General features: G+C 41.8%; 10 protein-coding genes across 12 annotated transcripts; 3 read left to right on the forward strand and 7 right to left on the reverse strand.

Moving 5' to 3' along the window:
* Positions 1 to 4,093: 4,093 nt before the first annotated feature.
* LOC306706200 (3',5'-cyclic-AMP phosphodiesterase 4B-like) lies at positions 4,094 to 37,094 on the reverse strand. The gene is made up of 16 exons (XM_079173161.1): positions 36,974 to 37,094; positions 32,956 to 33,194; positions 27,594 to 27,785; positions 27,325 to 27,361; positions 26,475 to 26,545; positions 25,708 to 25,757; positions 17,510 to 17,622; positions 10,319 to 10,412; positions 8,705 to 8,934; positions 8,513 to 8,611; positions 7,938 to 8,102; positions 7,484 to 7,583; positions 7,104 to 7,258; positions 6,855 to 6,977; positions 6,570 to 6,752; positions 4,094 to 6,473 (listed from the first exon to the last, which is right to left on the reverse strand). Exons 1-16 carry the CDS (start codon positions 37,013 to 37,015, stop codon positions 6,114 to 6,116), a joined length of 2,253 nt encoding a protein of 750 aa, XP_079029287.1. The 5' UTR covers positions 37,016 to 37,094; the 3' UTR covers positions 4,094 to 6,113.
* Positions 37,095 to 52,177: 15,083 nt separating this feature from the next.
* LOC306705974 (leptin receptor gene-related protein) lies at positions 52,178 to 55,520 on the reverse strand. The gene is made up of 4 exons (XM_079172886.1): positions 55,381 to 55,520; positions 54,901 to 54,976; positions 53,966 to 54,152; positions 52,178 to 53,768 (listed from the first exon to the last, which is right to left on the reverse strand). Exons 1-4 carry the CDS (start codon positions 55,394 to 55,396, stop codon positions 53,652 to 53,654), a joined length of 396 nt encoding a protein of 131 aa, XP_079029012.1. The 5' UTR covers positions 55,397 to 55,520; the 3' UTR covers positions 52,178 to 53,651.
* A 2,213-nt stretch (positions 55,521 to 57,733) lies between these two features.
* LOC306706449 (phosphoglucomutase-1-like) lies at positions 57,734 to 63,984 on the reverse strand. Of its 2 annotated transcripts, XM_079173536.1 has the most exons (11): positions 63,636 to 63,984; positions 62,549 to 62,711; positions 62,109 to 62,255; positions 61,751 to 61,876; positions 60,827 to 61,017; positions 60,584 to 60,738; positions 60,264 to 60,379; positions 60,000 to 60,135; positions 59,210 to 59,393; positions 58,931 to 59,059; positions 57,734 to 57,961 (listed from the first exon to the last, which is right to left on the reverse strand). In XM_079173536.1, the coding sequence occupies exons 1-11, from the start codon at positions 63,891 to 63,893 to the stop codon at positions 57,872 to 57,874; spliced, it is 1,695 nt and encodes a 564-aa protein (XP_079029662.1). In that variant the 5' UTR covers positions 63,894 to 63,984; the 3' UTR covers positions 57,734 to 57,871. The 2 variants fall into 2 exon arrangements, with proteins under 2 accessions (XP_079029662.1, XP_079029661.1); XM_079173535.1 differs by having other exon boundaries at positions 58,931 to 59,393.
* Positions 63,985 to 65,333: 1,349 nt separating this feature from the next.
* On the reverse strand, positions 65,334 to 70,010 carry LOC306706785 (angiopoietin-related protein 3-like; the record flags this gene model as incomplete). Its single annotated transcript, XM_079174003.1, has 7 exons — positions 65,334 to 66,045; positions 66,164 to 66,436; positions 66,624 to 66,719; positions 67,119 to 67,232; positions 67,542 to 67,662; positions 68,962 to 69,072; positions 69,504 to 70,010. 7 exons carry the CDS (start codon positions 70,008 to 70,010, stop codon positions 65,825 to 65,827), a joined length of 1,443 nt encoding a protein of 480 aa, XP_079030129.1. The 3' UTR covers positions 65,334 to 65,824.
* Positions 70,011 to 77,048: 7,038 nt separating this feature from the next.
* LOC306705662 (KN motif and ankyrin repeat domain-containing protein 2-like) lies at positions 77,049 to 91,708 on the forward strand. The gene is made up of 10 exons (XM_079172477.1): positions 77,049 to 77,261; positions 82,830 to 82,893; positions 82,970 to 84,442; positions 85,694 to 85,769; positions 86,481 to 86,780; positions 86,938 to 87,022; positions 88,008 to 88,227; positions 88,316 to 88,458; positions 89,656 to 89,856; positions 90,902 to 91,708. Exons 2-10 carry the CDS (start codon positions 82,878 to 82,880, stop codon positions 90,992 to 90,994), a joined length of 2,607 nt encoding a protein of 868 aa, XP_079028603.1. The 5' UTR covers positions 77,049 to 77,261; positions 82,830 to 82,877; the 3' UTR covers positions 90,995 to 91,708.
* Positions 91,709 to 96,026: 4,318 nt separating this feature from the next.
* On the reverse strand, positions 96,027 to 161,251 carry LOC306706636 (low-density lipoprotein receptor-related protein 8-like; the record flags this gene model as incomplete). The annotated part of the gene is made up of 18 exons (XM_079173784.1): positions 96,027 to 96,367; positions 98,198 to 98,266; positions 99,144 to 99,434; positions 100,358 to 100,510; positions 101,047 to 101,188; positions 103,991 to 104,130; positions 104,587 to 104,705; positions 106,014 to 106,241; positions 107,102 to 107,273; positions 112,212 to 112,337; positions 112,830 to 112,949; positions 116,683 to 116,805; positions 118,178 to 118,300; positions 119,813 to 120,202; positions 126,722 to 126,850; positions 137,173 to 137,295; positions 160,387 to 160,503; positions 161,185 to 161,251. The coding sequence occupies 18 exons, from the start codon at positions 161,249 to 161,251 to the stop codon at positions 96,027 to 96,029; spliced, it is 2,973 nt and encodes a 990-aa protein (XP_079029910.1).
* A 10,114-nt stretch (positions 161,252 to 171,365) lies between these two features.
* On the forward strand, positions 171,366 to 172,079 carry tmem125b (transmembrane protein 125b; the record flags this gene model as incomplete). The annotated part of the gene is made up of 1 exon (XM_079172966.1): positions 171,366 to 172,079. One exon carries the CDS (start codon positions 171,366 to 171,368, stop codon positions 172,077 to 172,079), a length of 714 nt encoding a protein of 237 aa, XP_079029092.1.
* A 672-nt stretch (positions 172,080 to 172,751) lies between these two features.
* LOC306705802 (leucine-rich repeat-containing protein 19-like) lies at positions 172,752 to 176,254 on the reverse strand. The gene is made up of 3 exons (XM_079172658.1): positions 176,134 to 176,254; positions 174,205 to 174,382; positions 172,752 to 174,029 (listed from the first exon to the last, which is right to left on the reverse strand). The coding sequence occupies exons 2-3, from the start codon at positions 174,371 to 174,373 to the stop codon at positions 173,638 to 173,640; spliced, it is 561 nt and encodes a 186-aa protein (XP_079028784.1). The 5' UTR covers positions 174,374 to 174,382; positions 176,134 to 176,254; the 3' UTR covers positions 172,752 to 173,637.
* A 6,194-nt stretch (positions 176,255 to 182,448) lies between these two features.
* On the reverse strand, positions 182,449 to 183,942 carry LOC306705799 (protein shisa-like-2A; the record flags this gene model as incomplete). Its single annotated transcript, XM_079172650.1, has 3 exons — positions 183,758 to 183,942; positions 182,934 to 183,070; positions 182,449 to 182,633 (listed from the first exon to the last, which is right to left on the reverse strand). Exons 1-3 carry the CDS (start codon positions 183,937 to 183,939, stop codon positions 182,449 to 182,451), a joined length of 504 nt encoding a protein of 167 aa, XP_079028776.1. The 5' UTR covers positions 183,940 to 183,942.
* A 6,776-nt stretch (positions 183,943 to 190,718) lies between these two features.
* On the forward strand, positions 190,719 to 215,830 carry slc1a7a (solute carrier family 1 member 7a; the record flags this gene model as incomplete). Of its 2 annotated transcripts, none has more annotated exons than XM_079172820.1 (11): positions 190,719 to 190,859; positions 196,261 to 196,340; positions 205,944 to 206,159; positions 208,551 to 208,593; positions 209,111 to 209,342; positions 209,608 to 209,707; positions 210,568 to 210,801; positions 211,547 to 211,741; positions 214,028 to 214,162; positions 214,514 to 214,619; positions 215,564 to 215,830. In XM_079172820.1, 11 exons carry the CDS (start codon positions 190,719 to 190,721, stop codon positions 215,828 to 215,830), a joined length of 1,749 nt encoding a protein of 582 aa, XP_079028946.1. The 2 variants fall into 2 exon arrangements, with proteins under 2 accessions (XP_079028946.1, XP_079028947.1); XM_079172821.1 differs by having other exon boundaries at positions 214,514 to 214,613.
* Positions 215,831 to 218,844: the final 3,014 nt, after the last annotated feature.

Genomic DNA, 218,844 nt, shown 5'->3' on the forward strand with positions numbered 1-218,844 from the left:
TCGCACAGAGGAAGCTTTGCCAGTGCTTGCAGGCCGTGACACTTTTAGACCCTTACTGGAATTCACAACAAAACAATGGGAGTCTGACTAATCTCATCTCTCGTACAATGACAAGAGAAATAATAGTTTCAGTATGAAAAAGAACACGGGGGACTTTACTTTGTAATACTGTAGGTGTCGGACGCAGGCTCAGCATCTGTCCGGGCAGACATGTATAGCTTTATTGCTCATATCCTCTCAGAGAAAGTTTGTTATGGAAAGAGTAGTGCTGAGGGCTGGAACATACAGCCACAGGGGTTTACTGTAAAACAACAAGCTTATCTTTAAATCATCAGCTGTGCCACATGTTGTTTTGAACTATGTGTGGGTGTGTTTTAGTGAGAATTAATGAGCGAACATGCAACAATAAAGCTCCCGTGTAGGATTCAGATCCAAGCCTTGGGTGTAGATGACCCTTTGGTGGAATCTCAGGAGTTGACACTGTGCTGCAGCGAGAACGTTTTGTTTATCTCAGCCCTATAGATGTGGTTTATCTGATATTTTCATTTTGTGCAGCCCCCCCCCTGTCTCTCTTTCAGTCATCACACCACATGCAATGCAGTGCATGTTGCACATCTCCTCCCACGCACTCGCTTTGACACACCAGAGAGCTACAGATATGCATGCACACACCCCCCCCCCCCCCCTCTGTCCTTGTGTCACATAAGGACAAAATGAAGAGAAGGACGTGCGGATTCAACATGATTTTGTTTGCAGTAGATCTTTATCTTGATCAGAGCACCGTGGAGCAAAGCTTCACATAGAGAAAGCTTTCGTTCTGTGTGGTTGCAAGAGCAGGAAACTGGTGGAGAAGCCGACATCCACACTGCGTACCGACTTAGTTTGTTTATCCGGTGTTTGGATGGTTTCATGCTGTGTTTCTGCATTCACCATCTTCCTAGTAGTAGTGGGGTCCCTCCATCTTCAAGTGTCACATCTGTTCATCTATTATGTCACACAGCTTTGTCTCTGTGTGTGTGTGTGTGTGTGTGGGGGGGGGGTTCGAGCATGCATGTGCCTCAGTGTGTCATGTTTGAGTATGCATGTATGATCCCAGGGGTGTTTTATTTATTTATCTCTTGAACAAACAAGGATGACAGCGTGCTCTTGTGTGCCGCTGCGTCCCCACAGGGATGTTCCCTTCCATGTCCGAACAATTCCTGGGCCTGCTGCACGCTGGGTATAGCCCCGAGGAATCAGCACAAATGTCAGGCCCGTGCCGTGTCCTTAAACGCATCGTGATAAATGTGAGTTGACGCAGACGAGCGCTCTACACAAGGGGCTGATGTCCTCATTTTTTCAATGTACATCCAACGACAACGTATTTTTTTCAAATGCATTCCTCACACAGAATTAACATAATATTTTTTGTCCTCCTCATATCTTAACTGTGACATATAGTTTGTTTCTCTGATTAAAAGGACTCAAAGTTGGAAGTAAACCCTGCATGCAGGGCCCCCTTTTCCCTTGTCTTACATTTTGGGTGTGTTTTGACATTTTTCATGCCTTTGCTCATTCTGAGGATTATATAACTGCTGCCATACTTATTCTACGTTTTTTCAGATATTTGAGGCAGGTTGCATGCAAAGGCAAATCCACGCAACGAGAAGACACAATGGCGTATCTATGATGACTGCCGCCATGTTTGATAACTGGATGATTTGTGACATTTTTCTGGGAAGGACACATCCTGCTATTGTCCTAATACTGCATCTTAGAGTCCATGAAACACAAAAACACACAAACACACACACATACAAGAGGCCTTAGAGGAAGGAGGATTCACTTCCTTACTTTAAAAAAAAGCACTCAGAACACACTTTTTCAATCTACGTTTAATGTCTAATCATTTCACTTGTCTGTCATTACTGCCTAATTGTCTATTTCTATAATGTCTGTCCCCCTTTGTAAAGTGTTATTTTTTAAACGTGCTTGTGAAATAAAATGTTTTATTAATATTATTATTGAAGGAAGCTGACTGGCTGACGGGGCAGAACTGCCTTTTTCAACACACTTCCTTTCCTATGTGATTCAGTTACTCTGAGCTGATCTCTGCCATCCACACAGACACACACACACACACACACACACACACGCACACACACACACACGCCCACACACGCCCACACTCATCTGGATCAGTATTGAATTATCCTGGAATGCCCCATATTACCCTGTATTCCTCCAACTGACTGCATAGTTGATTCAGTCCTTACTGTCAACTCAACTGAAAACAAACAGCAGCTGGCCAGGAGAAACTCCAGGAAGACATTTGTTTTTATAAAGTGGACATGGAGCGAGCAGGTTTGTTTTGCTGGAAGTGGTTCTCTTCCTCTCTTGCCTTGGCCCCGGGCCCCGGGCCCTCTCAGAGCCTGGCTTGTAGAGTGGAGAAAGGAGGTTGACTGGCTGTCAACTGGAACCACTGGCACTAGGAGCCTCCGGCCCAGCCTGAACCCAGGCGGTTCACAGACACTGCTGCCGGGGCCGGAGCAGTCTGCCTTCACCCTGCTGACGTCAGTCACCAACAGACCACAAGACTTGTGTTAGAGTTTCAAACAAACCCGCTGCCCATTGCCATGGCAGTAAGGACCACCACCATGGAAAACGCTCATCCCTGTCTGCTCCTGTGTTTACCATAAACAGTCGCCTCATTTTTCGTTGAATCCAAAGGAAGCGGAGGATGGTTTAGGTTTCTGGTTATCATCCAGACATCCACAAACTCCAAAGTAATAGGACTCTAACATCCTCTTCAAAATGTGACCTGTGATTTATTCTTTATTGATTATGTGCAGTACATTTTGCATTGTGTCAGGAACAGAGGATATCTTGTGAGTGCTGCCAGTTTTCTCTCCTACCAGGTAGTTTTTCATAGTAATGAGTACCTTTAAACCTTTGTAAGCAGATGAGCACACTAAAAAACCCATCAAACAAGCAGTGCTCTGTATCTCAGGACCTGAGCTCAGAGCTAATGGCAATAAGCAACGTGTCAAGTGTCTTCCCTCCTGTTTTGTTGAGTTTACTCACTAAACAAAATCTTTAAATGCCTCTCTGGCCGCGTGCCAATTTTACCCAGCAGGGCCTCCTGTTGATCACGCATTCCAGATGCTTATCTGCTCGGGCCAAGGTGCTCGCAGCCATGGGAGAGTGAGTGCCCTGAGGGCCCAGAGATAGCATCGCTATCTCTACCCTTCCTGTTTACATTGCTGGCTGGCTGGCCGGCAGTTACTAAACTCAATTTAGAGGGAAGACGTGTCAGTGGTGTCACTGCAGGGAAGTGATTGTCATTTCCACCTGGTTTTTCCCCTCAGAGTTGCAAAACTGGAACCATGACGTCAATAAAACCAGAGCTGTCTTTATTATTGTAATTACTGACAATTAACTTGAATTGTGTGGTGTCCTGAATGGCAAGGAACTTCAACTTAATGAAAACAAAAGCAAGGTAATCACGCTCGACCCACCCAGCTCTGTCACCAGCAGAACAAATGCTGATTTGCATAAAGTGGTTAAAAATCTTGGCATTTCGTCATCGACATTTTCTCATCCGTTTCTATCTCATGAGGACCTGGAAACAGTTATCCAACCTTTTATCATGTCTCAACTTCACTACTGGGATTCTCCCCATTGGAGATGACCCATTACACCCTTCCTGCAGCTGCTAGACTTTAACTGGAACAAAGAAAAGACAAAAATCCACCTTTTTTTTGTTGATTCTAGTTCAGTCTGAAGCGGCCTCATGGCTTTTATCAAGGGCCCTTGTTACGTATTTCTGACGTGGCCTCTTTAATCTGTTGGTTTTTATTCTATTTCTCCTTAAATACTTAAATTAAAAGTAAACTTTTATTGTTACATTTTGTGTTATTGCCTTTCATGTCTTAAATCATGTATAGCTGTTTTACTATAGCCGAGGGATACACCAACATCGTGCTGCTGTTTAGTCTGGCTATACAGACAGAAATTCCACCAGGTTGCTAAAAGGTCACGAATAATATATATATAGAAAATATATATGCTTTGTTTGCTAATGTTATCCAATAATACACAGACGAGAACAATCTGTAATACATGCCCATTTTATTAATCTGATAGAAAACATTTGTTGAGCACAACATACACCATTTTACCATATAACGTGAGGAAAAACACTGAAAAAATATATTTGAAACGATGCAATATCTTCCAGCAAATATTCCTATAGCTGTACAATGACCAGTCACCGTAAACAAAATACTGCAGTACATATCCAGCCTTCATCATCCACCAGGAACGCCAGACTTCTTCTGCACCACACCAGGTGTGGCTGCTTCGGACTGTTCACAATTTTCTGGCAAGAATTTCAAAATAAAACATCTCAAATGATCAAAATTGAGCTGCATAACTTCATGTTACGGTCGTATAGCAAAACGGCTTGCTAAACACAATAAAACAGAACCACCAGACAAATTCACTCAAACTGTGATTTGATACTTGGTAGTGCATATAAATAATAACAAATATACAGGGAGTATTAACAATCAATATTATATACAAGGAGAAAGAAATAAATAGTGTTACAAACAGCTGAAGGGTCGGCACAACACAGCTGGGTGCAACAAGATTGTGCAACTCTGTTTACATACATACGCACGCACACACACACACACACACACACACGCGCACACACACACACAAACACACACAGGAGGTATCGTGTCATGCCACGATATTGGCCCCCCCCCCACCCTTTATTGTGAAGGTTGCACCTTACATTGTGGTACCTTTAAGGTAGTGTTGGACAGATCAGCAACCAGCTGAAAACTGTCAACATATTCAAAGTGCTGGAATAAAAACTACAAGATACAATTATTATATTACTAATCTGTGTCTTTTTTTAAATGTGCACACAGTCTTACAGTCATTCAGAACTCAAGATGAGTCGCGGCGTGAAGCCTATTCATAAGAATGCTGTTAACCACAACAGCTGTGTGTGAGCTGACGAAACAGGGAGATTACAAGGTGGAAACAGATCTCTAATCTTTATGTGAGATATTTATGGTGAAATTCACTAAATAATTGGCTTTCATTTGCCTGAACTCTTCATCCTGCTACATGTCAGGGATCAGTTTCACTTCTGGTCAGAAGTTTTGATTTGTTTCTCTACTGACTCTTCAAGCATGGGGTCACACACTTCAGAGGTGGCAGTGAAATCATCAAAGTGCTTTCTTCACAGGATCTTTGGAGTTTGTTTTTGTTTTTCTTGAGATGTTTTTGGACTCAAAAATACAAAATGTTTTTTTTTTTTTACATTTCAAAGAATTAAATTGCTTATGAAATGAATTATTGGAGAAAAAACAAACATGTTTTACATGTTTACTTTAATGTCTCTTTGTCCTATGCCACAAAGTGCAAATTGTGCTGGGAAGTCGTCTGATTTTAGAAATACATCCACCGAACAAGCTTATACTATTGCCAGAACACGAGGAAGACTGTGTGAGAGAAACGTGTCCTTATTGTAGAAAAGTTGACACATTTTACAGCTACATGAACGTGTTCAATAAATTATAAAAACACTTACAAAAAGAAATGGTTGTTAAAAAAAGAAAAAAAGGCACACAACTTTTTCTTTTCTTTTTTTTAGACAAGTGTTAGAAAAAAAAACTACTTGGGTACAAATAACTTGCTGACGAGTAGTTTTTGGTTGGACATTTTACCAGGTGGCATCCCATCCCGACACAATACAAATAATTAAAATGAACATAAAAAAACGTCCTGAAGTGCAAGTTTGGAATTTTTACTCGTCCCAGTACGCGGACACATATTGTCCGCCTTCTTTGTCAGAGAGATTCAGCTCTGCCTCTGCAGTCTGACGGTAGTCCCTTCTTTAAAGAACACACCTCTTCCGGCTCCCTTCTAGGGGGCTCAAGACAAACTGCCAAAGGGGTTTCCAAGCCTCGTTTGCACGGGTGCCCAACATTCAGTCAGGCCCTCTTTGCCAGGCAGCTCCAAAGAGCGATATTGCAGGATTGCTCTACTGCAATTAAATGATTTCAGCCAAAACAGCAAAACGTGCTGCGCTCTGAGAACACCATCAGTTTGAGCTATGTTTCCGCAGGTGAGACGTCACTCGTCGTCATTTCAACCCCGTCCTGATCGGAGGCATGTTGCTGGGGTATCACACTGACAGTCATCTCCATCATCGAGCCCTCCTCGTCTCCGCCCTGGTCATCCAGCGTCAGCTCAAACTGAAATGTACCCGCCACAGGTCCCTCCTCCACCTCATCAAGCGAGCCGCCCTCCCCGTCACTGGAGTCGAACGGAGGGGAGGGACTCTGGGGGATCATGCGCTGGTACCAGTTCCTGTTGTCCTCCAGTGTGTCCAGGATGTCCTGGGCGTCGGGGTGGACCAGGTCGGCCCACGTCTCCCACAGAGGGTGGACAATATAATCGATGAAACCAACCTAGAAAAGATAAAAAAAAAAAGGGAGGACGTCAGTAACATGAAAACAAATAACAACAAAATTTTATTTTTGGAGCTAAATGTGCGTCTTCTCTACCTGTGTTCTCTCCACCGAAGCTGTGTGTTTGTCGCACATGGCACTGATCTCCATTCCCCTTTCTCTCTCCCTGTCTCCCTGGTGGAAAAACTCATCCATGATCCTGTCTGTCCACTGCCGGTACAGATCCAGCGGCTTGGTCGGGTTGCTCAGGTCCGCACAGTGAACCATGCTACGCAAAACCTGCAAAGACAACAACAAAATTAAATCAATAAATCCACATAGACACTCTTTCTCGTGTGCCAAACTGTCTGCATCATGTGGGTGTACTATCATGCTTCTTACCTGCATCCTGTCTGTGTAGTCGTCCAACAGCAGAACTCCAGAGCTGGTCACTTTCTTGGCTTCCACCATCGTCTTCAGATTAGCTAGCAGGCTCATGTGTTTAGACATGTCAGTTGCCAACACCTGGAGGAGAGAAAGACACAGAGAACAATGTAAGAAATAATTGAAGAGGGAAGCAATAAAGCAGTCAAGACATCACCCTGAAAGCTAAAACTGGCATCAGACAGATGTGCAGACAGTTTTCCTCACCATGTCGATGACCATACTCCGGAGCGTCTGCCTCTGTTTCTTGGCGAGGTTCTGGAAGATGTCGCAGTTGTCCTCCTGCAGCAGTTTGAAACCCACAGCCAGGTGGTGGTTCTCCAGCACCGACTCATCGTTGTACATCAGAGCCAGCTCGGAGTCTAAAAGGCAGAGGAGGGAGGGAAGAAATAAATTAAATTGGCGCTCTAGCGTTTTAAACTGAGGTCAGGTAACCGTGCACTGTCTCTAAAAAAACACATTTTTGCCTTTGGAGCCAGATCCCATTAAACCATGCAAATATTTCTGCCCGTTTTGCAAATGCAGACTAAATAAATCAGCGTTGTGACTTTTGTGACGGACGAGAAGTGACAGTAAAGTGGACTCACTAGTGTTGATGAGGAACTGGTTTGACACTCCTGGGTGGTCCACGTCGTGAATGGCTGCAGCAAAAATGGCTGCCAAGATCTCCAGATCTGTGAAGACCGCCTTTGTTGGAAGAGAAGGAAGAAAAACAAAAAGGCAATTAACTTCACAGTCAGTCAACTGGCCAAACAAGGTAAAGTATCAGACAATAGTTTGAGGCCGATACTTTCATGTGTCATCCTTTGTGGCATGCAGTTTCTGGGGCATGCCAGTATTAGTGACGACACTTCCAGTCACTTCATTCAAGCATAACAATGGTTGCCAAAATTTAATGGTGTCACATGTCAATCATACAAGTAACCAGAAGGTAACTACGTGTCAATTTCGCAGCAACAAACAGCAAAGATATGTAAAATGCAGCAACTTCCAGCTTTACTTTGTTACAAAAATGAATAGTGATATTGCATGGTGACTTACATCCAGTGCAGGAGTTGACAGGAGGATGTGTGTGGACTGGGCTACGTCAGCGGCGTGCAGGCTGTTGTGGTAAGCCACGTCGGAGTGATAGTGGTCCTCCAAGGTCAGCATGAACGTCACAAAGGTGTCTGTTGGAATCTTGAACGTCCTCATCAGGTCTCGCTCCTGCATACGACAAGAGGAAGAAGTGTGTAAAGCATCTCCTAGAGTGGATGTTTTTCCGCCAGCAGACTAGTGATCGGACCTTAAAAATGTCTTCCTAAACCGTATTCAGCAAATTGTTGAATCGCACATTACTAGAAGAGGCTGAATATGAAAACAGTGTGCCCTCCTGCCAGGATGATTCACAGCTAGACATCAATTTCAAGTGCTAATGTCCCTCTAGCAGATGTCCCTGTAGCCATACTGATAGCTGAACGTAACAGAGAACATACTGTACAAGCTGACGCGGGGCTGTGCCTCACGCCTTCTATAGAAGCGCGTGTTTATAAACGCTTTCGTGCTTCTTCTCATGAGCTCTTTCTGACTGGACGATGAGGTGGAAGATGGGCAGGATGAAGAGGCAAGGCACTGACCTGAAAGATGGAGTACATGATGCATGTGAGCGGTCGGTTGTGGGAGTGCTCGGTCACTTTGAAGATATTCAGGCCCCATTTGTTTATGTCCTCCAGGTCCTGTTCCAGGATAGACGAGACAAAGTGTTTCAGCCAATCGCACAACTTTCATGTTATATCTTTGTTTTGCTTAACGACCCGCCAATCGCTTACCTTCGACAGCAGTTCCTCCTGGTCCGTCTTGACCCCAAAGCGATTGCTGGTGGTTCCAGAGATGCTGGGTGTGAGGCTGAGCTTCCTCACCCCACTGATCTGAGTCATCATCCCACCCTGCTGCTGCTGCTGCTGCTGCTGTTGCTGCTGCTGCTGCTTTTGGCCCTGTCTCCTCTTCCTTTCCCTCGACTTAGGAACTGGACACGGAAGTTCCAACTCATTATGCTTGTCTGCAGAAGATAGAAGTCACAAAATAAGAACAAAAAAAAAGGTGCTTTTCAGTTACTCCAAGGACAAAAACTAAATAAGCTAGGGTTTGTTGTATAAGCCTCCTGGCTTGTACTGAGTAAACAAAGTTAACACGGGGAGATAGTTGACCTCTCACACCTACGTGGCAACACATTAAAGCGGCACTGACAGTTGTTTAATTAGCAAGCAATCCTTCAGTTACAGTTAACTTTGTTAAAAATAAATTCCTCTCGACGGTGAAGTGCTACTTAGATGTTATGACATCTGACAATGCTCCAGTGGCCTGTGCATTCTGAGAAAGCCCTGACGTAACAACAACCATACACAGAATCATGGCCGCTGGCTCACATTAGGCCAAAATGTTTATGTCATACTGTAGTTTTTTTTAGTTAGTATGCAGGTGTGTTTGGTTCATGTGATTCACTTTCTGAGATTCTCACGCAGCTGACAGTGTGTGTGTGTGCGACTGCAAGACTCCCTCGGTCTGAATATGTGCACCACATACACCGCAGCGAGAGGAGAATATCTCGGCTGCATCCTCCGCTAAGCGCAGGAAGGGGAAAAAAATGATCTCACTACACCTCGACAGGTGTTAGCTGCAATACAGACGACAACAAAACCACTAAGCTTCAAAGACGAGTGTCTCTCTGCGCTCTTGTGTTCGCCTCTTCTCCCCAAGCAGCCCTATCATGCAGCGATCTCGCTCACTGCACCACTTCTATTGTCAGGAGAGGTACAGTTTCTTCACAATGCATCCAGCCTCTCTTTCCCTTTTAGGTTTCGCCGTTTCCCGAGGCGAGAAGATGGAGGCTTGTTTACAAGCAAGAGGAGAACATTCGTCTGCTCACAGCCCAGATAAGCGGGCTGGTCTGGGCTGTGTGCGGGTGGTGAGTCGGATGGGAAGGTGGAAAACCTGAGGGGCAGACTGGCTGGCCGTGAGTCACGAAACGCTGGCGGGCTTTTGAGAGACGAGGAAACACGGCTGTCCTCCAGATGAATAATGCATGATGGCACCGTGTGCACACAAACAATCTCCCTCTTCCCTGCTCATTGCCCCTGATCCCTCCAGAGGGAAGTCTTCCCCGAGTATAACCACCCCCTCCCTCTCCACATCGCTCTGCAGTCAGAGCGAGGGGACTCTCTGTCTCCCCCCCCCCCCCCCCAGACCAGATCAGACTGGTTTGAGAGCAGTGGAGCAGACTAACTACGATTTTCTCCGCTACTTGGCACATGCTTTGGGTAAACCTCACAACCTCTGACGCATATAAGACTGCATGTGTCATTACTGAAGGATAACGGCACATTTAAGCATGTTGCACTCATGCAAATTAGAATTTGTGTCTGAATAAGTGCTGCAGTGCTCACCTAGGAAGGTGTTGGAGATGTACTCTGAAACTTGGTTGCCTGAGCGACTCATCTCAGACAGGTGGCTTAGCTCCCGGTTCAGCATCCTCTTGAACTGGAGGCATAGAGATAGAGAAATACATAAGGTTAAATGATCTTTACAAGGAAGTACATATTAGTTCATTCATCCTTTTTGCCGTTTCCGAGCAAAGGAATAAAGCACTTCCTGTTATTTTCCACTGTCCCATGAGAACATGGCCTCTGTTTTTCAATGCGCCATATAAGGTTAGTGTTTATGTCTTCTTGGTCCTGGCTTGAATTAGCCACGAAGACAATTGACTGCCGAGCATTTCAACAACAAAAAACACATTATATACAAATAATAACAATATACAGAATACATTGTCATCATTTTTATGTTTATGAGCGTTTCCAGGGAATCAAACACATCCAAGTGTGCAATCAAAACACAACAAAATCAATATGGGAATACTGAGCTATGTCACCAGCTACAGTGCAAACACATGAATATACAGTATGTGCATGCACACACACACACACACACACACACACACACACACACACACACACACACACACACACACACACGTCCCATCTATGCCAACTCTCCTCTGAGACACACCTTGATGTATCCCCAGGACACGGAGAACAGGTAGTTGGCCTCAGGCATGGTGCTGAGCTGTGCTGAGCCCCTGGCGCTCCCCAGCAGAAGCCCTGTATGCTCCTCTCTGAGTGGACCCCCAAGGCTGAGCTCAGCCCTACAACCTGAAGCACAAAGCGCCACCAAAATCCCCGCCTTACAGCGGTCGACTGCGGTAAAAATGCCCCAGCTGAAGTGTCTAGAGAGGGGCTGTGGCGGACCCCCGCATCTCTATCCAAATGCGCCTCCTCATAGCGTCGCCCACTGTTTTCCAGGACTGCAAGCCGTTGGCGAGAGTGATGGAATGCCCCTGGTTGCAATCAATATTTCCTTTGCTCTTCTTCGGTTCTCACCGCCTCTGTCCGTCTCTCTAAACCTCTTTATTCTCCTGCCACCATCCAAATGGCATCCAGTGACATGCAAGGGGGGGAAATCCAGCCTTCCCAAGCCCGGATTTTAGCAAGGCAGGGAGGAAGGGCAGGCTCGTAGACAGAGGGAGAAAGGAAACAAGGGAAAGAGAAAGGGGGAGAGGAGGGGGGGGGGGGGTGAGCGCTAGCTGTAGAGTCCCCTGTGGCAGACTGATGGATTCTCTCTCTCTCTCTCTCTCTCTCTCTCCTTGCCTCCCACCCTCGCTAAACATTGAGCCATGCACAGCACTGCAGATAATCGGAGTTTGGAGAATCCCCCCACATCTTTCCCTCTGTCTCTAGCTTTCTCCCTCACTCCTGAGCTCTCTGCAAACCCCCTCCCACGGTCTCTTTCTGCCCTCCCCAACTCGGATTCCCTCCCTTCCCGATTGGCTCTCCTTGCTCAGTAATGCAGAACAGATCCAACGCATACTGCGCAATGTGAGGCTTCAAAGCGTTTATCACGTGGTCGAGGAGACGCCGCGTATTCATGTGCCAGATTGGGGTTAAGTCTTTATTTTTTGCATATTGCATGAACTGCTGTACACATTCCAGTTCATATTCATTCCAGTACATTTTAAAGACGTGTTCTTGTTCTCAGTTTCAGCTATTGTCTTGAGGTGATGGGAGGCAAACGGATGAGTTTACAGTCTGCCGCCCACTAGAGGACCACCAATCGCACGTCAACCTGAACGCCATGGCAACAGAGTCACGTGGCCCATGCCATCGTTCTCACGGTGGTCTCCCCCCCCCCCGCTCTAAACTCATTGTATCACATCACACACACAACCATGTACAACACACAATCTGTAGCAGAGATGCACCGGATTGACACAACTCGGCTAGACATTGTAAAAACACACAATCAAGGACATCGCTTCTGTTAAAGGAGGCAGATTCTGAGTTCTTGTCCAGAAAGAAGCAGTAATGCAAAAATCACACCCTCATCTTTATAATAATGAATGCAATGGGATAATGGTGCAATCAATCCTTCAAAAAAAAGAAGCTGAGATTATGCCTTGTGCCAGGGCTTTTTTATTTCTTACAATGGGGTCCTTTCTCTTCTGATCTCAACAGCTGTCTACTAGTGAAACTAGAATACCACTTTCAAAGCATGGGCTGCTTTTAAAACCCCCGACTGCCAGAGGCGAATCCATAAAAATCAAAGAGAGCTCATAAGGACCAAAAAATGTGAGCTTGGAACGCGAGGACTTTATTCCATTCAAAGGGAGCTTGTAATTGATTCTTTAACGCAGCGGGGCAGCATGGATTTGTGTGACCTTTTTGTGAAACAAATCAGGCACAGAGACACGTTTCAGTCACCCGGGGTCATGAAGTTCAGCTCAGACGCACAGCATGATGACCAGTCTATGAGTGTGTTCAGGACAGAAGATTGCTCAATGCATGGCGTTAACTCATACATCCTTTTACGTTAGCAAAGAGGGCTCATGTGTAGAACAAACCCCTGGTCTTAGGCAACCTCGAGAAGTTTCATTCACTCAAAAAAAAAACCTTGTGGTTAGTTTTCAGAAGATGATGAGCGGATGCCTCATAAACTTTGAATATTCAAAATAGGCGCACACTGGAGTCATTGTCTCGCAGTGTGGCAACGCTAACTTATTTACATTAACACAAAATGTGTCAAAAGTGTTTGTAAAGCTAAATATGCCACCACACCACTGTTTAGTCTTACTGAATCCAAACAAGCAAGCCAAGAAATTCTCAATGCAATGAGTAAAATAAAGCAAACAAAATTCCACATTTAACCATGTTCTTCAAAGAAATGACCGCTGAGCAAATAAATGAAAGAATACATTTTTTATGAATGAATTCATGTAGAACACACTCTCACAGAACAATGCAAGTAGCTCGAAAACTAACTCACCTTTTTCAAACTTGTAAGCAGGCCAAAGTTTTGCATCTGCTTTTCAGAACATAGTCCCATTGTCACTTAACAAAAACCAAACACAAGCCGAAATAAAGTTTCACGAAAAAAAATAACTGTTCGTCTGAGACTCTGCCTGCTTCCTCCCTCGATTCTCTTTTCTGAAGTGGAGTCAGGCAGGAAACGTATAGTGATAAAGCTGACTTGACTGACTGGCCTACACAGTCTAACAAAAGGTCGATAGCTCCTCCCTCTGACACAGGCCTGAATATGTGTCACCACCTACTTCCCTTAAACTTGAGAGTAATTTACTCCGTTTACTGGTAGACTTCCCGCTTCCTAACAATGGCCTCGGGCACCAAACTACTATCATACCTGAGATCATCACTGAAAAGTCCCAGAAAACTCGTTTAGCACATAATCAGCCCTGCGGCAGAAAGTCAAATGGACAAGTTTCCAAGCTCAGTTCCGGCGGCACACTTTGAACTTGACTGAAGCAGAACAGAGACGGAGAGGATTGCAGCTTGACTGCATATTGCAATACCTCTGCTGTGCAATCTGACAAAGTCCAGAGTGATCCAATGCTGCCTTTGTCCCATGCCTGGATGTTTACAGTGCCAACACGCGGTGGATGATACCTAGCGAGCTTTCACAGTTTGGCAACAATAGAAAGAGACATTTCCTAGAAGGTGTTGATCAAAAACTAAAGAAGAATAGGGTTACAGTGAAAGCAGGGTTCATATTTACCTTCCTAAGGCTTATTTTCCATGATATCAGCAGATTTCAGAGGTAAAACTTGTCAATTACAATTGGGCACCAAAATCACAACAGCAGCTTGTCTGATCTGCTCACCGCCCTTTCAGTCAAACAACAGTTCAGTTCACAACACTGTCATTTAATGTCCATTAACCCTGCTGCAGCTACAGACCCACCGCGACATCTGTTTCAATCATTTTGTCATTTTTCCCCCTCTGAAGACGGCGGTGCTTTAAAAGTTGAAGTGACCACACGTGAGTTAAAGTTTCCTACTCGCTCGCGCGCTGCTCGGGGGGCTCGCTCGCACGCTAACCCGCAAAGTGCTAAGCTCCTCTTAACTGGATTCAGATGGCAGTGTTTGTCCAAGGCCGTCACCAGCATCAGCATGGAAGTGTGGCGAGGCTAATGATAGTGAGGGGCGGGGGAAGGGCCGCTCCCACGCTCTGAGGTCACAGCGACCAGGCTGGCGGTCAGCAGGGTGTGTGGTCCCCGTAGGCCCGGGAACACCTGCGCCCTTGGACACCGAATGTGGAGACACCCTGGGTCTGATCGCGGGCTCGATTACATCCTCTGGTTCCGAAAAGAAACGGGCTCTTTGTCAAACGTCACGTCATTTAAAGCAGCTGGAAAGCAGCAAAAGCCTGCAGATGCTGCGTTAATGGTGCAATGACTCCAATTTTGCAAGTGGACCAACAAAGGATTTCTTTCCCTCCCTGTACAATTGCACAACGATGTAGAACACTGCCGAATCTTAACTGTACATCATAAACTGTTGACCCCCTCTCAAAAGCACCGTTGGTCAACAATGCTTAGTGGCGGTGCTGGGTCATACTGGGAGGACTCTGACTCAGGGTGAACAATGTGCCCGGCCTGCCCGACCGAGTGGATGTGCTAGTGTGCGTCTGCTGGGCCTTGTGCTCATTGTCTCGACAGTCCCAGTGACGCGGTTGTCTGTAAAGACTCAACCTGGCTGCAGGGCCAAAGCGAAGCTATTGTCGTCGGGGAGCAAGGGAGCAGAGGAGAGGGGGCAGGGCACGGGAAATAAAGAGACAGGAAACTGGTGTCACGGTCACAGTCACCCGTTACGGTCCGACAACACCCCTCCCCATCCCAACCCGCCCTCAGACCACAGTGTAGAATACAGACGGAAATGGACAACACCACCCTGGGTGTTTATAATCCGACGCCGCCATACAGTCTCCACTGGCTGCGTGGGGGTTGAGTAATTCTGTGCACTGTATAGCAATTTGGTTGAGCTTTGCACAAAGGAAACACGCACATAAAACGATCACCAGAGCAAAGGGACGTAATTAGTTCCAAATAGCTGCTTTGTGTCGCCTTGAAACACCACAATGTGTTTATTTAGATTCACTCAACCAGAAAGCTGATTTCTTTTTTTAAAGATTCAAAACAACATGTTGTCATGCCAATTGATGAGAATGGATGCGTTATCTTTTTAGCCACGCTAGCAGGGATGGCAACGTGTATTTGTCTCGTGTTTTGCACAGATATTCATGGAGCCCAGAGGATGTTCCAATGACTTTGATCATTCCGCCGTCATCATCATGAGGTTGAAATTTCTGTTCTGTAGTAAAATATCTCAACTATATGGATTACCATGAAATTTGCTACAGACATTCATGTCCGCCTGAGGACAAATGCAATATAGCTTTAGTGATCCCGTAGCTTTCCATGGTAAATAATTCAATATCTGCGAGGCTAATGAAATTACCATCAGACTCCGCTGGACTAATTTCTAACTAGCAAACGTTAGCACGCTAACACACTAAACTAAGTTCGTGAACACCGCTCTACTTATTTTATTTTTTTAGCTTTTTAGGGAAAGTCAAATAAAGTCAATATGAACTTCAAGCCAGATACATTTTATAATATTAATGGGAAGAATATATGGATGGATGGATGTAGTTCAGTGTGTTCAAGTTTACTTGTCAAGAAGAGTTGACATCCAAAGCATAACGCCTGCTAATGTTCTGTTGGTATTTGTAGTTTCCTGACCTGCTTGTTATGTGAAATTATTATGGTACATTAATTGTTTTGACTCACCAAAATGCCAAAGTTCCTGCAGTTCATTTAAATGCATTATATTGTTACATGCAATACTGTATGGCATTAGCACATTTGTAAGCAATGCAGAAATGTTTGCTCGGACACAAGCCTTTGCACAGAACATCAGCCATCATTTCAACACTACTTCCTTGTACAGACACACCATAGATGTGGCCCCTTTCATAGCTAGTGGAAGAATATTCATATAAAAGATGAGCAAATGGAGCGCTCTGCCTCAGCAACAGAAAAAGCAATGAGGATACCTGTCAATAATTCTTTTGACTAAGCTACAAAAGGTACGATTGACAATCAGTGGCGTTTTAAATCTAGTGTCGCGTTTCCTCCACGAGTCCTAATTCTCTCTGTTAATCTCAAACTATAGTCTGGACAAACGGACGTCTGTCAGTTAAGTCTGACCTTTTATGATGACGCCACTTGAAAAAATTGGACCAGTGTCCCACGGAGCCAACGTCCCCACATTTACATGAATGACAAATGCATCTGTGTGCAGTTGAATTCCTACTGCATGTAGATCTGCAGCTCAGCCTGGTAGTGCAACACACCCAACGTCTCACATAGTTTGAAATAGGTAAAGACATTGAAGCAGAACAGCGCTTTCCATGGAATACAGGGGATTATGCTATTTCAAAGGGACGTCAGTTGTCATGTATGCAAAACAAAACCATGTTTTTTACATTTCTTATCATAAAATGATGATGCCAGCTCATACACGACCACAGAAAGGCTGTTACTTTGCAAGTGCGTCAATGTGGCAAACGTTTACATTTTGCATACACCGCAGGAACTGGCAACCACAATGCAACAAAAGGCTAATTGTACAGCTGTGTACAAGTCAGTCAAGTCACCATAACAAGCTCAGTGTCGATAGCGTTTTACACAGTACATACTGTGAGAACAATAATAATTCTGTAAAATTGAACAGTAGTTAGATCTGGGATTGAACCTTTGAAATAATCCGTCTTTCCAAAACACAATATACAGTGTAGATGTGCTGTGTGCCTGTGGCAATGACACAGTTGAACAGATATTAAGAGTTTAAGTTGCACTTAAGGATGTGATCATACATATCAGTCATCAAGAGCATATCAGTGTTTATTGGTCAATCTGGAGATTAAACGCTTCCTATGCCAGTTGATTAAATTGTCTGACCTCTTGGAGTTTTGGAGGAGGCGCTAACGGACGTCGCTCTATACATGATGCATGATTCTGATCATCTAAAATAAGAGACGCATAGCAAGCAGCTCAAATGAAAATCAACCACAATTCCTTGAACAAAAGCGTCATCTATCAGAGAGCATACGTGACTATTTAAAAGTCCCGTCATTGGACATGCGGATGCAAAGACTTCCGAGCAACTTCACGAATGCGCTGTTTGCACATACACATGGAATAATATGGAGGCTAAATTGTCCTACCTTGTTAGAGGCCATGTCGCTGACAGAGCGGTAGGTTTGGATGGTCTCCAACTGGTCCAGACACCAGTCCAGCTCCTCCATGGTCTCCATAGCCAGCTTCTGGTAGGACTCATCTGCCAACAGACACATGGACACGTATTCAGGCCCAAGAGGATCCATGTCCATAGCGGAGCCCCCCGACACCATGCGTGGAGGTCCGAGGGTCCCAGTGTGGCTTGATCTTACGGAGGACTGGCTCGCAGGACATCCGGAAGACGCAGAGGAAGGGGGGGAGGTGTGTACACACAGCTCCTTCATCTTATTACGCTCCTCCACCACCTCAGAGAGTTCGGACAAACTGAGGGCGGGAGTCACTGTTTGCAGACTCTCTCTCTCTCTCTCTCTCTCTGTAGTCTCTTTCTCTCCATAACCCCTCATTCCCTCGCTCTTGTGCGCTCCTCTAACCCCCTCCCACTCTGTCTGGTTCTCCCCGCCCACCCCCTCTCAGACTCTCTCAATTGCTCCCCCCCTCTCAGTATCACTCTGACTCTGCTGAACAAGTGGTGTGCAAACTGCCTGATGCCTCCTGCTGTCGGAGACCCCCCCCCCCCCCCCCCCCCATTTAAACACATACACATTATTTTAAATATGTACCACTGCCTGCAGAGGGGCTTTGGGTGAAGAGACCAATTTGGCTTTTTGATCTTTGCGCTTTATGATGTTTTTGACCCAAACTAATTAATCTCTGTATCTAATATACTAAAGCTATGGGGAGAAGAGGAAGAAGAGGAAGAAGAGAAAGGGGACGGAGGGGAATAAAGGGGAGTAAAAGAGAAAAACCCACATTAACTTATTGAATGCACTTTGTCACTGCTGCTGCAAAAAAATATGCTCCAACTCTCTCCACTCCCGATGACTTCCTTTCTGAAACATGCAGACCACTTCAAGGCTTTTCTCTGCTGAATGCAGCGAGAGCAGCACACACACACCACACCACCATAACCCACCAACTGGTTCTGTCCTCTCTGAACCTCTCTGAGAGAGAAAAAAAATACATATCAAACAGCAAACTCTGTGTTTACACAAGCAACACGAGAGGCAAACTTTGACTCCCTGAATTTGGGGGGCGACCAGGCCGGGGTCTCGCTGTGTGCCAAAGAAACTAAAGCGCTTCCTCTTTGGCCCCGAACTCGCGCAAAAACATGGAGCGGAATTACTGAATGGCGGAGGGGCTGCTGAGGACAATCGTAGCCGTCATCCGAAGAAAGCGCTACGTCGTTAGCAGCGATGCCTCACATGTGGTCGGCCGCACACTTTAGAAGGAAAAGGGGAGTTTATGAAAAATGCACCGAGATGATAAAACACAAGAAAACAAATTAAGAAGGATCATTCCCTGATATACCGGGAAGAATGTTGATTCTACAAATTTCTGCCTGGAGGGAGTAAACCTTGAGCACATCTGGATCTCCCCACCTTCCCTTTTCTATGGAAAAGACTGATCTCTACTTCATAGGGCTTCACACATGGAAGAAATTTACCCCAAATGCTGAGCACAACAGGACAGCCAGCGTGCTGCTCCCCAATTTACGTCATTATAGTGGATCAAAGCACTTCAAAGCACAATGATGGCGTACAGACTCGGAACCAGCGGTGTTTCACAAAGAACTTCAATGAAATCTCAGACACAATATGTGCATTTGAAGAAACCTCCCACGATAGAAAGTCATCAACATGATGACAGCGACTCTTCTGAAAGTCAAAGCAGAGTTGAGTTTCAACCGTTTAAACTCAACTGCGGCTATCAGAAATCATGCCACCGGTTCCTCGGATTACAGGAGCACGACTGCTAGCACGAGCCTCATTCCATCGGGTCAAACCAATTTTCCTTTACTCGAGCTCCAGGTTGGAGAAATCAAAGAACCCCTGGCTATAATATACCGCTGGACGGCAAGCTTCGCGGTTCAAACTATTCACAGGAACCACCGGCATCCAAGCCGCGTAAAAGTCAGTGACACAGAGCAGAAAGCACAGCGTCAAAGCAGCTCATGCACAAGGTGGTGAGCTGTTGAAATGGGGTATACACCAACGTGCGGCCGTCTTGAGCCATTGGGGCAGGAGATGTTGCCAAGAAGGTGCGACCACATCCTGCCCCCGTTTCCTCCACAGAGAGCATATAGAGACATCAGACATTTTAACGAGGAAGCCGTGAATCATCAAAGGCTTGGCTCGTCCACAGCCGCATGTATGACCGGGACTCGGGTCATTTTGAAGCTGGCGGCTGATTCACACGCAAACGCCAGAATCTGATGGCAGTAAAAAAAAAACCCTCAGATGTAGAGTGAAGAACAAAGATGTGCTGCTTTTGCTGTCTGGCTTCATGCCACTCGCTCCCACAGCAAGAACACTGACGCAGAACTTCACATGTTCAACTGTTGTCGTTTCCTAAAAACGACAACAGCTGGATGCTTGAAAACGAAGCTATGCGCACACACGCACGCGGGAGGAGTAGAGGGGACTGCTGAATCTATCATCGCCTCTGGTTGCTCATAAATGCAGTGCTAAATGTGCTGACAGACGTTTCACAATGTCACCAGTCAAAGGTGGCGTGACGCACTTTCAGTCTGAAAAACCTGCTCCCAGACAGAGTGCGAGGTAGTTTTCCAGCCTGTTTTTTTTCAGTGGAAGTCTTTTTTTCTTTTTCTTCGATGAGTCCTAATGCTTCGGCCATATGCTGGAGGCTGCCGAGAGGACAACAGACCTCAGTGTGCAGACAGACCCCGTCTGCCTCCCCTCTCTCCCCCCTTTTCCCTCCAACTCTCTCCCCTAAAGGGCCACAAACTGGCCTCTGTGAGAGCCATCAACTGCACCAACGAGCAGGGCTGTGCTCAACAACCCCCCCCTTCCCCATTCCCGCCTGAAACACCTTCCGCTCACATCCACCTCACACTGCCCCTCTCTGTGCTCTCAACCTAACTCCCCCCCCCCCCCAAAAAAAACCTGCTTCCTTTGCTGTCTGGTGCAGAGCTGAACGGCCTCATCTACGACACCAACGACCGATAAGCTATAGATCCTTTACTGAAGTAAAAGTAGTGATAACTAAATAAAAAAAAAGTTATTTATTACAATTAAAAGTCCTGCATTCAAACATTTAAGTAGAAGTATCAAAATGAAATGCACAAACTGTGCGGAAAGGTGTTAAATCATTAGATTTCTTTAATCATTATTATTTGTATTGATGAACTAATATGCAAGGGACATTATAATGTTGTAGCTGGTCAGGGAGATTGAATATGCTGTTGGGTAGTTCAATCCATAATACTATTATAACAGGGTATATTATTTCATGTTTCGTATGTAAAATCTTAATCTGCAAAGTAACAAGGAACTGTAGCTGTCAAATATATGAAACAACATTATTTTTCCCCCCTGAAATGAAGTAGAAACTAAAAGTTGAACACCCAAGAACTTCAAAACTGTTCGCAAGTATGTACTTGCAACAGCATTTGTGTGTCAGCAGCATTACAGGTCTGACGTAAAGTTGAGATTGCTCATGTAGTATTTGTGTTTTCATGGGGACTTTAACACAGTGACTAATATGACTTCAGTCTTGTTTATTCGTCCATATTTGACGTGTCGGGAAATCATGAGGCTGGTGACAACAGAGGGTCAATGAAAAAGACTCGAGTCATCCCAGTTAAACTGTAAACCGCTTTGAGCCATCTGCGTGTACGCAAACACACATTCCTCATCTTGACCGTACCACATTGTGAAAGAAAAAAAACACCTTGAAACAAGACTCAGTGCAGTTTGTGTTTGACTTCACACCTCGCATGAAGCTGAGACAGAGAGGTGAATCACCTTTGCATCATCCCCGATGTACGTCAGTTTACTCAGAAGTTGAGAGAGAAAAAAAGAAAGAGAGAGAGAAAAGCACCTCCATTATATCAAATAGTTGCCCATTCAGATAGCAACACAAAGGAGTTGTGTAATGTACACACCTGGTGGGAAAAGACCTGAAATTTGATCAGTGATTTTCCTACTTGAATAAAACAAGCTTTGCTCTTGAGTCATGTCATCGTGTATCAAAAAAATAATCACAGAATTAAAGCTTCCTTATTTCAACATGTTTTCCCACATAGTGTTATGTATATGAAATGTATAATGTATTTATTTATCTTTATCATATCAATGAATGGGGGCATTTGTGTGCATATATTCGTAATAATACAAGGAGAGGGGTGTGACGTTTAAAGGAAGCTGTGGCGTGGTGCACGTTTACGGTAGGTCCAGCCCTGAAACCACACCATCACATGCTGGCTTTTCTCACAAACAAGCTCAACCATCTCTCCTGATTATGTCTCCTCATAGTTTACAACTGGGGCATAATCAATCTCCTCACCTGTCAAAACAAAAGGCTTCAGCAGCTAAACTAACAGGCACGCCGCTCATCGGGGCCTGTTTGACAGCTCCTTCACAATGCACCATGGAGCCGCGTTGGCACGGGCCGGCTTGAGGGATGGGCCGCAGCAAGGTTTATGACTGTGCTGACGTCAATGACATAATTCAAATACTTAACCAGGCTGCACGCTTCCAGCCTTCCAGATCCTCTCCTCTGACTGTGAGCCTGGAAAACCCAACACGGATTCCAGCTGCGGAGCAGAGTAACTTCTGCAGAGGCGAGTGGAGCGGACTGGCCAGACGGAAAAAAAAAACGACAGGTCGAATTTGTTCTGGCTGTCAGCTGTTTGTTCATTATTTCATCATCAGTAATGATATTTTAAAACCTGTCACAAACAATAAGGGCCTCCACAAGAAATCATCCAAAACACCATGAGGTTTAACCACTTTCATCAGAACCATACAACAACAACGCTACCAAATAGAAGATACTAAAAGCTTTAATTCTAAACACTTTTCACTGTTTAGCAGGCCATTAAAAACAGACACCACTGCTTTGCATTGACCTTACAATAAATAGGCTTCTCCTGTATATTTCATGCTGCACCTCTCGGCATGCCCACACAGACTTCGACACAAAATCTCCTGCCCTGATATAAAAGTGACTCCTTGTTATTTGGAATCAAAGCGCAGATTACAGGTGACTAACACATGCTGGTCTTCCTCTGTATTTTGTCAAAATAACCGGTTTCAGATCAGTCTTAACAACTTCAGGACGTGTTTACACAAAGAGACAAAAGATGGACGAGTAATGCGTGTTATGTGGGGGCCTCACGCCCTAGGCAGTGTACGCACAATGTCAGTCGTCCATTTAGTTTGAAGGCAGAGAATTTGCATGTTTGAAAACAGTTGAATACTGAATTATTTTTGCACAGGTTTAAACTGCAGTGACTGTCTTTCTGAACAGCTGGCATACATCCCACTAAGACATGTGACAAGACATCAACAAGGGTGACAAAATCTTCCTGGGCCCCGCTGCCCAGATGTGAACACGGGTTCTGACCAGCAGAAGAGATACAAGCAAGCATGACGCAAGCATGACGCAAGCATGAGCGCTTACCTGGACCTCTATAGGAGGATCATCCAAATGTTTTGATGAACAAGCGCCATTTAAATGCTTTAAGAACATGTTTTAATCAATGAACATTTTAATTGTGTACCTCAAAACCAGCCGTTTACTTTCCAGATGAATAATGAATCGCGACGTTAATACAAGTTAATAAATAACGCTACGCTCAGCTGTTTCTCCAGACCACCTGAGTGCTGGAAACACATTGCAATACATTATTATACTGAAGGATACTGTAATAAGATGCAAAAAGATGTGTCCAAGTGACCTTAATTCATTCAATAGGATTGAAAACAACTCAACTCTGTAGGATTACTAAATAAAACATAATTCACCTAAGAATGTGTATCGTATTACTGATAAGAGTCACAGATCGGATCAAAAATCGGATCAGCACAAAAGAAAAAAAGGAGCAAATATAACTTTTAGAGATCCCTGATCTTGTTTTTTGCCACTAATACCAATTGCAGATCATTGATGATCCGTATTGGCAGATCATTGGATGGATGGATGGACGGGTTCAATAAGCTTCAATAAAAAATGCACACATTACAAAAGAAAAATTGTGGAATGTCTACGTGAGAGGGGGGCACAAGTTGTTTTTTCTCATATAGTGGGTCAATCTAAGGTTAACTACAGCTAACTACTACAGCGGCCTACTTGGGCCAACAGGCCCCACTTTAAGCAGCACTGCCTGAAACATTCATTTGTGAAGGCATTGTGTTAACATTGATTTCTGAATGCCATTCAGAGGGAACATCCCCCCCCCCCCACCAAGAACATGGTGAGATTTCACATCCCCGTCTTGGTCTATGAATAACCATGGACCCTGGAGTCCCAGCTAACGCTCGTGATGATACCCGTTACAGATTAATCTCCGGTCCTTGACGGAGAAAGATGTCATGATCAAGCGTTTTCCTCAAAAGTACTATTTAGGCGTAATACAGAGCGAAGCCTATACTCTGAGTCAGGGAAGAGGGAGCCCTTTGTTGGCAGCGGGGCTCACTGGACTGCATGTGATGGGGCCAAATGTGAAGCGTAAACTGCAAACTCACATGATGAGAACTACAAACCCATCACGTTACTGGAGTAAAATGGTTAACAGTGTAAACAGCCTGCAGTGACGCACGCACGCACGCACGCGCACACACACACACACACACACACTTTTCTGCTCCTTGTGCACTTTCACTCAGTGGCTGTGGTCACGTTCCGGCTCTTTTTGTTTATTCCATCCAATCCGACCTTTTTTTTCCTGCTTCAGTTATATCGCATCTGATTAAAAAGGTTTCGAAACGGCGACGTCTCTCTCTGACCTTTGCTGTGTTTTCTTTCTTTCGCATCTCACTCCCTTGCAACAATCTGGCATATCTCTTACTCTCCCTAGAGCGACATCTGTGTCTTACCTCACCATCTTCCTGCAGGATGGCACACAACACTCTCTTACTTTTTATAGGCGATAATGTTTCATAGAGCCTTTAATCAGCCATCTACACTGAGCTCATGCCCAGAAAGACGCAGGTACTATATGTTTTCCACAATTGGAGATATTGCCTCACTAAACACAGACGCAACAACAGGAAAAATCTCTTCTCCTGAGACAGAAAGCAGCACAAGGGAGGATATGAGGGCATCTTTTCTTGTGATATTGTTAATTGTTGTCGCCTCCTCCTGAACAATTACTATTATTTACTGTAGTGGCAGGTGTACTGAATGTTTGTAAGCTCAGGAAACGATGACGCCGGTGATATTCTATAGTGAAACTAGAGTAGGATGCTAACTAAGAAACACCAGTGTACTGTGTGTAAGAGGTTTCAAAGCAATCTGAAGTTGGGTTAATCCTTTACTTGTTTTTCTCATTTACCAATAACAAGATGGTTTCGCACGTCAGAGATTACTCTGCAAAGGTCAAGGTTTGTGAGAAGTGTGGAGGAGGAAGGACAATAAGACTCGCAGTTGTTTTGTATTTTTTCCTGCTGCAGGACACTCCCATCAGCCCATCTGTGCTGATAGGAAGCGGAGAGCACCCGTGTGCAGGCCGCTCTGACGTCAATCATGCTTGAAGAACCAGTGCAGCAGGAACCAATTTCCCCTCCTCCCTTTCTTTCTTTCTCTCCTTCACATCCACCTCATCTGAATCACAAGCATTAAATCTCCTTATAAGGTTCTCACCCTGTCTTTGCTTCAGTGCATGGGAATTTTTGTCATGTCACGGGTTCCTTAATCAATAACTCAAGAGATCGCAGCTTCTGTTTGCATGTGTGAAAACGCTCAAAGATGACACAGTTGGTGCTGGAGGTGTAAACGTCTATTACTGTTGACATGGAAATGTTCATAAGCAATGACAGCTCTCCCCAAATTAAGCATTTGCAGGAGGACTGAATATGAAGTGTGAGTGTGTGCTGCGTTTGAAAAAGCACAGTCTATCGCAATCTATTTGGACTGTAGTCATTTGCTTCATGCTACTGCGATTCATTGACTTTTAAGCTTTTCTTAAAATTTGAAATGTTGTCATCAACTGTGCATTTTTATCTGTGGCTTTAATGCATGAAACTGCACGTGTGAGGATTCACATGAGTGGATTGTCTTTTATTCTATTGTATCTTGACTTTTTATTTCTTAAAATGTATACAACTACCACAATAAAAACAATGCAACGCATTGCTTATGGAAGGCTTGTGATAGGACTCACCTGACAGACAGACTTTGGTGAGAGAAGGCTGATTCGCAGCAGGAGACCTCCTGCAACCAGAGAGAAACAGGCCAGAAACTGTTAAAATCAGCTGCCCTGGTGTTTAACAAGGGGCTGCATTATTTTCTTTTACAGTGTGATTTGGTTAAAGCAGCAGTCATTGTTGCCACAGCACAAACACAAAACAGATGCTCCGTCCAGTTCAGAGAACTGGACGTCGGTCAGGTTTTCTTCCGCGCGACATCGTTGTGTCTAATTGCAGTTTTGGCTCATAGTGACCTCTCTCTGAGGTTACATGGACCTCTGGCAAACCTGATGCAACTGCAGCCACTGACCTGGTTCAGTGATCAGAGGGAGCCTTCATGCACATATGAGATGAAGTAAACCCTTCTTTCAGCAAAAAATTTAATAAAATGTCACTCAATGCTGTGCTGCAACCCAGCGTTTGCACCAAAAAGCACAAATCTGTCTGTATGTGTGAATCTACACTGTTTAACTTCAGCGCTTCCTTCATGAGACAATAGCAAATACAAATGTTTTTGATGCATTGGCGCCCCCAAGTGAGGCATGTTGGTATTTTGAATTATAGCAGCTAAACATATTCGTGAAAGCTGAAAGTCGGCATGAAGAATAATTTCCATCAGCTCACATATTACAAAAAGCCCCCGGTACAAAAACCTTCATTGCATACTTGAAGACATTCTGCAGCATGTAGTCACTCTCCCAAACACAAGCAGGTACTAGAATAACATTAGGATATGACTTACTTATTGGATGAACACTGTACATTTGTTAAGGTGGTGAAATTGTTCCTTACAGTCCGAAGGCTTGCCAGAACCTAAAAATAAAAATCAATGTAAAAAAAGGGAATGAGAAGAAGAAGCCCACAAGTGGCAAAGGCTGAGTGGAAGTATTTGAAATATCAGCATGAAAAGGGTATATAGAAATATTACAGGTTACAATTTCACACTCGCAGGAGGCAGGACTGTGATAATGGGATGGCTACTCCAAAAACGCACGTATTTTTTCTTTTGCATAGAATTGCAGCTGCTTATGCAGACTGACTGACTTAATGTTTTATCTGGGTGATTTAAAGCGTTGATTAGCAGTGACTGCTGTAGTCTCTGCAGACGTCTCTCGATGCTGAATGGTGCTAATCACGTCCAGCCAAATCAATTCTTAACCTTTAGGCATTACTGATGTGCAACAGGTTAAAGTCAGCATGTTCATAAACCTGGATCTTCTCTTAAATATGTTATAACAAGGTGGGAAACAACAACTGCTGCATTCATTAGGCTGCAATCAGAAATAGTGCAGCTGGTCATACGGTTCACAGTGTCTACCAAAGTTCCAATCATCACATTAAATGTTGGTTGTTTGGAGCTAATTGCAACAATCAGAGAGCAGAAAGTTAAAAGGACCAATTCAACTACTGTTCAAGTTGTTCAGTCTAAAGGACGTAGCCATGCCTACTTAAGGCCACCAGGGGGCAGAGAGGTTAATCACACCTTCATGAGGCGCTTCACATCTTAAAAGCCTTTGGGGGGAAAAAGGAGTTTCCCCAAAAATGCTACAAAACATAATTAATGACTGATGTTATCCATCATCAGCTCTTACCTGAGCAAATGGAGTCACAATCACGTCCTCTCCATGCCTGAAATGGGATGTGAAAACTATTAAAGACCGAAAAATACACTGTTGAACATAGTGAATTTAACATAACAAAAGTCTTTCGCAATGATTATTATTTCAAAAATAGGCTTTTCATGTAGACTATTTATTAAACTACCAGAAAACATGCTATATGGTGGTATATTTGGTTATTGAGATGCCGTTCATCGGGACAGAAGGTTTCGGCCACATTGCCCAGCCCTCTACCAACTCACAGTTCTCCAACAATGGAAGAGTTCCGAGACAAGGACTTCGGCGATATTTCGTAGTCGCTGTCGGAGCGGTACAGGAAGGACTCCCGGTGGCCATGGCCCGCCAAGTTGGGATGTAGAACCAGACCTGAAACCGGGGAGGCCTGCAGCTCTGAAGGACTGCAGCAAAACGATGGACCATTTTCCCCTTCGAAGCTGAGAGAAGACAAGAGATTAACAACAGCAATCAGTTAGATAAAGAGAGTAGCTCAAAGTCAATCATCAATCTAATAATCAATCATTGCCTATCAAATCATCATCATCATTATGTACTAAGTACTTCCAATAAGCTGCCACTAAGTACTGGCTTGCGCAACATGTTCACAAATCCTATCCAGGAAAGAGACGGTTGCATAAACCCCACAATGATTACTCACCCATCCAGCCACGGCCTAAAAACCAAACTATTGTGCTCATTAAATAAGCTTTGCTGGTCAGTGAGAGGAAGGGCGGTTTTATTGTAAACTGCTGCTCTGCGTCTCACTAGAATACTGTGCGTCCATGACAGCTCCACTCAGGAGCAACAAGTAAGTAAAGAGCTGGGTTTTTTTATTCAGCCTTGTGTATTTTTTATAGTGACAGATACACTCGACCAAACCCAATGGATCTTCTGGATGCAGTAGTGCTTGCATCTACCTGCTCGGGGAGCGCAGATGGTCAGCAAGTACAGTAGTTTAATCTGGAACAAGCATCTCCTCTCAGTGCTTGAGAGTAATGCTTTCCTACATGGTCCTTGACAAATAAATCAAATCAGAATAAAATTTATAAAAAACATGAGATGTCTGATGCAACATTTAATCAAATAGTTTTAAAACCTAAGCTAATTTCCAATGCGTGTTCCTGGCCTTGAAAAAAACAAAAACAAACACAGATACACAGTTGAATTAAAAAATATGCAATTATAGAATAGACAGACGGAGCAGATACGATAGATAGAAGTCCTCTCAGAGAACTGATCAAGACATGACAAAATCCTCAGAGCACAAGCAAACCAGCAAGCAGTCGGTTCAATACGGAGTGTAAACTTAATGCAAACATCTACAGGCCATCTACCCAGCATGCTCGCTGATGCCACAGAGAAACCACCACAGATGCAGAGGGGATATAATCTGTTTGTCCTCATGGTGTGGGTGCAGGAGGAGACGACACGCTATTGTGCAACCAGATGATCAGGTCGGATGGAGTTTAGAGTGAAAGGTCAAAGTATCAATGCCCCGCGGGAATAACAGATGCCACAAATCATGAATCACCCTCGCTAAGTCCCGAGTTTAGCTTGGATAATATAAGACACGTTAACATTTCATTCTTTATTTCAGTTGCGGTAGAAAAGTGTCCGCATGCTTTCATAAACACACTCAGTACTCAACTTCTCTAAAAATCTATTTCGTAATGGACCAACTGTCCCAAAGATCACTCAGCCATTTGCCCCACATTTCAATGTGATATGTGGGATTAAACAGGCACATATCTATCCCACGGAGACGCTCTCAGTCCCACACCTCTGCCAGTAAAGCTCAGATTAATGTGAAATGTGCAAACACCGATTACGCACAGGCCGAGCGATAAACGTCATCCGTGGTTGCCCTTTGCGTCATCCAAATCCCAACTTCACACAGCGTTAACAACATGCTTTCCCTACAGCGATTAAGTCTCTTCTGACCCAAGCAGGAAATCACAGTATGTCACAGCGACCCATCGTTTATGCAGACCCTGATCCTAGAAACTGTACACTCACAGCAATGATCTGCTACAGTAAATTGTATTAAAACTCACTCAAATTCTACCAATGCTGATCATCAATCATTCTCAAACATCTAGACACAATTGAAGAGGAAAGAAAGACAGAGAGGCTCAAAACATTCAAAGAGACTAGAGTCTAGATGAAGAGTTTAGCTCAATAAAATGGTTTCAAGAAAGAAGAATAAAAAGACAAAAAAAAAGTCACCTGGGAGCCGAGAGGTGTGCTCTACTGACCACTTCCTCGCTGAAGTCAAAGTGCCCAACCCTGCACCTCGGGGACCTCCGCGGCATTCTTATCTCTCTTTCACCTCCTCCGGTCTCATCAGGCAACAAAAAGCACCGCTACTGTGGCTGCTCGCTCATATACACACACACACACACACACACACACAGACAGACAGACAGACACACACACACACACACTGACAGACCCCGTTTCTGTGCAGTAACAGGCCACGTGCTGGAATAACGTAGGCTTGGCAGACGCCAAACAGGCAGATCTGGGCTGGAACACTCGCAGTTGCTCTGTTTATCTGACCGTCTGTCCTTTTCCCCTCTATATTAAGCCACTGCAGATTAGTCAGTGCGTTCATCATCCAAATCGGCCCTCGATTGGCTACCTGTGATGTCCTATGAAAGCGTATGCACTGAAAAGGGAGGTATAAAAGGGGAAAATCCAGATTTGAAGTAATATTGACAATTGGAATAAAATCATCTGTTTGCATAACCTGTGGCTTTCAGGTCACATCTACTTCAGCTCACAATCGTCACAAATTCAAACAACCAATTTTTTTGACCTCTCTCTTTAAGTATTTTGAAAATGGTCGAGCCAAATCACAAAGGTTGATTTTTCTTCTATTAAGAATAAAAACAGCATGATCAGAATCTCATACTGCGATGTTGATCGCAGTATGAGATGTTGAATCTCATACAAAGATGTTGTCGAGAGACAAAACAGTCCAACATGGTCGCCAACACCATGTGAAGAGATGCAAGAATCCTATTTACCTATAAGGCTCGAAAAGCCTGGCTGAGAGCGTCTGAGATTTCAGGACTTCACTTCTTTGTCAGACTGCCATCCTTATAAAAATTACCTAAATAACAGAATGTTGCGGTTCTGGCAGAAGACAGTGTATAATTAATTCAGTGTTAATTTAACACCATGTCAGAGTTTATATATTGTATGTCCACGTCCGTTGAGTTCACTCATCTCTAGAGGCAATAGGCAGATAGTGTGACTGACACGGGGACATTTGGAAGAGAAGAACCAGAGCTTCCCTTCATCATCCAAGTGCAGACAGAAGAAACAGGCTGACTTTCTGAACCAAGACCACTGCTCTATAGTAAATGTTTAAAAAACTCCAGACGTGCAGTCTGGAGTTTTTCTGCAGACACCAGATCCTGTAAATAAAGCGACAGAGGACTGTGGCTCCACACACACACCTCCTGTGTCTCTTAAGGCTGCAGATGGATTGATTGATTGTCATATTATTGGTTGATACCAGCTCATGTAAGCACACTTCATATTTTGTTTTAAAGGAAAAAAGGTGATTGGATTTTGATATAAAACTACGAACAAATAGATAGTTTTTTGGTATATATTGTTAAACGGGTGCACAGAGGGTTAAAAGGGCTTTTTTCATTTCATCTCGACGTTGAGTAAAGCTCATCCCAGAGGAAAACCCTCGGCACTCTGCTCTGATCAGCTTGTACTTTTCATTATTTCAACGATAGAAACATTTTATGATGAAATAATGTCATCATCTTTCACACGTTTCAACACATAAAGAAGAGCAGAAAGCAGCAGAAAGATTCTGCACGATCCAACCTATTTTAAATCTACTGCTGCTGCTCCTGTGTAAACTCTACGTCATCTACTGTACATCTGTTCATCATCTGTTTCCTGAGGTTCTTCAAAGATTTGCTCTTTCCGTTTCTTTGTCTCTAGAGTTTATTATCTGAAGGTTTTAAAGATGGAGCATGTTGTATATATTGTAAATCCCTCTGAGATAAACATGATTTTTGGCTCTATAAATACGCTACACTGGACCTAAGATATGCGGGAAACTGCAGACAATTATCATCGACAAACACTTTGTATGTTATTGGCAACATCTGTTTCCAGTGTTTTACATACCACTTCATCTCTTTGATTAATGCCTCTCCTGAACTCTAACTCACCCTGGAGCAGGGACATTTTTGGCAACTTGAAACAAACTACTGCTAAATAAGGCTCTGTGTGAGTTAATAAGTACATCTCAATAACTTCTTACCAGGTATTCGCCACGGTGAAGCGCCTGTATCGACGGAGACGCTTGTTCACCACCTGCTTGCGAAAGCATCTGGGTGAGCTGTGTGGTGACAGCTTCTGGCCAGAAGTAACAGCGCGAGCACCGCACGAGTCTGCCTGGTCCGACCTGAGCTCCCCGTTCTCTCCACTGACTTCCATTAATGCAGCTGTGTTACAACCGAGTCTGATGCAAGGGGTTTCCTTCCTCTTAAAAAGCTACGGCCTTCCAAAGAAACAGTTGAAATAACACTGTGAAAACTATCAGAGCCTCACCGGTTTTATGTTAAAGAATAACGAGTTATTGTGTTGGAATCAGATGCCAAAAAGACATATTGAAGAAAAGACTTTGCCGGATGTCAAATTCACGATACTGTGCTTATAAATATTCCCTTAAATACTCAGAAGAATATGACTCTGTGTTTATGATTAACTCGATTGGTAGAAATCTCATGGCTGCCCCCTCCCCTGCAATATCAATAATGCAAATGAAAATCCAAAACAACTTCATCAACAAGCTTATTGGCTGATCAATAACAGCTGACGAGCAATAAACAGAGCAAAGGTTTTCCAGCTCCTGACCTTTAATCCAGATAAATGCAACCCGTGCTTCTAAAAAGGCAGTAGAGCAGAGTACGAGAGTTACAGAGATGAAAGCAACGGACAATACATCTCTGAAGGGGGCCCGTAATAATCAGTGGTTTAAGTGCGGTGAGTCATAGAGGTTCAAAGAAAAAGGGGGTATGTGGCAAATTGCCATTCAATAAAGTGAAGTAGTAGCCGTCATAAAGAACATTTTGCTTACATGAATTCTACCAAGGAACAGCAGCCCAGTGTATCCTGCCTCAGTGGTAGACGCAACAACAACAGTGTAGTCGGTTAAATGACTGCCAAATTATGTTGTACCATCTGATGCCTTAGAAATGAGCAACATTTGTGTTCTTCTCTGGGTCACAGGGTTACAGTTATGACTGTAAGAAAAAACTTAAAAGTAAGAAAATAAGGTGTTAAAAGGAAACACTGAGAGGAACCAAAATAAAAAATGTAAATGCCAACTTTGCTGCTCATTTGCAAATGCAATGTTGGAGGTAGATGGGAGAAAACACCAGCCTCCCACTGTTACCAAACATACAACTTCAATATTCTGCTCCGACAAAAATAAAAAATAGTTCTCAAAAAAATAAGAACTAAAAGCTGAGAACTAGAAAAACTAGCAAATGATCTTGAAATTAAATTCATCAAACAACAAATATACAGTGTACATCATAAACAGTGTATCCGTGTGATGATCGTCTTTACCTGTCAGGGTCCGCCTGTGTGATGTCGATGCGGGGCAGAGAGCAGATGGGCAGACTTGTGGGTCTGGTCCGGGTCACCGGATCCTCTTCAGGTGTGAGCGACCTGACCCGGTCCCTCTCCGTTTCCCCCAGTCGCCATGACAAAGGCGGCAGCTGCAGGTTGCCAGAAAACCGCCTCTGGACTACGCACGATTCTGCCCCGAGCGTGCTGCCGGTGGGAAATTGTGCCACAGACGGCTCCTTATCGAAAACAAGACAAAAACGACAATTTCACGAGTAAGATGTCGTTGAAGTTGGTTCATCATATTTAACAGTAACATTGCGTACCGTACCGTATATTAACTACATTTATGTTTTGATACTCTTCACTACAAAGAGAAAAAAACAACCGTTTGATCAAAGCTTATTTCAGGCCAATTGACATATTTATGAAGCAGCGCTGAATATAAATTGTGTGTTTAATGTGTCTGGTCGAGTGTGAGGGTTTCGGTAAGGAGCCCTGGGTGCTTCACTGTAATGACGGGTCGTAAACAAACCGGGGCACTGAAGAAACAGAGGTGGTCTGCCAGAGCTCATTCTGCATACATCACTCTCCACTTTATGTTCACCGCGCGAGTGTAAATGAAACCCGCCGACAGGCTTCAAATGAGCACGGGAGATAGAGGGGAGGCACAACGATGCCCGGGGACAAATGGAGGATCCAGGAATTCCTAGAACACGGCTTTGGTTTACAAGAAAAAAATGTTGTCGTCTAGTTTGTGTACCGGGCGAAGTGTGAGAGAAAGAGGGACGCCACAACTGACAGCTAATCGTAACTTGATAAGCCCGCACACGTTCAAACTACTAATATGGAAAAATCCAAAAATATTGGCAGATTGTTGTTTATTAAAAAAGAAAAAAAAGAAAAAAAACTATCTTGACTCAGATTTCAAAGCAGGACATTATACATTTAAAAAAGCAGTGCTCTATACAGTGGAAACACACGGATATGAGCTGATATTGGCCGATAAATGGGTCCTCGCATATCTATTGGTCTAGCTTAATTAGGTACCAAGGTTATAGATTATTTTAACAAATTAATCTACTTGTCAGTTTCTCAAATTACAAACTATTTCCCGCAGCCCGAGGTAACGTCTTCAAATGGCATGTTTTTCCAACCAATCCAAAACCCAAAAGGTATTAAACTTTCTATCATAGAAGACTGGAAAACTTTTAAAATTGTTACAGGTCTATCAAGTAAATAATAGTTTCAGCTACTAACACTAGTACTAATCAAACAGCAGGACAAGCAGCATCTAACTACGCTTGGTAAAAAGTCAAAAAGGTCCTGTGGATTGGAAGCCCTTTCACATCTGTCTTGTTGAGTTGATGCATCCAAAAAACTGTAACTAAGTTACATCTTTTCAAGGGGCTGCCACTAGTGTCATCTGCTCCCATTAAAATGTCCTCTTTATCTTTAAAAGTACACCATTCATGTCCAAATTGGCCCTTCGGTGAGGACAGAGAGAACCTCTCTGAGAATTGAAAATGACATGACAAATGGAGGTCGGAAGGATAAAAGGCTAAAATTCAGATCATTGAGGGAGTGAATGGAGTGAGACAGAGTGATGCTACATGAGCGCTAGCAGTGATCTAAGAATTAAAGGGAGAGAAGAAAGAAAGAAAGAAAGAAAGAAAGAAAGAGGAAGACATCCCACCTCCTCTTTCCAGTGGAAGTGACAAACAGTGTCCACTGTGACACGCTCTTTAGGAAGCAAAGAAGCAACACGAATGACGGTAAAGTGACTGATGTGGAGCAGAGACATTGTGAATGAGAGAGGGGAAGACAAGAGTGAACAGTAGCGAAAACACATAAAGAGGCTGGAGTCTGCCTTCCTGATTTCTGATTGTCCATAACCACAGCTCTGCTGACTCCTCCGCCCATTCTAGGAAATGCAATTTGTCTGATTCATTGTTGCTGTCTGTTTGGGACAGATTCTTCCTGTCCAGGGAAAAAGGGTGAGAATTAAATCTGGCAAAACACGACTCCAAAGACTGTTGTGGGAGCGCTTCTTCTCACACAATCACTCTCGTCAAACAAACTTTATAATCAGAGACCTAAATAGACTATTGTCAATATGTCACAGTGACATTGCTGTAAATTCCACTATCAAACTATTTATCAAATGCATATATTGATTGCACCTTTGACTTCTGGACATGTAATTCGAGTTCCTCATTGATCCCTCGCCTGTGGACCAAATAGCACTTGGAAGAGGAAATACTGCCGATTCACTTTGAGTGTGTGTGTGTGTGTGTGTGTGTGTGTGTGTGTGTGTGTGTGTGTGTGTGTGTGTGTGTGTGTGTGTGTGTATAAGCCAGGAGTGGGATAAGAATGTTGATAATATTAGAATTCAAAACAACAGTAAATTTAGAAACCTGGATTTATCAGATGTACCGGAACATGGTCATAAAAAGGACAGGAATGGACATGAAAGGTAAAACAATGAGTATGAAACGGAGGTAGAGTGTATCTCCAGTGTCAAACAGAGGCAGAGTGGGTGTTTTTCGCGATGAAGATGAAAGGCCTCTCTTGGCCGCTGTGTCTAAACAACTCCAGTGTTCTCTGGGATACTTCCAAAAAGCCTTTTTGAAGAAGGTGGTATAAATGAGACGGCTCTAGCGGTGACGCTCTAACAGCATGGCTTGATGTGGTGCCTGAATTATTGAGTCTAGGAGCCAAGGAAACGGGAATGAACGGTGGGAGCAGATGTCTTTACACAATCATATTTCACTTTTCCGTGAAATAAAGAAAAGACTCTAAAACCACGATAAAATATAATAATTTAACTACTAATTCATTGATATTTACAAACATTGTCCTTTTCTAGGATTTTTTTTTTCTGTGTCTTTGTTAACTTATATTTTAACTCACGTATATCTTTAGGTTTGGGATGTACTACAGGAAGGTTTGAGCAGCATGTAAGCTGCTGAAAATAGAATTACTATCTATTGAAGTGCACTGAAATAGAGGAAAAATTCAAACATTAAACAAGCCTGCACAATCATTCCTGCCAGTAGATTTTAGGTGCTTAGAATTAAAGGTTTTCATTTTGAAAAAATGTGCCATTGCCGAAATCACAACTGGTATGCAAGTAAAAATCAGCATGAGTCATTCATGACGCTAATGGCAATTATGCTGAATTAAACTCTATTAAAAGGGGGAAAATAATAATTCCATTATATGAGTTTTACTGTATTTTTGCATCATCATAAATATTCCGTAATGAGCCAGTCGTGAATTCTAAGGGGGGGGGGGGGGTCAGTTACAGCAGGGAAACTTTCATCCTCCACAATGCAGCTCTGAGCTCCTGTTGGACAACAGCAACGTAAATGATCTGGCTGTCGGGTCCGGTCATAAACACCGGTGGCGTAGAGGAGAAACAGATGGGCCTCTCCGTCAGATCTCCGTCCTTCCTCCTCTTATCCGTGTTTCTACTCACTCCATGTCCTAAACGTCTCCTGGTGCGAACTGTCTTCTAACACCGTTCCTCCTCTCCCCGGTCAGCCTCCTTCTAAACTCTGCATCACTCCTCAAATCTACGTCTCTATGATCTTCCTCAATCTCTCTCTCTCTCTCTCTCTCTCTTATATGCACACACACACACAACACTGTCCCTCTACCCCGCGTCTCTGTTATAAACACACACACACATCTCGCTCTCTGCAGCGTGTCCTGCTGGATAGCGGTCTGTTGTGTACAGTACAGTCATCTGTTTATGAGTCACCGACATACTGCACCTTGCTGCCTGAGTGTATTCCCACTAGAGCTCACTGTCTCTTTGTTCGGGTGGAAACAGAGGGAAGGCAAACATTTAAACAGAATTTACAGCAACTGTGCAAACTGCAGAATTAGGCTGTAAACTTTCAAGGTGAGAAGCAGGATTTCAGATAAAAAAGAAATCACAAGTGGCTGTGTAATGAATGCATGGAGGGATTCATGGTTGCACAAAAGAATGGTTGGGAAAAGCAGTACTTACATCGCCTGGTACAGCCCCCTGGGCGCTCCTGCTTTTCTTCATCCTGAGGGATGTTCAGCAGGATCCTCTCTCTCTCTCTCTCTCTCTCTCTCTCTCTCTAACTCCTCCCGTCTCTGGTCCGTTCTCCGAAAACGCAGCTCTTTCCTGCTTCCCCTGCTTTGGGCAGCTTCACCAGTTTGCCTGCACATGGGAGGCAGAGAGGCGGGGGAGGTTAATGACAAAGTAACCAGTTCCAAAAGTTATGCTCCCTCACAGTGCCCATCATGTCTGCAATTGTTGTCAGACTTGTTGATGTCAGTCCAGTACTTCGACAAGTCGTCTACGCTGCATTGCATTACATGAGCTGTGGTGAATTACCTATCCCAGCATGGACATGTACAGTGTACACTGTAGAACGCACACAATGAATGCAAACATACTTTGAAGGTAGATGAAACACTGCATTGGACATGTTAGCGTGAGGATGTCAACATGCCGACATTAGCATTAAGCTCAAAGCAGCGCTGTGCAGTTCATTAATGTTTGACTAATGAGCGTGCAAAAATATAAGCTCGGATGTAAATCAGCAATTTACACGGTTCATTGATTTACTTACAGCATTTACAGGTTAGTTCATATTTACAGTAATGCAATTAACTTGTTTAATTCATTGCACTTAAAATGCGTGTGGACAATTTGGCAAGCATAAAATCTGATTTATATTAAATGTGTAATATTTGGAAATAGGTGATTATCGGATAATTGCTTCCTCATAACTGCACACTTTTAATTGCCTTCTGATAATCACATGCGAAGAGGTGGTAATCTTGGGGCAGTCAGGCAAATGGAGAGTGGAGCCACTCGGTTTGAAGCTGAATGATGGTAAAAAACTAAGTCTTCATTCACTGTTAGCCTACAAACACTGTAAGAAGAGTCCAACGGAGCTTTAGCACAGCTCTGTAGACTCTGTGCTGCTTCTTCAAAACCTTTTTCTCTATTTAACAAATGGCATAATAAATCTGCTCAAGGCGTTCCTGAGCTATTGCTTCCACAACATTAGACAACCCGAACTTCTGAGATATTACATGTTGTCAGCTGTGCAACAACTCAGGCTAAATAAATAAGTAGATACATTAATCTTACAAATCGGACCAGACATTTGATGCCAGTTTGCAGTACTCAATACTGCAACAGACACATTTCAGTTGGCTTTGTGGGTGTTGTTAAATTTAGGCAATTTGTAGTTAATGTGCAAAAACTACAATCATGCTCCTTTAACCCTGGTATGCATTACTGCATATAAGAAAAGAGTGATAGAGTGCATGGTGTATGTGCCTGAAGGTCTGTTCGTTCAGTCCCGTCTGTCAGCCTGATCTGAATGCTGCGGCTGTACACTCATCAATAATAGAAAGACCACAGCTGGCGGAAAATCACCAAAAGGCAGAGATGAATGACTAATCTATGTGACAGAACTGAATTGATGTTTTCCATGTCGCTATTGATCGTCCGTCCCCCCCCCCTCCCTGTGGTCCCATCACCCCTTATTTAACAGGCACTGTGCCCTGTGACGAAGCCAGTGCGCAGTAGATCTGTCTACTGGTGACGGAGGCTGTTGTTGGTGCTCTCGAGGTGCTGCCAAGTCAAGTGTCATGAAAAGAGAATTTCTCAGTTGTAAAAAAAACAACCATATCTTGTTTGTAGCTTTCCAAACAACATCTGTACTGTATGTGCGGCTTCCTGTTGCCCTCAGTAATTAAGAAAACAAGAGACATGGGAGGTAAAATGACAGCAGGTCACACCGGGATTACTTCTTTTGGAGCATCTGTAATATTCAGCAGCTGGTTCAAATCTGAGCAGGAGAGCAAAGTTCTAAATAATGTACGAGTTTGAATAAATGTGTTCGTTATAGGTTTCACAAGAACACCATTTAAATGATTCATACTTTATGATACAGAGGTTTCACGTAGATGTTTAGGATGAGGTGGTTATTGTGACCATAACACGGACGTAGATAGAGCAATGTACAATTCATTATTGTCGTAGACTTAATGAAGCGTTTTGTATTTCAATAATATTTATATTTTTTTCCAAAACTTGAACTGACAGTCTTCTAAAACCAAGGCTCCTCTTCTGTCAAATAACTTCTTAAACTATAAGCCTCTCAAATAGCATCATTTCAGAAAGTCATTTATCAGAAAATGTTTTTCTTGCCATCAGAAAATTCTTTCATCGTTCCAGTGGATATAATTAAGCACGAGACTGTATTTACCCAGTCATGTCACTTGTTCCTGTTGCATATTTTTGCTCGACAATTAGTTACACTGCCGGCTTAGATTTGAATTAGGTGTGCGTGTGGTGTGTGTTTGCTATCCTGTAGGGCTGAAACTAATGGTTTTCATTATCCATTCATCTGTTGACTAAATAAATTAATGCTTTTGTCTATAAAATGTCAAAAATTGTGAACAGAAATGGCCATTAGACTTTCTCAGAGCCCAAGGTGACATCTTCACATTGCTTGTTTAGCCCAACAAACCGTCGATATTAAATTAATAATGATGAAAACAGAGAAACTATGGTGTTCGAGGTAGCTGGAACCAGCAAGTTTTTGGGCATTTTTGCTGACAAATGAATTAAACAATTCAATTGACTAATAAATGAAACACCAAATCATTTCAGTGTTACACACGGTTTGGCTAGACATACATGTAGCACTGATCTACTGCACTGGGTTTACCAGTGGCTTGCATTTCATTATGACCTCTCGTCAGTGTTTTGCCTCATTTTGATAATCCCGTGTTTACATAGTACCTTTCAAAACACTACGTTTGGAATACATAGATTTTTTTAGGGAAAACTGACGACACATATTTGAGCACTTTGAAATCAGTGATCACTTCTGAAGCTCATTATCTACAAAACAACCTGTAGCTGCATCCAAGAAAGCAAAAGCCAGTAAGACTATTAAAAGGAATTAAATGAAATGAAATGTTTGTTACAAAACTCACTTTTCCCTTTGCGATCAGCACGTCTGTGAAAAGTTCAGGGCCCTGTGAATACATCCAGGGAAGGAATGAGCCGGAGACTTTAAACCTCAACCTGAGAGAGCTCTCAATCAAAAAGACCATTCTACTGAAGGACCTGGATGTAAAATGCACTTCTCCACGTCTTAGAGAAAACAAGTTTCAAGTAACCTCTCATCTCTGTAAGCCCAGGATTAAGACATCCCCATTGTGGCTGCCTGTACCTCTGCAAATAATTCACCGTTTATGTGAAGCGGGCAATAGAATGCATGGTCATGAGGCAGCACTCGAGATGCAGATTGTAAGGATTTGGCTCTGAGAGCACTCCGGGGATCATTGTGCTGGGCGTGTACCATCGGGCTTAATTTACAAAGCAAAGGTCATGGACGAACTTTACTTTGAAGCCATTATGCATTTAATTAAACATGGCTGCTTGACGTTCAGTGTGTATGAGACTAGAGAGTCGTCTATGGGCACACTTGAGAGGAAACACAGCAGATTAATTGCATCACCTCCAGTTCTTGGGAACATAGTTTGAGAGAAAATGAATTAGTAACAACGGATTTATCGTCCAAGTCATTCATTAATCATAAATGCCAAATGTTTACTGGTCTTTGACATTATATTTGAGTATTTTACATTTTATAGTAAACCGTATATTTTGGGCTTTGAACTGTCAGCCCACCCTGGGCTTTGGAGAACTGTTGTAGGCGTTATTCCACTCTTTTCAATCATTTTATAGACCAAATAATGATTTGACAGATCAAAAGAAATGGCAGATTGATTGATAATTAAAATAGCAAAGGGGTTAGTATGATTAGAGGTTTTCTGTGTCGTGTAGTATACATTAAGTGAACTGAAAACTCCTTTTTTGCCCCGTGAATACTGGAAGATACATCAACCACCAACCACCATCCCCATTGAGCCCGAACAAGAATAAGTAGGTATAGAGAATGAAGATTGAAGGTATCTGCCTTTATTGTCATGGCAGCATTCACAAAGCAACCACGACAACCAATGTTTGCTCTTTTGTCACATATTTCACATCAAAAGGTCAGCAGGGCTGCATTGCTGCAGGGAGAACTTTTGCCCGTATGACCAGTAAATCTATGTCACACAGCTGCCGTGCACAATGGAGAGCTGTGGAAGGCGAGTCAGTCGCTGTTGTACATTTAAAATCGATGGGCAGTCACACAAAGGTAGCTTTTGAGACGGCAAAACAAAGAAGACTCAAGAAACTGTGCGTGGAACTCCGTTAATATTACGTCCTGTTACTCTGTAGTCAAACAATGAGAGCTTTCAAAGCCATTTGTGTGCCACAACCGCGATGAATTAACTTTCCAGCGGTCACTCATTAGCACCCAAAGAAGTCAGAGTTACTGTTGTAGGAAGGAAACGTTCAGAAAAACAAGAACATATAGCACTATAATAAAAATTTATATTGCACCTTTAAAAACAGAGTTTACAAAGTGCTTTGACAGACAAAGCAGCAGAAGCAAGGCAATAATAACAGAAAGCTCAGTTAGACAGTCGATGCACGTATTAAGCAAATTGACTTCACTTACCCCGTTTAGATGTATTCTGTATAACCCTTCAAAATACTCACTTGTCAAATAGTGAGTGCTAAATGGAGAAGTAAGCAGTACTGGTCACAAGACAAGACAGCTGTTGAAAACTGCAGCCGACGCTGTCTGTCTGTTGGGCCTGCCCACATCCACTCAATCCAAACATCGCCACACCCGCTTAATAGAGTGGTGCAGAAATGAGTCCTCAAAACTGTACACAAATCAGCATTTATGCACTTTTCAGTTCCCAAACAACATGTAATAATCCAATTATAATCCAAAAAACACCATTGGATATTTGTTGAGGGAACCGGTACGATGCTAACTTCCAGGTTGACCAACAAACATCATCCCTGCAGCACTCTATTCACACATCGGGAAGTGTAATTTGAATACCGATGTCCACTGTCTGATAGCATCATTTGTCTAAACCAATATGCTCAGCGTCCAGATATCTCCACAAAGTCTTAGGTTTAGACACTGAGCTGAACTTTTGTGACCAAATAAAAAGAGATTATGCAACCTTGTTTTATCACCACAAAAATACATCCAAGAATCAAACAGTTTCTCCTTCTGACCTTGAACACTGCTGGGGTTCTCACTGAAAGGACTGAAACACAGCTCACTGAACTGAGATACAGCTCACATTACACTTTATATTTAGTGCAAAGACCAGACCTGTGTTTCATCATATTGCATCTCACCGGAATCATTTTACTGATATCATGTTGCATTTTGAAAGCATCTTCCTGTTTATATTCGACTCCTAATCTTTCAGAAATGTAGCTGAAGGTTAAGAAAACACAGACACAAACACTTAAAGGAATCATGGTGTTCATGAGTTTCTTATAATGACAGCAGGCAACACTTGCCATCTTCACCACATGGGAGCGTTTAAAAAAATGCAGATATTGCTGTCTGCTTTTCAGGTGGTTGACGTGACATATTTTCCAACGCGCGCTCCGCTGGTGGGAGTGTGCTCACCTCCGTCCGTGTGTGTGTGTGTGTGTGCGCGCGCATCGGGGCGGAACTCCGCTGTGCGCGATACAGAGAGCAGATGAGAATTATAAACGCGCGACCATGTAGAGAGAGATGACATGCCGTTGTGTAAATAAGATAAATAACATACGCCTATTTAGTTTGTTTAATAAAAGAACACGGTGTAGACCTGTTCTACAGGAACGGTAACCTTAGATTACTTCTGTTGTGATCTGGCACTATATAGAAAATAAAATGAACTTGATCTTCAAGGGGGGGGCGGGGGGTGCCCCCCCCCCTAATATAATGGTAGGGGAAACACTGAGGTTGCTAGCACAGACTCCCATGAACAACAAAAACACGCTAACTGTATTCACTGGGTGCTGTTTGCTAGTCAGGTCAAGTCTCTTTGGTCCCATCTGCAGATTGGATCAAAATGTTTACAAATCCATGTTAATGCAATTCATACACCACATAAATATTTAATGTTTTAAGGCAAAAACTCTTTTCTAATCTTATCCCTCCTTCCCACACCGTTTGTGTGGGCATGTCCGACACACAAAGCAGCTGATGCACTTTTTGCAGGTGTCAGACTTGCAATAATAAACAACCAAAAATTAATTTATACATTCTAGCTTATTAAAAGTATTACGTCTACATCTATGACACAGAGAGGGACAGACAAAGTTTACATCACCAGAGCTCCTCCATTGATCGACAAGAGAATAATTAGCTAGATAAAGTCAACATAATTTCTTCTATCACGTAATTTAAGTAGAAACCTATCAAACATCATTCAACAGTTTTCCATTGTTTTTAACACTCACCCCAAAGCCATATTAGCTCTATGAAAATGTCAAACACTTGTCAACTTGAATAACTTGTCGCTAAAAGAATCCCAACAGCCACAATGGAAACTTGCATTCAGTGCAGTGGACCAGACTCCAGTAGAAAGGAACTTTTGAGACGGGTGAACGCTGAGAGGAGTTTGTTGAGGAGGAAGCTAAACAACACACATTTGTGTCAGCTGAGAGATGACGTCAGCGTGGAGGCCCCATGCAGGGAACCCACTGCATGCATGCATGCACACACACACACACACACACACACACACACACACACACACACACACACACACACACACACACACACACACACACACGGCCACGTGTCAGAAGACCATTTGTTTGTCATATTGCTGATGCAAATATAATCCCTAGTCCAGTAATGAGAAAGTTGCTCTTTCAAACTGACAGTACAAAGTGTCTTAATTGGTTTAGGATGTAGCAAACAAGTATAAAAACGGCAACGTTGGCGCATGTACATGCTGCAGCCAGGAGCTCCAATTAATTCCTCTTCCTGAAGCTCTTTGACCACATCATCTCAACAGTATCTGGGCCTCGTCTTTTGTGGTCATCAAAGTTATTATGACCACGAAGTCGCCTCATTCTACTTTGAGTTTAAAAAAAAAAGAAACTGCAACCAGACGCGGCGGTTGCCGGTTTAACGTTAAGGACTGAACCGGATGGGTTGCATGTTTCATCACGTTACGTTTTTTTCCTCCTAAATCCCGATAATGACAAACGTTAACAGTCGACATGCAGTGGACGTTGGCCTTAACCCAGCAGGTCTGAACTGTAACGGAACATGTAACGTAACTTTAACTTTAAGCCAACACAATCCACTAACGTTATGAAGCTGACTAGCTTTCCATGAAGACATGTAGACATCTTAACGCTGATTGGCCAAGACTCCACACATAACAGAAGTCACATTTTCTCCTCGTCTCACTTCAATCTGAGCCCCCCCCGCCCCCCCCCCCCCAAAAAAACAAAACCTCTATGGATCTACACGTAGATGACATATTTTCGAATTTCGCCGAAAAGCGACAAGTTTGCAGGTATGTATAATTTGATGAAAGAGGTGAACAAATGAGCAATTCATTAGGAGTATTTAGTGTAGCATTTCCCTCCGAAACATGGTCGACACTTGACTGATGATTGTACAACTTATTTCTAAATCCCACAAACAACTTAAGAGCTGTGTACAAAGCACAAAGCAACAATTATGTGTTAACATTTTCTTCTTGTTAGCATTACTGTAGCTTAAACACATAGAGCCGTTACTTATGCTAGTTACTTATGCTACTTAAAAACGCACACATTTATTACAGTTATTAGTTATTACAGTTATTAAAACATTAACCAACCGTGTGCGTCTTCAGGGGGGTTCTAGTACCTTAACCGTTTATATAAATTCACAACCGCCAATATTTTACTCTCTCTCTCTCTCTTCGCGCGCACAGTTCTACTTCCGTTTTTACTCTGAGAGCTGCCTTCAGAATAAAAGCGTTTTACTTAAGACGGAAAGACATAACAAACGTAAGAAACAGTCAAAAACATGTAACAAAGCCAACACATTGATTGCTAAACACGAATTGGGTTACTTACATATAGTGCTGTTCAACTGCACTATGTCAGAGACCTATCAAACCATTTAAAAAGATAAAAGAAAGAAATGAGAAATAATTGGTGGGCCAGGACACATGGCAACTGTGACTCTGGATGAGTCACTTGATTGGAGTTGGAACAGCCCAATAATTATGAGGGCGTTAAACACCCACACACACATAAACTAATTACCCCAACGTATTCAAATCACCCAGTTCAACTTCCATTGGAGGGATTGTGATTGAAGTACTGTCTGTGTCAGCACTTCATCAGTTATCCATTCACAAACCTTGCCATTGCCAGCTACAATGATTAAAGCTTTTGGGGTGAATTATAACAAATGACTTGGAGAGTAAGGAGCTAACAGAAGGCTTGGCAGAGTCGGCAGGATTCGGGGCACAGAGGGTGCCTTTGGTGAGTGTCACCAGTTGGCACCCTCCATGTCAACATGACTGTAAATCCCTCAGATGAATACCGAGACAGAAATGAATCAGTGTGCTGCTTTGACCTGTGCTCCTTTGAGACACTCTGAGGTTGAAGTGAATCAATCAGTAAATCTGTATTAATATCTATATCAGGGCTGCAAGGGCATGCTCCCAATCACATTCATACATATATGCAGGGTTAAAGTGGGTCGTAACAAACAAATGTAATAAATCTGATTGGAAAGTCATACATAATGACGTCAAGCAAGTTAATTTTTTCATGTGCTGCAGCCTGGCGTTCCTTCCAGTAAATGCCATCGAAACACTCAATCAACGAATCAGAAAGTAATGTCGTCCCACAGTCATTTTCCCCTGTTGCACCACCACACCTGATCTTTCTGAGAACCCCCCGTTGGAAGCGAGACGAAAGCCGAGACGTGAGATTCGCCCACCGAAGCGAATTAGTGGAATCTGCCTGAAGTGAAACAGACAAGCTCACAGACAGACTGGGAGCCTTGATCAATCCCTGTAGATGCTGTTAATAAGTTCAATAGACGTAAACTGCGGGATATTTAAGAGTGATTTAAACAGCTGTCTATGCAGAGTACTCGACTAAGACACAAATGGATTTGAAGTGCGAAAAAACCTGAGGGGTCTCTGTGAGAGTAATGGTGGTTCTCAGGGTGGGTGGGCAGTGTCCCTATAATATTAATCCTGGAACCCCCCTCACTGAGCAACTTTCACCCAACATTTATACCACGAGAGAGGAAATTGTAATTGTTCATGGTCAGTGTAAATACCAGATAAATAAAACGTATGCTAACATGGAATGAGTATTCTTGTGTTTATTGTTATACATCTATTGATGGTAGAACCATATGTGTGGTATGTGACAGTTATACATTTGGTATCCCGAAATCTAAGTATCTGTTCCGTGGGACACACGAGTGGCGGACGTCAAAAACTATTTCTTTGTGGATTGTGGTACAAATGTTACAAATGCTAGAACGGATCATCTTTAATACTGACTAACATAATGTGCTGCAGACTTACTGTGGTTTTGTGTTTTTATAGCTCCATAGCATATAGAAAACAAACATGTTCTGCTTGAAAACCAATGAATAAATCTTTCACACCACTTAGTTTTTTGCTGGAAGCCTTTTTCACCATATTCCCACCCAGACACTATAATAAAATGTACTCACAGCTGAACCTCTTCTCCTTGAGCCAGTGTTGAGAGGATGGGCGGGAATTCACGTCAGCAGACTGTCGACCTGAAAGACAAACAATGTATGGATTACACATATCACAGCAAAAAACAGCCAATAATATACGCAGGCAGAAATGTGATTGATCAGCAACAAGGACTCCTGACAATATCACAAAAGGGGCAACATATTTCCCTCTGACAAGCATAGAAGGGACACATGGATGTATTTACACATGATTTCACAACAGCAAATAAATGAATATAATAACTATTGACGAGTCAGAGTTGAAGGAAAAGTGTGGAGCTATAACAGTGGAAGCACTGAGACGTGTAAATGCATGACTGTTATTACAATCATAGTTCAGATTACCATTCAGTGCATACACACGCACATGCACACAACGCTTTCTGTATTCACAATCAGCTGTTATTTTGGGGTTGTTTTTTTCATAAAAATCACAGTTCCCATGATGACAAACGCTCGCCCAGTCTGCAAACCTAACTGCTTAGCGCAGACACGCAATGTATTCATCATCTGGAAGCGGAACATCAGTGTTCAGCAACAGAAAATGCTCTATCGTAACACCGGTAAAGCCACCAACAAGCCAGTAAGTGAGTCATCAGTCTGGTAGCCAAAGCCCTTTTGACAAGAAGCTGGATGCACGTACTCTGTTGTTTCAGCGCTGACTGAGAATAAAAGGACAGCGGCCAGCTGAGTTCACGCACCACATGAACGGGGCACTACAGAAATGCTATGAACTGGGCTTTTAAGGAAGTGCACCTCTGAAATCTCTTCCTAAAATGTAACATGATAGCATGTCACACAAGAGAAATGTTAATGCAGCTAAGAGCTTGTATGTGATGCCAAACTGATTCACAGCTCTAAAAACAAAACTCTTTTTATTCTTACGTTTTGAAATTTAAATAGAGCTTATTGTGAAAACAGTGGAGACTTTGTAAGGACCTTTCAGATCTGTGCACATCTTAGCCGATGTTCAGGCCCAGTAGAGTTGGAATATTATTGTGGTAGCTGAGACATTCGTAAGGCGATGTCCATGAGAACAGAGATGAACTGCTGTGGTGTGACCAACATTCATAATCCCTTCTTCTTACTACCCTCAGTGAAGAAGCTTCATGGTTCTGCTGTACTTAATTATGCTGCCCACAAACCCACGCATTACATGAAACATTTTAAGAAGTTAAACTGAATAATAAAATCAGGTTTGAATGTTAAACTTGTGACACTGGAAAAACACATTATTAACACATTATCAGGGAATATGTTATAAACGTTTTCTGCTCCCAGTTGTTTCAACTGCACTGACTGACAATACCTCGCACTTGTTGTGATTGTGAATATTACATTTAGACTTCAAAGACAACTACAGCTACACATGCCAATCCCAGTTATTTCAGCTGGATTGATACTTTTGCATGCGCATATTTTCGTGTTCATTTCACGTTGTAAAAACCATGATGCATGTGCCCCTATGCAGCAAGCAAGGACGACTTTTGTGTCACTGGAACAGAGTTACAACAGTGTAACACTTTGGTTTTATCCTTAAATCTATCTCAGTAAATAAATATACAGTATGACCTTGCTGTAGACGCCAAATGACTTATTGTGGTAGCTACTGTTACAATCACCCACAGTCTCCCCTCTAACACAGACTATAAAAAGGTCACTATTGAGTCTCTATATTGATACAAGTCAGTCACATTAAGTCCCAGCAGCGATATGATGTCGCTGTATACTTGGGTGAAATAAAGGGCCCAACTAGTGCCATTTATTTTCTGGATGTCGATGGTGGACCTCATTTAACTCAGACTTCTTTGCCAAATGGACAGTGATTGATTGTATAATGGAATATAAAACACTTGGTTGTAGACCACTCCAGCAACCCCTCCAATGTCTCCACTTACACAAAATATTCACTTTCCCCCCATCCACACCACCCGAAACCTTAATTGTCCCAAACTCAAATACATTTCAAACTCAAATCAATAACATCCTCTCTCCCTCAATAGTGAGTGAAAACACTAAGTGGGAAAAGCTTTTACTTTGCCTGACCCCATCATCGTCCAAACATTTGTGCAGGCTGTTTCCAGAGTCGCACGCCATCCGTTTAGAAATGTGTTTCAAAGTACACACACCGAGTAAAACTGAACGAGTCAGCTGACAAAAGGAGGAGAGGAGCCCACAATGCAAAGTCCTGAGAGAGATGAAGCCTACGTACAGACGATAAGCCTACGTGATATGACTGAATCAAAAGACCTTTCAGTGCAACTCAACATATTTGAGTGCCTCACGTTTCCTCGAATATAGCTTCTGTGCAGCTCAAATGACGGAAACATGCCACCTGAGCATCGGAAAACATATTTTTTTGCAAACCTTGGGAGCAACAAAATTCCCTTAGTATAATTTACTTTCGATGGATTTATGCTGTTGATTCACCCAATTATTACTCGATGAGGTCAATAAACAGCTATGACAAAATAAACATGTATTCCCCTTTTTCGCTCGGAGGCACAGTGAGCCACGTCTTTCTTCACAGGACGGTTACATGCGGACTTACCGAGGGGATTATCTGTTGTCCCACGCGCTGGTGTGGTTGTGGTAAACCGTGGTCTCCCGTTTCTCTGCTGCGCTTCTGAAGCACGCGCCCCTTTTTATCAGGTTCCATTTGTGCCATTCGCGCTCGTTCCCCTACCCGACCCCGAGAGCGCATCGATTGGCTTTGACACCGACGACGCAGATCCTTCCGTTTACCAATGGCTGCCAGTGCGCACGCCCTCCCTTCCTTCCCACTACTGCCCTGCGTCCATTTGAATCCCTGCCAGGGAGCTTTGTGTGGATGCGTCTGCTTCACCAGTTTAATGGAGCCACCCCCCCCCCACGCACGCACACACGCACACACAGACACTCCACAGCCCTCCGGCTCTCTGTCGTGTATTGACTCCCTGATGTGTTTTAGTTGATTGTCTCCCCAAATAGTTATCCACATCGCTTGTCTGCTTATGACTTTGTGAGACAAAGTTAAACTGCTGTAGGCACTTCATGTATCTCATTAGAGAGCACAGTGTTCCAGAGGGAAGTTGCAATAAAATGTTAACATTAAAACCAAGATAAAAAGAATTATCAGAAGTTTTAAATTAGTACCCTATTGCAAATGGCATCATATATTACAATATCCATAGCATGCATCTATCTAGCTGTCTATATCATCTATCGGTCTGTCTTTTTGCGTAGCGTAATAGACTTATATTACAGTATCACACAACTATATAATGTGATGTGTTGCATTGGGTTGTATGTTGTGTTCAAGACCACTGAGTAGTCTTTTGGAGTGATCTTGATGCCTTTGCTGTTGCCAAGCAACAGCTGTTGTGGAACAGATGAATGGGTGTCCCTGGGCTTCCTTCATCTCCGTCTTCACCTTCATCTTTTGTTCTTCTCAATGTCTCTCTCTCACACATAGAATAAAACACTGTTTGACATTTTCACTCACTCAAAAAGAGAATTAGGGCCCATCAATGTGCCATGTTATGGGTTTTTGGGACAAATGCACAACTTCTTATTCACATGCGTCTCAATATCAGTGGTGTGGAGGCAGTACTTACTTCTTTAAACACTTTTCTTACCGAAGTAACTGGGCCACGGTTGATCAATAACCAGCTTTTCCTTTTGAAATATGTAGACCAGTGGTCGCCAACCCGTCGATCTCGGAGACTTTCCCTGTCGCTCTCCAAAATAAAATTTAAAAAAAGAAGAAAAAAAAATCCTGTGCTTTTATTTTGAAGGGGATTTTGTCTGCAGCCTGTCTGCTCATTATCTCCGCTTGTGTGTTTTTTCTTGTTCATATTGTGTGTGTGCGGTTAACAAATAATTTCCTTTTTATGTTGCACTGAACTTAAGTCATTTAGTGTGTTCTTGGTCACATCAATTTGAAAGCTGGACCAAAGTGTTTGATTTCATTCAATTACAATTAGGCCAAATAAAAAGCCTCAAGTTGTAAGTACGGTCTGGACAGTCTTTTTCTCTCAACGCCTCAATAGGTAGATCTTGCCGGTCACCAAGGCAGAGGTCAGGGATCTTGGGCTTAAAAAGGTTGGTGACCACTGATGTAGATCCACAGCCAACATGAGGTCGCTCTCTTGCTCTGATGGGCCGCAAGAAACTTACCGTGAAATTCACAGTAGTTAACTGGCAGCAATTGACGAGTAACCTACTCTTATTGTATTTTTTTTAATTAAAGTAACAAGCAGTACTTTCCAAATAGTGCATTTCTGCTTAAAGTCGGAGTATTACTGCAAACAACACAAGTAATTTCCATGGGAAACATGTGTCAGGCCTCATGAGGCTCCCAAAGGGCCAAGACTGATCAGAACAATCTACACCAGTCATGGCTCACAATCATAGCTTGTATGGGTGGAGTTTTAGGGTATCACATACTGTATAAGAACCTTCAATACCTGGCATTATGGGGCCGGGATGTGGTCCAGTGTAACCACACGTGGTTCCCAATCACATTTTTTGGGTATTGAGATTTCCTGTCTACTACAGCCTTTACTATTTTCTTTTATATATCTTTTACTGTGATTTTTTACAATTGCAACTTCATTCCTGTGATTTTCACAGTAATAGTACTGCGACACAGTATTCTCTCACCCCTTTCTTTTATCAACCTCCAGAGACCAATTTTTATCTTGTAATCTTCGATGTGTCAATTCATTTCTTAAACTTTACACAACCAAGCATTTACACAACATCTATTGCACATACACACTTCTGCAAATCTTCTTCTTAAGTGCTTTTCACGAAGCAGCACTGATACAGAGCTAACCTCTCTGTGGGATGTTAGTCCGTACGCGCTTTGTCTTCCCTTGTGAAATGCAATCACTGGAAGGCGACAACACCGATGGTTTTCATAGAAATAATCATTCATTTGCAGAGAGCGGTGAGGAAATGAACTCGGCTTAGCATGCAAATTGGTGAGGCAGCTGCATTCCTGACACACGTCAACAACTCAAGTGCACGGTTGTTTCCTATCACATCCTGTTCAACCCTGAATATAGAATGCTGGCTTTTATCAGTCTTTTGCTATGCAGCTTACTCACAACAGCAACGTTGTGAATCACGTATTCAATATTAAGTTTTTTAGTGTTTGGAAAGATCAAAACAGACAGGGAGGCAGACAGATGTTCCTCAGTGAAAATGATGCGCCGTTAGGCAAAGCATGGAGCTGTTATGCACACCGCTTATTGAATATTGCAAAATGTCTAAATGATTTAGGAGATGCTCACACCTGAAGTTCAGGCCTGTCAGGCAGACCTGTATATGCTCGCAAAGTCTGGCCAGACAGAATTGATCCTAACACACACACACACACACACAACACCTCTCCTTTCACACTCTGTGTCTCGTGGGAGGCCATTACAGAGGTTTTGCTACATTCACCATTGCTGCTGTGCTATACGGTCCACATATATCCATCGCGACCACCCAGACGAGCTTCACATAAGTCAGATCTCCATCCACTTCACACACCAGCAATAAACAGCAAGACAGAGTTTGTTTCATTATACAGGCAGTTTTAATCAATGTTAGAAAACAAAATGTAACCAGGAGCTTATAAAATAACCTTTGAGAACTCGTTAGTGTGAGTATGGGAGTCACAATAGAAAGCTTTCTTTACATGTCAGTTCTGAGACACAGTATAATATTTCCCTCGAAAAGCAGTTAAGGAATTGGGAAATCAGACATTACACTGGACACTAAGTGGGATTTTCTGTGATAGTCAAGTGGGCTAATCATACAAACTTCAGAACCTCATTAAAAGTCAGTTACTGGCAATGATGACATAGAACATGATTATGTTATATTGATTTTAAAACTACAAATGTCAATGGCCCCTGATGAGGATGATGATGAAACCCAAAAATCTGACTCAAAACCAAATCACAGTGATTTCTCTATTAACCAAAATATACACTGGACGACAGGCACTTAGGAATGAGCTTGCAGGTAAAGCCCTCTCCTTTTGGAAAAAACACGCGGCCTAAAAACATATTTCTCCCACATTTACTATCCACCATGTAAAAAATATTCACAAATCAATATCATGCTCTTAGTGGCTCTATTGTATGAATTTCTTTGTCATCTGCAGGAATATAAAATGGCTATGGGTGCTTCTTCAGGCCTGTTCACACAATAATTGAATATAGAATCTTGATTTTCACCACACAGCGCTTTCAGATCAAAATCCACAGTTCGAGGGTGAATATGTTCCATTTTTGCACTCAAAATGATCTTTGGTGAGAATGTAAACAATTGCACCAGAACACAAAGTAAGGCTTTACAGTCTTGTCGCAAAATGAAAACAAACAAAAAACACACACACACACACACACACACACACACACACACACACACACACACACACATACACACACAATCTCCATACAAATATATCTTTTACCTGATAAGGAGTCCTACAACTAGTTAGCTTGGATTAAGATAACTTGCCCTGCCTTCACACTTTAAACAGCAGACAGTGCTGATAATAAGCAAACCATAATTCAGTAAAGCCAATCCTGCCTTGAACAATGAGGACAGATAGTGCAGTGCGCATCGCAGTGTACATTACAATAGAGTTACTCTTAAGGATCCCAATATGATATTGATTAACTGAAGCATAATGAAATAGCAGGCAGCTGCAATAAGCAGGGTGATTTGGGGGTTGAAATAAAGACGAGACAAGCTAAAATATATGGGTGAAGGTGGATAGGCATCAGTGTCTCTCTGGTCCTAGACATAAGGCACATTAATGGGATACATATTGTTGTCTCCAACCCTGACACCCTTTAATATAAAAATTGGCCTGAAAACATGCCCAGTAAAGTTGACATTTTTGCAGCATACAATGTACATGAGCGCCATCCCCTAGGACACATACGCCCCTCAGTCTGCCGTGTATCCATTCAACTATCCACCTACCCACCCATCTATCCGTCCACCTGTCCTTCTGTCTGTCCACCGTCTGAAGGCACTCTACCACTGCTCCCAGCTGAATTCGTCCCCACCTCCAAACACGACAAAAAAACCAAAGATGGTGAGGAAGATGACAGCGTTTCCTGTCATCACCAGACCGCAGGCACCCCACTGGATCTGTTGGAGGAAAATATTCACCCAGAATCAGTCCAAAAATAAAAATGTTCACAACGCTCTGCTGGCACAGTGTACATCTCTCAAGAAAAAGTACATTTGAAATAGACTAACAACTGATGTGGTGCACTGCACACAACACTGACATATCTACAAATACAAGCCAAGCCAATGAGGGCGGCTGTAAAGAGAGAACCTACTGTGGTGGTGCGGGCTAGCACAATGGGAAGCCCAAAAGATGATACCACGATGCCAGTTGTTAAGAAGTAGGCCAGCTCTCTGCATGCATTGCTGGAGGAGTCAGTGTCATCGCTGAGGCGTCTGGATATGAAGGTCGGGATGGGGCTTAATATGTAGAAAATCAGGACAAACAGCGGCCAGTATACCCTAAAGAATCAGATGGGGAACAGTTAAAAACATGGTTTACATTTTGTGATACACGATGGCATGAGTTTGCCGTCGCAGCAAATTGAAGAAAAAAAAATATTGTGCCAAAACAAACCACAACACAGCCATACACAACAGAATGAAACATTTTAAAGGGGCATTGCGAAAGCGAAGCCCAGTTTACTTGTTTTGAGAAGTATTGCTCTGCCTGTAAAAACGATTGTATAATGTCTTACGTGACTAAGTCGGACAAATAGCCCTAATGACATCAGAGTTATCTCAGCTTGGCCTCGAGATTTAAAATCCTTTAACAGAAAGCCTGCACGACAAACTGGGAGTATGGGGTTTTCAAAGGCGTGGGCATTTAGAGGGCAGGGGGGCTCTAATGAAATACGCTATTGAGATTCATAATGGAAATTGTAGGATTCAGCATGTCTGGAGCTTGATCCATACAAGGGACTACATTTCTCATTCTCTGCAGCATTGATTTTGACCATTCTTTTTTTAAATGTTCCTCTTAAAAGTCCCTCAACTTAATGTAAGTGCAATATTCAACTGCTGGAGCACCACTTGTAACAGCCAGACAGGGCATTTCGGAGAGTTTTGTTGTTTTTGTTAACTACTGTTTTGCATATCTCTCTGATTAACTGCCTCTTCGCTGTTTTAACAATCTATTTAAGCCTCAATATCGCATGTTATCCGAGGTCTATGTGATACAATAACATACTTAGTATAACAAAGAACCTACCCGTACTGTTCCAGTCCACAGCCCAGAAGAAGAAACGTAAGTCCAATGGCACCACTGAAGGACAAACCAACCAGCGCTGAAACAAGAGAAACATCCCATCAGCGTCACATTACATGACACACGCTTAACTGCTGTGTCCAAAGTTACAATAAGATACAAAACAGAAATCAGCTAACGTCACGTTATGCTTGTAACACTTGCTGTGGAATCCGTTTGTATGCCAAGTTAACTTTTAAGATGCATTTACTGAGAATAAATAGCAATAACTTAAAACAGGTTGGTAACTTGATAACGGAACTAACATTGTAGCTTGTAGCAAACCCTAATGTCCTTCGGCGGTGTTGTATTGATAGCTTTCGAAATGAAAGAGCAACATTGCTGCAAAAAGATACACAAAGTATTTGAAGCATCAACGTCATCGTAACTAAACGAACGTAAATCTCAGCTGTCGACTGACTCATAACGCCTAGAATACAATACCTTTAATTCCGGCCATTGCGATAAATGTGTGAAACTTTCTGTTTGACTTTTGATCTCCTTCTTTGTGTTTTGTTTATGTGCTCAGGCTCTCCGTTTCTTTCTTGGTAGACCAACTTCCTGCTTCCTCCATCGGGTTTTCCTTCTTTGTCAGGTGACTGTCTTAAAGCGACAGTAGCAGTCAGAGCCAAGATTTAAACAGCATTGCCAACCGCGTGCTAAACATGCAGACACACCTGAACACCACCAGGTGCTGCCGACTCCTCGTCTCCCATCATTAGCTATTTGCAGGCACATTCATGAAATGTTCTTGTCAATCAAATATAGTTTTCTCCCCCATGGTTGCTGCAATCCCTTGTGATGAGGAGCAGGGCACCATGCAGCACTGTGCGTGGGGGCTTGATTAACACCCACGTGATATCCGTGGTGTAAATGTTACTTACTGTACTTAATGTACATTTTTGAGGAACTTGTATACACTTCAGTATTTCTGTTGTATTGTTATATCTGTTGATATTGTAATGTTGCTTTGCTGTTGTTCTTTGTAATCAGAACCATCACTTCTGATATGGAAAGATGTGTTTGTGTCAATGTTTGAGCGAGCAGACTTGTCACTCATGCATTTCTGAGGAACTTGTACTTTACTTCAGTATTTCTGTTGTATCCTTTTTTTAAAAATACATCTACATTTCTTATGGGAATACACTCTACTATATATCTGTAAATATCTGACAGCTCTACTTAGACAAATTACATACTGCATTCAAATTAGCATAGGCTGTATAAGATGTAAACGTGTCATGCAGCAAACTGCAAACAACCATCCTGTAAGTGTAGCGATCCTGGCTGCCTGCCAAACGTAAACGTATGAACACAAACTCTCGTGAACCATACATTGCATAAGACGGATCCTTTCGAGCCATAATAAGGTTAATAATCTCAGATATAGATGTTATTTGAACACATTTGATTTGGCTTCTATGATGTAAATATATTTTGATCTGTGTTGGCGACAATGTTTATTTTTATCGAACCAATTTCAAAAGTCAAAAGTCCTAAACCATTGTGTTATGTTTGATTTGTATAAATATCTGAGATTCAATTTCCAATTTTGTTTTTCGTTTGTATTTATGGTGATATAACTATATTTATTCTATCATGTTACATTGCCGTGGTGCATATTCTGACTGCCCAGTTTGTCCTGAATCAAAGAGATGTACATACCATGAATTAGCATTGTGGGTCAAGAGGTTATGCATTATTACAAAAGGAGACCAAGTCGACCAAAAAAACAAATTTTGATGACTGAGAATTGTCAGTGATTTTCACAAAGTGGTGCATTCTCAAAAATGACCTCAGATGAACCAGAGCTAAACTCAGTGTGTCTCCCTCTTGTTGGGCGTCAGGTTCACTGTAATATGGAGATGAAACCAGGAGAAAGGTAGAGTACTTCAAAGGGCATTTGTGATCACAGAGCTGGACCAGATGTTAGCGGACTGATGCTGCTGCTCTCCAGATGGATATCATGTCGACACCAGAGCTGGATACGTCTCTTTTAAAATGTTTCCTAAAACAGCTTAAATGTCTCCTGCAGAAAAGAAGTTTAAGATATATTATTATTAAGATAAAGTTAACTATAAACTATACTGAAAAGGTATGTTGAAAGGTAAACCTGTTTACATGTAATACCTCGATATTGTAATGCTTTGCTGGTGTTCTTTGTAATTATGGAAAGATGTGTTTGTGTCAATGTTTGAGCGAGCATCCTCCAACACCACACACTTGACTTGAGTGCAATTTCAGGTTATTATTTGCTAATAAATTCCTAATTCCTAATTTCCCTGAATGAAAAGGAGTACAAATGATCCAAATAATAATTTCAGGCTTCATGACATGAGCCAGTTCTACAATTTTGAAATGAGCGCTGGGAGCATGTAGAAATGTTATTCATGTGAGAAACTTTACTTTCTTATTTTCTTCTAAATCAACCTCTCAAAAGTCTTCAGTACTTTACTGCTCTACACAAAACCATGAAGCTCATATCCTGAGTGTGCACAGCCAGAAAAAGGTGAGACAATGCAGTGTTATTACAGAGTTTCACAAAGGAAGTGAAACTGCAGTCAGGGACACTGACTGCAGTTTCACTGTGTTTAATTATGTCACGAGAATCGTTTTTGATCACTAAGAATACGGCTGCTTTTGAAATCCTGCTGATTTATTGAATTGAATTACAATTATTTTTAAAATCACAGATAACCCAAGTGAAATTTAAATATATTTGTATCTGTAAGACATAAAGATCACAAATGGCCCAAAAATAAAAAGCAGTTTAATGTAGAACAGAGAAAAACACTGAATATATTTTAGCCTAAAATGCAAACTGCTTCATGTTGTGCAGCTACACTTGGAATTAAAGCGCAGTTTATACAAAAATCAGGAAAGAACAACAAAGAGGGCATTAGTTTAGCAATGATGGAGTAACAAATGGGAGGAATCATGTGATGACTGATGGGCCACTTCGACCCGTCCTGTGATGGAGCTGGGAAATCTTCAGAGCGATGGTTGCCAGGGGTGCCAGCATCACCTGTCCCAAACAAGAATGATGTGGTTAGAGACACATGCACCTGGCTGCCATATGCCACTGATGCATTTCCTCATAAATATTTAACAATAAGCAGGACAGAGTTGCAGATGTTACTTTAAAAGCATAGCTTTGAAAGATACCAATTACTCCACATTGGAAGAAGTTGAACTACAGGAAAGCTACCCAAGGGAGGAATCTAGTTTGGTTAACTAGAGCTACCAGTAACCAAAATGAGCAAATTGAGAAGTTGATACAAAATAATAAGATCATTTAAAACAAAAAGTCACATGCCAGCAAAAAATGCTGGTTTATTTGTGTGCCCACTTGCAACACCTCACACATAAACCCCAAAAATACAATACAGTATTTAACTTGCACCGTTTTAGACTGTTTGACCAACTCAACAAAAAAAATAGGACCGTTGTCTTACTAGTCAGTTTTGTAACATCTGACTTGAACAATCTTAGCAACTAAAAGAGTCTTCAACTTGCTGAAGAGGATGATGCTGTCGCTGTGTAAACAATGAGCAATGCCCGCCCTTTTACAGATGTAGGTAAACACACAAAGGTGAAAGGTCAAGTGTGTGGTGGTGGAACAGAAGTTTGTCTTTAAAGATTTCTGCCAGAAAAGGCTTTATAGCAAAAAGCCCTGAAGACCAACTTCACTCATCTTTCCACTAATTCATTGAACGAAAAAGGAGGGGGGGGGGGGGGGGGGGGGGGGGCAGGGCTGGTCAAAGGGGGTTCAATTGCAGTAAAATTAAATAAAATCAATTCCTTTCCTAAACTGGCAAACCGACTGTTTTGCACATTTGTCTGTTGGCCATTTGGCAGAGGATGGTCTGATATGTGAGTTTATGCCTCTCCTGTTCCTCTCAACCACACTTCACCTCATATGTTTCATGCAATTCATAAGACTTTTTAGTATCGTGGACTATTTAACCAAATTAGTCCTGAAATAATTTTTTACCTGTGTGTCTTTTAAGATTTGCTCCTTCTCATAGCTGTCTATGTAGATTCGGACTGTCGCCACATCACAAGCTGTCCCACTGAGTCTGTAGATGATTCGAGAACCATCAGAGAAGATTATCCGCAGACCCTGCAGTGAAAACAGCCCGGTAAAGACATGTGAAACTTTCAGGATCGGCAGGCACAGCTGAGTCGCTCCAGTGCCAAGTGACCACTGGTTACATCCAGTAACTGTCCACATAAAAAACGTTGTCATCGTAGAACTCAGTGTGTCATGTACCTGGTTCCTGGATATGGTGCTGTCTACCGGGTCTGTGTACTCAAAGTTGTCTGCTTTTTCCACTTGGTAGATTTTGTCTTCCACAGCAAATCTCTGCTTCACAAAGGACTTGTCCACGATCATAATCTCCAAATCCTCCATCATCTCACAGGCTGCATCTATGTCTACGTTCTCATAGTCATATCTGGACAAAAGAACATCATCTACTATTAAAAGAATAAGTGCTCTATTGTGGCACGTTTGTGTTGTATTATTTTGATGAACGGAGTGAAGACAGTCCAACATTTTAGTGTCAATTTAATAATTTCAACAGGACTATTTTGCCGCAATACTGTCGAAATGTATACTTATTTGTGAATGCAGTGTTTTTCCGATACTTTGTAAACACTGTAAGTATAAATGCATTCCTTGTAATTCAGCAGTAAATATTTGTAAGACACCGTAATGCTTGTAATTAACAGTATATTTCCACATAGGCAAATTAAGAATTTAGGAGAGTGCTGACAGCATCATGTTGCATTTTCATTTACTAACTACGAGACAGTTTAGGGCCTTGAAAGGATATGTAATAGTACATATGTTCCACTAGATGTCAGTCATGTTATGTATGTATCTTCTTAACGTGTATCTGTATAATCAGTCCACTCGCCATCTATATCAAATCAACAATGTACATTATGTCCACTTAGACATAACCACTGGTTCGCTGTGTGTTTGGTGGCTTCGATGGTTGATGGAGTACAACTCGGCATGCACACAAAGAAAGATCACAAATGTGTCGACATCCCACCTGGTAAAGTAGTTCCTTCCGTATTTTAGCCAATGGTCCTTCAGGATATCCTCCACACTCTGCTTTCTAGTGGCCAGGATGGACAGCCATGCCAGCACGGCCCAAAGCCCATCCTTCTCACGAATATGGTCTCCACCTGAAAGAGGACATGGGATTAGGTTCACCATGCACAGAAAAGAAAAGCATGATAATTAAACTAGAGTCTTCCCCCCCACACACTAAGTTAATAGTTTGATCTAATAACTTGCTGAAGAGATACAGTACCTGTACCAAAGCTTTCTTCCCCACACAAAGACAGTCGGCCTGCGTCCATTAGGTTCCCAAAGAATTTCCACCCAGTGGGAGTTTCATATAACTCTATTTTTGTCGCCTTGGCGACTCTGCAGGAGACACATTGAAAGAGTACAGTGAACCTTTGAAGCAGCAAAACAATGACCAATGTTATTATTAATGTCACATTTGCATGTTAAATGCAGTGATTTGAGCTTATTCAAATCTATTTGTGCCAAAAGTATTGTAAATTGAAAATCCCTGTGTCATTGGTCGAGGCGGTGATGTGAAACCGAGCCAGGCTGTGTTTTTACCTGTCTAAGGCTGCACTTGTGGGCATGCTGCGGGCGAAGCCTCTCACCCCTGTATGTTGGAAGTAAGGGATGCAGAAGATGTTGTCAGCAATCACAGCCACAGAGTCAGGTGGGGGGACGAAGAAGCCGTGTTTACCAAGGATCATGTTACGGTCCTAGAAAGCCAGACAGACGGGGATGAGAAGGTTCTTTTTATTTTATTTCAGAAAATCTAAAGAAAGAGACAAGTAATAGGACACGAACCCCATCACCATCAAATGCTGCACCAAAATCATACTGTCCGTCCCTCATGCTGTCAACCAGATCTGCTGCGTAGGTGAGGTTAGGATCTGGGTTTTGACCCCCAAAGTCCTCCAACGGAACACAGTTGATTGCAGAATTGACAGGGCAGCCCAGCTCCTCACAGAGTATTCTCCTCACATACGGTCCTACCACTGGTGACGAGAGAAGACTGCTATAAAGATTTAGAAATTAACTACTGAAGTAAAATGTTGTTTTGCAAGAAGTGGCACTATTGGCTTTCTAAAACAACAACGAAAACCACCACCACCAACAATTTTGGGAAACACCCTTATTTGCTCTCTTGACAAGAGTCAAATGAGAAGATTGACGGCAATTGTACGGTAAATATGACGCTACCGCCATCAGCTGGTTAGCTTAGGTCTGCACAAAGATAGGAAACAGGGAAACAGCGAGGCTCTGCTCAAATTCTGACTAGCATCGCAAATAAGTTATAACTTGTTTTGAGACTGAACGAGATGGAGAGAAAGTCAGGGGTCACAAGGATAGAGGTGTGCTATCATGTCAAAATGTTTACCCTATAAATAACTATACTCATGACTTCCTGTGAAGGGGTGACAAGGGGGATGTGGGGGCTGTTCACCCATTAGTTTCAGTTTCAGTGTTTAGGGACACTCCTAAATAGCATTAGTAACTTGATCATTATGAATCACTCCAAAGTCAACAGTTCCTATAACCCCATACCACTAGTCCAGAGGTATTTCAAAGCTTACAACACTTGTTTATTCATGTTTTTAAATGATTTATATATATCTACAAATGTCTTATGTTTATTTAAAAGACTTTTTTCTACTTTGAAGTAAAGGTAATCAACATATTTAAAAATATCTCGATGAGATTACATGCTCTTGGTAAATATCCTCTCACCTCCATGCATGGCATCTATTCTTATCTTGATGTGCTTTTCACCAGATAGAAGATCCTTCAGAGCGGCAAAGTCAAAGATGTTCCTCAACAAGTTAGCGTACGATTCCACAGAGTCCACAATTTCCACTGGACACCACAGATGAGAAACACAGTTTAAATGAATGAATTCACATGCCATCATAAACATGCCGTCATAAACATTACAGTGATCGTTCATGGTAATGGATGGCAAAAATGTGTCACGTGACCAATTCAGTGAGTCCGACTTTACAGTCTCATTCATCCACCATGCATTTTTTCTCACATTGCCTCCATCCTCTCCTAATTTGAAGTCATGGGTTCCAGACTAATGCTTCACCTGTGAATGGTTTAAACTTGTTTTCCAGATCAAACATCTGTTTGCCCAGGGTTGTCAAATCCACATGCAGTCCAGGGCAGATGGCAAACTCCTCAATGGTCCTGCTGATCTGAAAGATCTTGTTTGTGACAGCGTCCTTGGCTGGGCCTGGATGCAGTAGAAAATCTATGTTATTACATTTGATATTTTGTGCTGGTGTACTGTACACATTCAGTATAGTGGTGATAACATTCAGGGTTGTTTTGGGATATCTATTGGTTAAACCATGCAGATCTTTCGATGGACTTTGTCCCAGATTTTACGTCCAGACAATTCTCAAACAATATCTCATTACTGTGTCTGTGCCACAAATCTGAATGAGGCCTTGTTAACTTCACTTGTAACACTATTTTTCACTTGGCTGATGCCCCTGCATGCCTCCTCCTCTCCAGTTACCATACCTCCATTTGCAGTATTGAACTTAATGCCAAAGTCTCCATCAGGTCCACCAGGGTTGTGGCTGGCAGTGAGGATGATGCCACCGATGGCTTTGTATTTCCTGATTACACAGGAGATGGCAGGTGTGGACATTATCCCCTGGTGTCCAATGATCATACGACCCACCTGAGGAAATGTCACACAGGTGTGTGTGTGTGTGTGAGTTGGTTGGCATGAGTGTGTATCTTAATTTATCTGAGTGGGGGAGGGGAGGGAATAGCACTGAATATCGGGTTTGGTGTGTCATCCTTCTTGCTGAAGTAACTGCTACTAGACTTTCCTTTAATGAGCGGCAGTTATAGTACATCAAGACCAAGTTATATGGTGTGTAAGTGTATGTTTTACTCCCTCTAACCATATGGGGAAAGCATCAGAAGCTCAAAGGTTAATTAACTTAAGTCCTGGAACCACAGAGAGCTCATTACTGGTGCTGGCAAGAGAGTAGAAAACAAAACAGGTTATAGGCTTTTTTTATTTGAAGACATCAGCCAGGAGCTGCAGTAACAGCAGCGACGAGCAGGTTTTATGGTTGAAAGGCAGCATTCATCCCTTGATTTCTCAGAGTTACATCGTTCTGCTGTTGTATTGCATTATACTGTCTCCTCTCACTGTGTTGTTGAATGTTTGATTTTAGATTAAAAAAGAAAAGCTTTTTTAACATAAAGTTAAACAGTTACATTAAACATAAGTTACATTTGAACACAAACACAAATACACACACATTTTATTTTAACATTTGGATAACTAGAACTAATAACTATATTGTACCTTAACCTTTTAATTTAGGATCTCTATCACAATATTATTATTATTATTATTATTTTTAAATTAATTCCTATGAACACAGCCATGTCTCCAACCAAGGCTGCAAATGTAATTCTAAGACAACAAGAAGATGGTACAAAAAATGACAACAAAGTAATAATAACAGGTGACACATATGCTTACACCCACCCTCATACAAACACACATTTACCAGCTTGCACACATAAACAAACAAACACACACACACACACACACACACACACACACACACACGGTGACACTGACCCCGTTGGCAGCTGCCATCTGCACAATGACCTCAATAGCTGTTCTGTTGAAGAAGCGACCGTCTCCCCCCACCACCACTGTTGATCCCTGTCGGTCCCGTAGGTCAATGGAGGAGAAGATACTCTGGATGAAGTTGTGTAGATAGTTCCTCCTGGACTGGAATACATGGACCTTTTTCCTCAGGCCGCTGGTGCCGGGTCTCTGGTCGGGGTAGGGTGCTGTAGGGACAGTCAACACCTGCAGAAGACTGTTGTCCATTGTTTCAAAATGAGAATCCAACCTAATGCAACAGCAAAGAGAGAGCTACAACCTGTGTTTAGAGGGAGATCCCCTGTCAGTTGACATGGGGAACCGTACACAGGGGAAGAATGGCAGGGTATAATCTTGACTCCTCCTGTTATTTCACGAGAAGTACAGGGTTACAGTGGCACTTCTGAAGCCCAAAATAACTTTTCAAACCAATGTGTGTGCAGAGGCAGGGGGAGTAACTGAAGACGCTCCTTCACACATGTGCAGGGAGATCACTGTCAAGCTGCAGGCCAAGTCACAAAGAAGTGTGTGAGTGTGTGTTTGGGTGTGTCTGGATGAAAGTACTGAGGTGTTATGGGAGCTATTTGTCCCTCTGTGAACGGCTGCAGCTGTTCTCAGAGTAACAATGAGAGACGACATCTCTCATTGGAGCGGCATTGGAGAGGGGATATTTACCCTCAACGTTGAGTGTGTGAACGAAGAGTGTGAGAGGAGCAATTAGAGAGTCATTAGAAGCACATACTGAATTTAGATGTGGTTTTAAGAAAGTATCTGTTTACAAAACAAACAGAATTTGTCAAATCTAATTATACACGCAGCACGATCAAATCAGAGTGAAGGGATCTGCATGAGACGGAACAACACTGCCCTCTAGAGTTTGTTAAGGGCGACAACACAAAAGCGTTCCCAGACCTCCCAGGGCAAGTTTTAGTACAATAGCACAAACATGCATCAGTCATCCATTTGTAGATTTTGGCATCAAAATAAGAATAAATCAATAAATCTCTGTTGACATAAAAAGACCATTCTGTGCCAGACCAATGTCCAAATCAATCTACAGCCCATAGTAACAAACAGAACATTATAGACGTTTGTCTTGGTCCGTTTCGGGATTGATCAGGAAAAAAGTTCATTATATTTTCAGTTACGGATTATCCAAAATGTGTGAATACTAGCATTACATTAAGTCACCACCTTCCCAAACTTCTTTGCCTTAAAAATGCCTCAGAATGAAGCAATGTCTGATGTGTCACTCAATACAGATGTCAGTGTAAGCAGTTCCACAGATGATTTTCAGATTATTTTATTGAAGCGAAACAATAAATTGATTAATCTGACAGAAAATGTTATCAGTAATTATTTTAATAATCAAATAATTATCATTCAAGTCATTTTCTTCATCAATAATGCCAACAGTTCTTTACCTCTAGCCTGTCAAAGGTGACTGATTGCTGGTTTTCTAACTCTTCTATTCTATCTTCTGATTTGGGGGGTTTTGGACTGTGAGTCTGAAGCATTTTTCACTATTTTCACATTTTTAATCTATTTGTTAAGAAAATAACCATGAGATGCAATCCTTGGTATTTAAATAATTTTAATAGGACAGAGGAGGTCAATCTGAACAGTATTTCACAAGATAACCACTTCAGAGAAGTCCATTGTGTAGCACAACTATGTTTTGTAGGCTTTCATATCCTGTTAATTCTCTCCCGACTCCTTCAAGGGCCTCCGCCATGTTGGAAACCACTGCTGTATATTGAGAGTCAATGTGACCCAATATAAAAACTGCTCATATATGGCTGTATGTTTTAATTTCTCCTCTTTAACCTTTGACCTCTGAGATACAGTGAGTGAAGATATATTGTATGCCAACTGCTAACTGTATTTCAGTATTTTTCACAATGCAAGTGTTCAATTACATTAGAGGCTATCATGGTTCAGATAATGCATTCGTTTGGCTTTCTCACAGCACTTAGAATTGTAATGCTTGTTTTATGTCCTCTGTGACTTAATCTACTGGAACTTGACACTCGGAAGAAACGTCTTCGTCTCTGCCCAAGGCGTCTTAAACCATGGCTGTCCACACGAAGCATCGCCAGGGCTCTCCTGAAGAGGCCACTGTTAAATGCAGTATTTTCACTGAGAATGCCGGTGCTGGATCACAGAAAGACACCTGTTTCAGAGGAGGCTGACGTGAAGGAGGGGGTATTGCGGGAAGCCACGGCGTGTACAGAGATCTGGGTAAACTTAAGGGAGTAAGACGCTTTTTGGACCGGCTTCCACTGAATCCCTCTCCTACGATCTGAGCGCCCCTTAGGTCTCATGTGGAAATATCTCCCATTCAGGTTGGTGTCTCCGCAGGCGTTAAACCACCATCCACCTGGAAGATGACAGAAATGACATGTTGTACAGCTGATACTGGATGACAAGTATTCATTAATCCCCCTGTTTGCATCACACAAGGAGAAACATGTCTCCTACACGTGCAATTGCTGTACCTGTGTAGTTGCGGGCACAGTTGGATTCCTGGTGGTTGTCATTGTCCCTGTCCTTGGTGGAGAACATCATGCCTGTGTGGTTGCTCATGGGGTCCGGCAAATCTCCAGACAGATGCGTGAGGTGAATGGTGTAGTTGCTCTCAGGACCATAAAGGTTAAATCTGTATTCAATGAAGCGCCTGTTCTGTTTCCAGTCTTCCAGCTGGATGTGAAGGACAGAGTTGCCCTGAGTGGCTAGAGAGTGGATGTTTCTGAGACCAAGCCAAAAGTCCCCTGTGAGAGAGACATCAGTGAGCCGTCGGAGCTGACATGATTTATCAAGCACCTTTGAGAAGTGATGCTGTTATTACATTTTATATAATTACAAATGTTATAACAAGGATATACGCTAAGTAATTTAGAATTTGGCAGTTGACAATACATTTTCAAGTAAAGTCTCAAGAAGAGAATAACGTCTCACCTTGAAAATCTCCAAACCCATTTTCATACTTCTCCCAGATTTGATCAAAATTCACTGAACCAACCGCCCTGCGCTGGATGACTGTTGCTCCATGATCTAAATTGAAAAAAAAGAAAAAGGAATAGAAAAAATTAAAGTCTTAAACCTCACAATTTACATCAAATAGCTTCATGTTGATATGTTCAACATTTGTTAAGCAAAGCTGTTTAATGTATTTATATTATGTAATTACTTCTTCTGTATCAGTTTTCATTGTTAGTGGCGAAGTCCGCCCTCCCTGCGCTGTATTCAAATTGCCTTTAAATGTATTTGGAATTCACAGCAAACAATTCATGCATGCGTTACTGTAATTTTGTTCTACTGCTGCTTTACATTAAGGATTGAAACTTTTAGTAAGATATAAGATAGACAGTAATTAATTAAGAATAGTAACAATTTAAATTGGATCTTTAATGACAAAAAAAACTATAAAGTTAAATGTTTGTGTGACAGTACCTTTGCTCATGTCACAAAAAGCCATGAAGGGCTCCGTTCCGGTGGGTCTGATGGCATAGACACCACTGACCCGCTCCCCTCTGTTGAACAGGTCACTGCAGTCTGATGGCAGATCTATTTAAAAATGGACACAGACATGATGTCAAAGTTGAAACTGGATCAGGAGCAGAGACTTGGGAGTGCAGGAAAAATGTGTGCAGGATGCTGAAAATGCTGAAACTGTGAATGTGCAGTCAGGTAAGAAACTGTATGAAAGTGAAGCAGAAAATTGCCGTAAATTGTCGGGACTCATTCGTACTTCGCACTGACACAGTAATATTGAATATAAACCTTTGTGCTTGCTGATATAATGTACACAAATAAAGAAAAAACAAATCCTAATATCACTCTTAACAGTTCCTCATGCTTTATTATCAATCTTACTCGTCATGCTGGTGGTGCCGGTAGAGCTTGATGTCAGATAAGGGGTGAGTGTTGGTGCTTCATTGTTGAAGATGTCAGGCATCCTCTCAATGGTCTCTTGTGTCAATGTGTCGACTGTAAGCTAGGAAAAATAGTTAGGGAAAGACTTCATCTAGCTGACATAATCCTCAGACTGACCACCAGGAAATACTGCGGATTAAATAGCAATTCCACACATAATAAACTTTGGGTTTTTGACATATTTCACTGTAACAATATTCATTTTGTGCTTCAAAGACGAATGAAAATGCAAATGCATTATATCACTGAGGCACTGGCTGAGATTTTAAAAAAGATGGACAGCTCCGTCATTATGTCTGCACCCTCTTCCAAAGATTTGAAGTCTAAATTACATAGAACAGTACCGTGACTCCAGTTTCATTCTACCAGCACATTCAGTGCAATGCCCTTATGATGACAGCTGGCAAAGTAATCTTAGTTATGCGTACTTTTGTACAGCAACAAACTGAAAGGCTCTGTGAGGGGACTGCATAAAAATGACTGTGTGGGAAGAGGGGCTGAAATGTATTTAATTTTTTTTAAAAGCAACGGCCTCCTGAATGTCATAAATATGTTCTTATGACCCTCTCCTTGAATTATAAAAAATGTAACACCCCCCCGTCGTGCGTGGGTCAAACAAACACAGGATTTGTGTCCAGGACACCAGTTTGTGTCCTGTGCGTAACCAAGAGTAAACATTGAAAATGTAGTCACATGAGTCATTCGTAACATCAACCACGCTCTTTTCTTGAACCTCACTAAATGGTTTTGTTAATCAAATATAATTTCCCGTGAAGACGCAAGTATATTTTTGACCCTATGCATGTAACAATTGGAAACATGCCTGATACGTCCAAAAACCGACGCTGGAGGGGTACGTACGGGGTCACAGTTTCAAGCTAAGGGCCACTGACCAAGCGTCAGTATTTGATGAGTTTGGAAAGAGAATTGACTAGGAGCAGCACCATATCTGTGGCCGCTAATGAATTTGAGCACCACAACATCTATCCTGAATTCCACTACTCCATTTCATGAAAATATGAATTAGATCAGATGATGCTATATCCTGATATATGTATGACAGCACGTGCCTCTCTGTACCCACCAATCAGTTACATTACACCTGAGTTGCGTTGCCGGCGTGCTGGAGACATTTCTTTCAGATACCTTCTTAAGGGTGCAGCTTAAAATATGAATGTGATGCAACTATTGGATTGCAACAATAAAACTTGCAAGGAATGAATGAATGGGTGAGAAAATGAGTGAAAACGTCTGAAAAGTCCGCTACACTCTAAGCAAAAAGAAAAGGTACATAATCCACCCCCTTCTTTGACCCCTTCTTTGACCCCCTCTTCCGTCAAAACGTTTTTCTAACATTTACCTTTTCCTCCAGAATCCCGATCTTAACCTTCTGGTGGTTAAGCTGGTCACTCTGCTCCCTCACGGCCTTCAGCAGCTCTGTAATGCTCCGCTCCTGGCTGTGGATCACTTCCTGACCAGGGACCATGAAAGAATCATGGAAACTGTTAAGGAATGCTGTTATTTAATGCTTAATATCACAGACAATACTTGGAGTCTGTATTTTAGAAGACATACAGTAGATTAGGAGAACAATCGCATAACAAAGCATAGTTAAGGAAGAAAATGGCATACTATACGTTATTAAGAGTTGTCATTAAGTATTCAAAAAGCATTTTTAAAAGCTTGTCTAACATCTCGCAGTAGACATGTAGGAGATTTGTGTTGGCTTCAAAAAAGTTACAATTCCTGCTTGTGAAAGAATAGGCTGAACAAAGAAAGTTGCCATCTCATCCAGAAGGAGTTTTTAGTGTTGTATCTAAATGATCTTTCAGAGGCATTTCCACCTCAGCAACAAAAAAATCCTCAAAAGTAAATAATCCTTTTTTACAACAGGTGACTCACCCTGAGGCCACTGATCTCTGCGACTTGTTCGCTTGTCATCAGGCCTTGTGACATGCTGCTCAGCTTCTCCTCCAGCCCTTCCACCTTGTTTTGCAACCGACTCTTCTCCTGCAGGATGCTGTCCACTTTGGAGCTGATCTTCACAGACAGGCCTTTGATCTCTTCGTTGTTGGCCTTCAGTACCACGGTGGTCTTCTTTAGCTCCTCTTCTTCCTCTTTGATTTCACTGGCAAGCACTGAGAGCTGGTAAAACGTGTGGTCAAAGATGTTCAGCTTCTGGAGGATGTCGTTTATCTGTCCCTTTGTCTTCTGCACAAACTCCCGCAGGCTCTGACCCAGCTGGAGGAGGCCGTTTGCCAGGAGACGCACATCATCGAGAGCAGCAAACCGGGAACGGGTTTCAACCGGGGCCTCGGGCTGGAGGACAGGCTGCTCTATTCTGCCACACAGGGCAGGGACACAGGCAGCAGCCACGACCAACAATATGGGAATTAGTGCGATTCTCATGATGACGATTGGGCTGCTTCTCCAGCTGTGTGTCGGTGATGTTATGGGAACAACTGGCAGCCCTCTCCCTCCAGTGTGACTGGTAGGGATCCTGGGCTTTATATACACTGTCTTGAATCAGGTCAATGATTAACCTGTTCATCTGATCAATATCAGCATGTATGATGGAGTTTCCTCTTGCTGAGTGGACTGTTGAAAGTTCAACTCAATTGAAATTTCAGTGATTAGTTTTAAGATCATCATCCGTTGGAATGTTTAGTCAATAATCAAACAAAAAAGTAAATTCAGGTTGAATTCACTTCATTTTTAATCTACCTGCCACTGCATTCATTTGCACTCTTACAGTTAACTAAAGATGTTTTCCCTTTTAGTCAGGACAGAGTGTCATTCAGTAGTGTTTTTAACTGACCTATAGTTACTTGTTAGTGAGGTCACGGCTGGTCTGTTTATTTTTAAACAGGACGATGACCCGGTTACCTATAGATTGGGTTGAGAAATAGGACTTACAAGTTTATGGTTTTGTAATGTTTAGTTTATTTATCTGGTAGTGGGTGCAGTGCAGGTGCTGTGCAAGTATGCACGTAATGGCACTAGCGAACAAACAGCTGTTGCTCATAATGAAATCAAGCACCGTGAATCATTAAATCTAAGACAAAAATGCTTCCGGATTCAACATGTTGCATCTTATTGTGATAATAATAGCTTTACCTCCCTTCAGTGAAACCTGCATAAAGGTTGCAACTGACATTTTCACTCTACACACACAATGCAAGAAAACAAGTGTCGGAATTTTGTACAAGTATGAGGTGAGACATAACCACCAATCTATACAGGGGGGTGACGCATGTTCTCCTCTGTTAATTGTTAACTTCCAATATGAGAGCAGGATTGCATCAGCGCCACAGTGTGTACACAGTAAACACAGTCCACAACCCTGACTTCAGCACGGGGCCCTGCTCTCTTGATGGTAAAATGTGTGGGTGCACAGTGGCCCACATTTATAAAAACTTCTAACACAAAAGCCGCAGACCAGCTTCAAAGAGTAAGGGACACACGGTAAAGGGGCCACTTGGAGTGCAAAGGGGTGTCTGTGATGAACAGGGGGAGTGGGCCAGTGATCTACGTACACAAGGGTCAGAGGTGGGACATTGAGTACTATTGTTGTGTTTAAGTAAGTAAGTAAGATTTATTTATAAAGCGCTTTTTACAAACATAAGTCACAAAGTGCTATATGTGACCATATAAGGGCCAATAATGTACATACACACAGAAAGAACAAAATTAAAACATGGTTTAAAAGCAGGCCTAGGACATGAGTTTTTAGTCAAATGCCAGTCTAAAAAAATGTGTCTTGAGCTGATTCTGGAATGAATTCACAGAATCTGTGAAACGTAGGGGTGCAGGCAGAGCATTCCACAACCTCGGTGCTACCGCCTCAAAAGCTCGGTCAGCACGGGTTTTAAGGTGAGTGCGTGGGACAGACGGATAACCTAACACGTTTGACCTGAGAGCGTGGGCGGGTGAAGTAAATCAGTCACATATGTAGCAGCCTGGCCGTGTAGTGCTCTGTAAGTGAGAGTGAGGATTCTGAAGTGGATCCTAAATGCTACAGGGAGCCAGTGGAGAGATCTGAGTACGGGGGTGATGTGAGAGCGTTGATTTGTCCTAGTGAGTAATCTGGCGGCAGCATTTTGGATTACCTGCAAACGGTTAAGAGCAGATACACTGAGTGATGAGAAAAGTGTGTTACAGTAGTCGATGCGTGAAGAGATAAAGGCATAGTGCTTGTATATTACATATACTGCTTATATTACACAATATACTTCATTATGTTATTTAGGTATATTATTGTTAACACTTATTATGACTATGCATCCATACTTATATTATTATATCATATCTTATTTAGTACATATTGTAGCTGCCAGTATAGCACTATTGGATTTCTGGATTTCTTTTGCACAAATATTAAAAAAACGTTTTTTAGGCCAAGGACCCCCAAACGGATAGAGAGATGGAGCAGGGACCCCCGACTATATATATATAGTATAAAATTGTGTTTTATATTAAACTGGGCCTAGTGCCATGTATAAACATACCTCTTTATTGTGCATTCAATACTAAGCTATTCAAATAATACACAGGTTCATATATTCATGTTTTTATTTCAAACATGTGCAAGGTACAGTGAGTAGGGTGGCCGTGCCACTGCCTTTTATAAACATACCTTGTCAGCTGATGCCAATATCAACATTGTCTGTCAATTGCATGATAATCATGCATACAAGCTATTCAAAGACGTTTTCATTTTAAAAATGAATGATGGCCTATTAGTGCCACTCCTATGCATAAACATACCTGTTATCTTGCATACAATACTGAACAATTAAAATAATGCACAGATTCATGTTTTGCGGACCCCCTGCAGTACCTCGGCGGACCCCTAGGGGTCCCGGACCCCCTGTTGAAGACCTCTGGCCTAAGGCATTGTAATGTATATATTGTATATGTAAATGGTAAATGGACGTGTACTTTCTAGTCTTCCAACTTCTCAAAGTGATTTTACACTACATGTCATTCACCCATTCACACCCATTCCCACACGGATGGATGGGGCTACCATGCAAGGTGCCACCTGCCCATCAGGACTCACTAATCATTCACACTCAATCACACACCGATGGTCAGGGTCTCAAGACAACGTTGTGAAGGAGTCAACCACATTTCTACTCGGTCTTTTCTCGGACAAAGCAGACTCAGGATGGTATTTCAAGACGGGACAAGAACACAATTGTGGGGATATCACGAAATGACTTGTGCATTGAGTGATTTACTGTGTAAGGATGTAAGACTTCCTGCTATAAATACAACCAATAACCTGACTCTTTTCAAAATAGAATTCTTTGTCACTACAAACGGCTGTCGAGCATCTCTGCACCCGTCACACGTACCCCAGAAATGACAGACAGGAGAAGGAGGTCAGACAAATCTTTGGTGGTAAAATTTGGATACCTAAAAACAAACAGCAGTACTGGGACTCGCACTGGTCTGGTCTTGGTCTTTGTTCGGTCTCGGCCTGCGAGGGTTCGGTCTTGTCTCAGTCTCGATACACGTTTGGTGGTCTAGACTACAACACAAATGATACTAGATATCAATATATCAGTCTTCCACACACACACTGTGACACTGTATGCAAGTCCAAACCCCATGGTTGTAAAACTCTGCATGGTGATCTGATGCAGCTACAGAGAATCTTCAAAGCTATCTTCCTCATCCTCAGGGGCTAAATGAAAGCACCTTAGGGGCTGTTTTTCTGCCAACAGCTATCAGCTTGTACAATGCTCACTGACTGCTGGAGGGTGCTCAAGCAAGTCTCCTGCAACATTCAAAAGCAAACTGTGAATTGCTTTGTGCACATTGTACACTTTGGACTGATATGTAAGTCATTTGCTTCTAATATGGGAAAAAAAAATCTCTATGCAATTTTCTTCCTTCTTTCATTATAATGATATAACTACGATAGATGATGATAGAAGACATGGTAATGCTCATGCTGCTTTTCTACGTTTCTCTCTAATCATTGGACTTAACATGATTTAGTTCAATGACATCTTCTGCAGTTTTTTTCTCAACCTAAATAGTCATTTGCGGCAACACGACCAGCTCTGACAGTAACAGATTTTTGTGTTAAGTCCACATTTTCTTGGTATGTAGTCAGTGTGTTGGATAAATTATCCAAAGTTTAGTTCCAAAAGGAGATACATATTATTTTCAATTATGTATGGCAATACTGAATAGCATTACATATTAATGTAATCCTAGGATGAATACTTATAGAATATCAATATGCAACTTGCATTTTGAGCAATGAACTACAAATAATGTACATTTGAACTCACAAAAACATATAACATGTAAGTCAGTGAGTAAGTTAGTTAGTCGATAATGTTTTTTAGAGATTGATAGTGACTTAACACATGACTCACAGACATTGACTTAATTGAAAGATTTGACTGAGAAAATTAACTACTTTTTGTCTTTAATTTGGCTGTTTTACTACTAATTAGCTGAGAATAATCTTTTTTATGATTGTTATTATTAGCTGAAAACTATTTCAATAAATAATTTGTAAGACACACATCAGCTGGTGCTGAACATTTTTGAAACATATTGAACCTCAGCCTTAATGTAAACTATAACTGAGAGACCTACAGCCTGCAGCTGACATCTACATTCAAATGAATTCCAGCTGCTTTGCTTACTGTAAGACTTTTGTATCCTCAGTTGTCAAGGGTCTGTGGCCCTGTGGTCACAAGGACGTTCTTGATTCATAGTTCACTGTTACATGACTACGGTTTCAATTGGCCAATGCAGCTACAGCACAACCAGTACCTCCCCTGACCACAAGCCACAGTTACATAACAATCATCAATAGGGGGGAGATGTCGGCTGATAGAGCTTTAGGTGGCTTGAACTACTTTAAACTTTTTGTTTTGTTGTATCAGCTGTCCTTTAAAGGCCCAACTCCTCAAAGAAATGATTGAGCAGCAATAACAAAAACAGCACATACATGGATGTTGGCTGATTAGAATTACTAACAAGATTAGAAAAGGTTCACGATCATTTCGGCAACATGAAACTTCAGCGAACACATTAAAGCATCCAAAAACGTCTCATGATTTTTACAAAAAAAGAGGACCTGCCTATTGCTAGTATTATCTGAACTCCAGCTATACTTTTCACCAGGAGGCAGCTTTCCAAAGTAATAACAGTCAAATGGGAAGAAAATGAATACCCTGCAGCCGGCAAGCCTCGTGCCGCGTGCATTTCACTTTGTGGGCCCTAAATGTCTATTTGTATAAGTTAATAATTAATGACTCAATGTTCAACTAATATTTTAAGTATTTATTTTTTACCCCATATTTCCCTTCAAATATGATGCAACTCTAAATCTTTCTCTGAAACCGACTTTGAGCAGACCAAGATTTTTGCCTTCAGGCCAGGTTTTCTGCAGTATGTGGTCAGTCCGTCAGCAATCCTTTGGTCCAATAAAGACCGTTTTTCCCTCTCCCTCCCTCGAGTCAAACCACAAGCCCTCTCGGAGTCAGTTGTCTGCTTGGGTAATGGAAAAGGAGTATTTCTTGCTAATTCTAGCTAATTCCTTTTCCATCCATGGCGGGGCACTGGGGCGGTGGTTGCAGCTCCTCGAGCGGCTCTCCTTCCTCATCATGTCCATTACATTGCTCAGTTTATTTTAAAAGTTCAATGCTGCCAGTTTGAGACTGTGTTAAACAGTTGTCACTGTAAGGCCCATACTGTAGGCTATACTTAATGAGAAATACATTTATCTTGGCCTGAAGAGACAAACCAAGCTTATTGCACTGCAACACAAATATAGACACACAAAATAGATTAGATAGAGAAAAGACAGAGGTATTAACTGTATAGAATAAACAGAATCAGAAAGAGTCTACAGCCATACTGTGGGGCTGTTAGCATGATAACATGCTCACAGTGTCAATCCTATCCTGTTAATGCTTAGCAGGTGTAATGATTATTGAATAGTTAAGGGATCTTCAAATAACAAAAAATTAAAATTCATCCTCAAGGAGACATTAATGATTGTACCAAATGTCATGGCAATCCATCCAATAGTTGTTGAGACATGTCACTTAAAACCACAAATATGAACCCCATGGTGGCATATCTGTTCAACATATTGTATCAATCCCGAGTTGTAACCTCCGATTCTAAAAACTGAAGCACCTCAAACTTGCATTTTCTCTAATGGTCCGCAGGGGGCAACTCCTCTGGTTGCAAAAAGAAGTCTGATTGTATAGAAGTCTATTAGAAAATGACTCTACTTCCCTCCTGATTTATTACCTTAGTAAACATTGTAAACATGAGTTTATGGTCTCAATCGCTAGTTTCAAGTCTTCTTCAATGCAGGATGATGTTCATTTAGTCAGTTATGGTCCCATTTAAAGTAAAATAGATACTAAAGCAGGGTATGATTTTGGACAGGCTAACTTGTGATTGACAGGTCACTACCACGGCATTGTCCAGTTTTGGAGTTGTCCATGTTTTCGTCAGATGGAGCTCATCCTTCATGTGTCACTTTTGGTTTTAAAAAAACAACAAGATAGCGACAGACAAAATGGTATGTAGTCCACAAACCAATGTCAATCAATCTGGTAAATGTTGGGATACATCACTGGATAAATAAAAATAATTATCTGCTGGTGGTGCTTGAGTAAAAGGTGAAAGATCACCAGGGTCTGGAGGCTTTATCCTCTGAGGACCATGAATGTTTGTAAAAAAAAATTCACAGCAATTCATCTAACAGTTGTTGAGATATTCAAGTCTGGATCAAAGTGGTGAACAGACCGACACTGTCCGCCCTAAAACTGTGCTGCTAGCATGACAACAAAAGCAATTTCCTCTTTTTCACAACGCCTTTGGTGATAAAAGACAGGCAACCAGACAAGACAGTTGTTTCTCATTCTCCACTGTTTTTAAAAGGAGCAGAGGAAAGGCTTTCCTGGCATGATCGTCGTGCCCCAAAGGAAAATGGTGGGTGCGGGTTGAAAGAGGATCCGTGGAGAATGAGAGGTATGTACTAAAAGAATTAACCCCCATGGATGGCACCAAGCCCTCTGCTCTCCCCCTGTTTACTTGCATATAGAGGACAGAGACCACATAGCACTGGGTAGGGTTACACATTCTGAACGAGGGTGGTCTATGAGCCACTGCGTGGTCACTGGTGTTATCTGAGAGGATTATGGACGGTACACAGTAAGGTGACTCTGGAACTTTCTGTTACTTCGCCAGATGCTCCATATTTTGACATGTTGTCACCAGGGTCCCAGGAGAGCTGCTGTCTTTCGCCTGCCGGCTACTCCTCTGAACTCCTATTGGCTGCTCTCTGAAGGAATGGGTGTGGTTCTGTGTGCCTAGCTTCCCACTCGTCAGTGTTGTTGGACAGGAGGTACCGCTCAAAAGCCCCTCCTTGCCTCCAGTGCTTTCTTTTACACACAAGCAAACCCAGCTTCTGTTATGGCAGGGGCCGCACATTGGTATTTCCCAAACAGCCGCGGCATGCCACTCTTCCTGACAGCACTTCTCTGCCTTTTCAGGAGACAGACAGACAGGCTGAACTGAGCTGAGAGCAGACTGTAGTGGACTGTCTGACAAACACGCCCTCACATCACCAAGACAAACTGGAGAAAACTGCTGAACACATGTCATCAGGTAAGCTCTGGTTTAATGTTGATCTCATATGTCTCAGACAGTGGAGGACTGTTGGGTTGGGTTGTTAGTCAGAGCCGAGATGCTAAATATTGACCTTGAAAGTCTTTAGATCTGGGACAGGCTGATCTAAATTCAAGGCCAGAAAAGCTTTTGACTATAAAGTGATTTAACAAATTGTGTGGCTTAGTGCTCTGGGCCTGTGCTGAATACTAATCAGACTTTCATGAGAATAACTTTGTCTTTTAAAGATTACATGTTTAATAATATTTACATTTTATTTACTTTTACAGTACAGAAATACACTTGAACAAACACAAACACACATGTCCACGTGACCACACACACACACACACACACACACACACACACACACACACACACACACACACACACACACACACACACACACACACACACAAGGCAGCACACTTTCTATTTTAACCTTGCAATGCTAACATACCATAGTTTTCTTCCAATGCGTGAAGTCCGTGGCAGCTGTTTCATCCTATGAGCTTTGGCTCCACATACCACGCAAGGCTTAGATGCCACAATGCAACTCTGGCCCTGTTGCTGTTGGACAACGACCAGGACTCCAGTCGTCCAAAATCCCAAGATTAAAACAGGGACAAGGGATTTCAAGGAAGTTTTTATGGAGACAGTGAGGGAAAAATGTGAGTTTGACATAAAAAAGAAGAGACAGTTAAAACAGGAGAGAAAAGGGATCTTGAGTCCAAACTGTTGGCTTTGGTTCCTAAATCAACTCCAAACAGAAGACAAGGCTTATATGAACTGAAGAAAACCGCAGTCTGTACAGCCAAAAAGTGGAGGAGAGGAATGATTTTTCCGGGAACAGAACATAGACAGGAAAACATGATTTACATACTGTACAGACAGATGGACAAAGACGGGCAAAGAGCATGGGGATATCTCTGAAACATCCCTGTAAGGTTTAAAGTTCAGGATTACATTAACTGTCTCACATTTTAGACACATTATAAGACACATTATAGTGGTGTTAAATAGTGGTTCAAACGCAGAGAACGAATGGGTTCACCCCATGTGAACCCATGGAAACAAAAACATGAAAAAGAACGAATGTATGTTATTCCATACGTTGTAAAAAGACTGTGAGGTTGCACTTTCAGAAGACACGTTGGTGATTTGAGCAAGACGTTAACATCAGGATTACAATGACAATGCAAGATTATGTTCACAGTCTTATTTTAGTGTGTTAGCATGTTTGCAAATTAGCATCAAACAAAGTACAGCTGAGGCTGATGGAAGTGGCATTGGTTTTGCAAGTTTTTAGTCACAAACCATAGTGTTGGACATATTGACTTTTTGAGTTAATCATGCAAAGTCAAGGGATCACCAAAGTTATTACAATCTATCTTGAGGGGGACATGAATATGTGTATCAAATTGAATGGCAAGCATCCCATATGATTTGAGACATTTCACTCAAAACAGCACATGTCAACCTCATGTTGGTACTGAATGAAAAGTCAGGGATTCACCAAAGTCGTAGAGGATTCATCCTCTGGGGACCATGAATGTCTGCTGGCAATTTAATCACAATCCCTTCAACAGTTGTTGAGATATTTCGGTCTGCACCAAAGTGGCGGAACAACCAACTGACATTGCCATAGAGACAAAAATGGCTAAAAATAAGCACTGCAACATGCTGGTACCGTCAGTGACTATACTAGTATTTATCTTCTTCTGACTTAAATTTGAAATCCAACATGATCCCCTCGTCCTTATATGAGGTCCTCTTGCTGTGTCATAAGTTCATATTTAATTTGTGGCTTTGGTAAAGAATGCTGTGTATAGAGATATTATGATTACACGGTTTGTGCTGATGCAGGACGTTTAAAAGGTCTGTGAGAGAAGTGATACATTTACCCAGAGGACGAGAGCTGCTGTTGTGGGAACAGAAAGATGAAAAGAACCCAAACAAAGTAAAGGGGACGCTTAAAAAACTGTGAAATTGAATGAACTGAAAAACAACAAGAGCTTAATCTGGATACAAAGCAATTTGGATAACTCCCTCACTCTGATGCTTGACTTTGGATTGAGTGCAATGTGTGCAGAGGCAGCATTGGATGGAGCCTGTTTGGGTAAAGGCAAAGCTTTTTACGTTTAATTTCTCGGGTTTCCTGTGAGGTGGGCCGACTCGCATACACAATTAAAATCTGTGCCACAGAAATGTGGAGAGTTAGGCAATGACTCTACTATGTTTCCTTTGTGGTGACCTGGTCAGAAGGTCTGTCTATATTAAGAAAGAAACTTGTGGGCTTCAGCAGTTTGAATTTTTACTTTGCTTGTCTGACAGCAGGCAAATACATTTTTTTTTACATTTCTGTTTCTACAACCCAGAGACGGCTAACTTAGCTTAGCATAAAAACTGGAAGCAGCTGGAAGCAGTTGGAAACAGCTAGCCTGGCTCTGTCCCAAGGTACACATGCCTTGCTCACTAATTAGCATTAGCATGTTGAATCTAATTAAAAGAATTGTGGGGATTTTACAGAGGTCCTGGAGCTAGACCTATAGCTAGCTGTTGTCCAGTCTTGATGGTAAGCTAAGCTAACAATCTCCCGGCATAGCTTAGCATACAGATAAGAGAGTAGCATCAATCTTCTCATTTAACTCTCGGCAAGAAAAGAATACTTTTTACAAGATAGACTGTTGATCTTTTACTGCAAAGCACAAATGTAAAATATTCTCCTGCAAGTGTTTTTGTTCTTTTGAACTGCAGCCTGCATTCACCACTTGATGACTGAGCCAGCAGTAAGACTGATTGCGATGTCAGCAGTAACAGGTGCTCGGCTGTACAGTGCAGACTAACAGAGTCGATGGAGAATAGTCTCTGCTTGTAGTCAACATTAGGGTGTTCTTTTCAACTTAATGCCTCACTAGCTCCAAACAACATGATTGATTTTTTTGTCCTCCTAGTTTGTTTGTCTACCTGGAGGACATTGAATGATCCTGTATTACTCTGTAAAATGAAGACCCATGTCTGGGTCATGTCTCTTGACATGCACTTTAGTTAAACACCCACGTGGAAAGGCTAATCTTAGACTTGTCAGATGGAGTGCTGAGAGACCCCACTCAACATCATAAAAGCCCACTGGCAGAACAACAAAGTGTATCAGATTCAAAGTTGAACTCATGTATTAGGTTTCTGTGAGGGCTAAAGAACAGAACTTAGAGTGAGAAGTAATTCTAATATTTCAAGTAAAGAAAATATTTGAAATAGTATTATTACTTTTTACTGACTCACTTATTTTACTTAAACATATTTATTGTTTTGGTACCAACAGGAATTAAAAGTTTTAAAAACTATCAGGTACCAAAATCTGGCAAATGTTTCAAATGTTATTGTAGCTTTCAGTTTACAATTTTAATTTATACTGTATTAGTTGTCATAGTTCTATGTTTGAAAACTTTCGCTCAAAGGGAATATTTGCCACGTTTTTCGTGGGTGTCCAATCAGTGCTAATGGTAAATGTAGTCCACAAGACAAATACATTCCCCAGTGCATATTGACAGAGAAAGCTGATCTCTCCTGCTGTGGAACTTTCCGGCTGTGCCTACATGTAACAGGATTCATTACATGCAAGCGGCGAGTTTGCTTCGTTACACAGGTTAGCTTTTATTCTGATAGATAAACAAAATGAAGGAAACAAAATCTCAATGAAGGAAATATTCTTACATCCAAACAGAAAAATACAACCGGAGAGAGTATGAATTTAAGTTTCTCTTTGACACCGTACTAAGACAGGCTTAAGGCGGCCATAACCTCTCCGCTGCAGGCCTCCCTCTGGCTGAATATGGCTAAATATCCAAGTCAGCCAGAATCCTTGCACCCATATTTCCGGATGCCATTTCGCTCTTTGAAATGCAACAACTTTGCAATACAAGCGAAGAGCGGCATTGTGCCCCGCAGCTACCAAAGCTGAGGCGGTATGTAGTTCTTCCTTGCCTCCAATGATGTCACTGTAATGTTACTGGAAAAGCAGATTTTGCAGCTGCGCCCCAGAGACACAGAGAACAAGAACTATAGGTGTTTTAACACACTGTAGCTCTAACTCAGATAGATTGTGATAGGGTTGAAAATTGGCAAATTTTCCCTTTAAATGAAAAAAAGCATTTTGTGGCTTTTTTTTAAGGTTTAAAAAACTTAAATCTTAAATCAGTACCAAAACTCAGGGATCATAGTGGCAATAGTATCAGAAAATTTCAAATGCATGTTATTCTACCTTAATTCTCACACACTTTCTAGGGATTAACTACATTTTTGGGGGAATATTTGCACATCCTAAATTTTAAACTCTATTGATCTGGGAACTATAAAGGCAACATGTAACAGACATGGTATATGCATATAGTGCATGCAAGAGTTGCATGTATTTGTACATTTGCAAGTGCATGTCTGTATGTCAGTGTTTTCAGCTGGTAAAGATGTGCGCATTCGTAACTGTTTATTGCAGATTTGTTGCTGTTTATCGCTCGTCATCGTAGACTGTGTGATTGACAGAGGTCTCAATTCCCAGCAGGGACATTTGGCGGTGTTTGTCTGTTTACTGCATAGCTGACATTGTTTGGGGCTGTGGTTGGGTGGCTGCAGGGCTTAAAGAGGACAGCTAGCTGCCACAAAGGTTGGTGGTCGGGAGAGGGGAGGAGAGGACGGGAGGAGGGAAGAGGTGAGGCTGGAAGGGAGAGACACTGAGAGAAGGAGGTAAGGGGAGAAATGACTACCTAGACTGTTGTCTATCATCGAGAGAATAAAGGAGAGTCAGCAGAATTAGTATAGAGCCATGTACTGTAAAAAAGGAGAGGAGAAAGAAAGTTACAGTCAGAGACAGTTCCGTAAAAGTAAACCAAGGATCTGACAGAAGACTATAGACCTAGTAGGAGGCACAGAGAGGGCAGGAAGGGAGGAAAGTAGTGAGTCACAACAATGGTTGTCTGTATTTATGTCTGTAGGAGTATATTTTGCTCCGCTGGTCATAGCTGCTGGGCTAAACAGTCCCAAGCTATTTTCAGCTCTCGTCCTGGATGGCAGAGCTGTAATCAAGTGAACATCAGGCGTGCCACTGTTGAATAATAGCAGGCTGATGGGTGGACAAAATGAAGCAGTGAGAGTGTGAGAAAAACAGAAGTCTTGGGTAAAAGAAGAAAATGAGAGTGAAGAAGAAAAAGAAGCACTTTAGCGTAATTGAATGTTTGTGTTTTGTGCTTTGCGCTGCATGTGGGAGAATGAATAAGAGGCAGATTGTGAATGGAGAACCAAAAAAGTGTTATTGCTGTTCAGAGTGATCCTTCATCTGGTCACTAAATTAAGATGGAGTCTCCCATTAAAAATACCACAGTTAAACCTCGAGTAACAGTCAGTGCCAAAACTCGTCTTTTCCCCCCTCAGAAATCATGAAAGTGTTTATTATTTTATTAGATAACCACACAGTAACCACTTCTGCCACTTGTAAAAATATCCTAACATGTGTTTTCCATTTGTTGCTAGATCAATTCACACCCATCTTTGATTTGATTTTGTTTGTTTTGTCAGATACCAAAGGTCCAACCAGAAAACTAGAAAACTGAAGACAAAAAAGGGATGGAAGGACAAAACGGTAAAGAAATTCCCAAACATTACAGAATTGTTCTAAATTTGTGACAGATACTGAATTACCGATTTGATGATTACAGGAAATATCAGGCCTCATAAAACAACAGGCAATGGCATCAAAGGGAAGCCCCCGTACTCAGTGGAAACACCTTATGGCTTTCGACTTGACCTGGACTTCCTAAAATACGTAGATGACATAGAGAAAGGCAACACAATCAAAAGAGTGCCGATCCAGCGCCGAAGCAAAGGCCCCAGAGCCAGCACTCTTCCCAGGCAACTCAATCCTTCTGGGGGTGGCTACCGCCCGAGCCCCTGGGGATCTACTGGAGCTCTTGGCCCCAGGTCCCGACTGTCAGATGCCCATCACTATGGCTACTCTTCCTGGGCAAATGATCACAGGTCGCCACTTTCTCCTACAGGGCTCAAATCCTTGGCAGAGATGGAGGCCAGAATCAAGGAGTTTGATGAGCAACCTCTCGGTGAGCACATCAGGCCTCATCTCCTGCGTGCCACCAGTATGCCACTCACAGTTTTACTGAGACAGGGATCAGAGTCCATTGACGACCCCAGCAGCCTCAGGAGTTCAAGGGATGACCTTGGAGATAGAAACACCTCCTGTGAAGACGTCTTATACTCCCCGGACAGCCCTCGACCACAGGACTGCTCAGGTCTGTTGAGGCGCCTGACGGAGGCCCTGGAACGTGTGGGGGAGCTGGAGATGGAGGTGAGGGTGGTTCCAGAGCTCAGGGCGCATATCTGCATCCTCCAGGAGGAAAGAGAAAGGCTCCGTCTGGGCCTGAATCCACATGTCCCACCGTCCTCAAGGAATGGAACCAGGGACCCTTACACCTTGTCCCACTACGGCACAGAGGACATCAAAAGGCCTCGGCATGAAAGTCACACCATGTTTCCTAGAAATCACAGCCTCAGTCGACACGACTCTAATCCCACACACGAGTGGAGGACTAGTACAGATCTGGATGAGCTGCTGACGGTGACGTCCCTGCAGGCTAAAGTAGCTGTGCTGGAGCAGAAGCTCCATGAGACCGGCCTGGAGCTGCATAGGGCCTCAGGGCTGCTGAGGGAGCAGCAGGGGGAGAGCAGTAGAAAAGATGAGAAGATGGAGCACATTATCAGGAATCCTGCAGTGTGGGTCCGTGCAGAGAGGGTGGTGGTAGACCAGGATGGAGATGAGACGGTGGTGAGATCTATTGAACCATATAATAAAGTGTCAAGAAGTCCAGATGCAAGAACTGTTACCACAAACGGACAAAAGTGTCGACAACAAGAAGCAGTAGTGTCTGTGGACCCTGGAGAGGCTTCAGCTGAAACAGCAGTGGTCGTCCACCACATAAAGAAGGTCAAGATGCTCCTGGATCAGCAGTGGGAGTGTTTGTGTGTAGGCCCTGAGTCAGGAAAGGAGGGCAAACCTCTACAGCACCCAGACCCCAAAGTCAACTCCCTGCAGCAGGAGATGATGGGACTCGTTGAGATCCTTACCTCCTACTACACCCACCAAGGGCACAGTGATGGAGAGAGGATTCAACACGGAGGTAACGTAGTCCACAGATTGCACATTATGTCACTGTACCTGTAATGATTAAAATATTCTAACACTCACCCTCTGTCTGCATCTATCTCACAAATTCTACTAAAAGTAAATTACTGACAACTACAAACATTTTCTTCTCACATCTTCACACATCTTAATTGGGAATCTGGTTGATGAATGGTTGTATTTCATTGGAGTCACATCTGTAGTTAGTTGTCATTAAGACTGGTTTGCAGCGACCTACTGTAGCAGGAACCTCCACAGAGGCAGTTTTAAATACTTTAGGTTTTTATTAAATTCTTTCTTTATATATTTTATTTTTGTAAACGCAACAGCGTCAAGAAACATTACGGGTATGTAGTTCAGATCAAAATGAAGGCAGAGTTTAAAGAGGAGTGTGGGACAAGCAAGCGCTTGAAGTAGGTAGTTAGTAAATGGGGGAAGCAGCCATTGCATCCACCACTCTACGTCCCTGGCCCTGTTGTGCCCTGGTGTGATCCCATCACAAGATGGTCTCTAGTTTGAACTGCTTTTATTTTCAGATTCAGAGCTTTCCCTTTTTGAAAGTGTCAGAAATCCCAGCATGGAAAGCTGAAATATCAGCCGTCAACCTCAGAGAGGTGTATGTATTCACACACACAAAACGGCAAACCTCATATGAAATATTTATTACATCATTTATTATTTCAAACTTTGAAACCCTTTGAAAGCAGGCCCATAGGGTTGAAGAGGGTTATCCAAATTGCAGTGTAGTGAGATGATGAGCCGGTGGAGCTCTGTGGCGTGGAAAGCCTGTGTGACGCAGAGCTGGGATTGTTGTCAATGCTAACAGCAGTAGCAACTTAACAGCTGTAGCAACACAGGAATTAGAGCAAGTTTATGTGCGGACTGTGGCTGTTGTTGAAATACCAAAAGCTCATTTTAATTTTAATAAAGAAACTCACACTCGTATCAAAATTTAAGTTTTTCTTTTACTCCAATTTGAAAGTTAATACTGACAATCTAACTCCATTTATTGTATAAGAGGCTACATCATGATGCTCCCTTGTCAAATTCAGGCCCACAATTCACTCATTTATTTACTCTTAATTTTTAATCAATGTGAACAATTTTGACAACATATTTGTTCTGAGTAGCTTTTTGTGAAGAAATGGCTGTGTATAAGCCATACACCATGATACATATGTACTTTTTAATGTTGTTGTTCAGCTGTGTTGTGTTATTTAATCATATCCTCTGTGTTTGTCTGCAGCTTCTAAATCCATTATGAGTACAGATGGATGCGCCCAGATGTCAAAAAGCCTACATTCTGTGGGTGTTAATGAAGGGTTAGTGAATAACTCCCTCTGACTTCAGCAGTCTTTAGAGTTATGATTATTGCTTAAACCATAGTTTTGGTGGAAAGACGTACTAACTTGAGGTTATTTAAGCTATAGTTCTGACCGAGACAAACATCATAATTTAAGAATGAAAGATGAATGCCACTCCCTAAAAAGTTGTCAGTAAAAGGAGAAAAGTGAACATTTGCCATTTCCCTCCAATGAGAGTTTATTTATTACTTCAAAGTCTGAACAGTCAGAAGAAACGTTAACTGTGACTGTTTCAGTTGCTGTGGCTCAAGGCATTCTTCAAATTAACATTCACTACAATATGTGAGATCTGTTTGGTTGTAATCTATGTGCCAACACAGTGATACTTATACTCTCTAAAATGCATTTTATTTAATTTGTTATTACTTTTCCCTTAGATTTCCTGCTTTGACTGACTTATCCTGGAGAATATTGCATGAATATTGCATCTGAAATCTTATCCAAAAATCTTTGTGTTGTTCCTAAACTCAAACATTGCAGGGGGGGGATGGTTGATTGACTTTAATGTGTATTGCTGATGCTCTAAATGCTGGCTATAAATTAAAAGGAGTAAAAGTTTGAAACAATATGTGAACTTACAGGTCGGATCAGTGTAGATTCAGTTGCCAGCATTTGGGTGGCAGATAGTTCTAAATTTCTGCTCTGCTCTCCTTTCTTTATGTTTTAAAGACGTAAAAGTGGAAATGTGGTTGGGCAGGACTTAGTGAACGAGAGCGGGCAGAAGGAGAGCAGCATCAGCCCTCGGGAGATGGCTGCTGTCCAGGTGGATGGAGTCCCAGGGAAGAGACACATGGAGGGAATGACGCAAACGAGCCCAGACGGACAGATGATATCGGGAGGAGCAGGATCAGGGCGGACAGATGGAAGCGTAGTGTCTGTGGAAGCTGAGAAAACAGCCAAGACGAAACCACAGCCCCAAGGAGAACAGATGGAGGGGAACTGTGGCTCAGAAATCACCACCGGGGGCAGGTGAGAGGACCGGAACAAACGCCTTATCACTTATTGTTTGGAAAATGTAATGGTGCGTTTACTCTTCAGGGAATAACGATATAGCTAATAGGCCGAGACAAAATGTCTTTCTATTCTCTCTTTCCTTATGCCCACATACACATGCTCTTTCTTCCAGAGAGACAGTGGGTGCAGATTTTCTGGCTGCCTGTCATTTGCTCAAAGATCACATGGACAACATGGATAACCCCAATGATGACATGGTAAGCAGTCCTGATTCTCCCACAGACACATTCAGTCAAACCTAAAAAACAGATTTATTTAATATTGGGAAAGGGCTAAAATGTACTGAACTTCATTTGATCTTAAAGCTATATAGATATATAAAATAATGGAAACATTGTCTATATGTAATGTGAAAGGTGTTGCTCATAGTGACAAACCCACGGATAACTATCAATCAACTCTTCGGTTCCCCTCAGCTCTGAGGAGCATGTTTGCGTCTTTCAGCTAATTGTTTTGGTTTCATTCACTCGCACACTTGTTTTCAGTGAAAAAGCTCTGATAAACCCATATGGCCAAGGCCAACCTTCCCAGACAGACAAAGTTAGCGGCGAGCTGGAGAACACAGTGGAGCATTTAGCAGTTAAAGAGCCAGATATTTCCTGGTAGAGACAAAAACAAAGTTTTCAAGGAGCAATGTGTAGGATTTAGTGGCATCTAGTGGTGTGGTCCGCTCGACCCTCACGTTCCAAACGTGTTTGAGAATCTAAGGGTGCCCTCGGGTGCCAGTGTTTGGGTTGTCCTTTCTGGGTTACTGTAGAAATATGGCAGTGCACCATAGACTCCGCTCTGTATGTCGATATAAAAGGCTCATTCTAAGGTAACGAAAGCACAACAAAACGATTCTTAATTCCATTATACACTCATGAAAATATGGTTGTGAATATTTTATTCAACTTCTGTCAATAAATCCCCCTAAATTTCTTCACACTGACTTCCAATAACTGTGTGGAAAGAAAATTTACTCCAAATCCTAACATTACTGCATCTGTTGGATGTATCACCATTGACAATAGGTCATGTTGTTTCGTGATATCTTGTTTTTCCATGCAAACAAACAACAAAACAGCTTTGAAGTAAATTCTAGATGATTATCTCAACATGTAGCATACACTGTTAGCCAAATCCTTCTGAAAATTCCATCCCAAATTTGTATCCTTCCCATATTCCCCTCTCTTTTTCCAGAAAAGGGCCCTGGTTGTGTTGTTTCAGCACTGGTTCAGCGCGGCGGCCGAGGAGACTTCAGCGGCCAGCAGGGTGGCAGTGTACCTGAGAGAAGTGAAGAAGGCCACGCCTTCACTGTTGGCCTTCTTGATCAACCTGGCTGATGACAACGGCAACACAGCGCTGCATTACAGCGTGTCCCACTGCAACTACAGCATCGTCAGCCAGATACTGGACACAGGTAATAGCAGTGTGTTGCCAGAGCTAGCGCACAAAGATATAGCTGCTTTGTACATATTGGGAGAGTTACTTTTTTCTTTGTTTTACAGGTGTGAGTGATGTGAGCCTTCAGAACAATGCCGGCTACACACCAGTGATGCTGGCCTCACTAACAGCGCCAGATGGTCCAGGTGGCATGGAGGTGGTCCGCAAGCTAATGGAGCAGAGCAACATTAACATTCGCTCCAGCCAGGTACAAACCATCCAATGCAAACACAGCTTCAATGGAACATGGGTAATTTTCATTAGGTAAAGAGTGGACTTTAGTGGACTAGTTTTACTCCCAGCATTCTGTGCAGGCTGTTTTAGTCGTAAATGGGAGATTTCATTTAATCACACACAATATTAAAGGGTCATCCCACTGATTTAATACACAAAAATCTGAATATTTGTGATAAAGACTATTCAGCCTGTGAAAATAGTTCTTACGTATTATGTCTAATTTGTTATTTCTCTCTGAAGGGAGCTTTTAAAAGTCTGAGAAAATATTGTAACCCTGATGATGTCATCAATCGGCTTAAGACAATTCAAATTGTCATCAAAGTCCGTTAAAACCATAGACCGTAAATAATAAGTAGACGTAGTCAAAATGACGCCATCAATTGGTTTGTGGGCTGCCGTTTTGTAGGCCAGAGATTGGCATTTTGGCCGTAGCCATCTTGTCTTTTTGCTACCTGTAGTGACACGAGAGGGTGGAGCTAAGTTCAACCAAATGCTGAATGAGACATTTATAAGCACCCAAAAAGCTCACAATTAACTTCCACAAACACACTGTTAAAGGGTTAAAATTCTAAGACAAAAACACAGACAACCACCAGTCCAGACTACATCTTGGTAATGACCTGTCATTCACATGGTAGCCACGCCCTAAAGCATATACGCTGCTTTATCATCTATTTTACTCTCAATGGGACCATCATTTACTAAATGAACATCATGCTGTGTTGAAGAAGACTTGAAGCGATTGAGACCATAAAAGTGAGAAGTACGGTCATTTTCTCAGAAGAATCGCTTACCTGCTGGCTTTCAGAAAGAATGGAAGTTTAAGGCACTTCCTCATTGGCTTCACTTTTCAGAACCGGAGGGACACAACTGAGATGCATTATGGGAAATGTAGGACACATTATTTCTGAAGCTTGACCCAGAGACGAGGATATCTTGGCCTCTGCTGCTTCAATTATTTAAAAAAACGTGTGTTATGACTTTCCAAACTTGATTAAAGTGCTTCAGCAGAACACTGAACCTCAAAGGGCAACATGTGTCAAACTCGGACATGTTAGATGAACAATATCTAACTAATGTGTATAGTAGTACAGATAAATAGCTTTGTTTTTTTAATCTCTGAATTAAAATGTTCTGTCTCTGTCCTGTTGTCTCGCCCTCTCCACAGACGGGACAAACAGCTCTGCACTTGGCGGTGAGACACGGGCGAGTTGTGATGGTTCGCCTGCTACTGAGCTGTGGAGCAGACGCGAACCTCCAGGACAGCCAGGGAACAACGGCCCTGATGTTCGCATCTGAGAGGGGCCACACACACGTCGCAAGGCTGCTGCTGGAGAGGAGCCTTTGTGACCTCACCCTGACTGACAAGGTGATACTGCAAAAAAAGACACGAACAATTTTCCTCCAATATATTCCTCTAACCATATGCCTGCCTAGTGTGAGATGCAGGTTGTCTTATCTGTGGTATTAGTTGTTTATGGTCATAATACAAAAGGGATCACAGTTACACAAAATCCGCAGAAAAATAATTATTTTTAAAAGGCAGCACCGCCATTAAATTAAATTTCAGAGATATAGAGTTCATGTGATGACTCCAACTCCATTTCTTTTATTTGTTAACAAAAAAGCAGATCCACTTTTCTATTCATATAACTGAACACAAAAAGGAGCTTAGACGTAGGGAAGCTTGAATGTTTTGACTCGCGCTGTGTGGACGTGGGTGGACTGACAGTCTGCATCTGAATAGAGCTTTCCCAGGATTAATCAGGGCTACAGTAAAACAAATCTGCCTGGGTTGAGATGAGCTAATCCGCTAACAGTACCTTATCTACCAGTCTGGAGCGAGTGAAGGCAGGGAAGAGAGCGGAGGAGATGATGCAAATGTGTCTCCTACTTTTGACACAGTCTGCATTTTAAGTAGAGTTTACAAGAGAGAAAAGAAAGACCTTCAACCACAGGCGACTATCTCGACTCTAAACCATGTTTCACCTTGACACAAACCCAGAGTAATTAAACTAATTAAAGTCTGATGAAATTACACATCAACACATTTATCTTAAGGACAGGAAATGCAACCTTGCACATAGTTTGTCATTTAATCTGTCTTCTGGGAGCCTAAATTCTGCACCTTGAGGCAACTATTCACATAAAACCATACTAAGAGTCTACAGCCATGCTAGCAGATCTGTGAGCCCCAGTGGTGCTTTGCCATAATGCTAACATCATCATGATAATGACAACGACGAGGTTTAGCAGATATGTCTACCATGAACAACACTTTAAGCACGTTAGCATTTGCATACTGTATAACAAACATGTGTTTTGTAATAAGCCTGTGTACACTGTCTGATTTAATATGGGTTCAGAATGTAATATTTGTATCTTTCCTGTTTTCCTCTGTGTTTGTTTCCCAGCTTGGTCAAACTGCACTCTCTATCGCCATGCAAGGTTCCCACACTGATACCGCCACCCTCCTGCAGGCCCACGCTAAAGCTCGAGCTTTGTAGTACTGGAAAACAATCTGCTCACGTTTGCTCCTTTCTGTCCGATGCACTTTGAAACCCAGTTAAATCCTGACGCTGCTTGGGTTGAACTGTTGCTTGCATATTGTATCTGATTTCTGACATTCTGCATGAGCATTAGCTTGAGCTTTGGATGGGAGGACATCGTTCGAACAAGACTCAACACCATCAGTGAGGGAGGTAAAGCTTAGCTGTGTCATGATTGCTGCTGCAGTGTACAATCCATGTGTTGTTTTTTTGTTGTCTTTTCTGTTGTAATGTCTGATCCGTGCCCAACCAAGTAGAAGCTTAGCTTTGCAAACTGTGCAATTAAAAACATATTTATTATGAAATGTGTATTGTATTGGTCATATGGATATGTTGACAATTATCAAAAGGTCTGTGTTTTATGTTTTTAGAAAATCAGAGATTGCTTTTTCCATTCTTGTTGAACTTTTTCTTTTTTTTAAATGAGTGTAAAATATACAAAGAAAAGCTAAATACCCATGCTGCTTGACAAGCACATACAAGAAAGTGCCGATAAACCAACCTGTTGATTTTACTCACTAGTAATAAATGTGTAAAATGCCTTTTTTAAATAAAATGTTTAAAAAGGCAACTGTGCTTGGCTGAGCTGCTACTTTGAAAGCAACGGAGAAACCGGAGTCAAATTCCTTGTATGTAAACGCCTACATGGCCAATAAAGCTGATTCTGATTGAGCTGCTGATCTTTGTTGCTGCAATGACGAACCTGACCAGCAGGTGGACACAGCCCCTTTATGTCACTTTCTCTTCAGCCAGCCAAATCACACACAGGAAGCAACGGCATACATAAACCTGGAATTCTAAAATGAGCATATCCAGGGGATTAGATCTAATCCCTTTCAAGTGTGAGAGACAATTATAAATATGACATCTACAGAATTGTACAAATTACACTCAGAGGACACAATGAGATTCACCTGCAATCTGACTGGATGGCAGCTGGTATGGCCCATTGAAGCGTGAAAGCAGATGTGTTTGAGTGGCCTTTGTTATTCTAACTGCCTGGGAAACAGTAAGGGACAGAGGTTTAGTTTTGCTGCAAGGACTTCAAGATTATGTTCGTGAGATAAGACAAAAAGGATTGAGTTTGGGGACAGGGAGGAGGCTGGATTTCTGTCTGACAGAGCAAAGCCACCTCATCTCCCCCGAGGACTTTTTCCAGCTTGGCTGACTGACTGTCTGTCCTGGTGCTGTAATGACTCTGAGCAAATATATATCCCCAGAAAGCAAAGATATATATCCTCAGAAAGAGGGAGAGATTTAATCAGCTGCTTGTATGGAAATCAGTATTGGTCTGAACAGAGTATCAGTGTTCATAGATGAACTATGATTAAAGCATTTGGACAATATTCTTTTCATGTTTAGACCACGTGCCTATTCCACAGATGAATACGTGAAAATACGCCACCCACCATCCCAAACAGGCTTTCATGCCACAGTGAACAATGGTGTTCATCTTTGCCTTTGTGGTTATACTGCTGCAGGAACCACTGGGAAATACAAAATAGGTATTACACCACACCCTAATGGGAGTGGTTCAACAAGGAAGAGTTTGCATTTACCCTGCTTCAGTTTAATAATGATAATGGACTGGATTTATCTACAACGGGTTTTCTGCCTGCTGGTAAATCACTTTGTAAGTGGATGAATGTGAAAAGCAGCTCGGGCAGAATGGACTCTGAACATACTGTGGGAGTAGCTTCTTATCGGTTTTAACACGAAAAGCAAAACCTGAAAGCATAAGCAATAAAAACAGACCTTGTGCATTTCAATACATTTAAAGCTTCGCTGCTCCAGTCTTCTGGCCAGTTATCAAACTTAATCAGATACAAAAAATAATCATTGAGATGGCTCTACTTGTAATATATGTTAGCAAGTCACACAACAAGCTGAAAATCACACACATTTGACATATAACAAGTGGTTGATATAGCTTAAGCGGTGGCAAACAATTGCCCGTTTGCAGATCTAGCAGACGCGTAGAAATATTAGGATTCATTTAGGGTGACCAAATGTAACTCCAACATTCACACACACTTAGCTTTGTTTTTGGTCCGGACAAAATCCTGAGGGAATTACCCGGCTCTTTAGCTTCTAATGCTCATCTATGTTCACTATAGTGGCTAGCTTTGTCTGTCTGCCATTTGGTGCTGAGCGGGGTGCTTACATTTTGTTTATCGGAGCTTCTTTGCTGAAAACTGCGAATTAAATCTAAAAATGGGATGTGGTGACACTGAACCAAACATTCAATTTGTGGATCCTGGAAACCAAAACCAGCTTTAAAAACTCCATAGAGCTGAGGGGAACTGCAGAGTAGTTTGTCACTATGAGCAACACCTTTCACATTTGACCCATTGTTAAAATAAATACTATAATTTTTAGAATCAGTTTACATCCATGTCTGTCCAAAATGTCATCACTTCAGCAAATTCCTAATCAGCTTATCCTTGAGTCGAGGTGGTTTGTGCCAGATTCGAAGAAATTCCCTCCAGGTGTTCCTGAGACATCACATTTTCAAGAATAGTGAGGACGGACGGACGGACAACACGAAAACATAATGCCTCCGGACACGGCTGTTGCCGGTGCAGGTCTGTGATATAAGAAAATGAAACGTCACACGTTAAGGAAATTTTCAGTCAGATTTTATATATCAATATATAGAGATATTCCAAAGTAATCCATTACAGAAAATCAAAAAGTGGAACCAGTTTGGTCTTCATACAGTTCATCTTTGCATGTACAGTAGTTGGCTGATCCCTGTCCTTTTCATGAAAAATACTACAGGAGAATGACAAAGTAAACAAAAAGGCACAAATAAACAAAAAAAATCACTCTTCTCATTAACACCAAGGTTGAAAAAGATGTGGGAAGTTTTGGGGAAAGGGGACACCATGTTTCACGTGTGCTGACAAAAGAAAAAGGGTTCGCACACAAAAAAAGTTGCTAAATGGTGCACAGCAAGAAACGACACAAACCACTTTGGTGGATAATTCAGATTTCTTACAATCGGGGAATGCAGTGTTCTGCTTTTATACAAATAAATTAATATACATGTCAACACTTTATCTAAAATCTTATGTACATCTTTTCTTTTACATAATTGTATAATACATTATCAAAAACCTTATGAAAACATATTTACAAATCAATGAATCAAAAAGCACCCTCAAAGCTTCTCCACTGCCACACACACACACACACACACACACACACACACACACACACACACACACACACACACACACACACACACACACACACACACACACACACACACACACACACACACACACACACACACACACACACACACCTTTACACAGTTTTGTTCCATGCAATACACAATGCAGAAGGCATTCTAAGAGGGTTGTGCAACAAAGAGCATACAAAACGGTTCAAATATGGCTGTGGGATGAAATTAGCACTCACATGCATAATAGTGAACACACACACACACACACAAGCGCACACACACACACACACACACACACACACACACACCCACACAGACTGTTTAAGGTTTATGAATGGAGTAACAGTGTCTAAATCAGCATGAAGCATGTTCACTGACAATTTGGTCTCAACCTCACTCCATCAGAGTCAGGTTTTAGTTTTCTGTGGTTACATCACTTGACGGGTCTTTTTCATCACGCAGCCACCAGCTGGGCCCTCCCACATGGCTCTATGCAAAACTGTCTGCTCAGATATCGGCCATCTCAGGAGGAGGAGGGGAGCGGGTGCTGGAATCCAGCTTGCTTTTGTGAATGTGTGCGTGTCTCGCCTGGAACAATGAATGGCTGCATTGTCAGCTGGTGAGCAATTATGCATGCTGTTTGTGTTTTCGTAGGGCAAGTGCACATTGTATCCGTCCTCTGGAGAACAGCAGGAATTTGCTATCACTGCACCCTGTGCGTACTTGTGTGCGCATTTGTCACAGTCAAAAGCGGGCGATCAAATACAATTTTATAACACTCAAGGATTTTTGTAAACCACATAACACTGCAGCCTGACTGAAAGCTGGAGTCTATTGCTTTTCTCAAACCATTTACCATCGAAACAAGTCATGATAGGAAAGAACTCCCGCGTAAAATCCACTTCCCTCGAACCTCACATCCTCTCTTCTCATACAGTAGGTTTAATGTCTCTATGTTCTTCTTTTCAATCCACAAACCTGCTGCACTATCCCAAAACTTTGAGGTGTTGGAGGTCAAACAAAAAGATTTCCCCTCAAATCAACTGCCCTCCTAAACGCAAGAGAGCTCACCCTTATAGGCTTGCCTCTGAATCAGAAAGAAAGCATATCATGTGGTTATTGAGCTCTCTTAAAATCAGTCACAATGACAAAAAAAAAAAATCGTACAAAAGAAAACGAAATTCAGGAAAACTACAAACGACAGCTCCATTAATGACATTTATGACATTTGTGATCGATTCGAACATGAATCTGTACAGATTGTCCCACCAACGCAGTTGCTGTCCCAGTTTCAGAGCTCCTCCTTCCTACACAGTGTTCCCAGAGCTACACGGCCAACCAGGAATAACACAAAGCCCAAATGAATACATCGAGGATGAAACAGAACCTCTCATCATGCCCCGTCACAAAATATAAGACACACAGCACACACCTCACTCGGTTTTCAATGCAAAAGACTCCAAAAGAGGAACCCGTCCGTTTCCATCTTCCAGTTTAGGTCAATGTTGGGAACACATTACAACACTTTAAAAATTCTGTATTTAATTCTCAGCATTTACTGAAGAAAGTAGATCTAGCTCCAGCACAGATACGGTATGAAATCATTTTTTTCAGAATCATGTTACGTCTTAATAAATCAGCTGTTTTTCAAATGGAAATTGGCACAAAATATGGCTGCATGTAACACTTGATGATATGTTTGTTCGTACTTTCTGCAAACTCAGTCCAAGTCACCCCTGACCTCACTGTGTGTGCGCGTGTGCCTAAGCGGCCATCTCCCCCTGAATCCGCTCTCGTGGGTCACTTTGCCGTGGACAGCATGGGCTGCTCCGTGTACCAGTGAGTCCCAGGATCGGGCATGCTGCCCCCGAGCGGCAGGGCGATGAACTGCGGGCAGGTGCCACCTCCAGCCCCTACAAGTCCCATGTTGACGCCCTGCGGGTACGGGTGATGGTGCGCGTGGTGACCCATGCCGTCCGTCCGCCCGATGTGGATCTCGTCCTCCTCGCCCTCGCCAGTGGTCTTGCGGTAGACGGGGTTGTCGAAGTTCATGCTCTTGGTGGAGTTGCTCCGCCAGTTGCGCCACACCAGGTAGACCCCGGTGCACACTAGGCCGAACACCACTGTGGCAACGATAGGAACTGCATGCGTTTAACACACAGCGGCAGGGGGACACGGGAAGGGGGGAGCGTTAACGAGGCATTACAAGTCCATGGCATGAAATGAGAGGCACACAGAGGAGCAGACCAGGCATGCGGGGGACAGAGAGGGCGGGGTGGGAGCGATAGAGAGGTTGTTTGTGTGGGTGGCTCAGCTAAACATCGGGTCAAAGTCGGGTCATACACCAACCAACACATTTTTAACACAGACTCTGAATCAGCTGTGTGAAGCCTCATTAGAGGCCTGGCTGTGGAGTAAATTAGTTTTAAACTGTCCTTGGGGAGTGCACCATTTAACTATCACATTACATCACAATCTCTTGGCAACTCAGCAAATGTGTCCTTGAATAAGCAATGTGATTTAATAATGCTTTATTAAATTCACCAATAAAGCACCATTAAAGGTGTCATTGTGTCTCCTTTTCTCTCCCGTACTGTCTGTTCACCATATTAAGTATATAATGAGAGCAGGCCGTCTGAACTAATTGACTGGTTCATTATGTTTCACTTTGCTGTTGCATTGGCTTTACTATACCAGATGCACAGAAGTCATATTTCACACATATACAGCATCTATATTTTTCTACATACAGCCTTTATATATATTTTTTTGTAATACGTGGTGTCAAAGTAAGACCAGCTTTACCCAAGACAAAACATTTCCAGGGAAAAACATTCTTTTTATCTAATCTACAGGGCAGTTCGTGACACATTTTTTGGGAAAAGAATGTAGCTGTTGAATTTTTCAGTATCCTTTAAGCACCACGAACAAATTGACAGTGATTGTCCAATCCCTGTCTCTTCTATCAGAGTTTACACTGCAGCAACCCCAGCCAGGTTTACCTGAGATAACACTACGTTTGCCAAACACAGTGGGTTCTCCTCCTACAATATTTATCTTGAAACGTTTAAAGTATAAAAAACTTTGCAAATACGAACAAATATGTGAGCTAAAAAGCCAAACACAGTTATGTCAGAACAAATAACAGCCTGATCTTACGTTTGCACGTTAACACTTGGACTAACTAGCTGTAATAATTAAACAAATCTGTTACTACATGTCTTTTACATGCAGCATCAACTGGTAAAGACTTTTCCTGGGACACAAAGCCAGTCTCTTGGCATGATGTCATCTATGTAACCATTAAGTGTTTCATATACAACGGTAGCCACAGACAGCGTTTTTAACCGAGGCATGGATCTACAGCTGATAAAAGGTGTGAGCTACACTCATCGTTTAAAAAATTACTACGAATTTTGAGTGGTAAATCTGCCACTTTTATCACTGTACACTGCTTAAGTGTCCTGTGAAAACAGAAAGCTTGAGCAGGTATCTGAGGGTTGTTTAGCAGGTGGTCAGTTCCATGCAGGTCCACCGAATTGGTTTTCAAAATGTGGAAACATAAAAACAAAACTATCTGGATGGCTAGATACCACTATTGTATAATATTTTTGCAATTGACGTGCACAGACCCTTTGTGTGCTCTCTTGCTGCACTATAGTACGCTAACCACACAAAGGGAAAAAGGCCAACTGACAAGTCTGGCTTTAGCAGAACCCAACACAACAACACAGCGTGAAGTGAATAATGCAGCGTGGCAGCAATGTCAGACGCACAAAAAATGACTCCTGAGAAACCTCAGCGAGGAAGACCTGTGGGCCAAGCTTCTCTCATCCTGCCACGGCAGGGTCAGTGTGAATGGACTACAAACAGAATGGCCACAGGCAGCAAGTAGACAGCAGCCTTTATGCAGCCTTGCGGGCCTTAATGTGGACAGACGCGCACAGACAAGAAGGCTTCCGGTGACTTACCGATGGGGATGACCACTCCCAGAACAGCCACTGTCAGGTTCTCGCCCAGGAGGAAATTCTCCCTTCCAGCTGAAGAGAGAGAGAGAGAGATGGGACGAGACACAGGAGTTAGAGCGAGGGTCAAAAAAGACAGGAGAACGCGAGCGAGGAAGCGTACGGGATTAAAAAGAAAAAAGTGTGAGAGGCAGGACGGGAGAGCAGGTGGAGGCGAAGGGAGATAAAACAGAGCGGCCGATCATGCATGAGTGGCTGTGAGTGTTTTACAAAGAGAGACAAATAGTGAAAAAGAGGCTGGAATAAAAATGGAAGAGGGAAATTATGAGTTTCTTGGCATTTGCTGGAGTGTGACCGTGACACTAACCCTGACCTCCTACACTTCATCCATCCAGGCGCCATCGGGCTCCAATGTCACCTCACACTCATTTAAATATCGCATGCTTACTAACACACTTATTAAGTGCATGCATGTCCTGCAGGCCACAATTTATTGAGTGAAAGGAGACATTTTCGAGACAAGCATCGATCCGTCCTATTAAAGTCAGTGGCGCGTGGTTGTTGGGGCTAGTAGATACCTTACTTTAATGTCATTATTACATTGAGGGTGAGGTTGTTAGCTACATTATGAGTCCGAGTAGGACTGCAGAATGTGGTGCTTAGCAGGAGATGGGGACGCTCAGGTGACAGTGCCCCATCATCAGGGAATTGGGCCCCATCTCTTGTTAACTCCTGAATGGGCAACTCTGCGCTTTCACATGAAAAATAAGAATCACATAGTGCTGGATTTCTCAGAGTGAATGTAAGAATGCGACATCAAGGAGTGAATGCTTACATATCTGCTTATGAGTCTCTAAATTAGACTTATTCACAGTATTAATATAGTTTTTTCAGTATCTTCACACAGACGCAGAATTGATTGAACATTATTTTGAATTCACAGCCCACTTACAGTGTTGAGAGACGCTGCTGTCCCTTGCAGGTGTGGTGGAGATGACCATAGCGGTGGCAGTGGAGTGCGAGCCCGGCACCTTTGACTCTTGTGACGACAAAGGCTTCAGAGTGGAGAGGGGTGTGAGGGGCTCGGGGGCCCCAGAGGGAGCTGTGGTCAAGTGAGGGGTGGCGTCCGCCTGTGATACTCCCCCCGAGGGTGGTGGGAAGTCTTCCGCCGAAGTCGCTCTAGTGCCAGGTGTAAATCCAGCAGCAGGCGAGGATGTCGGTGTCATGTCGTCTCGTGGTGCTGCTGCAGAGAAACGAAGAGCACCATAGAAACCTTTCGCTCCAGAAACTGAATTATTGTTATAAGATCTATACCAAACATAACCTCAACATAAATGAGCTGACCAAAAATCTAAAATCACGACTCCTAAGACTTAGTACTTGTCCATGAAGAGGGTGGACAAATTACATGAACTCAGCGGTGCACTTTAACTCTATGTCACTCTATTTCTTTGTGAATCCAGTGATGCAGGCAAATACAACTGATCTTGCAACGAATGTAGTATTTGTTCCAGAGATGCAGTGTTAGATTGCATTTCATTGCATAGTGGTCCATGTTATTGTATCCACCGCCTGTATGTGTTGCTTAGCAACTATCTTTTTTTATTTACAGGTTCAATAAATATGTTGCTTGAAGGGAGAATATCTAATCTTTTTTGTATTTATTACTACCTCCTACAAAATAAAATATGAATTGATCTTATTTTCTACTGTATTAGCTCTGTGATTAAATGTGTTAAGCAAGTTATTTCCAATAAGCAACACATTTCAGGCAGTACAGGGCTCACTTCAATACAAAAACAGTTAATTTAATTCAGAAAATCACGATTCATTTTCTGTCTTGTGTTATTGTTTTTTTTATTGTTCTGGCTACAAAAAGCATCCTTGGGTCCCTTGAAAGGTGCTTTAAAATGCAAGCTATTATGTATCTATTAATGTATCTATTCTTCAATTATTATTATTTAATTATATTAACTACAAAGAGAACATTTGTCAACATTGATCCAGTAGACAACTGCCTAAAATACCTCTGATGACATTCATCACAAAAAAAAAGCGCTTACTAGCTAGTCAAGCAGAATCTGATTATCTGCACAGTCAGCATGTGGCGCTCTGCCTAATATTGATCACTTAATGCTCTCAAATAACACTCGTAAACACACTCACCTGGCACACAGGCCCTCATTTCAGGCCCCAGGTCCTGCCCGTCGGGGCAGGCGCAGGTGTATTTGGGCGAGTGCTCGGTAATCTGTGGAGCCTTAAGACACAAGTACTCACACCCTCCATTCGCCACACTGCCCAGATTACAGCTGTCTGGGCCTGGAGACAGCGGCAGAGAGAAAGAGAGAGACAATGACACAGTTATGGTTATATAAATACGATTATCACTTATTCAACGTGGGGAGATAGCAGAGAGTCAGAGAGCGACAGATGCACTTTATTGTTTCCCACTGTGAACCCTGTTGAATTCCCTTATTAACAAGACCCTGGGCTCTGTGCCAGGTACCACACCACTGTGTTCATGGCCTGGTGTTAAGATACGAACTAGGAAAAACAGGTATGTATGGAGATCGAATTGGAAAGACACACAAGAAAGGAAATACACAGCCTTCACATGCATGATTAAAAACTCGGGTTCAGTTCCACTCAAATCTGGATTGTCATGTTAAGAGGAAAGCGGGGGCAGGGTTTAGACAGATGTGTGAATGTACTGCTGCTCCCAGAGCTTTGATCACTCCACCGCAGTCACAAGCCTCCCCATCATTTATTCATGTGCCTGGGTCGACATGGATCCACTGAGGAAACGTGGTCGCAGACACACATGCAAGACCCTCACTCATACTGTGTGAACACACCTTGCGGCTGGCGGAGCTGGTGAAAGACCACGATGTCATGGGGGTCGTTGAGGTTTTCAGCCAGCGTGTGGATGTCTTGACCGGTCAGCCTGTTGGCCATGAACACCGCCGATCGGTCTCTGTCTGTCCAGTAGATACGATCCTGAAGCACAGAGAGAAGCATTGTCTCAATATGAGCAATACACAGAACAGGTCAGTCGGGGTTGTGTTGGGTTAAAACACAAGAGCACATATTGGCAAGTTAGCAATTCCAACAGCGTGGGTGTCGACCTCAAAAGTCAAGAGCCGCCATTCAATCATATCTAATCTCTACAATCCAAAATAAAAATGATGGTCACTTTACGGCTTTTGAGAAACGATCAAAGTCAAAATTTGTATGTCACTTTTTCAATAATACCTATTTTAAATACTTGAAATGAAAAGTAGTGAATATTTTCTCATTAAATTAAGAACTTTATTGCAAAATAATCAGATTTTCTAATAAATTAACCTTTTATTTTTTACATTTTTAACACCATAGAACAGTCCCTGACATCCGACCTCTAAAAATAAATTTGAGTTAGTATGTAACTGAATTGTCAACTAGCTCAAAGCACTACTGTGTACCGCCTCACATGAGATGCATGCTGTGGGAGAATACACAGTGCAAACAGCTGTAAATGCTCTCGTCTGATTTATTTGTGGAAAACTAATAAAAAGAAAACTAGGACAGGTGAAATATGCACTGATAAATACCCGCTGGCACATATTTATCTAATTCATTTTCTTTTGCAGAAGAGAGTGTAAATGTGGCCTTTGCAGCAAATAATATGAGGGGATGAATCTATCAAGGAAATGCAAATGCAGAGGTTTAATGGTAACTAAGAGATGTTTTTTTTAATTCAATTGGAGTGCAACAGTAAACAGCAGGCAATAAACAGGGTTACACCTTATTGCAGAAGAAGATTCAACCTATCCACTGGCATTTATAGGTTTCAAGTGTCTGGCACATCCTTTGTGGTTCGTTAGAGCATTAAGTCTTAAATGATTAAAACACATCCTATTTAGATCAAAAGATAGTAGCTCAAAGGCTAATTTTAACTATGCTTGTTGTTTATTTATTGATTTGTTTGCTTTGTTTTCCCAGTTCACTCACTCGTCTGTCATTTTTCTGCCGTTCCCTTAGGAACTACAGGCTAATCTCTAGCGAGACAATAAGCCTCGCCACACGAGTGTGTGTGTGTGTGTGTGTGTGTGTGTGTGTGTGTGTGTGTGTGTGTGTGTGTGTGTGTGTGTGTGTGTGTTGAGTCAGTCACTGAGTCAGAAAGACATGGTAATGTGACGCACGATACAACAAGCTCCAGTCAATAACATGGGGCTGGTGAATGTTCAACATCCTGAACAAGAAGGTCACCTTGCTGTCACAACAGGGCAGAGGAGCCCCGGATCGATGAGGTATTCCACCAGAGGGAACGTATCATCATTTCTGTGAGTTGCACTACAGTGCTGCCTGCAGGGTGGACTAACAGCAGAGTACAGTAAGGAAAACCCTCGAGGTTACGCTTTGGACAGCTTGCCTCTATTGCTATGTTCATTTTAGAAGGTTAAAACAGAGACATGTGAGCAGTTTGTATTCTAAACAGCGATTCTTTGGAACGAGAACACGTTTTTGCAGTGGTGGAAAGTAACTGTAATCCATTTTACTCTATTTAAATTCAAGTACATTTTGTTTACTTCATACTTCTACTTTACTACATTTCAGAGGGAAATATACTTTTCACTCTATTGATTTGATCGTTAGAGTTACTTTGCAGTTTACAAGATTTTACATACGAAATATATAATACTGGATTATTATTGATGCGCTCATGTTCAAGCAGCCTTTCAATCATATTTTGGTATATCTTTTTATTTGATAGAAAATTTAAAATATTAAATTTATATACATTTATTTTATATAATTACATTTTATAATAAACAGTATGACAATACAACACGGAACAGGAGCCTTTTGCTAAATTTGACTTTTGATACTTTTAAATACATTTTGCCAACGATACCTATGTACTTTTACTTCATTTTTAAATGCACAACTTTAGTATTTTTACATGGTGGCATTGTAATAGTAAGGATCTGAATACTCTTTCCATCTCTGCTTTTTAGATCAGGTCTGCAGCGTTGAGGCTTCTTTACTCTGTTGCTACTGTAAAAGGAGGAACATTTGAATCTCGTGTTGGTCTCACAAATGCAATTCAAACCCAAGTTGGCATTTTTCAACAAATCCATGCTTGTAAATCTGGTTTGCTGCTGTATGAAATCTGCTACTCTGTTCCCACTTAGACCAGTTCCCCTCCAGTCCCACAGGGGAATAGGCCACTTGGGTGATGTCATTAGCAGCCATCTGAAACTGGCTGGGACTTTGCTGCAGAAGCAACAACAGGGACATGCCAGACAAGAGTTTATAGGCATGTAAAAGCATGCTTGCATGCATGCGCACGCACACGCAGACAGACACACACACACACACGCGCGCGCACACACACACACACACACACACAGGGAAGCTGGCTTACGACCAAAAGCACAAGTGCGTGGGTTGCTTTAGGCTGCTCTATAGCTGTCTTCTGTTTAGTATTCTCAGCCAGTCAATCCCGCAAGGGAAAACAGACACACAAACACACACACACACACACACACACACACACACACACACACACACACACACACACACACACACACACACACACACACACACACACACACACACACACACACACACACACACACACACACACACACACTGAGCACACAGTAAATTGAATTTAACAGTCATTACATTCAGACTCCCAGTCACACTGCAGGCCCCTGCGAGGCTAATGAGAGAGATGTAGATATGATGAGATGTGGGAGACTGGATGATACCACAGATAACGGCAAAGCCATTACAAATCTGTTGCGCACAAACCTCAAAAACAGCCAGAGCGTAGGGGTGTCCCAGTCTCTCAGCGGATGACACGTGTGTTCTGCGGTGAGCTCCGTTCAGGTCCACGCTGGCTACAAGGTGCAGCTTTGAATCGACCCAGTACAGACGCTTGTTGGCTACATCTGAGAAACACACACACACACACACACACACACACACACACACAGGTAAAAATGACTTTTTCCAAGCTGAATACAAATTGATTGTCTTCACGGTAAGCACTCTTGCACTCTGACTGACAAATCCCTTTAGTTGATATTGATTACGTTTTAAAATGTCAGATTCTCTCGATTATACCACCGCAAGTTTTACTGTGATGATCTATAACTTCTAAAACACTTCAAATGTCATTCGAAGCAACTGTGGTAACTTTAATAATCTATTTCTTGTCATTATCGTTTAGCATTTACCCGTATAATTGGAATTACTTTTGACCTTCACTTTCAATGAGTTGATTGAGTGCATTAGCTCTTTTTAAGGACTCTGCTTCAGAAACACACAACAATAGGTGTGCAATATAGCACTGTGTAATATACAACATAAGGACAGGAGTTGAAAAACAGCTGTTCTCCTCTCACCTAGAGTGATGCCATTGGGCCATTCAATGTTATCAGCCACCAGCACCTGTCGGTCGACTCCATTCATCCCGGCCTTCTCGATCTTGGCTCGCGTGCCCCAGTCGGACCAGTACATAAAGCTGGATTGAACAAAAGGAAGCACACTTACTGTGTTATTACAGAGTCTTCATGTTGTGCTGCTGCTCTCAGTAAGACATGTGGAAGTAAATAATCTCATACTGCACAAGTATTATTCCTTTTTATCTTAAGATAGCTTCCCCTTTTTCACATTTTTTGGAGATTCTCAGCATTCATAATGCAATTATTTGTCTGGTGATGGTGATAGCTGTCCGTTCAGCACCATAACATCACAACACAAGACAAAAGAGCAGCAAAGCAGTAACGGAATCGTCTGTGGTACAAACTCGAATCTGGAACTTTTGGTTTCCAGATGTGTTCGGGACAAATCTTAAACAGCCCATCATGTCATAATTAGAAGCAATGTATTCAATGCAGCTCTGCAGCTGTGCTAATGAACATTATCAGTGTTAGTAAAAACTGCAGCCATAGCATTGATTTGTGGTCGACCTAATGTGTTGTAAAAAGTAAAAGCTGTTATTGTATGAGTTCTGTGTAGTTTGAATGGTTATGGGGCAATATCAGTCAGCAATCACGGCAGAGAAATACAGTGTGATTTACAGATTACGTCCTTTCTATTTATTACTTTATTGTTTATTACTGACATTAAGTGAATTTTCCCGCAAAGACAAAACTTTTATTTGCTGTCAAGGGTAAGAAATCTGTGTGCTGGATTCCTGTTGGGCAGTCATGATCTAATGTGCATAAATTGTCACTGTGTGCCTCAGCTTAGGATATGTGCCTGTTTATTTAAGTTTATTTTTGTGACATTTGTTTGTTTTCATCTGGGTTTGAATCACCAGAAAACAAAATATGCAGAAGCACACGCTGGCACAAATTCATAAAGCTTCCCAGATTAGGAACGCTCATCTGGGACAGAATTTCTACAAAACTATTGAGTCAGGATGCTAAATGGGTCACAGGCTTGTTATTCTGGATTCCCACGTACAGCAACAAGCGTTCTCTTATATTTACCATTAGATATGGTCTCAGAAGAGGATTATGTTTATTAATTTCCTGGGTCCCACGCTGAACTCACCTTAAAAACAAATCTATATCTGGGGTCATTGAAAATGATTTTTGATAAAAAAAATAGATCAGTTTAGTGTCTACCAGCATATTCAAAGAGATATACGGGTGGGTCACCAATATAAATCAGTTTGACAATTTTATGCCGACATACTGTATATTTCTATGTAAATTAATAGCATACAGTTTAGTAATTAGCATACATTATAAATTAATCGTGTAGGTCAAGGCATTTTGTAATGTGCTCCTGGACAATGTACACCACTTCTGCTCCTCCTTACCCTTGATGGGGATCCAGCGCTATGGCCCGGGGTTCACTCAGGTCGGTGTTGATGAGGACGCGTCTCTTGGTGGCGTCCACTGAGGCCACAGAGATGGATTTGTCTCCGGAGTCGGCCCAGTACAGGTTGTGTTGGAGCCAGTCCAGAGCCAGACCCACGGGGGTCTGCAGGAGAGAATCCAGCAGCGGCACCTGCTGGGAGGGGTCACTGGCCTCATGGATGAAGGCACTGCGGGGCGGAGGAGAGAGCGCGATAAAGACAGAGGGGGACGCAGCGAGTGTCTTGAGGGGAGGAGAATATGTGATTCATAGTCTACAGAAAACCAGCCATTATCACAGAATGGATGTGTAGTGGAGGGAAGTTGACTGCCTGACACTATTGTTATTATTACATGGCACCCGATCAAAAAAGATTCATCCTTATAAAAAAATGTCTTTCTCTTCTTGCGATTTCATTACAATCCAAAGCATTTAACAAACATGTCGGAGGAGTGGAGAATGGGACTGGTATGCGAGCTGCAGCCTTGGGCAATGTGCTGAGCAGGTTCATCCGGGGGTTGGCATCCTTCTTAGGTGCACCACTTATCAGAATAGACAAGGCCTAACTCATGGGTTTGCCCGCTAATGATTTGGCCCCGGCAGAGGTGTGAGGTGAGAGCCAGGCAGCTGTGCTCCCGAACAGGAATTTAAATTTTGAGTTTCCCCAGAGAGCTTTTCTCTTAACATCCATTTCATAAAGCGAACACAGTGCTCCAATTAGAATACACTCTGGGGAGAAATCGTAGTCGGGATAACAATGGGTGAAATGCATCTACAGCAGTCGCGGGGCTGAACCATTGTCTCAGTTGATTACAAGTAGATGCTCAGTAAATCAAATACAGGCAAATCAAATATATGACAATATATGATTTGGCACTTCAAGGGTCGATAAGGTCACATTTATATTATTTTGTCTAAAATATGAAGTTGTCAAAATGTCAAAGAGGTTTGCTTTTCAAATCCAAGAGTTTCTGATCTATGAAAATGTATCCGATATGAAATTAGTTTTATAAATTGTAATTAAGGTTTCGTCTTTAATTAAACGTTTACCTGTAGATTTTCCGGTGAAAGCGATCGCACCAGAAGACTCGGTTGTTGGCCACATCCAGGTCCAGAGCTACAGCGTTCTTCTGGGTGGACACCACCTGGCTGTAGTCCCTCTTTACCAGGTCGATGCGTCGGATCTCATGCCGGTTGGTGAACAGCAGGTAAGGGCTCTTTCCTGCACACAAAGTCCAACAATATGTATTGCCCTTGAAAAAGTGTGAACTTTCAGCCTAAGTGTGGAAGAGTTTATCCAGCTGAAATTTACAATCAGTCCCAGTAAAAAGCAATTTAGATGCAGGTTTAATACATTAGTAAGAGGAATACATTATTGGTCGGTGGAGTTGGTATGTACTGCAATATTGGCCGGTCAAATAAGCTTTGACAATTTGTTAAAGGGGCGAAAGAAGGGTCGATGACATTATCTCTTATTAAAAAGGAGCTGCACTGAGCTATATTTGAACCTTATGTGGTTCAAATATAGCAAGCAAGTAAAGTGTAATAAAGTAAATATAACCTTTAGCCAGTGGAATTAACTTTTAAGGCATTCTGAGCAAACATGAGCTGGATTTAGATTGGATTAGAAATGTGAAATAATGTCTGTACCTGCATGTGTGCCAATAATAAAAACCCAAAGCATACAACATTATTCTGCTGCAAAGGCAGGACAAAAAGGATGAAGATGCCGATAAGCCTGACAGATTGGTTTTTTTCAGCACAGCATCAAAACCCTTGGATAAGACGGTTGAACACGATGCTGCGTGTCAGTGGATGATGTAGACATTCCTCTACTGTAATAACACAGAGGCTTCACCACAGTGTCAAAAGGCATTGCAGCTTAATGTGATGCTGCATATTTGGAGCACCCGAGTCGATACTCTTATTGTCATCTTTTAGCACAGATAAATAACACAACAAAGCTTGCGTGATACAGCTCAATATCCTCATCTAACAAGAGTATCGGGACAATAATCCTTCATTAAAAACTGCTGCATAGTTTCAGTATTGATCAGTGTGTCTGGATGCATCATTAAGTTGTACGGACCTTATTACCTTCTCCTTGCAAATATAGATTAGCAGTACCTTGGCGTTCGGCACCTCTTTAAACAGCAAGCTGTCAACTTTCGAACAGGCAGTAGAACTAAATAGACATGAATGAGCGTGCACACGCACACACTAAAAGACTAGCGATGCAGTAATTCCCTCTGAGGGCCGATAAACAACCTTGAACAAAGCTAAATCAGACGGGTTTCTTACACTTTGCTTGGCCACCTAACAAAACAACAAGCATCAGTTACTGAGTTGCCTCATCTCACTCTTCAACTGCAATCAATATAAACAGCCAGAATGATGTCAATACCTGGGTGCCTAAGATTTCTATTGTTGATATTTCATTCTTTATGCTTTTTCATGCTGAATGACTTATTGCCAAAAAACTTAAAAACACATCCCTGGTAAACACAAGATTTTGGAGGAAGTTTTACAAATCTGTCGATTAAATCAACTTATCGATTAGTTGACAAAATCATATGAGTGTAAGTTGACTTAGAATTTCTTTGGTCGAGGACAGGCCTAGTCTTTTTATACCTGCACTCAATTATAGGGGCAACTATGGATTGCAGGTCTCCCCTGGTTGCAGAATCCATCTCATGGGATCACTTGGGATTAGATTTTCTATTTCCCCACTCCTATTCGATTTTATCAGTCGGGAAATTGTGACAACTACTAGATACAAGACGTGTGCAGCCATGCTAGTGGCTTAGTGAGGCTGGACTTAGGCAGAGTGGTGCTTTGAGCTAAATGCTAACATCCACATAGACATTGCTATTCCTAAACCTATGGTGCTAGCATGGCTAAAAATACATATTTGCTGTCAGCCTCAGAGCTATGGAAGAGGACATGCAGTGGATATTTGCATACCAGATAAAGAAGTACACACAAAAAAACACAGAATGAGACCAACAAAGCAGGATATGAAACCATGATACAACGATATGAAATCACAGTCCTCTGAGCAATAGATGTCATTTCAACAATACCTCAACACTTTAGCTCTGACATAGACCAGGGATTATTGGCTATGTATAGCCCGGTTTTAGACCATATTTTGAAAACATTCCATATTCTTAAAAATGCATAAAAGCTGTAAATATTAAACTGAAGCGCTGCACACATCTGCGTTCACAGTAAAACTGTTTATTTTTTGTCTTATACACAGATTCTGTTTACTCATATCCCAAAATCCAATGTTACGTTGAAGCAAAAAAATATCTACTTAAAATTGAAGGACATCATTTGGAAAGACAAATGTAACAATTGCAGAATATGTTCAAATAACGAGATTGATTGAGATTGTTTGCCTTTTTCTGCACCTACAGTGACGGTTAATTCGGCCAGTCGCAATCTATCTAAATGGGTATGTCTATACATTTTATTGTACATACAATAAAATTTAAATCTGATAACTATCAAGTTATCATGTGTCCTTGTTTGTTATAATCAAGTTTAGCTGACTGCAAGTCATCTAAGACAACAAAACATGTCAACTCAATAATTGTAAATGTTGTATGTCTGGCACGGGTGAGAGGTGTCCGCGTTAGAACTCACAGGATGTATAAGCGTGTGAACTTTTTACAAGTAAGCTTTCTTTTTCTTTTTCACATTACAATTGCTGTGAGAACACTTTTTAAGGACATTCAAGACAGACGTGAAAATCAATTTGACTGGCCATTTCAAGTCGTCCCCAGCCAGAACTGGAGAATTCTTCACTATGATAACCATCACATACCTGGCATCCTACATACCTCAGAAGGCCTTTTTTGCAACGTGTCTATTTATTACTTCTGACAACGCACATCTGCCCTGCTGTCTTGATGCCATAAATACCACAGATGTTGTAAAATGACTATCTTGTCCGCCAACAACTTTTCCCACACATCTTAAGAGAAGACAAGCTTATTAAGATTGCCATCCACTCCAGACTAAATTATAACATTACTTGTTCTTGATAGTTGAAGCTTGGGAAAAGGGGGTATGCTCAATTCAGTTTTTTTGTAAAATGTACTTTTTTATAGTCATCCATTGGATTTCTTGTCAGGTGACCTACTGAACTTAAATATTGATAGTTTATGTTTATCTTCTTCTGTTATCCAATGTTTTTTAGTGTATTTTCATTTTCTAATATTTGCACATTATGTTTTGAATAAACATATCACTTCCTTCATTTTTTCATCATTTAAATCATTATTTATATAATTTAATTCATATTACCTGTATACATTTTCAAATTTAAGACATCATGAAGTCTAAATATTAAAACTCAACTAAATAAGTTGAGTTGAGTAGCTTTGTAATGCTACAGTAGAAGCACACATACTGTAGCTAAGCATTGAGCATCTACATCACAGCGTTTTGGGTGCACTCACACCTATTTTTAGAGCTGTCCACTTGTGATAAGGTCACCCAGGATGCATTTTAATTAGCCCCAAATGTGAACAGGGGCCGTAAACGCATTTATATTATCATGCCATCATCATGAATATTTCCTCTAATTCTGGCAGGAAAAAGCCAAGTGGGTAATAGATGCCACAGGGAAGGTTTTATCACTTTTTGCTGGCAACTACAGCCCACCTTGGTCGTGTAACATCTATATTGAGCCTATCTCTTTCTGACACTGCATGGTAATAGGATGGCAGCTGCAGCCAGTTATCTCCAGAGGCAGATATAATATTCTCTCATTAATAGCTGGCCTCAGTTCTCTTTTGACAGCCTGTGTCGTAACCTCGTTGTAGTATCGCACTCTTGCACGTTTCCCTCTTTCTTCCCTTTCCTCCCTCTCCCACCTCAAAGTCTGAATGATGGCAGTGTTGGTCAGGACTAAGTGTTCTCCAAATCTGGCCATTACAATGACAACATTTCCAACCCCTCTAAAAGGGGGAAATAGTCCCCTGCTGGTTTTATGGACTGTCACGGCAGCGGTGGAACGGCTGCATTCACTGCTATTCTGCTTGCGCTGCTTTTGACACGCAGCCAGACACACAGTTCTCTCCTGGCCATGATGGACTGATAGCAAACACATCGGGCAGTCATGCAGAGAGAAATACACAAGTGCAGACAGAGGCAGGGGGGCAGATACAATCCATACAGTGTGTACAAATGCAAACACACACATGTGAGTGCCGGGCTTTGATATCAGCTCAGCCTAATAGAGGGAAATGAAATCGCAGCAATTGACAGCCACAGCGACCAAATCACCACATTTCATTTGACTCACTGTTTCCTGCCAATTAAATAACCAACATTTTAGGGGAAATGGATTGTAAACATATAAACTGGCCTCAAGCCTCATGCTAATAGCTTTTGGCCATGGTTGAAGGGCAAAGAAAATGAAATGGCCTCTAAGCAGTTCACTTTGGTCTCCACTAGTCCAACAACTGTTGTCAACAAGCCTAACGGGACACCGGATTCAATTTGATGTAATTAGCATCCACCGTGACTCAACCAGGTACCCCTGAAGAGTTGTTTTTACCTAATTATAAGTGTTCAGCATGGTTGAACATATCACTCTGTCACTCAGGAAACTGTCTAATGTGACAGGACACTTGAGGACAGATTTGGCCTGGGAGAAACCAAGGGCTTGCCTTGTTGATGTTCGCTTTCTTTATGATTAAGCAATTATGTCAATTGCACAAGCAAGTGCAGAGCAACTGTAAGAACCTTACAGCAGAAAGATGTTTGTGATTATGAGATGAGGAAGGTTTTGACACTGCGGCTCCAAAGTGTTAGTGTGAAGCACTAATGAGGCAGCGCAACATTTGAGAGAACGTGTTGTTATCAACAATACAAGACAGATTTTTGTACTTTCAGTGGAGGAAAATCTGTCTGTACAACAGCAACTATTTAGGTTAAGAACTGCATAATATATATGTAAAAAAGAACAAAATGTTTCATTTACTCTTTAATGCAGGCACATGAAGCATAAGCCCAACACGTTCAACATCTCTGGCATCCTTTTGACTAATCACTGATTCTCATTTTCAACCTGATAGGAAACCCTAACACAAATCCTATTGTCTCAGACATCTTGCATTGTTGATTATTGAGCTTTGCTACTCACCTTCTGCCTTGCAGGTCTTAGTAACAGGGTCCATCTCATAGCCTTCATGGCATTCACATTTAAAATCCCCCTTGTAGTTGATGCAGATCTGGCTACAAGCATCAGGGTTCTCACACTCATCAATGTCTGCAGGGAGAAGAGAGAAGAGAGGCTATCAATCGACGCAGAGACGGACCCAAACAGCCAGCGACTAATTCACCCTCATGAGCTGCACTAGATAAGACCGGAAACTAAATTCCCTGAAAGAAAATAAAGCAATGAACTTCTAAGACTAACAGCTGTAACGGATGAGTAAATATGCACATTAATAACTGCAAGTGCTGGAGAAACACACAGACATGTTGTCATTGAGTTAATGGGAAGAAATAAGTCGACAGTGAGACAGGGCGTGTCTCCTCTGTCGACTTCTCCGCTCTACTTCCTTCAAGCAGATGTCAGGCTTTTTCCTTGGGTGTTATGGGGAAACGTTAGTGTTAAAAGGATGGGGAAAGTGTGAAGGACAGAGTGTATGTGTATATATATAAACACACACACACACAGTGTCTCGTAGTAGCTTGGTCAGCAGCTAAAATTACATTTATTTTATTTTATATGTCTGTCTAAAGTTTCTTTATTTACCACCACAAGTCTTTCTGTCCAGTAGCTGGTAGCCACTGGGGCACTGGCACTCAAAGCCAATTGGTCGGTCCATGCAGACATGGGAGCAGCCGCCGTTGTTGATCATACACTCATTCAGCCCTGGGAGACAAAGAAAAGAAGCCAGCGGTCAAATGCAGTCAATCATCGAAGAGGTGTGGAGATTACGGTAGCCCAACAGGTCATTTAAAAGGTCAAAATCGGATTTAGAAAAAGGCCTCTGGCTCATTGACGGTAAAACATTTTTTTGTAAAAAGGGTAACTGCAGTGGCTTGTGATATTTTATAAAGTTGAATAAATATGTGTGGCACATAGGTGGGGAAAACGGATATCATCTTTAATATCATTATTTCATCTCAGCTCTCATGCTCAGCTATTTTCCATCCTTTTTGAACCCTTATATGAGATGTTCTCAAAAGAAGAAAAAGGGAATCAAAGAGACAAGACATCACACCTGGTGAGATCTAAAAACTGAGAATCAGGTCATAATTCATGTCCTGCGGGGATATGAATTATGAATCTAGAGGGGATTAATGCTGTGAACTGGGATTCTGAGATGCCCAATAACGTTCTTGTTGTCTTTCACAAGAGGGAGAACGAGAGACAGAGCAATAGAGAGAGAGAGAGGACATCTAAATTAAACAGGCCTGCTGTTTAAATTGAGGCAGAGTGATGTAAAAGCATCTGGAGAATGAAAGAAGCAAAAAAAACAAGATGTAATACACAACCACTCTCATTTTAAACTAGGTCATAGCAGCTGGCACAAGGCTGGCACACAATAAAGAAGGCAGAGGCAGTTAAGATTTTATTAAGCTGCACACAGTGGCTTTAAGAATTACTTGATCGCAACAAGGGCTCAAATGTGGCTGCAATACATACAGCTGAGAATCAAGTGTTATCTAGCAAATGCATAAGCAAGTGGTTACATATAGTAGTATCTGTATCAATTCACTGTGGAAATGACTTGACAGCTCTTTAGCACACTTTCCTGTCCATGTTTGCTTTTAAAAGAAAAATACAATCAATTGTTTGAATGAATCATAGAAGGTAAGTTAGCTGAGCAAAAGCTGAGATCACCAGAAACAATCTCTGACGTTTCGGTCAACAGTTTAAGGGAATTCCCTTTTATACAAACAATTATGCATGGTTGCACAATGAACAACTGGAAAGGGGTGATGGATTAAGCTACAGGGGAAACCTCACTCCTCAATACAAGAGAGTGCTTAATTCTGTAACCAGCATCCGGCGCAATCTAGCGTAACACATCTGTCGATAGCCAGGGAGCTTTAAATCATCAGTCATTGAAAGCGGCGCTGCTGTACAGTATGTGTGTGACTTAGTAAACATTTAGCCTCAAGGAAAAGCAAAGCATCCGCTAACTTCCCACCAAGACGTTGGTTCCAAAATTAAGCTTCGTTAGCTGAATATATAAACAACTTTTCCTTGGGAAGGTACACATTTTCTTCCTGCACTTTAACTTCAGTATTTTATAAGTGAGGTTAAAGAAATAGATCATAATTTGTTTTAATCTTACATTTTTGTACTGTTGAAACAAACAAGATGTACGTGTTAATTAGTTTAAGAGATACTGCTAGGTGGGGTTTGTCACCTTCAGAAAGAGCCAGACTAGCTTTTTCCCTGTTTCCAGTCTTTGTGCTAAGCTAAGCTAACCGGCTGCTGGCTCCAGCTTTATATTTACCGTACAGATATCAGAGTTTCTCATGTAACTGTTTGCAAGAAAGCAAATAAGTGTATTTACCCAACTTCTTTTAAGCTACTTTAAACAAGTGTAAAGTAAGTGTTTTTACATTTTGGCGCTAAAGCTCGATTGATATCAATGCATACATTTGATAATTAGAAGAGACGTTTGTCAAGACACGTGCCGAGCAGGGCTGCCACATAGCTTGCAATGCTAAATCGTGGCGTCGAGAAAACGTTGTGCTGTTTATGTTGCTACACTCTCTACACAGCGAACTTATGTTGATGCCCTTTCTTGTGCATTGCAATAAAATGCTGAAAGTCAGTCCTGATGAATGTGGTCCTCCAGCAATACACTGACTACAGGGATCCAAGACGACCTGTTCAGCTTATCTTTCAGCAAAGTTATCTTTTTGCCCAGCTACACCACATTATACTTTATTTATTGTAACAACAATAAAGAAAGATAAAGTTGACTCTCGAAAGATTGACTGGGGGTTACTTTTGTGGGAACATTTTCATCTTGGCTTCGTGTAAGTGCCAGCAGACTTTGAGCGCTGCAACCGCCAGCATTAAATTCCCATCACTAATTCAGCTGGATGGGTGACAGCAACCTGCCACTCAAAGCAGCTCCTGCTAACTCCTTTCATGTCAGTTCAGAATTAACTGCAGACAGAAGAAAGTCGAGGATGTGTTTGTATTTGAGGACTCACTCATGCCTGTTTATTTGAGAGGGGCTGGGTGGGTAGCAAAAATGCCTCAGGGGGAGGCCGTGTGACAACATTAACAGCTTTTTCTAGACCACTTCCAAGGACAGCCATGATTTAGAGGTCACTTTCCCATGGGCAAAGAAACATGACGTCTCCTTCTCTACTCCACCTCCGACTCTCTACCTCTCTCACCATGGAAACCCATTATGTACGAGCTATTTCCAGCCATTCCTCTCAGTGAAAGCTGGAAGTCATGGTGCAGTGTTTAGGAAATGAATGGTGTGCCCAGTAATGAGTCAGTGCTGTGGTAATATGCCATTATTTCTAATGAGATGGGGAAACACAGAAAAACATTTACTTACAAATGCATTGTCTTTATATTACCCTGATGTAAGGCTGATGCGGCAAATGCAATCTCACCGAACAACTATAGATGTGTGTTCAGTGCAGTGGGGAGTAGTACTGTCTCTGTGTGTGTGTGTGTGTGTGTGTGTGTGTGTGTGTGTGTGTGTGTGTGTGTGTGTGTGTGTGTGTGTGTGTGTGTGTGTGTGTGTGTGTGTGTGTGTGTGTGTGTGTGTGTGTGTGTGTGTGTGTGTGTTGTGGTTGGGGAACATCTTGCAAGCAAATGGTTGAGTGAGCAGAGCGATGAGCTAGGTGTGTGCGGACACGCTGTTAATGAGCTGAGAACAAGATCTGAGTTGAAGGAGAGACGGAGGTAAATATGAGGAGAGAGAGGGAGGAAGACGAGGAAGCTGAAAGACAAAGGGAGGAGAATTACTCTCTGGAATACCTTTCGTCTTGTAATTTCCCTGGCAGAGGTCAGTCCACTCTGCCATCTGTCACTTTCCCTTCTCGACTGTATGTTCCTCTGAGATGTCAGTGTCCGTCTGCTCCTTACTCTCTCTCATATCACAAACCTTCTTACTGAGCTCTTCATCACAGAGGCAAAGCCATAAACACACAAGGTGTTGTTTCTTTAACTAAGGCATCACTTTCATTTACTGGTGGTCAGTAAAAAAAAAAAAGTTTAAGAGATAAAGGTGTATGGAGACAGGAAGAGAGATGGAGAGTTGAGACATTATCGCAGAGCAGAAGAAGCCTTTTTCTACCATTTGATGGTAATTAGTACATGCAGGCTCTCTCTGCTAATTTGGAGTGCGGCTCTCTGAAGCCTTTGAAATGCACGGTAATAGGAGGAAGGTAGTCACAGTTTTGTTATGGTAAACATGATTACGCTGCTACACCGCTTGAATCCATTTACATAGTGTATATGTAATGTGCTCACGGCACTGGGCTTAGCTAAGCGCTCCGCTGACACACACACACACAATCTACTTAATGTAATACCACTGCACCAAGGGTCAAAGAGTGTTTGTTAACAGCGGAGGCTACATCCAAGTGCTCGTGTTCAGAAAAAGTCCTCTTACCGCACTCCTTCTTGGGCTCATCCGATCGGTCCTTGCAGTCCTTGATGGAGTCGCACACTTTGGAGCTGTCAATGCACTCTCCGTTCTTACACAGAAACTTCAGGGGCCCCTCACATTTTGTGGCTGCGAGAGAACAGCAGAAGCTAGATCAGCATGCGCACTATAAACTTGACAAGACATATATTTGTATAAGCTATTGCAAAGTGATTCAGAAACGCATGCATCAAAAAGTGTGTGATGTCATATTGAATATCTCCAGTGGTTCACAATATCACTGAAGGCTCAAATGAACCAAGTGACAGCCACAAATACTCCTCACTCAGATATTCAAATCATCCCATATAAAAGCCCAGTGTGATCAAAGCTGGACTTTAATTTGCTGCAGGTTCTCAGTACTATAGGGCTACATTTTCTGTAACGTCATTTTGCAGTATGCTGGTAAATTATGTATTGGGTCTTATGTATAGAAGAAGTTATGAAATCAGCTTACATAAAGCACTGGGTTGGATCCTCACAACAATCAACGGACATTATAGCAATTCATTTGACAATCATTTAACCCCAGAAAAATCCCACATAAATGTGTTTAAAGGAAGTTCTAACTTGTATGGCTTTCATGAAATCACACCCTTTTATTATACTATTTATGGCCAGCATTGTTTCTGCAATAGCCATTGTTCGTATTTGCATTCTGCAATTATCTCCAGGAAACAATGCAGCTGTTAATCCAGCTTTACTTTATCTCATTGATATCAGCCTTTATCATAGCTATATTAAGTTCATGCAAATGCAAATGGAACGCTTCCTCCTGATCCTACCCCACATTAAAACCATTCAACTGGCAAAATATAACATATGTTTCATCATGTTTTTATCACCACGGTTAGCACTAAACACAATCGTTCATCAAACAGTCACTTTCTGCAATTTGTTTGACAGCGGATGAGTTTTAAATATTATGTATTATATTGCCTTATAAATATGATATAATAGTAATGAGCAAGAGAAAGAGCAGCCACAATGAGCTGGTAGATAAAAGGCTGCAGGCTGCGTACATTCAACTCTTCAGCGAGGTGGCCTCTCTCTGTGCTGTGTGCAGCATGAAATCAGCCCATTGTACAATTATATTTTAAACACCAGTTTAGCTGTTTAGCACAACTGTTGAGTTGAGTAAAGATAGAGCAGACAAGCTAATAAAAAGGGGGTTGTAGTAATGTACTGTGAGGTTTTATCTTGAATTTCCTTCACTTTTACAACTAATAAAGCTGGTCAAAGTCATCCCTCTTTATTTTAAAGCATTTCAGAAAAGACAAGACATGTGTGCACAGGACTGAGACACACTGAATCAAATATATATACACTGACAGTCGGAACATCAAACGGGAAGACTGATTCAAACAGACACAGGCAGAAAAGAAGACGACAGGTGAACAGGCAGAGAGGAGGACAGATTCTGGCAGTCAGGCCTTCAGACAGCGATGACAGGTGTACCCACCGTTGACGCAGCCAGATTCGTCGCTGTGGTCAGGACAGTCGTGGACCTTGTTACACTGCTTGGTGCCGTGGATGCAGGAACCGTCACCGCACTGGAACTCATCGGGACGACACGTCAACAGAGCTGGAAGAGGCACACACGCACATAAACACACACTTGAAACTGGACTTGTAAATCCACTTTAATCCCTTCAAGAGGATCACAACATCCTGTGGCCGAAACCAGCCCAAGACCTTTTTTTGAATTTCACTTTATCAGTTTTTCACAAGTCTCTCTACTTTTGCCTTCCTAATAAGGGCAAGGCATGCCCAAAAACATATTTCAAAGGATTCTTTGTAGAAGCATGTATGAAGTCAAAAGGGTTGTGCAATAAAAGGGTTGTGCCCTGTACTTCTATCCATTCACAGCCTGTGTTAGGTGCTGCCTGGGACAAAGAGAGTCAAACTGAGGGCTCGTGATGAATGATTTTCAATACAGTAACGCAAAGATGGAGGCTGCATGAAGCTACACCACATTTCATTAATACCCCAAGCACAGACAAGCTTTTCATCAACTGGGCCCAGCGTGCTCATAGAACTCCTTTCTAAATCACTATATATGACTGAGGAGGATATGATTTAGTGTTATCACAAGATGAGCTGAACGGAGGGAATGTAATGGAGACGGGCCGCTGTAGCCTGGACACACATGTGCACACACGTATGCACATAGAAACACTAATAGCATGCTCTTTATACAGTGTTGTCTGTATCTGGCAGATGTGATAAGCCAGTTACAGAGGATGGCATACAGACACGTGCATACACTGTATATTATATGTCGGAAATGTATTGATGAATCACAATAGCATTACATTTATATGGCAAAATAATCCTCACATAGACATTAGAGCATGTGAATATAGCAAAGGTAGTGGATTAAATGGTAACCTCTGGACAAATATGAGGTTAGGCCTCCAGACCCCTCTCTTAATGCAGGAATCCAGTTGGCTAACTAAACATCAATCTCTTGTAAGTGTCTCTTATATGACACCACGGAGAGTGAGAGGTGGGTGTGATATGTGCGCCACACATCAAGATAATGAATAGTGGGACTATCTGGGCTTCACACTCTGGCTTAGTGAGACAGGAGCTTCAGGGCTCGCCCATCCATGACCGGCTAATAGGAAAACCTGTTTTATCACAAGGCCCCATCTTCACACTGTGTTTATCAACAGAAACACATTCTTTACCAGACACATTTGGGAAAAAAAGAAACCTTACCCCAACTTCCAGCATAGTGGGAATGTGCTAAATGGCAAAGTAACACCTCAGAAGAGGAAGGAAATATGCCGAGTAGATACTGAAAACCTGCCTAGAAATAGCAAGTAGTACGGAAGTGAGACACAGCTATAGCCTCTTTAAGGTTACTATTCTCTATTGTACTGAAACTATACCTGAACCCAGTTACATATTCCATATGCACATAAACCCTTTGAGACAGAGAGGATAGCCTTTCAAATATGAAACGAGGATAGCCTTCATACAATAGAGAATGTATGAGCGCCAGCAAGCTAAAAAAGATGCACATGAGAGTACAGTATAAGGGGAGGAAGGCGAGGAGATGCCAAGAAAAGAGACAGAAAGAGAAACTCACGGCAGTCAGACTCATCAGACTTGTCCTTGCAGTCTGGATCTCCGTCGCACTTCCAGGTCAGCCTCACACACTCCCCGTTGGCGCAGCGAAACTCCCCAGCGGTGCAGTTTGTCCGGCGGTTAGGCAGGTAGGGGACCCCGTCGCTGCCGCAGCGCTCCGGTCCCTCATCTGAACTGTCGGAGCAGTCGGGGTCTCCGTCGCAGCTCCACATGAGCGGCACACACTCCGAGGTGTTACAGCGGAGATGGTTGGGCCCGCAGGTCAGAGGGGACGCACACTTGAGCTCATCGCTGCCGTCTCCACAGTCGTCGTCACCGTCGCACACGTTGACGGCGGCCAAGCACTTGCGGTTGGCACACATGAACTCACCGCTGGGGCAGGCTTTGGCATCTGGAGGACGAGCAGAAAGAAACAAACCTCAGAAAGGAGTTTGAAGGGCAAATGAGGGCCTGCGTGGTTCGAATTGAATGAATATATTTAAAAGGCCTGTGCTTTAAAAATGAACTGAGATGTAACAATCACCTCAGTGTTTCAGGTTTTCTTTGCAGTACATGAAATAAAAAATGAAGCTTCAACAGTATCTGTAGGTTGATGACAGGAAATAAGTAGAGGCTTAAATTAGCTTCACATAGGGACACAGTGACGGGAATAAGAGTTTCTCAGGTCGGCTGAAAGTCATCAGAACTGAGGAGGAGACAGAGAGAGGGGTGGAGAGAAGCAGAGGTGATGATGGAGAGAAACCTCCTCTCCTGTGTGGCAAAAGATAATCGAGCTCTCTCTGCCATCAGCCGGCCCTTCTCCTCCCTCTGTGACTAGCGTGATACTTCCTCCTCTTTCAAAAGATCCGTCTTTCTAGTGCATTTGTTTTATCTTGGCTCATCTTTCTCTTATCTATAACCAACAAGGAGACGCTGGTTAGCCATAAACTGTATGTTAGAACACAAATGTTTCTCTGCAGGAAGGAAAAGTGCTGTACTGTAACGCTGTCTCCCCTTCACAAGGCCAAACTCACAGCTTCTGTAAATAATTTGTTCTCTCTCTCTCTCTCTCTCTCTCTCTCTCCCAGCCTCCCAAAGTTGTCTCTGTCTCTACTCAAGTCTGTCCAAAAGCGCTCAGGCTGTGAAGAGAGTTCAGGTTTCCACTGTGAGGCCATAGCAGCACAGAGGCCAGCACCGGGAGGAGAGGAATTTGATATTTATACAAACCGCAGGGAGTTCAACTTCAACACCGCTGCCTTTGGCTGTTAAGACTGGTTACAGGAAAGGGATTGCTGTTTTAAAACATTCTACACAGAATCAGCCCACTGCAAAGCAAGTGCATGTTGTCAGTCAAGACTTTATGTGCATGAGCAGTGATTTGTAATTCTGATACAAATATTTCGATCAAAACAGGGATCAGGGATTTCAATGGCTCGAGAATAAATCAGTTTGAAACGCTCTGAAGAGAAATGAATCAACATTTAACCATCAGTTAAAAATAATGATAAGCTAAGTGTTGTGTCCTTGGTTGACTGTTTAAAGCTAAAACACTACAACCAAGCAGAATCAAAAAAACAAATTTAATATCTCACTAGAGTGGAAAATCGCATGCATTTCCATGTGCCGAGTTAAACTGGGGGAACAAACATCAGGTGCAGGATGGTGTCCTAATTCCTATCCGATGAAGTTATACCACATGTTAAAGTCCCTATCTGTTTTCTCAGCGTGTAATTCATCTACTGGTACCGACATGATTGCCACAGAAGCACGGAAAAGCAGTTGATACGAGATACAAGATTCAGTTCAGTAAAAGGGTTTATATTCATGAATATTAAACAAGCTCCATCTGATTCTGATGTGTTTTTTAACTACTGTGCCTGTTATGCCTCTACTCCAACTCCATACTAATTTGGCAATAAATAATTAAGGAGACGCAACAGTCCTGTACATTATTACACAGGGGGCAGAGCATTAGTAATGTACATGAGTGGCCTGGTTACACTGGAGAGAGACTTTGTTTTCCAGTGGTGAAGAGGCGCTAAGCAAATTAATCGGAGGTCTTTGGAGCAACTTTGAGCCCACAGACTGCCTTCCTGCATTCTGTTAATATGTTGTATGCTTTTCCGTTTCAGTCACGCAAAGTACCTACAGTACACGCACTAAATCACAGCGCTCTGTATAGAGGGACCCAACATTTCACTCATAATTTGGTATTGTTGCTTGAATAAAAGCGGGAACATTGCTATTGTAAGCATGATAGCATGCTGATGTTAGCATTTAGATAGATTGTTCTTGTGACAGCCAGCAAGCAACTTGTGCTAACTTTGCCGACAGACGAGCAACTTTCTGGTCCTTATATATTCTTAATTAACAAAAAGAGTTCACGTCGATTTTAAATTTCTCCAGAATGCGTGGCTACCTACCTCAGTTCTTTTTGTCATCAAGCAAACACAACCTTCAACAGGAACTACACAATAATGTCACCGAATAATAACATCTCTATAAAAATGCTACATTCCTTGAGAGCTTTACACTGCTGGCACACAGGCATGTATTGCCCCTTCCTCAATAACTTGGGAGGGGAAACCATTTCTATGACTACCACCTTAGTAGTCAGTAGCTGGCAGCGTAGCACACATTTTCTGGCAGCTTTGATGATGGGAGATTTTTGCCAGCAGCAACTGGCTAAGATGAAAGGGCAAGAGATGACTGGTCGTTCTACTCGACTCACATTAACATTACAGCTGATGAGTGAGCGGTGTGTGCGTGTGTGAGTGTGAATAGTTAGGATGCACGAAGGAAAGACAGAAAGGTGAATAAAATATATTTTTTTGTGTAGGAGGGACAGAAGGAGACGTGAAATGAAAAGAAAGACATCCGGGTTGAGGGTAAGCACGTAAAAACCGAGTAATGCATCTTTTATATGCACACGCTTAACACCTCTGAGCATATCAGTCACTGTCTGTGCAGCTTAACGTTTCTCACCGCTTTCACATAGATATCACAGACTTAAACTGAAGGGACAGTTCAGAGCTGCAGGTCCACTCGCCACAGCCACTGCAGCAAGGTCACAGTGCCTCACCGGGGAAATAGCTCAGTAGCTGACCTTTCCTATGATGCTACACAAACATTTACAGAGGAAACACTGCTGGAATAGAGAAGAGACAACTCTCTCATCTACAGTCATAACCAAGAGAAGATAATAGAGGACAAGGTGGGAGTGTTTTAACTTCCTTTCTGACATCCTTACTGACTGAGAAGGTCAGCTAACTGAGGGCCAAATGGGGGAGACATGGAGTGGGTGCCAAGAAGAGACAAAACACCCACCTGTCTGGATTTCGATTAGCTGAATGATTTTTCGGTCGGAGGATACACATTAGTTCTGTAAAGCGGCCCTGTGTGAAAGCTTCATCGGTGGGGATGCACACTATCTGCCAGAGACAGCTGTGACCAGTGCAGCAAGTAATTGTTTGCCTCATACTATCCAAGCAGCATTAAATATGAATCAGGAAACATGCAAAAAATACAACGTCACAGAACTATTATATGCACACAGGCCAGGCAGGCAGCTCAACCTGACACGGAGTACAAATGCAAAACACACACGAAAACATACAAATCCAGACCGGCTCCTGGGCTTCGCAGCAGATCCCAGCAGAGAGGCGCGCTCAAGAGAGAAGCCTGGAGAGTAAGTGCACGTTAATCTCCGCATCGCTGAGGGTTGAGGACAGTTCAACTTTCTCACGGAGTTTCTCTAGAAGTGCTGCTTAATGTAATGTTGATCGAGAAAAGCTTCCTCTGGTGAGGGCTAGATTCTACTTAATACATAATTCAACATGTGGATGACTCAATTAGCAGGATGCCTCTGCAAGATTTACTTTTGTGAATCTGCGCTGGGCTATTCACTCTTTACATTTCTACTAATAGCAGAGCGCACTGGGGCTAACTCAGTACGTTCCAGCTCAGGCATTTTTGGGAATGAGAGCACTCAACTCACATTGTGAGTGTAGATTTGAATGTTTTGCTCACTGTGTGAATGTTTAAGCTTGATCAGGCTCACAAAAACTAATCAAGTAAAACAAAAAGTACTGACACTCAACGTTTCACAGCAGCCATTTGCCCCACATTATATTGAGTTACAAAATACCTCATTGCTGTGCTCGGTTGTTACCTGTTCATCTATCTATCTATGACCTGTCGCAGAGACAACTAATACTTCTTATAACCAACTATTACCGTACTTACTTCTTTGACCACCAGAGAGGACAAGTTAAGTCGCAAGGTGCAGTCAGGTGGAGGACGACCTGATGTGTCCCTTCAGGTCACCTAAACTGTCCGAATGATTTATGTGTCAGTGTCATTTATGTGTCAGTTATGTCTATAACTCTTGGTTTAATAAAAAATAAGTCAGTCTGAAGAGAAAAAAAAAGTTGCGTCTAGTTAGTGCTGCATCTGCCGATGTAACACTGTACATACAAATACAAATGTATGGAGATGAATGTGGAGTCTGAGGCCCCTGAGGTGGTGTAGGAGTTTCCATCACTTCTGCCTATGACAGGAATGTGAGAAAAAGAGATGGTGCGAAGCTTAAAGCTCTGGCCACAGTGGCCAGATGTGCAAAGGTGTAAAAATGGCCAGTAGCTGCAGAAAGAAGGGATTTTTTTTGTTTCATTAAGCACCAAAAATCTGATAATGCAGCTCCTGAAAGGCTCCTTTTACCACTTACCACCTTTCTGCATGATTGAATGAGCATCTAATCACAATTACATGGAAGCCTTCTCCGTTAAACACAACAGGTTTATCTCTAACAATGTCGATTCTGCTGTGGAAGCGACAGACATTTTAGCAGCAATTTTCTGTCTTGTTTACACTTGGGGAGTCCCTTCAACATTTGATGCTCAATAGTGCTGACACTTCCCATGTATGCTTCAATATTTTAAATTAACTGCACCCAAAGATGATTTGTTACTACATTTGCAGCCTCACTCTCTGAGATTTTCAGCCAAGCCTTTGGCCGGCAGGAGCAAAAAGCAATTGGATACATACAGTGTTCATAAAATTGCTAGATTTTGATTTTGTACGACTGCTTCTACATCATTCGAAACATCATCTTCATTAATTGTCTCCCTCTAAACCCAAACCTACAGCTTAGTTAACACTGCTTTGAAGTGAATTCTCTCGCTGCCCGTGTGCCAACAGCTAGACAAGCAACACACAGACGAACTGAAACGTACAATTGGTAATTTCAACCACTCTTCTCTCACCTCACGTCGTGACTGTAAATGTAAAATATTTAAAGCCTTCTGTCTGCAGTACCTAAGAGTAATACAGCAAGCAGCGGTATAATTCTGTGAACAATGGCTTTAAGTTTGCATCAACACAAAACTCCTGGTTATTGTTATTGTTGAATTAGATATATATTACCATTGGCATTGGGCACAAATGCAACGCAGCAATGTGAACAATCATTCCTTAAGTCACTGGGCTGGACCACAAACATAACACTGAAGAATCAATGCTCGGTACCTTCGGATTGATCTGCTGCGAGGTAACAGTTAAACGCTTCTTGCACTTGGTTTAGACGTCATCTTTAAGGCTGGCGGTGGGACTAATCAGTCTTCAAATAAACTGGACTGAGCAGCACTTAATAAGCCTTATTGGTGATGTTATCTAGCACTGTGCTGCACTGGAGTCGACTTCTCCCTCCTGGTCACGCTGAGTGGCATTTACCTCTGGAGGGATTTGGGATTTTGTGCTTTTGCCTGGGTGGGCGGCAGCCTGCTGCCTGCCCTCATGTCACCACTGAGAAGCTTAAGGCTGCTGCATCAATACAGACATTAGAATGAAAAAAGGATTAGCACAGGCTAGACTGGGTCTCAATGGGCAGCGCAGTGAACAGCCATCCAAGCTAAGAAGGCATTAGAACTTAAGTCAATGGGATCACTTGGCGTGAGAGTGTGGGGCCACTTTGAGGAGGGGAGTCACTGACAGGCCACTTGTAGGCCGATCTGGCAAAAAAAACATCATTATTACAGGAGGAGAATCTCTCTGATTTGGGTTTTAATTGTATGCCCAATTTATTTTTGCTTCCTCTCTACATAAAAACTCTTGTGTATCCTTGAAAAAACAAACATGAATTGCTTAAACGCCAAAGAGGCATATCGTCCAACACCCACACACACACAAACAACTGACAGGGAACAAATGCCTGAAAAGACGAACATCATCATTTATATAGGATAATAAGGAGATGGCTTTTCTTTTTTTTTTTTTTCTCCTTGCATTTACCGCCACATGCTCTTCATCTTCAAAGTCTAAACACCCCACAGCAAAGAGGCAAGGGAAAGAGAGAAAAGACGAAGCCGATTCTTCACGGCGCCTCGGAAGTAGGGCAAGGATAGTCCCTGCAGGGGGCGGGGGGGGGGTTGGGGGAAGCGCACGGTTGAGTTGTCTGATTGGCTGGGTAGGAGGTGATGTCATTTTTGATGGTTATGAGGCCCCTGCAGTGGAAAGTCTAAAGACTCAAGGTTCAAGATGTGGCGACAGAAACCTCCAAATATCAACAGAAAGCTGTAAACATCTGACACTCCACACCAAAAGTCATTCCACATCAAAGATGACTTTGTTAAGTGCCGCTCGCTTAAAACTCAAACCTCACTTTAAATCCCTCTAATTATATGAAGTGTTATCTACCGTGCTTTCATGTCGAAAAGCCTCGGGATGATCAGCGAGATCAGAAAGGGTGAAATACTAAAAAGGAGGAATCTAAATCCTCCTTATGACTGTGTGCCTCATCAAGTCATTCACTTCTGCACGTCTGTCATTGACACTTTTTTCCTTGAAATGCAGTTGGTGAACGGCGGTTCATGTGTTTCTTTGAGGTAATTTCCATTATAGTGGAGGGACTAACAGCAGACTTCATCAAACTCACCGGACGCACAGTCCTCCTCATCCGCCCCGTTTTCGCAATCCTTCTCCCCATCGCATCGCCATGACAACGAGACACACTTGTTGGTGGCTCCCCCACAGTCAAATTTCTCTGGAGGGCACGTCTGTTTGCCTGTGGGCAGAAATGGAAAGAGAAGGGGAGATTACTGCAGTGGTTTTATGGTCCCATAAAGGCAGCAAAGAACAACTACAGACACAGCAGGACTCAATTTCTATCGCCCCCACGACGCAGTTAAAACTCATCCAAAACGCCACCACACTGGCCAATTGATTTTACTGTCTGGGCCGCCTCTAAAGAGGCACGCCGAAAGATCATGAAATACAGCAAATGCACAGTTGGCTGTATAGCAAAAGAAGAAAAAAAACAAGCCCCCCCCCCCCCCCCCCCCCCCTTCTCCATTTCCTGCCAATCTGCTCTAGTTGGCACAGGGTAGGTTTGATCCAGATTACAGTGCATGTTGTTAATTATACATCTTTGCTTACAGTGCAGCCTTAAGCCTCCCAGTATGAAATCGAGGCGTTAGCCTACATGAAAAATCATTGAACTTTTTGATTGTTTCCTTTTCATATTATATTTGTATTTAACAATAATTGTGTATTGTCCCATGCAGCCCTGTCAGCTGAACTGAAGAATTCCTTCATTATATTGTATTTCAAAGTGGATGCTATTCAACATATTGTCACAATAATGTTTTCATACAATTGAATGTTGTGGCAATTTGTCAGTATGTTCATTTTAGATGTAACTTGTATCGCTTAACGCAGACAAACAGAGGTAGCCTGTGTCTGACTTGCTGTAATCTCAACCTGATGGTTGTGAGAGCTCATAACCTCCGCCTCCCTCACAAAAGCAGAAACAGCAGCACCTGCCAAGGCCTCGACATCTTAGCTCCATCCGAAAAGGGAGTACGCCTCTGAACCATCCGTGGGGGAAAGAGCTCTGACCATTCAGCTGAATCATTAACTATTCATAATTATTAAGTGTCTGTTCAATACTTCTGAGAGTTTTCTCATCACGTTTATTTCTCACAGGGAAATTAAGTTAATTTAATATTAATTAAGTTAATTACGTTTGTAGCGACTACCATCAGGATTGTCATGGGCTGCACATTCAACCATTTATCCATTTAATTATTATTTATTTATCCATTACTTTTAGCCATATATTTCAACCACATTTTAGCCACCTACTTTGGCCATTTAACCATTATTTTTAACAAATATAACCATTTATACATTAATTATAACCATCTCTTTTTAAAGTTTATCCATCACTTTTAATTGTATTACTACAAGTACTATTAATATAATTACAGCTAAGTATTTGAACTGTATAGCTTTAGTATAAGCTTCTTCTAACTGGCTTTCACGCACTAAATACAAGACACAGAGTTCAGAGGATATAACTGATCATGTGGATGTATTTTTTTTTCAGCAAATCTTATTTTCTATTTTTAAAATCTGTTAAGCTTCTCTACAATTCTTCCACGTACCACCTGGCAAAATTAAAGTGAGCTTGGAGGCCTTTCAATGGTCGTGTTTTCTTTTTTACATGAGATCACTGAAACAGCATTGCCGAAGCTGACAAACGATGCCATGTGAGGATCATTAGTACTAGCGTGATCACTGAGAACAAGCTCCATAATGAATTTCATTTATGAGGTTACAAGAATCTCTGATGATGTCCCGAGCAATGCTTGGCGTAAACTGCATTGTGGGAAATTGGACCAGACAGACCAGGTCTTTCTGAACAGAGCACATCTGCTCATATGGAAATGCATTTGTTAGAAGACTGCACTTAAGATCAAATTGAATTCCTTGTCATCTAATGTAAATTCAAGATGCAGTAGATTTGAATTATTAAATAATCAACTGTATATCTTCCATGAAAACTACAGAGTGTAAATTGCAGGGAGCATTTTAGGTTTCATCCGTTTTAACAAAAATCTGTGATTTTTTAATGGTTTTAACATTAATTTGTTTATTTACGTAATTAACTACAGCGTAAATTCGTGTTCTGAGGGATCAGTCAAGTTGTAAAAGATTAGTGTATTTGCTGTTACGTGCCACCAGATTTTGGGAGCTAATACCAATATTTGAGAGTTTCAAAATCAGATATTTTGGCCGATATTGATTTATTCTTTTGAAAATAGTCTTTTTAGTTTCTGACCAAGTAGTAATTTACAACAACAATGTTCTCATGATGGAAGATCAGGTTCTTCAACACCAATCAAAAACACTTTTTAAATTTACAATCTCAAAGATATGGTGTGTTTTTTTTTTTACATTATCAGATTGACAGGATAGACCGACCGGAAAGATGGAGCGAGGGGATGACATGCAGAAAGACGAACGAAAAAGAAAAGGCAGAGGTGGCGAGGTCGAGCCTGAGAAGGGGAGTGATTATCAAGACCGACTATGCTTCACTCGTGAATTTATTCCACCAGAATAGAAAAGTGCCTTGTCCGAGATGAGCGACCACAGGGTCCTCAGAGTGACAGGGAGCTCAATCATCCAGAAGCAGAGGAGCGCAATGCTCGGGCCAGAGTAGGGTTTTGGCCACGGCTTGGAGGTAGGAAGGAGCAGTTCCCTTCACTGTAGACCAACATCAGACTCTTAACCTGCAACAGGGAGCTAGTGTTGTGCATGACGAAGAGGAGTGGTGTGCACCTCCATGTGAATTTTCTTGTTACCCATCGGCCAACATATATGTCGATACAGATAGATCGTCACCGAGCCAATACTGACTGATACGGTATACCGGCCTGGCAGATATGTAAGGGAATTAGATGTCGTTTGAGTATGAAGGGTCATTTCTCAGCCCTTCAGAGTGTGCGTCTGTCCCTGCCTGCAGCACAGTGGGGTGAGAGTACCCGAGGAGGGGAGAGAAGGCTGGAGAGGCAGCTGGTGCCTGGGGAGCAGTGAGAATGGCTGATGCAGCCAGGCCCTGACACACACACACACACACACACACACACACACACACACACCACTGCAGTGCTGTTGTTGCAGCAGAGAGAACATTGTATTACTGTATGTTGAGGAGAAACATCTACCTACAACCATTTGTTTCCTGTCCAAACGTAGTTGTAAACAAATTTCAGTGTCATGTTAGTGTAAAAAAAAAACTTACTTTAATTCACGATTTGACATTTGGCATTCTTGACAGTTTATTAAACAAAAATATTGTGTCGAACAATGGCCTACAGTGAGTAAAACAGCAGCAGGATAGTAAGATATAAGTGGAACGATCAAGCGGTTGACCTTTTCCATCTGCCAGCTCTGGCTTAGCCTTTCATTTCCCTCATGGTTAATGCACGAGATTGAGGTATAAAAAGGGGTCTTTCGTTTCTTTTGGTTCCGTTTCATGTGTAAGGAAGTTTGTGTGAGAAAAGTGTATTTACCAAGGCGAGTTAGGATGTGTGACAGTCTCTGATGTTGCCTGCGTCAGTGCTATATCCTTCAAGCACGACAGAGACAATTGTTCCCTGTAATATGATTTTTCTGTCCCTCCTTTCCAGACACAGCTGTGCGAGAGTGTTAAGTGAGCAAACAAGCTTAATGACGACTGAAGAAACTGAGGACGAGAAGGAGTGATTAGCTGAAATGAATGATTGCAGGCGAGTCGGGGAGGCAGTGCAGAGTTCTTTTTTTGAAATGTCTGAGATGAAAGAGGAGGTGGAACCTTTGAGAGAGGAAATAGCATTCTGTCTGAATTAATTCATCCAAATAGGTCTAAACAGGCCCTGACAAAAAAACAAGAATCAGAGCAAGGAAATGAAAGAGGTTGACAGAGAGAGCAGAGAAAAGAGAAACACAATGGACAGCTTCGGAGGCATGCCATGAGCAAGATACCGTATGAAAAGGAAAAAAGGAGACAAACTGCAGCATGACCTTTCAAGTTCTTATCCTAAAGCAAAATCAAAAACCATCCACACCAAGTGGAAAGAGATGAAGGAGGAGAGGCAGGCAGAGCGAAGACTCGAGCAGAATCTGAAAACCACCGAGCTGTCCAGTCCTGTTAACGTACGACTCCTTAATGAACCGTGATGTCTGTTCCTCCCAAAACCAAACAAAGAAAGGAAACTTCAAAATGACAAAAGCAGCGGTAACTCAATGCCCCTCTTGACAGCTATTGACACCTCGGAGTTTTATAAAGACGTAGGTAATGGGTTTTTACTTGAGAAAGAGGCAACATAATAAAAGCCAATTACTCACAGACAAACTGACTGCCTGGCTGTTGTTTACCACCAGAGTGAAGAATGAGGATTCATCTCCACTGTGGCGTTTTGGCAGGAGCTCCGTTTAGAATTCATCACCTTTTACCCAAGGCAGTGTTCGTCTCAACAGGTTTAATAGCTTCACTTTTCGTTTTGATCGTCACGATTGACCTCGTTATTGCTGACAGCCTTTTACCCTAAACTTGGTTTTCCGTGAATAAGCGTAGAGACTCTTTAATTTGTTTTCACCAGGCATGTGATATAATACTGTGATAAAGGAAAGCTTCGTAAATGCTCGGGAGCTGGAAAAAGTGTGAAACTGATCTGATATAACGAACTGCAGCTTCACGACAAATGAAACACGACACTACGGGTTCTTTAAGTACTCATTTGCAGCCTATTCATATAAATTAATGTCTATTTTGCTGTAATTATAATTTCTAATATATATTGCACAGAGGCGATTCATCTTAGACAGTTTTCGACAACCTTTATGTGTGGATTGTGACAGCCTGACTTATCTATATAGCCAGTTACAGTTAGTAACATGTTACTGCTTAAAATCATCATTCAGAAGGACGCACAAACCTATATCCGAGTAGTCGTGAACCATTATTCCAATCACCTGGGATATAAGTCTTTGAGATACAGTATGTGTGGCTTTGTGAGCGTCTATCTGGGTCTGCCCGCACTGTGTGTGTCAATGTTTGGGTTCTAGTGGTTAATGAGATAACTCGGCTTCTCTGCCTCATAGCCGAAAATGCACAAAGCGCTCCAATAGCACGAGTCATGCTCAGATTCGCCGCTTCATTAAATACGGGTTAGCGCGGCCATGTCCTCCTCTCTGAATTATAGATCTGGTACAGCGGAGAACACTTGCTGCTTGCAAACTACAAGATGGAAAGTTGTTATTTTCAGCAAAGTGCATTAGCAAGTAATGCACTGTGGCATGCATCTCCACTTAATATTGAGTGCTGTACCTGAGCTCTCCGAGTGGGACGGCTGAATAAAAGCAGACAAATATTGGCACTTTTTAATGTTTTTCAATCCCAGCAGGCACTGGTCGATGGATACACCCTGGACCGGTTGCCAGTTAATCACAGTGCTAACCATTCAAATGCTATTAGAATAGCCACGCTAGTGGATATAAACACAGAACTTTCTTTTTTTGAGTTGAGCACTGAGCCATCCTTCTCGTGAATTCATTGCGATCACTTGTGATTTGATTTTTACGAGGTTACTGTTCAAACTTCAGTCATCTGGAGCTGCAATCGGCATCAGACGATTCATCCATTTGTAAAGTGACAGAAAGTCAACTATTTGGAAAAAAGATTAATTGTTTCAGTAAATTCCAAACATGACCTTGTTCCAGCTTCTCAAACGTGAGGATTACATGCTTTTTATATCTTTTGTGACTGTGAACTGGGTTATTTTTCTACATTTTCCAAGAGAAGACTAATTGGACAGTTAGTGCTACTGTCATCAATAGTTACGTTATTTTATTTCAGTTCTGTGTTTGAGGCAGAGTGCAAAACTGAAACAGGATGAAGCGCACCAGTTCCCTCTTATGAACTTGATTATATCAAGTGTTTTGTGTAATAACTCCAAAATGTGAATTACATTATTAGCCTCAAAATTCAAACAATGTCAGGCTCTACAATTGATGAGACTTTCATCAGCTGTGGTTCTGAGTTTACCAACATAGTAACTTGCAAAACTACTTTTGTAGTGACACATCAACAATTTCAACAATCAACAAAGAGGAGATAGAAGAGTGAACAGAAAAAAAACAACACAATGGGAAATCTATGCATAACAGCCACAAATCAAATGTACATCCATGCATTCAGTGTGTGTGTTTGGCTATTCTCATTAGCAATGTCGAAATAAACAGCCTACATACAGTACATTTACCTGCAAACAGTCCATCTCATAACACCAACTGTAACAACCCACATGAAAAGAAATCCAAACGATGACACACACACACACACACACACACACACACACACACACACACACACACACACACACACACACACACACACACACACACACACACACACACACACACACACACGCACGCACGCACGCACGCACGCACACACACACACACACACTGATGTAACATTCAGTATGTGCAGTGCAAATATATTTACCAAGAACATCTTTCCCATTATAAAGTCAATAAAAAAGTGAAGCTTTATTATTAACTCTCCAAGAAAAAGCTCAACGGGGTTGGGGCTCATTATCCACAAAGAGGTTTATAGAAGAAAGTTTTCATCAAAACCCCTTTCAGAAAAATATCCACAATCCCCTACAAATTACATATCACTTAAGAAGACCCAATTGCAAATACTATATGGCGGATTTAAAAAGAAAAAAAAATCCATATTTTCCCACATTTCCCAAATATGCACCAGTTCAGGGTTATGTCCTCACATAATGAAAGACTCCTTGAGAAAGATGAAACACCGCAAGTTCCCTTAGGCCTGTCAACTCCTCAAAATGAATTTAAAAGCAGAAAGGGGAAACTGACATGCAGAACTGAGCTGAACTCAGCAATTTAGTCAGAAAGTGTCAAGTAGCCAACACTCTTGTTGAATCCTTAACAAAGGGACTCGGAGCAACTAAGAGCCCACAGAAATGTCACTGCTCTGGCCAGGGAGCAGAGAAGCTGCTGCACAGCTGGATGCAGTGGCCCAGTTCCTCTATGATTACACATTAATCTAATGCAAAAACACGTTCCTCCAACGAGTCATTCATATTTCAGGGCTTGCGAGTAACTCGCTCCGTGTGGCCCGAATTTGAATTCTTAATAAAGCAGTGTAACGCTACTCCAGCGTGTAATTGGGAATCCACTCAGCGAGCCAGAATGATTGTGGCACAGATGTCTGCAGCACCGAGTCCAAGATGCCTTAGCTGAGTGTGTGTGGGTGTGTGTGTGTGTGTGTGCAAATGTGTGTGTACTGTATGTTTGCGCACATGTGGAACTGAAATAGACAGAATGTACAGGAGGGTTGGGGGGCAAAAAGAATGAGAAACAAGACGAGGGTTGCTTGCATGTGAGAGCACAGCCTGTCTTATCAGGCTTCAGCATAACTGGAGCATGATGCATTAAGGTGTACGCCGTGCAATATGTAATTAACCCGTGTAAAACGAGCGTGCACTCACTAGTCTCTGCTATTTACATAATGGCAAATTTCATATCTCTAGCACGTTAAAGATTGGATGCAGTCTGTGTGAAATTCCGCCCTTCCCACAACTGTTAAGACGGTAAAATAATCATCACTCTTGCAAAGTTTAATTGATAAATGTGAAGCTTGGGAGCTTTCAACTATAAAGGGAAGTGTTGCATGGGATTGAGGTGTTAAGCAAAATGCTGATCCTGGTGGAATTTCAGACTGAAAATGAAATTCAAGTGTAAGTTCAGTCAGGATAAATATACTTTTGCATGCTAAGGCCTGTAGTTTACTTCTCATTCACTGCCATTCACTCCTATTACGCATGCTACCTCATAATTCCCTTGCTCCTGATCAGCTGGTCTCTTCTATGCAATAGCACAGCGACACAGCAACATTCTCAGCCTATCATCTTGGTGCTGTCACTTTTTAAATACGATTGTCTCCCTGCCTTTTAGTAGGTTCATGTTGCTGTTACACGCGTCGTCCACATCAGTGTCTGGACTCCACGCAGGGATTTGTTTTGCTGCTGCTCAGAGCAGACACCCCTCGATTACACATCTCCCCGTTGAGTCCAAAGAGTCTTTATCATCACACATCTGCTGAAAATAAACAGTTGGCTTTTCTTTATCCGACTTGCCTCTCCTGGTTGAAATGCTAAATGTTCATGTCAAAGTTGTTTTTTGCCTTTTCAGTCAAATAAAAGAAATACAGCAAGTCAAGATGTTTCCCCTGACGTATGCACAGTTCTATTTATATCTTTGTTATCTTACCGAAGGTACAGGCAGGTAATTTATCAGTGAAATGAGACGAATGAGATAGATGATAAGAGAGCCATTCACGAGTAGGTTGGTTGCCGTTGCAGATGATGCTGCGTGCATTTTTGTCCATCCTTGAGTCTCTTTTCTCTACAGTGTGATTATGGCACACTTGGATCCACTCAGAGTGAAAGACATCTGTGATGAAGTGGATCTCACTAGCATTCCCTCTTTTAATGTTCCCATTGCGCCTACAGCACAGTAAAAAGATAACAAATATCTCTCTACACCTTAAGACACTCGTTGTAAATTCAATATTTCTGACAAGTTGTGTCAAAATCAAGAATCTATCCTGAATATTATTATTATTTACAGAGAGAAATAAAAACCCAAACAAAAATGTTCAGTGTTGGTGTTCAGAAGTTTAACATCACAATATTGAGTCAATACATAAGGGATTTCCATATAAATGGCTTTCTTCTCAACCCAGATCTCTATCTCTTTATTCTGCAGCCAAGAGATGAATCCTTGCTTCATTTATCTTTAATTGGATTTCCAATATAAATTGTTATCCTTCAGAGCTCCCTGTATGTCTCCCTCCTCGCACTCAACGTTCTGGGGGTGACATCAGAAGCTTTGCTCGGCTGCTACATTATTCATTGAACAGACGCACACATGCACAGCCAATAAAATGGACCAAAACAAGAGTGAATATCCTCTGAAAGATTTGTTCAGCTTTTTCTTGATTCATTTCCCGCAATATAATTTCCTCCCACAATAACGTTAAAAATTGGTTTAAAAAGCTTTATAATGACGGGTAGGCCCAACATTTCTGTTTAGAACTGGTGAACGATGATGAAGATGTTGTGTAACCAACCTCCACTATCCTGCCTAAACACAAGACATCAGTATTTACGTCATTATTGGAAAGTACTTCTCTTGACTCCAACTGGTGTACGTTACAAACAGTTACTATCTACATGTATCAGCTTTGGGAGGTGACTTTTTGTGAACTTGTGTGGGCAGACAAGTCCCGTATCCCAGCATGCATTTCGCATCAAACAGCACAGACACAAAAAAAAAAAAAAAATAGAGGCAGAGTGGTGTTTCATTGAACCCTGAATCAGTGAGGCTAACATTTCTGGAGCTATATTCAAGTGAGTGGATACTCTGAGCTTCTCTCCAAGACATCAATATTCATCAAATCAGTGCTTTCAGCTCTATCTGATATCCGTAACCCCAAGAGAGAAGCAAACGAAATAAGCGTTTAAGAAAGAAAGAAAACAATTAATAACTGGCTCAAGCCTCCCACACTTGAGGCCCTGCTTGGTTGTGGAGACGTCAACTCACCTACAGTAACCCCCATCAGAGCCTTTGTGTGGGTGCGCTAGACTGGCACAGGCTACAAGTGAGCCAGCCAGCGATCCTCGGCTCTAACAGCTTGGCAGAGAGGTAATCGAGGCCTTTCTATGCACTCTCCAGCAGACAGCATTGAGTATTGAAGTGTGTGGGCGAGTGGCGGCAGGAGAGGTGGCTGAATGGCAGCTGGAGTCGAGATAACAAGGTAAATCAGCAACCTGAATACAGGTTCTATGAGAGTCAAATTAAATCTGGTCTAAAACGACTGAGATGAAGGCGTGGTGGCGTATCCCGATGCAACACGGAAAATGACACCATGGTTTTGGTTTTATTCTTAGTGCAAAAAATCGAATCGACTGTAACAGTACATACCACTCTGCCTCTTGTCGAGTTAAAAGCAACTCCGACAACAATTTTGACAATTTGAAATTCCAGTTTCGTACAATCTTTTTATGGTTTTGTCCATGTTTTTTATCAATAATAACATTAAGTTGATTGTGAGATCCGATAACGCAGGGACATCACTAAAAAGACGTCCAATAAGAAAGAAGACGCACAAGCAGTCTTACAGTCATACAGGATTCAACCAAACATATTCAAAAGAAAAAGTGAAGGAGAAACTGTATGTTTATTATCCAAACCACCCGTTGTAAACATCTACCTTAATGTATCCTCGTGCAACTTTAACCTCATGTACATACCACTTACCACAACTGCACAGTTTCTCCCTGCAAAGACGGATTATAACTGACGTTTAACCTCCAAATATAGTAGTTTAGATCTTACTTTGCTTGTGACATCTTAACCTGAAGAGTTAAAAACTACGCAGCAGACTCCAACTATAATGAGTAGAATTCAAATCAAAACCATGGTCCTTGATGTCCTTGATGTGAGCAGCTGAATGGTTTCACTTACTGCAGGTCTCCTCTGCCTCATCAGAGCCATCGGGACACTCTGGTTCCCCGTCGCATCGCCACCGTCCCGGGACACACTGGCCATTTAAGCAGGCGAACTCTGCGGGGGCACATGTCTTCCTGGCTGCTCAGAGACACAGACAGAGAATAATAGTGAGACTAGGAAGTGTGAAGACAATACGACACAGTCAGTCTGCAGTAGATCTTAATCTCTGTCATTAAACTGGTCACATTATTTCAATGCCAGTAATCACCCCTCTTTCCAGAGATCAGGCTCACCTTCTCTCTCACTACTCCTAGACAGCCCTCTCATTAATTATCTCCACTTTGCCCATTTTCTTGAGTCTTATTCATTGTGCCGTCTCCAGCTCCCCTCCCCTCCCCTTCATCTGCTCGTCTCCAGAAGTCTAATCTCTCTTTCAGGTTTTCCATCACAGAGCAGTAAAATGGATACCGATTGCTGAACACCGCAAGCTCAGAGAGCCTTTTAAACCTTTTTCCTCCCAAACCTGTTCACCACGGAAAGCTACAACCCAGCAAGGCCACGGGCTGAAAAACATGTCAAGCGTGCGGAGAATTGGAAATAAAAAAAACTTGCCAGGAAAAGGCCTGTTTAAGCAGCAAGACGGAAACTGAGAGTGATCAAAACTTTCACGTCACGGGCCCAGAGCTTATCACAGTAGCTACTCAAATCGTGCTAACCCACTGTGTTCAAAGAGTAACCCACTCAAAAAACACTCTCCACCTGTAGCAACAAGGCTGCGAGCTCGGCCAGTGAGCCAGTGAGCCAGAAGCAGACAGAGGTCAGAGTCATTCAATTTCCTCCGCCTGTTAGTCCAAGAGGAGCTGCAGTCCGGTCTAATAAATCACTGGCTTAAAGGCCCTAAACTGAGCTCTCTGGGCTGGTGTCGTTGCAGTCACAACTGTTCCTAAACTGGCCTCATCTTGGCTCTGATGCTGCAAATTAGATATAGCGTTTAGAGATGTGCAGGGAGCTTAAGCTCAGCTGAGGGGCTGTAAGGAACGAGAGCAGGTAGAGGTTTTTCAAGAGTCTTTGCTGTGCTGACACAAACCCAACTCTGCTCTCACTTCTCCAACTCCTGCTCTTTCTTGATGTTGGAATTAAAGAGCATCAACGTGTCGGTGTTAGTTTGAATATAGTGGAGGAGTTAAACTTTAAAAAAACGTGTTGCAACAACATAGACATAAGATATAACTTTAAATGTACATGCAGGTCATTCCTTATTAACTGCTGTCGTGGTGGAATGGTTTGAAAAATGGAAAGGACTAATGATAGAAGAGCAAAACGTCGGAACGACACTGACACCTGATGCACACCCTGCATTGAGTCGTACAGTTACCATTAAGCTGCCAGTAAGCTTCATCAGTAGTACTTATTAATGGTTAAATAGCTCCAGAAACCCTCACACCTAGCCGACGTCATAATTGCTTTTAAGCTGCATTCCCTTGAGATGGGAATTTCTGCCGGCCTAACTTGGTTGCTGTATATGTTAAGGTGTTGAATTCAGTTAAATCTTCTCAGCGAGATGGAGGATTTCCAGAGACATTTGTTAATGCAGTTATTTATCACCATATTTACCTGGGATCCGGCTATCCGGCTATCCTTACCATAGAAAAAAATTATCCAAGTACAACAGAAGCAATCAAAGTAATTATTTAATTATTAATGAGGTAACAGACAAAGAGACGTCGTATCATATGTTGGGCAAGTCACACAAAAAAACTGAATACTGTATTTATGTCCTCTAGTGACTATTTTTCTGTCTTTCCTGTTCTACCTATATGGGCAAATACCGTATACGTTGATATTTTTATCAACATATAGCTCGTCTCATCTCCGTTATGAGAGCTGTAAATGTGGTAAACCTGTGGAAAGTGAAGGGAAAATGTCCGGCTCCTCTGTGTCACCCTTCTTACTTACTGGCTGGCTTTCAAAGCGCATAATATCCCACAGAAATGTAATTCTCACAGTAAGGGTCACTAACGCGTTATCTATGATGCGATTGTAATTATTTTAGGAAAGCCTGCCACCAAGAAGCACTCATATTAGAAACTGCTGGCTTCCCATTCAAAATCTCGTTTTAATTGCCCCATTATTAATTATCTCCTGTGTCAGAGTGTCAAAGTCAAACCGATAACGGCTCATCCCGGCTTGTTGACGCTATAAATTATGAAATGTCTGGTAGTGTCGCTCTAATAGGCCATGTGTTTAAGTGGTAAGTGTGTTTTGAGCCTGTAACCACAATCGGCAACCCTCGTTTCATTTCACACATGTAAATTTTAACATTCTTTCTCGCCTTTTCTTCAAAACGTAATGAACTGACCCCATTAAACTACTCAGACAAACATTCCCCCTCCTGCCTTTGTCCCTTCAGGGCTCTCCCTTCCCTAAACCCCTCTCGCCTCGAAGCCTTTCACCACGAAAAAAATAAATACATTTTTGACTGTTGTTTTTCTTAGAACACATAAAAGCGCGTAGGTTTTCTGGAGTGCCGCTTAAGTACCACTTGCTTCCTCATTAGCGAGCAGGAATGTGGGCCTTTGTTAAAGGTGACGAAAGATGATTATGGGCCAAACGAGGATTGTGACATCCTTTTAACTAACACCTCCCTCAAGTGTATAAACTCATTAGTGGTGTGCTCACATTACGTTTCCTGCGACACATGTATTCGCATAAGGCATGCATATTTTTTAAACCTATTTATCACTCGTGTAAGAAGGTAAGGCGCTGTAAGAGAGAGACACACACACGACAGACCCTGAGGCATAATACAGAGTTTAAAGGAAATAATTAGATTCATACAATTCTACAAATCCTCGAAGATACGATATATTAAAATTCGTATCCAATTAATTAATTCATCTGACTCCCATGAGACAAACAAAAAGAGAGATGAGGGCAGAATTGAGAATCTAACGCAATGCAGTATGTGTTGAAGACTTCATTTGATGGCATGAGAAGGACCTTGAAAAGCTCCCGTTCATCCCGTCCGTGGCCTCCGCAGGTTAGACGTGCACGCGTTTGAGCTTCTTCTACCCAATCCAACGGAGCTTTCTACTCATTTCAGTTGAGGTCTACAGGGGCCATGGTTCACTTGGCAATAATTACCTAGGCCAGCTCGTGCCATCTGCTTGGATTGACTTTCTGTTTTAATTAGGAGAGGTTTTAAAATGCCGGGCTTGTTGGGGGGGCCGAAGGGAAAAGTGACAGGAGACATGAGAGGAGAGAAAGCTTCTTCTTTCAGACGGAAAGCCGAGAAATAGCAGGTGAGTAATAGCAGCAGAGCTGGAGAGTGACACACACGGTGATAATGCTTTATGAAATTCTAATGGAAAGTGTGATACTGAATAAAAACGGGCAGTAGACGGCAGGGATAGCGCTTACTCAACGTTAATCTGTATGACGTCCACTGCACATGTAAACACACTCACACACACACACACGCACACACACACACACACACACACACACACAGTAAGTGGTAGTGTTTTACGCAGAGACATAGCTCCGGTGCAGCTGAGAAATATCTAAGAAACAAAACAACAGTGATTCTGTGTTGTGCGAGTCACCTAACGTGAGTATTACAAATGGGATGTGACACAGAGAGAATGAGGGCCCTGCACAGAGGAGTTCACCCAGCCATGTTATGTCTTCTGAAGGAGGTACAGTGGGAAGGAGCTCCACGCTCCGACAACCCCACTTGGAGCTTTCTCCTCTGGGGCCGATGTTTCACTGCTTCTAATCCTTTTCATCTTTCATGAACGCAGATCATGAGGAAGTGCATGGTACTCCTATATGGGTTTGAAGTTAGATTGGGTTGATATTGAGCTTTACATGATTATAAGATATGGAGAGGTCCGTCTTTGACACTGAAGTGACTGATGTATGATTTTCCTCAGCAGCTTAAAGGGTGTCAGGCTGTAAAAATGTAATTCAAATCTGCATAATTCTGCCTTGAGGAGCTGTTAACCAGATTTTAACAACCAAGCCATCGCTGTGGCTCCAAGGCAATGTTAGTCTGTAGGGCGGTTTTTTGGTCAGTATTTTGCCCCATTTTGTATTAAATATCCTAAATATTACTGAGCACAAGGTTGAGGGACTCTCCAATTAGTTCACCAGTAGTCTCATAGGTTTCTGTTACTGCCATCAGCTTTTATTATTTCAGCTTTGTTTCTGAGAAATCAAATCTAAGTCAGTTTGGCATGGCGGATGGCTCAAAGAGGGAGTCAGCAAGAGGTGGCGAATGCAGAGAGAGAGCGCAAACTCCGAACGCTTCATCGTTGAATTTGTGAACAAAACACAACGCCAAAGTGGCTGAATGAATCCAAAATGAATCCTGAAGTAAATTGGTAGTCAGTTTTTGTATTGTTAGCTTCAACCAGCCGTTAGCGGTGCACACATTTTGAGCTTGGTCATTGAATGTTTTTTGCCAAAATGCACCTTGGGAGTTGTAATTACATTCTCTCCTGTATTTTTCAATGTGCACAGATTTGTGTCAACCAATTTTTCTCAAAGAATCAGATAATATGTTAATATTTTGATCTGATGAATTAAGATATCATATTTATAAGGCAATCAAATAGACTATACACGCTTTACACCCACATCAACAAGGCTAATATCATTGACAATAAGGCCTCTGAGCGAGCGGATCATCCTTCAATCAGAAGATCGGCGGTTCGATCCTTGGCTCTTCACTCCATGTCGGTGTGTCCTTAGTACAAGACACTTAACCCCAAATTGCTCCCGTAAGCTACGTGTGTGAATGTTGCGTGACTGTTAATTAGTCAGTCAGTCAGTCTTGCATGGTATCATACGTGCCATCAGTGTATGGAAGGGTGAATGACATGTAGCGTTAAAGCACTTTGAGTGGTCGGAAGGCTAGAAAGGCGCTATGCAAGTACATTTACAACGACACAACCACTCAAAAACTATGCACTTCAACAGAATCCACACAACACGCTTGCCTCTCTTTGACACACATGCGCACACTCAAACCTGACACACACACACACGTGTGTAGCTTTACACATTTTCCCCTTATGCACACAATTCTCTACCGCAATTCAGTCACAGCAAACACAGGTTAGAGATAAAAAAATATATACATTCTATTTTACGTTAAAGAAATAACGGAGGACAGGGTTAGGGTCAACGACTTGATGCATTGTGGGTCTGTACTTTTAACAGAGTAAGCAAAAAAATGTCAGTTTATACGAGGTATCATTAGGTTTTCCAAACGACACAACATTTGAATTACAGACCATATGCAACACTGCCACCAATAGAAGATGGCGGAATAGAAGAAAGGAAACACCGCATTATTTTTCAGTATTCATATTTGTGAATGACTGTTTTGCAACTACAATGAGGAATACTGCATGTTTAGTAACAATTTAACAAATAATGTTTTAGGGATTTTTTTTCAGCCCCCAAAAGCATACCAACTAGGAAGCTTCAAAAACTCTGATGGACTGGTGGAACCGTAGTGTGTGAATATGTATATGTGGGACTAAGGCTCCTGGATTTACTTTTTAATGTGTCCTGAACTGAGCTCACTCAATCATTCAGTGATGTTCAAGACCAGAGCAGCAGACAGCCTTCAGTCACCAGACATTCACACACACACACACACACACACACACACGCACACACTCCCTAACCCCTTTTTATTTTTACCTTGAAGGATATTAATGACAGCTCCTCCCATTTGGAGCCCACAAGAAGCCTAATAGGTAATGCAGTGATAAGCACATTCTCTGGGACATTAGAAGACAAATGGCCTCATTAGCTCAGAGTGAAGTAGGGAGTGTTGTCGAAGCAGGAAACATAATGTATCCTGTTGGCTTAAACCCGGCATGCAAATGATTAAACCTTCCCAAATTAATAGGATACCATGGTAGCATACAAAATACAGCATGGCATCAACAAGACTTGGGACAAGCTGTTCTTGAAATTGCTTTTGCGAATGATTATAGAATCTAATGAGGCTAATTTGAGTATTGAGGTTTGCCAGAAGTGCCAGATGCATAGGCAGAACTTTCCTAATTCATATTTAATATATCTCTTGTATACCCACAGTTGAAGCTACATATATGTGAATTAAAGGTGTCCTTAGAGTGAGTAAGTAACTCCTCTTGTTGATTCCTTCCCCTCATCTGGAAGCACTAAGTATTGTCTCCTGTCAGTCGGGCCTGTGTGGAGAGTAGTGAACCAACAGGAAGACAAAAAAAAGACAGATGGGACTGAGCTTTAACTCAGCACTGGTTGATCGAGTATTGATCTAGCAACACAGAGCCAGAGAGCACTGGCATTAACAGATTAGATCTCTCTCTCTCTCGCAGTACCTTTTTACCCTTTTGGACAAATTGAGCAAATCAAATGTTAAAGATAAAATGAGGCAGATATGAAATCAGATTGCGTACCCCACAATTTGGGGTGCAGGCTTAATTTCCGCGATAACATAGCAACTTCTTGTTGTTCCTTATCCACGCTGAAGGTGATTTAGGGCTATATAAATCAAATTGACTTAACTTGAGTGTCCTTGGCCGGATGATGATGATTATATTGTTATATGTTGTATGTTGATTGCAAATTGCCCCTTGATGGGTGTTTTGAGTGGAACTGAACTGAAAAGTGGCTGATATAAACCACCTCATATCCTTACTCCACCATCTGTCTTTACTTTGTTTCATATCAGCTCCATCAAATCAGCAACACTGTCTCTGGAATACGCAATTAAAGTACCGACGGCTTTAAACAATTAAGATAAAGACGGACAGGTTTAAGTGACCCACAAAGCCCGCTATCAGGTGTGCATCACAACACGTCTACTTGGTGCTGTTCACTGCCCAGCATTTCTTTGGACCTTGTGTACTGGCCAAAGACAGATGCTGTGCTAATTATAGATCTCAGTCTACTAAAAAGACATGTTTTCTCTCCCCCTGTGAGGTCACATTGGCACAAACAACCCCTGACCAAGGAGGAGACTGAGCAGCGTGAGCTAAGCGGAGCGCCTTAGTTCCTCCAAGGCAGCCTGGGAGGGATTTATACTGAAGACGCTTTGCTTCAGCTCGGCTAAACCCCAAAAACCTCAATGTTTAAAGTATGACAGAACAATATCAGAAAGCAGTACAGGTGGTTGGACACCAGCGTCTGTGAGAGGGCGAACAGGACACAGCTGAGCTATGCTGACATTCAGAACAAGTCTTTATTTATCAAACTGTATCAAATGCAATTCTTTTATTCATGCTCATGTGACGGTCTGCTTCCTTTCACTGTGCGTGCTTATATGGAGCATGCACAGGGGTGGACACACACACACACACACACACAAGATGCACATAGCGGTTAAATACAACTGACATATACCGCTGAGATAACACATACATCAGTGTTTATGAATAAAGCCTGCCACTGCTCTGACTATCAGCAAATACACACACATATCCCTGCCCTTCAGCGCACGATTCCTGCTCCATGTGTCTGACCTTCTGCTACTCGTCTTTTCCCCCGCGTTTGCTGGTTTAGAGAAGCAAAAATATCTTTGATGCACAGCCATATGTCAACATTTTCATCCTACAGCCCGGCATCTTCACTGGGACACACTGTTCCATCATATAAACTACACGGCCGGCCAAAGCTGCAGGCTTTCAAACAAGCTGAAACTCTCTGTTTAAATGAAGTGCAGTTGAGGGTGAAAAGGAAATATGCATGCGGCACGTTGAATTTACCATCATGTTAAAGAGCGGACATGAACTTCTACCCGTTTACGTCCAGCAAGTTTATAGTGACAGTGCCACAGCATTCTGTTTATTATTCACGTGCTACACTGTTCTCTTCACATGCAGCATGTTATATAGTTTAGCTGTAATCCTTAAGCATCTCATGAAATTAAACCTGATTTTAATTAAGTTTGCTGTTTTTCAAGCAATAGCCATTCGATGTCTAAGGGCCTTGAGCATGCAATAACTGGGCACGCAAAATATTATGCATTTTAATTGCGAGAACCCTAACCCACGCGACCAATTGCATGATCCTCCCGTCGGGGATAATAAAGGAAGTAAAATACATAGACCAGACATGACCAGTTATTCACTGTAACACAGAGGAGGAGGAAATCAAACCCTGTTCGGCTCAGTGACGTGTTGACGTGGGACCCTTTTGGACATCTTGTAGGTCGCTGTGACTCATGATAGGCTGCTGTATCAGATTAGTAAAGTCAGATAATGAACTGACCTACATTAGCTTACATTACTTGCATAACTTTACCGCTAATCTTTTCTTTTAATACCAGCCACCATAGAGAAATGCCATGTGACATGCATTAATCTTCCGTAACTTGAATATTTCCATTTCTGTCATCCTGTAAAATGGTTTCTATATCAACGAGGAGGCTTCAGGTTCATCAGCAAAGAACCAGGCTGTGAACATAGAAATTGCGCCCATAGGACCCATTTATAGCGTATCTATGAATATACAAGATCAGAATGTAATAGAGGCGAGAACACACGGATGAAGGTGACTCATAACATACAGTACAATTCAAAGTGTACTGTACTTCCTTTACAGCTGACATGTGGTGTTTCTTAAGCAGCATCAGTGATGCAACCTCGCTGTAATGTCACCCAATTCTAGGTAATTATCACTTCTGCTGGAAAGTCTAACCTAGATTCAGCCAGGAATTTTACATCTCATTATGGAGTTAAAACAAGTGTTGTACAAGAGGTTATACAGTTATATTTGGGAGGTACAGGTTCTGCTCTCGGGGGGCGTTCCCTGCTTGAATTCCAGCAGCCTGCTAATGATTCAGCGGAGGGCACAACAAACCCCAGGTGTGTCAGAACGGAGCAAAGCAGACACCGAAAATTTGGAAGACATTAAGAGAAACCCCTCCAGAAACAGATAGACAGGAGCCTCACAGGAGGAGAGGTGTGATGGTGGAGGGAGTAAACAGCACAGCCAGTCTGCAGCAGAGCAGCAGGTAGGAAGAAGGAGCTACAGGGATACACACCTTATATTAGCTGCCTTGTTTCATGTTGTGACAGTGATTTGGGTTTCAGCACCAATGACTTCTATGTCCTGCCTGAACTAGGACAATGTTTCTTCAAAATATGAGCAGCTATGAGGAAGAACTAAGCAATTACTGAGCATTTCATTGAAAAAAAAGCAATTTGGCAGAGGAATGTAATTATGGCGTGCAGTAGCAGAAGCTGGCAAGTTTTTAACAGCAGGTGTTTGCAGGAACCAGCCTTTGCCTGCCGTTTCTAAATCCACGGCAAAGGTCAGATAAAATGCACTTTCCACAGTTGGAGCTAGCGCATGCACCCCTAAAGTCCTACTTTTATCAGAAAATGAACAGAATAACAGGAAACATTCCTAAAAACTAATCCTGCTGGATAATCCTGGATGGGCCTGCTGAGCTGAAATGCTGAAAGCTTCATTTTGACTGAAGACTGAATCTCTGACAAAATCACAAGCCTTTGCAAAAACATGTTGAAGCTAACTTTGCGGATAATGACACATTGTCGTAGATGTCATTAAGCGCTGTAGCTGGTAACCTCACAACTGACGTGTCATCCGAATAAAAAGGAAACAAGCTGTTTGGTGCAGTCTGTCACCTGCCCCACCGTTTTTTTGGAAATAAAGTGGTGTAGAAAACAAGGAGACACACAGTTTAAGGACAGGTCTCTCAGCCAAACAGCTGACACCTTCACTGCTGCTCTTCCCTCCAGAGCCTCTCCTGCACGCTCCAGTTGAAATGACTCCAAATCAACACAGCAGCCAGATGCTCCTTCTGCCTGGCCTGAAGCACCACAGTCTGCAGAGGTTGACCCTGCTGCTTTGAGTTGTGCTGTGTGTTATCGAGTCTTGAGGTCTCGTATTTTTCATCTCAGCGGTCAACCCAGACCTTTTCCCCAGAGATGTATCGATCAGACTCCCAGTTTTAAACCTTTAAGGATTCAGGGGAAAATCACACACACACATCTCAGCAATGCCTTGTTTCATGTTCAAACTGCCTACCGCTGTTAAGCTAAAAAACTGCCTTTTAAATATGAGGGTTCGGTGGAAAGAAATTTGAAAGACATTTGGGAAGCGATAGGGAGGGTGTTCAACTTTCCCCAAAGTCTCTAAAGACCAAACTTGTAGCATGTAGGCTATCACCGTCTGTACATTTCATTAGTTTTGAAGTTACTAAAGAAATCTGGAATAAACACTTTCCCTTCAAAGATACAACTAACTTTGAAATCTGCCTGTTCACAGATTAGAAACAGAGAACGTTCAAAGCTTTAAAGAAGATCTCAGGGGAAGACATCAGTGCTGTGAGTTTCAACTTTACAGTACAACACTGTGTAAGTTCACTGATAGATTAAGTGCACAAATGCACTCATATGAGCAGACGCTTTAAAAGATGGACTACAAAACATCTTGACTTCTTCTTTTCCTCTCTCTTGGGTTAACAAATACCACCTTATGTGTGCCTACACAAAAAGGCCTTTAACCCTCTTTTACAGCAATTTGAGATGAAGTGTGTGACTCATAAAGGAGTCTGCGCTATAGGCGATCAGATGAATGGAAAATAATGAGGGCAATCCCTAAAGTGACTTCCCCCTCCAATCTCTCACTTTCAACGTAGCTGCACACAGGAGACGCTGTTCTTAACAATTCTAATCCATCTGTCAAATGTAATTATGACTGCAGGACCAAACGCCTTCGCTCCATATTGAGACCTGAGTGACACAATCTATAAAGTCTGCAACAATGAAAGAGCCAGTGGGTCCATCATGTTAAGATGAACTTGTGATGTTAAAATGTTTCCCCATTTAAAATTGACCACTTAATGCTACTTGTTCAAAACAGAGAGCTAAATATTAAACAAGACAGAGTCTACTGCCATGCTAGCAGCCCTGTGAGGTTGCACTTAAGAACATTGGTGCCTTGAACCAAATGCTAACACGCTCGCAATGAAAATGCTTATGTTCACACAGTCATGGGGCTGTTTAACAGGTTCACATCTTAGTTTATCTTCCCACCATTTGCTAATTAAAAAAAAAAAAAGAATAATAAAAAGATCACATCCCAGTGGTTGCATTACCAATCAACTGACCAGCATTGCCATCCCTAGAGGCACACCGCTAAAAAGCCAACGTGCAAATGAGACACATTCTTGCCAGATGTTGAAAAGGTGTAAATATGTCCGACTCTGCCAGATGCATACACAACCTTACTCCTTCCAAGTGTAACTATGTCAGTAACTGATCTGCGGAAATAGCAACTAACAGAGTGTGTCCCTTGTGACAGTGGCAGCTAAAGCACAAATGATCCGTCCATTTTCTGTCACACAGAAATTCCCTCAAGCAATTACAACACTTCATACAGAAGGTTTAACGGGCTGTTTTAGTTTATCAAATCACTGATCAGTGCAACCCCTTAATAAGTCTATCAATACAAGTCATACATGTGTTTTTGTTCATTTCTGGATAGTAGTTTCTAACTAAATTGCCTCTGGAGTTATATATAACGTATGACCATTTGCATTACCGTCAACCTAGGCTGGAGTAGACCCTGATGTTTCCCCTTTGAAAGGTGTTTCCCTGTGTGTTTCCTATAGTGCTGTCCATCATGGTTGGGGTTAGGTCATAGATTAAATTAAGGATACGCGTCAAGAAGATTATGGGGTCAGGTAAGGTTCAAGTTAAGTTAAAGGGAGATGACAAATCGATGGAAAGGTACCGGAAGACCAAGACAGATGCAATCAAGATTGTAATCTCTTTCTATAGGTACATATGTGGCTACTGGTAAAATAAATCACATCTGGATTTCACATAAACATGAGAGACAAGTGTAAATGGGGCATATGAGCCATAACAAGATATATTTTTCATAGTTATTTAGGTCTCTGAGATTTCTCTGCATTCAGACTGCTGCTATTAGATGTATAAATGAATCTATGAAAGCGCTTGTGGGCAACCCAAAGTATGTCATTACGTTCCTGTTCATGAACACAACACAGAAAATAAAATACTTGTTAAAGCCTTCAGAAAGGTTGCCGTCTACTCTTATTACTTTTGAGGAGTCCTTCAGTACACATCTTGAGTTTACAATAGGTCTGGATGCCAAATGCTAAAAGGCTTCTTGCCACAGTAAGTCACAGGCATCAAAACGCATTAGGAGAGCATGCCGATCATTCACTCCTGTGTATGGAAATGTGTGCCACACTGGATTATAGTATCCGCCTACTAACCAAAGGACTGTAATGGGAATTGGGAGATTAGCCTTTTACCCTGCAAAGGGAATGAGACATCTCTCTCTTCTTCTCTCTCTTTCTTTTTCTTGCAAAGACCCGACTCCAATAATACGAAACACAATGCTCCAGCTGAAGACTCACTTTTCAGAAAGACCCTAACTGACCCGAAGACTACAGAATTCAAATTGCTGTGACGAGGCACTGAGAGCTGGATTTTGCATTTCCCGCTGCAGATGAAAATTAGCATAACTGTAATACCGCCTGAGGCCAAATTTCTCGTTCTAGAAAATCTGCCCCCGTAGCAAGAAGGCTGTGTAATTAAGATTTTCGTCCCAACTGCTGCTTGCCTTTGAACACAACCCAACATGTAAACACAGCACACTCACATTCACCCACTTCTGCACATGTGCGAGTAGACCTTCTGCTTTGTCTGTTGTTTTTTTTTGCACTCTTCTTCTCTCCCGCAAACATAAACAGCACGCTGGAGTCAGACGGGAGGAGCAAAGTCGCAGACAGCTATTGATGGACTCTGTCAGGGCCGATATCCTCTAGTGCGGGCCTACCAAAGGCCCGCTGTCCAATCAAAGAGTCCAGCAGCCGCCCACCACAGAAGCAGATTACTCAGACCGTGACTAAAGGCTTCCTTCTCACCACCAGAGTCGCTGAACGCTACCAAAGCAGCACAATGCAGCTACTGTACAGGGTGGGCACGTCACATAATCTGTTGCTCGTAATGCCTTAGATTAATACTTTTATCATTGGACTGTGAATGCACCTTGAAGCCCTGCGGGTCAGAAACAAATACTCCATGTTAACTATTAATAGTCAAATCCAACCACCACACATTAATGTCAAAACACACAGATCAATCTCTCCTCCTGTTTGCGAAGCAAGACTTAACACATCTGCATGTGCTGCATACAGTATCAGTATGAACAAATGCATTGCATCTCCAAGTGAGTGTCATTGTAAAAAATGGTGAAGGTGACACAGCAACTGCACTCTTTTCTGTGGTTTCTCTCGCACATGAACAGCCCAGATGGCTGCATTAAAAGCACGGTACAGTTGTTACACATCGGAGATGTGGCATTTCGGTTGGCCTCACTTAAACTAATAGGAGAGAAGTGAAGTGATTCATTAACCGTTTTCAAAAAATCTTTACTTGAGCCTCAAGGAGCTGAGGGATATAACAGCAGCATTGGTGTACATTCCTGAAGACCAACATTCCATTACGAGTGGATTAAAATTTTGGAGACTCATTTAAAAAGTCTACACCACTTGAACCGGTTAGCACAATTTCTGCATTTACAAAGCCATTTTTACAAGCCCTTGGCATATAAATCAATGCAAGCTTGCACATTAATGTTGAGATCAAGATATTTTTCCTCCAAATGCACAGTGTGCAATAGATTGCAGCTTTTAGTTGCAATAGAAGCTTCCAGTGGCATGAGGCAATTTAATGGAGGTTTTCTCTGGGGCATTTCCGCTACTATTTCCACCTTGTACAATAACACACGTGGAGTAGAGATTCATAGTAGGCCGTGGTACTGTACTGTATGCAGGAGGTTTCTGCTGTGTGGATGTAAACTCGTAGCAGATCTTTGTGGGTCAATACAGGTGAAATGCCACAGTGAATTAGATTTTAGAGTAGGTTCAGAATCAGGAGTCTTGATATTGGAGGTGGAACTGGTGGATACAATAAAAGCAACACATGCATATAATGCAATAATCCTGCAACAAAAAAAATGCATTTTTAAGACTGAGTACATAAAAGGTAGTGTGCATACAGTTTATAAAAGGACAAACTGATTTGCTACCGTTTTGACTGAAATACAGAATATGTACTTCAAACAGCATCGTAAGTAGAGCAGGAACGCTGCACATTTGCCAGCCGTCTGATATGACGAGCAGATGTTCTGTAGCGAGTTGGGGCCTCCCATAAAGATGCTCTGCCTGTCTTCATTCAAAACAAACGGGCGCCATTGGTTTCAATTGTGTACTCTGGAGTAAGAGTTTCATTCGTCTTTCTGTATCGTTTCCTTTGTTTCCTGTGGTGGCTATTCTCCTTATGTTTCTGTAGACAAATACTCGCTCTCTTTTTGTGTTCAGGACACGATGACGTCCAGATTGTGTGGCACAAGACCGAAAACACACCCTCAACTTTGACCTTCTTGAAGGAGAGACCACAGGCGATTTAGTCTGATTTGCTATTCTTCATCTGATCTGCATCACAACAATAACACTGCAAAAAAAACACACTCTAAAATCAATGACACTGCAGCACTCTTCATCCCTCCTCCTACCCCCACCACTACAACAACACCCTGCTTGGCTCGCCTCTATACTGCCTCCTCATCCTCTGCTTTTATTTTTCTCCACCCTCCATCGCTCTTGTTCTTCTTTTCTCTGGTGATCCTTGTCACAAGAGATTACATCACTTTTGTTTATGATAGGTGCGCACAAACCAATAACACTTCCCACACTCTGAATATCTGTGTGAAGCCTGTGTGCACGTGAGTGGCCGATGGCTATGCATTTAAAACGTATCTTTCTCCAGGCAGAGCTTAGCTGCCGAGCTTTGATCACAGTATGCCTCCCCAAAGCACATGAGGTCAGGCACAACTCAGAGAAACCATCCGTCAGCTAACACTTCCCACTTCTCTACCTTTTCTATCTGCATTGTTTTTATTACTTTCAAGCAGACTTCTACCAAAGTACTGAGCTACAACTTTGACACACACACACACACACACACAGTGAAGGGAATCTTGAATAAGCATTAACATTTTATACAGCCGATGTTTTAAATATAAGCTTTCTAAATTAAAAAACGGGCTCGGCTGACCTTTTCTTGTCATGACATCTGCTTTTTCCTTGAAGGGACGGCAGAAATATATTAAAAGCTCCACATTACATTATGATTAAGGTGAAAATTATGAAAAAAAAGTCATTTCAAAATCCCAAATCAAAGTTGGGAAGATTCATCTATTTGGGTTTTCGCACATTTCTATCTAACTCGTGAGAAAACGGAGAATGTTTTCAAACCTTTACAAAAGACTGATAATCATTCTTTGGTTCACACGCAACCCACATCCTACAGCACGTGCAGTTGTATATGAATAAACATTTCAAAGAAAACGGAGGAAAATAAAATCAAATGGTGGCTGCCGTTTTAAAAGTCATACTTTAAGAAGAGTGAAAGTGTCTTGCTGAAAACATAACACTCTGATGTAAAAACAGGCCGGCAGAGGACTGTGAAACAAGCTGCTCTGCAGAAAAGCTCTGCGCTCTACACACAGCCAATAACTTCTTTTATAATCCACAATTATATTTACATTCCATCATAAAGTGCCACATTTGTCTTTGTACAGATCTACACTGAGCAGAGTGAAGCACTAGGAGTCCAGACATTTGACACATTTAGTCATCCCGTGTAAAAGTGCTCTTCTACTAATTGGAAGGTTGGTTTTGTAGAAACATAATTTGATTGTTGCCACCTGGATGCAAGGCTCCTCACGCTTGAAAATCTATTGCTGAGTAAATTAATGCTGATTCTTATTTGCCGTCATTGTTCAGATTTGACAGAATTAAATCCCCAGTTAACTTGGGTTTAGCTCACAAAGTTAGTATTTGTTAAGAAAATGAATCACAAGTCATTCTTTGACAGGGACCGGAGACTAATTCGGCTTTGCTCCTACAATGACACTAAACCTTCAGAACATTTTTTTGCCCCCACATTGAGCTGATGCTCCATAATGAGTTTATGCACATCTAAATATCTTCAGTCACACAGGAAAGAGCAGCATCAGTTTGCATTGAATATTGATTATATATAATTATTCAATCTCCCGGCCCCAGTTGCGACTGCGTCTACAGTAGATGGCCGTTCTTTAGTCCCTTCGTCTCGCCCTTTAGGAGGAATGCATTAGTCTCATTTAATTCCCAGCCAGGCACAAAGGGTCTGAGGGGTGCGTCGATGGGGGAGACATGTAGGCAGGTGGAATGATTTCAGGGCAGTGACGGCCTGCATGCAAAGCTTTAGCATTGTGATGGTGGCATTGTAATGAGTAACTGTGTAGCTGTGCAAGAGATTGTTGCTGCATCTGTGAGTGGAAGTGACAGCCGTAATTCATCCAGCTACACTGAATCGTTATTAAAAAGAAAGAGACCGAGGGCTTTGGTCGCTGTGTCACAGCCATTTGCTCATCACTCCAATTCACTACCACTCGCGCTGCTGACGCTCTCTGTTACCCTGGCTTGGCTTCAGAGTGGCATAATGTCCTCTGTAGGTCTGTGATGAGTGTGTGTACTCATCCACAAACAGATAAATCTAAATAAAGTGCAACTCGCAGCCACACTCCGCCAATCCCCAACATCCCCGGAGCTATCAGCAAAGATTCACAAGCATGCCTGTTGAGTCACATGAAGTGACATTTTTCACAAAAATGAATCACACATTGCAAAAGGGCCACAGTTCTTGCAATACGTGCCAACATCCTCCCTCGTGGGTTTGTGTTTTTCTGACAGTGATTCAGGATGAAAGGCGGTGTGTGCCTGGATGCCTGTGGCCCCAGGGCCTGCGTTCACAGAGCATGCAGCTTCTCGCAAACCTCCAGCATGTGTGTTATCGATTTTCAAGCTAACCTGGGTCCATATCACTGCCACTACTGAGCAACGGACACAAAAACTATAGCCATGTGCCGCAGCATCACTTCATCTGTGTCTATTTTATGTAAGCGGAGTGGCAGGATTTTATTAGCTCAACTCATTAAATAAAAAAAACAAGATTTCACCAGATGCATGCACAGGCTGCCCTCATTCTTACGATTTCACAACAACTGTCAGGTGTTGTGAATATTTGAATGAATTAACTGCATGACGTCCTCTCTCTTTTTTGTTGTTGACATTTACGTGTTCTAAGCACCATTGTGCTGTTGAGAGAACACACTCTGCAGCGGTAACTGACAGCGAAGCTCGAAATATGCAACATGAAAAGGTTAATATGATCGATCCACTCAATGGTGAGGCATGCGACACAACATTTTGAATTTTAACCCCTTTGGTTCATGAGAGCTTTTTAACAGCTTGATTCAAATAAAGGCACAGTGAAGTCAATTGACTTAAAAACAATAAACGTTTAAGACCAGAATCCAGTGTTGAAACCACACATAAGATCATTCAGTTTAAAAACTAGTTTGTGATTTACAGTGTATGCTGTCGTTTGAATACTATGCCAACATTTCAATGAATCAACTGAACTGAAACAGCATTTTTCATGAGGAAACTTGCACAGCTAAGAGTGTCCCCAGAGAAATATCTGCATCTTTTCCTTCCAAATGAACAGAGCTTTTTTGGGAGGTGTAATGTTTAAAATGATGTAAATAAAAGCTTTCTATTAGGTGTTGAGCAATAAAAAAACAAGTAGAATGGAGGATAAAAATATATAAAAGACAGAGGGCAAGAGGTTGAGGCTGAGTGATGTTTTATATCCCCACATTAATCCCACCCCATCTCTCTCTCTCTCTCTCTCTCATCCTCTCTCTCAGCATCTTTGCACTAATCTGAGATAATAGCTCAATTGCAGCCTTCTTAATGATCACTTTGGGCATGCTGGCTTTGAGAGACCCAGACACAGGGCAGTAGGCCAGTAGAGCGACCAAGCAAACAAACACAAACGCAGTCACACAAACACATGTGTATGGGGACTCCACATCTGTATCAGAGCAATGGCCTGATACAGAGAGTCTAGTGAGAGTTGTAGACACATGAAGTCAAGAAATGCACTAAGCACTAAATGTTTCTAGGAAGAAAATGTCTAGTCACCGTCTAGCGGTCAGACTGGGAGAGGATTTAAAACATGATTAATATTAATGAACTATTGGACATGTACACCATTACAAATTGAATTTACTGTTTAATGGGAAGGTCAAAAATATCTTAATTGTATTGATTTGTTATGCGTGTGCTCTGCATCTTGCTTAAAATTAAGTTGAAGAAAATTAAAACTGAGCTAAGAAATCTATAACATCTATCTATCGACCTCTGCAGTAGATTATATTATTATTATTATTATTATTTACTTACACAAAAAATGAGAATTCAAATTTCAGATTGACTTCATTGACTCCTTGATATGCTCACTATAAACATACTTTCAGAGCTTCTTGCTTAAATGAAAAAAAAAGGTTCAGATAATAGATTAGAGGTTAATTAGGCTTCATACCTTCTTACCTTAAAATGTTTGCTTTATCTGGGAGATTAAAAATGGTGTTGCTTATTAAGGCTCCATCATGATTATGTGAACTGCGAGTGAGTTAACGGAACATAAATTGACCACAGACCCGTGGAAAACCTGCCTCATTGCATGGCGAGATAAAGGCATAATCCTTTCCACGCTTTGTACAGTTGTCAACAGCCGTGGAGATTATGGAGAGAATTTGATACGAACACAAACAACCGCCCCGTCTCACCCTGCAGGGCAGAATGATTTCTTTGCCCACTTTCTATCACTTCAACTTCACTTGTTTTTTTTATCCCACCGTCTTTGTTTTTCCACATCATCAACAGCGCCTCACTTCTACGCTGTCAAACACAGACAAGCCGCTGCAACAACTGTGGGGGGGGAAACAAGACATGTTTTCAACACTGATAAGTCTAAAACACATCAGGATGATGGGTGTCTCTCTTTTCCCCAGAACATCACAGGTTACTGTATTATTATTCTGCATTTACAAGTAGATTCCTGGCTGGGAAGTGTCCAGTACAGCTTACTGATAAACAACAATAGAGTCGAGTTGCCTGGAAGTGTTGGTGCCACAGGGAACAGAGTCACAATGCTGGATTCTTTTGCAGAGAGGAGAGCAATTCAGATGCATAGATGGTAGCTATACTGTGGATGGCAATGGGACCACATTGCTTCCAAATAGGTCAATTTAAACCAATAGACGGTGATGCAGGCAACACAAGACATGCCTGTAGGTGAGCATTAATAGGTCAGAGATTTCTCACAGCAAATCCTTTTTAAAAAAAAGCAGAAGGCAATTGAAAGAAAATATATATATCAAATGCAGAGGATAAGCAATACAAAAGCAAATCCCATAATGTGAGGCCCTCTTTCTCTCAGTTACTATTAAATAACGTGTTTCTCAGTGCTCTGTCATTCTATCCAGAGCAACACCTGTAGCGTTTTAAAGAAAATGAAAAGGATTTCAAAGCTAAAGCCGGTGAGCAATTGTGACTTTTGTCAAGAGATGAAAAGACATTCAGAGGGCCATGGTGCCTTTCAGTGTACGTAGCATAAGCTTCTTCCAGAATCACACAAGAAGCTCTAAAGAAAAGCAATACGGTCGGAAGCCGAAACTAATCTTCGATAATGTGGTCAATGTGTAGACTGTGCAAAATAACGGACCATGTTCTGAGACAACATGAATAAAAAATACCTGCACACCGAGTTCACACTCGTGGCTTTACTCATTCCTCAACTGGTGTCAGATATAAGCTGAGCAAAAAGCAGCTGAGGTTTAAATACTGTTGAATAAAGCATTAAGCAAGGCTGGAGGGACACTTTGTGCATTTCTAAAACTTGGTGTGTTGGCAGGACTTTGGTTGCAACAACAGCAGCAGAGGAGGCTGCATCCACTGAAAGGCTTTGGAATAAAGAAATTCATTATGACTACAGGAGGTGTGGAGGCGCACCAGCAGTTTCGCAAGCGAGTTGGCCTCCGAAGGAGTCGTGCGGATTTATTAGGTAAAAGAATACAAAAAGAGGAGGCACACAGTTTGTTGCTGACTCTGCAACTCCGAGGCAAATAAAAGAATACTGTGAGCTCTGAGTGGCGGTGGGAAAATGCGTCCCTGCAGGTATTGATGTTAAATTCATGAACACGGATGATATGGATCGTTATCACATTCAAGGATGAGGAGAAAGTCGGATGTGCTGGACTTTGAAGGTAACGCAGCAGTTAGATGGAAACTGGCCGATATGCTGCTATAATCAGGGTGAAGATTAAACGGCGGCTCCGTGTCAGAGTTTGCACAAATCTGACTTTGAGAATTCAAGGCACAATTCCTTTGTTGCCTCCACTGCTGTCAACTCCAGAGGAGGCGAGAGGCGGGGAGGCTTTGCATCTCATCCTCCCCAGAAATGTGATTCAACCAGTAAACAAAATGTACAGTTTCTACTGTGGTTTATCTATATTCACTTTTTCAATTCTGCTGAAAGGTTCAGAGTGCATTCGTGTGCATTCATTTGGGATTATTTATGCATTTATGCTCACGTGTGTCTGGTCCATACTTGTGCCCACGCATACTTATGAGTGCAATTACGCATGTGTGAATGTATGGGTGCATGCAGCGAGTGACTGGTCAGTGGGGGGATAGAGTTTGGACGATGGGGGATGGTGATGGGATGCATTCTGGGGGTGGAGTGGTGGGGGATGGGGTTAACAGGAACAGGGTGGAGGAGGATCGGGATGCATGACGGGTAAGAGCAATAGCAGCGTTTTAAGATATTTACACCTGTTCTTTGAGGTTCAACTACAAGCAGCAGGCAGGTTGGATATAAGGTGACACTGGCATGACAAATAAGGAGCTGCGGCAAAGGTTTCCTCCTGCATATTTCATAACCGTGGTCTGTTGCACACATTCAGTCACTAAACACTTGGGCTTGGCCTTGTGTTGTAAAATAATAAATTATGAATAAAAGTAGAATAAAGACAGGAGACCATCCATTCAACCATTTAGAAACATGTAAACAAATGCATACACACTTAATAGTCAACAAGAAACAAACTGTGTCATTCCCGCACAGGATTTGCTGTGTGTACAAGCTAAATCCTTACCGCAATCTCCCCCTGTGCAGCATATGTTGTGCAGGTTTACACTTCACTGCGCACTACAATGTCTGTCCCTCTGTCTTTAAGCCTCCTCAGATGTAGAAACAGAAAGGGTTTACAGCGACCCCTGAGAATGACTTCAATAGTAACACATTAATTAAATATTGCCAGAGAGGCACAGTGTGCCGGAGAACCGCTTCTCCACATCAAACAGGGTAAAAGTTGAACAACTACGATGCTTAGCCAATCAGTGGGTCCAACACTACTGATGCAAGTGCAGAGACAAATCTCACTCGGCCTCATCCGCCTGCCCACGCAGATACAGCACACATGAGGAAAAAAAAAATGGACACCGTGTGAAGGCCACTCTCTAACATAATGGCAAGTAATGCTGGACTGTCATAATCATCAAATGGTGGGTTGACAGTAGTCTCAGCTTAAAAGGCTTTCAGCAGGAGTGTTTTCCCTCGAACTCTGTGTCAGAAGCTCTGCTTGATGGAAAAAACACAGGGGGTAATAAAAACCTCCCTGACAATTTCCTATTTCATTCATAAAGGAAACACTGAGGAACTAAAGCCTGATAGAGTAATGATTTTCTGCAAACATCACGGGTAGGGGTGTGTGTCTGTGTGTGAGAGAGAGAGAGAGAGAGAGAGAGAGAGAGAGAGAGAGAGAGAGAGAGAGAGAGAGAGAGAGAGAGAGAGAGAGAGAGAGAGAGAGAGAGAGAGAGAGAGAGAGAGAGAGAGAGAGAGAGAGAGAGAGAGAGAGAGAGAGAGAGAGAGGCAGTGACACATGAATGTTTTAGAAGTTAGGATGCTCCAAATTACGGGCTTTCTTTGGCATGCCCAAGGACTCGTCCTGCTGGCCTCAGAAACAGGGCGACAATGGCAACACCTCCAGAATAACACCAAGGAACCATGAGGTGTTGGTATACAACAGGTCTATGTGCGTGGGAGTAAGAGACTGAAACAAACAAAAGACTGAGCGAGAGGTATGAGGAGAGATGCAGAGTATATATGTATTCATGTGTGGGGAGGTGCAGGAATTCCTCCCGAGCCACAATTAACCTAGACACAAAACAACATTGCTGCATGGCAAACATGCAGGGCTTGGATTCAGCTTTGGCACAACTTCCCTGGTTTCAGCGCAAGCAGCCTTCCAAAATATAGGCCACGGGCACGCAGTCATAAAGGAAACTGGAATGTTATGATTTCTGCGCAGAACAACACATCCAAAATACCTGTCAGAGCGTTGTGCTGTGCACTAAACCGACGCGCCACGCGATCCGTCTCTCAGCCGGACAGCGTCTTATTTGAAGATTGGAAAATGGTTCCACCCAATCAACCGTCATTTAAAAAAGCATGCTTGTTGAGCTAAATATACACACACATATATATATATATATATATGAAATCACCCTGGGCCTAAGGCACACCCACACACATGCCTGATCTCCACTCAAAACGTGATTTTATTTGTGCCTCTTTGTTAACTCTGAAAGCTTTAATAGCTCCCTAAAAATAAGACACTGTCCTGTATAATGAGAAAATAGAGAAAACGCTAATAGGATAGCAAATCCACCATAAAAGAAATATTAAATTATGAGAGGGCAGAGACCCATGGGAAATATGGGTGCCTTTTCAGGTTCATAACGTTTAACATTTTTAGCTTCGGCTTCAATACACATTCCAGTCATGAACAGACCATTAAGGCAAGCTTTCATGGGTAGCTGATGGGAGCAGTTCCAGCTATTGTCTCTATATGAAATTAATGATATAAAGAAATAGTATGTCTTTTTTTTTTTTTAACCCTTTTCATGGATTAAAAAAAACAGTCAATAGTCTATGCGATTCAAAGAATACAATAGGATGCTTTAAGGTTTTAGTACACATTTTCACAGTTAATTGCTCTTGGTGGTTGGCATTGGGAATGGGGGGAGGGGGGGTTGCAGTGACCTAATTAAGCTTTTATTATTTTGTTCTATTTTTATATCATTGTCACAGGTTATTGCCATTTGGTAATATTTGCATAAGAGCCCAATCATCACAGGTGTTTTTTTTCTCACTTAACAGAGCTTATATGTCTTCATTTCTCCACTGTTTTTACACTTACGACAGTTTTCTTCATCACTGTTGTCTGAGCAGTCGTCATCGTCGTCGCACCTCCAGATGGTCGGTATACACCTTTTGTTGTTGCACTGAAACTGTCCATCCTCACACTCATCCGTTGCTGGAAGAAGAAGAAAAAAACATGAGGGGAGAACAGCACCCAGATGGATCAGCAACAAACGGACATCGCGGAGTAGTAACCGCTTGTAGTTCAACTGTAATTTGCAAATGAATGCCTAATTGATATTCAGCATTCATTCAGGTCAATTGGCTGAGGCGCTGGGAGCGTCATGCTCCCTGTTTTCTTTCTATCTACTTTATTGTGATAATTAAAAGCTGCCTAGGGAGGAGGAGGAGGAGGAGGAGGAGGAGGAGGAAACCGCAGCAGAAGAGGCCCCGTGTCTGCCGGACACAATTCTCCACAACATAGAGACAAAGATTCAGTCTGGGCTACTACAGCTACCTCTGATGCAGTATGGACGCTCACAGCCGGGAAACACATGACAGATGCTGAACCCCGAATCAATTCATTCGGAGACCAAACTATCACACATTAAAATCAAACAAGTCATGTCCTTACGTTATAACATAAAGAGAAGTATGTTTGTCTTTTTTTCTCCTCTTAGTAACAAACGCACAAGCGCGTGTGAGTAACCGGCAGCGCTTCCAATCTCTCACCTCCACATCCCCCCCCCCCCCCCCCCCCCCCCCTCGCCCCCCCCTCCATCACTCACCCACACACACGGTTTATATTTTATTTCATAAACGTCTCACACGCTGGGGGGGGAAACCACACACTGACCTTCCGAGAAATGAAGCCTCAGGACAAACGAATGAAAAAGTAGCAACGTCCTTATATCCGTCCACATTTCTGAAGGAGGTGATGGAGCTCATTCACATCCACAAAACAAAGCCCAAGAGCCGCTCTTGTTGTAACGCTGCGACGCTGCCGCCTGCCTCTCCGCTGTGAGACACCCCCTCTCTCCGCCTCACTGGCTGCCCGGTGCGTGACGACAGCGCGTGGGGCGGGGAGAAGAGTAGAATAGTGTAGAATAGAATTGTTGTAGTGTTTATATTTACTGTATTTTTTTTCCTCCTTGAAATTGGAGACAAAACGAGGTCCATGTCGCAGCTGTTCCGAAGCTTTCGATCAGTATGATAACAGCAGCTGAAGGAGCCTTCGTTTGATATTGAATGATACTACTGTTGAAAGCTCCACATTAGAATAGAATAGAGTAGAACAGAATAGAAGAAAAAAAAACAGACAGAGCAACAAGTAATTTATGCAATGGATTTGAGCAAAGTATTATAAATAATGTAAGTTAAAATAACTCGAGTAAATATTTAACTCAAGTATTGATTACTTGAATTCAATAGGAAACATGGCTGGGTATAATACTCCCCTGATATTGTGATATTCTTGATCTAATTGTATTCCCTACTGAAATTATATGAAATCTTTACATTCATACATGCAGACTCAGGCTTTAATTGCAACACATTTTCTGTGTTACACTGTAGTGTGAGGATGGCAAATTGATATGCAGGTTAAGTGAAAATAAATAATAATAAAAAACGACTTACTTGCACATCTACAGACAACATTAACATTCAAGCCATCGTCTTATCCCTATCCTAGCAACACATCCATAACCACAGTTAAAGACAATACAACCTTGCAAGACACTAGCACTGCAGTCAACACTGTGATGGAAATGTTGTGAGACTGAAGAAGAAGCCGCAAGAGACTGTCACTGTCGTAGGCTGAAGGTTTATTGAATCTTGAATTCAAGGCGAACCGATCAACTGCGATTCAAGGGGTACATGTGGTCACAAATGCATAGCCACCCTTAATTCTGAAGGTTACTGCTTTTCGAGGGGTATTTAACCTCTGCTGGATGTACAGAAACAATTACCAAACATGGTATCTTCTCCTCTCAGCTACACTTGCATACAGTTGTCGCTAAGCCTTAAATGCGGACATAAGCATACCTAATCAGAGGTCAAAATGCACGTTCTCCAGATCACAGGCAGAACAGTCAATCGGTAAATCAGCAGCCTCTGGAGATGCCTGGGGCCGAAGGCTCCGCTCTATCTACTTAAGAGAGTGTTGTTCTTCCAACAAGCCAAGGAGTGTGTATGCATGTTGATATTTTAAGTGTCCTGTGTCCTTGATGCAGGAACGCAAAAAGGGAGAGAGGGAGCTGCTATCAATCCAAAGCCTTGTAGTCAGTCAGTCCAAAAGGGGGTATATGCTGTGCTTTCCAATACTACCATACTATTTAGTATGCCACAAACAGATTTAACGTGTCCCGATTACATTGTATGTCAAATTCAGTATGCCAAAACAACCAGGATGTCCCACTGCATCCGGTCGCATCTTGCAGTGTGCAAACCAGCAAGATTTTCTGGTTATTCCGACTCACAAAGGATTTAGAATGATTCATAAAACACATGAAAGCAGAGCAATGCAAGCATATAGGCTATATTACACACCTGGTTTATGTTTATTCATCAACCATTTCTTTTAACTTTGCTTATTGTATTATTTGACAATTACCTCTTGTCTCGTAAGGTAAGAGCCCGGAATATATTCAAATTCAGGGAGTAAAACCTTCTTTTTTTTTTTAACACAATTGTACACGACAAGTTTTAGTGTCATGAAGGTAAAGTGATATGTTGCTACAAACTGCTGTCCCATTTGTGTTTATACCATTTCAAGCACTTGCAGCCTCTCACACTCCATTTACCAGGTGACGTCAGTTAAGTCCCTGAATGTTCATGCCTTAAGGACATTGGGATACATGCAACAGTGCTTTCTTGTTAGGGCAGCCGCAGTCTGTACTAAAAGTACAAACAAAAAGTAAGCAATTTTGAACGCAGCCATACTACTCTGGGCCGTAACAAAGATCATTAACTGACAGTGACACTTAATTAGCGTATGTGGCTTAGCAAAGTAAGCATTCCATTCTCAATCAAAAGTAATGCATTTGAATGCAGCATTTATCCAGATAATCAGTGTAGGTTACTAATACTTATCAAGAAAGTACAACTCTGAGGGAATGTGTAAGCTAGGCCAACAAGTGTGTGAGCAAGAGTGAGAAAAAGAGAAAGTGGGCCCTGGGGTTGTCCATGTCACACCCACTGAGCCAGCGAAATCAATTTTGGATCATGACGGACTGGTAATAGTGGTACAGCGGAGTGGACCGGCAGGAGCAGATATGAAGGGATCAGGAGGTCAAGCAATTTTAGTGTCCCCGTGGTGTTATTGTGTTCACTTTGGGTGGAGTAATTTGGAAAAGTAGCCAGCTAGAAGTCTACTCAGGGACTTGGCAGTGGATCCACACACATAACAAATTCTTAAATCCTTCATGAATGCTGATGAAGAGCAGAGGGAGGTGAAACTCATGGGACAATATGGCTTCAGTGAGGCAGAAACCAGCGCTCTGGGCCCCACCTGTTTTAGCATCGACACAAGTCTCTTGTACAGTAGCGTATCCTGTTCAACAACCCCATTATTAATATACCCCCCCCACGTGCAATAACGTGAGGTGATTCTCATCTATATGCAAATGATGCTAAAGTGAACTGTAGGCTATAAGGTTTCTCAGTGGCAGCAGCAACAGGAAAAAGGCCCCCTGCACCTCTTCCATTAACTCCATTATTGCTCTTAATAAACACAATGAGGTAACACTCGTGCGCAGATAAAAGTGCATCGGTAGTATTTACAAGGCCTACTGGCTTCCAGCCAGAGCAAACAAAGCTGTCTTTCAAATCTAGGCCACGAACATTGCTGACAGCATAATCAGTCATTTTAATGGAGATAAGCCGAAGGATAACTTAATCTTCCTCCCGACCTCAACATATAGTAAAAACACACACAGACACTGGCATACACGTACACAGTGTAGCCTATTCACTGCCAATAAAGCCACGACACCGAGGAGAGAGGAAAAAATAATCGGGGGCCTGTTGTTATGGTTGCATGGCAACCATCCAGGAAGAATGAGGCAGTAGGAGCAGACCAAAAGATTAAAAAAAACAGTTGAGAGTTGTAGTCTTTAAATCTGTATATTAGAAATATAAAAATGTGATATTTGCTTGTTTCCAGACCCGGAAAAGCTAAAGCTAAAATATCCCAACACAGACTATACTATATATATTCAGCAGAAGTCTCTTCGAGATGAAACCCTCAGTACTGCAAGCTATCAGACAAATGACTTGAGAATCACTAAGTCTTTAGTTTTTAGAGTAATTGTCTGTCTCCTTAGGGTGTATGATCCCCATCATGCAATACAGACTTACTATGAGACACGTACAGACCTAGTTGTTTTTAGTAATAGCTCACCTACTGTAGATGTTGCACCTTAAAAGATAATCATAAAATGTAAATTACAGTATGTGTTATCATTTGTGCCCCATCTGCCTTGCTCAAGTGAAAAATAAAGCAACGGATAATTGATGTAGCCCAAGCAATGTTTTTGGTTTCGTTGCAAATCTGATTCTCACCCATCAGAGATAACACGCACTAAATTGAATTTACAGTCAATTTGCTGTGAGCAGTGAGTCATGAGAAATGCTTTTAGCACACTGAGGATTAAGCAGGAGGCAGAGTATATGTGATAGAGAGAGAGAGAGACTGTCAATCAACTGAAATATGCAAATCCTAGAACATATACAAGAGCAGATCTTGTTCTGGTCTCAGTGCCCAGTCCACTAGCACTTTTAATGTTACTGTCAAACATCCTGTGACTTGTACGGCTCCAAAATCCAGGAAGCTGCTTTTGTTTTTGCCACTGTGGCAAAAACAAAAAGACCAAAAGGAAATCAAAGTAAAATGTTTCTCTGCCATCTAAAGAAATTCCAGAATTGAGAAAACAGACCTATACATTTATTTAAATAAAAAATGAAACAAGACTATCAACAGTATCACTAGCAGCTTTGTGTTTTTGACACAGCGGTGCTTTGAGCTAAATGCAAATGTCATCATGCTAACATGCTCACAATGCTAATATGCTAATACTTAAAACCACAAAAGTTTAGTTGAGGCTGAAGGGAATGTTGTTAATTTTGCAGGTATTTGGTCATAATCCAAGGTTTTAACAAATTACATGTACTTGATGCTCTGGATTAAAGGTCCCGGGATCACCAACGTTGTCTCAATTCATCCAGAGGGGAACATGAAGGTGTTGAACAATTTTCAAGGCAACCCGTCCAATAGTTGTCGATCACTCAAAACCACGTGTCAACCCGGCGCAAGAGGACAAGTCAACAGATCACCAGCTCAGTAGGCTTGGGGACTGTAACTCTCGTTCAATATTTTGGGTATTGAGTTATAGTTGTGAAGAGGCAACTCTAGCTGAGCAGAGGTTTGTGTGACATGTAATGCAATAGCTGTCTACTTCCTCACAAATTGATACACTGCAGATGAAATATATATTATCTTGTAGGGTACAGCACTCAAGGTTTTTTGACAGTCTGTCAGATCAGTTGCTTTACTGATATGAAGTCACTCCATCACACATCTCCTGAGTGACATCTGGTTAAACTCAGGCTCTAAAAAAAAAAAAGAAATCAGGATTGGTAAGGTTTGTCTGTGTTTGCGCAGTGTGTCCATCTGTTGTCAGGGGCCTCAGAAATTGGCAGCAGGTCCTCTCCATTTGTCACAGCATCCAGACTGGATGATGTGCCACATTTCCTCCACATTCTGGATTCAAGAGAGGCTTCCACCATCCTCACATACAGTCACATCAATCATGGAAATCAGCAGTTCCTTTTACACGTGAGCAGCATTTCAGTAAATAGTGTGACTTCTATTCTGGCCACATTTCTTATTTAATGAACCTTTAGGGAACATTTGCTGAGCCCCCCCAGCTGTTCTCTGCTCTGCATACACACAAGCTGCAGTTACAGAGTCGCTATCCACCCATGGCCTCCGAGCACTGAAGCAATTAGGTTTCTGTACCTTGCTCAAGAACACCTCAACAGCTGCTTTTGAGAGATGAGAGAGCCGGGTTTGTTTCCTCCCACCTTTCACCAGCTGGTTGAGGGGAAACTGGAACAGCGATGCTCTGGTCACAAGCCCTGTTTGTCTAACCCAGTGGTCTGCAGCTATGAGATTAGTTCATCCTCTCTGGTTGATGTCGCACCTGTCAGTGAAATCAGCTGCTGGAGTGTCGGGCCAGAATGAGAAACTGTTCACACAAATCTCTCTCTATGAGACATTCTTGGACACCAATTTGTCAGAAAGCAGAGAGCGAACTGCTGCAGGTTTGTGGAGGCTGCAGTTTCTGCTCAACACGCAGCCCTCTTCTTTAATCTTAACCACAACAAACAATCCCTTTTTTTAAGCCGCAAAGCAGAATTTTATCCTTCCTCCACACACCCAGTTTGAAACCAAAAGTGTAAAAACGTATTGAATTTTATTGTCGATTGGCTTCTTAAATAAGTGATATTGAAGGATGTATTTAAGCTTTGTATATATTCACAGTGTATGTATCAAACATGAATACAAGAATTGCATAAGCTAATTTGCTTAAGATAAAAAAAGAGGATTTTTGAGAGTCTTCAGTGGCATCTATAGCCACTTCAGTGTTAATGCTCTGGGTGGGCGTCTGTCTGAACTGGAAACTGAAGGTGGGAAGTCTTATGACATCTACACAGCGGTGGAATGAAATTATAGTTAAATTATAGTTACTCAATTAAGTGCAATTTTTAATTTCTAAAAATTGGGGTTTTCTCATCTGTTATAAGTTATTCTTCTACTCCACTACTACTCTTGACCACATTTAGATGTTAATGCATTTCTTTTACTGCATCATTTAATTAAATAAAAGGTCTGAGTACTTCTTCTAGCACTGCATGTATGTACAACTGTACAGGTTGCAGTCTAAACCTAGATGCTGCTGCCCTCTACAGGTTGATCCTTTTATCAACACTCGTTTTCTATAGGAATACAGATGTTTTACACATATTTATGAACAAAAAATATATGTTATAGATCCCTGGTCCAATTAAATGAATAGAGTCAATATTGTTTTACTCAAATATGTGTCTTACGGTCAACTTTTGAAGCACATTTACAATTTTTTTTTACCATTTTTGTTGATTTGGATCTGTATTCTATATATTGATAATGAACCAGTGACTTTGACGTCTTTAATCTTTATGGAGGTTTGAGGGTGCACTACAGGAATCATTGTCCTTTTTAAAATCAATAGTCCAGATGTTTGGACAGACAATTGTAAAGTGACAATAAATTACAAAACATGTTGGTGTCCAAACACATTTAATCACACATCTGTGTCTTCCATTTGTTTATCAATGTTCTACATCCAGTGAGCCCTTCTGGAGTCCCTCCCAGAATGCAACAGGCATCACGAGGCTAGCAGCTAAACATACACATTTACCAGCTGTTCACTACTGAAGTTGCCTAGCAACTGATGGTGCAGCAAAGGTGAGGGCAATGATTTGTAACGATTGAGTCGTTTTTATAACATACCAATATGTCCTTCCTTATGTCTTGATTTGAGTGTCAAAATAACATGGTTACTTGTTGCTACCTTGTGGTTGATGGGAGTCACTGTAACTCCATTGGATTCACTTATTTCCTTTCCTATAAAAAGTAACCGGTACTTAAGCTAAATAATTGTCTGGATGGATTGATGGTCACCCACAAAACAAATCCCATTCCAGCACTCATTCATATGGTCATTGTAACAAATGGTGTCCTTGAGGGTTTAAGATCAGGCTCCTAGGAAATGTACATTTCATCCAGACTTATGGCACAAAGTCATTCCAATGAAGTCGTCTGTATGTGAAATACTGTAGAAAAAGAGGTGCAAGTCATTTTCCAATAATACAATTTATTGTAACACTAAAAAGCAGATAGAACAGCAGCAATTGCAATACAATCTGATAATGTAGACTGTCAAGGACCAACTGCAGGCAGAAAACAGTGTCAGCACTTTGTAAAACCAAGGATATAACATCCGTCCGTCCGTCTGTCTGTTTGATTGGTATTAGTTCAGTAATAAGTTCACTCTGTCTGCATGGTTTCATTCAGTTTGGTACAGAACTAAGCACGGGTTGTAATGTTACAGGAACAGGTGTGGCGTTTAATGTCTTTCAGTAAGCTGGATGTAATATATCACAGCTGAGCTGACAGGCGCCTGCAGGCACCAGAGAGGGCCTTTGTGTATATGTGCTGAACACCTCAACGTCCTCATATAACACCTGAAGTCATGGGGACTGCATGTTATATTTACATCTCAAAATCTGAATCTGATCATCTCAAAATCCAGAAGAGTAGCCTCAACTAAAGAGAATGTATTGGAAATCACATACTATCACATAAATATTTGCAGTTAAACATATTGACATTGCAATTAAAGTCCTCTTCATTGCAAGTACTTTGTAGCACAATTTGTATGTAGTTAACTGCGGACCGGCCCAGTTTTTCCATTCTTTGTTCAGCAGCCTATAAAACTTCTCTAACCGGTTGGTTGTTCATCCAACCACAGAAAGAATTTTATGCATTTTTCTGTTGTTGCTTGCGAAACAAAGGTAACAAGGAGGCACCCTCAAGCAATACAAAGTCAATACACGATGATGAATTATTTTCTCCTTTGGTGCGGGCAGAACTTATATGCACACTCAGTGTGGCAATTTTTGGTTACCTCAAAATAATGTGCTCATTGTGATATGTGTACCCTTTGCCAAAATGACGAGGATCGAATGTAGTGTAAAATGTCACATGCTTGTGCAGTAACATAATGTGCAATGTTTGTTTTGAGGGCTCTGAGCCTGAACCTGAGCAGACACCATCCCTTTAATTCTAGCGCCATCTGCTGTAACTCTCCCAACATCGCAGGTATGACACAGCCCGTGTGATTCCCATAGCTCAAGACCACGTCCCAGCCTTCATTCAATTGGCCTTGCCATGGTCCATAGACCCAATCCCAATGTCCCCCCTAAAGCCTTAAACCCTGAACCCTCTACCGACGTCACCTGGTAAGTGGTTGAGTGTGAGAGGCTGTGAGGGCTTGGAATGGTGTAAATACGAACGGGACAGCACTTTGCTGCAACATATCACGTTACCATGACCATGTCAAAAACATGATGTACAATTGTGGGTATTTATTTTATATTTTTTACTCCCTGATTTGAACGTCTTCCAGGCTCTTTTTCCTCACAAGATCTATTTACTCATTTTTGTCAAAACAGCTTCAATGACAAAATCAAATAAATAGATATCCTCTGATTTCATGTTTTTTTTTGTTCCATCTTTAATCCTTAATGTTTCTGTGTAAATTTAATACTCCAGGCTGAACACACGTGAGTCGTCCTCTTTGTTTACCTTTTTTTTACGTCTCCATGCATCGCTAAAGAAAGCAGTTAAAGTCATGTTTGGTTATTAAAGGTGCTAAATTACAAATTCAGAGCATCAATAAAGCAGCAAACAACTATTCACTTTCCTGGCTATGTCCAATGGTAAAGAAATCTGCCTACCAACACCTCTAAAGCTTACTGATTAACATGTATGTCAGCTATTTCTGGGCCGGGCGCAGTGACTTCCTGGTGTTTATTGTGGTTGCCAATGAATAATCTGTTACTTAACTTTCTGTAAAACCACAAATTGCCAAAGACAAATATGCGAATGGTATCAAACCTTTCATCTAACTCTCCTCCAGAAAGCAAAACAAGTGTGTTTCCCTAAATGTGGAACTAATCCTTTAAATATATTTTCAGCTTTGGCAGACGTATTGATTCGATTCAATTTAATTAATTTGTTTAGCTACAATCATAAATCACAAATTTGCTTCAAAGGGATTTACAATCTGTACAACATACGACATCCTCTGTCCCAGGACCCTCACATCGGAACAAGAAAAGCCCGCCCTCCCAAAAAAATAAAAACTTTAACGGGGAAAAAAACAAGGAAGATCCTTTAGGGAGAGCAACATTAGCTGCTGGAAGACGCAGATCAACAGGCCTTTGTCAGTGAGCGTCTCATTGAGGACAGGCAGCATTCACTGTGGCCTATCTAAGGGGCTCAACATAGTGTGTGAATGACGCTATCGTTAGGATCACAGAAACCCCATTATCACTACTCACTGACATCACTCAGCCCTCCACAACAGCAATGCAACACCCTATCCCCAGCTCACACACACACCCCCGCCCGTCTCCTGCAGCACCGTCATTGTGTACGCCGGTCAGCCCATTGTCTGTGTGGGGGATTGGTGGACAATGTCGCCAATCTCTGTCCGAAACCATGATCCAACACTGCTATTGTGACCTGTCTTTTTCCCACTTGACCAGACAAGATGGTATTCCCGTGTGATGAGAGGGTGGGTGGGTGGGTAGGGGGTCCTCTGTTCTGCCTGGCACTGGGGGAGAGCATGTGAAGTGGCACAGATTAGCAATTTGTGACGCTATTACAGTCACAGTGGTGATCATGAGTCGACACTTGGACAGGCTGCTTACACAATACCCAGCCGTGATGTCAACAACATCATCACTTCTCTACTTACAGTGAGTATTGCAGTGGAAATCCCTGCTTCTCCGTGGCTGGGGTCTTAACAGTGTGAAGGCAAGATAATTCTACCATCTACACTGAGAAGAGTTTCATACCCGACGACAGCTTGAGCAAATTAAGTTTACTGCTCCACCATTGGAAAAACCTTCCATGAAGCCGGATTATTTCTACGTGAAACATCATCTCTTCTACAGAATGAAGCAACAGAATCAAACAACTGTCGGACCTTTGAAACCAACTATTGTGATTCTTTGACTAAAATTGTGTGATGGGATGCAGAAGGATGGACAGCAACATTTGACACTCGTACAACAACAAGTGAGTTTTCACAGAAGCTGAGATAATACAGTTATATAGTTGTGGTGAATACAAAATCATCTTTTTCTGCACATTCTTGCAAGGTGTCAGTCTGGTTTTGGGCTGGCTGAGCTGTGACCACTGCCATGCCTGACACGCAGACCTTTTACCAGCCCCGCCACACCATCCTTCACCCCCCAGGTCTCTACCTGGACCCCACTTTGATGCAGCGACGTGTCCTGGAAGATCAAGTGGAGCTGTGGTGGTTCAGAGAGCCACGCCGCTCCCTGTTGTGCTACTGTGCCTCTGTGGCCCTCATACTGGGGCTTGGCCTCGGCGGCGTGGGCCTCCTCTCCACCACCACCAGCCTGTCCGGGGAGTGGCGCCTCGGAGTGGGCACTACCCTCTGCCTCCTAGCCCTGGCTGTTCTGCTCAAGCAGCTTCTCAGCTCTGCCATCCAGGACATGAACTGTGTGCACAGCTGGCGTAGGATCGACCAGCTGAAGAGCGGCGGCAGGGCTGACCCGGCCCTGATGTTAGCCGTGGGGCTGGCAGTGATGCTCTGTGGGACGGTGCTTCTCTGTGTGGCCACAATCGGCAGCCAAGCTCATGACGGCAAGGAGATGTTGGTGTCCAGCCTGGTGCTGATGGCTGCTGGGACAGGCATGTCTCTAGCTGTAGTGGGCTACGGCGTGATCATCTACATTAGAAGAAGACGGGAGCAGAGGAGGAGGATGATGCTGAGAGTGAGCAGAGCGAGGAGGCTGGGCGGTCAAACTGTCAGGGTGTTCAGTGTCTCAGGAGGACAGATGAGTCAGGCCAGGAGAGAGACATGCTCGAGCAGGACCAACCTGATCTGAATGGACTAAATGAGCAAAATCACTCAGAGGAAAAGGATCAAAGAGTCCGTGAAATGAAAGGTTTTTATTACATTTGTCTAGCAGCCGTAGAAAATGTCAAAGAGATGAATTGAGGAGAGCATAAGTAGCCTTAGTCTTGGGTTCCTCAGCTGTTTGGTCATTGTTTTGTTACCATTTGCATTAAAATCACTACTGTTAAACTTCAGCAAAAGAGTACTTCAAAATAGTTTGTAAATGAAAGACAGATTGTTGCACCGCATATTTTCAACAATGACTCAATCAGTAATTGACGCACACATCTTCTGTGTACACCATTGTGATACATTTGATTAATTATGGTTGAACAAAAAAATCAAATTAAATCATCACTGTTCAAAAAAGAAGAAAGACACTCTTCTGGCAAACAGCTAACAAGCCTTTAATCAGGTAGAGCTGGGTAACATGTTGTCTGTGCATGAAATAACCATTTGATTCAAGGCTTTTGAAGTGCCTTCAACCTTTATTTCTTTTCAAACTTTTGTGTTCCCTACCAAAGAACATCGTCGTTACATTTCTTTAAACTTCCGAGCACTTCAGACCTTTTCCTTTTTATTCACGTCACTGTGTTGGATAAGTCAATACCACTGACTCATAGACCAAGGTTGGCAATGAACGAAATAATATCTGAATATATATAATTGGAAAAATAATTTATTCATAAAGTACATTCAAAATGAAATTATTTCAGACAATACATAGAAATACACTGATTTACTTTTTAATAAAACAAAATTATGAGGTTTCAAATTGTTTGACCTTTATTGCTGATTCACAGCCAAATAAAGTCAAGCAAACACTCAACTCGAATATGAAAAGTTTACTTGGTCGAGTGATTGGCAGGTGCTCTCAAATGTATCATCAGGGTACAAATAGGGAACACTTTACTTAACGTGACATCTAATGAAGAACCAGTACAGTCAAAACATCGAACTGTCTCAGTCCAGATATAAGAGATATATAATCTAATGTGCAGATAATCTCTACTTTTCATTCACTGAATCTGCTATCATGCACCCAGCCTAAGTATAGCATGGGATACAACTGTGATACTGTACTCAAATGAACTCAAAGACAAGCAGTAACTTTTTTCAATAATTCTATCTTCTTCTGTTGATATATTTTTTTTATGTTACTTTCATCATATCATACTATTTAAATGTGCTCATTTTGGACACAAGTCCAATCATAATCGCAACTTCATTTTCAAGCAGCTGAGGCTCATTCAGTGTTCACATTCATCATATCTACAGCACTGTGGGTCAGGACCCCTCCACGACTCAAGATAGTCTTAGAGGCCACAAAATGATTAATAGGAACAGGAAAAAGAAAAATTATGATTCACAAATGTGTTCCATCTCTCTCTCTCTCTCTCTCTCTCTCTCTTCTTTCTTTTTACTTTTCTTCTAAATGAAACAATATGGAACTTTTTTAGGGGAACTTACTCTTCATAGTTCATAGATGTTCATATAGAAGGTGTAAGAGGTTACGTGTAGACTGATTCATTTCAAGAAGTAGACAGTCACCCTATAGTGAACTGAAGATCATCGTCGCTGTCTTCCTCCTCCTCCTCCTCTTCCTGTCTCTCTCTCTCTGCCCTTTCTTTCTCACTGGCCTGGATATAGTTATCCTCGATGAAGCCATCGTCATCGTCATCCAGCCCTCTTGAAGTGCCTCCAACCACTCCCATTCTACCCAACACATTGTTAGGGAAGGGCGGCTCGTCCTGGCCGTACTGGCTGACCCCGTCGGCCTCCTGGAGCAGGGAGTGTCTGTAGCTGGCCAAGAAGCGATGGAAGAGACGAAACTTGACAGTCATCACGATGAGGAGTGAGATGGTGAGGACTGTCCCCAGTCCTGCAGCCAGATAGGACCACTCCAGCGACTTTGGGCTCTCTTCTGGAACGACTGCCCCTGAGTACACACCAGTAAAAAAAGACTTTATAGCATCTACATGTAGCTATAAAGTTGGAGAGGTCAACACCAGTGCATTCGCACTGTTTCCTGTAAATGAGGTGTTATAGAGTTCAAAGTTCCTCGAACACACCTGGTTGTAAATAGTTAGATGATGGAACAGTTTGTAACTCACTTTGAATTGCAGAACCGTTTGTGTTGGTGTGATCTTCTAATTCCATCAGAAGATGCCTCTGAGGGCCTTCGTGTCCCCCAACATCTGATATAGCAGCCTGATGTGCTTCTCTGATAAAAGCTCCACAGAGAAAAAACACCACAAAGAGGATGCAGCTCCACAGGCCCATCTCTGCGTCCTGAGGGGAAATCAAATCATGAAGTGATTACATCTACTGAGGATCATGAGATGGTACCATTTACCATTTAAAGGTGGGGCTGCCTACAAGAAAAGTCCCCTTTGTGATGCTACCCCAAAGAAAACACTATGCAGGGAAACGCAAAGAGGAAAATATGCACTAAAAAGGCCATCATTGATACTCACTTGGTTTGAACTCAAGAAAGCATCTTTACGCAGAATAAAGAGGTGATTTCATCCCCCATCACTTGTATTGCATTAGGAAGGGATCTTTTAGGCAGTCATTGAGGAGAGAAGTAACAATCAGAGCAACCAATAACTCTTTCAATGTACATGTGGTATTGTCAGTATTGTTTGAATTAGTGTATTAGTGATGTATGGCTGATGAGACATCCTGACACCTGAAGTTTTATATTTCATGGCCAATAAGGTTTTAACCAGTGTCATGCGACTATCAATACATTTAAAACTGACGCTGGGCTATTAGAGGGTTAACATTATCTGAACTCAAAGCACGTTCTGATTTGATTGGACATTTTGGAGATCTACATTGTTAGATACAATCTTTTCTGTTTTATATTTCCTTTCATAAGATTTGATTCAATTTACACTGTTGAACACATTTGATTTTGAAGATTTGATTAGACTTTAGTTACCTTCTACATCAGTGGTGTTCAGACCTTTTTGATTGTGGGCCATATACAAAACAATATAAGGAGTCAAGCACTAAACAACACTGCAAGAAAATCTGTGTTTTTAGACCAGAATTACCAACCAAATTAGTTAATTATTAATTCAAGATTCATTTTCTATCAAATTAACTACCCAACACTACTAAACAGTTCAACGTTTAATATAACAGTAGTTTATTTGTGTGCTATTTTTGTATCTGCTGTTCCTAAATTTGATTATATTATGATGTTTTGTGTAAATCTGTAAATAAGTCAAGTTAAAACAAGCAGAAATGACCAAATACCGTTATTGTTTTTTGTTCATGGCCTCAGCGCCCACTTAAAAGATTACGATGCAAATGTGAATGTAAGATGTAAATCTATACGTTTAATATTAAGACGTAACAAACACAGTTGGTTTCGGACGGAGAAAAGTTCAAGTTTATTTTATAAAAATGGGCAGCAGTTGGCCGTGGTTTGGCCCCCAGATCTACATAATGATACACAAACATTGTTGACATTATCATCAATGGTCGCAACCCTTTGTTTTGGGTCATCGTAATCCTGAAATATCAGAGTTTAGAAAAAGCTGAATCCGTAATCCATGAGCAGGCGCCTTCAACCAGTAAATAAAAAATTAACATGAACAAAAACATTCATCTTTGTGTTTCAGTATTCCCCTTTCACACAGAAACTGTCACATGGTTTTAGGGAGCGGACTTTCAGGTTTGGAGCAATGTCCATGATTATAGTCTTGAACTGCTTACTAATTAACTTTAGACAAAGCTTCAATCGACCTATGTTGTACAGAGAATAATCCAAATTCTAGAGAGCAGAAATACAGTATATCCATGCTACGTAGTTTGGTTGAATGTATTTAATTTGAGGCAGCAGTACACTGATAAAACAAAAAATGTATCTGGTGATGCAGGTCAGCACACGGTAGCTATGTGTCTCAGTCAATCATTAGTCATATGACCAAAACAGACCCAATAATGTCTCACCTACATCACAGTTGCACACATACTGTCAATTTACACAATCTAACAACAACACACGTATAAAGTCTAAAGAGACTTACCTGTATCAAAATATGACAACTGACAGAGCAGGTGTACTGCGTCACCTCGACCTGACTTTTAACTGCTGTTTTTGTCTTCCTCTTCTGAAAATATCAAGAGACTTGCTGAGCAAAGGTTGCAGGACATACCATAATACCACCCTTCCTGTAACAAGCCCTTAAGACAGAGATGTTAATGAGTAACTTTGTTAGGTTTTCCTCCATTTCTCCTGCCTATTCCTTTTTTCTCAGGAGTGAATGCAAAAAGTGTGAGTAAAACCATAAGGCACTTGATATTTCAACAATGTACTCTTTCAAAATAGAGGTCGTTCACTAGACATAATACAAAATTCAGCGACATGGTCAAATAAAGCCTTTGGCTAAATTGTCATCATTGCTGCATCTGTGCTCTGAGGCCAGATAGTGTCACTATAATCACATACAACACATATGAAACAAGAGCACTCCACGTAGTCTACATGCTGTATGTGCACGGAGCGCATCTGCATCAATTTACCATTAGTTTTGGGCAGTTAAGGAAAATCACCGAGATAAAAAGGTGGATTTTACATTGCTTCATGAAGATCATTTTTTGTTCGTTCTTGAACCACTTCTCACTAAATCAGTGATGCTGAGAGAAGGAAATCAAGTGTCTTCATAAGAGCTTAAATCGTAAGAATTCAGACACTTTAATCTCTCTCGCTGCACCTCACTATAAATTCTGCGCTTTTCTTTAATACGAATACAACAATGCTTCACAATCAGTGGGCGGAGGTGTTCTTCAGTGAGTCACTGAGCCCCAGGCTGCTCTCCGGGTGCTTTACAGCAGCCCTCTCCCTCTGAGTTGAATGTACAGGTCAGCTTTCATGTGTACATGTATGAATATGATTTGATTTTTTAAGATCACCAGGAAACATCAATGCACAGTGAAGTAGAGACGTGAGCTTTCAGAACTAAGAAAAGTACCAGCTTCTATTCTTTTTACATTTTTTCAAAAACTTTAGCTGTTTTACGCATTTAGTAGCAACAATTCTGTATTTTCTCTCCATGCCTTTTTTTTTACAGACTTTACTATTGTAAGGTTTTTTTGTCCGGCCTGCCCCAGACAATTACTAAAAGTCTTCAAGTGGTGCAGAACGCTGCAACCAGAATTACAAATAAAACTAAATCTTTCACCATATTACACAAAATGTAACTTCCCTTCATTGATTCCCATACATGTCAGATCACACTGCCTCTGATGACTGACAAAATTGTAAATGGACACGCCCCCTTCCTATTTGTCTGATCTCCCCAAGCAGGACTCTCCGCTCCTGTCTGTCCCCAGAGCTAAAAAGCAGTCAGCTGGCTGCAAACCCTCCTCTGCTCTTCCCAAAAGGTCGGACCCTCCCCTCTGCAAAAAGAAAAGCAACACGACCCTCCCCTCTTTTTCCAACCTTTCCTCTGCTTTAGTAATTTGTTTATGGTACCTTAGTCCCCAGCTTGTTAAATTGTTTATTATGCATTCATACTCCATTCAGCCCCCCATCACATTTAATCAGTTCCTTCTAAAAAAGAAAGGGAAATTGATTTGTGGTCACTTCATAGTTACATACTTTCCATTCAGAATGAGGTTTAAAGTTTAAGTCGTCATATCCAGTATTCAGTGTTGTTTTTCTTGAAACAAATACACATCCTTTTATATAGATCTTATTGCAGTCTTATTTAAAAGATCTTGTTGAAACAGGTAGAAATACCTTGAAATTATAGGCTGGACAAAGCAGTGGGGTCAAGAATAAAAATGCTCATTGATCAGTAACTGTCAAAATCCCATTTATTCTGCAAAACCCATTCTGTGTAATTCTGTGTTGTTATGGTGACCGACATTCTCTGTGCATGTCAACATTTCATCTGTGATTTTTACCCTTAGCTTTCAGTGAATAATCAAATTTAATCAGTGTAGTAATGGACAGTTTGGAGTTTTGACACGCTCATATTGCTTATAAACCAGAACCAAACCGGCTTAAGTGTCCTGCTCCCAGTCCTGCCATAACGACAGACATCTGTAGAGAGCTTAATGCATATTAATGTGCATATTGCACTTTATTGCAATTTTCATATGACACATCTCATCATCCCTCTAATACATTAACACAGCTTATTAATACCTGAACATATCCATGTAATTAAAAGCATAATCGATGCAAAAGGAGGTTCTTCAAGTGTCTCTATTTCAGAAATACAACTTGCATTTGATATGCATATTAGGGCGCCTTCTAGACTGAGAAAAAAACCCGATCCAATTATAATCCATTAAGCTTTCTCCATTATGGTCATTGTAAGGCCCACAGCTGAGCAAATTTACTTTGGTGCTTATGAACCTACAGTGTGCTAGAACACACAAGGAGGAGACATTGGATTAATCATGTTATGTGTATATATTAACAAGGACTTATCATGTTCATTTTCAGGTTCATGTATTTTTGGGGTTTCTAGAACCTGTTTACATGCTTTAATGATCAAAAGACGTCTTATTTTTCTCATCCTATCTGTCTGACTATACCTGTATTCAACCTCTGTCTGAAAAGCTCAATTTCAGCGCCTGTCTCTTTAAGTACTCCCCTTATTAACATGTTGCCATGTGCATAGGCATTATTATTACTACAGGCCTAGGTAATGCCCAAAAAGCTTACGGACTAAACTTGCAATAGTTAAACAATTATTTTATCACACGTATCACAGCCTTCATTTGAACATTAAATTCTTCTGGATATCTTTGCACTGTAAAATTATATTCTGTAAATCAAAAGATCAGATACAGAAAACTTTTAAATAATGTTTCATCGCGAATTTGTTCACAAGTTGTGAACATTGTATCAATAAATTACAGAACCCTGGGTACTGGTGAGTATCGGCCCACTTCAAGCACTGTTGACAAACATCATTGTGTAATTCATGGCACAAGTCAAACTAAATAATTTGACTCTAGCCGAAGACTAAAGCACATTTTTCTTCTGAAATAAGGTCCCATGGTGGTTGACCAAAAGGGGCGGGACTTCGCCTCTCCGTAGGAAGATGAGCCAAATCTGAATGTCTTGTTGAATCACATGTCTTCTGATCTGGGCAAGCCACATACAAACTGACTGGGTTTTCTTATTTCACAGTTTGTGGGTTTGCAGGTTCAGGTTCAGGTTCAGGTTACTTTTATTGGTCCCCGTAGGTAGACTTGGTTTGCAATAGAGAGCGAGGCATCCATCTCTGCACTACAGATACCCACATGTTCGCAAGGACTGAAAAAATATGAGTTTTTCATGATACGGCCCCTTATCTCACCCAAGAAAATAAGGCTAACAAGATTAAAGAGTGAACAAAGCTGTTTTGTTGTCACTGTCATCCTTTATACCAATGTTCTTACTACTTTACATTTCCAGAAAGGCTCCTGCTGGCTTTACAAGACTCTGCCTTTCTGCAGGGAAAGATCAAGAACCAAAAGCCAGAACCAAATCTGACGTTCAGTCACACTGACTCGTTTAATCTCTTCCTTTTTAACTATTCAACTAACATAGTGTCTTTAAAGTGGAGGGAAAGAGAGACAGAAAAAAGGCCGTCATTATCAGAGGTGCTCAGCTGGATGCTTTTAATACAACCAACCCCAGTTTAGCAGTGAAGAAACCTTAAGCTCCACAAATAATTTAAAAAAGGATGAATCCTTCGCAGAATAGTGCCAGTATTCACGGTTTACTTTAATAACCATTAGCAGTTTTGAGTTCATATGTCGATAACATAGATCAGAGTCTAGGTGCATCAAAATCCCTTCACAATGTAAATAGTATGAGCTGTAACTTGTTTAGTGATTTTCCACCACGTGACAGTCTTTCAGGGAAAAGGCAGCATCGCTGCACAATAATCAGGACGCGTCCTTTGATTCAGATTTTATTGATGCTCTTTCAAGCACTGTATCAATAAACCACGGTGTACATTCATGGAATGCGTTAAAAAAAACACCAGGGACATGATATGAAAATAATCTGAAACCAGGAGGTTTTTTTTCTCCTACAATCATTATGCATGCTACAGTCGATTACTGAGCACAGCTTTGTGCTGACATTTACGAATTAATCAATAACAGAAACTTAATTCCTCCACACTTTTGACAAACATGCCAGCAGTTGATATTTTGACTGTCGGACAAAGAAAACGTGTTGACATTCAAAACTGACGACAGTCAACGTTTTTCCACAACAATTACACAAGCAAAATGTATTCACCGATACAAGACGTGACATTTTGCATGGATTGATAAACGCTTAAGCTACCAGTTACAAAAACAAGGGCACTTGAAAGTTTTGAGAAGGAATTGGCTATCCAGCAGATACATGGAATAGTGGGCCCACAGAAATGCAGCTTTGTGATCTCGATGTATGCCTTCTAAGTAACACTGTAAAGCAATAAGAGCTCCTTAGACAAAAGCTAAGATGATGGTGTAACATTTGATGACACCGCAGGTTATTCAGTATAATACTGCCATTTACCACGAGATGTGTTTGGATAGAGAAGTTAGTCTACTGTTATTTCCTCATGCAATTAGGGGCAGTTTCATACTTCCAAATCTGTAGTAAACCAATACTAAACATGAAGACAAGCTTGAAAAAAGATGAAAGTATCCTTTAAGTTGGTTAGTTTGGAATCATTGAATGAAAGAGACTGAAAAATGTTCGGTGACACATTGGTCGTAAAGCTTTGTGTTTGTCCCAAAAATTATTTTCATCTTCATATGCAAATGCACTCTGAATAACCTCAGATCAAAGTGTCAAATACGTCAAATACATACATCTTTCATCACCATTGGAAAAGCTGAGCCAGGTTTAATTGCTTTTGCCAGACAACCCTGCAACGACCGTATTCACTAATTGGTATCAGATGATCAGATGATTGATTCTTGCTTAACGATCACTGGCTAATTCACACGCCACATGTGCTGCTATCAACTGAAGCTGGACCATATATCGATGTATCGATATCGTGATGTGAGACAAGATGTCCTCTAAGATTTTGGTTATTGTTATATAGAATAAGTGAAGTCTTTTCCTGGTTTTCAAGGCTGCATTACAGTAGAATTATGTGATTTCCGGACCCTATCAGACTAGCTCTTCTATTATTTGCCTTTACCCAATTAGTCATCATATCCACATTACTTGATTATGATTAGATATTAAAAATCTCACTGTGTTAATTCTTTGTGAAAGCACCAATAGTCAACTTTCAATATTGAGGTATTTAGTCAAAAATACTGTGATATTTGATTTTCTCATTGGTCCATTATAATGTGGCACCCATGACAGTCGATTACGCTCGTGCCAGCTGCGGCCACAGCTCACCGCCCCAGCCTCGTCATTATGTGCTGTAATGTTGGTATTGTTGATTTAACTCATATTGATTTTTCATGCGTGTGTTGTATCATTATCCCGACTAAACTCCTTGTTGCGACTCAGATCATCCTGAGAGCACCGTTAAAGAGAGAATCTAAGTATAAAACAATTCGCGCTATGATTCATGGTGTCCTGATAAATGAAAGATCAAGGCACAACATGGATTCCAGCAGGGGGCCTTTGTCTTTCTGCTAGTTCTCCTGTCTGCCTCTTCAACGGAAGAAAATGCCAAAAATAGAAAGATCTTTTGTGCATCTCTAAATGAAATTGACCATGGTTGAAAGAAACTATAGCTCTGACATAGGAGACACATGTTGACCTCAATCTCCTATCAGACAAATGTAAAAATGTGTAATTTTAAGCTTTTGAACAAATAACCAGCATTGTTATGACTCATCACACTGTGGATCTCTTTAGTCCCTGAGTAAAACGTAGCAGATGTGACGGCCAGTCTACAGCACCCTACTTTACAAGGGTGCACCCTGACTTTGCGGCCTTGATGTCAAGACTGTCGTCGTCCTGGTGTGTCGGGCTCTTTTTCCTGTTTTCAGTCATATTTTCAGCATCGTTATAGACACACATGAAACTGCAAATCCTGAGTGTAAACTGGAACAAAGCACTAGATAATTGAGTTCCATCCATACGCTCTTGATTACTGCTGCACAGTGCTGAGTGTCGAAATTATGCAGCCATGAGGAGGAGAGAATTTAGTGTGGGAAGAAATTCAAGCATGGCTTCGTTGTGCACATTTTAGTTTGATTTCAAGCACTCAGAGTTAATACTCAACCCCAATGACTCCCATACATACCACATTGTTTCAGCTACTATTCCTCCCAGTGTCCCAGCCCTCCCCTGTCAACACAGTCCGCCTCCAGATTCACTGACTGTCTTGATCTCTGGTCTGATGGCCACATTTTTAACAAGAGGTCTATGAAGGATTTTCCCCTTTCGTGCCGATGGCGGTGGCTGTGAAACACCTCTGGAACAGGATCTCGGGGTCTGGCGGCTGGTTATCACAGTCCAACTTCCTGCTCATGAAGTGTTTTCTGAATCCCTGCGGACCGGAGACACAGGTCGCTCTTCCAGGCGTGGAACCCTCACTGGGAGCTCCTGCTGAAAAGAACAAAGACATATTTCACGAAGTTCTAAGTTACACAGCCTCTGTTCTGTGCACTCACCAGACACAAAACAAAAATGAGTCATTTAAAACCTGATAATTGTGGCGATTTTCTCTGAATTAAAAGGATTTCAGAAAGAGCACATTTGAATGAAAATTCCTTTTCCAGTAAGAGTCTTTATAATCCCATCATTACTTGGTCCCTTGGTAATATTGTCCATGTTACATTCTTGCCAATAATGCATATTGAACTGAATTGGAAGTAATTTTAGGAGATGCTGAACACACACACTAACCTGGTGCTCTGAGGGGTAGGCCGTTGTCAAGACGGCTGGGTTTGGTGGCAATAAAGAGGTAGCAGAGGACACATACGGTGATGAGGAAGGCAAGAAGGACTACTGCTGCAATGGATAGACCAACCAGAGCGCCGATGCTGAGAGGAGAGGAGACAAGGAGGGAGGAGAGAAGAAAAGAGGAGAGAGGAGGAGGAGAGCAGAGGAAAGGAAAATAATAGACATAAGGAGATATGGAAAGAAGGGAAGAGAAGAGATGGAGGAGGGGACATGAGAGGAGAGGAGACAAGGAGAGGGGAGAAGAGGCGAGGAGGAGAGAGAGCGAAGAGGAAGGAAAATAAGAGAGGAGAGGAGATAAGGAGAAAGGAGGAGAGGACAAGGTGATGTGGTGGATACCAAAAGAAGATCAAATATGCAAATATGAATAATTCAGTATCGGATATATAGACAAAGCATTCATGAAAAAAATTAAATAGACAACTGTAATCATCATTTAAAAATATTTTTATAGGCATATTTATCCACAAATTACTTTAATCAAATGGAGCAACTGCACCTTTATTAACATAGCTTGATCACAAGAGAATGTATAAGAGAGTCAGGGTTTGAAACGGGTGGTGCTGCTGCCCACATTTCTGGATAGTTAACAACACCCGCAGTGAATAGTTCATCTGTTGATCATGACAGAATGTGACTATAGCCAACAACAGCTTTAGATTATTTAGGAATTCCGAAGTGACAAAATAACTAAAACAGTAGAAAACAATGACCAACAATAAGATGGGGGCGGGGGGAATACTTTTTTGCCAAATTAAAATTGCCCTCACCTCAGCCACCACATGTATCCGTACTCATAGGGGAAAAAACTGTTGGGATCGTCACAGCAATACTTGACATCATTAAATCCGCAGCAGAAGTGAGCAGCAACAGCATTGCCCGGTCTGGGGCACGAGAACCCGTCCACAAACACACCGTCAGCGCTGTGGTAACTGCTGCATTCAGCGCTCATGCTGCAGCAGGAGATGACTGAGTAGAAGAAAAAAACACTTCTTATCCGAAGATTAAAGTGGTGAAGAAGAAGAAGATCCCTGCAGCCTCGGCGTGAAGGTGCTGCTTCTCCATCTGCTCTGTGCTCTTTAGGAATTGGACAAGAAGGAGGACGGTGGTGGTAATTTTGAATCTGAAGAAAACTGTTGCGCTCTCTCTCTCTCTCTCTCTCTCTCTCTCTCTCTCTCTCTCTCTCTCTCTCTCTCTCCCTCTCTCTCATATACACATATTTATACTGTATATATATATATATATATATATATACACACACATATATATATATTAATATATATATATACATTTATATACACACACATACATGTACCTATTTATATATATATATATATCATACATATCAGTGGTGGCTGGCCAATAGAGGGTCATGGGGCCTTGAGCCACACAAAATATATATATATATATGTATATATATACAAATTGTCAATATTTGTGTTTTTGAACTATGGAAACCCAGTAATATTTGTAAAATATGATATCTGCGCAAAATATCTGCTTTTCCTGCTCGTCCTCTCCGCCTGTCTGCACGTCTCAGCAGCGCTGGGGCCGTCGAGAATTGGCCCAAAAGAGGCGGGTCTATGAAGCAGTTTAGCCAATTGCTGATTAAAGATATAAATGAGTGACATACAATTTAGCCAATCAGCGTCCTCAAATAGATTCGGTTTGGGGCCAAATTCGCCAGCGCCAGCGCGAGCACAGAAGTTTGGCGGAGAAACTTCAGGGCAAAGAGCTGATCCCAGATCAGCCTGACCTCACAATCACACAGCAGACTAGCGGGAAAGGGAAGCAGTACACGAAGCTTCTCTACTAGCTGTACACCAGACAGGTTTGGCTAGCTGGATGCAGTCATGTTAATAACTTATTTAGCTTTTTAAAACAACGGGGACAGATCCAGCCCGGACAGTTAGGGAGTGAGGGAGGAGGAGGTAAGGAAACATGAGAACACCAGGGTACACATGAGAACTCTGTCAAGCTACATATTAGGCAAAGTGAACATCTTTTCTTCTACATCGTTGTCCTCAGTCTCATCTGCTGAACTTGGTCATGGAGGCATCAACATTTAATTGAGATGGTAAATTAACAGTGAAAACTCATCATAGCTTAATTTAACATCAGCATTCCTAATTACACTTCATGTTTACTTCTCCTGATCTTGACCAACAAGGTCCATAGGGGCATCTCAATAAATAAACATGTTCTATTATATTATATTACATTACACACTGATACATACGTATATATATATATATATATATATATATATATATATATATATATATATATATATATATATATAAATGGATACTGTTAGTATTTATCTACTAAACTAACAAAATATTTTTCACCGTCCATTTTTAAAAAGGTTGAAATGCTGTTTAAGGTGTAACAAGATCAACAGAGGCTCTGCCCCCGCATGAAAAGGCTTCACATTATCGGTAAGAGTCCTCCACATGACGAATGTAAAGCATGTAAATCTGTGAAGGTTTCTCTGAACTGTACTTAAATACAGTGACGGCGATATGAGGTTGCAGCCAATTTAGTTGGTCAGATGAAGATTATTGGAAAAACGTTCACCAGCAATTAAAAAATGGAAAGAGACATTTATCAATCAATCAATCACTAATCTTAATTTAAAAAAAGGATTATAAAGGATCAAAATATCAATAAAATAAAATAAATCATAATGATTAACAACAAAATAGAGTAAATAGATTTGACTATACTACTAATAACACTATAATCAGGGACCCTGACCAGGTGAAAACAATCAGGGCCGGGCAGACAATCACACAACAGGGAAACACACAAAAGCAGGTATATACTTCTATAATGAAGTATCAAAAAACATGAACAAGAAAAGTGATGCAACAGCCATGCAAGAAAATCTCATCTCATATGTTCGTAAATGGATGGATGGAGGGAGGGATGGATTACATTTGTGTGTGTGTGTACATGTGAGGGACATATGGTATGAATTATAAAATCTTCTCTAGAGCGTAAAAGGAAAATTAATTCACTTGGAGATTTGTAATGAAACCTCGTGGCTCCAGGATCAGCAGTAACGAGGCAGAGGGGAACATCTTCTAGCTCCATACATCAGTGGGAAGACATTCCTCCACAAATACCATCATATGTGAGACATTCAGTGTGAGGCTTGTGTAAAGGGAGACTCAGTAAGGAGTAAGTCAATAATGTAATCCTTTAAAAAATAAGAAATAACGGTAAAGATATTGTAACAATGAAAAAAGAAGATTGAAGCTGGTGTGACAAAAGGCTGACTGTTTAATTGGATTCTTGGAGATTCAAAAGGGACAAGCCGCTGAAACACGGAGCCACACAATTCAACTATTGTCTGTATGTCTGTTCATGAGCTTTACAAAAGGGGTTGTCAGAAAGAAAAGACAGATAACAGGAGAGTCCCATCAGTTAGACCTTGAATGGAGCACTTAGTCAATGACAATAATCGTTCCTGCCATCCGATACAATGTAATCCCTCATCTAACGCGCGCACACACAGGAACATTGTGACAGTAGAAACAGAAGAGAACAAAAAGAACATTTAGGAAGAGTTAGAAAGAGAGAAGGATCAGTCACATATATCTGCCAGTATCTCAGCACTACATTCATTTAGGCTGCTGTGGGTCGAATCGACTGCACCACTCCAGCCCAACAGGCGGCAACCACACTCATCCTTGCTCTGAGTCGAGCATGCAAAAGTGCCCAAATCTGCTCCGATTTTGCCCTGGGATGACATGTAATGGAATATGTTGTGGCCTGCAGCAGATGACCTGTGGATGTTGAACATGTCTGCCCTCTCTAAATGAATGAGCAGCACACCAGGCCTGACTACTCGCTCTAATCCCAGATTATCTCTGCCGGTCCAATCCAGAAACAGGGAAAAAATTGGCAGAAGAACGGGGATTATTTGACAGTGGTGGGGGGGATTGTGGAGGGACGTGGCGGTTAGAACGCACACCTACTTGTTTCATAAACATCACTCGGCACCCGTCACACACAGACGTACGTGCACATATTACAGTCTCAATTCAGTGTTCACGTCGCACTGATGTCCGTTCTCTCCTCGCTTGTTCATTCAACAGGCGAGTGATCACAGCAGTGACGCGACCCCCCTGCCACTGACAGCCGACCGGCCTTCATCCTCCTCCTCCTCCTCCTCTAACTTCCCCCTGCCATCCATCTCAGCCCTGCATCTCTCCTCCTCCCCGCCAAGAACCGTAAACAAACTACATTATTGCGCTCTGCCACATGACAGACAACACCGACCACCGCTGTGCTCGCTGCATGCTGCACAGCAAAAAGCACACTACAAACTCCCCTCATATGTGCTGCACTTCTTCTCACTCTATTATTATTTTTTTCATTTTTGCCTTCGCTGTTATACTTTCAAATGAGTCCAAGTAAGCTTTTTTTTTTTCAATTAACACCTCCATTGGTATATTTTGTGGCCAGTGCATACAAATTAGAGCGTGAGAACGTGACTGAAAATCTGAAAAGTGCAGAGTGAAATGGCTGATTTAGTGCTATCACAGCATCAGGGAGTAGAGCATCACACCCAAAAAAAGCACAATTCAGCTACTTGAACTGGAGTCATTTGTCGGTGAATGTGTTCTGTAACAATGGGAAAGACTGAGCCGAGCAACTGACTTCAAATCTCCTCCATTGAAGTTGTATATTCTGACATAGAGAGCTTCAGGAACCGTCACTATCCATCCCAGTATCTATTGTGCCGATTGGTGCTTTTCAAACTCTTCTTGCAGCGTTTCGATGTTTAGTGAGATCCCCGTGTCCCTGTGCTTATCAACGACAGTAGAGGTTTCATTAACCACAAGGAGCAGTGTTGAATGCAGAGAGATGTTGAGTGACCTGGTTCTGATCGACACCTAAAGTGGCCTCTGGCTTTTTATGAAATTACATTTTCCAAAAAATGGCAGTTAGCGATTAGCCGGCATCTGAGTCCACGTCTTTAGCCGCAGACAACATCCCATCCCGGAGCCCAGTCAGGGATTACACAGCAGCCTCGCAGCAGATGTGGCATCTGGGATTACAATTAGAGTAATGTCACCCATCATGTGAAAGCTTGTTATGTTAACATAACAGGAGAGCCTCTGCTTTTGCCCTTGTGCAACACGTGGGGCGTTGTTGTTAATGGAAATGAACTACGCCGTTTGCATTGTGAAGGACTTTGATTTAATCAGCATGATGGAGGTCTGAAGGTGTATGCACGGGGGCTCTTTTTTTTGCTTTTATTGCAATATTATTTGTGTCTCTCCTGTCTTCATAACTTCATGAATCGACTTTGAGCCTATTTTTTGCTCTCTTGGCACTTTTCCTCCTCACATTCTCACATTGTTTTTCCATTTAGTTTTCCTCTTTCTCAGTTACTTTAGCTTCAAATCCCTCCTGCATCCTTGTGTGTCGCTGTCAAACACATCCCATCCTTGCTCCCTGTTTTGCCTCTATTACGGGCTGTAATAAGATAAGATAATCCTTTATTAGTCCCACAGTGGGGACATTTGCAGGATTACAGCTGCAGAATGGATAGTGCAAACGAACAAGAGACATAAATAAATACAAAAATAAGAACAAAACAAGTATAATAAATAAGTAATCACATAGTAAATGTATAATAAATAAGTATAACACGTACAATATGATATAATCTGAATGTTTTTTATTGTACAGTGGGTTGCACAGATAATTGATAATGCACAGTGGATACATTGGAATATTGCATAAATGAACTTTGTTTGGTATGTGCGATCTACTGGGAGCAGTGTCTGTTGTGCAGTCTGACAGCAGCAGAAAGGAAGGACCTGCGCTATCTCTCCATCACACACCGCGGGTGAAGCAGCCGCGGGACGTGGCAGAAGTTGTGCTAAACACAACTTGTTAAACATTTTACCCAATCAGAAGCCAGAAGAGACTGCAGTCATTATTGGCCCTAATTAAGCACCCTGCAATAAAGAGCTGCTTATCCTTCCAAACACAAAGCAACGACATTAACGTTACAATGAACTGTGTCCTGTGTGGCATCTAATGCCATTTGCATACAAGTATTTCTCTATTTTACAAATGGCTCGAACTCCACGATTATGTTTCACCCATTTGTGCACGCAACTGAAATGTTTTATTCTGTTGATGGAAAAGTTCTCTAGGCTTGCCTAAGCACAAATCTAAATTTAAATGTCGATATTGGTCTAAGCGTTTGGCTCAGAGGTGAGCTTTTCTTATCACACTGTATTTAGTCTTTGGGCACTTGGGACTACCGTTTTTTCTTTCTTTTAAATGGTGGAATATGTCCAAGAATAAACATGAAAGACAAAGGGATTTTGATTGTTTTCAGCACACACATGGGAGGGGCTCCTATCTATGTATTCCAATTAAAGTTGCATAACTATTATTAAATATGCAGCAGGTGAAGCCATCCTCCATAAGTTGCAATGCACTTTCAGGAAGTGTTTGTTTCAATTAAGCCCGATGAGTATATGGCAGACATTTCCATTGAACCACTTGAGAGCGGAGACGGTGGAGAGGATAGTGGGGATCGCACATTTGGGTATTTAAGTGTAAATTGATAGACCTCTGCTGTTCATATCAATCTGAGATCTTCCGTTAAAGTTTATTCAGTGCATCTTGATCTTTGTACTCATTTGATTCTAATTTAATTAAATCTTTTTTTCGCTAATGAGTAGAGTCAGGGATTACAATTTGAAATCCAGAAATTGCATTCTATATGTTATATCTTACTCGTTGGATGAGTGGGTCGATATCATTGTCTCTGTTGTGCCTGAGAACATGAATTATGGGCCACATGCTGTGTGTTCAAGTACTTATTTCTGTGTTTACCTTCAATTGTGTCATCGCCGTTATGGCCGAGCATTTACTGTACCTCTGTGAAACAAGTCAGCAACTCACCAGGGTTGTAAGTTCCTGTTTTTATTTGTAGCTGTTATTTACTTTATGTCACTTCAGCAATTTTTTCTTCTTTTTTTCTGTGGTCTGGGACAATCCGCTGTCCAATTGTTCAGAGAGCTCTTTAATCCACCCTTAAATCTGAGTCGTGCAGCGCAGCCTAATAGGATCGTAGTATTAACCCTGAGGACAATACCACCAGCTGTCGCAGAGCCCCCTGTTGGCCACCAGGAGGAATGCGTTGGGGGGGGGGGGTGGGGGGGGGTTAGCGAGACACAGGGGGAGGTGACTGATAGAGAGAGAGACAGACGCAGATAGTCAGAGATCGAGAGTGTGTGGAGCGCTTAGTCTCATGTGGAATAATCAAGGAAGCTGTTCGGAGGAGGAACGCACAAACTCATGAAGTCCTTTGCTTTTGGACGACTACCTCTTTAACTTTATTCTAACCCCCTTCCCTCCTTCCCCGCTGTTAACCAAATCCCAACTTTTTTTATTTCTTTAAAGTTTTTCTTTCTCATTCGTTTCTTCTCTCAATCCCACCTACTCCGTCATCAGTCTGCATCCTTTCTATCTCGCCCCACCTGCCGCGTTAACGCTCTTCTATTTCTTCCGGAGTGGTGGCGGCTGTTGGCCCTGGGCTGGCTCTATATGGCTGAATAAGTGGTAAAAAAGGGGGGGGGGGGGGGGGGGCGCTTGCTCTGGTGGTTTTCTCTCCGGCGGGGGGGAGGGGGGGGGGGGGGGGGGGGGGGTTGCGAAGTAGCAGTCAGGACCAGGACAAGCAGGAGGAGGAGGATGGCAGTGGCTCTGGATGAAGTGTGGGGGCGGGTGAAGAATGTCTGCAAGCAGAACGGACTGCTCATCCTTTCTGTGCTGGCCGTGGTCATTGGCTGCCTGATGGGCTTCTTCCTCAGAGGCAAGCAGCTCTCCGAGCAGGTCAGTTGTATAAAATGCCTGGTGATGATTGTGACGCCTGGTTCCCTCCCACACACACACACACACACTACGCACTTGCCCACCCGCCTGCCTTCCTTATCTCCCCCCTCCAGTGTCTGTGTGTGGCCCCCTGTGTCCTTCTTAAACGCCATGATGTATTTGGACACCACAACTCCTAATACAAGCAATTCCCTGTTCCCTGCGTCTGCCTTTTAACTTCCACTCCATGTGCTGCACACCAACATCTTCACAGTCACACACACACACACACACACTTACACTAAGGCACGAATGAAAACAAATGTCCATCCACTAACCAAAAGCGGAGAACAAATAGCCATGTATGTTATTTGTGCAAAACACACACAAACATATATATGTATCTTTGTGAGGGCACAATATTGACTCACCTCCTCTGAGGCTTCATCATAACTGCAACATGCCAAACTCCAACCTTTACCCTAACCTATAGCATTAAGGCAGGAATGGAATATTATATTAATATTTTCTTTAATCAACTGAAAATAAGACTTGTTGTGTTTTCGTTAGCTTAGAATGAGACGTTTTTATCTATATGTAGCAAGCCGCCTTATTTCTACAGTAGCCCGGAAAGGACAAACCAAACACATTACATTTACATTTTCACGTCGGCCACCACACGCTTGGCACACTTCAGAAGTTTCAGTTGGTTGCCATCTAAAACTTCACTGCTAGATGCCGCCAAACCTTCACACTGCACCCTTAAGACTCTACAATGGGAAGAATTCACAGTATACACACTCAGCCGCACACAAATTCACTTCAGATAATAAGGTTTTCATCTCAACTTTAAAAACCAGCCTCTTTTTGCCTATTCAAGCCCATCTAATTCTACCAAAGTATAGGTTTCATTACCACAATAGGACCATTAATGTAAAAGACAGGACTATGTTATGAGTGTCTTTACCTTGTTCACACTGGAATTGCAAAAGAGTGTAAAAAATACAGCATTAAGACGTTTCTGATGAGAGAAGAAGAAAGAAACACTGCATGACAGTACTGAGCTTGTTCCTAGAATGGCATTAAATTGGTTCATCCAAAAGTAAATTTGTCTGATGCAACGGGCACACTGAAGCCGAATGGAAAAAGACACGAGAATTGTTTTTTTTTCTGCTTTTCAAAAATGCAAAACAGTGTCTCATCAGTCGCTCAGATTGCCCATAGCTTCTCAGTTGGACTCAGTGCATCCATGGAAAAGGATTGCCAGTGGGGAGATTAGTTGTCAATCACTCACAGAGACATGAAGTCAACTACATACCATTTGTGTTCACTTATATAATTCACACGTGACTGAATGGGAAGTGGAATTGAATAGTTCAGAGAATGCTCAGAGGCTGGAGATGAACAGAGAAATTCTGCAGATAACTGAGTGGATGATTGTTTCTCGAAGCACTTTGATAATCAATGAATTTACTAAGAAAGACACGAAGAAAATGCTGCAATTTCAACAAACGTTTGATTTGTGTAGAAAGCATGCATGTGTAGAAAAGCTACTGCTTAAAGGGTGCTTGAAAAATGAAAAGGTTTTACAATTGGGTGGTGGGTGTTGGCCTGTGTGGGATTATGACATAACATGCTTGTAGGTAATATCTGAGCGTGCCTGTTCAATCAAATTAATTTCTAGCAGATCCTTATGTGTTGAGGGCCAAAGCGCGTCTGTTTTTACACGGAGCACAATGTGCATGTGACCAAACTCACACTTATATAAGTGACCCTTTTTGTGTCTGTAACAATTGCTGATGCAGCTCAAAGTCAGTGAGGTGAACAAATGGCTAAATCACTGCATCCTCCCACATGGTCCGGTTTATGGCGGTAAAACACGGCTCCGGTTTGCTTGTCCTTGCTCTACTGTTGACAGATGAGGGACTCAGTAACAGCTTGTCCGTCGTGCACACGGACAACACACATGTACACACAAGCACGTGCACGTTCATGTGCACTCTGAATATGTGCACAGACCGATAAATAACAACACAAAGCATAAAAATGTACCTGGCACCACTCCACACACACACACACACACTCACACACACACACACACACTCAACCATTTGGCCTAAAAGCTTCGTCTCTCCAAAAAAGCTTTTATTGCTCCACCATCTCTCTGCACAGATGTGCTGTACTCGCTTCACCTTTGTTTTGTTTGTCTGTTGCCTTTTTCTCCTCATGACTTATCGTATTGATATTTCTGGTTTTATTCTTACATAATGGTTAAGTTTTTTAAATCTTTGCATTGTGTTAGATGCTTAATGCATTTCAAATTCATACTTATTGAAGTATTAATCTGTTTGATTTTCTGAGTATTCGCCGACATTTTGTTGTTGTTTGTTTTTTTTGACCGCTTTATTTTTCTGTTTTTTTTGGCCTCAACATATCAAAGTCTTTAAAGTTGTTATCGAACATGTTCTCAAAAAGTTGACTATTTACACACCCAGCAACATTAGCATTATTTCAGATTCAGGTGTTTTGGTCATATTCACTCTCCTTTACGCAGTTTTTGGTCTCCACCAACTGCTGAGTAGAATGGCTCTGGCTCTTTAGAGTCTAAATGTGCCCCTATGTTCACCAGCTCGTTGCTAACTGTGTCTGTCTGCCGTTTGGTGTTGGGCAGGTAGTGTACAAAAGGTTTTTGGCTGAAAACAGCTGCCTGCTCAGCTGGAAACGATGTTGATGAGATTAGACTGGTGAGACTGAATCAAAACAGTAAAGTTGCACGGCCCGGAAAACCAAATCCAAACTCTGTAGAGCGGAGGGGACCTGCACAGACGGGTGATAATTATCTGTGGGTTTGTCACTACTACCGATACCGTTCATATTACACATAGTTATTCACATAAGAATATTGAACACTGCAGCTTTAAGTGAAGTTGGCTTGGCCAATGTCTGGTCTGTGTTCTGAGCTCTTCACCTTTTTTACCTGATGGTGAACTCGTTTCAACTTTTTCTATCGATATCCAAATTTCAACCTCCAAACCTTCCAGGTGAATGACACCAAAACAAAAACTATGGCTGACTGCGACAACCTGATTTTTACCTGAACATATCTACAGAGAAAAGGTTGTTTTCCTTAACCAGCTACCCAATTACACATCAACATATTTTGACATCACTATACATGCAGGTCAGGTAGGAACGTCACAAGTAGGAACTGCGACTTTGAGTGGCTTTCCACTGTACTTTTCAATCAACCCGGCCTCACTTCCAACTGGTCAAATGCCCACGGTTGGACTGATGCACCAGGCTTTCAACTAACTCCAATATAAAACACACTTGCGTAGATCATTACAAGACAGTCAGAGCAACTGACGTAGCACAAATAACGATACACTGCCCGTGAGAGGGGTAGCTAAAGCGTCATAGTTAGAAGCTTAGGGCCACTGACCAAGCGTCGGTATTTGTCGAGTTGGAAGTGACGACGTGTTCTGAGTTGAGTTCTGAGTTTTCTGGAACGCAGCATCTACAAGTTTGTGGTGTAGAGTTAGAAGGAAGTGAGCCTACCAGACCTTCAAAGCCCGCTCATCAGCTGCTATTAGCCGCTTTAGATTGAAAATCCACTCGCTCACTCACGCGTTCTGAAATGAACTAGATAATAAAGCTTTGCCTTTTTACTGCTGCACTGCAATTCAGTTGCAGTTAGGGATTGTTCTTTTTTTGGTGGATTTAAGAGACCTGATATCCAACACCTTTGTGTTATCTGCTTAAAATCAAACCCATAACAAAAAAGAAACAAGAAGACAAACACGGACATTGTGGAAATGATTTTGTACATTTGGTTGTCTCATATGTTGCAGTATCTGACTTCTCTTTGACTGCAGATTTCTGCATTTCAGTAATTAAGTCCCTTCCTGATCACAATTGCTTTACCATACAATAGAAATACAACTTATAATTTAAATAATGCTTTCAATCATGTTTGCAATTCTGAATTACCAATCTGAAGGAAGTCTCTGCAAGCTGCTGTTTGCCATGCTGTACAACTGAAACCAGTCATCGTGATGAAACGTGATAAAATCATACAACCTTTTCACGTGAGACTCCACACGGCAGCATCTGTGAATACAGATGAGGAGACACACATATAACAGATATCATTCAATGAAACGATATAATTCATATCCAACAGCATGGCGGCTTTTGTGAGAAGTTATGTAATTGCAAATGATATGATCTGAATGTGCAATGCAGCTCAGGCCCTTCTTTGTAACCACAGTGTCATTAAACAATTAAATAATATTTGACATTGTGTCCACTGTGGTAGATAGTTGCTCCATTTCTAATGACAGTGTTTATTAGACTGAGACTTAATTCTGTTCATTAATCTTTGATTTAAATCAGTAATAAAAGTCTATCCCGATATTTGGAATAGACGGAAACTCCTTGCAAATAATAAGAACCTTTTCTAAACCTTTCACACAGACACAGAAAAAAGCACATCGACAACTGAGAAAAGATTTTAAAAAATGACAGCGTCAGAGTCTCCTGAGAGACTATTTCATCAACAAAGAGTATAGTTTGAGACCTTGAATTTATAGCAGGAAGCCGGATGGCCAAAGAGCTTGGTGGCTTTTCAATAGATCTAAACAAAATGTAAGGGCCATTCATGCTTTATATGAGAGAAAATGTATCTAAAAGTCAAGTCTGAAAGCCACTGCACAATGTTATGGATGGACAATATAAACATATACAGTATATACGTTGTATACCTTCTGCAGATTAAATAAATAGATATAAAATGTTAGAGGTGCTAGTAGGGTTTTTAAGCTTGGACAAAGCTAGGCTAGCTGCTTTCCCATGTGTCCTGTCTTTGTGCTAAGCTAAGCGGCTGCTGCCATACAGACTTGGGAGTGGCTTCGATCTTCTCATCAAACTCCAGGCAATAAAGCAAATATGTGCACAATTACAAGAAATTAATGCATTTTGTGACTCTTCTTAGCATCAAACTCTCTTTTGCGAAACAGCAAAATCTTGCAGGACAATGATTAATAACGGAAGGAATGGGTTAAGGTTCAGTTCGGCATCGTGAACATAATTATGTTAAATATTTAACAATATCTGTCTAAATAAACGAGTGCTATGGCTGGATGCCTGTGGAACTCTGTGCCATGCATGAGCTGTTTTTGAGAGTTTTCAAATAAGAAACTCAATCATGCAAATACAACAGACAGTCAAACTCATTTCAATGGGTCTAATGTTATGGCGGCGCGGTGACGGTTTGAATCTTGATGTCTTGTTAGTGCAGAAAACAACTCCGCAGCCATGAACACATCGCATTACAGATCCCGTATCTAATAAACAACAGGAATAATGCAGGTCACCACCGTGAGTGAAATACTCACACCACATATTTTGCTTGCTCTTGCAGGAGGTTAAGTACATCCAGTTTCCCGGAGAGCTGCTGATGAGGATGTTGAAAATGTTAATTTTGCCCCTCGTCGTATCCAGGTAAGAGCAACACAACTCCACACACATAATAGAATTAAAAAGAGGAACGTAAATCAGAAAGAATTATAGATTTGCTTTGAAATTCTTATCACTATCACCTGCGGTTCTGCAGTTTTATTGTATTGCATCGTCAACGCTGAAATGGTTTGAGCCAAATGAAACTAAATGAAACTGAACGACAAGGCAGACATATCTGTAGTCACTGGTATCACTCTCCTCAACCTATAGATATAATGTGGAGTGTGATGCATTATTTGGCCGAATAATTTGGCAGGAAGCACGCTTTTGCCTCTGGCAGCAGTTAGTTCTGCTGCAGTATGTTCTGCTGAGAGCATTGAGACTGAAGTGTTTTACTTTGTAGTGACGTCAGAAAGAATTTATTATGAATGTTTGACTTTACATATGAAGAGCCCTGTACTACACGGAATAGCAGAGAGTGTAGCCATTTGAGAAATGACAGTCCATGATAAGAAATGTCCCGATATTAATGTGAATTAGTTTGAAGTGCTTTTGACATTGCCTCAGAGACACTTTGCAACACACTTGTTGCAAAGTGTTTGTGGTGCTTGATGACAAAAACAGGTCACGCACCATCTGGTGACAGCGCTGACTTTAGTTGATTATTTCAATATTATTCCACAACCACCATCAGACTCGTCTTATTGGAAAGGCGTTCTGGGAAATGTAGGACATTACTGTTAAAACACAAGATAAGGCTGATTCATTTGTGAAGCACCTTTCAAAAACAAGGCAATTGAAAGTGCTTTACACAAGACATGAAAACAAAAAGGTATAAAGACAAGATATAAAAGAAACACAAGTCGATATAAAAAGACAGGATTTAAAAAGAGAATATAATAGAAGATACAAATGAGCTAAGATTGAATAAAATGGATTAAAGTGGATTTAAAGATCAGTTACATTGCAGTGCAAGGTATTAATGAATAGTTCTGAATTTGATTTAATGAAAGGCAGTGATGTAAATGTGCTATTAACCAACCTGCTATATATTAATGACTAAATAAAATTAGGTTTCGAAATGTTGAAAAAAAATAAGCAGTATTGTCTGCTTGTCCGCTGAAGACTCTTAAAAGTTACAAATGTACAGTTACAGTATATACAACATGTTGGCCATCTCACTGCTGCTGCAGTTTGGTTGTGACGCTCCACACAATGTATCCACCATTTAACAGCCGCAACATAAGCGACGGAGTAGGTTGAACTACCACACGCAGGCCGCACGCTAACCCTCTCAAGTGCACACAGAGAGGGCTGGTGAGGAGGCAGACGGGGCCGGACGGCTGGTAAAATGACTGTATGGTGATTAATGTAGATGAAAAGCACAACCTCGATGATATTTTGTTTTTCTGCACCCAATTACCTTTTTCAATATCAAGGATTAAAGGGAAATGTGTATGTAGAAGTAAACCTGTTGCCCTTTTAATGGCTTTGGATGCATTCTTAGAAGCGTAGAGTCTGCCAGATTTTCCAGTTTGACTATTTTAGGCCCAAAGCTCTTAGTTGCCTACATGAGGTCAGTGATGGCCACCACACAAAAACTCCCAAAACAAATCATGCAAAAGCACCGGTTACATGCTGGGTGCTTTGTGCAATAAGCTACTTACAATCTGTGCAACAGCAAAGACTGGATGAGAAGTTAATCCTCCCTCCGTCACTCTGCCCGTCTCTCTCGGTCTCCCTCTGTCTGTCTCTCTGCCTCTATCTTTCTGTGCTTCTGTGTCTGCCTCTTGCATCTTTCTTTTTCTGTCTTAATCTATGTTGTTTAAACAAAAGGCAAAGGGCAGTAAGACTCCTTATCTGTGCATGTATTCATGCTAGTGGTCCACTCTCCCAGTTTCACAGATTCAGAGCAGATCACTTCGGTGCGGGTCTCCTGCCAAACAGGAGGCACGTGAGGACAAGCGACGTTAATTACATCTAATCTGAAACATGCATGTAGGCAGGGCGCCAAACCCAGCCGGGTTAAACATCATTTCAGCAGTTCAGTGAACGTAAAGGCAATCGGGGCAAACATTCCACAGGCTGCTGGAGCTTCTGTTGAGTCTGAAACACACGATGTGTTCTTGGTGCCTTCCTTTGACTCGTTTGAGGTAAGAATGGACAATGACGGTGGAAGGCAAGGCGCTTCACAGAGGATTCGGGGCATATCTGCATATCTTTGCAAACCTCTGCAGACACGCACGTCAATCTCATCCTCAATGCATGAAACACAGTCTTGATCGATATCCTGCTTTTCTCTCTCCGTCTTTCTCTTCTGCGAGACCAACTCATGACAGCAGAGTGTATCTAGATTGGGACGCAAAGCCCGGCTGGTTGACATGGTGCATGGTACAGTAGGGCTTATCTAGGGGTGAATATCCGCCCCAGCCCTATAGCCTGACTGTCCCTATTTTTCCCCCCCTCCTAGCACCATCTGCGCACCAGCCGAAGCGGAAACCAGATTATCCCATGTCCACGTCACGCAGAATCAATGGGCACTCCACTTACCGCCTCCTTATGTTTCAGGTTTCTTTTATATTCACATATTAAATAGAGCTAGATTTTGATAAGAATACATTTTTATTCTTGGTTTTTTGGTTAAAGAAAGCATTAACATTTTGATAAAGCCCTCTTATTTACCAATGCTTTGACTGAGATCTGAAGGTCAAAGGTGAAAAGCAGTTTAATGATATGCAGCAGCTGCACAAACATATGGCTGATCCGAACCGCATCAACTGATGTTAGGGTTGTAATGATGAGAATAATATCACAGATTAACGGTATTACATTATCATCATCATCATCATCATCATCATCATCAGTTCCAAAGTATAACTAAAGCATGTTAGTTTATATGTAAGCAGCATCATGTCTCTACCTTTAACTCACAAGCTACTTTTGCGATACCGTGGATAACAACACGGTAGGATAACCGTCAATATTACCACGATACCGTTACAACCCTAAATGTGTCACTCTTGCTTTTGATGCTGAAGATGCTGTGACACAAGTGCCTCTTTCCAGAGTTGTGTTTCACTCCATGTATTTATCTGTATGTCCACGTGACTCTTAGTTTTTTCTCAGTCCGTCTCTCCTCATGTGGCTTTAAGCTGAATGCTCAGTCGCACACAGTGAAGAAGAAATAATTGGAAGATGAGCGTTGAGAGACAGATTTGAGTGGGTGTGTCCTGCAGGTTGTTTAGAAGGTTTTGAGGAATATGAATATCATGTAGCCTGGAACATGTGTTATGAATATTTCTCTGACTAAAAGAACAAAATAGAAAACAACTGTGAGACAGCACTAATGTAGTGAATAGAGCATCAAAATGTCCATGTAGCCTTTGTCTCTTAACGCCGTGATGACTCAGAGGGGTCACCATGCGCCTAGTTGTCAGGCTGTGTGGTGCAGGTCACGATGTGTGTGTCTCTTCAGCTCAATGCAGCCTAATTAGTTTCGTTGGTTGTACTGCGAGATGACCCAAGTTCATTCTAAATTCCTTAAAGGTACGTCATTATAAGGCCATTCAGGAAGAATGTCTAATCAACTCGTGGACAGTGACACACATTTATAAACTGCAATACGCACTGGAGAGTACACAACGTCGAAGAATATAAAATTACAAGTAGGATCTCGTTAAAAGGAGGGCGTATAGCTAATTCGTTAAAAGGAATGTTTAACTCGTTATGAAACAGACTCAATGTAATACTGATGCCACTATGTGACCTACTATCAGCTGGAAGATTGGCTATTTCTATACGGTGATGGTGGATAATCGTAATGCCTGTCATCAAGTCTGATGTAGTTTTAGACCCCAAACACAGATGAAGAAGAGTTGATGATGCAGCAATAGAGTACAATGATTTAATGAGGAAAGTAGCTTACAGCAGGAAGGCCAAAAAACAGGCAGGGAACCTGGGGACAATCCAAAACACTAAGAATGCTAAACACGGAGTAAAACTAAACACAATGAGGCCTTGAATATAGAAACCAGCAGACGACCTGAAACAAACAAACTAAATACACATGAGACTAATCAACTACATCAGGCAGGCAGAAGACAATTGCAGGAAGTAGAAACAAACATTACACATGGGCAGGGTAACTTTCAAAATAAAACAGGAAACAGACTAAACAAAAATCCAAGTCCATGATCAGTCTATTCACAGCTGACTAGCCTGTTAGCGGTTAGCTCAAGAAGCTACAAAAGGTCACCAACTAGCCCAGAGAATAGTCATTACCGAGCCCAACCACAGCACAGTTGAGTTTTGTTTCTACAAGTTCTTCAATTGACTGCTGGAAATGTTTCTTAATGATGTTATTGTTTTTTTCTACGTTTCCGGGTATACAGAAACCCAGCATCTGACAGCGATGCCGGCTCAACAATTCAGGCAGCAGAGTTAGATGAACAAGAGGTTTATACTGAATTGGTTTTCTTAATCTCGGCATACAGAGAGACTGAAAACACACACAGCAATGTACTGCCGGGCACAAAGGATTTCTCTGATCCCTCACTCTGATGGCCATAAAACCGCACTGACCCAAACTATGAGCACAAAGCTCAACTGAGAAAGCAATCAATTGTTTATTAATTTCTTAGATCATGTCTGTTTTGTTGCTTAGTATTTTTCATTAAGCAATGGCAAAAAGACCCTCTCTTGGCTTCATCTTGATGTGGCCCGTTTGCCCACATCTCCAAAAGACTGGATCAGTACACGAATAATCGCCCACGTCATAAGCCTTGACCTTCATTTGAACTGTTTTTACAGACACTGACTTGTATTGAATTACTGATGAGTGTGTCATTAACAACTGATTTGGAAAGGCCTTGAAGGCAAAGTTTCTCATAGAAACCGGAACGACACGAGTCAATATATTTGAATTATTCATTCAATGTTGTGTCCTGGATTCCTGATATTTAATTTGTGTCCATTAGTAGTAACCATTTGTTGTAGTGATCTGCTTCTTTCCTACCACTACGGTATCCTGAATTGTAAAGCTGTTGATATAGTGCGACATCTAGAGACTTTGAAAATCCCTGGAGCATCAAATGGTGAAACTGCCTTCATCAACGCGGCCTCTAGTGATCTGAGCTGCTGAAGCAAAGGCCACAGTGTCACAGACACATTTCATGGATGTTATGGATAACCACACTCCAAGGAGCCTCGGCCTTCTCTTCTCTCATCTGGTCGAAGGATTACTGTAAATCTCTTGCTCAGCAAAGGTGCCGGACTGTAAGCCCCTTATGGTCAAACAATCTTTTGGCAGATCTACTATACGTGTGCTTGAAACCTCACGATCGAGGCAGCTATAAACATGGCATGTGACGCAGTGTAATCTCACTTTACCTCAGATATCAGAGAGGATAGAGATCTCAATTTATATAGTCTGTGTTCAGTATCAGCAGGCAAGTTATTCAACTTCCTGTCAATATGAAGCAGAAGAATAATATTTGAATGGTGCTCTTGAGTGTGTGGCAGAATGTGCGTTTTATCGCCGCAGTTTTGCTGGAATGTGCAGAGGCCTGTTGAATCGTGTTTTTTTTTTTTTATTGTTATTCTACCTGCTTTGTTGTCATATAAATACATGTGACGGGTTCTTGTGAGTTTGTTCTTGTCATTGTGTTAATTACATTGATTTTGACTATACGCATTGTCCGATAATGACGAAGCATCCCGTCACGCTGGCGTCATAGTGAGGTTATTAGGAGGTGGTTCAACTGTAGTAGGACAGCACTGAAGGCCCAGGTATAAAACACACGGCCCGCCACTGGGTTACATCATGGTTGGGCTTATAATAAGTACGTAAAGTAAAATGTTAAGAAATATATTAGACTACAGAAAAATACATAACATCAAAATAACTCACCAACACTTTGGAACACAAACAACCAACCGTCTTCACTCCCTCGGACTCCCGGAGCATTTTCTCTGACTGTCTAATAATGATGTAGATGGATTTACAATGTAGTGCGTCTCATTAAGAAGCTAGAGAGTGCCTCGTGTGTCGATATTACACGCCAAGGGGCAAAGCGTCGGTATTTGACGCCCTGGGAATGAACAGTCTGGACAGACACAGTGAACAGCTAGCTGGTGAACATAGTGGAGCATTTAGCAGCTACAGAGCCAGAAATCTTGCTCAGGAGTTGGTGGAGACCGAAAACTGAACCACGGGGAGTGTTAGTTCACTCTGTTGGTGTGCACTACTTGTTGGCCAAGTTGCCAAGTGCAGGTTAAAGGAGTCACAAACCAAAATGGCCGGGGTACCATTGGCTACATAATATCGGAAAATACGATGTTTGACTGTGATATCATCATCAGATATAAATGCACAGCGTGGGGAGGAGGAAGAGGAGGTCATGAGGTAAATCCCTGCAATAGCAAATGTAATCCCCCCCCCTTTGACCTCCTGGTTGCAGTTTCTGGTTTCCCAAAGAGCTGCTGTAAAAACTCAGCATCAAACATCTGGACATGTAATTCAGTTGAAACAGTTTGTCTGTCATTTCCCAGAAGATTGATGTTTTGTTGTGCCGTCAATCCACCTAAGCTTGACTTTCAACGTTCTGATTTTCCTGCTGGAGGTCGTCTAATCCCTGACCAGACCAGGACAAGCCCCCAAATGATCAGTGCTGCTGCTGCTGCACCTGTTGTCTGATATAACAAATGGAGCAAGGTGGTTTCACACAAGCTGTGTATCTTATTGACGTTGAAATTCCGGTCACATCACTCGGTTAAAGCGATAAACACACAGATATAGGTGGTGCACCCTTGAGAGTGAATTTCAAGAGTTTTTATGTTTAATAGATGGGAACAACATGTTGGGCAGAATAGTTATAACTTGCAAGTCAGTCCACTGCCGTCTGTAATACCTTTGATAGGAATTCACACCGAGGCTAATCAAGCACACTTCCCTCAGCTCCTACCAAAGGAATGATTGGCCCCATAATAGCCCCATTTATAAACAACAATTTACTGCAAATTGCATTTATATAATCATCACACCTTGCTGTCATTCATGCAAAGCACAGTAACATAATGATGTTCAGCTGGGTAAGAATGCATCATAAGCGCTAAAAGATGCAATGCAAAGTTCACAGCCTGGAGAATTGAAAGAAGGCGTCCTTCAAGATTGAGAGAAGTGAGACATTCATTAATAGAGAGCTGGTTTTAAATACATAATGATTCTTAGCCCTATTGAATTATAAGGAAGAAATACATTTTTGTAGCTCGACTTTGACTGACAAGATAAGGAACATACTGTAGCTGTGGGCTTGGTGCACTTCTTGTGTGCTTCTGTGTCTGCTTGAGCCGGTTCAGTTGGTCAGATAGCCTTTCTTTCTATTTGTGGCAGAAGTAAGTAGCAATCCCAATAGACCCATTTGAGGTTGCATTAATGCATTTTAGCTGGATATATAATTTGATAATTATAAAAGGCTTTTTGGTTTGAAAGAAAATGATTTAAATCAAATTTTAGCTGGCATTATTTGTATTCACATGCACAGAAATAGCCTGTGTGCATGGAAAACAAATCTGTCACACAGAAGGAGATTTCAATATTCTCATCAAACCTTCAGCAAGAAAGCAAATACAGGCGAGCATAACCCACGCATTCAGTTACTTGTGGCTACATTTCAGTCATGATTTCAATTTATTTTTCAAGGCTGATGTCCTACCTGGTCCAAAATGTGCTTAAATGATGTAGAAAAATGAATCTGGGACTGTTTGGACAGTAGACTACATCGATACATTTTAGCTTCTCTGCTGCACATTTGATTGTATTGGTGCAGCTAAAGTCAGGCAGGGGAACATACTCTATGTTGTGATCCCAGGCTCCAAAGCTGTAATAAAAATATTCTGGGGCTGCAGTGCAGTAAAAACATTTCACTCTTTTTAAAGATGTAAACATTGAGCAGACTCATCCCCAATGTGACCGTGAAAGCCAGACATTACAGAGATGATAAATGGAGGGTTGGCAGGATGAGGTGGAGCACAGTGACTGCAGGGAAACGACTCAGCAGCCCCTTCCAAACAGAAGCAGATTAGTTGAACAGGGAATCTTGTCATTCCAGCTCAAGAGACCCTGTTAAGATCTCTCCAACGCGCTCTCTCTCTCTCTCTCTCTCTCTCTCTCTCTCTCTCTCTCTCTCTCTCTCTCTCCCCCCTTCCTTCCTTCACTGGCTTCACCTTCCTGCTGCGCCGCCATTTCGACACCTTCCCACAAATGACATCAGCTGCATTTCTACATCAGCTGTGGTGCAAATTGTATGATGCTTCTTCTTTTGTTCTTTTTTGGAAAATTTACAGAAAATGTCACCACAGTCAGTGCAGCAAAAAAGAGTATCTGAACAGAAGGGCCACTCAAAGCAGCCCATTTAAATGCAATGTATCCCATTTATTCTTTAGCATGTTAACCCATAAGAACCCAAACCAATTTTTCCTTAAAGGAAAATCATAGGGGATATAAAACAGACTAAATGAAATGTCACAATGGGCGTTTAAGTATGAATGTATTACTCATTTGAAAATCAATCAACTTTGCGTTTTTTTTTTATTAGTAACAAAGTTATACCTTTTTATTTACATTTCCACGACAAATGTCAAAATTATAACTGGTTAGGTTTAATTAACCAAAAAATCTTTTTCAGATTTGTTTTACAAGACAAAAATGTCTCCTTATATGATCTTCAGGGCATCCTGAACACTGTATCGTTCATTCTAATCCATACTACAAAAAGAAATATTGAAATTACGATGCGATTAAAAATTGTAATCGTTACCCAGCACTACTTTTTATAAATAAATTAGTTTGATAAACATGGTTAGAACAGTTTAGATGTAATGCAGAACATGTTACCAAAGCAGTAGAATTGTTAAATGTGTTGAAACTTAGCAACAAAAACAAGCTTTTTGAAATTAGCTTGTTTTTGAAGAGAAGCAAGAGACAAAGAGACAAACGGATTTGGGGAGTAACTTCATTCAATTTGATGCTTTCTTCTCTCTGTTATTCTCTAGGTGTCATAGATTGCCTCGCCTGAGACGGCAGAGCCAGTATCTTATAAAGGCTTCTCTGGTTTGAAAATAGGCTTATTTAGTTTTGTTAAGTGGTCCCATCATGTCAAAGCTGTGTGATCTTACACTTAACCAAAGCCTTGATGGTTGTGTTGCTTGTACATCCACACATACAGTATGTTATTAGGATGGATGTTGAACTTGAATGATATTCTCTGATATTCCACTATAATTAAGAGTCATCAGTCTTTTGAATATTGGTGGTTTGTTTTCCTCATAATGCACTTGTGACCCTTTTGTGAAGTCCAACCTTGTGAACCTATAACTCAGTAGTAATATATTCATTAACCTGCAGTTGAATTGTGCAATTTAGTGCCACTTAATTATTTGGTCCATAAATACTTTGAGTGCAATTGGGCACAAAATGAGTTAGTTGAACATCTGCAACAGCATACCAATGAGCTAGCCCCCCCCCCCCCCCCGGACACTGAGGCAGAACAAATCAATTCTTTAGCAGTAGTTTCACAAAGTCCTCGATTTCAAACATTAACCTCTACCTCCCTGTCTTTTTGTCTCCGCTTCCTCTCCATACTTCAGTTTGATGTCAGGTCTGGCTGCCTTAGACGCCAAGTGCTCCAGCCGCCTGGGCATCATGACCGTCTCCTACTACCTCTGGACCACCTTTGTTGCCGTGGTGGTGGGCATCCTCATGGTGTACATCATCCACCCAGGTGGAGCCGCTCAGAAGGAGGACACTGGGGAAAGCCAGAAGCCGATGACCAGCTCTGCTGACGCTCTGCTGGATCTCATCCGGTAAGAGGGCCGCGGTTTTAAAAGAATTTGGGAATATGATGGCTTCATTCTTTGAAATCTTTGGAGTGTCTTGTTTATCTTTTATGTGTTGGAGATGTACAAAAACAACAACTAAATCTTCTATGGTATTGATCTCTAAGAGACCACGAAATTAATCTGGGGATTGCAAGATGAGTATTAACATAGGAAACCAAAAGATCATGTGGCTTTTCTAATTTAATTTTTTTCTATGCAGACTAAAGGGAAAATGTATTATAAGCACTGAGAGTAAAAAATAATGTTCTGCTTGTAACCTTCAACCTGCACAGCACCTTCCTTTAAGGCTGTTTTATAACACGGTGGCCGTGACCTGTATATTTCTAGTGGGAGCAATGCTTGAGGTCAGAGCGCAAAGCCTGTAGCCTCGTGTGCCAATGGGTTATTGTGCTAAGCTAATTAGCGCTGTTGAAGGACGTAGTGGGCGTGTGTTTGAGGTGAACCTGGGTCAGCAGTAGAGTGAGAAACATGACGGTGATGAGGCCCTGAGAGCCGCTGTGTCAGCGTGACAGTCGGTCAGTGGGCTAAAGTCAACGGCATGTAACACAGAGAGCTCCCGAGCCGTCGACTTCATGGTGCCATCACAAATGTTCAATGAACTATGAACGATTGAAAAATAATCCATGTGTTGTCAATAACATTTTTTATCCTTTTTTTATTTTTCAAATCATATGAATAGATTACATTTCAATGAGTCACTTTCAACCCGTATGTACAAAGAGGGAGTAATAAACTGGCCAAGCCATGAAATCCAACTATGTACTGATCATGTGGCATTCACGGGTGTGTGTGTGTGTGTGTGTGTGTGTGTGCGTGTGTATTTGACAGAGCACAGCTGTGCTTTGGATTTATCTCGCAAAGCTTCTTTACAGCGTTCATCTATCATGCAGGCATGCTATATCGGTGCACCAACAAATGGTCCCAACTGTCTGCAGTCGTGTGTGTGTGTGTGTGTGTGTGTGTGTGTGTGTGTGTGTGTGTGTGTGTGTGTGTGTGAACTATAGGTATACATAATGAGCACAGTCTGCATGAATGTGTGTGTATACTTGGATGTATTCGGGGCTCTGGGGTCACAGTGGTTCATTAGCCTGCTCAGACACAGAATAGGCTGCTGATTGGTTAAGTGGTCAAATCCATGCAGCATACTGACTACAGTACTGAGTTCCCCCATATTGTCCCCGTATATCTGATGTGCCATATGTCTTTTGAGTTTGTAAGTTGGTTGTGATTTGAGTTCTGTGTTGATCTGGGATTCATAGCCAGTACTATTGTCATGCTGATTCTGTTCTTCTCTGCATAAAGAATGCTACAAAATGAATCTTATTCAACGGCCGGCAGTTAGTAATCAGCAGCAGTCTGCACCACAAACAAAAGGGGCCTGCACACCATTGAATGTATGACAATGTCGCTGTTCATTCAATGTCTGTTGTGTAAGTCCTTTTCAATTCTAAAATGTGAAAGAGTTTGACCAAAGGGCTATTTATTATCAGAAACGCATTAAGTTGGCGGTGAAGGACAAAAAATGTAAAATCATTATTGGAGAATTTACTAGTTTTTGAGTTGCAGCCTCCGGAGGTACGCATGAAGGGAAACATCATGCTCTCCACTGTGTTCCTGCATTATTATTGTGTTATTGTGTTCTATAGTGTTCCTACTGTTTCCACATTGTTGTTATACAATTTGTTATTACGAGTAAAGGCATTAAGTGTGACATGCTCCCTAATATCAGAACATAATTGTGGCGTGGCCCTGGTTCAACACAGTACAGGTTTTTAGTACATGCTGGTGGGTCATTAGTTGACTTTTCTCAGAGCTCTCAGTCAGAGCACTTTTTTTGGATGAGTCAAATCTGTTGAACAAGCTTTTATCTAATCTCAGCTCTGTCTGGTTGCTGGGCATCCATTTTCCACTCCAGATCCATGTGTGTGTATGTATATATATATATACATACATATATATACATACACCCCTTTTACATTCCCTTATCCCATGTTGCTATAAGCCACCTGCTGCTCCATCTTCAGGTTTCACTCCTTCCTGCTCATTTGAGTCTTCTCTGCTGCAGTTCATTTTAACACTTTAATTAGCCAAGATCAATGAAGAAAGAAATATTGACTGACTGCACAAACTACGTTTCTTTCATGTGGAACATGAGCGAGTAGACGACATTGATTATTGTTCACAGGGTGAATTGTGGCAACGAACTTGCTGCGTCTGTCATATAGTGTTTTTGAATGTTCTTGTTTTTATTCAGTGTGACCTTGCATTTACTTACTTAAAACTATACTTTTAAAATACCTATGTATAAAGTAATATCTGAAGGACTTAAACAAATCTTAAAATTCTCTTCCCCAGCAACATGTTTCCAGCCAATCTGGTTCAAGCTACTTTCCAACAGGTAAGTAAAAAAAGTTGAAGAAAAAGAAAAATCCCAAAAGATGTTCAAAACCCAAACTGCTCCATCACTAATTTGGAAGTGACAACAGGCTAGCTGATTTCCTAGTTCCAGTCTTTATGCTAAGCTAAGCTAACTGGTTGCTGGTGGTAGCTTCTTATTTAGACATCTTACCGTCTAACTTTCTACAAGAACGCAAGTAGGTGTATTTACCGAAATGTCAAGCAATTCTTTGTTTTAGATGAGTATATATGATTGAATATATATATATATATATATATATATATGATATGAAAATATATGTTATTTAGTATATAGGAAAGTGCTAAAAAGTTTAAAAAGTGCTATCATCTTTATTTGAATATTCCACAGGAACAAAGTTCATGAAGTAATACACAGTCTAGTGCGTTCATGGTCATTCAAAAGTTATTCCCTCCCCCATTCTGCTGCTTTGAACATCTCTATTGGTGTCATGAATACTCTGCTGATGTCGGGGCTTGTGCTGTGTTTTGGTTTCAAGTATCGAACCCAGAGAGTCCCCGAGCTTATCCCCAAACCAACGGTGGCTCAGATCCTGGATGAGATCACCACACGCAGGATCTACATCTACGGCATCCAAGATGACAACGGCACAGATGTGCAGAATTTCTCCCTGGATCTCACGCCGCCACCTGACGTCATCATGAAAACCTCCCCCGGTACCAGCGACGGCATGAATGTGCTGGGGATTGTAATTTTTTCCGCTACCATGGGTAAGCGGTTACCATGAATCCTGCACACACATCTCCACAGAGTAACATGAACAATGCACATACATTAAATATGTAAAATTGCATAATTGCAGTCTTGGCAATCCTTGAATAGGTTCGTTTAGAATGTGTTGTGCTCCCACGAGGGAGCAAAGAAATGATGACACTCTTCAATATACACAGTTGAATGCGTCATTGTAGGTGTACGATTGATGCCTTTATCAATTAATGAATGCAACAAATGTTGTATTTTTTTTTTCCAACACAGGAATAATGTTAGGAAGAATGGGACCCAATGGAAGCGCTTTGGTTAACTTCTGTCAGAGTGTGAATGAGGCAGTTTTGAAGATTGTTGCCATTGTCATCTGGTAAGCGTTGTATCTTTGAAATAAGAAGTAATAAAAGAACATTTGTGAGCCGTTTTGCTGAAACAATTTTAGCTGAAACTGCATTAGGAATTTCTCATTCTTAGCTTTGGTGTATGGACGACAATGTTGGTCTGTTGGTCAGTCAGTTGGCCATGAATTTAGTAAAGGCATTCATGCTCCCCAGAGAATGAACCCTACTGATATTTGGGATCGCCTGACTTTTCCTCCAGAGCCAATTTGAATTTGTCATTTATGGTTTTGAATGAAATGTCTCAAAAACTATTGGACAGATTGACGTTTCATTTGGTACAGATATTCATGGTGCCCTGGGGATGAATCCTCATGGCTTTGGTGATACCCCGACTTTTCATCTAGCACCACCAGCAGGCCAAAAACATCTTTCTGATGGATTGGCAGAACATTTTGTTCAGATAGTCATGGCTAGACGATGTATCTCTGTGACCACTTCCAATGTCTCACAAATATTAAAAGGATTGTCATAACATTTGTTCCAGACAGTCATATCTTTGGTGATCCCTTAACTTTTGATTCTGCATCATTATCAGGTCAGAATTTGTCCAATGTGACCAAAATTACCAAATACCTTTAAAAAAAATAATACTTTGTGTTAATGTTAATTAGCAAAAGTTAGCCTGCAAAACTAAGACGGTGAACATGGTGAACACTATACCTGCTACCTGTTAGCACTGTCACTGTGAGCAAATTAGTATTTAGTTCAAAGTACGGCCTCACAGGAACACGAGCGTGGCTGTTGGAGAAGTCTTGTTGAACAGTAAATGCATGACCGTGAATAAAAACATTTCTTCATTTTATGAATATACACTTTACCTCCCTCACAGGTATTTCCCTTTTGGGATTGTATTTCTGGTTGCCGGTAAGATCTTGGAGATGGATGACCCTTCAGCCATGGGGAAGAAGCTGGGTTTTTATGCCATTACGGTGGTAATGGGTTTAGTGCTGCACGGCCTCTTCATCCTCCCGGCCATGTACTTCTTCATCACTAAGAAGAGCCCCATTGTTTACATCAGAGGCATTCTGCAGGCCCTGCTCATCTCCTTGGCCACCTCCTCCAGGTAGGCTTGCTTTGTTGCACATTTAAGGTTTATTCTTACAATGAGTACAACCATTCAATAAAAATAAGCTTCAATTTAAGGTTCACCAGAAACTGATGGCTACTTACCTTCCAAGGTTAGAGCATAGACATGCTTTTAAAACAATATTGCCGCCGTAAATAGAGTGGCTAATGGAATTGTCCTTGAATTAAATGGATGTTTGTGGGGTTTAACTGTGACCCTTTTGACCCCTTAGCTAATATTTCTATCACACCTTTATCACAGCATCTCAAAAAAAGTATCAAAATGTGCATGGTTACTGGCTATTTGGCAGTTTGACAGTTGTATGCAACTTATTTGAATACTTAAATGTTTGGTATACTTACATAATGTTCTTGTACAGTATATGTATATCAACCCCAGTTCTAGCATTTTCCCCCATCAAAACACAAACTGTGTGTGTGTGTGTTTAAGTTCAAGAGTTACAAAAGGGAAAAACATTTCCGTCACATACTTTTAGTTTTTGGTTCTGATATCAACAGCTTTCAAATGAAATCAATCAACTAAATAAACACATTTACAAATGTACCTATTTGAGGCAGTTTTAAGGCACTGCTGATGTTTCATCACTTTGTTTAGCGAAAGGGCCCCCACAGAGAAAATTACTACATGGAGTATTATGTCAATCACATCGTAAACAGCTCCTGTATTTTGTGATATTATTCAATTGATTATTATTATTATTATCATTATTTCCTGTTTGCAGCTCTGCCACTCTGCCTATCACCTTCAAGTGCCTCCTTGAGAACAACCACATCGACAGACGCATCATCCGCTTCGTGCTGCCTGTCGGGGCCACCATCAACATGGACGGCACCGCCCTGTACGAGGCCGTGGCAGCCATCTTCATCGCCCAAGTGAATAATTATGAGCTTGACTTTGGACAGATCATCACGATCAGGTAAGACAGGCTAAATTTAGACCTTCATCCAATATCGGAACTGCGAAATCTTTTTTAACAGCAGTTTATATGATTTAATGCATTTTGTTGGATGACTTACAGTGAAAAAAAAAAAAAAAAAAAGCAAAAGGCTTAAAGGGCCACTCCACCTAATCGTAGCCCCAGTTTATGTCTCTCACACGTATTCTAGCTGCTGGTAGCGTTAGCATTAGCAAGTCTGATAATGCCAGTGGAAAAAAGTAATCATCCATGAACAAGATTTAGTTTTCTACTGTGACAGTAAACACAAACATGAACCCACAGATGCTTTGAGTTTAGCAAGATATTTCAGGCTGACCAACATTAACAGCAACAGACAGCAGGGGCAGCTATGCGCTGACATTGTGGTTAGCTGTAGTTTTATAGAAGGTTATGTGCTGTAGCTATTTCAGAACCAGGCAAGCTCCTTTTCCCCTTTTTCCAGTTTTTATGCTAATCTAACCGAACCAGCTGCTGCCTGTAAATTCATACCAACTCTACAGATATGTGAGTATAGCATCCATACATTGGGCTAGCTTGTGTCAAAGTATTCCTTTAAGATGATCATGACTCTTTGGACAGAGTCTTATCTCAACAGCAATTTTGCTCCCAAAGTGTGACGATATTTGCAAATTTCATCTGGGTCAAAAGAATGGTACGGGCATACTCGTGGTGTTTTGAGTGCAACGTGAATTAATCTGACGTCACATATTTAGTTTAATTCTGAATTAATAACAAATATTATGGGATTTACTAGATACACATATATGTAAATGTCACACAGATTACGCCTCATATGAGCTTCTTAGTCTGATCTGATTTCTGCTAAATCAGTCTGGAAGCCCCGGGGACACAGACAGACAGACAGACAGACAGACAGACAGACAGACAGACAAAAACACCAATGGTCCTCTTCCCACCAACGTCCACCACCACATAACATTTGAGCACAGGTGAACTAGCCCACTCAGGTCCAGCAGAATGGTCTGCTCCTCCTCTGATTTCATGACATGTCCTTCTGTAATAACATTAAGCAGACCTCTGCTCATGGAGGCAGTCTGTGCCATTCCCTCATAATCCCTTTGGCGGTAAAACCCATATGACCTGTATTACTCATCTCCCTTGTCACGCCAGAATTATAATAATTTTTCCCTCTCTCTGCATCCTGTTCCCGTGCCGTTTGGCTGCTGACCATGAAGCTGCTCCATCTGCATGCTAACCTAACCCCAACCCCCCCCCCCCCCCCCCCCCAGCCCTGCAGAGAGACAGTTTATCTCAGAGGTCCATGTCTCGAACAAAACATCCGCTCAATCATTCTCGCCACAAAGGGGTGGAAGAAGTATTCAAATACCTACTACAGAGGTATCTTCATCAAGATGTACTTAAAGTAAAATAGTAAAGGCTCGCAATATGCTGGCTTTCAGAGAGCAACAAAACAAACCTTAGGTTTAGGCAACAAAACCATTTAGTAGGTTATAGGGAAACCGGCCTCAGAACATTTGCTAGAGGGCCATGAGAAAACCATATGATTTGACAAAAGAAATCTACCTTCACTGCACTCCTGAGCAGTGGTTGTCCAATTATAGCTGAGCAGTTGTAATAAGACACAATAGGCCTGTCAAGCTTTGTATTCCTCCACATGCTGACACTGGAAATGGGACTGGAGTAAGAGATACTTGGTATCTAAAGAGTTTGGAGGCTAATTCCAAAAATATAAGACTAAAAGTTTAATGAATGGATTCGACTTTGTTTTAATTGCTCTAACATAAGCTACATTATGCTAGCATGCTTAGCTACGGTACTAGATAACTGAACATTTCTTCGAAAGGCAAGGGACACTATGTTATTAGCTCTCTGCATTAGTTTGTGGGGCCACAGGATGTTAGAAAACATCCCCCTTTTCATTTTACAGTGGAGACTCTCCGCCGTTCTTGAGTGGAAGGCTTGACAGCCTCACCTTCCTTCAGTTCAGAAAGAACATATATACCTTTGATTAGAACTTGTTCTTGTTGTAATTTATTTTTTACTATATTTACCTTACTCGTAATGCTATTCTGTTTTGCGCTGGTGTCAGTATTACTTCTATTACACTTGATCATCATTACTCTATTGTTCATATATGTTTACATCTTTAATTCTATTGTCTTTTGTTATTCTTCTGTTGTAATCTCTGGCACAAGAATTTCCTTCGGTATTAATACAGTTCCATCTTATCTTTGCTCCTGTACATTATAACAATGCACCCTGTTCCTCTGTCTGTCTCCTCAGCATCACTGCCACTGCAGCGAGTATCGGGGCAGCAGGAATCCCACAGGCCGGACTCGTAACCATGGTGATTGTGCTGACCTCTGTGGGTCTGCCCACCGATGACATCACTCTCATCATCGCTGTGGATTGGGCTTTGTAAGTAAGGGTTCATCTTTCCATCGTGAAAGCCTGAGCACACTGTAAGCCGGCCTCTGCATGTGGTTATGACAGTCAAGTGTCTTCCAGTGAATGTAATCTGTAGGAGTTTATATAAACTGTTCCACCAACATACGCCACAGTGCACAGGTGCCGTGCTTGATGTGTTTGGAATATCATAAGCCAATACATTGCATGAACCTGAATCTGATTGAACCAAATGGCCACCCAACTCTTTAAACTTTAAACTTTACGACTGCAATGAAATATATTGTTTTAGATCAGGAACAACATCTTGTTTTTCCAGGCTTCATGAACACGGTGGATGACTTTATCATTTGATTATTCTAGGGATCGATTCAGGACCATGGTCAATGTGTTGGGCGACGCTCTGGCCACAGGCATCATGGCTCATATCTGCAGAAAAGATTTTGTCAAAGAAGGGGAGCAGGTGAGATCCTGCCAGGCAAATAAACCATCTGTGTTGTCTTCTCACGGCTCTACAGACCTGTGTGTATGAATGTGCATCTCAGTTTGAAAGACGTAGAAATGTTGTTCATGGTATAACATTTGTTTATAATGCAGTCAATTAGGCACAGACTGATTGTGTGTGTTTGTGTGTAGTGCAGCCACTGACTGATTTCAACATTCACAAGGAACTCCAGTTCTTTGCAGTCTCTGTATATTTTCTGAAGTAAGAATTATCAAGCTCCAGGATAAGCAGAAATTGAGTCGAGTCGTGTCTTTCTTTTATCTTTGTGTGCAATCGTATCGCTTCAAAAATTTGCATTCTGTCGAAGCCAGCTGTTTTTCCTGCGTCATCTATTATGTTAAGCTAATCAACGTCTGGCTCCAGCTGAATATTTAACAAATAGTGAGTGGTATCAATCTTCTCATCTCAGGCTGAATATAGAATATTTTCAGGGGAAATTGTAGTAAATTCATGCTGGCAAGTTTATCCAGTTTTACCATCGATAATAATGCAAAAGCTTTACGTTTTCTAATTCATCAGTTGGACCCAAAATGATTCTGATAATGGTGAATATGTTCACAAGTGGCAGGAGACTACATTTCATCTTCATAGTAATAAGCTTGGCATCGTGCCATTTAATCTGTCAGTGTGACAGCAGTGTGTAATCGCACATGGGAGAAGTTTGTTTTTAGGGCTTTCTGCCAGAACAAACCTACTTGGTAAGGTTTAGGAAAAGATCGTGGTTTGTGTTGAAATAAACCCTTTCTGGCAGAAAATCCTTAAAACAACCTTCTCCTGTGTGCTGTATAATCCATGCATTAACGTTTCCATGAAATCAGTGTTCAACCTTTTTGTATGAAAGACATATCTGCACATTTAAAATTCATGTAATTCCGATTCTTCTCCTCCGCGATCGCTGCGTCCACCAGGTGCCTCTGATCTGTGAAACTAAGCCCATGATAAGCATCCAGCAGATGATGGCCTACCAGAATCAGAAGAATGGCTGCTACCAGCCGCCTCCACCAGGCAGCAAGCACGGCCACCCCTCCCCAGATGTGGCTCGCCTGATGCAGCTGGAGGAAGGCGTCCGGCCACTAGAGAAGAAGAAACACGCTCACTCCTCTCACCACAAGAGAGAGCACAGGGATAAGGAACACTGTTCCATTGATATGAACGGGCTGGAGACTAATGTATAATAAAAGCAGCTGCCCTGCCAACAGCTACTGACACGTCTACGGCTGCAGGACCGGCAGGAGAGGAAGACATATTAAAGATTGAGGTGATTAAGTTCACATGCATTTCCCCTCCGAGAAGGAGAGCAGCCCAGGGTGGATAAATACAGACGACCCTGAAAAAAAAAAAAAAAGACTATTTTTGTTTTTTCTACAGAACATGAATAACAACCCACATTTGTGTATATGTTTGTGTGTGTACATATTTATCAGATGTGTATTATTTGGTACAAGCAGTGAGAGTGCACTGCTCTAGCCGACAGTCATTTCAAACGGGAGAACTCATCTTGTTCAAGCTTTTACGAAATCCCCCCAGATCTGTGAGTCAGCCCCTCTCAGTGGAGCGGAAATGGAGAACGTAATGGCAAATACCAGATGTAATTTAAGGAACCTATCCCTCTGTGGACAGAAAACATCCACTCATAACTCTGTTTATTAATTCTGATCTGGTTTTGGTATGTTTTTTGCAGAATTGGGTTTTTTGGAGCATTCTTCCAATAAATTACCGGACTTAATAATGCGCACAACCAAGAGTGGGACAATACAAGATAACTTAGCTTTCACAAGAAACCTTTACTTTGACACACACATGTGCAACAGTTTGGGTCACATTCAGGAAAACAAATGTCTCATATTTTGGATTTATCAAATGTTCCCAGCCACATCTTTCCCTCCACTTCTCTTCTCTGCCTTGTTGTCCTGAGTCTAAGTGGGTCCTCTGCCTCATACCTGCAGTACTGTACGGTCATTGCCAGAATCAAGACAAAAAGACGATGAAGGTCACGATGAAATCGAAGACGAGCGTCTGTCCTTGTGTTGAAGTCATGTTAAGTTGTCTATGCACCCCATTGTATTTCCTCTTTGCCTTAAACGACCAAAGGAGAAGCATGTGGGACCAGTGCGCTAATGAAGTACCCTGAAAACAACACAAACAACACAAGTCGACAATCACAGGTCATACTCGGAACTCTGTCCATATGTATATGATATATGCTGTACATGTATGTATTTTAAAAGTAAAAAAAAAATGTAGATTTTACTAAAATGTCAGTGTGTTTCAAGAGCTGCCATTCTGTATTTGTAAAAAGAAACATTTCACTGTAGTCCGAACTCTGTAAAAAAATGAAAAATATATAAAAATGTACAAATAGTGTACTATTGGAGTTATTTTCAATGGTTTGGGTACATGAGAGAACTACAGATGCAATAAAGGTTCCAGTATATGACATTTCAAGGACTAAAATGTGCAATAGAAATCTGACAGGCTGCATCTTCTCTCTTAAAAGGCATATACATAAGCAACATACTTACTCATAAACCTGAGCAAATGTCATGTTCAAACAAATCCTGATGTAAAATAAAACCAACTGAGCTGTTAAAGGAGTAAAGAGAAGAGATTTAAAAGATTACCAGAGTGCTGGTTCAATCCAAGCCATGTTTACTTGGGAGCGAGGATGTTGTTTTTTTTTTATTTGATTCGGCTGATATTTCAATATTGATGTGCACTATATTGTACATGATACACCCTAAAGGCCCCATGTCAATAAATGACTTCAAGGACATTCGTGCACCAAATATCTATAACATACTGTACATTCCACAGGCCGCACCCATTCAAATGGTTTGATCCAAAACAAAAGCTCTGAGCAGGAGCACCAAGAGCTGCCTTGGAGCAAGACTGGGTTATAAATATCAGAGGAACACTATGAGCAAGGCAACTTTGGAGGAATTGTGTGCATTGGCTAAATCACTGACCAAATACTCAGACAGATTGAAAGGAGAGTGTCCTGAATGCTGCAGTATATTTAACAAACCTTTACTTCACTTAGAACAGGTAACTGCATTTGCTTTAGTTACATAGTTAGTTTCCTTTATCGATGTTTCTTCGATGTTTGCGGTTCTTTATAAATGTGACCACTGTAGATCCATTTTAGCTCCTCTTCACAAAGATAAATCCTTTGTTTGCATTCAATAACTTTAGTTCCCATGATGTTTAAAACAACAAGGGAGCTAAGGGGTGCTAAAGGAAGCCTGCTTCTTTTACCAGTTCTTCTATAGCAAAAATCTGTGATGATGTAGATGTTTGATGTTTGATAAGACACCTTTCCTCTTACAGATGGAAATCTGAATTTGTGAGCAGTGAAACTCGTGCTCAATGCAATGCACTCAGGGGTTTTGCTACTACAGCCATACTTGGTCTGGTATGACCAGCAGCTTACATCCCACAACAATGATGGTGTTTTTAAAGCAACTGACTCAAGAGAATTTTGGGGACATAAGGGAAATTCACTGTGCCATTATAAACATGACGGCCTCGCTTTAAGATAACGAACATCTTCTGTGCAGTGGTCTTATGTTCTGGTGTTTAGAAGCTGCCATCTGCAGTGCATTACAGTCACTTTAATGCACAGCTCTACCTGAAATTCAAAAGGCTTGTATTTGTTGTCGGTTTCTTTTTTTAAAAGATGTCCCAAAAAGGCGCTGTCATTGGAATTGGTAGCATTGGTGTTACCAGTGCTGGAGAAGATGAAAAGGTTTCGAAAGCCATAACTTTTGGGAGGGGTGGGGGGGGGGAGTTGGAAAGGCTGTAATGACAACGTAACTCTTAAGAATACATTGGAATTAACTTTTCTTTGGTTGTATATAATCATCTGTGTCCAAAGGTCAGAAGGCAGAGCATGTCATTGTTTGTCTCACTGTATAAATCGAACTATAATGACACAGTCAGGCTCTGTGCACGGACTAGATTTCTGCAAGAAAGACACCAAAGTCCACATCACAGTGTCTGTTATATTTACAGATGCAGGATCGATTTCTTTTCAGGCGTAGGCAGGCGTTGTTTTGATTTACAACACTTGTATGCAGAAGTTTAATCAACGAACAAATGTCAAAGACCAGGCCTTTGCAGTATTGATGGGTCTCACTCAAATAAGGTCCAATACACCTTCACTTATTAGAAAAACTTTGGAGCCGAGGTT

Source organism: Pholis gunnellus, assembly GCF_910591455.1.
Source record: "Pholis gunnellus genome assembly, chromosome: 14".
In the NCBI taxonomy this organism is placed as follows: Eukaryota; Metazoa; Chordata; class Actinopteri; order Perciformes; family Pholidae; genus Pholis; species Pholis gunnellus.

What these genes read in the sequence shown, in the direction of transcription:
- LOC306705802 (XM_079172658.1), bottom strand. Translation starts at nt 174,373, where the DNA reads ATGGGCCTGTGGAGCTGCATCCTCTTTGTGGTGTTTTTTCTCTGTGGA. An exon ending in AAACGGTTCTGCAATTCAAA is followed by an intron (nt 174,030 to 174,204) that starts GTGAGTTACAAA and finishes GTGTGTACTCAG; the next exon opens with GGGCAGTCGTTCCAGAAGAG.
- LOC306706200 (XM_079173161.1), bottom strand. Translation starts at nt 37,015, where the DNA reads ATGAAGAAAAGCAGGAGCGCCCAGGGGGCTGTACCAGGCGAT. An exon ending in AGGAGGAACTGCTGTCGAAG is followed by an intron (nt 8,612 to 8,704) that starts GTAAGCGATTGG and finishes ATCCTGGAACAG; the next exon opens with GACCTGGAGGACATAAACAA. An exon ending in CCAGTTCCTCATCAACACTA is followed by an intron (nt 7,259 to 7,483) that starts GTGAGTCCACTT and finishes TCTGCCTTTTAG; the next exon opens with ACTCCGAGCTGGCTCTGATG.
- LOC306705662 (XM_079172477.1), top strand. An exon ending in TCTGTGGGTGTTAATGAAGG is followed by an intron (nt 85,770 to 86,480) that starts GTTAGTGAATAA and finishes TATGTTTTAAAG; the next exon opens with ACGTAAAAGTGGAAATGTGG. An exon ending in ATAACCCCAATGATGACATG is followed by an intron (nt 87,023 to 88,007) that starts GTAAGCAGTCCT and finishes CTCTTTTTCCAG; the next exon opens with AAAAGGGCCCTGGTTGTGTT.
- LOC306706449 (XM_079173535.1), bottom strand. Translation starts at nt 63,893, where the DNA reads ATGGACAACAGTCTTCTGCAGGTGTTGACTGTCCCTACAGCACCCTAC. An exon ending in ACAAGTGCAGCCTTAGACAG is followed by an intron (nt 60,380 to 60,583) that starts GTAAAAACACAG and finishes TGTCTCCTGCAG; the next exon opens with AGTCGCCAAGGCGACAAAAA. An exon ending in AAATCTTAAAAGACACACAG is followed by an intron (nt 57,962 to 58,930) that starts GTAAAAAATTAT and finishes TGTTTGGGACAG; the next exon opens with GTGATGCTGGCACCCCTGGC.
- LOC306705974 (XM_079172886.1), bottom strand. An exon ending in TGTGGACTGGAACAGTACGG is followed by an intron (nt 54,153 to 54,900) that starts GTAGGTTCTTTG and finishes CTGATTCTTTAG; the next exon opens with GGTATACTGGCCGCTGTTTG. An exon ending in TGCTAGCCCGCACCACCACA is followed by an intron (nt 53,769 to 53,965) that starts GTAGGTTCTCTC and finishes TTCCTCCAACAG; the next exon opens with ATCCAGTGGGGTGCCTGCGG.